The sequence below is a fragment of the Hyla sarda genome, chromosome 1 (genome assembly GCF_029499605.1).
Source record: "Hyla sarda isolate aHylSar1 chromosome 1, aHylSar1.hap1, whole genome shotgun sequence".
Lineage (NCBI taxonomy): Eukaryota > Metazoa > Chordata > Amphibia > Anura > Hylidae > Hyla > Hyla sarda.
In genome coordinates this window covers 364742674-365031031 of record NC_079189.1, presented here as the reverse complement: position 1 = coordinate 365031031, position 288358 = coordinate 364742674, and the positions used below count along the sequence as shown (strand labels likewise).

The window sequence follows — 288358 nt, the reverse complement described above, 5'->3', positions numbered from 1 at the left end:
TGTTCTTAAAGGGGAACTCCAGTGGAAAACAATATTTTTAAGATCAACTGGTACCAGAAACTTATACAGATTTGTAAACTACTTCTATTTAAAAATCTTCATCCTTCCAGTACTTATCAGCTGCTGTATGCACCACAGGAAGTTAGGAAAAACAGAGAGGTGTCCAGTTCCCAAACGAAAAAAGGTTAAAAGTCGAAACTTTAATAGTCCATTTTAAAAAATGCTCAAAGAAAAACACCCAGTGTGAGTAAAAACCCCTTACTCCGATGCATTTCGGACCATTAGGTCCTTAGACATGGCTAAGGACCTAATGGTCCGAAACGCGTCGGGATAAGGTTTTTTTTACTCACACTGTGTGTTTTTCTTTGAGCATTTTTTAAAATGGATTATTAAAGTTTGGACTTTTTTCGTTTATCCTCTCTGTTTATCTTGGCTTATCATATACCGAGGAGATGGCTCGGCTTCATCCTTGCTTCCAACTTTAACAACGAGTGCTAAGAGACTGAATTGCTACAATTGGTGAGCTGGCTAAATCTTCTCTTTCTTTGACTTTAACCACAGGAAGTTGTATTTCTTTCTTATAGTTCTTTTTTAGTCTGACCACAGTGCTCTCTGCTGACACCTCTGTCCGTATCAGGAGCTGTCCAGAGCAGGAGAGGTTTGCTATGGGGATTTACTTGTAATATGGACAGTTCCTGATACGGACAGAGGTGTCAGAAGAGAGCACTGTGGTCAGACAGAAAAGAACTCCAGAAAAAAATACAACTTCCTGTGGTGCATACAGCAGCTGATAAGTACTGGAAGGATTAAGATTTTTAAATAGAAGCAATTTACAAATCTGTTTAAAGGGGTATTCCATGATTTTTTTAATCTGACTATGCTACAGGGGGTTGTAAAGTTAGTGTAGTTAAAAATATAGTGTCTGTACCTGTGTGCGATGGTTTTCTCACAATTCTTATTTGATTTTCACCCCAATATTTATTTTTAACAGCATACAAAATGACTATTGTCTCAGATTTTTCCCAGGTTGCAGTGCGGCCGAGACCTGACTCACTAGTCAGCTGATGACAGGGAGCCTGTCTGCTTCAATGGGTGGAGCGATCACTTGGTGGGAGAAAGATCAATCTGCAACTAATGCAACAGCTCTAGGCACCCTGATTGAAAACCACTGGTCTTTTGAATGGATGCAGCTCATGTATGTTTCAATGAGTGAGGTGGCTGATATGTGGGAGGGAGGAAAATGGAATTTTGGGATTTGTAGGCAAAAGAAGAAAACTCAAACAGGAAATACCAGTTCACAAAAAGCTAGCCACAGTATTATGGTAATCTCACAAAATAGCCATTTATCCCCAAGACAAGTGCAGATCCTTCCTAAGCATGTCCATTACTGTCTGGCAGGTACGTACTAAAATCAACTTATGGTGGATAACCCCTTTAACTTTCTGGCATCAGTTGATTTGAAAAAAATAGTTTTCCACTGGAGTACCCCTTTAAAGGATCATGTCGATTGTTAATCTGAAAAGTAAAAGTTGGCTACATTCTTGAGGGGTTAAAATATACCTTTTCACATATCTCACAGACATTAAAAGTTTTGATCAGTTGGGGTCTCAATCCTGACACCCTTACCAATCACTTCATAAATATCCAGTCCATGGCTGTACACTTTACTCCCTGGCTCATCACAAGATCCAATTTATTGCAGGAGACGAGCTCCATAGATTTATAATACAGTTGGATCGAGTTGGATCAGTCGGTTAGCCAGGGAGTAAAGCACAAAGCCGTGAACGTTTTCTGCATATATCTAGAGATCAATGGGGGTCTCAGCACTGAGACCCCAACTGATCCACACTTTCAACACGTCTGTGTGATTCTAAATAACTAAATAAGGTAATTCTAAATAACAATGAACATTCCTGCTGACAAATTCTGCTTGTAGGTGGAAGCAGATATTATAATGGCAGAATAAGGTACCGGAGAGCATTGTGTAAGCAGTATTGTAGTGTTTGCTGAACAAGTTATGGCAGAATTAGTTGATCATTATGTGATACTATTCATGAACAGTGAATGGCACTATATGGGCATATAAATTGTACAATCCTTCCCATTTTGCAGATCTCTTGGTAAAAAAAAATATCACTAGAGAAGCTGCTCAAAAAAAGATTGCATTGCACTTTTTCTATGTAATTGCAATGCAAGAGAATTATTACGCAGCATTCCAGCACACTCGATTGCAAAGGCACAATAAACCTTTTTTAAAAATTTGAGAAAAAAAATTGAAGCTGCCATCTGCTTTAAAAGAGTGGGATTCTGATAAGTTTCCTGTATATGCCTTTAAGGGGTACTCTGGAAAACAATTTTTTTCAGTTCTACTGGCTCCAGAAAGTTGAACAGATTTGTAAATTACTTGTATTAAAAAAACGAAATCTTTCCAGTACCTATCAGCTGCTGTATGCTACAGAGGAAGTTGAGTTGTTCTTTTCTGTCTAACCACATTGCTCTCTGCTACCACTTCTGTCTGTGTCAGAAACTGTCCAGAGTAGGAGCAAATCCCCATAGAAAACATCTCCTGCTCCGGACAGTTCCTGACATGGACAGAGGTGTCAGCAGAGTTGTGGTCAGACTGAAAAGAACTACTCAACTTGAGTAGTACTTGACTACTCAAACTGGAAGGATTAAGATTTTTTTTATAGAAGTAATTTACAAATCTGTATAACTTTCTGGCACCAGTTGATTTGAAAAAAATAAAATAGTTTTCCACCAGAGTACCACTTTAATGGGTAGTATGGTAACTCAATGTGGGCAACTCAACCCATGTATGACATAGGATGACAAGATGACCGAAACTGGATTGTGGTAATGCAGCTGATATAACTCAAATCAACAGGTGGGTTGTCCTGGCTATAGTGAGAAGTCAGAGGCATCCTGTAGCCCTATATTAAATGATTACGTTTTTATTCAAATCTGCTCCCTGTGTGTTAATAAAGGCCTACAAATAGTAAAATGTTTGTACATTATTATGCATTTGCGCTGTTTATTTATAGAAGCTGTTCTGTCAGGTATAGAGTTCAGTGATTTGAATGGGAATATACTTATGCCATTTGAAGAGTAAAAACGACACTACCAATACTTAGCTGATATAGTGTAGTAGGGAACCTCTTCACTTGGACCAGGAATGGTGATCAAGAATGGTGCATTTTATCCTGGTTACTGTTTGGCAATGTTTATAGAGAAGTTGAAGAAGATATTTAGCCAACAAGTATTTTTTGTTTGGCATTCTAAATATTGTGGATAATGAAAAAATGACAGTGCTGTAAATATCTAAACACTTTAACAAATATCAAAAAAAGTTATGTTATATAAGCTAAGGAGAACCTGGAGCATGTTCCAAAAACTGCAGCTGTCTGGATCCATGTCTAGCCATCCTACCACTTTTTAGTTCTCTAACTTTAAACACCCATTACAATCAGTGCCATTGGTTTTGGTGTCTAATATGCTAATGAGCTTAAAACAGCCGAAGCACTAGACACTATATGTAAAAGTGCACACCCTAATATCAAGAAAAGGTTAGAAATAACAAAAATGAATTTTATTGAGCCACAAAATACAAAACAAACATGGTAAAAACAATTAAAAAGTTCCCCATAAGGGGGACACAACAAGAATCGAGGGGGCAAGACGCTCACCCTCAAGGACCACGTCCCTATAGATGATACCCATAACACCAGCACTAATGAACAAAAACTGGTGGAGCCAACATCTTCAGGATTGTTAAGAATAGCTACGTGCTCCAAGGACCCCACGCATTCCATTGCTTTAGGCAACTTCCTCAGGGGAGAGTTGTCCATATTCAATAACCCACCTTTTGTATTGTAGTGAATGAATGCCAGCTGGGGACCATTTTTATATATTGCATGATATATTTATCCAGCCAATCTATGTCTCACAGTTACTCTGCAGTGTTTGATTAATGTATTATATGGACGTGCTCCTTGAGGGTGAGCATCTTGCCCCCTTGATTCTTGTGGAGTCCCCCTTATGGGGAACTTTTTAATTGGTTTTAACATATTTGTTTTGTATTTAGTGGCTCAATAAAGTAAATTTTTGCTAGTTCTGGTAACTTTTTCTTGATATTTGGGTGTGCACTTTTACATATAGTGTGTAGTGCTTGGTCTGTTTTGACGTGTATATGTATATATTCACACTTTGATGCACCCGAAGTGAATATTAAGGATGAGCCTCCTAGTTCGTGTATACACATGATATGCTTATGAGAACATAGACTGTCAATTGGCAGTCACTACCACTCAGCTATCAACAGGGAGTGTGATCAGATGTACACCTCATTGACAACTGAGCAGTGGTGACTCTCTTCCGTTATTATAAAGTATGATTTAACTGTCCGACAGGCAGGTGCAAAGGAGGCAAGGAGAGGGGATACGACAGGTGGGGGAGAGAAGAGAAGTTATTGCTGAGAGAATAGTAGGAGGGGAGAGAGAAAACATCAGTGAGGGGCAGAGAGAGGGCATGGCAGAGCTGGAGTGCAGGAAGGACAATCAGCCCATTGCTGCTGGAACTTCAAGGGACTGAGAATGCTGGGTGGCACGCAGTATGCATGACACTTAGCTTTCCCAGTCTCCTAAAGAGCTTCCATATGGCTGCTTTGCCAGACAAATATTCTCTTCAGCAGACTGGGCATCTGGGTGGCAGAAAGTACACAGTGCAGGGCTAACAGTACTCCCACAGCTTTCCCAGTCTCCTGAAGACATTATCTGTCTGGTAAAGCAGCCATATATATAAATCATTGTTTCCCGGGCAATGCTGGGTTCTCAGCTAGTTATATTATAACTATTATAAAGTAATACTACCCCAAAACCAATGCTACTTTAACTTAACAGGGAATATATTTTTCTTTCTTGCTCCATATGAACAATAGTGACATACATTTCTGTAGGTACTGAATTATTGTTCCATACAACTTAGATGTTGCACAGAGCCAAAACAACTTTGTCTAATAAACAGTGGTCTAATAAGTAAAAAGTATCAGGGATGCTATTAGAATGAGTGGTTGAACAATAAAGCTCATCAATATCCAGACAGTTGTTATTTTTTTTTAACAAAAATGATTTTAATGGACATGTGGACAGCAGCATGAGGAATGAGATAATTCATGGTTAGAAATATTTAATTTCTGAATGTTTTATGTAGTAAAATATCTCTGTAAATCTGTCAACGTATGAGCCAAAACCATGTTCAGATATAGGAACAATATGAAATTTAAGAAGCTGTAAGAGAAAAGATGATATCAACAGAAAACAGATGGCAATTAAACTTCAAGGCTCTGTTACAAAAGTCAAATGACAATAAAATCTCTCCAACAGACCTTTGAGAAGATCATCCCTTTATCCAGACCAGATTTCATGTGACAGATTTTCAGTCCAACATACATTATGCATAGAGGCCATTTGCTATGAGAAGAACACCCCTCTAGAAGGCAACTATTCAGTGCTATTTAGAGGAATCAGACACAATTCTATCTAAACCTTTGACATGTCTGAATGGCATGTCAAAAGATCTTTCAAAAGACTGTAACACTTTATATGTGACAATGACTTAACTCAAACAGTGACCAATAATATCCAGCATATCAGATATTATGTTGGCCAAGCATCTGCCTTTGATCAACATGTGACACAATTTTTAACTGACTATCTAAAGCTGACCATACACTTCAGATTAAAGTCAGCCAAACCCACTGATTTCCGAGGGATCATCTGACCATCGAAGGTGAATCAAGGCCTTCTAACTCACCCCTGGAGGCAAATGTAGAGGGGAAGAAGAGGTGGCATGTTGGATTTTAACATGTCTAATCCTACTGTTATTTGGAACATAAGAGGTGTCTGGTAGCAACTTTCTCTATGTTATATGTATAGCCAGCTTAAAGGGGGTTTTCAGGCTAATATTATTGATGGTCTATCCAAAAGATAGACCATCAATCTCAGATTAGCGGTGTGCTGACATCCAGTACCCTGCTGTTCATCGCTTACACTGAGCAAGAACGGAAGCAGTAGGCTTTATTCAATGTATAGTAATGGCGACATATAATTGCTGCTGTTTTTGATGTTGCTGTTGCATTCAAACAGGGCGGTCACATAGGCAATGGCTCTCACATCATGCAGACGTGAGAGTGAAGCTGAAATGCATACAAAGTGGAATGAAGTGGGAGTGGCAGGATTAGTATTGATCAAGCTATGGCATTGGTCAGTGTTAGCAATCAAACGTTTGCTTGTAATAGTCCCCTATCTAAAATATAAGGTGTGCAAAAAGTGCACCTATACTACACATCAATCAAGATTCCAGCTCTAATTTTAGAAGAATAGCTTTGAAGGTACAACAATAGCTAATATACATTGAGTGATCACTGCATAAGAAACAGCTTGTGTCTGACATCTTGTGACCAATAACACAATACCACATGGTGACTGCATCACAATCAGCTCTCTGATAATATGTTGAACTCTCCTCTGCACAGCAGGGGTTAATACATGCCAATCATGAGTAAACATTGTTGGGGCCCTGAGGTGTAGTGTCAGTCTTCTGAGAGCTGTGATTGCCCAAAAGGGTGGACTAACCCATTATTGAGTAGGTCCTTATGCAGTGATCTTTCAGTGTATTTGTGTTCTTACCAGGAGATATAATGTGAAAGTATGCTCACCCTCTAATTACATTTCTGCAAGTGTTGTGATTACTAGGCAGCATGCCATACACACATACATGGCCACCCCTGGCACTAGAGAAATGAAGATGGCAGAGCTAAAGTAACTATATATATATATATATATATATATATATATATATATATATATTTTTTTTTTTTTTTTTTTTTTTTTTTTTTTCACATGAGCCCCCATGTTTGTAGTAGTTTTGATACAGAATGGCAACTGGAGTCTGGTTACTTGGTGTGAGCACCACTTTGACTTTCCATCAGCACTGGTTTTCATATTTGAGTTCCAATATATACTTATGAAGCAAAAAGTCTGCTTAGGTTTCTATTTCTAATGTTATAAACTGCCCTTTTATTGTAACATACACCAAATCTGACTCTGTTTCCACTTCTTAGGGAAATTTTCCAAGCATTCACACAAAACTTTGACTACTGGGCAATGAAATGTGGAAAAAGATTAAAAACTGTGTTATTAGACGAATGTAAAATTATGTTACTTTATGTGGAAATGACTTCTCCATAGAAGTAGTAGATGACTTAGAGCTGGGAAAACAGTGTATTAGAATTCTGTATTTAGTTAAAAGAAATCCGTCACCAGTGTCACCTGCACTAACCTGTCGGTACCGTACTTTGTCCCATACCATGGCAGGGATCTCTGGTAATCTCCTCCGTTAGCTCCAGCTCCGGGCACTGGCTTGGGGCATGGGCGGAGCTTATTGACGTCCCCGCTGTTGTTCCCAGGACCCGAGACCCAGCAAAGAGCAGCAGCGGTGATGTCACTAAGCTCCACCCGTGCCCCAAGTTGTTGCTGCTTTCTGCAGTGTCTCGGGTCCTGGGAACAGCAGCGGTGATGTCATTAAGCTCCACCAGTGCACCAAGCCGGTGCCCGGAGCTAATGGAGGAGATTACAGGAGATCCCCGCCACGGACCGGGACAAGGTAAGTATCGTTGTCATCAGTGTCACCTGACAGGTACCGACAGGTTAGTGCAGGTGACACTGGTGACAGATTTCCTTTAAATAGTTATAAAATATTAAATGTAATTGTACAGCCTATTCTAGACCTTAACAACCCAGCAATTTCTTTCATTTTTACCGTTGCATTCCAACAGCCATAATTTTTTTTTCCATAAACATACGCATTTAGAGCTTGATTTTTGAAGAACATCTCTGATACATATTACACCATTCACAGTGCAGTAAAGATAACATAATAAATTTATCTCTGGGTCAGTATGATTACAATAACAAATGTATATATATATATATATATATATATATATATATATATATATATATATACATTTTATTTTGTACATTTCTCTTACCTTTGTAAATAAAATATGGTAAATAAAATTTGAATTTTTCCACAGTAGCAATGATTAATGGGCCGGCACTGTTTTTAATATCACTGGGACTTGTAGTACAAGGGATAGTCATAAACATCTTAACGTCTGGGTGTATGAAGCATGCATACAAGCTGGGCGCGCTTAAAATTTGGGGGAGTAACACATGAGCTGGGACTCATGTGTAATGCTGGATATCAGAAAACAGGCGTGGCAATAAGTCAAAATGGCGGCTGGAGGGATTCAGCTTACCTCCGTGCCTCTGATTTTCATTCACTTAAGCAGAATGTACAAGCAGATACTGATCAATGCATTGCTATGGAATAGCATTGTTTAGTGTTAGCAATTGAATGTTTGCTTGTAATAGTCCCTAATGGGGACAAAAAACGGTCAATAAAATAATTTTTTAAATATATAAATATGAATAAATCTCACTCCGGATAAAATTTCAAGTTACCTTCTTTTCCAAGAGTCAATAAAATAATTAAAAAAAGTTTATAAATATAAATAAATCTCACCCCTAATAAAATTTTAAATCACCCCAATGTCCAGACTTAAAATATAATGTTAATGAAACTGCATAATGAATGGCGTAAAAAATAGCAAACACCTTAACGAAAAATGGTCATCGGTTATAATGTGGGTGAACAGGAGTCCAACGAGGGGTCACTTACTTAAATATGTCCAGTAGGTCCTGATATATATCACCCAGAAGACCCTTTGCTGAATTCAGTGAATGGTGCACAGGAGGCGGGGCTTTGTGACTAGGATGTGGAGTAACAGACAATGGATATGTAAATTGAGCTGATGAAGCCCCGCCCCCTGCACATGATTCACTGAATTCAGCAGAGGATCTTCTGGGGGACATATCTCAGGACATACTGGACATATTTAAGTAAGTTACCCCTCCTTGGACTACTGTTCACCCACATTATAACTTAGTGTATTGGGTTTAGTGTGGGTGAACAGGCTGACAATTTCCTTTAATGTCACAGGGCATATTTGTACGCCCTGGTTGAGGCAAGGTTGTATGAAGAGCACGCACGAGTTTCATTCCCGATGAGTAACGACTGCTATCAGCAGCCTAGACTCACCAATAATGGTGGACATTAGCGCAATCACGTGTCCAGAATTAACCCTTTAGATGCTGCAATCAAAGCTGCCAATCACTATATCTAAAATGGTCACATAACCCCCTACATTTTCTCTCAGGCTTACACGCCAGGGCTATAGGTTGTGTATCCCACACGTGCTGTAACTCTATCCAATACAATAAAGCTATACATACTATCAGGCATATGGAGTTACATTTCTAAATTTTTTCTTTTACTGTGTTCATTGTGCAGTATAATAACATTATTTTTTCTTTTCTTTTTTTTCTTTTTTATATTTCCTTGTCAGCGAGTGACTGCGACTGTCACTCACTGACCACTAGGTGCGGACCGGGCCTCATTGTCCGGGGGGCCCACACATTTCTATTATATTACCTCTTTCTAGGGCGCAGGCCCCTTAAGAGTAATGGCAGGGACGGACAGGCCAGGGGCTGATGGGAGTAGAGGTCACGTGCCCCGCGCAGTGTCACGTCCACTCCAATCACCTGACATGTCCCTGCCTACGTCCCTACGCGATCTCCAGCAGAGATGATCCTCAGTGACAGGAGCAGCAGCCTCCGCTGCCTCACGCTGCTACACCGATCCCCGGCGGCGGCAGGGTAGGTGAACGTGCGGGTGGGGGGGGGGGGGTTTGGGCTGTGATGAGAGGTGTGGGGGGGTTATGGGGGTGATAAGAGGTGCAGGGGGGTTATGGGAGTGATGAGAGGTGCAGGGGGGTGTTATGGGGGTGACAAGAGGTGCAGGGGGGTGTTATGGGGGTGACGAGAGGTGCAGGGGGGTGTTATGGGGGTGACGAGAGATGCAGGGGGGGGTTTATGGGGGTGATGAGAGGTGCAGGGGGGGTTATGGGGGTGATAAGAGGTGCAGTTTTTTTTATGGGGGTGATGAGAGCTGCAGGGGCGTTATGGGGGTGATGAGAGGTGCAGAGGGGTTTTATGGGGGTGATGAGAGGTTCAGGAGGGGTTATGGGGGTGATGAGGTGCAGGGAGTTTTATGGGGGTGATGAGAGCTGCAGGGGGGTTGTGGGGGTGATGAGAGGTGCAGGGGGGCTTATGGGGGTTATAAGAGGTGCGGGAGGGTTATGGGGGTGATGAGAGGTGCAGGGGGTTTATGGGGGTGATTAGAGCTGCAGGGGGGGTTATAGGGGTGATGAGAGGTGCAGGGGGGTTATGGGGGTGATAAGAGGTGCAGGGGGGGTTATGGGGGTGATGAGAGGTGCAGGGGGGTTATGGGGGTGATGAGAGGTGCAGGGGGGGTTATGGGGGTGATGAGAGGTGCAGGGGGGGTTATGGGGATGATGGGGGTGATGAGAGGTGCAGGGGGTTATGGGGGTGATGAGAGGTGCAGGGGGGGTTATGGGGGAGATGAGAGGTGCAGGGGGTTTTATGGGGGTTATGGGGGTGATGAGAGGTGAAGGGGGGTTTTATGGGGGTGATGAGAGGTGCAGGGGGGGTTATGGGGGTGATAAGAGATCCGGGGGGGGGGTGTTATGGGGGTGACAAGATGTGCAGTTTTTTTGGTGGAGTGATAAGAGATGCAGGAGGGGGTTATAGTAGTGATGAGGAGAGGTGCAGGGGGGTTATAGTAGTGATGAGGGGAGGTTCGGGAGGGGGTTATAGTAGTGATGAGGAGAGGTGCGGGGGTTTATAGTAGTGATGAGGAGAGGTGCGGGGGGTTATAGTAGTGATGAGGAGGGGTGTGGGGGGGGGCTATAGTAGGGTGGGTGGAGACAGGAGGGCACAGGCCTTGAGCTGTGTAAGGGGCCGCAAAATTTCTGATGGCAGCCCTGCAAGCATATCCAACTTTTGATCCGGAATGAAAATTATGGTCAGTGCCTGTTTATCCACAGATACGATTGCACCGGATTTCAGCATTAGAAATCTTATCTGTGCATAGAGGCACTAATAATAATGTGAATTTAGCCTTAATAAGGACTGGAACTCCTCCTTGCTCCCTCTCTCATCCCTGTCCCTGACTGAATGACAGCTGAAAACTGGGCCCTGTCTTCCAGCACTCTCTCACTCCAGAGCCCTGTCGTATTTCAAGGTAACAGTTGTCACGATTCGGCTTCCAGGTAGTGGATCCTCTGTGTCAGCGAGGGATTGGCGTGGACCGTGCTAGTGGACCGGTTCTAAGAGGCTACTGGTTTTCACCAGAGCCCGCCGCAAAGCGGGATGGTCTTGCTGCGGCAGTAGCAACCAGGTCGTATCCACTAGCAACGGCTCTACCTCGCTGACTGCTGAGAAGGCGTGGGACAGAAGGACTAGGCAGAGGCAAGGTCAGACGTAGCAGAAGGTCGGGGGCAGGCGGCAAGGTTCGTAGTCAGGAAGGGTAGCAGAAGTTCAGGTACACAGGCTTTGGACAACACTAAACGCTTTCACTGGCACAAGGCAACAAGATCCGGCAAGGGAGTGCATGGGAGGAGATCAGATATAGCCAGGGAGCAGGTGGGAACCAATTAAGCTAATTGGGCCAGGCACCAATCATTGGTGCACTGGCCCTTTAAGTCTCAGAGAGCTGGCGCGCGCGCGCCCTAGAGAGCGGAGCCGCGCGCGCCAGCACATGACAGCAGGGGACCGGGACGGGTAAGTGACCTGGGATGCGATTCGCGAGCGGGCGCGTCCCGCTGTGCGAATCGCATCCCCAACGGCCAAGACAGTGCAGCGCTCCCGGTCAGCGGGACTGACCGGGGCGCTGCAGGGAGAAAGACGCCGTGAGCGCTCCGGGGAGGAGCGGGGACCCGGAGCGCTAGGCGTAACAACAGTTTAATGCCACATATGGGGTATTTCCATACTGTACTGGTCACTGAAAAATTCAGATTTTGAAACTTCTGTGAAAAATTGGAAAAGTGTTGCTAAACTTTGAAGCCCTCTAATGTCTTCAAAGAGTAAAAACTTGATGCAAACATAAAGTAAACATATTGTATATGTGAATCAATACATAATTTATTTGGGATGTCCATTTTCCTTATAAGCAGAGAGTTTTAAAGTAAAAAAAAAAGCAAAATGTTCAAATTTTTCACAAAAAAATTATGTAAGTATCACCGAAAATTTACCATTGACATAAAATAGAATATGTCATAAGTCAGACTCTCTGAGTCAGACTGATAAGTAAAAGCATTTCAGAGTTATTAATTTATAAAGTGACAAAGGTCAGATTTGCCAAAAAATGCTCTGGTCCTCAACCCCTTAGCGCATATGGACGTTTATGAACTTCCATATGCGCATCCCCATATATAATGCGCATACCCGATGGGTCTCGCTGATCGGACTAATGTCCAGCATTAACTCTTTAGAGTTGATCACGCGTCTAAAAGTAAAAGCATCCCGGCTGCTCAGTCGGGCTGATCGGGACCATCACGATAATCGCAATGTCCCGATCAGCTAGGACGGAGCAGGAGGTCCCCTCACCTGTCTCCTGCGCGTCTGTTCGTCGATTGATTGCTCCAAGCCTGAAATCCAGGCTTGAGCAATCAACCACCGATTACACTGATCCCTGCCATTGAATGCAATGGCAGTATTCAATGTATTGAATCAATGTACTGCATGTTATAGTCCCCTATGGGACTAAGTAAAAAAAAAATGTTAATAAAGATCATTTAACCGGTTCCCTAAAAAACTGTGTAAATAAAAATAAACATATGTGGTATCGCCATGTGCGTAAATGTCCGAACTATAAAAATATATTGTTAATTAAACCGCATGGACAATGGTGTACACGCAAACAAATTCCAAAGTCCAAAATAGCGTATTTTTGGTCACTTTTTATATCATAAATAAATGAATAATAAGTAATCAAAAAGTCAGATCAAAACGGTACAACATGGTGCCGCTAAAAACTTCAGATCACGGCGCAAAAAATTAGCCCTCATACCGCCAAGTACGTGGAAAAGTAAAAAAGTTATAGGGGTCAAAAGATGACAATTTTAAACGTATACATTTTCCTGCATGTAGTTATGATTTTTTTCAGAAGTACGACAAAATCAAACCTATATAAGTAGGGTATCATTTTAACTGTATGGACCTACAGAATAAAGATTAGGTGTACTGTGTAGAAATGGAAGCCCCCAAAAGTTACAGTATGGCGTTTTTCCTTCCATTTTGTCACACAATGATTTTTTTTTCGGTTTCGCTGTTGATTTTTGGGTAAAATGACTGATGTTATTACAAAGTAGAATTGGTGGCGCAAAAAATAAGCCATCATATGGATTTTTAGGTGCAAAGTTGAAAGGGTTATGATTTTTGGGAAGGAAGGAAGGAAGAAACAACAAAAGTGCAAAAACAGAAAAACGCTCCGTCCTTAAGGGGTTAAAGGATTACTCCGGTGGAATTTTTTTTTTAATTAACTGGTATCAGAAAGTTAAACAGATTTGTAAATTACTTCTATTTAAAAATATGAATTCTTCCAGTACTTATCAGCTGCTGTGTGCTCCAGGGAAAGTTATTTTCCTTTAGAATTTATTTTCTGTCTGACCACTGTGTTCTCTGCTGACACCTCTGTCCATGTCAGGAACTGTCCGGAGCAGGAGAGGTTTGCTATGGGGATTTGCTCCTGCTCTCGACAGTTCCTGACATGGACAGAGGTGTCAGCAGAGAGCACTGTGGTCAAAGAGAAAATACATTTTATAAGAAAAGAACTTTATGTGGAGCATACAGCAGCTGATAAGTACTGGAAGGATTAAGATTTTTTAATAGAAGTAATTTACAAATCTGCTTAACTTTCTGGCACCAGTTGATAAAAAAAAAAATATAAATTCCACCGGAGTACCCTTTAAAGGTCAAAATGGCCTTGTCTTTAAGGGTTTAAAATAAAACCTGAATTAAAGGAATACTTCAGTGCAGGAACCAAAGGATAGAGACTAAGTGTCTGATTGCAGGGGTTCCAACATAAGGGACCCTCTGCAATCTCCTGCACAGCAATCCGGCAGTCCTTAGGAAGGGGGGCGTGTCTACCTCTGCATGAAGCAGCGGCCCCCTCCATGTAACTCTCTAGGAGAGCTGGAGATACCGCACTCGGGTATCTCCAGCTCTCCCATAGAGATACATGGAGGGGGCGTGTTGAACGACTCTTCTTGTGGGGGTCGACACGCTCCCTTTCTGAGGACTGCCAGGGTGCGGTGTAGGAGATCGCAGAGGTCCCAGCGTTTGTAAGTGCTCCTGCACTGGAATACTCATTTAATCACTTTCACTGTATTAGATTATGAACACTTCCCCTATAAATTATTATTATAATTGCAGAGTATGTTCCATGAATAGATCTTTCAGTGACTACCTATGGTGTTTTTAAAAGAATAATAAGAGATTCAAGAAATGTTATTTTTTATATTCAGGCGACCTTTTATGCAGTCATGAAGTGGTTAAGAAAAGACAAATAAGACTATAAAAATGATTCATGTGTGAATGTGCGGTTATAACTGGCAATGGAAACTTCATGAAGAGTTGGAGAATCAAGACCACAAAAAGGGGATTAATTACTCAGAATTGTAGATTCATTCTAGCAAACCTGAATACAATTATCTAATAACAATTCAGTAACTTCAAGCGTACTGTAGAGATGGAGGAAAATGTGTCTTTATTTGAAAATAATCAGAGAAAAAGGTAGCAAAATTCAGGCACAAAGGAAGACAAGAAGTTCTTTCATTGTTTTAAACCTTTTTTTACTGGACCGTTTTGAAATTGTCTATAAAATGTGGCTTGGCAGAGAGTCATTAAATGCAGTATTTATTATTGGTGAATGTTTTGATATCAGATATTAGTGTAGAGTAAGCCAGCCAAGAGGTAGCATACGCAAGATGTGTCAGATGTATCAAAGTGCACCACTGTGATAAATATAGCACAGTTTCTACATGTCTGGTGTAGATTATTCAGTATCACTTTAGGAATGTAATAACTATCTTTTGTATACTTACACAACTATAATAACATTCTTAAGTACATACAAATCCATTTTTTACTTTCTCATTAACCCAATAGGCCATAAACATTTCATACATATCCTTTTTACAGACATGTGGACAAAGGTAGCACCACAAATAGGCCACAAACTAGTTCTCATACAGACCCCAAATGTGATTTGGTGTACCACTTTATAGAAATTTTCAACATGGATTTTCCTGCTATTATGCAAAATGTCCAGCTGGAAAATTCCTAGGACATTTCGCTAGGACCGCTTGGAAATGCATGTCTCATGCACGGCAGGTCCCGGCTGCTATAAGCAGCTATCCGCCGGTAATGGCAGACATCAACGATCGCGCTGATGTCCGCCATTAATCCCTCAGATGCCGTGATCAATACAGATCACGGCATCTGCGCCAGTGCGGCACTTAAAATGGATAATCGGATATCCCGCAGCACTGCCACAGGGATCCGATCATTTAGCATGATGGCTGGAGGTCCCCTCACCTGCCTCCGGCCATCTCCTGGGGTCTTCTGCTCTGGTCTGAGATCGAGCAGACCAGATTAGAAGATAACCGATAACACTGATCAGTGTTTTGCCCAATGCATAGCACTAAACAGTATTAGCAATCAAATGATTGCTATAAATAGTCCCCTATGGGGACATAAAAAGTGTTAAGAAAAAGTGAAAAATGTGAAAAATCCCCTCGCCCCTTTTTCCAGTTTTCCCCCCAAAAGCATAAAAAAAAATATGTAGAAACATATTTGGTGTTGCTGGGTGCATATATGTCCGAATTATCAAAATAAAATGTTAATTACACTGTATGGTGAAAATTGCTGCTTTTTTTATTACATTTTATTTAAAAAAAATGAATAAAAAGTGATTAAAAAGTAAAATATAAGCAATAGTACCAATAAAAACTACGGATCTCGGCGCAAAAATATAGCCCTCATACTGCCCTGCATATGGAAAAATTAGAAAGGGGTTAAAGGTGTTTTCCAGGCTAAAGTTATTGATGACCTATCCTCATGATAAGTCATCAGTATCATATCAGTGGTGTTGGAGTACATCTAGGACCCTGGCAATCAGCTGATAACCAGTAGAGAAGAGCAAATAGAAGCTGCCGAACCCAAATTTGTTATGAATTTCATGAAATATTCGATTCGCAATGAATGTGAATATTACCGCGATTCTATCGTGCGAATCACTTCATTAAACTCCATTTCTTGTGGTCCAGGCTCCAGGGCATCTAAAATGGAGGATCCACATGTCAGTACATGAGGCAAGGAAGGCTGGGAAGGCGGGAAGGCAAGACGGGAAGGGAAGTAGACGGAATGACCCTGAATCACATGCAGGATGCAGCCCATCTGCAGCCAGTCACCCCTGTGATGTCACAGCCCTATATAATCGGCAGCCATTTTGCGGCTCGTCATATCATGTGTGTTACACCGAAAAGCTCATTCCAGCAGCGTTTCACATCCTAGTCACATCAGCGATCTGGTGGACAGAGAGCAGTGTTTTTTTCACTGAAAAGGATTTTCAGGGGCAGATAGCTGTGTGATGCCTCATACATTTCAACAAGCTGCCTCAACTTCATAAACCTTAGCAGAGGAGGCAGGAAGAATTTTTCATTTTTTTTATTTTTCAGCGCAATTCTGTGTCTTTGTTCCACAACAACTCATCTGCTGGTTATACTAGTCTGTAGACGGTATAATACCCGGCAGTCCATTCCTAATAGTACACAGCTTTTTTGTGCTGCAGTACTGTTGTGTTCTGCTGGTGTTGTGCAAAAATATGTTTTTTTTAAGCGTACTGTACCGCAATTTTCTGCCCTCATGAGTGCATACCACATACGTACATCTAAGTAGTGTACTATTTTGTGCTTGTTAATCTGTCACCATCGGCACCATCGTACATCCTCTCGCAGATCTGAATCGGGGGGGCTCCCTGCGCTCACCTTCCACTGCCAAGGTTGCTGGGGAGGGATGGGGTGGCAGGAGCAGTACCAGCTCCATCAGCAGCAGCCTGAGTCTACAGTCGCTGATGAATAGCTTTCTTCACCTGCATAGTGAAGCAACTCATCAGTAGCAGGTAGACCTGGAGCAGGACCTGAATCAGCAGGTGGTGGTATACCCTGACATGACCCTGCCAACACACTTTGAAGATCCACTGGACTTCTGGGCAGCCAAACTTGATTTGTGGCCGCAACTAGCAGAGTTTGCCTTGGAAAAGCTGTCCTGCCCGGCCAGTAGTGTGCCATCAGAGCGGATGTTTAGTGCGGCGGGGGGCCATAATCACCCAAGGAGAACTCGTCTGTCCACAAAAAATGTGGAGAGATTGACCTTTGTGAAGATGAATTAGGAATGGATCAGCCAGGATTTCCAACCACCAATGCCTGATGCATGAGAGTAGATTGACCATGGTGCCACACCAACACTTCACAAATATGGATAGTGCCAAACAGATTTAAGGCGCTGCTCCCCAATTACAAACATTCCTCCGCATCAGACTTTTTTCACCCACCTTCGTCACCGGGTACTCGTATTGCCACCCATCGCACCACTCTGTCACTGGGTCACTTTTAGGGCTCCTGCTGCTGCCACCTCCAGGCTGTCTCATTCAGCTATAGTCTCTTCTCATGCTTCAGCCAACTCCAGGCTGTGCCATTCATCCAATATATAGTTTACTGATGCTTCAGCCAGCTCCAGTCTGTGTCATTCAGAAACTACATGGTTTAGTGATGCTGCTGGGCCTAGGACATTAACTATATATGTTTATGGTAGCACTAGGTAACATACATCTTCAATGGAAATTTCTAAATTCATCTTTTATTCTTAGAGATTGTGAGGCCCTATTGTCTCCTCATCTGCTGCCAACTCCAGGCTGTGCCATTCAGACACTATATGGTCTCCCCATGCTGCCACAAACTCCAGGCAGTCATTCAGCCACTATATGGTCTCCTCATACTGATGCCACCTCCAGGCTGTCTCATTCAGCCAATATATGGTCTCCTCATGTGTCAGCCACCTCCAGGCTGTCTCATTCAGCCACTATATGGTCTCCTCATGCGTCAGCCACCTCCAGGCTGTGCCATTCAGCCACTTTATGGTCTCCTCATGTTTCAGCCGCCTCCAGGCTGTGCCATTCAGCCACTATATGGTCTCCTCATGCTTCAGCCAACTCCAGGCTGTGCCATTCAGCCACTATATGGTCTCCTCATGCTTCAGCCACCTCCAGGCTGTGCCATTCAGCCACTATATGGTCTCCTCATGCTTCAGCCAACTCCAGGCTGTGCCATGCAGCCACCATATGGTCTCCTCTTGCTTCAGCCAACTCCAGGCTGTGCCATTCAGCCACTATTTGGTATCCTCATGCTTCAGCCAAATCCAGGTTGTGCCATTCAGACACTATATGGTCTCCCCATGCTGCCACAAACTCCAGGCAGTCATTCAGCCACTATATGGTCTCCTCATACTGATGCCACCTCCAGGCTGTCTCATTCAGCCACTATATTGTCTCCTCATGCGTCAGCCACCTCCAGGCTGTGCCATTCAGCCACTATATGGTCTCTTTATGCTGCCACAAACTCAAGGCTGTGCCATTCAGCCACTATATGGTCTTCTCATGCTTCAGCCAAATCCAGGCTGTGCCATTCAGACACTACATGATCTCCCCATGCTGCCACAAACTCAAGGCAGTCATTCAGCCACTATATGGTCTCCTCATACTGATGCCACCTCCAGGCTGTCTCATTCAGCCACTATATGGTCTCTTCTCATGCTTCAGCCAACTCCAGGCTGTGCCATTCAGCCACTGATGCCACCTCCAGTCATTGTGCTGCCATGTGACTCCTTCTTAGATTTGGTCCTTTGTACCAACACGCTGGTGCCCGGCACACTAAAACATGGGAGTTAAAAGTTCAATTTCAAAATCCTTAATTTCAATTTCAAAGTCTTAAATTTAAATAAAAAAATCATAAATTTCAATGGTCTCCTCATGCTACAGCCAACTCCAGGCTGTGTCATTCAGGCAATGCATGGTTTACTGATGCTGCTGGGCCTGTGTTTGGGAATAAAAAATTTGTTATGGTAGCACTAGCTACCCAAAATCTTCAGTTTAAATTTCAGAATTCATCATTTAATCTTAGGGATTGTGAAGCCCTAGTGTCTACTCATGCTGCTGCCAACTCCTGGTTGTGCCATTCAGACACTATATGGTCTCCTCATGCTTTAGCCATCTCCAGCCTGTGCTATTCAGCCAATATATGGTTTACTGATGCTGCTGGGCCTGGGTCTGGCCCTAAAAGTTTTGTTATGGTAGCACTAGCTACCCTAAATCTTGAATTTAAATTTCAGAATTCATCTTTTAATCTTAGGGATTGTGAAGCCCTAGTGTCTACTCATGCTGCTGCAAACTCCTGGCTGTGCCATTCAGACACGATATAGTCTCCTCATGCTTCAGCCAACTCCAGCCTGTGCCATTCAGCCAATATATGGTTTACTGATGCTGCTGGGCCTGGGCCTGGACCTAAAAATGTATTATGGTAGCACTAGCTACCATAAATCTTCAATTTAAATTTCAAAATTCATATTTTAATCTTAGGGATTGTGAAGCTCTAGTGTCTACTCATACTGCTACCAGCTCCACGCTTTGTCATCCAGCCACTATATGGTCTCCTCATGCTACCAACACCTCCATGCTGTGTCATTCAGCCACTATATGGTCTCCTCATACTGATGATGCCACCTCCAGGCTGCCTGTAATCTGCATGTCATACTGAATAACAGTATTATTTCACTACCCCAGCAGACTCCATATGCGTATTAGAACACAGCAAAGTGTTCTACACCCCTATTCTACACCCCTATTGGCTCTTTGTAGGCCAGGCCGTTTTTAATATAGATTCGCCGCGAATCAAACATTTGCTCATCTCTATTAACCAGAGATGTGGCACGACATACATGTCAAGAGCAGAGAGCACACTGGAATTCCGGCAGCTCACCATTCATTATTAGTGATAAGCGGTATAGGCCAGATTAGAATTTGCGATATTTTGAGAATATTTGGACAAATATTCGTCCTTCATTCGCGTATTTTGCATATTCTCTCACTTTTTTCCAATGCGAAATTCGTAATAAAATTCCCACAATGCGCATGCGTGATTATATCTTTCAACTAACTATTTTCCTATTGGCTGCTAGGGATGTTGCTAACCTCTGACAACTTTATTTGCATCCTTCTCATTGGCCCAAAAGCTAAAAGAAGGGAGGGATCAGTGTCCTCTGGAAGTGCAGAGATTGGCAAAATTTTTGCATAAAATTTGCATTCGCATATTCGCCTTCTTTGGACCACAAGCTGGAAGCAGGGAGGGATAATCACTTTTTATTTACACAGTACACATCATTGTGATGGGTACTGTGAAAAAAAAACTAAAAGAAAACGAATATTCGTCATAACTAATATAATTTGCGATATTCTAAATAGTGTAATTGCGAAGTGCTGATATTCGCTGTCTCTTCCCCCTGTGTTCTCTGTTTGTGTCAGTACTGCATTTCTGGCAAACAGCTGAACTACAGGGTACCAAGTGTCAGCCTTCCCATCAATCTGCTATTAAAGATCTATCTTAAAGATAGGTCAGCAATAAATTTAGCTGAGAAAACCCCTTAATGGCTGGTATTCGATGTCCATAATATGCAGACCTACCTCACTTCAACTAAACCAGATTTATATCATGAAACAGTTCTATGGTGATTTAAGTTTTTTTTTTTGTAAAGTGCCACAGGAGGTCAGGATATCGCAGTTATGCAAAATGATGGAAGTTCAAATGCAACTGAATTACAGCTGACTTTAATTTTTATCTGACCTGAAATGTACTTTAGAGAATGTTATCTAGTAAAAATCAGTTACTCAAGGACATCTGATGTAAATATACGTCCTGATGCGCTTGAACTTAAAGGGGTACTCCGGTGGAAAACTTTTTTTTTTTTTAAATCAACTGGTGCCAGAAAGTTAAACAGATTTTACTTCTATTAAAAAATCTTAATCCTTCCAGTACTTATCATCTGCTGAAAACTATAGAGGAAATTATTTTCTTTTTGCAACACAGTGCTGTCTGCTGACATCAGGAGCACAGTGCTCTCGGCTGACACCTCTGTCCATTTTAGGAACTGTCCAGAGCAGCATATGTTTGCTATGGGGATTTTCTCCTACTCTGGACAGTTCTTAAAATGGACAGAGATGTCAGCAGAGAGCACTGTGCTAGTGATTCAGCAGAGAGCTCTGTGTTCCAAAAAGAAAATAATTTCCTCTGTAGTATTCAGCAGCTTATAAGTACTGGAAGGATTAAGATTTTTTAATGGAAGCAATTTACAAATCTGTTTAACTTTCTGGCACCAGTTGATTAAAAAAAAAAAGTTTTCCACCGGAGTACTCCTTTAATGCACCAGGACATACATTTACATCCTGTTAATGAAGTGAGCACAGGAGCCAGGGCCCCGCTGGTAATGGCAGACATCAGTGATCGCACCGTGATCAATACTGATCAATATGTCACCTGCCTCTGCTACTCTCCTGGGATCTTCTTCTCTGGCCTGCTTTCTAGCAGACCAGAGAAGTAAACTGACAATAATACTGATCAGTGCTATGCCTATGCATGGCACTGAACAATAGTAGCAATCAAACGATTCATATAAATAGTCCCCTATGGGGACATATAAAGTGTAAAATGGATGTAAAAAAAATTTAAAAAAATTAGAAAATTTCCTGAGTAATAATTTTATTCGCCCCTTTTTCCAATTTTACCCAAAAAGCGAAAAAATTATAATTAATATTATAATTAATAAACATATTTGCTAATGGCACATGTGTAAGTGTCCAAACTATCAAAGAATAATGTTAATGTTAGTGAACGGCCTAATCGTAAAAAAAAGTTTAAAAATTGCTGCTTTTTTATCACATTCCCCCAAAAAATGTTAAAAAAAAGCTATTAAAAAGTCACATGTAATCAAAAGTTTTAAACATACTTATTTTCTAAAAATAGTTAGATTTTTTTTAAAGCAGTACAATAATGGTCAGGTATCTAAACATGGGTATCATTTTAACCATATTGGCCCACAGTATAAAGAAACATTTTTTACCGTACAGTGAGAAAACGAAACCCTCCAAAATTAGCAAAATTGCTATTTTTTGGGTTTTGCCATACATGTCATTACAAAATATAATTGGTCACGCAAAAAACAAGCCCCATATGGGTCTGTGGATGGAAATATAAAAAAGTCATTGTGATGGCTCTTAGGCTACTTTCACACTGAATGAGGCTCCGTTACAAACGGACGTTAAAGGGGTACTCTGGTGGAAAACCTTTTTTTTTTTTTTTTATCAACTGGTGCCAGAAAGCTAAACAGATGTGTAAATTACTTCTATTAAAAAATCTGATTCCTTTCAATACTTATCAGCTGCAGTATACTACAGAAGAAGTTGTATTTCTTTTTGAATTTCTTTTCTGTCTGATCATAGTGCTCTCTGACGACACCTCTGTCCATTTCAGGAACTGTCCAAAGCAGGAGAAAATCCCCATAGCAAACCTGTCCTGCTCCACACAGTTCCTGACATGGACAGAGGTATCAGCAGAGAGCACTGTGATCAGACAGAAAGAAATTCAAAAAGAAAAGAACTTCCTGTGGAACATACAGCAGCTGATAAGTACTGGAAGGATTAAGATTTTTTAAATATAAGTAATTTACAAATATGTTTAACTTTCTGGCACCAGTTGAATTAAAAAAAAATAGTTTTCCACTGGAGTACCCCTTTAAGGGCTCTTTTTCACCCCCCCTTTGACTCCCATTAACGTCCGTTTTTGTAACGGAGCCTAACGAGAGTCATAACGGCACAGGGGATCCCATTCATTTGAATGGGATTCCTCTAACGTCCGTTATTGCTGACGTTATTCCGCCAGAAGATAGCGGGGAAAAAAAGAGGTCACAAGCACAAAGTTTTTCTCCCGTTATCTTCCATAGGCCGTCACACTGCTGGGCACAAACAGCAGTGTGAAAGGAGCCTTAGAAGATGAGGAGGGGTGCATTTACATTACAATTTTGCTATACGGTTCCCAAACAGGGTTTTGCATTAAAAAGCATATACAACCGTATAGTAAACCATTTACATTGACCTCTCATACAAAAACTTTCACAACACAACACATGTATCCGGTTGTGTAAGTTTTTGTACTTGTAGAGTTTTGTGCCTTTTGTTTGGCCATGCACAAAACTGCAGTCAACCAAGGTTTTGTGTCCGGTTCTGTACTATTTTTCTGTTTACAAAGGTTTTGTGTCTTTTATAAAAAACCTTATACAGTTTTTATAACATTATATGGAAACCGTATGGAGCATACGATTGCATACAGTTTTGTCAGTTTTAAGAATTAAGTTATTAAGGGATAAAATTAAGGGGCAAAATTGTTATGTGAATGTAGCCTTAAAGGGGTACTCCGGTGGAATTTTTTTTTTTTTATCAACTGGTGCCAGAAAGTTAAACAGATTTGTAAATTACTTCTATTAAACAATTTTAATCCTTCCAGTTCTTATTATCTGCTGAATACTACAGCGGAAATTCTTTTCTTTTTGGAACACAGAGCTCTCTGCTGAATCACGAGCACAGTGCTCTCTGCTGACATCTCTGTCCATTTTAAGAACTGTCCATAGTAGAACATCCCCATAGCAAACATATGCTGCTCTGGACAGTTCCTAAAATGGACAGAGATGTCAGCAGAGAGCACTGTGCTCGTGATGTCAGCAGAGAGCTCTGTCTTGCAAAAAGAAAATAATTTCCTCTGTAGTATTGAGCAGATAATAAGTACTGGAAGGATTAAGATTTTTTAATAGAAGTAATTTACAAATCTGTGATAAAAATTAAAAAGAGTGGGAGCTCTACATAAAACATAAGAGCCTAGCTGAGGATACTGTGTGGCACATAACCCGATGTGCCAAAAATATAGAGGAAAAGCAATTGGAGTAAAAACAGTTCTTCTAGGCTAGGGTATATCTTAGTGGAAATAGAGAGAGAGGGAAAAAAAATAAAAAAATAAAATAAAATACATTTTTTTTAAAGAGGAGATAATAGAAAGATAAGTACTAGTGAGATAGTCCAGTATTTCGAAAATCCGTTTTATTAAGTAATTAAATGTATGTCTTTAAGCAGGGCCCTTGCTCTAGACTATCACAATTTAAATGCATAAAGTACATAAAATACCAATTAATGATAAATAAAATACATGGATAAAAAACTACTGGATACTGAGAACTGTTGTATTAACTTCTGATGCACCTGATACAATATAAATATTCTAGGTTTGGTTACTGCAGCTCTCTCTCTATTTCCAATAACTTATACCCTAGCCTAGAAGGACTGTTTTTACTACAATTGCTTTTCCTCTAATTTACAAATCTGTTTAACTTTCTGGCACTAGTTGATTTAAAAAAAAAAAAAGTTTTCCACCGGAGTACCCCTTTAAGACATGCCTTATAAGAACAGCGTTTGTATTTATAAGACAACACCTTTAATTATGAGAAATGATGGGAGAGATAAAAGTAAAGAGACAGTATCTATATTACCTTCTGTATTTACAATCCATGGAAGATATGCATATGCAGATTTGTAGGCACATGTGCTATTTTCAAAAGTGCAGGATCCATCAGCGACAGTGGCCCCCTTAGCAGAACCTGCCAATGAAAAAAAAGAAATAGTTTTTGCAGCAGTTGAACAGACTGGAAATTACCCTGTGTAAAGAGGAGAATGGTTTAATGATGTGAAGTACAGTGTTGCCAAAGGCTGTGCCACTATGAAACAGCCAGATGCCAACTCATTTTTACCAGCTGGGTTCCTGCTGTAGAGCTTGTGCAGCAAGAGAAAAGCCAACAAGAACCAGAAGATTGTGGTGGTAAATTCTACACAAATACTTGAGAAAAGGATTTTCCTTTAAAATAAGCTTAAAGGGGTACTCCGCCCCTAGACATCTTATACCCTATCCAAAGGATAGGGGATAAGATGTCTGATCGCGGGGGGGGCTGCCGTTGGGACCACCAGTGATCTCCCGGCAGCACCCGGCGTTCGTTTAGAACGTTGGCTGCTGCACCGGAAGCTCGTGACGTCAAGGCCACGCCCCCTCATGACGTCACTTGCATTGAGGGGTCGTGATTGTGATGTCATGAGGGGGCGTGGCCATGAAGTCAGTGCCACATCGCTAGTCATCTTGCACGGAGCGAAGATCGCTCCTTTCACCTGATGACTGCGGTGCCGCAGCAGAGATCGCGGGGGTCCCAGTGGCGGGACCCCATAATCAGACATCTTATCCCCTATCCTTCGGATAGGGGATAATATATCTAGAGGCGGAGTACCCCTATAAATATGGTTGGGTAAAACCTAGAAGTCAGGTAAGTCAATCTGATTGCATGTTATTCATGTCTATATTGACAAGTCACTAAAACAATCAAGTTGGTTTATAGAGTGGATCTAAAGTTAAAAAGTACCTGTCACCAAATAAACTGTTCTCAATTACCTCAGGCTATGTATCCTAACTATTTCTAAAATCCCTCCTACCCTTAAAAACAATTTCAGAGCTTTAAAAAGCTGTGTATCATACCTTTCTTCTTGCTCGCATAGAGCAATTTCCCAGCAGGAGAAAGTGGGCGTTTCCCAGCAGGCATGACATCACTGCTGGGGGCCAACTTCTGCCCTCACACTGTTGCAGCATTGTGATGAATAGAATATCTCAGGCTCTGTGCATGTTTCAGTCTGTGCAGATGTCAGTGTGGCTCTCATTCAGCTGTCAGTCTGTGTGGCTTTCTGTGAGAATCTGTGGAGCTTTCACTTTCTGTGCAGCGGAAAATCAAGCTCTGTGCAGAAAAACACTTCCTGGGTTTGAACTCTTGCCAGGCCGGGAGGAGACCAAACCCACTTTATTAATTGTGGCAGGGAACATAACAGAGCCACCTAGTGGTCGTTTTTTTTCTATTACATTTTACATATTTATGTTGATAATTTTAAAAAGCAAGTGAATGGGAAGGTGTCTGCTAATTAGACAAGGAACACTACAGTAAAAGTTATATTTTGTGACAGGTACTCTTTAAAGTCTACTGTATTTTTTTTATTCCTGTTTTACAGTATCTCACATAAGAGAGTCCACCCCTCACATTTTTGTAAATATTTTATTATATCTTTTCATGTGGCATCAGTGAAGAAATTGCACTCTGCTCCGATGTGAAATAATGAGTGCATAGCCTGTATAAGGGTATTTTGGAATATCTGTTGGAACATTCTGCACAGACTGTCTCATTGATTTAAATTGGATTCTGCTGCAAAGTGCACATGGGGAAATTTCTGCGTCAGATGTTTCTGCCTCTGAAATCCCGATTCCAGCGTCCACAGAAAGAATAGACTTGTCTATTCTTTCTATGGATTTTGCTCAGAAATGCATTACACTCTATGAGACAGTGCATATCCTAATGGTCCAAGTGCCCGCCGGATTATTCAAATGTGTGGAATGTATGCCCATGTTTTCCGGGCGGACATTCCACGCATTTATGAACTGTAGCTCCCCATTGCCAGCAGTACTCATGCAGCCCCAGACCATGACAGTCCCACCCTCATGCTCGACTATAGGCAAGATACACTTATCTTTGTAGACTTCACCAGGTTGCCGCTACACATGCTTGACACCATCTGAACAAAATAAATAGATAAATAAATGTATCTTGGTCTCATCAGACCACAGTGCAGGTTCCAGTTATCCATATTCATAGTCTTCTTCTTTTCAGCAAACGGTTTGTGGGCTTTCTTGAATCATCTTTAGAAAAGGCTTCCAATTGATGCAGTGTGTGGCGTATAGTCTGAGCACTGAAAGACTGACCCCTCACCCCTTCAACCTCTGCTGGCAGCACTCACACATGTGCACTCAACTTCTTTGGTCGACCATGGTGAGGCCTGTGCTGAGTGGAACCTGTCCTTATAGCCTTGGCCACTACTTTACATTGCAGCAGTGTCATTTATTCAGTGTTGTCACATGAAATAATAAATATATTCACATGATATAATACAATATTTACAAAAATGTAGGGTGGACTCACTTATGTGACATACTGTATGTCAGGTTCTACTCGCTAGATATGTTTATTTCCTTTTTCTTGCCCAGGTGGTTTGTGCTGTATACCACTGTGGCTGAGGATTGACTGCAGAAGTGGCATGGGTATATTGGCACACCATCAAGTAAACAAGTCTGGGTGGATGGACTGGAGAGGTTTTGCTGGACACCAAGGGGAACATTTATCAATGTTTGCTTATGTATTCCTTTTTTTATTTATTTTTTTCTTACGATTTTTTTGCTTATGTGCAACTTATTTATCAACTGCTTTCAGCCTAAGCAATCTTTCTTTTTCTGCTTTGGTAGTGGCCTTTTCTGCTCCATGTCTGAGCTGGAGTAAATTTAGTAGGGTTTTTAAGGGTTCCAACTTTTTTTGCGACTTTCGCACCTGATAAATCTCTGACCACTGCAAGTCAAAAATCACTTTTTGCTTTGGTAAGCAAGATTTTTATTTTTTGCCTAGGACACTGAACAATCAAAAAGTCAAAGAAAAAAGAGCGTAGGCGCACGTGCGACTTTTTTTGCGACAATTTTAAGCAAAAAAAAAAAACTACTAAATGCTTTGATAAATGTCCCCCCAAGAAGGTTAAACAGATGACAGGTAGTATAGGTTCTTCTTGTATTTTTCCTAAATACTGGCCAAAGTTTATTATAAGTTGTATAACCCCTTAGTTAGTGGATAACAGTCACTTCCGATTTGTCAATCTTCTAGCAACTAGGCTTATGTTACAAGATTAAGTAGAATATGATCACAGTGGTGGATGGAGACAAACTTTAAACCTCTGCCAAAAAAAAGTTTAAAGGAAAAGACAAACTGAAATCTCAGGATCAAACTGTTCTAAAAAAAATCATATTCATCTGGTGGCTGATGCATCATTTCCATGAATTCCAGACCTGTTAAATAATGTGGGAAATGGTCTATGCTTTACATTCTATTTCATCCTACAAAATAAGAAAGCTGACCATGCAACGGGGCAGAGAAAAAGTTAACCATTTGTCCATAGCAACAATCAGATCGCTTCTTTAACTTTTCAGAGACCCTGTTGAAAATGAAAGAAGCAATCTGATTGGTTGCTATGGGCAACTGGCAAACTTGTCCTCTGTGCAGGTTTTGATAAATCTCCCCCAGGGTCCCCATTTTTTGGTCTGGGAATCCAAAGGCGCCCTGACTGTGCTAGGACTGCACAGACATTGCCGTCCCCATAGGTCCCCAGCAATGTGGTCCACGTGAATTCCGCCCAAAAAAAAAAAAGAGCAAGCCTATACCTAGTCTAACAGTGCAAACAGGGGCAGGGTTTATAGATGCTAGTAGACCATGATTAGGCTAGCAAAACAATAGTTGCCTATATCCTGACCTGAAGTTTTACTTGGTTTCTTGTTACGGCATGCATATGTAACATATTTGCTGTAACATATCAGGTTAGCCTCGGTCTTAAAGGGGTATTCTGGCCTTACACATCTTATCCCCTATGGAGGGGTGAGACGTCATGTATCCATCTCGGGAGCAGTGCCCGGTACAGAATGCCTGGAGCTGCACCGAGATTGCAGGGGGTTCCAGTGGTGGGACTCCCGCGATCAGACATCTTATCCCCTATACTCTGGATAGGGGATAAAATGTCTAAGGCTGGAATATCCTCAGTAAGGGTGGCTACTACTTTTGCTGGCTTTCACAGCCATGTATCATTGCCCAGTCATGTAAAACGTATTCATATGGACAGTGTAAAAAAAAATTCATGTGAAGTGGAGGAAGCACTGCGAGTTGTCTATATCTCCTCAATCGGACAGCGACTACACAAGTCTGTGTGAAAACAATCCCTGAATAATTTTTAGAGCAGCTGTCCTACCCACTATTCTTGTACACAGGCAAGAAAACATTTTTAATACTCTTCTGATGGCTTACAGCCGTTCATTTTTGGTTATCTGAGAACTACTAGATAGCATGATACAACCCACCCATATAATTCCATTCAATAAAAAGCTACTGTGTGTAATGTGAGCTTTCACCAACTTGCATCATTGTGTCGTGAATTAGTTAAGTCAATAGAAAGATTAAAGCAATAACCACACAGAATCTTAAACAGGCCAGCAGACACACTATAGACTTGCTATGACAACACCTGTTGTATATTGCTCCAACTGTGTTATCCTCTTACTGTAAATTCCATGCCAAATTATATGCCATTTATAGCACAACTGTTGTGGTTTCTTGAAGGGAACAGCCCAAAGCCACTACTTATATTATTAGAATAAGATGTTTCCAAAAATCCCCATGTGTGAAGGGCAACTGTCAAAAAGAGCAGAGACATATTGGGCACTAAATGGGTACATTATACCGTACCCACCCATCTGAGTTCAGGGGGCTGCATGCTGTTGCTGTCTGCAAGCTAGGGCTGTGTTTACATGTGGCGTTTAATTAGCGGTACCGTCACTAATTACCACAACAATTTTAGAGTTAGTTTTCAAAATCCAGTATAAATTACACGAACTACCAAAACTTGCCTAATCACTGTAAGGGTGCAAGCACATCACATTTTTGCTATACAGCTCTTGTATATGGTTTCAAGTTAAAAACTGTACAGAACTGTATAGAAAACTGAATGCATTGTAAACCATATGTCAAACACATCATCCGGTTCAGTCCGTTTTGCATCCTGTACGGTTGTGTCCGTTTTTTTTACCCAGACCCAAAACCATAGTCTACCATGTTTTTTGGTCCGGGTGAAAAACCGTATCAAACCGTATACGTTTTTTTTTTAAACATGGGAGTCAATGGGAATCATACAGAACCGTATTTGCATACGGTTCCATCCGGTTTCCACCATATGGTTTTTGACTGTGCACAGTTTTCTTTTTCTTGGAAAAAAACTTTATTCAAAATGCAGTAAAAAGTAAAAAATGTATACATTTTTTTCTTTAAAAACGGATGCATCCGTACATCATTTTTCAAATCGTATACGGTTTTTAACTGTATACAGGTTGAAATTTGTACACACGTTTTGATACAGTTTAGTCAGGTTTTGATAAATCCGTTTTTCATCAAAAACCTGATACGAGAACTATATTGAAAAAACGTGGTGTTTAATGCACCCTAACAGTGCTTTATTCATGGTAAAATTGCTGAAATAATGGTAACATTTCTGCTGTAATTATCAGTGGTATTGCTAATTAAATGCTAAGTGTGAACACGGCCTAGATGTGGGAGGCTTAGCTCACAGCATGTATGTAACAGTGCTTAAATTTTATGTCAACACCCATCACCTCCATTCACTCACTAGTGGAGAGGGAAACAAGCCACTGACAGATACTTGTAGCAGTGTTCACAAGAACTTTTCATCCTAGAGAACAGAGGCCCAAACCAACAGATTCTGACACATTTCAAAAGATTGTTAGATCTGGAAGGTCAATGTAAACCTAAAAACTACAGAAATTTATAAAATCCTGGAAATATTGCAAAATGCTAACTAGGTTGGCCAATAGATTCATACTGTAATAACAAAATGTCTTTACAGGCTATTCCAAGAGAAGGCAAAGTGTTCTTTTCTCAAAGGGTGAATAACATACTATTTGGCAACTGTTTTTAACTCTTTGACAATATCTGCTGTACATGTCCACAGATGTACGTGGAGACAACATGGTACAAGCTCAGCTCCAGATGCATTATGACTATGTTATAAAGCTGACACCTTCCTGCAGAAGTCAGGACTGAAGGTAATTCAGATCCTAGTCCTTTAAAGGAAATCTGCAGCAGTATATAACTTACCCCCTATCCGCAGGATCTCCTTTACGGCTCTGCCGCGGCTCTTCCTATGCAGGAGGCGTGTCGGGCGCAGCATGATGCCGAGGCCTACACGCCTCCTCCATGTATCTCTATGGGAGAGGTGGAGATGCAGCGTGGAGATGCAGGATAGGGGAGAAGTGTTTGATCATTGGGGGTCCGACCGCTGGACCCCCACAGTCTCCTATACAGGGACCCAGCACTGCTACGGCTCTGCACGGCTAGTACTTGTGTCATCGACTGAGGTTGACAGACACGCCCCCTCCATTCAGCTCTATGGGAGAGGCGGGGATGCAGGAACGCTCCATCTCCCCCTCTCCCATAGAGATACATGAAGGGGGTGTGTCGGCCTCGGCATCATGCAGTTGCCGACACACATCCTGCATGGGAAGAGCTACGTCAGAGCCGTAAAGGAGATCCTGCGGATAGGGAATAAGTAATATACTGCTGCAGATCTCCTTTAATCCCTCAGATGTGGCACTCAACAGAGACCACAGCATCTGAAGAATTAAACGGGGAAAGGAGTCTCCCTTCATCACAAAAGGGCTTCCTCCCTTTTCTCCCCTCAAAGTACTCTTATTACACTTTGCCGAAAAAAAGATTGATTTAATAGTGGTCAAAAAGTAAATGGTGATGTTAAATAAAAAAGAAAGATGTGTAAAGAAGTGGATAAAACATGGATGAAAAAAAAATGAAAAAAAAAAAGTAAAATAAAATTAGGGTAATAGTATGTCAAATACAGTTTTTTTTAAAGATTACTTTACATTTCTTACAGTCTACTAGGAGAAATGTTCTTGCATATTACAGTACAATATAGGGAACTGTATTGTAACATGTTGTGCACCTGTGTGATTAGGACAGGTTGTCAGTCACTTAAAGGGAATATGTCAGCTGTTGCTAAGAGCTGCATACACCATTGGATTGCTGTTAGGGTGTAATGGCAAACTATCTTTTCTTGGAGCTGATGGTAGTTTGCAAACTTATCAGAATCATCCAAGTGCCAAGAAACTAGGGACACTCTCCTCAAGTGCCACACCATGGCACACCTACTTGCTCACCCTCATCTCCCAGCCCTTCCTTTACTGACATACAGGCCTGTACAGTCCAGCTGTGACATACAGCCCAACTGTGTCTTTAGCTCTTAGCAGCAAATAGAGCTGACAGATTCCATTCAATCAGTACAAACAGAAAACAATGTGAGAGAGCAATGTAGGGCTAGGTTCACATATGACCAGCGCCCGGCTCAGTGAATCCAGCCTCAAACTTGCCACAACATATGCCACAACTGATGACAAAAGTGCATCAGTTGTTTAGTATCAAAGTTCATTAATTGTGTAGGCCCGAAGGTGGGACAAAGCAAGAAACGTTCCACCATTTAGCAAGTCCAACGATCCACCACCCAACTTGAGATGCTGGATAAATGTGAACTGTCCAATTCAAATGAATGAGATCAGTTCTATCATTCATTTTCCTCTGATGCTTTTTCTATAGCGCTGGAGGCAAACGCTGCTGGATTCCAGATATATGTAAAAAGTGGACCTGAAAGTGATGTGCATTCAATTTTTCCCCCCAAAATTTTTGTTTTCCCACTTTTAATATTTACTAATGCATTGAGTATAGTATATCAGACAAATCATTAACCCATTAGCTGGCAGCCTATAAGAGAAACATTGGTATTTGAGCTAAGGCTCTACTACCTGTTTAGACCTGCTGTAAGGTGCTCAAGTGGTGCTTATACACAGCCTATGGACTATTACTCTAAATAAATCTTGGAGAGCACATCCTTACCATACAGGTGGAAAACACTTTTATTAACTAGAGTGCCATTAAATCGCTCAATGCTTTTAATTTATACCCTGATATTTCTTCAATTGCATTTCTTCAATTGTCATATAACAAGTTGGCTGTAGATAAAGGCACCTACAGGATGACTATGAAGTTTCAACTTAGTTTGAGGGTAGCTCTGTTTCAGCAGTCATTTACATTTGAGAACAAGGTAATTCAAGAAAGAATTTAAGAAAGAAATCGAGAGAGAGAGAGAGAGAGAGAGAGAGAGAGAGAGAGAGAGAGAGAAACAGAACAAAACAGAAAGAAAGAGAGATAGAGAGAAAGCGAGAAAGAAAGAGAGATAGAGGTAAAGAAAGAGAGAGAGAGGGCGAGAGAAAGAAAGAAAGAAAGAGAGAGGTAAAGAGAGAAAAAGAGGGCAAGAGAGAGAGAGAGAGAGAGAGAGAGAGAGAAAGAAAAAAAAGAGAAAGAAAGAACGCTTAGCCAATAATTGGCACAGTGTTGACCTGTCTCTGAGAGGACATTTGCTGCAGGGATGACCCTTCAGAGGAAGATCAAAGCAGCAGACACCAGGAGCCCTAGGACAAGGATGGGACAGGTGAATAGGATTTTATTTATTATTTTTAGTGTACCGGGGGTACGACAATTCACTGACAAATACCGGCCATGTATTGGACAGTATTTGTCAGCGCAGAGCGGGGATTGGACACCGCAGTCTATCTATCTTATATATATGGGCCCCGGGGGATCGGAAGGGGGGAATAATGGCACAAGGGGATTAGGATGGAGGGGGGGGGGGGGGGATAATGGCAAAAGGGGATTAAGAATAGCATTAGTATCGCATTAGAAAAGTAAGCCATTATGAAATTAAGTACTTTTATTACTTATTTTGTCCGCGGATACCCCTCACGCGTAAGTTCCGCACGAGGGGTACCCGCGGACATACTTTCACCCTTTTGGGGAACAGTCGCGAAAAAAGGTTGAGAACCACTGCTTTAGGGTCTATTCACATGTACAGTATCCTGCACGGAAGTGACGTGCAGGATTTGATGCTGTATTATGTCACTTAGGGTGCGTTCACACAGATGGATGCGCAGTGGATCTGCCGACAATGGACCCTACAGTGCTGCCTCCTCAGTGCATGCTCATAGTGGCAATCCGCCGCTATGAGTAGACAAGGTGCAATGTGTGTGTCGCTGCGCACAAGTGCAGTATGCTCGCACACATCGTGGCTGCTCTCGGCCTAGCTCAGGGAGCAGGGGGAGCGGCCATGATGTGTGCGAGTACACCGCATGAGCGCGGTGACTCGCACATCGCAGTGTGTTTGCTTGTATTCCCAAAACAAAGGGAAGAAGTGTCTGATAGCAGGGGGTCTGACTGTTGCAACAGCCAGCGATCTCCTGCACTTCACCTGGTGCATGAAGCAGGGGTCAACATGCTCCCTCCATGCATCTCTACGAAAGAGCCGGAGATAAACACAAGTGCTGTAGGAACCTCATGATCAGACAGTTATCCCGTATTCTAAGAAGTAAAGTGATGGATTACCACTTAAACTAAGTAGAGCCAAGCTGCTCAAGTGTCGCAGCCTGCCACATCTCCTCACTCACCTGTACCACTTACAGTGGTGATCAAAAGTTTGTATTAATGTGTAAAAATTTGTATTAATGTGCACAAAATTTGTGTAATAAAGAAGCCAAGGAAAGATGGAAAAATCTCCAAAAGGCATCAAATTACAGATTAGACATTCTTATAATATGTCAACAAAAGTTAGATTTTATTTCCATCATTTACACTTTCAAAATAACAGAAAACAAAAAAATGGCGTCTGCAAAAGTTTGGGCACCCTGCAGAATTTATAGCATGCACGGCCCCCTTTGAAAAGCTGAGACCTGCCAGTGTCATGGATTGTTCTCAATCATTAACTGGGAAGACCAGGTGATGTCAATCTCAAAGGTTTTAAATGTCCAGACTCATCTGACCTTGCCCCAATAATCAGCACCATGGGTTCTTCTAAGCAGTTGTCTAGAAATCTGAAACTGAAAATAGATGACGCTCACAAAGCTGGAGAAGGCTATAAGAAGATAGCGAAACGTTTTCAGATGTCAATATTCTCTGTTCGGAATGTAATTAAGAAATGGCAGTCATCAGGAACAGTGGAAGTTAAAGCAAGATCTGGAAGACCAAGAAAAATATCAGACAGAATAGCTTGCAGGATTGTGAGAAAAAACTATTCAAAACCCACGTTTGACTGCACAATCCCTCCAGGAAGATCTGGCAGACACTGGAGTTGTGGTACACTATTCCACTATAAAGAGAACCTTGTACAAATATGGTCTTCATGGAAGAGTCATCAGAAGAAAACCTCTTCTACGTCCTAACCACAAAAATCTGCATTTGAACTTTGCAAATGAACATGTAGACAAGCCTGATGCATTTTAGAAACATGTTCTGTGGACCGATCAGGTTAAAATTGAACTTTTTGGCCGAAATGAGCAAAGGTAGGTTTGGCGAAGAAGGGGAACAGAATTTAATGAAAAGAACCTGTGTCCAACTGTTAAGCATGAGGGTGGATCAATCATGCTTTAGGGTTGTATTGCAGCCTGTGGCACAGGGAACATCTTACGAGTAAAAGGAAAAATTGATTCAATAAAATTTCAGCAAATTTTGGATGATAACTTGATGCCATCTGTGAAAAAGCTAAAGAGAGGATGGCTTCTACAAATGGATAATGATCCTAAACACACCTCGAAATCCACGGGGAATTACATCAAGAGGCGTAAATTGAAGGTTTTGCCATGGCCTTCACAATCTCCTGACCTCAACATAATTGAAAATCTATGGATAGACCTTAATCCCTTAAGGACCAGGTCGATTTTGGCCTTAAGGGCCAGACCAATTTTATTTTAGCATTTTCGATTTTTCCTTCTCGCCTTCTAAAAATCATAACTCTCTCATATGTCCATCCACAGACCCATATGAGGGCTTGTTTTTTGAGTCACCAATTGTACTTTGTACAGATGTAATTTTACATCACTTATTTTACCATAAAATGTACGGCGCAACCAAACAAATATTATTTTTTATGTGGGAAAATTGAAAAGAAAACCGCAATTTAGCAAATTTTGGAAGGTTTTGTTTTCACGCTGTACACTTTCTGATAAAAATGACATGTTTTCTTTATTCTGTGGGTCAATATGATTAAAATGATACCCCTGTTATATGCTTTTCTATAATTGTACCACTTAAAAAAATCTAAAACCATTTTAACAAAATTAGTATGTTTTAAATTTCCCTATTTTGACCACCTATAACTTTCTCATTTTTCCGAATATATGGGGCGATATGAGGGCTCATTTTTGCGCCATGATCTGTAGTTTCTATCGGTACCGATTTTGCTTAGGTTTTACTTTTTATTAATTTTTTTGGGAATAAAATGTGGCAAAAAAGCAGCAATTTTGGACTTTATTTTTTATTTTTTTACGTTTACGTCGTTCACTGTACGGGATAATTAACAATATATTTTAATAGTTCAGACTTTTACGCACGCGGCGATACCAAATATGTGTATTCATTTTTTTTTTACGCTTTTGTGGGGGTAAAATGGGAAAAACGGACGTTTTACTTTTTATTGGAGGAGGGGATTTTTTATTTAACATTTTTTCCTTTTTTAAATTTTTTTACACTTTTTATGTCCCCATAGGGGACTATTCATAGCAATTAGTTGATTGCTAATACTGTTCAGTGCTATGCTTAGGACATAGCACTGATCAGTATTATCGGTGATCTTCTGCTCTGGTCTGCTCGATCTCAGACCAGAGCAGAAGACCCCGGGAAACGGCCGGAGCCAGGTGAGGGGACCTCCGGCCGCCATGCTGGATGATCGGATCCCCGCGGCAGCGCTGCGGGCGATCCGATAATCCATTCAAAGTAGCGTACTGCTGTAGATGCCGTGATCTGTATTGCATCTCAGGGGTTAATGGGGGAAATCCGCGCGATGTCCGCCATTACCGGTGGGTCCCTGGCTGCTGATAGCAATCATGGTGGCGTGTAAATGTACGTCATGGTGCGTTAAGTACCACCTCACCATGACGTACATTTACGTCCATTGTCGATAAGGGCTTAAAAGAGCAGTGCGTGACAGACAGCCCAGAAATCTCACAGAACTGGAAGACTTTTGTAAGGAAGAATGGGCAAAGATTCCTCAAACAAGAATTGAAAGACTCTTGGCTGGCTACAAAAAGCGTTTACAAGCTGTGATACTTGCCAAAGGGGGCAGTACAAGATATTAACTCTGCAGGGTGCCCAAACTTTTGCAGATGCCATTTTGTTGTTTTCTGTTATTTTGAAACTGTAAATGATGGAAATAAAATCTAACTTTTGTTGACATATTATAAGAATGTCTAATCTGTAATTTGATGCCTTTTGGAGATTTTTCCATCTTTCCTTGGCTTTTTTATGCACATTAATACAAATTTTTACCTGGGGTGCCCAAACTTTTGATCCCCACTGTAGCATCTCCTTTATTGAAATACGGGACTCTGTACAAAAATCAAGGAGAGATCGGAGGCGAGCGTGAGCGAAATAAAAGTGCCAGTCTGTGGCACTAAGCGGTTTGGTCCCACCTTCTTGACACTTGGCTGAGAAATAAAAACGTAATTTTATATGATTGGCATTCATCATCAGCTCCAGGAAAAATAGATTGTTCTTATACCATAACAGCTATCCAATAGTGTCTGCCGCTCTTAGCAATAAATACAGCTGACAGATTCCTTTACATAACAGCATAGATCACAGATTGATGAATATGTGATAGAAATGAGGTAGATAGACCAACCAATCAATTGAAAGAGAAAGATAGATAGATAGTAGCAAAGAAGTGTTGAGGCAGCACAGCCAGAGTAAAATGCAGTTGATGGGTGCAGGCCGGTTGAAACAGTCCCAGTCGCAGACTGTATAAGGATATCCAAAACAAAGGTCCAGCAGCACACAAGAGGATTTGCAAACAGAGTGTTTTTATTATCCCATGTTCAGATACAACATTTCAGCAGTATCTCACTGCCTTTCTCAAGCATAGTACACTGGGTATCAGTGCTCAAATATATCAGGTGAACAATCAAATGCATAATTATACTCAATTTACACAAAATCACAAGATACACAGAAATATATCAAAAGTGCAGCTCAAAAAATGTAATATTCTTATAAAGTGCTTCCACAGTTTACACCAGTGGTGCCCAAACTGTGGCCCTCGAGATGTTCCAAAACTACAATTCCCTGTCTGTCCAGGCATGCTGGGAGTTGTAGTTTTGCAACATCTGGAGGGCCACAGTTTGGGGACCACTGGTTTACACAATCAAAAAATTGACTATATATATTTCCATATAAAATGACATAAAACCAATATGTATAGTTAATTATCGTGCAGGTGTACATAGTGAGTGTGATTAAAAACAAACAAAAGTGGGAAAAGCAGTTTGCCTTCCCACTTTTGTTTGTTTCTCATCACACTCACTATGTACACCTGCACAATAATTAACTATACATATTGGTTTTATGTCATTTTATATGGAAATATATATAATTCATTTTTTGATTGTGTAAACTGTGGAAGCACTGTATATGAATATTACTTTTTTTTAGCTGCACTTTTGATATATTTCTGTGTATCTTGTGATTTTGTGTAAATTGAGTATAATTATGCATTTGATTGTTCACCTGATATATTTGAGCACTGATACCCAGTGTACTATGCTTGAGAAAGGCAGTGAGATACTGCTGAAATGTTGTATCTGACCATGGGATAATAAAACACCCTGTTTGCAAATCCTCTGGTGTGCTGCTGGACCTTTGTGTTAGATAGATAGATAGATAGATAGATAGATAGATAGATAGATAGATAGAAGATAAATAAATAAATAGATAGATAGATAGATAAACAATATAGATAGATAGATAGATAGAAGATAAATAAATAGATAAATAAACAATATAGATAGATAGATAGATAGATAGATAGATAAACAATATAGATAGATAGATAGATAGAAGATAAATAAATAAATAGATAGATAGATAGATAAATAGATAAACAATATAGATAGATAGATAGATAGATAGATAGAAGATAAATAAATAAATAAATAAATAAATAAATAGATAGATAGATAGATAGATAGATAAATAAACAATATAGATAGATAGATAGATAGATAAACAATATAGATAGATAGATAGAAGATAAATAAATAAATAGATAGATAAATAAACAATATAGATAGATAGATAGAAGATAAATAAATAAATAAATAAATAGATAGATAAATAAACAATATAGATAGATAGATAGATAGATAGAAGAAGAGTACTGTATAGATAAAGAGTTATAAGCTAGAAAGATGATACATGGCCAGATAGATAATAAAGATTGATAGAAAAATATAGATAGAAAAAATGAGTAGCCCCCACAATATGCAGTACATAATATCTGTCAGGACATATCCCTCTATTCACTACATAGCATGCTGCAGCTTCTGGTGTGCCTCCTGCACTGGGCAGACACATGGACCTCTTGTCTCCCAGGAGCTGACACAAGATAGCAGTGACAAGTTCTAGGACCCCTGACACCTCTATGTGGCAGTTGCACATCTTTGGTTCTCCTCACTGCTGTTGGATGCCCACTCACCTAAAATGTCACTTACTTTATTTCCTACCTAACCTTTTCCTACAGCACATGGCACTTACCTGTCACACACAGCAGCAGTATAGGGAGGCAGAGTAGCAGCATATTCTCTCTGGCTGAGCTGCAGGTACCACTGAGGCCACCTACTCCAGAGGGCTGCAGTCAGAGCCTCTAGGATGGGCTGACTATGTGGAGGCGGGATGGGGGAAGGTGGGGAGTGAATGGACAAAGACAAAGATTACTGGGGAGGGAAGAAGAAGCCCATGCTGCAGCTGACAACTTCCAGACCTACAGACCGCAGGCACAACGTGTAAACTGCTGTACAGCATGTGAGGGAGCATTGCTGGTACACATACCATGCCGCCACACCACAAAAATGTCCTATCTATGTACATGTTATGATCGTCACCTCAGGAGTGCACATTGCATCTATACTTTATACAGTCACCTCAGGAGTGCACAGTGCTCATATACATTATACAGTCACCTCAGGAGTGCACAGTGCTCATATACTTTATACAGTCACCTCAGGAGTACACAGTGCTCATATACATTATACAGTCACCTCAGGAGTGCACAGTGCTCCTATACTTTATACAGTCACCTCAGGAGTGCACAGTGCTCATATACATTATACAGTCACCTCAGGAGTGCACAGTGCTCCTATACTTTATACAGTCACCTCAGGAGTGCACAGTGCTCCTATACATTATACAGTCACCTCAGGAGTGCACAGTGCTCATATACATTATACAGTCACCTCAGGAGTGCACAGTGCTCATATACATTATACAGTCACCTCAGGAGTCCACAGTGCTCCTATACATTATACAGTCACCTCAGGAGTGCACAGTGCTCATATACATTATACAGTCACCTCAGGAGTGCACATTGCATCTATACTTTATACAGTCACCTCAGGAGTGCACAGTGCTCATATACATTATACAGTCACCTCAGGAGTGCACAGTGCTCATATACATTATACAGTCACCTCAGGAGTGCACAGTGCTCATATACATTATACAGTCACCTCAGGAGTGCACATTGCATCTATACTTTATACAGTCACCTCAGGAGTGCACAGTGCTCATATACATTATACAGTCACCTCAGGAGTGCACAGTGCTCCTATACATTATACAGTCACCTCAGGAGTGCACAGTGCTCATATACATTATACAGTCACCTCAGGAGTGCACATTGCATCTATACTTTATACAGTCACCTCAGGAGTGCACAGTGCTCATATACATTATACAGTCACCTCAGGAGTGCACAGTGCTCATATACATTATACAGTCACCTCAGGAGTGCACAGTGCTCATATACATTATACAGTCACCTCAGGAGTGCACAGTGCTCATATACATTATACAGTCACCTCAGGAGTGCACAGTGCTCATGTACATTATACAGTCACCTCAGGAGTGCACATTGCATCTATACTTTATACAGTCACCTCAGGAGTGCACAGTGCTCATATACATTATACAGTCACCTCAGGAGTGCACATTGCATCTATACTTTATACAGTCACTTCAGGAGTGCACAGTGCTCATATACATTATACAGTCACCTCAGGAGTGCACATTGCATCTATACTTTATACAGTCACCTCAGGAGTGCACAGTGCTCATATACATTATACAGTCACCTCAGGAGTGCACAGTGCTCATATACATTATACAGTCACCTCAGGAGTGCACAGTGCTCATATACATTATACAGTCACCTCAGGAGTGCACATTGCATCTATACTTTATACAGTCACCTCAGGAGTGCACAGTGCTCATATACATTATACAGTCACCTCAGGAGTGCACAGTGCTCCTATACATTATACAGTCACCTCAGGAGTGCACAGTGCTCATATACATTATACAGTCACCTCAGGAGTGCACATTGCATCTATACTTTATACAGTCACCTCAGGAGTGCACAGTGCTCATATACATTATACAGTCACCTCAGGAGTCCACAGTGCTCCTATACATTATACAGTCACCTCAGGAGTGCACAGTGCTCATATACATTATACAGTCACCTCAGGAGTGCACATTGCATCTATACTTTATACAGTCACCTCAGGAGTGCACAGTGCTCATATACATTATACAGTCACCTCAGGAGTGCACAGTGCTCCTATACATTGTACAGTCACCTCAGGAGTGCACAGTGCTCATATACATTATACAGTCACCTCAGGAGTGCACATTGCATCTATACTTTATACAGTCACCTCAGGAGTGCACAGTGCTCATATACATTATACAGTCACCTCAGGAGTGCACAGTGCTCATATACATTATACAGTCACCTCAGGAGTGCACAGTGCTCATATACATTATACAGTCACCTCAGGAGTGCACATTGCATCTATACTTTATACAGTCACCTCAGGAGTGCACAGTGCTCATATACATTATACAGTCACCTCAGGAGTGCACAGTGCTCCTATACATTATACAGTCACCTCAGGAGTGCACAGTGCTCATATACATTATACAGTCACCTCAGGAGTGCACATTGCATCTATACTTTATACAGTCACCTCAGGAGTGCACAGTGCTCATATACATTATACAGTCACCTCAGGAGTGCACAGTGCTCATATACATTATACAGTCACCTCAGGAGTGCACAGTGCTCATATACATTATACAGTCACCTCAGGAGTGCACAGTGCTCATATACATTATACAGTCACCTCAGGAGTGCACAGTGCTCATGTACATTATACAGTCACCTCAGGAGTGCACATTGCATCTATACTTTATACAGTCACCTCAGGAGTGCACAGTGCTCATATACATTATACAGTCACCTCAGGAGTGCACATTGCATCTATACTTTATACAGTCACTTCAGGAGTGCACAGTGCTCATATACATTATACAGTCACCTCAGGAGTGCACATTGCATCTATACTTTATACAGTCACCTCAGGAGTGCACAGTGCTCATATACATTATACAGTCACCTCAGGAGTGCACAGTGCTCATATACATTATACAGTCACCTCAGGAGTGCACAGTGCTCATATACATTATACAGTCACCTCAGGAGTGCACATTGCATCTATACTTTATACAGTCACCTCAGGAGTGCACAGTGCTCATATACATTATACAGTCACCTCAGGAGTGCACAGTGCTCCTATACATTATACAGTCACCTCAGGAGTGCACAGTGCTCATATACATTATACAGTCACCTCAGGAGTGCACATTGCATCTATACTTTATACAGTCACCTCAGGAGTGCACAGTGCTCATATACATTATACAGTCACCTCAGGAGTGCACAGTGCTCATATACATTATACAGTCACCTCAGGAGTGCACAGTGCTCATATACATTATACAGTCACCTCAGGAGTGCACAGTGCTCATATACATTATACAGTCACCTCAGGAGTGCACAGTGCTCATGTACATTATACAGTCACCTCAGGAGTGCACATTGCATCTATACTTTATACAGTCACCTCAGGAGTGCACAGTGCTCATATACATTATACAGTCACCTCAGGAGTGCACATTGCATCTATACTTTATACAGTCACCTCAGGAGTGCACAGTGCTCCTATACATTATACAGTCACCTCAGGAGTGCACATTGCATCTATACTTTATACAGTCACCTCAGGAGTGCACAGTGCTCCTATACATTATACAGTCACCTCAGGAGTGCACAGTGCTCATATACATTATACAGTCCTCAGGAGTGCACAGTGCTCATATACATTATACAGTCACCTCAGGAGTGCACATTGCATCTATACTTTATACAGTCACCTCAGGAGTGCACAGTGCTCCTATACATTATACAGTCACCTCAGGAGTGCACAGTGCTCCTATACATTATACAGTCACCTCAGGAGTGCACATTGCATCTATACTTTATACAGTCACCTCAGGAGTGCACAGTGCTCCTATACATTATACAGTCACCTCAGGAGTGCACAGTGCTCCTATACATTATACAGTCACCTCAGGAGTGCACATTGCATCTATACTTTATACAGTCACCTCAGGAATGCACAGTGCTCCTATACATTATACAGTCACCTCAGGAGTGCACAGTGCTCATATACATTATACAGTCACCTCAGGAGTGCACAGTGCTCATATACATTATACAGTCACCTCAGGAGTACACAGTGCTCATATACATTATACAGTCACCTCAGGAGTACACATTGCTCATATACATTATACAGTCACCTCAGGAGTACACAGTGCTCATATACATTATACAGTCACCTCAGGAGTACACAGTGCTCATATACATTATACAGTCACCTCAGGAGTGCACAGTGCTCACATACATTACACAGTCACCTCAGGAGTGCACAGTGCTCATATACTTTATACAGTCACCTCAGGAGTGCACAGTGCTCCTATACATTATACAGTCACCTCAGGAGTGCACATTGCATCTATACTTTATACAGTCACCTCAGGAATGCACAGTGCTCCTATACATTATACAGTCACCTCAGGAGTGCACAGTGCTCATATACATTATACAGTCACCTCAGGAGTGCACAGTGCTCATATACATTATACAGTCACCTCAGGAGTACACAGTGCTCATATACATTATACAGTCACCTCAGGAGTACACATTGCTCATATACATTATACAGTCACCTCAGGAGTACACAGTGCTCATATACATTATACAGTCACCTCAGGAGTACACAGTGCTCATATACATTATACAGTCACCTCAGGAGTGCACAGTGCTCACATACATTACACAGTCACCTCAGGAGTGCACAGTGCTCATATACTTTATACAGTCACCTCAGGAGTGCACAGTGCTCCTATACATTATACAGTCACCTCAGGAGTGCACAGTGCTCATATACATTATACAGTCACCTCAGGAGTGCATAGTGCTCCTATACATTATACAGTCACCTCAGGAGTGCACAGTGCTCATATACATTATACAGTCACCTCAGGAGTGCACAGTGCTCCTATACATTATACAGTCACCTCAGAAGTGCACAGTGCTCCTATACATTATACAGTCACCTCAGGAGTGCACATTGCATCTATACTTTATACAGTCACCTCAGGAGTGCACAGTGCTCCTATACATTATACAGTCACCTCAGGAGTGCACAGTGCTCCTATACATTATACAGTCACCTCAGGAGTGCACAGTGCTCATATACATTATACAGTCACCTCAGGGGTGCACAGTGCTCCTATACATTATACAGTCACCTCAGGAGTGCACATTGCATCTATACTTTATACAGTCACCTCAGGAGTGCACAGTGCTCATATACATTATACAGTCACCTCAGGAGTGCACAGTGCTCATATACATTATACAGTCACCTCAGGAGTACACATTGCATCTATACTTTATACAGTCACCTCAGGAGTGCACAGTGCTCATATACATTATACAGTCATCTCAGGAGTGCCCAGTGCTCATATACATTATACAGTCACTTCAGGAGTACACAGTGCTCATATACATTATACAGTCACCTCAGGAGTGCACAGTGCTCATATACATTATACAGTCCTCAGGAGTGCACAGTGCTCATATACATTATACAGTCACCTCAGGAGTGCACAGTGCTCATATACATTATACAGTCACCTCAGGAGTGCACAGTGCTCATATACATTATACAGTCACCTCAGGAGTGCACAGTGCTCCTATACATTATACAGTCACCTCAGGAGTGCACAGTGCTCATATACATTATACAGTCACCTCAGGAGTGCACAGTGCTCCTATACATTATACAGTCACCTCAGGAGTGCACAGTGCTCATATACATTATACAGTCCTCAGGAGTGCACAGTGCTCATATACATTATACAGTCACCTCAGGAGTGCACAGTGCTCCTATACATTATACAGTCACCTCAGGAGTGCACAGTGCTCATATACATTATACAGTCACCTCAGGAGTGCACAGTGCTCATATACATTATACAGTCACCTCAGGAGTGCACAGTGCTCATATACATTATACAGTCACCTCAGGAGTGCACAGTGCTCATATACATTATACAGTCACCTCAGGAGTGCACAGTGCTGCTATACATTATACAGTCACCTCAGGAGTGCACAGTGCTCATATACATTATACAGTCACCTCAGGAGTACACAGTGCTCATATACATTATACAGTCACCTCAGGAGTGCACAGTGCTCATATACATTATACAGTCACCTCAGGAGTACACAGTGCTCTTATACATTATACAGTCACCTCAGGAGTGCACAGTGCTCCTATACATTATACAGTCACCTCAGGAGTACACAGTGCTCATATACATTATACAGTCACTTCAGGAGTGCACAGTGCTCATATACATTATACAGTCACCTCAGGAGTGCACAGTGCTCATATACATTATACAGTCACCTCAGGAGTGCACAGTGCTCCTATACATTGTACAGTCACCCCAGGAGTGCACAGTGCTCCTATACATTATACAGTCACATCAGGAGTGCACAGTGCTCCTATACTTTATATAGTCACATCAGGAGTGAACAGTGCTCCTATACATTATACAGTCACCTCAGGAGTACACTTTTGTCAGCTAACCTCCACTTGTGGTCGGGTTACATATACCGTGAGTAGAGTACCACTTGCATGAATAATTAGGCCTGGGGTGTGCCTGGGTGGCCGTGAAGGGTATCCTAAAGAAGGGGACAAAAATACCTTAGTTAGGTAATGCATGAATTAATGGTTAAGCATAACCTACATCATATGAGCCCAAGATAACAGACAAAATGCTCCAGTTAACAGCCGCAGGTTGGAACGTGTCAATGGAACAGAGCGATAACAATGCCCTAGCTTACTTAACTGAGTGATAACTGACAAAGAGAAGCCCCTACCCAGAAGCTGGCTCAGCTGTTATGGAGCCGAAGCCAAGATAGAATTTCTGGATATACCACTTGGCTCTACTGGACCCATAGCGCCTACCAGAATGGTACTACCATGGTGCGCATGGATAAAGGTAACCCAAGTGTCAAATATAAAAAATGTTGAAGTGCTAGATAGACAGAAGGTACAATGAGTCGGTTAGAAAAGTGGCAAAACACAGAAGTCAGTAGATATTTAGATAGGTAGTGCCAGAAGAGGAAGATTTGAAAAGTGTCCCGAGCTACACATATAATAATCCTATTGAACCATGCCATACATAAAGTGACAACAACAGACCCGCATAGACAAAACATAAAAGGATATAACATACTTAACCTGAAGTTTTGTGTACCAGTAAGGCAGTCTCCTCATACTTGCAGGCGTAAAGAAGATTATTACTGCTGCGCCCTGAGGCTTATCGCAAAAGAAAATATACCTGACCAGCAGGTTACAAAGACCGATAAGGGCAAATTTCCCAACAGGTACACATATGACAAGACATGAACAAGCTGAACCCACATTAAAGAACTTAACACTAAGACATGTTCAACTAAGACGCATAGTAACAAACATAAGAGGAAGATAGAGGTGGCAACAACATGAGGCTCGAGGACTGACAGTGCAATCTGCCTCAGACAGAATCGTATAAAACGCAGAAACGGAAACATGAGGCTCGTGGCCTGACAGTGCAATCTGCCTCGGACAGAATCGTATGAAACGCATAAACGGAAACAACATGAGGCTCATTGATTGTCAAGCAATCTGCCTCTAACAGGGCCATATGTAACATACAAAAATAAATATCAAGAGGCATGTGGATTGATGATACAATCTGCCCCAAACAAGAACATCTGTAATGTACAAAGGAATGACAACAATATGAGGCTCGAGGATTGTCGGGCAGCCTCTCATAGCCTCTCACACACGTACATGTAAAGAGACGGCTTAAAGCTTACCTGGATTGGCGAGGCCAAACTGACTGTAACAAGGTGTATGTAATGACCAGAAAGGAAACTATAAAGATGAAGATTTACGGATTGACCACAGCAATCAGCTTCCAGCCACACCGGACGTATAGTGAACATAATGCAAGCTGAAACAAAAGAGCTGAAACAACAGAAGGGGACAATAAACTATGAAACCTACACTGTATGGAACTGTATGCGTATTACCCTGTAGGGAACCAAATGTATGTCCCACTGTAGGGAACTGTTAACGTTGAAGCATGGTATATCACTTGAAGTAACGTAAGCACCGTATAACATAAGCTATCTGCCTCTAACAGGGGCGTATGTAACGTACAAAACAAAAGACAACAAGAGGCTCGTGGATTGATGATACAATCTGCCCCAAATGAGAACATTTGTAATGTACAAAGAAATGACAACGATATGAGGCTCGAGGACTGTCGGGCAGCCTATCTCCCACAGGAGCGTGTGACGTACAAAAGGCATGTAAAGTGACGACTTAAAGCTTACCTGGAATGGTGAGGTCAAACTGGCTGTAACAAGGCGTGTGTAATGACCAGAAAGGAAACTATAAAGATGAGGCTTTACGGATTGACGACAGCAATCAGCCTCCAACCACGCCGAACGTATAGCGCTAAGAGGTAAAACAACCTAGCGTACATAACATAAGCATAACATGAAACAAAACAACGAGACAATAACTATGAAACGTACACTGTAAGGAACTGTATGCGTATTAACCTGTAGGGAAATGTATGCATGTCACACTGTAGGGAATTGTATGTATGTCAAACTGTATGGAACTGTATGTATGTGACACTGTAGGGAACCGTATGTATGTCACACTGTAGGGACCCGTATGTATGTCACACTGTAGGGAACAGTATGTATTTCACACTTTAGGGAACCGTATGTATGTCACACTGTAAGGAACCGTATGTATGTCACACTGTAAGGAACCGTATGTATGTCACACTGTAGGGAACCGTAAGTATGTCACACTGTAGGGAACCATTAACGATGAAGCATGGTATATCACTTTAAGTAACTTAAGCACCGTATAACATCTCCGAAAACATCAAGGCCCTGAATATGTGCTTATAGTAGTGTAAACCATGAATAACATTAATGTTCAGCATAACAGCTAAATTAACCACTAATACATAGTATATATATAAGCAACAAGAAACCCAAATTACCAGCAATAGTAACATAGGCCCATATGTCAGCTAAAATAATGTTAAATGCCCAGTATATCTGCTAAAGTAACATAAGCCCCAAGAAACATTAACCCCTTAAGGACCGGGGGGTTTTCCGTTTTTGCATTTTCGTTTTTTGCTCCTTGCCTTTAAAAAATCATAACTCTTTCAATTTTGCACCTAAAAATCCATATTATGGCTTATTTTTTGCGCCACCAATTCTACTTTGTAATGACATCAGTCATTGGGCCCAAAAATCTACGGTGAAACAGAAAAAAAAATCATTGTGAGACAAAATTGAAAAAAAACGCCATTTTGTAACTTTTGGGGGCTTCCGTTTCTACGTAGTACATTTTTCGGTAAAAATGACACCTGATATTTATTCTGTAGGTCCATGCAGTTAAAATGATACCCTACTTGTATAGGTTTGATTTTGTCATACTTCTGGAAAAAATCATAACTTCATGCAGGAAAATGTATACGTTTAAAAAAAATGTTTTTATGGGAAAAGGGGGGTGATTCAAACTTTTAATAGGGGAGGGGTTAAATGATGTTTATTCACTTTTTCACTTTTTTTTTTTTTTTCACTTTTTTTTTGCAGTGTTATAGCTCCCATAGGGACCTATAACACTGCACACACTGATCGATGATTCTGCCGCATGATCTCAGGCACTGAGCAGTCATTCGGCGATCGGACAGCGAGGAGGCAGGAAGGGGCCCTCCCGCTGTCCTGTAAGCTGTTCGGGATGCCACGATTTCGCCGCGGCTATCCCGAACAGCCCACTGAGCTAATCGGCATACTTTCGGTTTCACTTTAGATGGGGCGTTCAACTTTGAACGCCGCGTCTAAAGGGTTAATAGCGCACGGCACAGCGATCAATGCCGCGCGCTATTAGCCACAGGTCTCGGCCGTGGCCCAGCGTTATAGATCGGGAGTGGACACATGACGTTCCAGTACGTCATGTGTCCTTAAGGGGTTAATGTACCATATATGAGTTAATTAACACTAACTAGTGTTGAGCAGCATAGGCCATATTCAAATTCGCAAAATTCCGCAAATATATGGACGAATATTCGTCATATATTCGCGAAATTCGCATATTCATAATATTCACGGTATATTTTCGCATATGCAAAAAATTGCATATGCGTAAATTCGCATATGGGAAAATTAGCATATACAAAAATTAGCAGATGCGAAGTAGTAGTAGTACTAGAGCCTTCTTTACACCACACAAGCTGGAAGCAGAGAGGGATGATCACTGTGATGTGTACTGTGAAAAAATAAATTAAAAAAACGAATATTCGTAATTGCGAATATATAGTGCTATATTCGCGAATATTCGCAAATTCGCAAATATGCGATGCGAATATTCGCGAGCAACACTAACACTAACGCATAGCATATAGATTCTAGTTATGTAATGCAAATTATCAGCTATAGTAACATAAGCATCGGCTATATTAACACAAAGCACAGTAAATCAACTATACCAAAAAGGAGCACAGTACATCAGCTATGGTATCAACTCCTGGTACTGTAAACCGATATAATAACGTTAAGCACAGTATCAGCTCAGGTAACGCTTGCCATCGGAACTATTGTAGTATAAATGTCATAGTCACATATGTACAATGTACTCTGCCGGTGGGTCGTTCCCCCCTGTGGGCATTGGCTTCGCGGCGGTGGTGGTCGCCGCCCGGTGCTGCGCCATTTTATGCTAGGGACGTTAGGGACCCACTCTGGATAGGTGGCCTTGACGTGGCAAATGGGCTTGTACTTTTTGATCAAAAATGTATACTAACAACCTGTTAGTTTTTGATATTATGCTGAGAAGCAATCAGATCATTATACAAGATTGTAGATGTGCACCATGTCTGTTTTTCTACCCGAATTCACACTGTGATTTCTATCCCCTCCTTTTTCTTTGTTTTAACATGTGCTGCACTCTTCCCCACCCCCTCAGCCCAACCCTATATAAGCAGTAGTTAGCTGCACATGGGCCATTTCTTTCCTAGCTGCCTCCCAGTCTGACTGGGAGAGCATGGTAAGTGAGCTATTACATCCCTGTTCACACTGGTGTGGCGCTGTGCGGTGTCCGTTGCTGCCGTGGCGCCGTGTCTGCGGGGGGTGCGGCCCATAGACTGGTTTGAGTGGCATTGGGGCCGCTCTGCCGGTGGGTCGTTCCCCCCTGTGGGCATTGGCTTCGCGGCGGTGGTGGTCGCCGCCCGGTGCTGCGCCATTTTATGCTAGGGACGTTAGGGACCCACTCTGGATAGGTGGCCTTGACGTGGCGAGTGGGCTTGTACTTTTTGATCAAAAATGTATACTAACAACCTGTTAGTTTTTGATATTATGCTGAGAAGCAATCAGATCATTATACAAGATTGTAGATGTGCACCATGTCTGTTTTTCTACCCGAATTCACACTGTGATTTCTATCCCCTCCTTTTTCTTTGTTTTAACATGTGCTGCACTCTTCCCCACCCCCTCAGCCCAACCCTATATAAGCAGTAGTTAGCTGCACATGGGCCATTTCTTTCCTAGCTGCCTCCCAGTCTGACTGGCAGAGCATGGTAAATGAGCTATTACATCCCTGTTCACACTGGTGTGGTGCTGTGCGGTGTCCGTTGCTGCCGTGGCGCCGTGTCTGCGGGGGGTGGGGCCCATAGACTGGTTTGAGTGGCATTGGGGCCGCTCTGCCGGTGGGTCGTTCCCCCCTGTGGGCATTGGCTTCGCGGCGGTGGTGGTCGCCGCCCGGTGCTGCGCCATTTTATGCTAGGGACGTTAGGGACCCACTCTGGATAGGTGGCCTTGACGTGGCGAGTGGGCTTGTACTTTTTGATCAAAAATGTATACTAACAACCTGTTAGTTTTTGATATTATGCTGAGAAGCAATCAGATCATTATACAAGATTGTAGATGTGCACCATGTCTGTTTTTGTACCCGAATTCACACTGTGATTTCTATCCCCTCCTTTTTCTTTGTTTTAACATGTGCTGCACTCTTCCCCACCCCCTCAGCCCAACCCTATATAAGCAGTAGTTAGCTGCACATGGGCCATTTCTTTCCTAGCTGCCTCCCAGTCTGACTGGGAGAGCATGGTAAGTGAGCTATTACATCCCTGTTCACACTGGTGTGGCGCTGTGCGGTGTCCGTTGCTGCCGTGGCGCCGTGTCTGCGGGGGGTGCGGCCCATAGACTGGTTTGAGTGGCATTGGGGCCGCTCTGCCGGTGGGTCGTTCCCCCCTGTGGGCATTGGCTTCGCGGCGGTGGTGGTCGCCGCCCGGTGCTGCGCCATTTTATGCTAGGGACGTTAGGGACCCACTCTGGATAGGTGGCCTTGACGTGGCGAGTGGGCTTGTACTTTTTGATCAAAAATGTATACTAACAACCTGTTAGTTTTTGATATTATGCTGAGAAGCAATCAGATCATTATACAAGATTGTAGATGTGCACCATGTCTGTTTTTCTACCCGAATTCACATATGTACAATGTGACAGCTCCAGAAAGGTATACATCATTTTATGTGTAATGTGCCTGATATAGGAACATTTGCTTAGTGTGAACGTTATGGGGTAAAATGACTCATGTTCAAAGAGAAACATAAGAGTAACATGACAGCGCTAAGCATGAAAAAAACGTGACCACAAGCCATGAAAACAATATTGTAAGAAACATATGCGGGTCACATTGAAGGAAGATGTACATGTTACACCGCTAGGGAAACATATGCACGTACACTGAGTATGAACCAGAGTAATACAATGTGTTGACCGCAAGCGTGGTATACTGTGAGGGACATAAGCATTGTACACTATGTGGATGTTAAGCGTGGTGTAATGTGTGGAACATAATCATGGAACACTATGTGGAAGGTAAGCGTGGTATACTGTGTGGGACATAAGCATAGAACACTATGTGGAAGGTAGGTGGGGTATACTGTGTGGGAATGTATGGCAGTACGTGGTTTTGCTTGTTACCTGCTATTGCAACTGAGTGAAAATGCAATCATGGTGGTGTAGCTTTGTAGAAAGTAGCAGTAACACAGGAAGCTAAGTGATGTCAGTACCCTGGTTGAAATGAATGTGTTATCCTGTGTGAACCGTATGTGTGATAAATGCAGGAAAACATGGCGTGTATGGTAACATAACCAGGGAAACATGGCGTGTATGGTAACGTAACACAGAACGCTGTAAGGAGACATAAGTGTGACATATTGTGAAACAAAAATGTGGAGTACCATGTGGTAATGTCAGCAAGGACATCCTATCACACCTGACCTCCAACATGAGTTAATGTAAAAGCAATGCCATGATAACAGCCTAATGTACGCGCCCTGAGAACCATGAGAGTAATGCTGTAACAGCTTGAAATACCTGACCTGTATACATTAATGAAAGCCTAACGTGACAGAGCTAAAACAAGACAAATGTGACAATAAGGCTATGAAACTTCCACTGACGTAGCAGGTGGGCGCACAGTATATTCTATGGTGACATAACACGTACGTGACTACGTGTATTTAATAAAGTATACAAGTTATATGAATGGTAACATAAAACAGTATAGTAGAGACATATGGTGTATCTACGATATGTGACATAACCACGGTGACATATAACAGTATACTGACGGCAACTTACATGGTATATACTAAGGAATGTATACGTGGTGTACATATAACTGGCAAACACAGTAAATAAATTCACTGGTGATGGTTAACAGTACAATGTATAATGACAACTTATACATGGCCTATAATGGATGATATGTTGTCTGAGATAGAGCTCGGTCCTGGGCTGCAGCATGAAAGAGCGTACAGATTCGGGGACACAGCGGGAGAGTCTCCAGCGAGGGGACAATATGGAGAGCGGTTGTGAGCATGAAACTGGATTACACCAGGTCACATATGAAGGAAAAGTAATCTCGTAAATGTAAGAACACAGTCAAAACACATAATACTTAGCAGAAATATGGAGCTCAACGTTGAGAGGGTTAAACCTGGAGATTCAGCAGCCTGTGCTGCTCTCTCAGCCTAAACACATCCTCCTTCTGCAGTCAATTATATGTATAAGCCACAGCTGTGACCTCCTATGAGTGATCTTTGCAGACTAAGAGATTGAGGCAGGAAAGAGTTAACCTCAGGCTGAAATATGCAAATTACTTCACGGCCAGCAGGCCAGGGCTGGAGCCTGTACAGCTACATTTGCTTACTGCATGTTTACTGCATATTGTAGCTACTTCACAGCCTGCAGCATGAAAGGTACCGTGACAAATTACTGTATTCCTTGCATCACAGTGCTAGCTAACAGTGCCTCTCTGCGACATATGCAATCAAACCTCCCACCAAAACCACAGCATCCAGTGCAAAGACATCTTGCATGCTGCCAACAGCACCTGTGTGGATCAGGTGGGTATATAAAGACCAGACTCCTCCCACAAATTAGGTTAACTGTTTCAGCTAACCTCCACTAGCAATCTAATGATTGCTATATTTAGTCCCCTTTTAGCCATAAAAAAAGTTTTAAAAAAAGTATTTTTAAATCTGAGTAATCCCCTTCCCCAATAAAAATTAAAATCCCCACTTTTCCCATTTTACAAAATAAAAGTGTAAAAACATAAAATAAATAAACATACTTGGTAACCCCACGTGCGTCAATGTCTGAACTATTAAAATAAGTGAATAATTCCGTATGGTTAGCACCGTAAACATTAAAATTGTTGCATATATATTACAGACCAAAAGTTTGGACACACCTTCTCATTCTAAGTTTTCTTTATTTTCATGACTATGAAAATTATAGATTCACACTGAAGGCATCAAAACTATGAATTAACACATGTGGAATTATATACATAACAAAAAAGTAAAGAGGAATGTTATTTACATCATTAAATGCCCGTGCGGTCTCCTATACGTTGGGGGAGAATACCCAGTGTGTAGGGGACCGCATATATAGGCATAAATCAAGCATTTGATGTAAAAATTTACTGTACCCGATCCCCCACCATTTTGAAAAAACTGGACATAATATTGCCCAACTGAAGTTTCAGGTGATCGACAAGGTGGAACTACCAAGGAGAGGAGGTCATTTGAAAAAAATGCTTCTGAAACGGGAAGCCTACTGGATCCGAAAATTGGATACAGTAGAACCCTGGGGTATGAATCATGACTATGAACTAACACAACTGCTACAATAAAGTCAATACTGCCCTTCCCCCCCCCCCCCCCCCCCCCGATATTTTATATTATATATATACAGTACAGTTTGGATACACCTTCTCATTCAAAGATTTTTCTTTATTTTCATGACTATGAAAATTGTAGATTCACACTGAAGGCATTAAAACTATGAATTAACACATGTGGAATTATATACTAACAAAAAAGTGTGAAACAACTGAAAATATGTCATATTCTAGGTTCTTCAAAGTAGCCACCTTTTGCTTTGATTACTGCTTTGCACACTCATTCTCTTGATGAGCTTCAAGAGGTAGTCACCTGAAATGGTCTTCCAACAGTCTTGAAGGAGTTCCCAGAGATGCTTAGCACTTGTTGGCCCTTTTGCCTTCACTCTGTGGTCCAGCTCACCCCAAACCATCTCGATTGGGTTCAGGTCCGGTGACAGTGGAGGCCAGGTCATCTGGCGCAGCACCCCATCACTTTCCTTCTTGGGCCCTTACACAGCCTGGAGGTGTGTTTGGGGTCATTGTCCTGTTGAAAAATAAATGATGGTCCAACTAAACGCAAACCGGATGGAATAGCATGCCGCTGCAAGATGCTGTGGTAGCCATGCTGGTTCAGTATGCCTTCAATTTTTAATAAATCCCCAACAGTGTCACCAGCAAAGCACCCGCACACCATCACACCTCCTCCTCCACACCAGCACACCTGTGAAGTGAAAACCATTTCAGGTGACTACCTCTTGAAGCTCAACAAGAGAATGCCAAGAGTGTGCAAAGTATAATATATATATTATACACATATATATACTATATATATATATATATATATATATATATATATTTATATACAGTAAATATTTTATCCTTGATTGTTTCTTTTTTACATATATTGATTATTTTTAAATTGCATTGCATTTGTCTCTTTATTAAAGGAGAATTCCAGAATATAAAAATTGTCCTCCATACTTCCGGCAGTAAAAAAAATAAAGATGTACATACATTCCTTCGCTCCACCGGGGCCTCCGATAATCCTGGTTGCTGGTGGTCGGCGAGTCATACTGCGCTCAGCCAATCACCGTCCGCAGCGAAGCCCTGACTTGGCCAGGGATAAGCTGAGCGGCAGTGTGACGTTTTCGGCCTCCAGCAGCAGGTGCCGGTGTAGTGAAGAATTTTGTGTCTTGAAGCGTTCTCACAATGCCGCTCAGCCTCATCGCTGGCCGAATCGGGACTTCACTGGGGCCGGTGATTGGCTGAGCGCAGTATGACTCGCCGACCACCGGCAACCAGGATTACCAGAGGCCCCGGGGGAGCAAAGGAAGGTATGTACATCTTTTATTTTTTTACTGCCGGCAGTATGGAGGACAATTTTTATATTCTGGAGTTCTCCTTTAATAAGAGACAAATGCAATGCAATTTAAAAATAATCAATATATGTAAAAAACAAACAATCAAGGATAAAATATTTACTGTATATAAATATATTTAGGGGACTTTTTGGAGGAATCATTAGATTCCTCAAACAGATCAATGTAATCCCATAGAAATACATTGATCTGTGTGCTCTGCACTTGATTGATAAAGCCTGGTCCTGCCATGCTTTATCAATCTCAGAGCCAGGACCAGCGCCGGAGGAGAGGTAAGCCCTCCGGCTACCTCAGCAGTGGATCGTGCTGCGCGGGTGGGGGGTAACGATCCACCCCACTGGACCACCAGGGAGTGTTCACAGCGGTGATCTAAAGGGTTAATAGCCGGCCGCAGCGATCACTGCAAGTCGGCTATTAACGCCGGCCCTCAGCTACAAGTATCAGGTCAGGGAGCCATGTGCATCTTTTAGGTGTTGTAGTGAAATAGATCCTGGTTGTACCCAGTGAAAATCTGCCCCCTTCCTGAATAGTTCTGAATCAGAAGCGGTGCGCATGCTAGAAAGGGTCAGTTGTATGGCTCAGTTGTCAGTTGTAAGATGCTTTCTTTATTAACCAGGAAATAAAGCTGTACAAGGTTTATATAGATGATAGTGACGTCTGCAAAAGAGGTTGTGTAAATTGGGTGTTGAAACTAATTGGTAGTGTTGAGCGGCATAGGCCATATTCGAATTCGCGAATATTCGCGAATATATGGACGAATATTCGTCATATATTCGCGAATATTCGCATATTCGTTATATTCTCGTTTTATTTTCGCATATGCGAAATTTCGCGTATGCGAAAATTAACATATGTGAAAATTAGCATATAGGAAATTCGTATACTCGAAAATTCGCATATGCGAAAATTAGCATACACTAATTTTCGCATATGCGAATTTGCGCACGCCAGTCTCACACAGTAGTATTAGAGCCTTCTTTACACCACACAAGCTGGAAGCAGAGAGGGGTGATCACTGTGATGTGTACTGTGAAGAAAAAAAAAAAAAAAAAAAGAAAAAAAAAATGAAAATTCGTAATTACGAATATATAGCGCTATATTCGCGAAATTCGCGAATTCGCGAATATGCGATATTCGCGAATAATATTCGAATTGCGAATATTCGCGAGCAACACTACTAATTGGTCAAAACTTCTTTTATGTATTTCTTGTCTCTGTCACATTCCAATCTGGGACGCCATCTTCTACGCTCGATGGAGGGAGGGAATGAGCATTTCAGGTGGAGGAGGAGGAAGCAGTTTTGTTCAGTGAAGACTTTGGTATGCAGTATAGGAAAAATAGGCATTTTAATATTAGCATTTATATGTTAGTAGTATATATTAATCCACTACAATAATAGTATCTATGTTATTACATACTAACCCACTACAGTCCCCCTTAAAATGACTATTTTACCTATCCCTTAACATGTGCCTAACTCATCTGACCTTATGTGCCCTGGAACTCTTTTGTGCTGCATGTTAGACGAGCCATGGCTATTTCTTCACCCCCTTGTTGCAGTCTTTGCACATGAGGAAGACAGATGCTTTCCCTAAGAGCCTATAAGTTTGTTGCTGACTGGTAAACTTTGTAATGGAGAGTAAGGCTTATAGTCATCAGGAGTAAGGCAGGTGAACTGATCTATACTGTCTTTTCACAGAGTTTCTTTAACCCATTAAGGACTCAGCCCTTTTTTTGCAATTCTGACCACTGTCACTTTAAGCATTAATAACTCTGAGATGCTTTTACCGATTATTCTGATTCCAAGAATGTTTTTTCGCTACATATTCTCCTTTATGTTAGTGGTAAATTTTTGTCGATACTACAAAGTTTGAGGAGAAAAATTGAAAATGTTGCATTTTTCTAACTTTGAAACTCTTTGCTTGTAAGGAAAATGGATATTCCAAATACATTTTATATTGATTAACAAATACAATATGTCTACTGTGTGTTGACATCATAAAGTTGACATGTTTTTACTTTTTGAAGACATTAGAGGGCTTCAAAGTATAGCAGCAATTTTCAAAATTTTCACTAAAATGTCTACATTTTTAGGGATCAGTTAAGTTAAGTGGATTTGTGGGGCCTTTCTGTGAGAAATACCCCATAAATGACTCCATTATAGAAACTACACCCCTCAAAGGATTCAAAAACACATTCAGAAAGTTTGTTAACCCTTTAGGTGTTTCGCACAAATAGCAGCAAAGTGGAGGAGAAAAATCAAAATTCGAGATTTTCCTAGTATGATGACGGAAAATATAGATTTTATGAAGACAGGAGGCGAGTATCAAAATGCATAATCCTTCTTTATTAAGCCCAATAGCAGAAAGAACATGCCCATAACTTCAACAGTGAAAGAAAAAATAATAATAGGATGCAGGTTACCTAGCAACTAAACCGCACCCTCTATCCATTCCCACCAATCCCATCCAACTAACTCCATATAAAACCAGCTGTAACTCCATCCTCCTCCTCTTTCTTAATGCGAACAGTCCAGAGTAACCGACTAGAAAGCCAACCAATTTCTTGACCACGCAGTCATCTCAACCGAACTTGAAGCGACCATCTCCAACCGACTCCGAACAACTGTCTGGCTCCAACGGGAGAAACGAACTCTCGTACGATGAACCGATCAAACACCCCAATGTCTCCGAATGCAGACCTCAATAACCTGGAAAACAGAAAAACATACACCATAACAGGGTTGGGTAATAAAGGGAGGGATGATACTCGCCTCCTGTCTTCATAAAATATATATTTTCCGTCATCATACTAGGAAAATCTCGAATTTTATATCAGACAGGAGGCTCGTATCAAAATGCAAGTTTAAAGCAACAACAACATATTATAACACAGAGTGAAAAACATGATGTTCTGCTCAGAAGTAAAAAGTCTGAAAGGTCTCCTCCGATGACCAATCCGCTGCCTTCAAAATGTCGGAGAGAGAGCCTCCAGCCTGAACTACCTTGGTAGCCATGGCTCCTCTGGTAGAATGTGCATTAAAAATGGACACATCCACCCCCGCCAATGCCATCGAGTGTCTAACCCCACGCGATAATGTTGGGGAAGAAACTGGTAGGTGGGGTGTACAAAAAGATATAAGCAACTGCGGAAACAACCTGGATCTGAGATCCGACGTCTTAAGTTCATACGCCTTCAGACATCGAACCACACATAACTTCGGGTGAGAAGGAAAAATCGGGTAAAAAAACGTACGCAGATTAGTCTTTGTCCGTCTATATATAGTGAATTGAACCCCATGAGGTGTAAATTGTCTCCGCGAGATATCCAGTGCTTTGACATCTGATACCCGCTTAATGGACACCAGGCACAACAGCATAGTGAGTTTGTATGACAACATCTTGAGAGATAACATTTCATTATCCTCCCAGGATGCAAACATCTGCAAAATCAATGACACATCCCAAGTGGACTGGTAACTTGGGCCCGGTGGTTTCCTAAACCTAATGCCCTTTAAAAGCCGACAAATCAGCGGATGTTGACCAATCGCCCTGCCCTTGACAGGGAAATGGTGAGCTGAAATGGCAGACCTGTACACATTGATAGTTCGATACGCCTTGCCTTCCTCGAAAACTGCCGATAAAAAATGTATCACTCCATGCACAGGGGCAGAAATGGGATCCATTTGCCGTTGTGTGCACCAACGAACCCATGATCCCCAGGCTGATCGATAAGATGATCTGGTACCTGGAGCCCATGCCTCCCCAATGAGTTACCTAGCTGACTGTGATAAATATCTATCAGGTCCTGATGACCCGAGATCAGCCATGCTATCAATGTCAGCTGACCCGACAACACCAACGGATGTAACTCTCCCTTGGGACCCTGTAGGATTGAAGGGAACAACGGACATATCCTCGGAGAGTCTATGGTCATCCCCAATATCTGAGGAAACCAGGCCTGGGTCGGCCACCACGGCGTGATCAAAACTATAGTTACCTTTTGCGTAACCACCTGCCACAATACCCTGGGTATCATGACAAAGGTAGGAAACGCGTACGACCTCTCCTGAGGCCAAACCTGCAGGAAAGCATCCGTAGTCACTGCTTCCAGATCCGGACGCCAACTGAAAAACTGGGGTAACTGGCGATTCAGCCGTGATGCGAACAAATCCAGACCAAGGGGACCCCATAAGGCTTGGACATGCTGAAAAACTACCGGATGCAAGGTCCAGTCGCTGCCGTCCACTAGATGTCTGAAATTTCAATCAGCAACGGAATTGGAAATTCCCGGTAGATACTCCGCCTGAATAACAATATTCCTTTCCAGGCAGCAAAACCAAAGATCCTTTGCCAGATCCGTCAGTAGACGAGACCTCGTGCCCCCTAAACGATTGACATACTGTACGGCCGTGATATTGTCCATCCGCAGCAGAATACAGAAATCCGTCCTGTGGGGTGCAAAACTCTTCAAGGCAAACATGCCTGCCAGCAACTCCAGACAATTGATGTGAAGCTGTGCCCCCATCACCGACCACTTTCCTCCTGTGGTGGATGATCTGCACCTGGCTCCCCAATCGTTCAGACTGGCGTCTGACTCTATGATCAAGTCTGGTTTGGAATTGAAGATCGTCCTCCCATTCCAATCCCGGACGTGTTGGAGCCACCACACCAATTTGTCGCGAGCCTCCCGTGATAACGGGATTTGGGCCGCATACGTCAACCCTTCCGACAGATGGCTGTTTTTCAATCTCTGGAGTGCCCTGTACTGTAGCAGTGCTGGAAATATAGCCTGCACTGAGGCTGATAACAAGCCCACCATCCGAGCAATCGCTCTCAGAGACACTCTTTGTCTGCGCAGCAGTTGCCTGATTTCCTTGCGGATCAAGGCAAGCTTCTTGCTCGGCAAACTCAATGTTGCCAACCGGGTATCGACTACGAAACCCAAAAACTCCATGCACTGAGAGGGCACCAACACAGACTTTTTCTCGTTGAGGAGAAACCCTAGTCCCGTGAGAATCGTTATGGTCCATTCCACATGCATCAGGGCCTGCTGCTGTGAACGAGCCATGATTAATATATCGTCCAGATAAATGATCAATCTCACTCCCCGACTCCGCAGACACGCCATGACTGGCTTCAGGAGTTTGGTGAAACACCACGGGGCGGACGGGAGTCCGAACAGAAGGCATGAAAACTCCCATTTTTGGCCCCCCCAGAGGAATTGGAGGAAATTACATGAGGAGTGATGGATCGGTACCGTGAGGTATGCGTCCTTGAGACCGATTTTTGCCAGCCAATCGCCATGGAGAAGCAGGTCTCTGAGGAGATGTATGCCCTCCATCTTGAAGTGGCGATAAAGTACGTAGTCGTTAAACTCTCGCAAGTTTATGACTGGTTGATGACCGCCGTCTTTCTTCTTTACTACGAAGATATTGCTGACAAACCCCGGTTTGGTCATGTCCACGGGTCGTATGGCCTGTTTTATATACAGGTCCTCGACTTCCGTTTGCACAAGATCCCTGTCGCGCCTCGAAAAACGGATAGTCCTCGGATAGGTCACCTGGATAGGAGGACTTACAAACTCTATCACATACCCTGAAACTACGTGCAATACCCACGGATCCGCCGTAATCCGGGACCAGGCGGGGGTAAAAAATTTCAGCCTGCCCCCGACAGGAATATGAGACATCACTATATGGTAAGGACCCACCTGACGCACTTCCTCTTGGGAAACCTCTGGAACCCCGAGCCCTCCAGGGCCGTCCTCTAGGGGGAAAGAAAGGTGTAGGCGCCAAGGGTGTAGCGACCATAGGATGTTGCATCCTGTCTTGAACGTACTGTACTGGCCGTCTATTGAAGGGTCTGGAATAGGCTCCTCGGCTGGAAGGGCGACCCTTGCCCCTTCCAGCCCTATCGAAAACCTTACTAGCGGCACTTTTCCTCAATGAGGTCTGAGCCTTATCTAGACTCGAGAAAAGACCCACAAACCGATTAATATTCTTTATTAGCGAGTCACCGAACAGAAGCCCATCAGCCGAAGGGCCTGGCTTCTCCGTGGTCAAGTGGGTCAATTGAGGGTCCAACTTTATGAGGATGGCCCTACGCCGCTCGGTAGAGATAGCGGAGTTGGCGTTTCCCAATAAGCATGTAGCCCTCAGGGCCCAGCCTCTTAAGACCTCCGCATTCACGGGTTCACCTGAAGCCACAGCTTGCTCAGCCATATTGAGAATTTTTGTGATAGGTCCCAATAAATCTAAGAACTTATCCTGTACTGATTTAAAGGAACGATCAATTCCTTTCTTCGGGTTCTTACCCGACTTGATCATATATTTCAGGAGAATAGGGTCTAAATCTGGTGTAACCGCCACCCTATTAGCCAACGAGGGCCGTGGGCATTCTGCCCGAAGTTTATTTCGATTGCCCCTGTCTAGAGGTTTACGGATCCATGCTGCAATATATTTAGCTACTTCCGGAACAGGCTCCCACTCACCCGAACGTGGGTGTTTTATAGCCTCCGGGTCAAAATATGGTACTCCCAATGAGTCCAATAAAGCATCAGGGAAAGGGTTGCCCTCCGTGGAAGGGCCAGGATCGGACACATCCTCGTCCTCTTCACCTACCTCTTCCCCACTACTGAAAGTGACAGAGGTCGATCCATCATCAGACTCAGAGTCCAACTCGGAGTCGTCTACAAATGAATTAGGTTTGTTCCGTTTAGCGGAACGAGTAGTCCGATGTTGAGAAACTTCCTCTCCGACAGAGGGTCTTTTGCCCGTAGACGGGGCGTTACCCACTTTAAGTGGTTTAGTTGTGATGTTTTAGCTATCTCCTGCAAGATCATGTGAGACAGGAGAGGTCAAAGTGTCTGAATTATTAGTCTTCTTCCGGACAGACTTGCGGGTACGCCTGAGCCTGAAGCTCTTTCCTGCACAGCCGAACTGCCCCCAGCAACTGACGGAGGAGAAACCTCCTCAGGGCGAGCATTGTGCATAGCTAAAGATACAGATTTAGATATGGTCTCGTTTACCGACACCATTGCAGAGGATAGGGCAGATTGCACCGACCTGCACACCAACTGCTGTATCTGGTCGGCCGACAGAAACTCGGTATCAGGAATATGAGAGGGGCCATCCCCCAAGGTCATGATTGACTTGTCTTCAGCCATAGTACAGAACTGTCGATGAACAAAAATTTCCACACAACACTGTGAAGAGAATAATAAGTAGAAATAAATACCCCTGATTACAACAGAAACCTCAGAAATAGACGTAAAATATATAGAGATATCACAAAGAGTTGGAAACAAACTCTACTGGCCTCTACAGTGCACTGCAGATTATCTGCAGGAGTAACACTAATCGTTGAAACCAATTAGATAGTAGAACCTTCCCGGCCCCCAATAACTGCAATCTCCGTTGTGACTGCTGCAGTAGCCGTCCACAGCCCGAGCGCAGCGCGATAGACTAGCGAGGACAATGCGAGAGCCGACGGGGGCGTGTTCACGTCCCGGCCGAAGTCTCGCGAGAACCGCGAACGTGCCCTGTGCAAGGAACGCAGGTACGGCGCCCCAAGGTGGGCGCCCCAAGAAGATATGGGGAAAGCGCCGCCACCGAACAACGCCGCACGGACAGGTGATGTAGGCCGGGGAAGGGGGTAATCTAGTACTAAATATAAAGGCAGTGCTAACCCGGCGCAACGACCAGGAGAGCCCTACCTGAACAAGGGGAAAAAAAACTAAGCCGGAGTATGAAGTATCTACTCCCGCTGACTTAACTATGACAATCAAAATATATATACCACATAAACTAACGAGTCCTGTGTACAGAGAACAGGACTAGGAAAAAATAATTTGCACAAAAGAAATAACTGAAGTACTTATCTGTAATGCTCCCAGCTATTGAGCCGAAAGAAAGAGGAGGAGGATGGAGTTACAGCTGGTTTTATATGGAGTTAGTTGGATGGGATTGGTGGGAATGGATAGGGTGCGGTTTAGTTGCTAGGTAACCTGCATCCTATTATTATTTTTTCTTTCACTGTTGAAGTTATGGGCATGTTCTTTCTGCTATTGGGCGTAATAAAGAAGGATTGTGCATTTTGATACGAGCCTCCTGTCTGATATAAAATCTGCATTTTTTACACTAACATGTTCTTGTAGCGCCATTTTTTTCATTTTTAAAAGTGGTATTAGGTGAAAAAGCCCCCCAAAGTTTGTAGCCCATTTTCTCTCGAGTATGGAAATACCTTATATGTTGACATAAAGTGCTCTGTGGGCTCATAACATGACTCAAGAGGGAAAGAGCAACTGTGGGCCTGAACAGAAAAACAAATACACATGGCATACTATTTTGGAAACAACAGCCCTGAAGGAACGTAACAAGGGGTAAAGTGAGGACGTGAAAATGGAAAATTAGATTTTTAACACTAAAATGATGGTTTTACCCCAAATTTTTCATTTTCACAAGGGGTAATAGGAGAAAATGGACCACAAAATTTGAAGCCCAATTTCTCCCATTTAAGAAAACGCCCCATATGTGGACGTTAAGTACTCTGCTGGCGCACTTCAGGTCTCAGAACAGAAGGAGCGCAATTAGTCTTTTTGAGAGAGAATTTTGTTGAAATGGTTTTTGGGGGTATGTTGCATTTAGAAAGTCCCCAGGGTGTCAGAACAGCAAAAAAAAAAATAAAAAAATAAACACATGGCATACTATTTTGGAAACTACACCCCTTAGGGACATAACAAGGGGTATAGTGAGCCTTAACACCTCACAGGTGTTTGATGACTTTGCGTTGACGTTGGACGTAAAAATGGAAAATTTCATTTTTAACACTAAAATGATGGTGTTACCCCAAACTTTTCTTTTTCACAAGGGGTAATTGGAGAAAATGGACCCCAAAATTTGAAGCCCAATTTCTCCCGATTAAGAAAATGCCTCATATGTGGATGTTAAGTGTTCTGCTGGTGCACTACAGGTCTCAGAACAGAAGGAGAGCCATTAGTCTTTTTGAGAGAGAATTTTGCTGAAATGGTTTTTGGGGGGTATGTTGCATTTAAAAAGTCCCCAGGGTGCCAGGACCGCAAAAAAAAAATTCAGTGAGCGCTGGCCACACTCGGAATCTGCGAGCGGAAATTCTCTGCCTGGAGATTCCGTAGTCTGAACCTAGCCTTATGGTGAGCCTTAACACCTCACAGGTGTTTGATGACTTTGCATTGAAGTTGGAGGTGAAAATGGAAAATTAGATTTTTAACACTAAAATGATCGTGTTACCCCAAATTTTTCATTTTCACAAGGGGTAATTGGAGAAAATGGACCCCAAAATTTGAAGCCCAATTTCTCCCGATTAAGAAAATGCCTCATATGTGGATGTTAAGTGCTCTTTTGGCGAACTACAGGTCTCAGAACAGAAGGAGCGTCATTAGTCTTTTTGAGAGAGAATTTAGCTGAAATTAAAGTTGGGGGCTATGTGCATTTTTAAACCTCCCATGGAGCCAGAACAGCAGAAACCCCCCACATGTGACACCATTTTGGAAACTAGACCCCTCCAGGAACGTAACATGGTTTACAGTGAGTACTTACACCTCACAGTTTTTTTCAACAGTGGGCTGTAAAAGTGAAAATTTTTATTTTTAACACTAAATTGACGGTGTTACTCTAAATTTTTCATTTTCACATGGTGTAATAGGAGAAAATGGGCCCCAAAATTTGAAGCCCAATTTCTCCCGATTAAGAAAATGCCCCATATGTTGATGTTAAGTGCTCTGCTGGCGCACTACAGGTCTTAGAACAGAAGGAGCGCCATTGGTCTTTTGAAGAGAGAATTTTGTTGAAATTGAAGTCGGGGTCATGTGCATTTTCAAACCTCCCATGGAGCCAGAACAGCAGAAACCCCTCACATGTGACACCTTTTTGAAAACTAGGAACATAACAGGTGTTACAGTAAATACTTACACCTCACAGGTTTTTTGAACAGTGGGCCGTAAAAGTGAAAAATTAGATTTTTAACACTAAATTGCTGGTATTAACAAAAAATGTTTCAATTTCACAAGTAGTAAGAGAAAAAAAGCTCCACAAAATTTGTAGCCCAATTTCTCAAGAATAAGGATATACCTCATATATGGCGGTAAAGCACTGTGAGATGCACCGATGAGATTTGAGGCCTAACGTGGTGCTTTGCACTGCAATGGTTGAGGTTCTGACGTAAAATCTAAAAAAAAAAACAAGTGACCACAATTTTGAAACTACACCCCTCAAGGAAGGTAACAAGGGGTATAGTGAGTACTTATACCTCACAGGTTTTTTTGAACAGTGGGCCGTAAAATGAAAAATTGGATTTTTAACCCTAAAATGCTGGGGTTACCCAATTTTTTACATTTTCACAAGGTGTAATTGGAGTAATTGGGTTACAAATTTGGGAGGGCTTTTTCTCCTGACTATGGAAACACATCCATATGGGGTAACGTGTTGGGCGGGCGCACAACAAGGCTCAGAAGTCATAGAGGTCTGTTTGCATTTGAGGCCTATGGCATATCAGTAGCTGACGGTTACAAACATTCAGAGGAAAATACAAGTATGAAACACCCACATGTGACACCATTACAGAAAGTACCCACCCTGAGGAATGGGTATAGGGGTAAAGAGGACATTTTGAACACACGGGTGTTACCTAAATTTATTTTCCAGGAATGGATGTAGCTTTTGAAAATTGCAATTTTCAACCTATGCTCTGCTTCATCTTTCTGGAATAACTAACACGTGACTCCGAATTGTCGCCTGGAAATATGACAGAGCTCATGAGAGAGAACTCTTCGCATTTGAGGCCGATGTTTCTTATGGACCAAAGTTACATACATTCAGAGGAAAATACATGAAAGGAACACCCACATGTGAGCCTATTACAAACAGTACATCTAGGGAAGGTGTATAGGGGTAAAGTGGAGATTTGGAACAGACGAGTGTTCCCTAAATTAATTTTCCAGGAATGGATGAAGTGTACTATGGGGCAGAATGAAAATTGCAATTCTAATACTGATATGCTAATTCCCAGAACGATGACCCAGAGTATAGCCGAAAGTAAAAATGATGCCCGCCCCAAACACTATGCTCTGAATCATCATTCTGGGAATGTGATGTGTGTGGCTGTCCCTATTTTGTTATCTCAAATTGCGCACCCCGCTCAAGTGAGGAGAGAGTGTTGCGCTCTTGTGGCAACTGCAAACACCCAATGCTGTTGACTCTGTGTACAAAAGAGTTGTACATGGCAACCTGTACCATGTAGACTGCAACTCTTTTACCCGTCTTTTCCCGGATGGCATCATATGGCTTGAGGATTTGATCAGAAAGATCAACTCCCCCCCATATACCAATTGTAGTCCAGAATACAATCGGGCTTGAGGACCAGTCCCGCGGTACCTTGCACAGGGATAGGGGTGCTGCCGTTCCCATGAATTGTGGTGAGCATAAGGACATCCCTCTTGTCCTTATACCTGACCAGCAACAGGTTTTCATGGGAAAAGGCAGGGGACTCACCCCGGGGGATGGGAGCGTGTAGGGGATGGGGCGGAAGGCCTCTTTGATTCTTCTGGACTGCCTCCCAAGCGACCGTGGATCTGGTGGCGAGGGATGTGAAGAGAGGGATACTAGTAAAAAAGATATCCACTTAAAGGTGGTAACCTTTATCTAGCAATGGGTGCAAAAGGCCCCAAACGATTTTCCCGGTAACACCCAGAGTGGGGGAACATTCTGGGGGTTCAAAACGGGAATCTCGTCCCTCATACACTATTAACTTGCAAGTGTACCCTGAGGAACTCTCGCAAAGTTTATACATCTTCACGCCATGCTGCGCTCACTTGGTAGGGATGTATTGCCGGGAGCAGAGACTCCCCTTAAAGCTTATGAGAGACTCATCAATAGTGACCTCCTGCCCGGGACATAGGCCTCCAAAAATTTTGGGGGGGACATGGAGCATTATCAGCATAATGGAAACATTTCCGAATGGCATCGAACCGGGGACGTGTCATGGCCATACTGTAAAGCGGGGTCTGGTAAAGAACGTCCCCACTCCAGTATTGGCGGACACTGTTTTTTTTTTAACTAGACCCAGATGCAGCACGAGGCCCTAAAAGGTCCTCATTTCGTCCGTATTCACGGCGTACCATCCATTGGGTCTAGCTAAAAATGAGCCTGGGTTTGCGGCGACAAACTGTTGGGCGTACAGGTTCGTCTGGTCAACCATCTGATTGACAAATTCGTCACTGAAAAAAAAACTGAAATATTCCATTTCAGTGAACACGACAATGTCAATCTTGATTCCTGAGTCGCCAACAAACTCAGGAATCACAGGCTCGTGGTCCGCTGGCTGAGTCCAGATGAGTTTGCAGGTACGGGGCACCAGTGAACTTGACTGGGGGGCTTGACTAGTATGAGCGCCAGGGGGACTCATACTAGCATGGGGCACAGGGTTAGGAGCAGAGGAGGTTTGTGGCCTCGCTTGGCGGCGTCTCCGCCGCCTTGGTGGCTCATCATCGAAGATGATGAGGAGGACGAGGAAATAAGGAAGATGGGGTCTTCCTGGTCCTCTGAGACGCTTTCAGAGTCGGAGGCAAGTATGGCATATGCCTCTTCCGCTGAAAGCACCCTGCGGGCCATTTCCCTATTCTAATGGGGGGTGAAATGTATAAATGTGGGGGGGGAAACTTTATTGGTGTGTGTGCTGCGTGTGGTGTGATGCGATACTACCTCCCTAACACGACCTAACCTAACTAACTAACTAACCCGTCCTAAGAATAGAAATATAAAAATATAAAATAAAAACGATACTAAAAAAAAAGAAACTTAGAAAAAAAAGACTTCTAGCGCAAAAATCCCTGCGCCAAAAAAAAATGTTTACCTAATCTGTGGTGTGCGCACTGATTAGCGCTTGGTGGCAGCAGGGGGCGCAGAAGTCAGTGGGGGGATCCTGCCACTCAGCCCAGAACAGTGGCTGGTGGCAAGTACACAGACACCCACACAAAATATCCGAAAAAATTAAATAATAAAACGCTTAACCCCCAAAAAATGCACCCGCCTGAACCCCCCCAAAAAAACGCTGATCAGTGATAAATCACTGACAGCGGTGGGGCAGGCCGCACACACAGGTATTGTCCATCCACACAGTACAGGCCTGCTACTGGTGGCATGGACCGCCTATAGGTGCAAAAAATAAAAATTAAAAAAGCCGCTTTAACCCGAAAAAGCGCCCGCACCACAAAAAAAAAAACGCTGATCAGTACTACAGCGACCCTGTAGGGCCGGGGTCACGCAGCTAAAGGTGCTATGGACCCACAGACACCTACAGTCGGTACGCCCAAAAAAATTATTATTATTTTTTTAACCCCTAACTGTCCCTACCTAATCTACTGCTTTCCCTGACTGCTTTCTGTGCCAAGGGGCCACAGAAAGGGGGGCGCTTTTGAACACTTTTTTGTGTATGAGGGGGGAGATGGCAGCATGAGGCTCCGTCCTGCACACCAGATTTCTGTAAAATGGTGGGCAGAACGGAGCAGCGTGCTCCTGCACCCACCGCCCCCCTCCCCATACTGCAGTAACTGGTGAGGTCACTGTGGCCACCCAATCACTGCTGTACTGGGGGGGGGGCAATAATATACACCACCATTGGTGACCCAGATGACCCAGAACCAGAGCAGACCACCGGTTAGTATTTACCGGCAATCTGCAGCGATCGCCGATAAGCCAGCATCCGGCTCCGATCCCTGCCCGGCGGGCAGTGGGGAACGGAATCGCAGCAAATCGCTGAATTGACCGGCGATTTGTGGCGATCGCCGATATGGGGGAACCTCAGAACCACCCTGGGTGATATGCCAGGATGCCTGCTGAACGATGTCAGCAGGCATCCCAGTCCGGTCCCTACCCGGCGAGCATACTCAGAAACGGGGGAGTATGGATATGCCCTGCATCCTTAAGGGGTTAAGCAAAGTAGGGTGGCCAGGATTATCAATATTATGACTATATTGATCCCTATCTTGGTTAGGATGCTCTTTCACCCGCTAACCCACCCAAAGTACTGATCCCAAGGATCATTTATGCCAGAGTTCTTTTTCAGTTCTACCGATAAGTCTTCTAATTTCTGTATAGCCTTTGTAACTTTCCCATTTGGACCAATATTATCAGGGATATAGGTACAGCAGGTCTCCCCTATCATTTTACAAACTCCACCCTTCTCTGCCAGGATCATATCAAGGGCCTTTCTATTTTGGAAGGTCATGGTGTAGGTGGGTCCTAATTGGTCCACTAGGCCTTGGAGTGCATCCCTAGTATAGTTTACAAATGCCTGTTGGTTGTAATATATATAATTGATCCAGTACACCTTTTGTTAATAGTGACCAGAGGCATTATGAATTATTCAAATTGATACGCCGAGCGCTCCGGGTCCCCGCTCCTCCCCGGAGCGCTCGCAGCGTTTTCCTGTTCGCAGCGCCCCGGTCAGACCCGCTGACCGGGAGCGCTGCGATAATGTCCCTAGCCGGGATGCGATCCGCGATGCGGGACGCGCCCGCTCGCTATTCGCATCCCGGCCCGCTTACCAGACTCGTTCCCCGTCTGTTCGGTCCCGGCGCGCGTGGCCCCGCTCCCTAGGGCACGCACGCGCCGGTTCTCTGCGATTTAAAGGGCCGGTGCGCCACTGATTGGCGCCTGGTTCTAATTAGTGTGTTCACCTGTGCACTTCCCTATATAACCTCACTTCCCCTTCCCTTCCTTGCCGGATCTTGTTGCCATTGTGCCAGTGAAAGCGTTCTTTGTATGTCCCAAGCCAGTGTTCCAGACCTCTTGCCGTTGCCCCTGACTACGATCCTTGCTGCCTGCCCTGACCTTCTGCTACGTCCGACCTTGCTCTTGCCTAATCCCTTGTACCACGCCTATCTCAGCAGTCAGAGAGGTTGAGCCGTTGCCGGTGGATACGACCTGGTTGCTACCGCTGCTGCAAGACCATCCCGCTTTGCGGTGGGCTCTGGTGAATACCAGTAGCAACTTAGAACCGGTCCGCCGCCACGGTCCACGCCAATCCCTCTCTGACACAGAGGATTCACCTCCAGCCTGCCGAATCCTGACAGTAGATCCGGCCATGGATCCCGCTGAGGTCCCACTGCCAGTTGTCGCTGACCTTACCACGGTGGTCGCCCAGCAGTCGCAACAGATAACGCAACAAGGCCATCAGCTGTCTCAACTGACTGTTATGCTACAGCAGTTTCTACCACAGCTTCAGCAACCATCTCCTCCGCCAGCTCCTGCACCTCCTCCGCAGCGAGTGGCCGCATCCAGCCTCCGTTTATCTTTGCCGGACAAATTCGATGGGGACTCTAGACTTTGCCGTGGTTTTCTCTCGCAATGTTCCCTGCATTTGTAGATGATGTCGGACCAATTTCCAACTGAACGGTCAAAGGTGGCTTTCGTGGTTAGTCTCCTGTCTGGGAAGGCCCTGTCATGGGCCACACCGCTCTGGGACCGCAATGATCCTGTCACTGCCTCCGTACATTCCTTCTCCGCTGAGATTCGAAGTGTCTTCAAGGAACCAGCCCGAGCTTCTTCTGTCGAGACTGCCCTGCTGAACCTGGTCCAGGGTAATTCTTCAGTAGGCGAGTACGCCATCCAATTTCGTACTCTCGCCTCCAAATTATCTTGGAATAACGAGGCCCTCTGCGCGACCTTCAAAAAAGGCCTATCCAGTAACATCAAAGATGTGCTTGCCGCACGAGCAATCCCTGCCAACCTGCATGAACTTAGGCTATGCAAGTATACCGGTCTCGCCTGACACCACAAGAGAGGACACGCCGCCGCAATGAGAACCTATGCCTGTACTGTGCCAGTACCGAACACTTCCTGAAGGATTGTCCTATCCGTCCTCCACGTCAGGAAAGACGCACTCCGATCCCGCACAAAGGTGAGACAGCGCTAGGTGTGAACTCTGCTTCTCCACGTCTTACTGTGCCTGTGCGGATCTCTTCTTCTAACTCCTCCTTCTCAGCTGTGGCCTTCTTGGATTCTGGATCTGCAGGAAATTTTATTTTGGCCTCTTTCGTTAACAGGTTCAACATCCCAGTGACCAGTCTCGCCAGACCTCTCTACATCGCTTCAGTTAATGGTGAAAGATTGGACTGTACTGTGCGTTACCGCACAAAACCCCTGTTAATGTGCATTGGACCTCATCACGAAAAAATTTAATTTCTGGTCCTATCTAACTGCACTTCTGAAATTCTTCTCGGACTGCCTTGGCTCCAACGCCATTCCCCTACCCTTGACTGGACCACCGGGGAAATCAAGAACTGGGGTGCTTCTTGCCACAAAAAATGCCTCACGTCTTCTCCCAGTCCTGCCAGTCAAACCCCTATGGCTCCTCCTATACCAGGTCTCCCCAAGGCCTATTTGGACTATGCTGATGTTTTTTGCAAAAAACAAGCAGAGACTTTGCCTCCTCACAGGCCTTATGACTGCCCTATTGATCTCCTTCCTGGTACTACTCCACCCCGGGGCAGGATCTATCCTCTGTCAGCTCCTGAAACACAAGCCATGTCGGATTACATCCAAGAAAATTTAAAAAGGGGATTCATCCGCAAGTCTTCTTCCCCTGCCGGAGCGGGGTTCTTCTTTGTCTCCAAAAAAGACGGTTCCTTACGGCTATGCATCGATTACCGCGGTCTTAATAAGATCACTATAAAAAAACACTATCCCCTGCCTCTTATCTCGGAACTGTTTGATCGCCTACGTGGCGCTAACATCTTCACCAAATTGGATTTAAGAGGTGCATATAATCTCATCCGCATCAGGGAAGGGGACGAGTGGAAGACCGCATTTAATACCAGAGACGGACACTTTGAATATCTGGTCATACCCTTTGGGCCCTGCAATGCCCCTGCTGTCTTCCAGGACTTTGTAAATAAAATTTTTCGTGATCTGTTATATACCTGTGTGGTGGTTTACTTGGACGACATTTTGATTTTCTCTTCTAACCTCGAAGAACACCGCCGTCATGTCCGCCTGGTGCTCCAGAGACTCCGTGACAATCAATTATATGCCAAGATGGAGAAATGTCTCTTTGAATGCCAATCTCTTCCTTTCCTAGGATATTTAGTCTCCGGCCAGGGACTTCAAATGGACCCAGACAAACTGTCAGCCGTGTTAGATTGGCCATGCCCCTCCGGACTCCGAGCTATCCAAAGCTTTTTGGGGTTTGCCAATTACTATCGACAATTTATTCCACATTTTTCCACCATTGTGGTCCCAATTGTGGCCCTAACCAAGAAAAACGCTAATCCTAAGTCCTGGTCTCCCCAAGCGGACGAGGCATTCAACCGTCTCAAAACTGCCTTTTTCTTCTGCTCCCGTACTCTCCAGACCTGATCCATCTAAACCCTTCTCACTGGAGGTAGACGCCTCCTCGGTGGGAGCCGGAGCTGTACTCCTACAAAAAAAAACTCTTCTGGACATAACGTTACTTGTGGTTTCTTTTCTAGGACCTTCTCTCAGGCGGAGAAAAATTACTCCATTGGTGATCGAGAACTGCTGGCCATAAAACTAGCCCTCAAGGAATGGAGGCACCTGCTGGAGGGCTCCAAATACCCAATTATCATATACACAGATCACAAGAATCTCTCTTATCTTCAGTCTGCCCACCGGCTGAACCCACGCCAGGCTAGGTGGTCGTTGTTTTTTGCCTGTTTTAACTTTGAGATTTATTTTCACCCTGCTGACAAGAACATCAGGGCTGACGCCCTCTCCCGTTCCTCTGATGCCTCCGAAATGGAAGCCCCCCTGCAACACATTGTTCCTCCTGACTGTCTGATCTCCTCTTCCCCAGCTTCCATCAGACAAACACCTCCTGGAAAGACTTTCGTCCCTCCACGCCAGCGCCTCAAGATCCTCACGTGGGGACACTCCTCGCACCTCGCCGGCCATGCTGGCGTCAAAAAGTCCATCCAACTCATCTCTCGATTTTATTGGTGGCCTACCCTGGAAGCAGATGTTGCTGATTTTGTTCGGGCTTGTACAGTCTGTGCCCGGGATAAGACTCCTCGCCAGAAGCCTGCTGGTCTCCTTCATCCTTTGCCTGTTCCTGAGCTACCATGGTCTCAGATGCCATGGACTTTATTATGGACCTGCCTTTGTCCCATGGCAACACAGTCATTTGGGTGGTCGTTGATCGTTTTTCCAAGATGGCACATTTTATTTCACTTCCAGGTCTTCCTTCTGCACCACAGTTGGCGAAACTATTTTTTTGTGCACATTTTTCGCCTTCACGGGCTTCCCACGCATATCGTCTCGGATAGAGGCGTTCAATTTGTGTCGAAATTCTGGAGGGCTCTCTGTAATCAACTTAAAATCAAATTAAATTTCTCGTCTTCCTATCATCCCCAATCTAATGGGCAAGTAGAGAGAGAGTTAACCAGGTTCTTGGTGACTATTTGCGACATTTTGTTTCCTCCCGCCAGGATGATTGGGCCAATCTTCTACCCTGGGCTGAATTCTTGTTCAATTTCAAAATCTCTGAATCCTCTGCTAAATCCCCGTTTTTTGTGGTGTACGGCCGTCACCCTCTTCCCCCCCTCCCCACTCCCACGCCTTCTGGTTTGCCCGCTGTTGATGAGGTTACCCGGGACTTCTCCACCATCTGGAAAGAGACTCAAAAATCCCTCTTACAGGCCTCATCCCGGATGAAGAAGCATGCCAACAAAAAAAGAAGAACTCCTCCTGTCTTTGTTCCTGGAGACACAGTGTGGCTCTCCGCCAAGTATATCCGCTTTCGTGTCCCCAGTTATAAACTGGGACCACGTTATCTTGGACCCTTTAAAAACAAGTGCCAAATCAATCCTGTCTCCTACAAACTCCTTCTTCCCCCTTCTCTCCGTATTCCTAACGCTTTTCATGTTTCTCTCCTTAAACCGCTTATCCTTAACCGCTTCTCTCCCAAGGTTGTCACTCCTACTCCTGTCTCCGGGTCTTCAGATGTCTTCTCGGTTAAAGAAATTCTTGCATCTCAAACGGTCAGAGGTAAAAAAAAAATTTCTTGTAGATTGGGAGAATTGCGGCCCTGAGGAGAGGTCATGGGAACCCGAGGATAACATTCTCGACAAGGACCTCATTCACAAATTTTTAGGTTCCAAAAAGAGGGGGAGACGCAAGGGGGGGGGGGTACTGTTACGCCGAGCGCTCCGGGTCCCCGCTCCTCCCCGGAGCGCTCGCAGCATTTTCCTGTTCGCACAGTAGGTGTAGGCAGCAGAGTTTCCCCACAGTAAGTGTAGGCAGAAGAGTTCCCCCACAGTAGGTATAGTCAGCGGGGTCCCTCCACAGTAGGTGTAGGCAGCAGGGTTCCCCCCTACAGTAGGTGTAGGCAGCGGGGTCCCCCTCACAGAAGGTGTAAGCAGCCGGGTCCCCTCACAGTAGGTGTAGGCAGCAGGGTCCTCCCACAGTAGGTGTCGGCAGCGGGGTCCCCCCACAGTAGGTGTCGACAGTGGGGTCCCCCCACAGTAGGTGTCGGCAGCAGAGTTCCCCCCTCCCCAATCCCAGCTAATAAATAAAAAAAATTATGCTCACTTGATGTCCCACGCAGCGATCTCCGCAGCAGGGCCCGCTGGTCCCTACCTCCACAGTGCCGGCACGGACGAGTGACGTCATCGTCGCCTGCACTGAGCAGCGGGGTGGAGGTCACATCTTCTCTGTGTAGGTGCAGATGCGGCTCACACAGAGGGGACGCCTTCTCCAGTATGTGCGTGTAGCGCACATACAGGGGAAGGTAGCGCTGTCTGCTGGGGATCTGGGACAAGTGTCCTGGATCCTCAGGAGCGGCGGCAGTGTTGGGCCCTGTACCCGGCTGGGCCCTCGGACAACGTCCGATCGGACTGACCAGTCAGTCCGCCCCTGCACTTGCATGAGACTGAGAGACTGACTGAAAATCAAAGACACCCTATAAAGGGCCATATAAAGTCACGGCTGAGACTGTTGTGGTCAGGACAAAGTAGTAAACACCACTTGAAAAATTGTTAAGTAAAACAAGGTCAGAGGAGTGCAATGTATTCTGCTCACAAAACAAACAGCACATTTCAGACATGTTTCCAGATCTTATAAGCAAATAAACTAAGCCCTGTTACCCTTTTACAAACTGGCTATATTACCTCCAATTTCACAAAATTGGTGTTAGTTTGAGTGTTAACTTCTGTCACAAATATAGTTCCAACATTGTAGGTCTTAAAGCTTTCTCCATTCTAAATCAGAAATAAAAGTTTTTAGGATTTAGCAATATGATAGTAAACAAATATGTCTTTAACCACTTAAGGACACAGGAAATTTTCATTTTTGTGTTTTCGTTTTTTTCTCCTCTATTTCTTAGAACCATAACTATTTTATTTTTTCATCTACAGAGCCATATGAGGGCTTGTTTTTTGTGCGACCAATTGTTCTTTGTAATAACACCTTTTATTTTACCATAAATTCTACAGCACAACCCAAAAATTATTATTTATGGTGGGAAATTGATAAGAAACCCACAATTTCGCAACTTTTGGAGGTTTTTGTTTTTACACAGTGTACTTTATGACATGTTCTCTTTATTTTGGGTGGCGATACAACTAAAATGGTACCCATATTTACACGCTTTTCTATTATTGTACTTCTTTTAAAAAACAAACTTTTTCTTTTTTAACAAAATTATTATGTTTAAAATTGTCCTATTCTGCCCCCTATAATTTTTCTATTTTCCGTATACAGATCTGTATGCGGACTAATTTTTGTGCTGTGAACTGTAGTTTTATTGGTACCAGTTTTGCATATATGTGACTTTATGATTACTTTTTATTATTTTTTTTCTGGGATGTGACCAAAAATCAGCAATTTTAGACTTATTTTTTTACGGTTATGCCGTTCACTGTATAGTATCATTAGCATAATATTTTAATAAAGCGGACATTCCACACGCTGCAATACTAGATATGTTAATTCATCTTTATATTTAACACTTTATTTGAAAAGAGGGGGGAATTTATTTTTTATTTATTTTAGGATTTAGCAATATGATAGTAAACAAATATGTCTTTAACCACTTAAGGACACAAAAAAAAGAGGGGGAATTAATTTTTTTTATTGGGAAAGGGGCTTATTCATTTTTATTAAAACTTTTTTTTTACACTTCTTTTTAATTCCCACTGTGGACTATTCATTGCAACCTTTAGATTGCAAATATTGCTCAGTGCTAGGCATAGCACTGATCAGTGTTATTTGAAATCTACTCCTCTGGTCTGCTTAAAGGCAGACCAGAGAAGAAGACCCCATGAGGATGTCAGGAGACAGATGAGTAGACCTCCATCTGTCATCTTGGCTGATATGATGCCTGCTGTCATGCAGCCGGCGATCAGATCAGCCATCGGAACCGCCACATTTCTACAGATGCTGTGGTCAATATTGATCACGGCATCTGAGGGGTCAATGGCAGACATCAGTGCGATCGCTGATGTCCACCATTAACCAGTGGGTCCCTGGCTGCTGAGAGCCGACGAGACCTGCAGTCTCTGATGCAAGCACAGCTCCTGCACTCACTTCATAGCCGCAACGGGACTAAGGACATACATGTGCGTAGGGGTTAATCTTTAGTTTGGACGAGTGACAATGAAAAATAGAAGCCTAGAGGCCTTGTGATCCCTCCTGATTACAAGCTGCCAGACTTTGCATAAGCTGAATATAGTTTGAAATCTGCAGATCTCGCATCTTTCATTATCTCTCTTTGACTTTATTAGAGAGATCAATATGAAGAGTTCAGTGACCAGGAATTAGCAAAAGGACCTGCACCTTTCAGGATCAGGTGGCTTTTCTATAAACGTATATTAGTGTACGATATTGAGTAAGGCAGACTATACTAGCAGAGTGCCAATATCACTGAATAATGCTATGCAATTGCATAGCTTTGTTCAGTATTAGTAGAATACATAAGTATTTTTTTTAACAGCAGCCTCAGCTAAATATAATGAGTAGTGGAAGTACTTTTGATAGTCCTCTCAAAGAAACACTATCATAGGAATAAGGATCTAATGTAGTTAAAATTGTAGTGTAATACACCTTTAAGCAGTTGAGATTGCCTTTATAAGCAAGTTTGTAACAATGATACGCTCCATAGGTTATGTGAACAAATCTGTAATAAAACACAAAAACATGTGCTTTGTGCAATTAGTGTACATGAAGAAGTGTTTTGGGGTGTTCTGTTGCTTTCATAATTTGTAATAGCAAAAGATTCATAGATTAAAATTTTCCACAACAAACAAGCTGCAAACTGAACACTTTGGATACAAAAAATCATTAAATTAGTTCATAATGGAAAAGGCTAAAACTAATCTTAAGAAACTAGGGATGTGTTAGCTCAAGCTTTCATCATGCTATACAGTGGGGACATTCAGATGAAAAACAATAAATTTGTATTATAATGTAATGTAAACACTCTGCTCTTCAGATGGGGAAAACCGGAAGCCTAGTCTCCTTGGTCAATTAAAGGTATCATATTATTCATCAGGGCAGAAAGGGTTTACTTCAGTAGGATTTTTTCAGCTGAGGTACACAATGCTGGTTCAATCATGCTTTCCAATTTAAGTATTTCATTGTGTAGAAAAAATACAGATGGTTAGCAGGCAGGAAAAAACATGTCTGTTCCTCCAGCTGAAAGGTAAATCCTCCAGAGAATACATAAGAATAGTGAAGACATGTCATAAAAAAAGTTCTGTAAATGATCTCATGAGTGGCTGCGATCCAGGATGGAAAAAAAATTTGCTAAATCGTTTGATTCCGGTGTTCATGAAAGCAATGAAATGTAGAAATGGCTTCAATTATCTAAACATGGGTCTCCCATTAACTATGTTATTAAAGTAATTATTTTAGTACTGTGTTGGGAAGAATACAGAATATTATATGACACTCTTGGAGAAATTTAAGAGGTATTTCTATCCTTAACCATTTCTTTATGTGTGCAGCATGGCAGCATAAACAAATTTGCAATATGAATATAAATAGAGAAAAAAAAAACTGACATGCTCGCACATCTACAATTGGCACAATGATCCTAGGCTTCTCGGCAAAATTTATTAAACTAACAGGTCATTAGTGTACTTGATGATCATGAAGTGCTAGCCACGTCATGGCCACCTGTATATAGCGGGTCCCTAACATCCCTAGCATAAAATGGAGCTGCACTGAGCGGCGACCACCACAGCCGCAACACCAGTGCTCACAAGGGAACGACCCACTGTCAGAGCAGCCCCAATGCCGCCCGACCAGTCCCTGGGCCTCGCCACCCCACAGACATGGTGCCACGGCAGCAATGGCCGCTGCAAAGCACAGCACCAGGGTCAACAGGTGACAAAACACACTTACCATGTGCTTCCAGTCCGAGACTGAGAGACTGCCAGAAAACAAGTTTGCAATTGGCTTTCCTGGTACTGTAGATATCTTTTCTTGTCTCCCCTTTGTTGACAGTCGGTACTTAAGAAGCAGTGGTGATATCATTGTGTAGAGTGGATGGAGTTCCTGAGCACACATCAGGTTCCCTGCTCTGGCTTATCTCAGCCCATGCATCATGTCTGACAGTTTCAGGCATGGTTCTTTAGCTTGGGAGCTGTCAGACACAGAAGCAAATCACTGGCTTTGGACCCTAGTATGTCACCAGCAATCCTGATAGTGTGAGCGCAGACAGTCGTAGTAGAGGGAGGTGATCAGTCAGATGAGAATACCCCTTTAAGTTAGAACTTAAGATACAAATATGGACCAAATAAACAAAAGTTAATCATTCCTTCTAATCAAGTATATGACTAGAAATTTGGGTCAATCAAAGGAAAAGAATCAGAGGACCCATCCTCAGAGGTGGGACTACCATTAGGCTCACTCTCCCCCCTAAGTAAAATGAGTGGCGATGTGTACAATGTACCCATGGTATTTTACAGTAGCAGGAGTCCGGCTGTAAAATGGAGTTGTTGCTCCTTTACTGTAGCACAGCGGCACAGGCTTCAGCTACGGGCCATGCAATGAGGTCATTTATAATTGCACGGCCTGCAGGAGAAGGTCCTGCACCAGTGCCCCATTCCGAGTGAAGAGGATGCAGAGGTCTCAGCAGAGGTAGGGTGAGGGTGATTGTTTTTTTTTTTTTTTTTTTTGAGGGGACCTACTGGGGGAATGATTACATGCTGGTAGATTCTGTATCTACTTCCTTTCTACTTAATAGGAGAGGGAGGGGTTACATACTAGGGGATGTTACCTTCTCATTCAGAAACTTTGGTGGGCTAGACACTGTCTTATTTTGTTGACACTTTTTTAAAACCAAAATAAGAACATAAAAAAGTTTTTAGATCAGATTGTCAACCGATGTTATGTAGTTTTATTTATTTACTTTAAAAAGTTATAATATTTTATTTAAAGTAGAATTATAATATGATACAAAAACTATGCAAATATTGGTATCTTTCTAATTGTATTGACACACAGAATACAAATAAGATGTCATTTTTACCATTAAAAGCACTGTTAAATGAAAGGTGTCATTGCAAAGTACAATTGGTTGTGCAAAAAACAAGCCCTAATATTCTATTTACTATGTAGGCCAGGTTAAAAGCTCAAATCTTCCATAAACTGCAGGCATGCATCTGAATAATAGCAAAAATATATTAATACGTACAGCTTACCATGCCCATAGCTAAATGTAGACTACTTTTAACTACATCTAGTCTGCTTTACTTTAGAATATATTTTATTTGTAGGACAGAATAGGGTAAACTCCAGACGCAGTCACATGAATTCTGCTTACCAGACATGACCCACTACTCTGGGATGTCAAATAAGGAACTGCTGCTCATTTTGTTTATATTGTGGACATCAGGTTCTGTGCTTTGTGATAAAGTAGAGACAGGACATTATTTATTGGTTAAGAAAACAATTGCTTATTGCAAATGGTTGTATTTTTTATGTCAAATGAACACTCTGGGAAAAACTGATATATTGTGGTATACAGTATATTCGGAATGTTTTCAGACCCTTTAACTTTTTTCACATTTTGCAATGTTTTGCCCTTATGCTAAAATAAAATAAAGGTTTTCCCCATTATTCAGAACTGAATACCCAAAAATAAAAACAGATTGTTACAAATCTTTGCTAATTTTATGAAAAGAACAAAACTATAATATTGCATTGACATATTCAGACCCTTTACTCAGTACTTAGTTGAAGCCCCTTTGGCAGTGATTACAGCCTCCAATCTTCTTGTGTATGATGCCACAGGGTTTACACACCTGGAGTTGGGGATTTTTTTGTTATTGTTCTATGCAGATCCTCTAAAGCATGGATTTCATGGGGACCATTAGTGGCCAGACATTTTCAGATCGCTTTAGAGATGTCTGACTCAGTCCAAGACAGGGCACTGGCTGGGACACTAAAATACATTCACAGAGTCGTCCCTAAGCCACTCCTGTTTTTTTTTTTACAAACTTTAGTCAGACTTTAATGTGTCTTTTACTGGGGAGAGATTTCTTTCTGGCCACTCTGCTATAAAGTCCAGATTGGTGGAGTGTTACAGTGATGGTTGATCTTCTGGAGGTTTCTCCCATCTGCACACAGAGTCTTTGGAGCTCAGCCAGAGTGACCATTGGTTCCTGCTCATCTCTCTTAGGCTGGGTCCACACTGCGTTTTCTCCCATACGGGAGCGCATACGGCAGGGGGGAGCTAAAATCTCGCGCTCCCGTATGTGACCGTATGCGCTCCCGTATGTCATTCATTTCAATGAGCCGACCGGAGTGAAACGTTCGGTCCGGTCGGCTCATTTTTGCGCCGTATGCGCTTTTACAACCGGACCTAAAACTGTGGTCAACCACGGTTTTAGGTCCGGTTGTAAAAGCGCATACGGCGCAAAAATGAGCCGACCGGACCGAACGTTTCACTCCGGTCGGCTCATTGAAATGAATGACATACGGGAGCGCATACGGTCACATACGGGAGCGCGAGATTTTAGCTCCCCCCTGCCGTATGCGCTCCCGTATGGGAGAAAACGCAGTGTGGACCCAGCCTTACCAAGGCCTTTTTCCCACGATAACACAGTTTGGTGGGTGGCTAGCTCAAGGAAGAGTCCTAGTTGTTCCAGACTTCTTCCGTATAAGAACACTGGAGGCCACTGTGCTTTTGAGAACCTTTAGTACAGTGATTTTTTTTTTTTTTTACCTTTGCATCCACACAATCCTATATTTAACCACTACAGGCAGTTATTTCTACCTCTTGGCTTGGTTTTTGGTCCTACATGCATTGCTCAGCTGTGAGACCTTATACAGACAGGGGTGTTTTTTTTTTCAAATCCTGCCCAAATCATATGGATTTACCACAGGAGACTCAGATCAAGATGTAGAAACATCTTAAAGATGGTCAAGTGAAATAGGAGGATCTGATTTTTTTAAAAAAAATATATAAATTAGCAAAAATGTCTAAAACTCTGTTTTCACTTTATAATTATGGGTTATTGAGTACAGAGTCAATGGAAGAAGTCACAGAACTTGTCTCCTGGCACCAATAAACCATACACAGGAATCTGGCTATAGATGTAGAAACTTGACCCTATCATGCATTGCCTCTTCAGGCCCTCCAGTAGCATTGGTATTCACAATCAATATAATATAATACATATTTATTTAGATGAAAGGTTTTAGCTATACAAGCGTCCAAAGTGATTTCCACTGATGACATCGCAGATGTCTAGGCTGTAGTCTAGTTCTGTCCAGATGCATGCCAGCATATCATTGGATATGAACTTCACTGTTTCAGTGATGTATTGGCTCAGGTGGTTCAGTCCTTGATTTAGCCCCACAGAAAGAAGTTGCAGAGTGTCTGGTGATCGTGGAGGCCAGAGCAACACTGGTGAATCATTGTTTCCTTGTTGACTTTGTAGGGCTACTCTCGTACATGGATTGAATTCTGTTTACTGTCTCTTCCGAAGTCTTTGGGTGGCCCAGACTTTTCCTACAACATAAATACCCTGGGGTAAAATGAAGTTTCTATACCTTGTACATTTACAAAATGTTTCTGAAAGTTTTGCTATAATGTCACAACAGACCCTGTTCTTGTAAATTCCAACACACAAAAACCTTTTCCTTCTTCGATGTTTCTATCTAATGTCACACTATGTAAGCACATTTCAAATTTGGTTCTTAAAAAAATTCAAGCTGTGCTGTGATTGGTTACTATGGGCAACTTAGCAAGTTTTTTCCCTTATTTTTAAGATACTGTCTATATTACCACTGATGTTTCTTTAACTTTACTTTCTTTTGCCCCATTTTTTTTTTTATTTAAACCACCCTATATTTTAGAAATATGAAGATATATTTGAGTAGAAATTCTTCATGCATAAGAAATATGCTGTCTTCAGTACATTATTGTATACAGTTACAAAAGAATTTGATGTACCAAATGATTGACTTTGGTATGTACACTAAGTGTGTATATATTACATAATTCCCTGTGGTTCATGTAACTTCCATTACAGTTAATTACTGTGTAAGTGAATACTTTGCATCTCTGAAAGCAACATGTAACAGATTTCCATCAAGGAAAAGTGCTGGCTGATATCACTGACACAGGGCCAAGTTGGCATCAACAAAACAGGAACACAACTGTCTCTAGGCTTGGACTTTCCCTGAGTAGTTAATTCCAAAGTGGCACAGTTGACTGCAAGCCTTGCCAACCAAGAAGACAGTTCAACTGTCTTGAATTCTTCATGTTTTCAGTTGCATTCATAACTGAAGCAAACATTCATTCACCTAACTTTTCTTTAGGGAAAAGAAACAAAACAGGTTTTCATAGTTCCAATACTTTGTTAAATCATCTCAATGATGCATTTCTATACATAATTAATTTCACCTTGATCAATGACTATTTGTCATCTGTATGGCGCCCATTAGGGTGAAAACGCACAATCACATTCTGTTGCAGTTGCATCAGTTTCCAATAATGCAATAACATTCTTCTATTACTTACTACTGGAATCTGAGGTCATGCAGTTACAAACCGTAATGCAACTGCTACGCAACCTGACCGTGTGTATTCCCCCTCATCATTTTGCCCACAAGTTTCACAATGTACAACCTAGGAGTTTTCACAACTTTTCTACATGAATAACTTGGTAGAACCTGGCAAACTGTTTTATCATAAAGTATGCCTGGTTGTTTGCTCCAGCTCACTGCACTGCACAATTCTGTCTTCGTAAATATTTTTGCCAGTTCAAAAGTTTTAGTCTCACTCTAGCTAAGTTTTTTAACCACAAGACTTATGCAGCCACAACCATGCTCTGCTGTTTACATTAAGCCATCCATATACTACAACCCACCAGCTGCCACTACAAACAGCCTAATCTTACTTTCTTACAGTGGTGTAAAGATATGAGAAATGTTGTGCTAAATATGGGTTGTGTGTACATAAAGCTTGATCACTATGAAAATAAAAAGTTCTACAAGGTTTTAATATATTATAGTTTCAACTATTTATCATTTTCACAAGCTCTGCTTGCTGTCATTGATTGACATTCCTGTTAAAAGTCTGAATGGTTCAGGCAATCCTTTGCAAGTTAAATACATCAACAAGATCAGTCTCTTTGACAGTTTTCAACAATGTATCAATCAACACACACAATGTTTACTGAATGTGACAGTCTAGAGTCCAAGTTGTTCATTTAGGCTTGGTTCACATGGCCGTTAGCCCCCGTCCCGATTTTCTCCCGTCAATGCTGTAGAAACAGAGCATACTACTTACGGATGCAAACTGATGCAAAGGGATGCCATTTAGTGGCATCCTTTTACATCAGTTTTTCATCCGTAAGAATGAAAAGTCAGCCACCTGAAAACTTCTGTAGCCGGGACTACTACTACTACCATCATGGAATAGACTTGTTTCCATGATGGCAGTATTAGCTCCCTGGCTGCGGGAGTCTGCAGGTCGGCTGGGGAGACTACAGTAGGGCTTGTACTACTACCCCCATCATGGACCATAGCCTGTTCCATGTTGGGTGTAGTAGTACAAGTGCTGAGGGATTAATCGCATTGGGTCTCACTTCTGAGACCCGATGCAATCAGAAGTTATTAACCAGGGGAGTGGGTGGCATGCTCCTCTCCTCTGTGGTGTATACAGTGTCTTTTTTACTTTAATTTTCTAATACCCCTCCAAGAGCCCTGAATGACTGGCACCGAATGGCCATCCAGGGCTCCCAGCAGGGTTTTTAAAGTAAATCAGTCCAGAAAGTCATATATAATGTGCTGTGTGGGGCAATATAGATAGTTGCGCTCTGGGGGGGAGGGGGTTGGGGCAGACATATAGCGCTATGCGTCTGGCCTCCGCAGTGCATCTATATATCTTCCCCCCCCCCGCCGCAGCGAAGCTATACATTTGCCTCCCACAGCTGTATATTTGTCCCCCACCCTGCAGTGCAGCTATATATTTGTCCCCGCAGCGCAACTATATACTTGTCCCCCACAGCGCGGCTATATACTTGTCTCCCGCAGCGCAGCTATCTTGCCCCCGCAGTACAGCTATCACTGTTGAACAGCAGCAGGGAGTGATAAGGAGCAGGAGTACTGCTGGCTGGCCAGCCGGGGAACACAGTGCAATGCCGCCCGCTTCCCCAGCTGTCCTTTCACATCAATACACACAACTTAACGCCTTAAGCACAAAGGGCATACTTGTACACCCTCGTCCTGCTCCCCTTCTATGACGTGGGGTCACGGGCTGACCCTGCATCATAGCGGGATGGTCCAGACGCATATCAGCAGCCGGGACCCGTGGATTATACCGGACATCGGATGTATGAGCCCTCATACATCCCTGTATGCAAAAAAATAAAATGTATAGGGGTCAGAAGATGACAATTTTAAATATACTAATTTTGGTGCATGTAGTTATAATTTTTTTAAGTAGTACAATTAAATAAAACCTATATAAATTAGGTATCCATGTAACCGTATGGACCTACAGAATAAATATAGGGAGTCATTTTTACCAAAAAGTGTACTGCGTAGTATGTCATCCTTTGAAGTATAATGACATTTTTTTTTATATATTGTTTTTCTTTTCCCTTTGCATGCAGGTTATAGCTTTCCATCGCGGATACGTTAGCCTTCAACCACCGTTGAACAATATTTATTTCCAAAACAGAGAGGATTCATGCTAATGTTATAATGAATTTATCTTTATTCTGAGCTTAATATTATGAAACTGAATTGTTTACATTTCTGTTACCTATGGACTAATTATTTTCATCTGTAGTCAAAATCTATTGTTTAAGCAGCCTGATGTTTAGTGAAAAATGTTATCTTTGTCCTCAGAGAGCCAACAAATGCTGACTCTGCTGACTGTACATTGTGTGCTATCTGGCAACAGTTAAGTTATAACAGCTTGAGGGGTCAGATTTTTTACAAATATAATCACTATGGATGAGCGAATAGAATCTGATGAATCCGATTTCGTTACGAATTTCAGGAAAAATTTGATTTGCAACAAATGTGAATATTGCCGCAATTCCATCGCGCAAATCGCTTCATGAAACTCAATTTAGTGCGGTCCAGGCTCCAGGGCATCTAAAATGGCAGATCCACATGTGAGAACTTAGGGCAAGGAATCCTGGGAAGGCGGGAACAAGGGTTGGTAGAATGACCCTGAATCACATGCAGCATGCAGCCAATCAGCAGCCAGTCACCCCTGTGATGTCACAGCCCTATATAATCTGCAGCCATCTTGCGGCCAGTCACTTCAGCCTTTTATTGCAGAGAGAGAGAGAGAGGGACAGACAGCAGTGTGTGTTGCACAGGAAAGCATTTTTACAGCAGCGATTCACCTCCTAGTCACATCAGCGTTCTATTGCAGAGAGGGACAGAGAGCAGTGTGTTGCACAGAAAAGCTTTTTTACAGCAGCGATTCACCTCAAGTCCAAATCCAGCCTAGAAGCACTGACAGGGAAAGGAGTGAGATTGAGAGAGAAAGTGCAATTGTGGGTGTAGTACATAGCGACTGTGTGCTGCAGCACTGGTGTGTACAACAACTGAGAAGCTAATAGTAGCCAGCCAGTTGTTACAGCGAGCGCTCCGGTCCCCGCCTCCGGATCGGAGCGCCCGCTGCCTGCTTCTCTTGCCCCCGGTCCCTGGCGTCTCCCGGTCAGAGACACTGACCGGGAGCGCGGGTCCTATTGTCCCAGGGATGCGGCTCGCATGGCGGCTGGCCACCGCTCACGCGCAGCGCCCCCTCCTTCTTACCTGCGCTCCGGCGCGCTGCTGCTCCGTCCTCGGCATCCCAGCTTGCGCGGCCCCACTCCCCAGGGCGCGCGCGCGCGCGCCGTCTATGGTAAATTTAAAGGTCCAGCGCACCAATAATTGCCCCTTTCTGCCCTTGCCGGATCTTTGTGCCTAGTGCCATTTTGAAAGCGTTCCTTACTGTTGTGTATTGCCTTGCCCGTTGCCGAACCCATTGCTATTGTCCTCTCGCCTGTGAACCCTTGCCGCCTGCCCTGACCTCTGCTACGTCCGACCACGCTCCTGCCTTCTCCTTTGTACTTCGCCTGTCTCAGCAGTCAGTGAGGTTGAACCGCTACCGGAGGACACGACCTGGTTGCTACCGCCGCAGCAAGACTATCCCGCTTTGCGGCGGGCTCTGGTGAAAAGCAGTAGCAACTTAGAACCGATCCTCCGGTACGGTCCACGCCAATCCCTCACTGACACAGAGGATCCACCACCAGCCTGCCGAATCCTGACACCAGTTAGGGTGAGCAGAGCACTAAAAGCAAATTGTCCTCTTTTAAGTGTAACCTGTGCGTACATCTAAGTAGTGTACCATTTTGTTCCTGTTAAAGTCTTAAGGGCCAAGATACTGTGGAAGGCCAGCCAAAAGTACACACCTGCTGGTGTTGTAGACAAATACTGTTTTAAGCATACTAGAGCGCATTGCCCTCCCCTCATAAGTGCATACCACATACATACATCTAAGTGATGTACTATTTTGTTCCTGTTAAAGTCTTAAGAGCCTAGATACTGTGAAAGGCCAGGCAAAAGTACACACTTGCTGGTGTTGTAGACAAATACTGTTTAAAGCGTACTGGAGCGCATTGTACTCCCCTTATAAGTGCATACCACATAAGTACATCTAAGTGGTGTACTATTTTGTTCCTGTTAAAGTCTTAAGGGCCTAAATACTGTGAAAGGCCAGCCAAAAGTACACACCTGCTGATGTTGTAGACAAATACTGTTTTAAGCGTAGTGGAGTGTATTGTACTCCCCTCATATGCGAACTAAGTATGTCAGGCAGAGAAGTGCAAGGATGTGCACAGAGGAGTGGTAGAGGCCTAATTTCACCAGGCAGAGGTTGCAGCAGACTAGGGGCGAGTGGCAGCAGAAGTCCAGGCGAGAGGCCTGAGCTCCCGGAATCAGCTAGCGGTCGTGTCTCGACCAGCAACCCATCTGCCATCATCAATTGGTTAACACTGTCATCCACTTCATCACAAGGGACACCTGACACCCACCAGTCAACAGTCGATGGGTTCCTCAGACACAACCCTCAGTTGGCATGGCCCGGGAGCAGTCCCTGTCCTCCCATTGCCTCTGTCCTATGCTGTTCCCTCCCCCACAGAAGTATCTTATGATGTGGGTTCAGCTCCACTATTTAGTGAGGTCGATATACTAGAGGACAGTCAGTAGCTACTGCCCAGCCAAGAAGTGGAGGAGACACCCGCCACTTCCTCCGCTAGGCGGGCAAGTAGTGATGAGGAAAGTGGCATGGGAGGTGGTGTTGCGAGCATTAAGGGTCCTGAAGCAGACACTGTCAAGGAACCTGAGGAGGACATCAGTGACGTGCAGACACAACTCAATGATGATGAAGCCGATTGCACTTGAGAGCCGGGTGCAGAATGGTCTTCATCATCATCAGGAGAAGAGGGTTGCAGGTTGCCCGTGAGGCAGCAGCAGAGCCAACAAGGTGTTAGAATGGTTGGCAGTCAGCATGGTGGCAGAAGTGGAACGTCTGGAGCCAAACGTGCCCGGGGTACACCTACTTCATGGCAGTTTACCTTCCCAGGAGGTAGTGGAACAGGGGTCCCTGGAGTTGGCGGCAGTAGCAATTAATCAGTGCGGACTGTTGGTGGGAAAATCAGCTACTCGGCAGTGTGGCAGGTTTTCATCAAGCATCCGGAGGATGTTAACCTGGCCACATGCAAGATGTGTCGGCAGAAGTTGAAGCGTGGCCAAGGTCCCAATGTTGGCACCATGGCCCTGCGTCAACATATGCAGCGTCACCATAAAGCGGCCTGGGAGAACTGTGGCTCCAATGTGGTAGTCAAGCCTGCTGCATCACTCAGTGGCATGCCACTCCCTGTTTCAGCCAGCCAAACCTCCCCCACCTCACCCAAAGGGAGCTGTGCATCATACCCATCTTCTGTCACTCCAGATGCTCCTACTCCCCCTACTTCGAGTCAGTCATTGGGCCAGCAATCCATTGGCGAGGCCATGTCCAAGAGACAACAGTATGCGCCCACTCAACGGCGCAGAAGCTGAATGTGCTCCTATTTAAGTTGCTGGTGCTGCAGTCCCTCCCTTTTCAAGTGGTGGACTCTGCCCCTTTCAGAGAACTGATTGCTTGTGCTGAGCCGAGGTGGAGAGTCCCAAGCCGTCATTTCTTTGCGAAGAAGGCAGTACCAGTCCTGCACAATTTTGTGGAACAGAAGGTGGGCCAGTCCTTGAGCCTGTCAGTGTGTACCAAAGTGCACAGCAGGGCCGACGTGTGGAGCTGTAACTACAGTCAGGGACAATACATGTCCTTTATAGGCCACTGGGTGAATGTGGTTCCGGCACAGCCACAACAGCAACTTGGACATGTCACGCCGCTTCCGCCTCCATGCTCTCAGGCCGTTGGTCCTGTGACAGTGTGCGACTCCGCCTCATCCTCCACCGTGTTCTCAGCCTCCACGGCACGAAGAAGTCTCAGTGCCCTTCCAGCATACCATGGGTGCCAGGCACAGCGGTGTCACGCTGTTCTTCACATAATTTGCCTTGGTGAACGGAGTCACACAGGGGAGGAACTGTTAAAAGTTATTCATCAAGAAATTGAATCACGGTTTACTCCACAAAAACTGGCAATGGGAACCATGGTGACCTACAACGGGAAGGACATCTTGTCTGTGCTGCGACAAGGAAGCCTGAGACATGCACTCTGCATGACACACATGTTCAATCTGATTGTCCAGCGGTTCCTGAAGTTTCCCCCCATCTGCAAGACATCCTAACAATGGGAAGAAAACTTTGCATGCACTTCGGCCACTCGTACACTGCAAAGCACAACCCTTGAGCTGCAGCGTCAGAATGGTATCCCCGTACATAGTCTGATTTGTGACGTTTCCCCACATTGGAATTCCACCCTCCCTATGTTGGACCGACTATACGAACAGAGAAAAGCCATCAACGATTTCTTGATGATCCTTGATGATTATGGGGAAGGCGAGACAGAGGACCCAGACACACCATGGCAGTATTCAGTGGAGATTGAGGCAGGGAGTCCCTCAGAGTCACTTGCACAAAAAGGCACGATGCATGCTCACTTGCTTGCATAGTGACCGCTGAATTGTCACCATTCGGTAGCGGGATGACTTGTGGCTCTCCACTTTATTGGACCCACGCTACCAGCACAAAATGGGGGCCTTTTTTACACCCACTGAGAGGGAGGACAAACTGACCTACTACAGAGACATCCTGCGTAGTCAGTTGGCTGATGCCTATCTGTGCCATCGTCCATCCTCTCACAGGTCTGACTCAGGGGGCCCTCTGCGCTCACCTTCCACTGCCATGGCTACTGGGGAGGGGTGGGGAGGCAGGAGCAATACCAGCTCCATCAGCAACAGCCTGAGTCTACAGTCGCTCCTGAGTAGCTTTCTTCACCCGCATAGTGAAACAACTCATCAGCAGCAGGTAGACCTGGGGCAGGACCTGAACCAGCAGGTGGTGGCATACCATTACATTACCATGCCAACAATCCTTGAAGATCCATTGGACTTCTGGGCAGCCAAACCTGATTTGTGACCGCAACTAGTAGAGTTTGCCCTGGAAAATCTGTTCTGCCCGGCCAGTAGAGTGCCATCAGAGCGGATGTTTAGTGTGACGGGGGCCATAGTAACCCCAAGGAGAACTCGTCTGTCCACGAAAAAATGTGGAGAGACTGACCTTTGTGAAGCTCAATCAGGCATGGATCAGCCAGGATTTCCACCCACCAATGCCTGATGCATCAGAGTAGATTGACCATGGTGCCACACCAAAACTTAACAAATATGGATAGTGCTAAACATATTTAAGGTGCTGCTCCCCAGTTACAGACATTCCTCCGCTTCAGACCAAAAGTAAGTATTGAGGATATGCATTATGTAAAACTTAACTTTTAATAATATTCTTAGGATAAAAATAAAATATATGTACCCAAAATTATTTTGAAATCAAACCAAAGGAAAGGTTTTCAAAAAACACCATGTGCCACCTACACCACCAAGTATTGATGTGATGCAAAGATGTCTAAAACGTGGAAGGGAACAACTTATGGTCCATTGTAACTGGTAGGGGTAAAAACTTCCCCTGTAGGGCCCTACTCTCACATTATTAATTCCCTTCTTGGGAAGTGTTACTCGCCCTAAAAAGGGCGGCCCCACACAGAAACCTCTCCCTATTTCACCCTACAAACACTGCCATTTCCCAGGGTTTTTAGGTGGAAATAGAGAGAGTGTCCTGTGTGGGACCGCTCTTTAGGATGAGTAACACTTGCCAAGAAGGGAATTAATAGGGTGAGAGTAGGGCCTTTGAGGGGAAGTTTTTACCCCACCTGCTACAATGGATAATACATTGTTCCCTTCCACCTTTTCGGGGAAAGTGTTACTCGTCTTAAAAAGGGCGGCACCACACAGGAACCAATCCCTATTTCAACCACTTTCAGGACTCCTGATGCTGCTGCTGCCACTTCCAGGCTGTCTCATTCTGCCACCATATGTTCTCCTTGTGCTGATGCCAGCTCCAGGCTGTCTCATTCTGCCACATGTTCTCCTCATGCTGATGCCAGCTCCAAGTTGTCTCATACTGCCACCATATGTTCTCCTCATGCTGTTGCCACCTCCAGGCTGTGTCATTCAGCCACTATATGGTCTCCTCATGCTTCCGCCACCTCCAGGCTGTGTCATTCAGCCACTATATGTTCTTCTCATGCTGCCGCCAACTCCAGGCTGTGTCATTAAGCCACTATATGGTCTCCTCATGCTCCGCCAAATCCAGGCTGTGTCATTCAGCCACTATATGTTCTCATGCTGCCGCCACCTCCACGCTGTGTCATTAAGTCGCTATATGGTTTCCTCATGCTGCCGCCACCTCCAGGCTGTGTCATTCAGCCACTATATGTTCTCCTCATGCTGCCGCAAACTCCAAGCTGTGTCATTCAGTCACTATATGGTCTCCTCATGCTGCCACCAACTCCAGACTGTGTCATTCAGCCACTATATGGTCTCCTCATGCTGCTGCCACCTCCACGCTGTGTCATTCAGCCACTGTATGGTCTCCTCTTTCTGCCGCCAACTCCAGGCTGTGTCATTCAGTCACCATATGGTCTCCTCATGCTGCCGTCAACTCCAGGCTATGTCATTCAGCTACTATATGGTCTCCTCATGCTGCCGCCAACTCCAGGGTATGTCATTCAGCTACTATATGGTCTCCTCATGCTGTCGCCACCTCCACGCTGTGTCATTCAGCCACTATATGGTCTCCTCATTCTGCCGCCACCTGCACGCTGTGTCATTCAGCCACATGTGGTCTCCTCATGCTGCCGCCACCCCCACGCTGTGTCATTCAGCCACTATATGGTCTCCTCATGCTGCCGCCAACTCCAGGTTGTGTCATTCAGCCACTATATGGTCTCCTCATGCTGCCCCCACCTCCATGCTGTGTCATTCAGCCACTATATGGTCTCCTCATGCTGCTGCTACCTCCACTCTGTGTCAATAAGCCATTATATGGTCTCCTCATGCTGCCGCCACCTCTAGGCTGTCATTCAGCCACTATATGGTCTCCTCATGCTGCCGCCAACTCCAGGTTGTGTCATTCAGCCACTTTATGGTCTCCTCATGCTGCCGCTACCTCCACGCTGTGTCATTCAGACACTATATGGTCTCATCATACTGATGCCACCTCCAGGCTCTGTCATTGTGCCGCTCTGCGACAGTGATTCTAATAGCAACACCTCTGATCTGCATGTCATACTGAATAACCGTATTATTTCACTAACTCAGCACATACCCTATGCGTGTTACAGCAAGGCACCCCTATTGAGGCTCTCTGAAGGCTAGATATAGCCATTTTTAGTGATTCACCACAAATAAATTGGTACCGAACCAAATTTTTTGGGAAAATTTGGCGAATCGGCTGAATCAAATTTTTCTAAAATTCACTCATGTCTAATAATCACTTATACAACTTACTCATAGCAGTACATAGAAAAGGTTAAGTGATTCAGCAACATACAGAAGATAATGGGAAAATTACTTGATATTAATCTGCACTGTGAGGCATATTAAGGTGTTAAGCTCAGGTTATAAAGCAGTTTAAAGTTACATGCAAATCATATGAAAAGTTTGCAATTTTACTTACTCCTTTGGAAAGAAAAAAAAAATGTCACACATTGAATGATAACAACCAGGACATACATGATAATATGCGGAAACATTAAAGAGTATCTGTCACCAAATAACATTTTAATATAGTGTTCTTTGTGTAATTAGCAGACACTTTCCCATTCACCTGCTTTTAAAATTATCAACATAAATATGTTTAAAATGTAATAGAAAAAATGGTTACTAGGTGGCTCTGTTCTGTGCCCTGCCACAATTAATACAGTGAGTTTGGTTTCCTTCTGGCCTGGCAGGAGTCCAAACTCAGGAAGTGCTTCTCTGCATTGAGCTTGATTGACAGCTGCAAAGAGCCTCATTGAAAGCTGCAAAGAGCCTAATTGAAACATGCATAGAGCTTCACTGAAACATGTATAGAGCCTCACTGAAAGATGCACAGAGCTTGAGGTCTTCTATTCATCACAGCACTGCAACCATGTGAGGGTGAAAGTGGTTCCCCGGCAGGCCTAAGTGATGTCATGACTACTGGGAAACGCCCACTTTCTCCCAGAATAAAGGTAAGATACTGAGCTTTTTAAAGCTCTGAAATTTTTTTTTAAGGGTGGGAGGAGTGTTAGGAGTAGATAGGGAACATAGCCTGAGTTAGTTTAGAAAAGTTTATTTGGTGACAGGTACTTTTTAAGCTCAGAACAGCACCAAACACACATTTGTGCATAGTGCTAACCCGTAGTAAGTAAGTCCCATCAACTGCAGCTAGTCAGCAGTATATGAATCTGCTTCAAATGTTCTTAAATTGCTGACAATATAGACAATCTTTAGCCAATCTTCAAAGATAATGGCCCTGATTTACTAACGTGAACCCGAGAGTTTTTGTCGGGTTTTGCGCCTAATATTCTGTCGCACGATGTATGCGCCAGTGTGTGCGACCAAAAAAAACCAGCATTTTGAAAACTCTCCGAGTGTTTAGTAAAACACACCAAATGGGTGTGTTTTCAACTAAATGGGTCGTGTTCCTGAGTAAATTAGAAAAAAACTCTATATAATGTGAAACACACGGAAAAAGTGTGAGATTGTGAAAATGAAAACCCGACTGCCAGCAGTAGTCGGAAAGTTCATAAAAACGGAGGGCTTTTAATGATGTTCACAACAACAGCCATTAGAGATGTTATTTGCATCTGTCAAGCTGGATTGACAAGCTGGTGGTTGTAAACTTTAAAATAAATTTTGACAAGTGATGGATATTTTGATTGTTATTACTTTGAACATAGTCATTTCCTACAAACGTCCTCTTTTCTCAATAGGGTCTCCAAGTCTGCATTTTTATTTTGTTTATTTTCTTAACCCAGGTTTTACTCGCCTAGTTTGTGCGACCAAACAATATTCCGTGCAACAGAAAATACCCGACACTTGCAACACAAGTAAATAAGGTGAGAAAAATTATGGAGGAAAAGAAAAACACTCCAAAAAAAAAACACTCCGGTCTTAGTAAATGAGGTCCAATGTATTGTTTTGCGCTTTTTAAAGTTGACAGACTTTGGAGACCACAACAGATACTATGTTAAAAACTATGAATGCAATATCTAATATTTCCATTCAACAGTGTTCACATAGGTCTGTACCATGATTTTAATAGATTTTCATTGCGGCCCTGATGCAATTGGAGAGAATTTTTTGTATCCAGAATACCCCTCTAAGTTGTTATGTCAAATCACAACAAAATAACTCTACTCTTCTGTATGGAGGACACCCATCAGTGCCAAAGTTATTCTTCAAAAGTTGATTGACACCTTGTTCGCCCTCATTAGAAGAATGCATATGATTGGCAAAACTAACAAGGTCTTAGTTTTTTGCCCTGTTTACTATACCTAAAATATGGGCAAATTACACAAGATACTATTATATGGAACAACAGGTGCCAGTCTACGAATTTGAAACGTGTTATCTACTTTCAGTGCTGGGATTTTCCAGAACCCAATGAAAATTGCACCTGTTTAACACTCCTACTCATGCTTTGAAGGACAGAATTTTACATGTTAGATGTAGTCTTTGTTTACCATTTAAGCTTGATTATGGCTATATTTCTAAAGCATTAACTACTGAAACCAACTCTTTAGACAAAACACTATGGACCACCACCTGTAAGCAGTGCATTAAAGGAGTAGTCGAGAGGTGAACAACTTATCCCCTATCCTAAGGATAGGGGATAAGTTGCAGATCGCGGGGGGTCCGACCGCTGGGGCCCCCCCGAGATCTCCTGTACGGAACCCTGACAGCCCACGGGAAGGGGGCGTGTCGACCTCCACACGAAGCGGCGGCCGACACACCACCTCAATACAACTCTATGGCAGAGCCGATGGGCTGCCTTCGGCAATCTCCGGCTCTGCCGTAGCGATGTATTAAGGGGGCGTGTCGGCCACTTCGTGCGGTGGTCGACACCCGCTATCTGGCCGGAGAGCCGGGGCCCCATACAGAGGGATCGCAGGGGGCCCCAGATAGGGGATAAGTTTTTCACCACTGGACTACCACTTTAAGCAGTAAAAATACATATTATTCTCTCAGAATTAAATAAAAATGTACATTGCTAATGTAATGTCACAGTATGAAATTATTTTGCTAAAAGCATCAGATGGCCACTGTCATTTCAACTTTCCTCCATTTCATAGCCCATATTTTTTATAACATATTTGAAAATCACTTAATTTACAATAATATTCCCTGACCCCCCCCCCCCCCCCCCACACACACACACACACACATGCACACAAAAAAAAAGCTATAAAGTTTCACTTCTCTGTAAACTACTCCACTGCCTCTATTTCCATTTGTAGCAACAGAGAGACTAGGAGAGAGCAGAGGGAGTGAGATGCAAGGCTTAGCTAGTGCTATATAGCCGAACCTTTCAGAGCCAGAGGATCCACACTGTGCTGCAGAGGGCTACAATGAGCCTAAAAGGTAAACTAAGGCTTCTCTTTTACCTCTCACGAGCCATAAAGTTTTGGGCAGCTGTCCCTCATGTTAATATGTGTTTTTACTATATATACATAGAGCTGCCCCCTGGATGCAAATTCCCCCTATTATGCATCATCATTTTTAACAATTCACTGCTTTGACCAGGGCTGCTTTTGTAATGTAACGTCTTATTGTTTTGATGTTCTCTGCTACTGTTTTTTACCTTCAGGTCATACAGCACCTTTCAAACACAGTACATCAATAACCTCTATTGTTACCTTCTATAGTTACTGTACTGTAAATCATTTCCCAGCACAGTGCCAAACTGTTCAGTGTAGGTCGTGCACTTTCTTTAACACAATGTTATCACAAGGCAAAAAGCCAGAGGGCTTGGGAGTAGGTGCTATGCTGTGATTGACCAGAGAAGTAAGGGAGGGAAAAGTGAAAGTACTGCTAGTAAATAACCTAGTTTTTGTCCCACCTCTGAAATGGGAAAATTGAGAAATAGTTCTGCATCTTAGAGTTTCAGTAACAGTAATGGGACCCCTATTGCCATCTTCTTGATGAGTTAATCTAACAAATCCATGCACGTTTTTAAAGTTTTTAAAGTTTTTAAAACCAACAAAAAATCTGTCTCAAAAATCTAATTTGCTTCAGTATCACTATGTGTCCCTGTACAGATTTTCACCATTCACATCAGTCCTTGTGCATAATGGGTCTTACAATCTAATTTCCCAATTACAGACCCAATCCAGTTTTTATAGCCACTAAATCTATTAGCATATCTATGTAGTGTGGAAGTAAACTGCAGTAAATTTAGGAAACCCTTAAAAATACAAAGCGAACATGAAAACTCTATGCAGATGTCATTATAAAAATCTTTTGATAAGTCATAGAACACTGAGACCACAACCAAATAGTCCTTGGAACATGTCAAAATTATTTTTTTTTTTTTATGATATGTGCACTGTACACCCACCCCCATGTGCATCAAGGCAAGAATGCCAACCACTGAGCCACTGTGCAGCTGGTATTTTGTGTATATGGTGTCAACAATTCTACTTACAAAGTCGCCAAATGATAGGTTACAGAATGTGACTTCAGCAGCCATATTTTACATTAGGGGTCCTTCATGTTTGATTAAAGATACAAAGAGTGAGCCTCACCAATGCCGCAGTCATATGTTGTTCATAGTGGTCATGTGGCGTAGCAGTGGTTTTATTCATCAGTGGCACAGGAACAGCCTTAAGTTTGAAAGGTTAGTATACTAGAATACATTTTTCATGGTTTTTTACAATTACCTCCTGTGGCTATAAAGGAAGACAGGCAATATTTAAAGCAACACTCCAGCCACAATATCATAAGGAGCATAAGCAGGTTCAGGCTAAACAGAGGCCCTGCTCCCCCTCTTACCATGTGATTCTGTTACCCTGCTAATCACCCATCTCTGGTCCCAGCACACTGCATTGTAACCAGCAGTTTCACAAATGGGTTTGTGTGTGAAGCAAAAGGCACTGTTGTGGTTTGCGCTCTGGCCGCCAGTGCTGACCGTGAGCGTATTTCCCTGCTCTCCCCTGCTGCCAGCGGGCCTGGGATTCATATCGCGGAATGCGCCCGCATGCAAATCCCAGCCAGTCACTCACAATCGGTCCCCTGCTGCCTCTCAGCTCTGGCACGCGTGTCCCCGTCTCCTTGGGCGTGCCCACGCCTGAGCTTTAAGATTTAAAGGGCCAGTACGCCCATAATTATGTGAAACACCTGTGTCTCCTCTATAAGTTCCTGCTCCTCCTCCACATCCCTGCCGGATCTTTGTTGCCTTGTGCCTTTGAGAAAGCGGTACTGTGTTTTACCTTGCCTGCCTACTGACCTCCTGCTTCGTTCCTCACTACGCACCTGTGCTGCCAGCCCTGACCTACTGCTATCCAGACTACGAGTTGCTGTTTCCCATCTGTACCTCAAATCTCCTCAGCCGCCTGTGTGGTTGAGTCGTGCCAGGGGTAGCGACCTGGGTGCCGCTTGCTGCAGCAAGTCCATCCCGCTTTGCGGTGGGCTCTGGTGAAAACCAGCGGCACCTTAGACTCCGCTCCCTGGTGCAGCCCGTTTCATCTGCCACACAGGTCCAGCGGATCTACTACCTCCAGTGTTCCTGTCTACTGAACCGTGTTACAGGCATTTTCTCTATCTAACTCTATGAGATGTTTATAGAGTTTTATAGACCCATGTGTGAAATTTGCTTGTCACAATGCAGCCTGGCGCGACCAGAACTGGGTCATTAGTACAGAAAGAGGGAGAGCAGGGGGGTTGTTTAGCTTCACCCCACTAATGCCCATACTTAAATAAAATTTGTGGCTGGAATGTCGCTTTAAAGTTGTTTTTTACATCAGGGTGTCCCAATGCTGGGACCACCAATGATCAGCTGTAATCATGTGACATTTGCGTGAAATTACCTTTTTCCCTTGTGGTGTCACTAAAGGAGAATCACACAATTCTAATTAGAATCAAAAGGGTATCTTTGTAATGGCAAGAGATCCTTTTTGTAGCCATTGTGCTAATGATGGGGATTCAGAATGGAGCATTTTCCTAATTTGAAAATGGATATACATGAGGGAGTTAAGCTACTAGGTGGGGAAAATGATGGCTATACATTTATCAATACATACTATTTATTTAATAATTCCCTTCATTCCCTTCCATTTTCTTTATCATTCACAATTTTATATATATGTGCAGAGATGTAACTTGTGGCTCTGGGCTCCAGTGCAAAATCTGTAAAAGGGCCACCATGTGCCATTCATAAAACTTGTGTCTTTTTATATAACAGAAATGCCTTGGGGTCTTTTTTCAGATACCAGGACCTAGGTGAAACTTCTACCTCTGCACCCCTATAGTCAGGGCCATATTTACAGCTCGTGATGCATGAGGCACTCTGACTGAATACACCCCATTAGTCAGACATTTTTCATATTTTGGCGGCAGAAAAGTATTTATTTTTTTGCCCATTTAAGTGCTTCCCCCCTCAACACTGCTGTCCTAGGCACAGGCCCATGGGTGCTTTATGGGAAATACAAGGCTGGATAGTTACGATTCTTGAATGTGTCGGCGAATTATTAAACACTATCCTATTTAAGATCAGCATCTGCACCTAGGACAAAATGTCAGGATAAGGTGACTTAACCTATCTTCACATCAAAAACTGTTTATAGCAATTGCTCAGTCCTTTTATTTTAGAGACTTGTACAGTATTTTAAATAGCGCTATTCTAAACATACAGACTTGAGATATTTATCACTGTTTAAACCAAACTCACATAACAGTAACAAATTAGGAGGTGACGTACAGGAGATTGTGTTTTATTATAGGAGCAAAATGGGACCCCTACTGGTGACGGCAGGTAAGAGCACAGTCCAGTACTTTTTATTTTTATTCTTCTTTGTAGAATAGAAGAAACTTGTGGCACTTTTCCCTTATTTGCTAATGTGGACAGCCCTATGAGAAAAGCCTTGAGCAGATTCATGTGTGGTGACCACGGGTGTTATCCACGACCGCCACTACGCTGGGGTTAATTACTTGGTTCTTGGGGGTATAAACCCAGGGTCGGATGGTATTAACCCTTAATGTCTCGTGACGCCACCGTAGTCCTGGTAGCTCCCGGGTTACTACAGGTCCGGGAAACTCCGTCTCCCCACAGGCTAGCAAGGAAAGAATGGACTCCACACTAGGTTGCAGTTTAACGGAGGCTTTACTAGCTTGAAGACAGGTGGTACAATCTTCACAGCGCTCAACCAAAGTCTCCCAAAAGATTAACAGACAGTCACTAGAGGATCACACAGCTTGCAGGGCCTGGACTTTATATTGCATATGAGTTTGGCTTCTGCGGCCGGACTAGGAATTTTAGGCCTGCGCTATATTAGGCTTGCGATTAAAGTCTTTTGTAGTCTTGAGATTAAAGTCACTTACTGAAGTGTCGGTAGACTGTGGCTTTTCGCCGGAATTCAATGGATTCTCCTTTAGAAGTCCTCTGATTAAGGCTGAAGTAAAGAATTGGTATTATTTGGGGTTACTTCATTTTCTTTCTTATCTCTCCTCAGTGGATACCCTCTGCGGGCTATCCTACTCTGCGGATTCTCTCCATCTCTGCATCTGCACCAACTCTGTATCTACGTCAGAACACTACCACACTCTCTCTCTGCGTCAGAACACTCACTACAGGAAATGCCACCCCTTATAAGGGAAGGCTAAACTACAGCCCATTGGCCAGGCAACTGTGGATCATAGAGTTGTCTGTACCCCCTTTAGGAGTTACAATAAAGTTACATATAAACAACAGCATAACATAACATTCTGCACAAAAGTCTAGTCTAGTTCTCAGTCCTCCACTCTCATATACCCTGACTAGACATGAGGTTGCTAGAAAACATACTTAAAGCTACAGATACCCAATAACGGATTACTAAGTTATAACAGTGCAAAATATACATTGGAAAATATACATTAGAAATACCTTGACATAATATACCTGTACTGGGACACCACAAATGCTAGAAATGGAGAAGGATAGGGCAACCCCAGAGCATGGGATATGTACACTCTTCAAGAATTTGGTTCACATCCATTCAGAAACTATCCACTTTCAGGTAGCTATACATAAATTGGAGTCAACAGTAAAACAAAAAGAGTAAAGATTCAGGTACAGCAGTCACTATTTAAAACATTCAGCAATGCATTGGTATTCAAATCCTACAATCCATACAACTTTAATAAGTTTCAAGTTTCTGTAGTCCATCCCATTTAAAAGTTTCCTTGCCCACCTTTGAAGAAGCTAAAGTTCTACTTGCCTTTCTCGTGCACTTGGACTCAAAACTGTGCAACATTGTGCTACAGAGCTATGTTTTCAGTATTTGAATCTATGCCCCGTTTGATGCCCTATGATCTTATTGCCTTGGCAGCAGCTGTTTGAACCTTGTTTGTACATATAAGTTTAATAGCTACAAGATCCTTTCTGAAGTTCAGAGTTTCCTAGGTGACCCTCAACTTGCCCATAAGTTATTCTTTCAGGTCTGTTGGTTAATATTAAAGGGGTAGTCCGACAATAAGATTAATTTTAAAAACTGGTCAGGGATGAGGTAATTTAAAAACAGAGCACGCTCTTACCTTCCTCACACTTGGGCTGCCACCTCTGATCGGAGCTCCGGTTCCTGCTATGTGCAGCTTCTGAGATTGGTGATGTGACATCACATGCCTTTATATCCAATCAGCAGCCACAGTGATGTCCGTCCTTAGCCACTGATTGATTAAGCGAGTGTGTGATGCCCCCATACTGGAAGCAATGGACAGCAGGGAACAGAGCTCTGTTATACCGGCACGGGAGTTCAGAGGGTATTAGAGCATTCTTTTTACTTAACCCTTTAATTTAGTTTTTTAAAAGACATTTATCGCCGGACTACCTTTGAGTCAAATAGGCCCTCTCTAGTTGGGTCCTGCACCATTTGGGGAAAAAAAATTATCTAAGTTATAGAAAAAAACAGTTTTCTTTAGGAAATACAGATGTCTTAGTTTATCAGTTGATATCAGGAGAGTTATGTCCCCCATAACAATGACCTCATTTGTGGTTTGCTGCCTTATCTACTTCCAGTAGTAGTAGTAGTAGATTTTCTGTAAGTGATGGTATATTTAGTGATTCATAGCAAACCCCCTATCATTATTTTATTATTATCATTCCCTCCCGGCATATCTACCCATAAAGATACCACATGTTTAGTTCCATATATTTTTCCCATAGTAAGGGCTTCATAAGGGATTTCATGTAAGGTCTATCCTCTCCAGCTTTCTGGTCCTTTCTGAACAAACGGAAACCCTGTAAATTAACAGCCCAGTCACAACTATTATCCAGCCATGACTCAGTAATTCCTACTATGTAACATAATACAGTAAAATATCAGTTTTTGCAGATTATACTAAACTATGCAAAACAGTTAACAGAAAAAGAGGAGTATTATGTTTTAAATGGGGTTGAACAGGGTTAAGATGCTTTACCGGGATAGACCATCAGCTGAAAATCCTTAACATCCCCTTTAATCATCTTGTGAAAATTGATATTGCATGACATAAATCTTATTATACAATTATACATTTTCTGTTAAAGCACATTTCTTTCTGCATACTGGATCTTGCACTGGATACATTTGGAAGCCATACAGACTGCTGATCAAGATTTTCCATCATTGCTCACTGTTGGCCACGCTTCATGTTTTATTTTCAGTGCTAGTGTGTCTGTAATAATGCACTAGAAATAATACATATAATCAGTCTCTATGACAACAGTAAAGATTCACACCCAAAGCATAACTAGTAGTAGTGGATGGAGCACACTAAACACAGAGTTATGGAAAGTAAACCCAAAATGTATGAACCTTCATCTACTTTAGGGCTTGTGGTCCACTGATCAGTGTGTAGAATGGAGAAGATAGAGTTAAAGGAAAACGGTCACCTGTTCACCCACACTAAACCCAATACACTGGGTTATAATGTGGGTGGACAGGAGAATGATGAGGGGTTCATGGGTTAAATACGTACCTGCATCCTTGAAATCTGTCCTTGCGAAGATCTTCTTCCATCTTCAGTGGAAGACGGGCCCACCGGCTTAGTTTGAATATTCATTGTCGAGGGTCATGTGAGCACTCAGTCGGTGCAGTGCTGACACATGACACAAGAAGATCTTCGTAGAGACAAATCTCTGGGTTGCAGATACGTATTTAACCCATTAACCCCTCTTCGGTCTCCTGTTCACCCACACTATAACCCAGTGAATTGGGTTTAGTGTGGGTGAACAGATGACCGTTATCCTTTAAACCTCTTCATGATGACTATCCAAAATTGCACAAAAATGGTCTATTATGATGGCGTATGAAGGAGTTTTAGTTTAATAACTAAAAGCTGGAGTGCCCACCGTTTAAATAAAGTGTATATGACTACAGCCTGTACTGTGCAATCTCCTGTGTTTCACTTGGCTTCACTCTCCTCATCATTCCCCAGTATAGCCCCTTTATATTTGTCAGTCTCCAGGATGACCTTACCAGCTATTCAGTCACCATCATGACTCTTAGGCACCTAGAAAAGCATCATGTCTCCTTCTAGCTTGCATGGTTAACTTGTTTACCTCCCAATGATGGCCCCTTCCTCAAAACCTCAGAAGGCTATGCAGGTTAAGCTGTGTTAAAAAACTTTTTTTTTTCATGCTTATTTTAAGTTGAAAATGTGATTACAGCATGGTCCTAGGTATAAAACATGTATCATGTAACCTATATGCCTTTTTCATCTATGTTCTCTCCCAACCTTTGTTTGAAGCTGATAGATATGACTTTTTTTCAGCCATACTAACATGTAACTAATTCTGAGACTGTTTTAATAATGTGTTTTTGGAGCCATCTGCCATATGCGCCAAAAAAGGTTTTGAAGTGTACGTCAAATGAATCCACAGGCCCATATTCAGTGGATGGAGTTTAGTAGAGTATTCATTTGGCTTTTTGTAGGTTTGATATTATGAATTGTGTTGTTTATTTTTTTTTCTAATATAGAATAGCACAGCAGACTGTGGTATCCCATACAGAGGCATCCAGTAATACTGCACAGTATTATGGAAATTTGTCAAAACCTGTGCAGAGGCAAAGTTGACTAGTTGCCCACAGCAACCAATCAGATCACTTGTTTTATTTTTCAGAGGCCTTTTTAAAAATTGGTTGCTATAGGCAACTGGTCAACTTTCCTCAGCACAAGTTTTGTTAACATGGAAGACTATGTGGCTTCTGTCAGAGATATTCATCAGATGCATCAGTCACAGTGCGAACTCAAGCTGCGATATGTATGCATGAAAGCAAAATAAAAATAAAATGTGTGTTACAGTTATTGTCTTTTTCAAATTACTGGTTTCGACATAGAAAACCCAGTGTAAATTGTAAATATTGAAAAATTAAACCTCACTACCGACAACTTTGATATAATGTGGCATCAATTCTGTAATATGTCCCAAAGGAAATTTTCCAAAGAAACAGGTCTAGTTTATATTTAGTTTTATTTTTCTTAGAAAGTACCAATGAATATAGAACATCCAAGCAGGTCATGCTCTTGTCATTTGCTACAAAGTTATACAACTTCCTGGCGCCTAGCAGTTGTACCATAAAATCACCACCACATCTGCCAAGAAAATAAAATGTACTACCTGCCGATCAACAGTGGGAAGACTGTTGCTGGTTGCGTGGAAAATATATATAAAAATAGTGTTTGAAAATACTGTCCTCTGTCCGAAAAGGCATCCTATTTGAATTTGTACTGGAAGGGCTCATTCACACATATTTTAGCCAGAATAAACCATGCCACTATTGCATCAAAATGATAGAAAACAGCTTTTTTCATATTTGTTTGGGTTTTTTTTCTGAAAATTTTGGAACATCTTACAAGCAGTTCTAGGAAATCTTCCTAGAACTCTCTCTATGATACAACACATAGCATATGAATGCTTCTGGTGTATATTCTATTTAATTCCAATGTGCCTGGTCAAGATTTTTTAATTCCACTTTGCAAACCAATACAGTTATTTAAGAGATATAGAGGGGCATTTATCAAATGTGCACTTTCTTCTGTACTGGCTTCCTTGCTAAAAAGTTGCGGAATTAGTGGCAGTCATTGGACAAATTTATCTAAGGGCGTACGGACTTTGCTGAATGATCACAGAACTGTTCTACCTCAACCTTAAGGACCAAGCGTTTTTCCATTTTTGCACATTTGTTTTTCCTCCTTGCCTTTTAACCTCTTAAGGACTCAGGGCGTACCTGTTCTATAACGCTGGGCCACAGCGTTATAACAACAGCCGGGACCCGTGGCTAATGGCGGTTCCGCGATCAGTGCCGCGCGCTATTAGCCACAGGTCCCGGCTATTAACCGTTTAGACACGGCGTTCAAAGTTGATCGCCACATTTAAAGTGAAAGTAAAGTACTGCCGGTTAGCTCAGTGGGCTGTTCGGGACCGCCGTGGAGGAATTGTGGCATCCCCAACAGCTGGAGGACACCAGGAGGATCCCTACCTGCCTCCTGCGTGTCTGATCGCTGAATGACTGCTCCGAATGAGATCCAGGCACAATCACTGATCAATGTTATCCTATGGGATAACAACGATCAATGTAAAAGTTCAGTGTGTGCACTGTTATAGCCCCCTATGGGGCTATAACATTGCAAAAAAAAAAAAAAGGGAAACAAAGTTAATAAAGATCATTTAACCCCTTCCCTAACAAAAGTTTGAATCACCCCCTTTTTCCCATTAAAAACAAAAACAAAAAACTGTGTAATTACAATAAACATATGTGGTATTGCTGAGTGCAGAAATGTCCAAATTATAAAAATATATTGTTAATTAAACGGCACGGTGCATGACATACATGGCAAAAAATTGAAAAGTCCAAAATAGAGTATTTTTGGTCACTTTTTATATAAGGAAAAAATGAATAAAAAGCTACCAAAAAGTACGATCAATACAAGAATGGTAACGCTAAAAACTTCAGATCACGGAGCAAAAAATTAGCCCTCATACCATCCCATACGCTGAAAAATAAAAAAGTTAGAAGGGTCAGAAAATGACAATTATGATTTTTTTCCAGAAGTACGACAAAATCAAACCTATATAAGTAGAGTATCATTTTAATTGTATCCTATGGACCTAAAGAATAAAGAGAAGGTGTCATTTTTATCGAAAAGTGTACTGCGTAGAAACAGAAACCCCCAAAAGTTACAAAATGGCTTTTTTTCTTCAATTCTGTCACACAATGATTTCTTTTTCGTTTCACCGCAGATTTTTGGGTAAAATTACTCATTTCATTACAAAGTAGAATTGGTGGCACAAAAAATAAGTCATCATATGGATTTTTAGATGCAAAATTGAAAGAATTATGATTTTTTTAAAGGTAAGGAGGAAAAAACGAAAGTGCAAAAACACTTAGTTCTCTAAGCTAAAACTTTTAACCTCCGCTGTGCCCGGGCTGTAAAACTATACATAGTAAACTTTCACTTACCTGCCTACGATCCCCCGTTGTTCCGATATCGCCGTCCAGTTCTCCGGTCCCGGTCTCTTCCACTTCCTGCGGTTCGGTGACTTCACTCTGCGCTCAGCCTATCAGCGGCCGCAGCAATGTCCCGTCACGGCCGCTGATAGGCTGAGCGCAGAGTGAAGTCGCCGACCCGCAGGAAGAGGAAGCTGACAGGGACCGGAGCACGGGCGGTGATATCGGAACAACGGGGGATCGTAGGCAGGTAAGTGAAAGTTTATTATGTATAGTTTTACAGCCCGGGCACAGCGGGGGATAAAAGATTTCAGTTAGAGAACTGAAAGGGGATAAAAATCATAACCTTTTCAATTTTTGCACCTAAAAATCCATATGATTGCTTTTTTTTTGGCACCACCAATCCCTAATTTAGGCCTCAAAATGCGCATGGTACTCTCTCACTTCGGAGCACTGTCATATTTCAAGGGAACAGTTTAGGGTCACATATGGGGTATTTCCGTACTCGGGAAAAATTGCGATACAAATATTGGGCATCTTTTTCTCCTTTCATCCCTTATAAAAAAGTAAAGTTGGGGTCTACTCAAGCATGTTATTGTAAAAAATTTATTTTTTTACACTAACATTGCTGGTGTTGCCCCATACTTTTCAATTTCACAAGTAGTAAAAAGAAAAAAGACCCCCCACAAAATTTGTAACGCAATTTCTCCAGAGTACGGAAATACTTCATATGTGGAAGTAAAATGCTCTGCGGTTGCACAACAAGGCTCAGGAGTGAGAGCGCCATGTACATTTGAGGTGCTTTGCACAGGGGTGGCTGATCGTTCCAGCGGTTCTGACATGAACGTGAAAAGAAAAAACACCCACATGTGACCACATTTTGGAAACTACACCCCTCACGGAACGTAACAAGGGGTATAGTGAGCCTTAACAACCCACAGGTGTTTGAAGAACTTTAGTTAAATTTGGACGTGAAAATTAAATATTTTTTTTTCACTAAAATGCTGGTGTTATCCCAATTTTTTTATTTTCACAAGGGGTAATAGGAAAAAAGCCCCCCAAAATTTGTAACACCATTTCTTTTGAGTATATAAATACCCCATGTGTGGACGTAAAGTGCTCTGCTGGTGCACTACAGGGCTCAGAAGAGAAGAAGCGCCATTGGGCTTTTGGAGAGAGAATGTGTCTGGAATTAAAGGCCATGTGCGTTTACAAAGCCCCCATGGTGCCAGAATAGTGGACTCGCCCCCCCCCCCACATGTCACCCCATTTTGGAAACTAGACCCCTCACGTAAAGTAATAAGGGATACAGTGAGTATTTACACCCACAGGTGTCTGACAGATTTTTTTGAACAGTGGTTCATGAAAATGAAAAATTTTATTTTTCATTTGCACAGCCTACTGTCCCAAAAATCTGTCAAACGCCAGTGGGGTGTAAATGCTCACTGCACCCCTTGTTACATTACATGAGGGGTGTAGTTTCTGAAATAGGGGGGGGTCCTACTGTTCTGGCACCATGGGGGCTTTGTAAACGCACATGGCCCCTGACTTCCATTCCAAACAAATTCTCTCTCCAAAAGCCCAATGGCGCTCCTTCTCTTCTGAGCATTGTAGTTTGCCCGCAGAGCACTTTACATCCACATATGGGGTATTTCAATACTCATTTCCAAATGAAAAATTTGGGGTAACACAAGCATTTTAGTAAAAAAACTTATTTCATTTTCACATCCAACTTTAGTGGAAATTTGTCAAACACCTGTCGGGTCTAAAGGCTCATTGTACCTCTTGTTACATTCCTTGAGTGGTGTTGTTTCCCAAATAGTGTGCCATGTGGGGCTTTTTTTGCTGTTCTGACACCATAGGGGCTTCATTAATGCGACATGCCCCCCAAAATTAAATTTCAGCAAAATTTGCTTTCAAAAAGCCAAATGTGGCTCCTTCGCTTCTGAGCATTGTAGTGCGCCAGCAGAGCACTTGATGTCCACACATGGGGTATTTCAATACTCAGAATAAATAGGGTTCCAAATTTTGGTGGGCATTTTCTATAAAAAAAAACCTGCATTTTAGTGTAAAAAATTTTGTTTTTCATTTACACATCCAACTGTAACGAAAAGTCGTCAAACACCTGTAGGGTGTTATGGCTCAATGTTCCCCTTGCTACGTGCCTTGGGGGGTCTAGTTTCCAAAACAGTATGCCATGTGTTTGTTTTTTTGCTGTTATGGCACCAAAGGGGCTTCCTAAATGCGACGTGCCCCCAAAAACCATTTCAGCAAAATTCGCTCTCCAAAAGCCCAATGTCGCTCCTTCCCTTCTGAGCCCTCTAGTGCACCCACAGAGCACTTAACGTTCACATATGAGGTATTTCTTTCCTCTAGAGAAATTGGGTTATACATTTTGGGGGGCATTTTCTCCTTTTACCCCTTGTAAAAATTCAAAAACTGGGTCTACAAGAACATGTTAGTGTAAAAAACTGAGATTTTGAATTTTCTCCTTCACTTTACTGCTATTCCTGTGAAACACCTAAAGGGTTAACAAACTTTCTGAATGTCATTTTGTATACTTTGAGGGGTGCAGTTTTTATAATGGGGTCATTTATGGGGTATTTCTAATATGAAGGTCCTTTAAATCCACTTCAAAACTGAACTGGTCCCTGAAAAATTCCAATTTTGAAAATTTTGTAAAAAATTGGAGAATTGCTGCTGAACTTTGAAGCCCTCTGATGCCTTCTAAAAGTAAAAACATGTCAACTTTATGATGCAAACATAAAGTAGACATATTGTATATGTGAATCAATATATAATTTATTTGGTATGTCTATTTTTCTTACAAGCAGAGAGCTTCAAAGTTAGAAAATTGCAACATTTTCAAATTTTTCATAAAATTTTGGATTTTTTCACCAAGAAATAATGCAAGTATTGACGGAAATTTACCACTATGTTAAAGTAGAATATGTCACGAAAAAACAATCTCGGAATCAAATTCATAAGTAAAAGCATCCCAGAGTTATTAATGCTTAAAGTGACAGTGGTCAGACAGTGGTCAGGTCCTTAACCCCTTAAGGACGCAGGGTTTTTCAGTTTTTGCATTTTCATTTTTTCCTCATCACCTTCTAAAAATCATAACGCTTCCAATTTTGCACATAAAATTCCATATGATGGTTTTTTTTTTGCGACACTACTTCTACTTTGCAGTGACATTCGTCATTTTACCCAAAAATCCATGGCGAAACGGAAAAGAAATTCATTGTGCGACAAAATTGAAGAAAAAATCTCATTTTGTAAATTTTGGGGGCTTCCATTTCTACGCAGTACATTTTTCGATAAAAATAACACCTTATCTTTATTCTATAGGTTCATACAGTTACAATGATACCCTACTTATATAGGTTGGATATTGTCATACTTTGGAAAAAAAAAATGATAACTACATGCAGGAAAATTTATATGTTAAAAATTCTCATCTTCTAACCCCTATAACTTTTTTATTTTTCCACGTACGGGCCGGTATGAGGACACATTTTTTGTGCCGTGTTCTGGAGTTTTTATCAGTATCATTTTTGTATTGATCGGACTTTTTGTTTGCTTTTTATTCATATTTTCATGATATAAAAAGTGACCAAAAATAGAAATGGAATTTATTTGCACGTACGCCATTGACTGTGTGATTTAATTAATGATATATTTTTATAGTTCGGACATTTCCGCACGTGGTGATACTACATACGTTTATTTTTATTTACACAGTTTTTTTTTATGGGAAAAGGGGGGTGATTCAAACTTTTATTAGGGAAGGAGTTAAATGACCTTTGTTAACTTATTTTTTCCCTTTTTTTTTTGCAGTGCTATAGCTCCCATAGCTTTGCACAGATCAGTGAGATAGGGGCTCGATTGCTCAGGCTTGGAGCAATCAAACCCCGACCAGACACCGTGGAGACACGTAAGGGGACCTCCGCTTGCGTCCTAGCTGATCGGGACATCGCGATTTTATCGCGATGTCCAGATCAGCCCGACTGAGCTGCCGGGAAGCATTTAATTTCACTTTCAGACGTGGCGGTCAACTTTGATCGCCGCGTCTGAAGGGTTAACAGCGCGCGGCAGCACAATCGATGCTGCGCGCTGTTAGCCCAGGGTCCCGGCTATGACTAGCAGCCGGGACCGACCCGGTGTTTTAAACACCGGGATCGGGCATAGGGCGTACATGTAAGACCTACATCCTTAAGAGGTTAAAGGGGTACTCCGGTGGAAAACTTTTTTTTTTTAAATCAACTGGTGCCAGAAAGTTAAACAGATTTGTATATTACTTCTATTAAAAAATATTAATCCTTCCAGTACTTATTAGCTTCTGAATACTACAGAGGAAATTCTTTTATTTTTGGAACACAGAGCTCTCTGCTGACATCATGACCACAGTGCTCTCTGCTGATACCTCTGTCCATTTTAAGAACTGTCCAGAGTAGGAGAATATCCCCATAGCAAACATATGCTGCTCTGGACAGTTCCTAAAATGGACAGAGATGTCAGTAGAGAGCACTGTGGTCATGATGTCAGCAGAGAGCACTGTGTTCTAAAAAGGAAAAAAAATTCCTATGTAGTATACAGCAGCTAATAAGTACTGGAAGGATTAAGATTTTTTAATAGAATATACAAATCTGTTTAACTTTATGGCATCAGTTGATAAAAAAAAAAAAAAGTTTTCCACGGGAGTACCCCTTTAATACAGCCCTGAAGTCCTTTCCATGGAACGCAGAGCTGGAATCACAAACTGGCAAACCTAAGATGCCTTGGCACACTAGGCTTAGGGGTCCATGACTGTCTGGATAACAGGAGCATATATAGCGTTTTTTTAAGAGCTTCACCTATCACCCTCATAGAAAACCACAATAATTGATCTTTATGACAGCAAATTCTATCCTCAGAGTTTTGTATATACAAAGTCCTTAACCCCTTAAGGACCAAGGGCGTACAGGTACGCCTTTGCTCCCTGGTACTTAAGGACCAAGGGCGTACCTGTACGCCCGTGGGAATTTCGGTCCCCGCCGCGCGCCGGGCGGGGAACGGGCCGGGGTGACTGCTGATATCTATCAGCAGGCACCCCGCGCAAATGCCCAGGGGGGTCATTAGACCCCCCCCATGTTGGCGATCGGCGCAAATCGCAAGTGAATTCACACTTGCGATTTGCGCCGATTCCGGGTCATACGGGTCTATAGTAACCCGGTGACCCGGAATAGAAGGGGGATCGCGGGTGTCCTAGACACCCACGATCCCCCTGTAGCGATAGGAGTGAGGTGGCAGGGTTGCCAACCCTCCTATCTCTGCTATTGGTGGTCTAGACGCGACCACCAATAGCAGATCGGGGGCGGAGGGGTTTACTTTCGGTTTCCCTGTTCTGCCCACCCACAATAGGAGAAGATCCACTTACCCATCGACGACGGCAGCGGGCGATGATCAGCGGCGGCAGCGGGCGACGATCGGCGGAAGAAGAGGACGGCGACGCAGCTCCCTGGATCCAACGGAAGCCGGTGAGCTACTTAGCAACATCTGGAGGGCTACAGTCTGAGACCACTATAGTGGTCTCTAAACTGTAACCCTCCAGATGTTGCAAAACTACAACTCCCAGCATGCTCAGAGAGCCGTTTAGGCTTGCTGGGAGTTGCAGTTTTGCAACAGCTGGAGGTCTACAGTTTGAGACCACTGCAAAGTGATCTCTATACTGTGCACCTCCAGATCTTGCAAAACTACAACTCCCAGCATGCCCAGACAGCAGTTTGCTGTCTGGGCATGCTGGGAGTTGTAGTTTTGCAACATCTGGAGGTCCACAGTTTGGAGACCACTGTGCAGTGGTCTCTAAACTATAGCTCTCCAAATGTTGCAAAACTGCAACTCCCAGCAAGCCTAAACAGCAAACAGCTGTCTCTGCATGCTGGGAGTTGTAGTTGCGATCCCTCCAGCTGTTGCATAACTACATCTCCCAGCATGCCTTTCGGCGATCAGTACATGCTGGGAGTTGAAGTTTTGCAACAGCTGGAGGCACACTGGTTGGAAAATACTGAGTTAGGTAACAGAACCTAACTGAAGGTTTTCCAACCAGTGTGCCTCCAGCTGTTGCAAAAGTACAACTCCCAGCATGCACAGTCTGTCAGTACATGTTGGGAGTTGTAGTTTTGAAACAGCTGGAGGTTTGCCCCCCCATGTGAACGTACAGGGTACATTCACACTGGCGGGTTTACAGTAAGTTTTCTGCTTCAAGTATGAGCTGTGGCAAATTTTTCACCGCAGCGCAAAGTCCTAGTGGTAAATTCACTGTAAACCCGCCAGTGTGAACGTACCCTAAAAACACTACACTTACACATAATAAAGAGTAAAACACTACATATACACCCCCTTACACTGTCCCCCTAATAAAAAATAAAAAACGTATTGTACGGCAGTGTTTCCAAAACAGAGCCTCCAGCTGTTGCAAAACAACAACTCCCAGCATTTCCGGACAGCCACTAACTGTCCAGGCATGCTGGGAGTTTAGCAACAGCTGGAGGCACCCTGTTTGGGAATCACTGGCGTAGAATACCCCTATGTCCACCCCTGTGCAATCCCTAATTTAGTCCTCAAATGCGCATGGCGCTCTCTCACTTCAGAGCCCTGTCGTATTTCAAGGAAACAGTTTAGTGCCACATATGGGGTATCTCCGTACTCGGGAGAAATTGCACTACTAATTTTGGGGGCTTTTTTTCCTTTTACCCCTTATGAAAAAGAAAAGTTGGGGTCTACACCAGCCTGTTAGTGTAAAAAAAAAATGTTTTTTACACTAACATGCTGGTGTTGTCCTTTACTTTTTATTTTCACGGGAGGTAAAAGGAAAAAAAGACCCACAAAATTTGTAACGCAATTTCTCCTGAGTACGGAGATACCCCATATGTGGGTGTAAAATGCTCTGCGGACGCACAACAAGGCTCAGGAGTCAGAGCGCACCATGTACATTTGAGGCCTAAATTGGTGATTTGCACAGGGGTGGCTGATTTTACAGAGGTTCTGACATAAACATCAAAAAATAAATACCCACTGTGACCCCATTTTGGAAACGACACCCCTCACGGAACGTAACAAGGGGTATAGTGAGCCTGAACACCCCACAGGTGTTTGACAAATTTTCATTAAAGTTGGATGGGAAAATGAAAAAAAAAATGTTTTTTCACAAAAAAAATGGTGTCACCCTAAATTTTTCATTTTCACAAGGGAAAATAAAAAAAAGCCCCTCAAAATTTGTAACACAATTTCTTCTGAGTAAGAGCATACCCCATATGTGGATGTAAAGTGCTCTATGGGTGCACTACAATGCTCAGAAGAGAAGGAGCGCCATTGGGATTTTGAAGAGAAAATTTGTCCGGAATTGAAGGCCACTTGTGTTTACAAAGCCCCCATGGTACCAGAACAATGGACCCCCCCCATATGTGACCCCATTTTGGAAACTACACCCCTCATGTAATGTAATAAGGGGTACAGTGAGAATTTACGCCCCACAGGTGTCTGACAGATTTTTGGAACAGTGATCCGTGAAAATGAAAAATTTAATTTTCCATTTGCACAGCCCACTGTTCCAAAGATCTGTCAAACGCCAGTGGGGTGTAAATGCTCACTGCACCACTTATTAAATTCTGTGAGGGGTGTAGTTTCCAAAATGGGGTCACATGTGGGGGGGGGGGTCCATTGTTCTGGCACCACGGGGGGCTTTGTAAATGCACATGGCCCCTGACTACCATTCCAAACGAATTCTCTTTCCAAAAGCTCAATGGTGCTCCTCCTCTTCTGAGCATTGTAGTTCGCCCGTAGTGCACTTCAGGTCCACTTATGGGGTACCTCCATACTCAGAAGAGATGGGGTTACAAATTTTGGGGGGTATTTTCTGCTATTAACCCTTGAAAAAATTTGAAATTTGGGGGGAAACACACATTTTAGTGAAAATATATATATATTTTTTTACATATGCAAAAGTCGTGAAACCCGTGTGGGGAATTAAGGCTCACTTTATTCCTTGTTACGTTCCTGAAGGGGTCTAGTTTCCAAAATGGTATGCCATGTGGGTATTTTTTGCTGTTGTGGCACCATAGGGGCTTCCTAACTGCGACATGCCCCCCGAGCAAAATTTGCTCTCAAAAAGTCAAATATCACTCCTTCTCTTCGGAGCATTGTAGTTCGCCCGTAATGCACTTCAGGCCAACTTATGGGCTGCCTCCATACTCAGAAGAGATGGGGTTACAAATTTTGGGGGGTATTTTCTGCTATTAACCCTTGCAAAAATGTGAAATTTGGGGGGGAAACACACATTTTAGTGAAATTTTTATTTTATATTTTTTACATATGCAAAAGTCGTGAAACACCTGTGGGGTATTAAGGCTCACTTTATTCCTTGTTACGTTCCCAAAGGGGTCTAGTTTCCAATATGGTATGCCATGTGGGTTATTTTTGCTGTTCTGGCACCATAGGTGCTTCCTAAATGCAACATGCCCCCCAAAAACCATTTCTGAAAAACGTACTCTCCAAAATCCCCTTGTCGCTCCTTCGCTTCTGAGCCCTCTACTGCGCCCACCGAACACTTTACATAGACATATGAGGTATGTGCTTACTCGAGAGAAATTGGGCTACAAATATAAGTATACATTTTCTCCTTTTACCCCTTGTAAAAATGCAAAAATTGGGTTTACAAGAACATGCGAGTGTAAAAAATAAAGATTGTGAATTTTCTCCTTCACTTTGCTGCTATTCCTGTGAAACACCTAAAGGGTTAAAACACTTACTGATTGTCATTTTGAATAATTTGGGGGGTGTAGTTTTTATAATGGGGTCATTTGTGGGGTATTTCTAATGGGAAGACCCTTCAAATCCACTTCAAACCTGAACTGGTCTCTGAAAAAAAGCGAGGTTCAAAATTTTGTGAAAAATTGGAAAATTGCTGCTGAACTTTGAAGCCCTCTGGTGTCTTCCAAAAGTAAAAACTCGTCAATTTTATGATGAAAACATGAAGTAGACATATTGGAAATGTGAATAAAAAAAAATATTTTGAATATCCATTTTCCTTACAAGCAGAAAGCTTCAAAGTTAGAAAAATGCTAAATTTTCAAATTTTTCATAAAATTTTGGGATTTTTCACCAAGAAAGGATGCAAGTTACCACAAAAGTTTACCACTATGTTAAAGTAGAATATGTCACGAAAAAACAATCTCGGAATCAGATTGATAACTAAAAGCATTCCAGAGTTATTAATGTTTAAAGTGACAGTGGTCAGATGTGCAAAAAACGCTCTGGTCCTAAGGTGTAAAATGGCCTGGTCCTTAAGGGGTTAATACACTTCAACATCTACATCATTTCAATTATTGACAAGTTCCCAACTAATGAGACAAAAATGCTTCATATTGCTAAAGTTCTTCTTGTAGAGATTTGTGATTTAAGGACCTGAACTTCTCATACATCGGTTCCTGAGAGATAAACACTAAAACCAGCCCTATCTGCAGCCCAACAATACCCCACCACCATACTTTGTAATACCAGGCTTTTTTGTGTCAATAATTAAAGTGGTTATCCAGGAAAAAACTTTTTATATATCAACTGAGATTTGTAAATTACTTCTATTAAAAAATCTTAATCCTTTCAGTACTTATGAGTTGCTGAAGTTGAGTTATTTTCTGTCTAAGTGCACTCTGATGACACCTGTCTCAGGAACTGTCCAGAGTAGAAGCAAATCCCCATAGCAAACCTCTTCTACTCTGGCAGTTCCTGAGACAAGCAGAGATGTCAGCAGAGAGCACTGTTGCCAGACAGAAAAGAACAACTCAACTTCAGCAGCTGATAATTATTGGAAGGATTAAGATCTTTTAATAGAAGTAATTTACAAATCTGTTTTTTTTTTTTTTTTTTATTTAACAGGCTCCAGAAAGTTACTTTTTTTTTCTGGAATACCCTTTAAATTAGTATTGCTCATCATAACTCTATAATGCTGACTGGGCATATTATGGTTTTGGGGATCTGATTTACATAAACTGACACATGTTAGTCATTACTTGCTGTTTCAGGAAATGTAAATGGCTTAATTTGATTTATTCTGTGATAGACTGTCTGTGTAGAAAGAAACATCACTTACATGGTCTCATTCCAGCAATATCTCTAGTGTCAAACCATGTAACTTGGATTCCTAAATCACAACCACAGGTGGCTAGGCTGCTGGCTGGTTTCTGAGCAATGCATGGCACCCCCTAGCCAATTAAACGTTGAGTGTCCGACAGGCAATAAAAGTGTGCCAGTGAGAGCGACTTAATAATAAATCATATTAAAGGGGTACTCTAGTGAAAAACATTTTTTTTTAATCAACAGGTGCCAGAAAGTTAAACAGATTTCTAAATCTTAATCCTTCCAGTACTTATCAGATGCTGTATAATACAGAGGATGTTCACTGCTGACACCTCTGTCCATGTCAGGAACTATCTAGAGCAGGAACAATTCCCCATAGCAAACCTCTCCTACTCTGGACAGTTCCTGACATGAACAGAGGACTGGATTAAGATTTTTTTAATAGAAGTAATTTAAAAATCTCTTTAACTTTCTGGCACCAGTTGATTAAAAAAAAGGTTTTCCACTGGAGTACTCCTTTAAGGCTATGTTCACATCAGCAGATAGGGAGCTCTGTTACAACTGCAGATAACGGGGCTGGGACAGAGGTTTTTTTCACTGAACACCAATGGATCCCGACAGGTCCGATTTACTTTGAATGGGGTCGTTGTGGTTCTTTTAGATGCCCCTTATTTTATTTCTCTACTCAAGTCCAATCATTTTAATGGAATCAGCGAACAGAGGTCCCTAACAGAGCTCCGGACGCTGATGTGAACATAGCCTTCGCCTGGTTAGTGTTCTGGTACCTTTCTGACTTAAATAGTTCCATTCCATATTTTTCATATTCCATATTTTTCACAAATTTCTGTTGTTGCTTTTTAGTGTATTGTACTTATCGTTAAATGGTATTTAAAGGGGTTGTCTGAGATAAGAAAAACCTATCTTATCTTTTTATTCCAGAAACAGCATCATTCTTGTTCATATATTGTGTGGTAATGCAGCTCATCATCATACAAATGAATGGACACAGTTTATGGAACAGAGCGGGGCTATTTCTGGAATAAAAGAAAACCCATATTTATCTCAGATGACAACTGTAAGTACCATCTAAATACAGTACAAGTACTATATCTAGAAAAGCAGCAACAGAAAGCAAAGAAGGGTATAGAACATTTCAGGTCAGCAAGGTACTAGACTAAACTAGACAACCCTTGTAAACATTATACACATGGCGGCTGGTGGTGTACAAATAAAAAGAAGAGATACTCACCTGCCCTGATTCCCCAGCTGCTGTTTCAATGGCTCTACCCACCTAGTACTGTTGGACTAGCTTAACGTCAGTTATATTAATGCTATCGGATGTATAAGGGGCACAGGTCTACACTAGTCACTGCCGCTGGAACTAGAGATTAAATTGTGAAAGATACTGTGTTCTGTTTCTGTATTTATCTTTAAAGTGAAACAGCCTCATCGTAAGAGGTACAGAACTGCACACCTCAACAGTTAAGGCATTATAAGATGGGAAAGACAATACTTTTACATATTTTGGCTGCTGTTTTCTAATCCTGTCAAATAGTCAAGCCCTGTATGTCTTGGCATGAAGCCCTGAATGTCCATAGTGCAGGACAGGGTGGGAAAGCATGTGACTCAACCGGCCTTTCTGACTGTTTGACTGGATTCGAAAACAGCCACAATATAAGTTTTGTTCTTGTCCTATTATTGTAACTATCTAACAAATATGAAATCTTAAGGATATAATAATCACATTTATGTCGTAAGTGTTCTGTATAGAAAATACAAACCATGTATTCAAAATGACTATGTTAATGGAAAAACAGGGTTACAGGTTGGGAGCAGGACTGAAGTTGAAGTCATTGAAGTTGAATAGTGATACAACACATAACCTGTACAAAAGGTGTGATGCTGTTTTTAATAGTAAAAAAAAAAGTACAATCAAAAGCCTGATATCCAAAAAAGCATAAAGAAGTATATACTAAAGTGTTCTCATAGACTACTATGGGATGATGTATGGTAAGAGAGTGCAATGTTGAAATACATTTGCATACTTTGCATCAGGGGTAGGTAAAAAGTCTATTGAAAGTTGCTTTCCAACAACAATAAGTTGGGCCATTCCCTTTTCAAAATAACACATAACACATGACAGATAAAGAGTTGTGTATGAGGCATCTGTGGCTGTCACTGCTTGGCAGATAACCGTGGCTGATACAAGCTGTAACAGGGACATCTGTGGCTCACACAGGTTGTAACAAGGACATTTGTGGCTGACATAAGCTATAGGATTCGCCACTGGTATAGACTATAAAGGGTAAAATCTGAGACACCTGATGAACAGCCGACAACAGTCACATATAGAGCTGGGTCAGCTCCTGAGCCCGCTCTATATTCATTAACCACCAAGCGCCATAAAAGGCGTACTGGTGGTCATTAAGAGGTTAAAGGTGTTTCTGGACATTTAACATTGATGGCCTCTCCTCAGGATAGGCCATTAATGTCTAATTGGTAAAGTGCCAACACCCGGAACTTTGATGGCAGCTGTGCTGTCAGAGCCAACTGCTTCTATGTGCTGTATATGTGCTGCAGCCGAAGCTCTGCCAATCAGTGGGGTTCTGGTGCTGGCACCCAGCCAAACAGACATTGATGGCCAATCATCTGGATAGGCCATCAGTGTTATATACCTGAAAAACCCCTTTAGGCTATTGTTTATGTACAGTAGCCCCTATTGTATGTGAGTCTGTTCTGAATTAAACTAGAGTTGTGACATCTGTAGTACTTTACTTGCAAAGTAAATGTTTAGAATTCTAAGACAGTGGATTGGCAGAAAGACATTGGGCTCATGCCAATGAGAACAGCAGCAAGACAAAACAATAGATAAACAAGTGAAGTAACCAACCAAGGAATCTGGCAAATAAATATCAACAGATCTAGATGCTACTGCTGGAAAATAGGAGTTCACAAACGGACATCCGGGGGCAGCAGCAGCAGCTGGTCGAAACAGTTGTTCAATTCTGAGCAGCAGTTTATTCTGAATACATTATGGAAACCAAAGCATAAGCCAAGTTAAGTTCATGCTATGCTGCCCTGTAGAAAGCATTCCACAATGAAGACAAAAAGTACTGCTACTGCGCATCCTGTGAGCTGTTTTGGATTATTCAGAATAGCAGACGTGATTTGGAGCTCCACTGTATATTTGTAAAATGAGAGAAAAAGACAGAAAATTCTGCATGTCAATGCACTGTCCTGGTTATTAGGATACTCCTAAATACATCATCACAATGACTGACTGCATCATTTGAACTACATTAAAGAAGTTATCTATGATAAGGTGATTTTTAGTACGTACCTGCCAGACACCAATGGACATGCTTAGAAAGGATCGGTGCTTGTCTTGGGGCTAAATGGCTATGTTGTGAGATTACCATAACACTATGGCTACCTTTTTTTGTGAACTGGTATTTTCTGTTTGAGTTTCCTTCTTTGCCTACAATTCCCATAATTCCATTTTCCTCCCTCACACAAATCAGCAACCCCACCCATTGAAACATAAATGAGCTGCATCCATTCAAAAGACCTGTGGTTTTCAATCAGGGTGCCTACAGCTGTTGCATTAGTTGCAGATTGATCTCGCTCCCACCAAGCGATCGCTCCACCCATTGAAACAGACAGGCTCCCTGTCATCAGCTGACTAGTGATGTCTTGGCCGCATTGCAACATGGGAAAAATCTGAGACAACAGTCATTTTGTATGCTGTTAAAAATAAATATTGGGGTGAAAATCACATAAGAATTGTGAGAAAACTGTCACACACAGGTACAGACTATATTATGAACTACACTAACTTTACAGCCCCTGTAGCATAGTCAAATAAAACAAATCCTGGAATACCCCTTTAAGTGTTACACATGCAGCATAAAGTTAATAATGTCTTAATATTTATTTTATAAGCAATTAAAGTGGATATCCAGTTGTAGACCTAAGATAAATAGTGGTTACATCGGTCAATTTCGGAGAGTTATCCCAACAACCTAAATATACGGGCAGCATCACAGATGTTGGGAGAAACAAATATTAGGGATATATTTCAACTTGCGCTATCCTTTGTTCTCACAGGAGATTAGACACTGAAATAGATGTCTGGCAATAGTTTATTCCCCTCTCCAGAAATATTTTCTGTCTCACCACTTTTTTCCATGCAACACATTTAATAGGAAAACACTGTTTGGAGATCTTATTTTCATTATGCTCCTATGTGATTGACAACTGTGTTATACTTAAAATGTTGCCCCTTTTTGTATATAGTGAGTGACCTATCAACCAAGGCTAGGTGGGAGAACCCAGGGAAACTTCCCCCAAACCCTTTACCTGGTGCCATGTCTCAGAGGCAATAGTTTCAGAGTAAAACATAGTTGTTAATAACATGGGAGCCTGTTAGGATTTCATGCTCTCCCATAATTTGTGCAGCATTAATCACCTAACACACTCCCTTTAACCCCCTAATGCTCCATGACATACATACATGTATGTCATGGCAGCGTTAGGGGAGTATAGAGTTGGCTCGTGAGCTAAGCCCACTCTATATGTGGTGGGTGACAGCTGCGTATTATATCTAAGCTGTCACTTATGGGCAAGGAACAGTGAAGCCCTAACTCACCCACAGCCACTGTCCCTACCTATTGCCTGTCTGCCCTAAGTGACGGATCGACAACTACAATGACAAACCCTCCCTGATAAGTGCTGGGGCAGCGTTGTCAAAATAATGAAATACAAAACAGTCGGAGTCAGGAACAGCTGAAGGCACACAAAACTAACAGAAATAAATCTAGACAAACACACAGTAAAGCAAGTTCAGACTAACCAGGGTCGATAACAGGAGTAAGCAGAGTACCAGAACACCAAGCAGGAGAGTAGTCAAAAAGCCGAGCCGAAGATCAAATCCTGAAGTCAGAAACACTATAAGATTGCTGGTTACTAAACAGGGTCTTTCACTGGCAAGGACTAGAAGAACACTGCCAGTTTAAATAGCCAGCTACATAGGTGCAATCTCAGCATGGTCAGCTGACCAGCCAAGATAGCTAGGGCGTAGCCAGCAAGCAAACCAAACCAAACCAAAGCTCAAGAAAGTTTAACCCTTCGGGTCAGACATGGACAAGTCATTACATAAGCCTTGCAGGTAGTGGCCAGAATAGGATATAATTATAGTCCCAGTCATTTAACTCCTAGATGCCATCGTCATTAGTAACTGCAGCATCTAGGCAGTATGAAAGAAGGGGGAGCGCTTGTCACTTCACTGACCCAACTGTGACACAATCACAAGGTGCTGCTGGATACTTATGGCAGCCAGATTTGTCAGTAGCACGGCTGTGTGTGCCTGCAGAGTACCCATGTAACCCAAACTTCCAGTCTAATTTTCTTAATTAAAACACCTCTAACCAATCAGCTCTTGAAGAAGTCATTAACACAGAGGTTCACTTACTTTCTCTCCCTGAACTGTTTATTCAATGCGATCAGTAAAAGACAAACGATACAACTGTTTGTTGTTATTAGTTTTGTTAGATTGTGTTTGTCTAAGGCTGTGTTCACACATTCAAGTTTTAATTGCAATTATTGAATACAAAGACAGGAACAGAAAATAAATGGAGGACATGTATAAAGGAAAGACTGAGATTTCTACTCCTTTTAAATCCTTTCTTGGCTTTTTATTATTATTATTATTATTATTATTATTGTTATTATTATTACAATTAAAAACCTGAATATGTGAACACACCTTGAAACTGTATTTTACTTATTTATTAATAACCAGCTGAGTACCCGGCATTGCTTCGTCTTCCTACCTTAACCTTGTGGTAGAGTAAAAGCAACGATGGTGCTCTTGTCCTCATATCTCAACCTCATATCTGGTTTTCATATCCGTCCTCATATCCTGTCCCTCGCACTAACTATTCTCTGCACCTGCCTGCCGGACAGTCAGCAGGGTGTAGACTATCTACAGTCTGAGAGCAACCTGATCAGCAGATGACGGAAAGTCCCATAGACTTGCATAGGAATTCACACAAAAACCCTCACCTTCGCATAAGGTAGTGGGTTAGGGTTGATTTAACCGGAAGTAATGCTGGAACATACTTACGTTGAATATATAGATCAATGCAGAAATCCAGGCAACTCCAAAGGTTTCACTTACTTTTTCTTTCAACTGTGAATGCTATGAGCCATTTTATCACCCCTTGTAAGGATAATTTTATAGTGTATATAGAGTAGTGTAAGGCAAGGGAGAAAAACAGGACATGCTTTGCTTACATTATCAACAGAAGGTCAGACAGCAATTTCAAAGTGTTTCCCATCTTTATAACATTTCTCCGTCTATACAGTAATTTCTTTTCCACAGGGCCGCCTTCTCCTCAGCTGCCCTTTCACAGAAGCTATTTATCTTGACTTCTACGCCTGGTTTTCCTGTTTTGTCGACAATCATTTTTCTTCTGTCATGCCAGTAGGAACATCTGCACTGTCGGAATGGCTTGTGGCAAGCTCTGCACAGCTGTGGAATTCCAGTGGGTAATATATAGAAGGGTCGTTTCATGGGACTTCTTTTATATGGTCCTCCTTGGTTCTAGGTGCCCTTAGTTCTACAACCTACATATTCTAATGTTGTGGGGTCATTTTCTCTACCTGCCCTCTGAGTTCATGATGATATTACATTATCTGTATTTTCCCTTTTTAATTATAACTGACAATCATGCATAGCATATTCCACTAAATCCCCAATCACACGTAACTGCTACATTCGAGCAATGGCATGCAGTACGGGTTCATTCACTTCTGTTGCCACCTTCATCTATACCTGCAAATAATTCAGATAAGACTAAAGTTTTTGGTGTAATAAAAAAAAAAGTTTTATTCTTATCTATCAATGTCCAAGGGGACAGCACAATAAATTACAAGTCAACCTCACAGTTGTCAGTGCAAGAACTCTGGAAAATCTGCTCTTTGTTGAGGAGTATAAATGCAGATAACTTTATTAAAGAAACATCCTTTTATAACATTGAGACCAGAGATATTATGGGTAACGTCACAAGCTTATTTGAATAGGAACTCCCTCATGTTATTAGGTTGTTTCTGACGCAGTAGTGGGGTACGGGTCATGTTGGACCTATGTCCCTTTTTAATGGATGTTGTTGACTTACACATGGCAACCTAGTTCAGGGGTTATGGGTCTCATTTTTAATCTAAAGTACACTGATACTACCCAATAAATAAATGTTGGCATGATCGCATGCTGGTGTGCATCTGTCATCTGCAAGGGGCTTTCTGGTCCTTTTGACAAAATTACCAAGTCACGGGCAGTAGCAGGAAAAAATAAAGGGGAATGCCAGAGAAAAAAATACTTTTAAATCAACTGGTGGCGAAAGTTTTACAAATTTGTAAACCACTTATTTAATTATTATTATTATTTTTATTCAGGCCTTCCTCTACTTATCAGCTGCTGTATGCTTCAGGGGAGTTTATCAGCTGCTGTATGCTTCGGGGGAGTTTGCATACTTGTTTTAAAGGGACATTCCAGCTAAATACATGTTATCCCCGATCCAATCTGGGAAACTTCTGTGTTGCTCCCAGCACTGGACAGAGGTGGCAGCAGGGGGCATTCATTGTGTCAGATTGAAAAGAAATACACAACTTTCTCCAGGGCATACAGCAGCTGACAAATACTGGAAAGCTTGAAAGCTCTATAGCTTTCAGCCAATAGTTGATTTGAAAGGATTTTCAGAGTAGAACCCTTAAAAAATAAATAAATAAGTACATACTCGCCCCTCAGCTCACTCCCTGTCCACTGCTGAGGCCAGTCATTGGCTGCAGTGTCACGCTCTAAGTGGGGGAACTGCTAGAATGCAGGGAAGGGTAGGCACTGACCGGGCAAAACAGTCACTCACTGCTGTGTCAGTTCAGTTAAACAGGCAGCGCAGCAGGCGCTGGGCTCAGCACACTCATCAACATGTTTTAAGTGTGTCAAGTTGGGCATCTGCTTTCTTAAACACATACGTGCTCTGTCATTTAAGGAAGCAGCTGATGCAGCAGCCACCTAATCCAGCACACTAACATCTTGCTAATAAGTGTCCCTGCATCGGCTGCGTACTTTAATGACAGAGCACTTCTGTGATTCAGAAAGAAGATGCCAGCCAGACCTGGCCAACTCAGGAGTGTGACAAATCTGATGGAATCTGCATTGACTGTTTACATAAACTGACACAGCAGCCGTATAGAAGCATCTACAGAACTGTGACAAAATGCCATACTCCAAAGAGCCCACAGGCTGTCTTCTGCCCCATTTTTCACCTCCATCTCCGGTGTCAAGGCAGCCCTTCTCCCCTACCTCATCCTCAACCAATCTAAACCAGGGAATGCATGTCTTTGGTGGATTAAGAACTATGAGGCCCCAGCCACTATGTCATTTCTAGCACCAGGACCCCCAAGTTGAATGAAACGACTGCTGAGGAGAATGCTGCCCAAGTTTTTTTTTAAAATAGTGAGGGCAACTTAAATAAAATGCCCAGGAGACAAAGTGAGGTTGACAACAAGAGCCCTATAGTTGGGAAAGCAGGAAATCTTCACCATAAAGGAAGAAACAGAGCAAAGACACGGTAGGAAGGACAATGACAGCATGTATGTCAAAGCGGGTAGTGAATTGAAAGTAGCAGCAAAGGAACATATACATTGGTGGAACTTATGTTAGATGTCATCATAATTTGTTTTCCTTTTGCATCTGGATAAACGTGTACACACAGAGCCACATTTATAATCCCCTAACATTGTTATGGGGTCATACAGTACCAAAAGAGGTTGCAAAACATAGTGTAGTCTGTGCAACCAGGGATGGCCACAGGTTGACTAGAAAGGGGCGCCTGAGCCCCTGCCCTTTTGATGCCCCTCTTAAAAGTACCCTTTTTTTCACTTGCAGGAAGTAAAATGAGTGGCCATGCATACAATGTAGACATCGCCGCTCAGCAGGGACAAGATGTGGGGCTGTGCTCAAGACACATCCGGGAGAAAGAGAAAGTATTGTACGTATCTCCCCATTTGACTTATACTGTAGAATGCCATCTGAATTAAAGTGAGCGGGATGTTGGGAAGGGGATGTACAGAGAAAGTGCAGTGACATAAGAATTAGCAGCCTTACATAGTGACGAAATCCCAGCTCTGCACAACCCCTACTGTCAGTACTGACTACAGCTGTGAATATCAGGAAAAGCAGAAACTACAAGTGAGGAGCATGGAGAGGGGAGGAGGAGTAAACCCATTGCTGTCATGCAGGGGTCACTAAAATAAAAAAGTGATTATTATTCATAGCTTCCACCTGTCATGTCAGTGTGTTTTCCAGGCCTCACCAGCAGCATGGTAAGTAGCCATTCATTTCTGTAGGAATGTGACTGTGTATGCATGTTAAAGAGCATCTGTCACCTAAATCGCATGGTACCAACTCTCCCAATAAAGACCTCCTCCTTAACCCCTTAAGGACTCAGCCCATTTGGACCTTAAGGACTCAGACAATTTTATTTTTACGCTTTCGTTTTTTCCTCCTCCCCTTCAAAAAATCATAACTCTTTTATATTTTCATCCACAGACTAGTATGAGGGCTTGTTTTTTGCGCGACCAGTTGTCCATTGTAATGCCATCACTCACTTTACCATAAAATGTATGGCGCAACCAAAAAAATACTATTTGTGTGGGGAAATTAAAAAGAAAACCGCAATTTTGCAAATTTTGGAAGGTTTTGTTTTCACGCCGTACAATTTATGGTAAAAATGTGTTCTTTATTCTCTGGGTCAATACGATTAAAATGATACCCATGATAACACACTTTTTTATTAGTGTTGCGCTTAAAAAAAAATCGCATACTTTTTAACCAAATTAGTACGTTTAAAATCCCCCTATTTTGAAGACCTATAACTTTTTCATTTTTCCATATAAGCGGTGGTATGAGGGCTCATTTTTTGCACCGTGATCTGTACTTTTTATTAATACCATATTTGCTTATACAAAACTTTTATTACATTTTTTATAAAATTTTTGGGGAATAAAATGTTATAAAAAAGCAGCTATTTTGGACTTTTTTTTTTTTTTTTTTTTTACGTTCACGCCGTTCACCGTACGGGATCATTTACATTTTATTTTAATAGTACGGATATTTACACACGCGGCGATACCAAATATGTATATAAAATAATTTTTTTACACTTTTTGGGGGTAAAATAGTGAAAATGGGACAATTTACGTTTTTATTAGGGGAGGGTTTTTTTCCAATTTTGTTCAGTGCTATGTATAGGACACAGCACTGATCAGGGTTATCGGTCATCTTCTGCTCTGGTCTGCAGGAAGGCAGATCAAAGCAGAAGACTCCCGGAAGACAGCGGAGGCAGGTGAGGGGACCTCCGTCTGCCGTGCAGGATGATCGGAACGCCGCGGCAGCTTATAAAAAAAGAACACTAGAGGTTCCCAAACCATCCAGAACATTATTCTCTCTGGCTGCAGCATTAACTTTGTCTTAGCTGAAGCACAAGCTGCGACAAAGTCCAGTAAGTGAGGGTGGGACTAGCACTCCACTGTGCTCACTCCTGTCCTATCAGACTGGAGCATGAAAACAGAAAGGAGGGGGTTACAGAGCAGCCTGCAGTGATTAGGTGAAGTGTCAAAGCACAACAGACTCAGGGAGAAAGAGGAGTCATGCAGAATGAGGGTAAAAGATGGCCACACTCCCCTTCAGAGCATAGGATGGAAAACCAAGTGAGCACTAAAAAGAAGGTATTCGTGAGAGAAATATAGGGGCTAAACAAAAAAAAATATATGTTCATGATTAGGATTAGGTACTTAATAATATGCAACTTTTTTGTGTGGTACATGACCGATTTTTTTATATATATATACACACTCCCTTGTTTTAGTGATAAAATAGATATTTATTTTTCATTATTGTGTATATCTATGAATTGTTAGCTTGTGATCCATCACCCTCTTGTAGCTTTTAATCTTCTTTCTGTGTATATGTGACAAACCCTCTGCATGTCGCATAATACAGTAGTCTTCATCGTGTCAGTTCATGCTGCCAAAACCGCAGGCAACATAAAACTGGTGCAGACACCATGATCACTGGACACCATAAATTGCTCTAATATGCTCAGGCATCTCAAAATATTCATAGATTAAAAATTAAGCTGGGGCCTGGGTAATTAGTTCTCAGGTTAAGTCCCAGCAGCTGCTCCCTGCCTGGTCGTCTTGAGTGACATGTCTCCTTATACACAGATAGGGATAGATAGAGATGCGTCACTCATGCCAACTAGGCATGAGCAGCTGCTGAGACCCACTCTGGAGACTCCTTACCTGGGTTCTGGCAGTATTTTTAAATTAAGATTACTCTGAGTGTCTCAGAGTAATTCATAGTGTCCCAAGATCATCATGCCGGCACCTGTTTTATGCTGCTCACCGTTTGGGCAGCATAAAACTGATGATAGGTTGTCCCAGCTCATCTCATTACCTCTCTATCTCTACTGCTGTCCAGCTGACAGTTCCAGGGATTGCTGGTGGATGGGGCTGGGGTCAGAGGAAGGTCATCTCCTTTTGTGCCCCAAACATGGAGAGCAAAGAGCCTTATGTGCGCTCAGCTCCAGAGCTCTGGCCAGGGAGTGACGTCAACACTGCTTCTAAAGCAGAGCTGGTGGATGGAAACCATGACTACCAGCTGTCCAGAGAGGAGATAAGAAGATATATCTACAGAACTCTCAGAAATCTGCCCTAAGGGTAGGGTCGCACAGAATGGATCCACTGATGATGGACCCTACAATGTGTCTCTAGCTGTGCCAGCTCGTAGCGGCATTCTGGCTTAGGAAGCAGACGCGATTTGTACTGCGCATGCTCATAGCGGCAATCCATTCCATGTGACCATAGCGGATGCATTCCATGTGACCCTACCCTAAAGGTTACAATTACAATTTACTCACAGTGTTTCTGGATTACAAATTTGTGCCTCCAAAGTTGTCAGTGTATGAAAGTGACCATTCTTCATCTGCAGTTGGTTAAAACAAGATACCCCAGTTTGAATACATTTTCTGTTCTGATAAGATCTGCACAATTTTACATGGAGTATGTAGTTTTGTACCTATTACCTTTTACACAAACTGGCTTCTGGGTTTAACTATCTCTTAAGATAAATGCTGTTTATTGAGAAAAGAGTTTTTGCCTTACTATAAAAGCAGCACATGACTGGCTTAAAGTTTCTATTATTATATTCTTCTGTTTATTAAACTCAGCAATAATAAGTTCAGATGTGGCCTTGTTTAAACCACATCATATTATTAATATAGTTCTCCTTATGTGACTTATGCACTGATGAGCTGGTGATAAATCCTAAAAAGGTAGCATTGTTCTAAAGCTCCAGTACGAAAACAGAGTCCTACAGCAAGTAAAATCACTGATCAGCCATTAATACCACTGCCAAATGATTAACATTGATTATCCAATTACAATGGCATCTGTCAAGGGGTTGGATATAGTAGGCAGTATGTGAACAGCTAGTTGGTGAATCATATGTGTTGAAAGCAAGAAAAATTTGCAAGTGTAAGGATCTGAGTGACCCTAACAAGGGCCAGATAGTAATGGTTAAACTGGTGTTACTCAAAGCTTTACTGTCATTAATATAATTGTTCGACACAACGTCTAGACATGTCAGAAGTTCAGGTTGCATCTGGTCTCAGTACTGAAAACTGCTGTGATTGGGAGTTATATAACTGAAGCTTTCCTGCCGGTCGATCACTTCAGCTGGCTATAACTCATGATCACAGGTTCCTAGTGTTGAATGAAGTTAGATTGTCCCCACACATTATAGCTTCAGGGCAGGGTCACACGGGGCACAGCTGCAGTGCATTCTGTGCTGTGGATGCTTCGGTGGCAGTTACAGGGGGACTGCAGAGAGAGCTCTCGGCTGTGGCTGGGTAGCTCTGTGTATCCGCTGGTAGTCGCAGATTTTCCCCTGTAGAGTAGAAGGAGACACAGAGCTACCAGGCTGCAGCCTAAAGCTCGCTATGCAGTCCCTCTGTGACATTGTCAGTGCATCCGCAGTGTGAAATAAGTTGCTGATGCTCCCCATGTGACCCTGCTTTTGGTGTATACAGTATTTATGTGTGGTGTGTGTACATGGTTACTTCCTATAGGGGCATTTATTAGTGTATGTCTATAGGGATGTGTATACTGTACATCTGTAATTACTGTAGGTGTATGTAGGTGTCTGTAGGGATATGTATACATATGTAGCAGGGATTGACCGATATCGATTTTTTAGGGCCGATACTGATAATCTGTGGAGGTTAGGGCCGATAGCCAATAACTTGTACCTATAGGATATTCCGGTATAAAGTTACCGTCTATTTATTCCCCCCACCGCCGCAGATCATTGTTTTAAAGCGGCCGCTTTAAATCAATGAACTGCAGCGGCTTTTGTGGTGCCAGAGACCGCAGCCACCACCCGCTTCTCTCCCCCTGCCTGTCCTGGGGTCCTCCTGAGTCCTACCACCGACAGCGTCCACCCCCCGTGTCGCACCCCCCACAGCACCGCCCCGGCCAGAGACCGCCGCCGCCGCCACTGCCCCCCCCCCCATTCCCGGTTTTATAATTACCTGTTCCCAGGCCCGGGGTCCGCGCTACATCTGGCTCCGGCGGCGTCCTGAGCTGTCACTGTGTGCACTGACGGTGACGTCGCGTTGAGGACGTCACTCGTCATTGCGCAGCGCACAGCGTAACACAGGCCGGAGCCAGATGTAGCGCGGACCCAGGGCCCCGGGAACAAGTAATTATAAAACCGGGGATTGGGGAGGCAATGGGGCAGCGGCGGCGGCAGTCTCTGGCCAGGGCGGTGCGGTGGGGGGTGCGCTGTTGTGCGGTGGGGGGGTGCAGTGCGGTGGCAGGGGGTGCGCTGCGGTGGGGGGGTGGGGGCGGTGCGGTCTAGCGTTTCCTGCTGCTCTATTAAAATGTCTATTATATGTCTTGCTTAAAATGCTATCCTTTAGTAGGGTTTCCATTAATTTCCCCACTATTGATGTCAGACTTACTGGCCTATAGTTGCGTGATTCCTCCCTACTACCTTTCTTGTGAATGGGCACAAAATTTGCTAATTTCCAATCTTCCGGACGACTCGTGTTACCAGTGATTGGTTAAATAAATCTGTTAACGGTTTTGCTAGCTCACCACTAAGCTTTTAATAATTTTGGGTGTATCCCATCAGGCCCCTGTGACTTATTTGTCTTCACTTTAGACAGCAAATGTAGAACCTCTTCCTCTGTAAAGACATATGCATCAAATGATTCATTAGTCCCCCCTCCCCCTAATTGAGGTCCTTTTCCTTCTTTTTCTTCTGTAAAAACTGAACAGAAGTATTCATTAAAGCAGTCGCTAGCCTTTTATTCTCTTCTACATACCTTCCTTCCTTTGTTTTTAATTTAGTTATTCCTTGTTTTAATTTCCTTTTTTCATTTATATATCTGAAGAATGTATTATGCCCTTTTTTCACAGACAGAGCTAGTTTTTCTTCTGCCTGCGCTTTAGAAGTTCTTATAACTTGCTTGGCCTCTTTGTGCCTATTCTTGTAGATTTCCCTATTTTCATTGTTCTGGGTTGTTTCATAATTACTAAATGCTATTTTAGTTTTTTTTATGATTTTGGCCACTTCTGCTGAGTACCACATTGGTCTCTTCCTTTTTCTGCTTTTACTGACAATTCCAATGCAATTTTCTGTTGCCTTCAATAATGCGTCTTTTAAGCAGTCCCATTTCTCCTGGACTCCATGTAATCCGGTGGAATTTATTTATTTATTTATTTATTTATTTATTTTTTATCTTTAAATCAACTTGTGCCAAAAAGTTAAACAGATTTGTAAATTACTTCTATTTAAAAAAATCTTAATCCTTCCAGTACTTATTAGCTGCTGAATACTACAGAGGAAATTATTTTCTTTTTGGAACACAGAGCTCTCTGCTGACATCACGAGCACAGTGCTCTCTGCTAACATCTCTGTCCATTTTATTATATGTTTGCTATGTGGATTTTCTCCTACTCTGGACAGTTCTTAAAATGGACAGAGATGTCAGCAGAGAGCACTGTGCTCGTGATGTTAGCAGAGAGCTCTGTGTTCCAAAAAGAAAAAGAATTTCGTTTGTAGTATTCGGCAGCTAATAAGTACTGGAAGGATTAAGAATTTTTTATAGAAGTAATTTACAAATCTGGAAGAATATTAAAGAGGTTCTTATCACCTAGACAACTTATGACTCGGGCTCCCAAATAACACCTATACCCAAGGCACCAAAAAATGCAAAATATATACAAAAATTAGGGCTCAGAGTCGTGAATATTGGATACAAATAATTTATTGATAGTAAGATAATTATAATTATAATATTTGTGTCCTTTGACCCACAGGGCCCTTGTAGGTCAGCAGAAATACACTGATAAATATTAAATAAATAGTCAATACATAAAATATTGCAATTAATAATTAAAAACTTATAAAATACATGAAAATAAATTAAAACGTATGACTTATTAGCCAAGTGTCCACGCCGTCTGTTGAAAAAATGCAGGTAATTATTGTAAAATAAATATCTTGGTTGCGACAATAAATCCTTATAGTTTAACTTCAGCTGCAATGTCTATAGTTCTTGTCTTTGTGGATACAGCGATAGATACAATAATGGCTGGGCAAAAATTGAAACAATTTTAATGTTGGGTTATAATCCTAGTTCCCGTTCCTAGTTCCCTAGGTCCCGGCTTTCCAAGCAGTGGCGGCGCTGCTAGAGACAAGGCTGTCTCACAGGTATGCAGCGGAAATAATGTGCAGTGGAAGCGCTTCTCACATAAAAATAATTGATTAGTTGGTACCTCAAATATGTTGTCCTGATCATCAGCCAGTCACAATCCCTGGGCGGAGGGTGCGCTGTTAGAGACTCTGCCGTCTCAGCTCGTACAGCGGCAGTAGTAAGCTTGATTTGTGGGTACTGAAGCGGTTCTCCTGCAGGCAAGAACATGGAAAGCCAGTGGTGTCCTCGTGGTGAGGATGGCACGTAGTGTCCTGTGGTGATTGGCAGGTACCGTGGATCTTTGTATATCGCTGTATCCTTGTAGAACTTGGAATGAATAGTAGTTTAAGGCTTTCATCAGCAGCTAAACGTGTAATTTACAAATCTGTTTAACTTTCTGGCACCAGTTGATTTAGAAAGAAAAAAAAGTTTCCACCGGAGTACCCCTTTAACCACTTAGGGACCAAAGGCCTTCGCTCCCTTGTACTTAAGGACCAAGTATGCCCTGGAAATTTCGGTCCACGCCGTGCGCTGGGCAGGGACCGGACCGGGATGACTGCTGTGCACCCAGTGCATATGCCTAGGGGGTCCTGAGAACCCCCCCCCCCCCCATGTAGGCAAACGCTCTGCCCACCCATTATAGTCCGGACAGAGCGGGGGAACCGACGGTAACCGGTGCCGAAGGTCCACTTACCATCGGCGGTGGCAGCGGGCGGCGATCGGTGGCAGCAGAGGACGGCGATCCAGCTCCCTGGATCCTACGTGAGCTGGTGATTTGCCTTGCAACATCTGGAGGGTTACAGTTTGGAGACCACTATATAATGGTCTCTAAACTGTAGCCCTTCAGATGTTGCAAAACTACAACTCCTAGCATGCCCACACAGCAGTTTTCTGTCTGGGCATGCTGGGATTTGTAGTTTTGCAACATCTGGAGGGCCACAGTTTGGAGATCACTGTGCAGTGTTCTCTAAACTGTAGCCCTCCAGATGTTGCAAAACTGCAAATCCCAGCATGCCCAAACAGCAAACAGCTGTCTCGGCATGCTGGGAGTTGTAGTTGCGTACCTCCAGGTGTTGCATAACTACATCTTCCAGCATGCCCTTCGGCAATCAGTACATGCTGGGAGTTGTAGTTCTGCAACAGCTGGAGGCACACTGGTTGGAAAATACTGAGATAGGTAACAGAACCTAACTGAAGGTTTTCCAACCAGTGTGCCTCCAGCTGTTGCAAAAGTACAACTTCCAGCATGCACGGTAGGTCAGTACATGCTGGAAGTTGTAGTTTTGAAACTGCTGGAGGTTTGCCCCCCATTTGATTGTACAGGGTACATTCACATGGGTGGGATTACACTGAGTTTCCTGCTTCAAGTTTAAACTATGGCAAGTTGTATGGGAAAATTTTTCACAAAAATGCTGGTGTTACCCTAAATTTTTCATTTTCACAAGGGAAAATAGGAAAAAAGCCCCCCAAAATTTGTAACCCCACTTCTTCTGAGTAAGAACATACCCTATATGTGGATGTAAAGTGCTCTGCGGGCGCACTACAACGCTCAGAAGAGAAGGAGCATCATTGGGCTTTTGAAGAGAAAATTTGTCCGGAATTGAAGGCCACGTGTGTTTACAAAGCCTCCATAGTGCCAGAACAATGGACTACCCCCCCCCCCCCCCAACATGTGATCCCATTTTGGAAACCACACTCCTCATGTAATGTAGTAAGGGGTACAGTGAGCATTTACGCCCCACAGGTGTCTGAGATTTTTGGAACAGTGGTCCGTGAAAATGAAAAATGTAATTTTTCATTTGCACAGCCCACTGTTCCAAAGATGTTCTTACTTAGAAGAAATGGGGTTATAAATTTTGGGGGCCTTTTTTCCTATTTTCCTTTGTGAAAATGAAAAATTTTCTGACACCACGGGGGGCTTTGTAAATTTACATGGCCCCTGACTTCCATTCCAAACAAATTCTCTCTCCAAAAGCTCAATGCCGCTCCTCCTCTTCTGAGAATTGTAGTGCGCCAGCAGAGCACTTGACGTCCTACCATGGGGTATTTCCATACTCAGAAGAGATGGGGTTACAAATTTTGGGGGGCATTTTCTCCCATTACCCTTTGTGAAAATTGTAAATTTGGGAAAGAAAACTACACTTTAGTGAAAATAAATGTTTTCTTCATTTACAATTGCGACTTTTTTTTAACGAAAAGTCGTCAAACACCTGTGGGGTGTTAAGGCTCACTGGACCCCATGTTACGTGCCTTTAGGGGTGTAGTTTTCAAAATTGTATGCCATGTGGGGGGTTTCTGCTGTTCTGGCACCATAGGGGCTTCCTAAATGCGACATGCCCCCCAAAAACCATTTCAGCAAAATTAACCCTCCAAAATCCCATTGTTGCTCCTTCCCTTCTGAGCCCTCTACTGTACCTGTCGAACACTTGACATACACATATGAGGTATTTCCTTACTCGAGAGAAATTGGGTTACAAATTTTGGGGGGCTTTTTCTCCTATTGCCCCTTGTAAAAATTCAAAAACTGGATCTACAAGAACATGCGAGTGTAAAAAATGAAGATTTTGAATTTTCTCCTTCACTTTGCTGCTATTCCTGTGAAACACTTAAAGGGTTAACACACTTAAAGTATTCAAAATGACATTCAATAAGGGGTGCAGTTTTTATAATGGTCATTTATAATGGTCATTTGTGGGGTATTTCTAATATGAAGGCCCTTCAAATCCACTTCAAAACTGAACTGGTCCCTGAAAAATTCAGATTTTGAAAATTGTGAAAAATTGGAAAATTGCTGCTGAACTTTGAAGCCCTGATGTCTTCCAAAAGTAAAAACATCTCAACTTTATGATGCAAACATAAAGTAGACATATTGTATTCGTGAATCAATATAAAATTTATTTGGAATGTCTATTTTCCTTATAAGCAGTGAGCCGAGTGTCCCTTGAGAAAGTCCGGGTGACGAAATGTACGTTGGGACGGTGTGGACAGGTGCTTATTATGGGTAAGTGAGGTGGCTTATTACATTATGCCTTATACCAATGATTTAGTAGAATATCAATTAATGAGCAGTTCGCAATACACTAGGTAGTAGGTTGGTCTTTTGACTCCCTCCTATTTTCTATTATATCTTATGTGGAGCCCCTAACTACTGTTCCCACCTCATAGTTCATGTGTCACATTGTTTGCTATATGGCTCGATATTTACACCTGTCCCACCAACGTATATGGGTTCTATATTCTGTACACACTCATTGCTTTGTATTTTATATTTGTTCTTTTCTGAATTATGTTATATTATAGTCACATTTGGTGACTTTTTTTATGATATTATAAATAAAGGTGACAATATTTTTTTCAGTAGCAATGGCTCTAGTTTCCTCTCTTTGTGATTTATGCTATTGATGGAGCTATACTGCCTCATGCATGAATAGACCACCAGCACTTAGTACCCATATGATGTGGTTTCAATTTTGTAATATAAAATTTCAGTGCTGTATCCCCTTGTGTCTTATTTCTTCAACTAGTCGATAATCTAATTCTTTCACTTGGCCAGGTGGTCTGTATATCACACCTACACGAGTTACTGCATGATTACCAAACTGCAACATAACCCAAACTGACTCTATGTTGGCCTCACTAACTTGTATTAGGTTAGATTTTATGCTATCTTTCAAATATAGGGCCACTTCTCCTTTCTTGCCTTCTCTGTCTCTTCTGTATAAAGAGTACCCTGGTATGGTTATGTCCCAGTCATTTCTTTCATTAAACCATGTCTCAGTAACAGCCACTAAATCTACATTTTCAGATGCCATTATTGACACTAGTTCATTGATCTTATTACCTAAACTGCGGGCATTTGTAGTATGGTGGTTTTTACAAACAAAAAGATATACACTTTCTGTAGTTTGGAACCTAGCAGCAGCCAATAAAATTACAGATAACACAGACCAGGGGCACCATATAATAAACAGATTGGTAAATGACTTCTATTTAAAATCCTCTATCTTAATCCTTCCATGGCTTATCAGCTGCTGTATGCTACAGAGGAAGTTGTAGTTCTTTCTGGAATTCTTTTCAGTCTGACCACAGTGCTCTCTGCTTACACCTCTGTCCGTATCAGGAACTGTCCAGAGTACGAGCAAATCCCTGTAGCAAACCTATCCTGCTCTGTAAAGTTCCTGATACAGACAGAGGTGTCAGCAGAGAGCACTGTGGTCAGACTAAAAAAGAACTATAAGAAAGAAATACAACTTCCTGTAGAGCATACAGCAGCTGATAAGTACTGGAAGGATTATGTTTTTTAATAGAGGTAATGTACAAATCTGTTTAACTTTGTAGCAGTTGATTTAAAAAATTTTTTTTTCCATGGGAGTACCCCTTTAAGTATACTCATCCAATGTATTTACTTGTACTTTCACGCTCAGCATAGGATATAAAGTTCACACTCTCTCAATTTACCTCATTTCTACTGTCCTTGATAGGTGCAGTAGATAAGTATGATAAAGTGGTGTTTACTAACAGAGTGGCATATCCCTAAAAGAAACTCTGGGTAGGTTATCGGTGCCATTTTAGTTATATGCTACAAAGCTTTAATTTCATGTTTATCTAGTTAGAATCATGTAAATGTTGTGGCTGAGCACATTCAATCTACATAAAAAAGACAATTTCAATGTCATGCTTTCAAGTGTTTTATATTATGAATATGTAATAATCTGAGAATTCTAATTCAAAGTATAATAAAATCTGTAGGTTAATATAGGATTGTATTTTATCGTCAAAGATGTGGTGTGATGGGGCAGGATGGTTTAAATAACCTTTGTCTCATTCCGCTATTGGCATATATGCCACTTTCATCTTGCCAGGTGTTTCTCCCAGGCCTCCTGTAGTCTGCTGTGTCCGTAAATTGGGAATGGCATTTCTTGAAGGCAGAACAATAGTCTGAAACCTCTGGATCTTTCTGAATTTCAAAACAGACAAACATCATTTAGAATATTAGACATAACAAGCCCTATGACAACTCTGTTTATACAACTGTTGCCTGGTTCCTGAACAATTACCGGATAATCTTTGCCAAAAACATATGTGAAATGTTTTATGTTTTTTTATGAACCTACAATAGAGGAGGGCAAAAAAGAAGAGAAAAGGAAAAAAACAGGAAGAGAAGTAAAAGAAAATCAAGAAGGTAGCGCATTATACAAAGAAAAGAAAGTGAAGGTGGGCCTCCCAATATCATTTATTTATTTATCTTTTTTATTTATTGCCTTATTCCAATGTCCAAAAACATATTTTTGGAAGTAAATAATTATTTAAAACAAGTGAGGAGAAATAGACCCTTAAGGGAATTTAGCGTAACATGACAGATTTATTGCAGCAACTGTTTCATGCATATGAATAAGGTTTGCGAAAACACACGCACATGGTACATAAACAACCTCAGTCACATTTATGTGACAGACTTTAATTTATTTTTATTTCTGCAATAAATCTCCCACGTGTGAACATACCATTGTATAAGAATTGGTTTCCTAGCACAAACAAGTTTAGCTTCATTTATCATGCTCTTGCAGAAGTGGCTTTGTTATCTACACTCACCAATCGAAGTTCAGCTTTTATCTTATCTTATATTGTCTTACAAAAGCATCAACATTATTGGTTGCTATGGGGCCAGTTTTCTTAACAGGCATGAATAAGGCCGGAATTTGAGAAACTTTCTTTACAAATGACTGTTTTCAGATCTGAAAGCAGTTTCACAAAGTAATCTCATTTACTTTTATTTTAAAAATATTTTTTATTAAGTTTTTCCTACAAAATACCAAACAAGGCATGAAACAGTATAGCAAGTCCATATATCCGCAAGGTACATTATATTGTGCGAGAACATACTTAGTGCTTTGTACATAAAATAATTGTCAGGGACATCAGGAAAAGAATTCTAATCGATTGCTCAGTTCAAGGGGAATGAATGTGGAAGAACAAAAATAAATAAATAAACCAACTGGGTTGGGGGAAAAGAAGGGGCGGGGTTAGATTTCCACTCAGGTAGGTGCTTTGACCAAATCTCATTTACTCTAAGATTCCAGGAAGACTATGTATATTGGCTTAGTAACAGATCAGGAGGTAATGTTTTCTATAAGGAAGAACTCATTTCTTTAGTAATTGTGAAGTTATGTCAGAACCTGTCCATCGCTTATACATTCATATTGGTAGTTAGCGATGATTCTCACTGGTAAACACATGTAGCTGGATATCGAGCTCCTTGTTTTTTTGGTTTATGTTTTATAGTATATACAGTGAGTGATCCGACTGGTACTATTGAGGCCAGTTTAAAATTTACATTATTTGGACCCATTTCCGCATCTGTATTTGAGCTACAAGTCTCGGCCTGACCACAGGTCTCATGACGGCAACATAGGGGTTTATAATCCTGTGAGTTTAGGTTATTAGACCTGCGTTGAGACTAGGACTTGCAGCCATAATAAGAATGCAGAAATTTGGCCACATAACACTTGTCTGAAATTGGCCTTGTCTGAAAGAGTCACGTTGAATTCATTTGATAGTAAAACATAGTCTCCCTCTATCACTGATTAAGGGAGAGTTGGCATGAATACCCACAGCAAGCAAGATTTAAAAAAAAAAAAAAATATATATATATATATATATATATATATATATATATATATTATATACTTTCCTCTGACATTGATTTATACAAATATATATTTTAAAAAGTGATGCCACGTTTTGTCCCAAATTTCTGAGAATTGAATGAATGTGGCAAATATATTTGCTAAAATTGGTCAGCTCTATTCTATTTTCTAATTTATCTTCCTAAAACAATGGGCAAAGGCAAACATAAACATCAACTTTCCTTGTTAGGATGTCACATAGCTATTCATAGCTGCACGTATAATTCCTAGCCTAGTATTAAGAAATATAGTGGAATGTTGCATCAATACAGAATAACATCCCAACCATTATTTCAGCCCAACCTAAAGTAAAAAGCTAAAGCTTAAAAAAACAAACCAAAAAAACTACATTTACCCAGAGAGCTTGGACTATTCTGAAGAATATTTTATTAGGAGTTATTTATAGTGGCTTGTCTAATGAATTAAAGTATGAAATGTGAGGCCAGCAGTCTGTGTGGTCCAGACAGCAAGTACAATCAGCCCTTGTGTGCGAACATCATGTATACACAAATTGTGATCTGTTCTGAGAAGGATTGCCTGGAAGCAGCTAGGATATAAGATGAATAGTTAGCTTCCTGTAGTATTCTGACTGAGCACACAGCCATTCTCAATAGTAACTTGTTGCAAATAACTGGTACTCTGTTTCTTAGCAGTCTCTAGTGTTGGAAAGATAGAACACTTTGGTCAATTGCAAACAATGTAAACTGTTTTTTTAGTAATTTCCACGTGACATTATTAAGGTCTGTATTATGCAACAGTATTGGTAAGCCCTAACCAAAAAGTATCCAAAATAATAACACTTACAACAAGAGATGATGTGTACTGTAAAGGAGCCATGTAGTCAACACCATAGGTTGTATCCAAGTGCCTAAAAGTAAAATAATACTGACAATAAGTGAGATAATCCACTATAATAAAGTCATGTTCTTTCAGAATAGTGATAGTGCTGGTGACATTGTTTCTAGTGCTGCTTACCTGCGCTGTTCTGGAGATATTCATCTGTGTGCTAATATATTAATTCCTTATTCTGTACAATGAAAACGGTCCACTGCAGCATGAGCAGCGCTTTCTTCTGCCCGCTCTGGCTAATGTCACCACCCCCATCATGCAATGATATTGAAGCACAGATGAATATTCATGATAGCATACTGCAGTGGCCCACCTCCATTTAGCAGATCATGGAATTAACATATTAGCAACCAGATGACATATCAAAAGTTTTGATCTGTCTGGCTCTCAGTGCTGAAACCCATGAAACCCATTCCGATCAGGAGAACAAGCTGGGAGAAGTGTGCAGCATCTCTGTTTTGTCCCCTGCTTGTAGCTATCTTTGTCTTACTGCTCCATAGACTTACAATAAAGTGAGCACTGAGACCCAGACAGACCAACACTTTGACAGTGACATTTTAAAAGCCATGATCATTAGTGATTGTGGAATTTTAATAGTTAAATGACAGGCGTCCAATAGGCAACACAAAAACTTATGTCTTATGAATGGATGGTACGTGCCGACCCTGCTCGTGCGTGAGAAGAGCCGGAGCACCAGGCATTAGATCACAGGGGATCACAGCAGTTGGACACCTTGCGATCACACACTTATCCCCTATGCTCTAGATAGGGAATAATTTACTACATTACCCCTTTAAGTAAATTTACTTTTTTTCAGGAACAATAGATATACTTCATCTTACCAGACTAAGGGGAGAATTAATAAAGTAATGATTTATTAGGAAACAAAAATATTCACTGCACTAATAAAAATATTAACGAAATTTAGATTTTAAATCCTTAGACCTTAGTAGTTGTTTTTTGGGGAACACTAAGGGCTTAGACTTCTTTTCCTGTTTACATATTACAGGAGACTTGCTTACTGATAGGAGGCTTTTAAAACACCATCTTATATGTTCTTTTACATGAATTTTTGACTTCTTTTTTATAATCTGTTTCTATGCATGGGATCATTTTGATTAATAAAGATCATCAATCTTCATAAATTAGGACACTATACATTTATAAGGTGATAAGGTTATTAAATTATTGATATTAGAGTAAAACAAAATAACAATTGCCCTTTTTTTTTTTTACTTTTTAGTCATAAATGCCCTACACGTATATAAATATTTTTATTTGCAGATATTAAAAAGGTCTGTAGAACTTGCAACTGAGTAGTTTGTAGTTTAATATTGTTTTCAATTAATCAGTTTTGCCCATAAATATTTATAGGAGACTAGACACTATTTCATTTTATTACATGAAATTATTATTATTATTTTTTTATTTTTTTTACAATAAGTACTATAGCAATAATTAGATAGATAAGACATTCTATCAATAAGATCAGTAAAGTACTTATTTCACAGGGTTTACATTCTACTGCTTTATGACAAAAATATTAAAGTAATATAATATTCTGACAGTTTAAATTTATACAATAAAAAATGTATAAGGTTAAACACTTTAAAAAGCATAAACAACAGTAGCTGTTCTGGGCTGCAAATCTCACACTTTCAAGAGAGCACTCAGCTGCCACAGTATAAAACCTATATTTTCACTTAGTCAACAGGGTTAAAGAGAACCTATCACGTCCCTGCTGCCTCACACACCGGCTCCAGGACCTGAAGTTGAGGACACTGTTCTTCTAGATTATCAGCAATTCTGCAAACAAACAAAAACAACTGAACCGCATGTGGCTCCTGTCTAGTCACGGAAAAGAGGCGCGACAGCTTCCAGTCACAACTGTCATGCCCCCTTCCCGCCAGACAGGCTTCATTTTGGTCTTAAAGCAGGGGTCCTCAAACTTTTTAAACAGGGGGACAGTTCACGGTCCCTCAGACAGTTGGAGGGCCGGACTATAGATTTAAAAAAAATAAAAAATTATGAACAAATTCCTATGCACACTTATATATCTTATTAGTGGACTATCCCTTTAAGTACGCAGCACAGTTCCACCCACATTAGGTAGGCAGTATAGTTCCCCCATATTAGGTTGGCAGTATAGTTCCCCCACATTAGGTTGGCAGTATAGATCCCCTCACATTAGGTTGTAGCTCCCCCACATTAGAGTTGGCAGTATAGTTCCCCCACATTAGGATGTGGTTCCCCCACATTAGGTGCAGTATAGTTCCCCCACATTAGGTTGTAGTTCCCCCCACATTAGGTGCAGTATAGTTCCCCACATTAGGTGCAATATAGTTCCCCCACATTAGGTTGGCAGTATAGTTCCCCCAACATTAGGTTGTAGTTCCCCCCACATTAAGTTGGCAGTATAGTTCCCCCACATTAGGTGCAGTATAGTCCCCCACATTAGGTGCAGTATAGTTCCCCACATTAAGTGCAATATAGTTCCCCCACATTAGGTTGGCAGTATAGTTCCCCCCACATTAGGTTGTAGTTCCCCCCCACATTAAGTTGGCAGTATATTTCCCCCACATTAGGTGCAGTATAGTCCCCCACATTAGGTGCAGTATAGTTCCCCCACAGGCATACAGCCTCCAGCCATACAGTGTAGGCTGGAGACTGTATGCCTGTGTACTGCCCCACTTCAGTGCTCCGACCACCACTCCTCCGGGCCGGCCATAGCAGTAGGTCCCGGGACCGGAGGAGCAGTGGTCAGAGCACTGAAGCTGATGTGATAACACTTACCTAGCTAGCCAGCGCACGTCCTGCTCGCTGCTCCGCTCCTCCGCGGTCCGTTGCTATGGACACACGCAAGGGACATCAGTGACGTCCCTGCGTGCGCTACCTCCCAGCAGTCCTTGTGTTTTTAAAGTAACTGCGAGGCCGCAGAGAGCGCATCCCTGTGTCCGAATTTTTTTTTCCGAGACACAGGGATGTCCTTAGGCAGCGGCGGGCCGGATAAATGTCCTCGACGGGCCGCATGTGGCCCACGGGCCGTAGTTTGAGGACCCCTGCCTTAAAGCATACCTGTCAGATCTCACATGTACCTGACCATGTACATCTAATTTTTACACCTCTATCACTTATGTTTATTATAAAAATCCCTCTTTGCATTATCTCACAGTGTTAGAAATCCTCACAGGGGAAGGGGGGGATTCCTTTCCTTGTGGTGGTGGGAGGTGATTGGTTGGTCCGTCTGCTCATTCAGCCTTGTCTATGAGTCATGCTGCTGCAGTACTAGTTAGTGCCCCAGTACAGACTAGTTAGTGCCTCAGTACGTGTGGGGACCCCTAGTGGTGGTATTTTCAGGAGCCGTTTTCTTTATTAAATATTCAAACAATTTTAACCATATTACAAAAAGGTATTTAATTTTCATCAGTAACAACATATAAAATGTTTTTGTATCTGACACTGCCCATTTAAGGACACAGACAGAATTTTTTTTCCATCCACATCAAAGGAAAAAAACCTAATTTGCTAATTTTGAGGGGCTTCATTTTATGCAGTGCCCTTTACGATAAAATGAACATGTTCTCTGTATTCTGTGGGTCAATATGATTAAAATGACTACCATATTTAAAAAAAAAAAAAAAAAAAAAATTTTGTAAGAAAAGGAGTATGCTCAAAATGGTCCTATTCTGACCTCTATAACTTTCTATTTTTTCATTTACATGGCTGTATACAAGCTCACTTCTTGTGCCATGATGTGTATTTTTTACCTCTTTTGCATACATGTGACTTTTTGATCACTTTTTATTCCATTTTTTTCTGGAATGTGATATGAACAAAAATATTTTTTATGTACGGGATCATTAACGTTATATTTGAATAGTTTGGACATTTCCACACGCAGCTATACCAAATATAGCTGAGCAGATTGAGATATAGTTTTGTGGGAAAAGTTCCAGGATAACTCTCTATATGTACATTTATACACAGAGAGTTGTCAATCACTGATTAGGACCACCCCTTATTCTACTTAGCCATAAAGGAAAAGTTATCCAGGCACATTTTCCACCAAACTTTATTTGAATCTGCTCAGCTCCTCCTGCTCTTTAACATTATGCAGGCAGATAAAAATGCAATTTCCACACGGTTCTATAGGTCCCTATTAACCTAATGGAACACTAAAGGGATTATCTTATCTGCAACTGACCCATCTTGCAGAATAAGGATGAAAGCTGGATTAAAGGGGTACTTCGGAGGAAAACTATTTTAAATCAACTGGTGCCAGAAAGTTGAAGAGATTTGTAAATTACTTCTATTAAAAAAAATCTTAATACTTCCAGTACTTATCAGCTGCTGTTTACTAGAGAAAGTTATTTTCTTTTTCAATTTATTTTCTGTCTGTCCACAGTGCTCTCTGCTGACACCTCTGTTCATGCCAGGAACTGTCCAGAGCAGGAGAGGTTTGCTGTGGGGATTTGCTCCTGCTCTGGACAGAGAGTGTCAGAAGAGAGCACTGTGGTCAGACAGAAAGGAAATTCAAAAAGAAAAGAACTTCCTCTGTAGCATACAGCAGCTGACAAGTACTGGAAGGATTAAGAATTTTTAAGAGAAGTAATTTACAAATCTATATAACTTTCTGGCACCAGTTGATTTAAAATAAATTGTTTTCCACCGGAGTACCCCTTTAAAGAAAACTATTCAAAGGATTAAAACTTCTGTTAGCAAAATTATATAAAATTGTAAAAAAAAAAAACAACAACTTTATAATTATAATAATGATTATTTGTAATAATAAATTGTTAACACTCACATTTTGTTATAATCTTTACTATGATGTGGCAAAACAGCTCCAAATCCACTATCTGGAAGTCCAGTCTCCCTACAAGGATGTAGACGATAAACATTACACATTTTACTTACTGAGTACTAGATTATGAATGAAGTTATCTATAGATTCAATATTGTATCTTGGAGTCTTGTGCACAGTACTGGAGACAGTGGGGGATATTTATCGTTGTTGTCTTTAGTAATTAAGTTCTGAAGAGATTTTTTTATTTATTTAGTTTTGCTTATGTGTTACATATTTATCATACTAACACAGGGGGTTGAAAAATTTGAAGCACATAAGCAAACACAAAAGTTACAGTTGAGACTTTGAGACTTTTTTTTGTGACTTTTAAAAGTGCTTACCAAGGCAGTTTTGCAAGCCAGATCTGATCTGGAGTTGACTTGGGACTTTTTCAAGGGTTTTGCCACTTTTTTTTGCCAACATGGGACATTCGCACATCATAAATTTGCGACCACTTCAAAGTGAAATCTGATAGTTGCTTAGTACCCACAAAAGTTGCAAAAAGGTCCACATGCGACTTTGTGTGCACCCAGAGTAAGCAAAAAAGTTAAATAAAAAAATAAAAATAAAAAAAGGACTCTAAACAACATGTTAAATGAAGAGCTACTCAAATAGTACATGGGTTGCAGAATAAAACTTACCAGGAAAGGTTAAAGGACCTTAACATGTATAGCTTGGAAGAAAGAAGAGACAGAGGGGATATGATAGAAACTTTTAAATACATAAAGGGAATCAACATAGTTAAGGATGAGAGGATATTTATTGAAGGAAAATCTACCACAAGAGGACATAGTTTATATTAGAAAGGCAAAGGTTTATGCAGTAATATCAGGAAGTGTTACTTTACTGAGAAAGTAGTGGATGCATGGAATAGCCTTCAGTGGAAGTGGCAGCTACAAATACAGTGAAAGGGTTTAAAGATGATCTGACACCCTGTTCACTGGCACTAAACCCAATAATACTGGGTTATATTACAGGTGAACAGCTTTACAAAGAGGGGTCACTTACCTTAATCCATTCAGTATATGCAGAGTTCTGGCACTGTAAACTACTTCCTGCATTGCTATCCAGGGCGCAATGGAGGCAGGGAGGCGGCTCACCCAGCTCCCTTGTCTCCTCCATATTCTCCGTCCGCCCTGCCCCTTTATTATTTTGCTAATGAATGATGCAAGTGAGTGCACAGAGAGCAGAGCGATTATCAGCGGGATTCATTGGCATATTAATGATGGGTGGAGTGGACTGAAAATATAGAGGAGGCAGGGGAGATGGGTGAGTTGGCTCCCTGTCTCTATTGCGTCCTGGATAGCAATGCAGCAGGAAGTTTACAGTGCCAGAACTCTGCATATACTCAACTGATTTAGATAAGTAACCCCTCTTTTTAAAGCTGTTCATCTGCACTATAACCCAGTATATTGGTTTAGTGTGGGTGAACAGGGTGTCAGATTCTCTTTAAAGGGAAAAGAACAGCCAGTTCATCCACGCTTAACCCAATATAATGGGTAATAGTGCCAGTGAACCTGAGTAATATGATGTATTAAATCAGTCCAGCTGTTTCTGAGTTACTGTTGCTAGTATGCTAATATGTCCCTTTGCGCAATGGAGGCAGAAAACAGCTTTCTGAGCCTCCCTGCCTCCTTCCTCTCATATGTCCGTCCATCTTCTGTATATGCATAAATGTTCACTCTCACATCCTATCGTCGTGAGAGCCTTTGCCCACGTGAGCGCGCAGGTTTCTCCACATCACTCCTTACATCCTAGTGACATGGAGCCTAGGCCCATGTGAGCACTCTTCTATTCTAAAAGAGCACTCATGTGGGCACAGGCACTTATATCATTAGGACGTGAGAGTGAAGATTTATGCATAGGCAGAAGATAGCGGACATATGAAAGCAAGGAGGCAGGGAGGCTCGGAAAGCTGGTTTCCGTCTCCATTGCGCAAAGTGACATATTTGCATACTATCAACGGACCCTTTAACTCTGGACCCTGTAACGGCTGGACAGATTTTTGTAAGTACTATATCATTTTACTCAGGATCATCTGCACTATAACCCAGTGTACTGGGTTTAGTGCAGGTAAAGTGACGTCAGTTTCCCTTTAAGAAGAGATCATCCAGACCGATAAAAGAATTACTGTCATATAGTAAAACTTGACATGTTGTTCATACATATCAAAAGTTTAGCTCGCACTAGGTCTCACTCCTGATACACGCTGTGTTTGTTAGTTATAGGTGGATGAAGCAGTTGGCCGTCCAATCCAACTGATAAGCTCCAATATGGTCTATAAAGCATATCAGTCACATTGGTCGGCCAGCCAGGGAGGGAGGCATGCTTTACCCAGCTATAACTCATGGTCACAGCGGGTCTCAGGAGTAAGTCTAGATGCCTTCTAAACTTTTTAAATCATTATTATTTATTTATTTATTGATATAGCAACATGTGTGGATAAAATGTCAGATTTTTTACTAAATGACAGTAATGCTTTAACCCCGATTAGACATGACAAAAGTTGTTAATCACACTGGGTCTCACTCTTATGACCCACTGAGATTGTGAGTTATTAGCCATGGACGCGGGCTTCATTGCATTTCACTCCCCAGAGAGCTGTACATCTCTCTGTATAGACTTCATGACAGAGAAAAGGACAGAACTCTAAGGCTATGTTTACAAAATGGAATTCCACACGGAGATTCAGCAGCAGCAGCAGAGTACCATTGATTTTAATGGCATTCTTCTGCGCTGCAGAATTTCCAAGCCAGAAACATCAAATAGAAAAAAAAATTTCAAATTCTGGTGTCCACAGAAAAAATAGACATGTCTATTCATTCTGCGGATTCTGCATGGTAATGGACTAAAGTCTATGAGACGGCGCATTTCAGAGCGGTGCTAATGCTGGCATGTTCTGCTCGCGCTCTGTTGTCAGGGGAATTTCCGCACAGAGATTTTCTGTGTGGACATTCCCCTGTGTGAACATAGCCTTAGCCAGCCGGAGAGTAGAGTGCAATGCTGCTCACTTCCTCAGTTAATAACTCACAATTTTATAACAAGAAAGGAGGCTTTGTATTAATTGCATTTCCTTCTTTACTGCAAAACATAGCAGCCAACAAACAGTTAAATTCATACAAGAAAAAACTTGAACATACAGGTGAGACCGCCTAGTTTGCTAGATACAGGTAACCAATAAGCATGAAGGGATCCATATAAAAGGTCCAGGTGTGTAATGTACTTCCTCTTTCTTTTCTGCTGCAGCCAGAGATAAGTACTACTGTGTTATTCATATAAGCTGTGTTATTCATATTGATATTCAGGATATTATATTATATTATTATTTAAATGGTTGCCCCCCTTTTCGCACCTTCTTATCCTTCTATTCTCCTATTCTAAGAATAACTTCTTATTCTTAGCCCTTATGTCATGCCTCCGTAACAGTTTTACCTTCTAATTCAACTGCCGCTCTCCCCTCTTTGACCGCTAACACGTTTGGAGCTTCTGCGCCTTTCCCCGGCCGCCATTGCATCTGCGCGCGCACGTCTCTCCGTCTCCACAACGAGACTTCGCATAGTCTCGCGAGAGCTCGAGTAGTCGTTATCACTACGCTCGAGCTCGTTCCTGTCAGACGCGCTAAGCTCGCCTGACAGGAACGTCCCCAGAACGCTCCTATACCATTCCTATACCGCTCATACACCGCTCCTTCACCGCTCTTTATAGTGTATATATATATACTTATATTACAGATAGTCTGTCTTTATTAAGACAATATTTGGTTTCAGACATATATCTAATTTAACCCTTGGAAGTTATATCAACTCATTACTTCACATTGATATATTAATTGTCATATACTAATTACACTTAATTTGTCAAAAAATGACTACTGAACAGAAAGTCACCAATGCTGATATTGTCATAAATGACCAAATTCAATTACTAGTGGACCATTCGGTCTCAAGGTCGGTACATACTGCCGTAAATAGTGCCATGGCAGCAGTGCAGGAGACTATAGCTGACTCAGTAGCGAGAGCTATATCACAGTCTTCTGCTCAACTAGCCCATCAAAATCTCTCTAAAAAGAGACTTTCTTCATATGATGACCTTAATCCCAAAAAACAAAGGAAAGTTTTATATAAAGAAAAAGGTCAGAATACTGATGATACTTTGCTTAAAGGCAACCATACTGATGCTAATATACAGCATCCAGGACCCTCTACCCGGGAGGAGATTATTGAAACACGGGTTAATCAGTCCTCTGTCACACCTATAACAGAGGATTATGAAGAATGTTATGAATATTATGATGAGGAACATGATGAAGGAGAATATGTATATGACTCAGAGTTAACAGATGGAACTGACCCCTCTTACTGTCCTATGGAGTCTGAGGGCGGAACATATTTTGAGGAAACTATTACACCTAACACTAATATTCTTGACAGTCAAGGTGTACCATTTTTTGACCCATCCCAGATAGTACATCCTAGATCTGGAGAATGGACCCCTAGCCCTGAAGTAGACAAATTAATTTGTTTATGGTTAAGAAAGAATCTTGATAACAAGGCTAGGAATAAACTAAGAGCAGAGTGTCCACCTCCCACATTATCGTTGGCTTCCTCTTCAACCCCAGATATTGACCCTATCCTGACTAGATATATTCAAAAGTCGGGGAAAAACCCTATTAAAGGTATCGATCGCAGTTTTAAACTGTGCCAAGATAAATTCTTGGATTTACTGGGACCCTTAACTAAAATTATGGATATGTCAGAGGAAGCATTCAAAACAGGTACTCAAATTGATGTCAATTCCCTTAGAGGCTGGATTCAAAGGGCTATGTGCCTTTTTGGTAGCATCAACGAAGCCTTCTGTATTGAAATAAGACGTTCAATTTTATTAAAACTAGATCCACAATTAACATACTTGGCACCTACACCGACATCTAGTGATGTTGAGAATCATCTCTTCGGAGATAATTTCATAAAAGAAATTTCAAAATATGTTGGCTTATTTTCTACATTAGACAAAGCCCAATCGTCACTTAAAAAAGTGTTCCCCACTAGAGTTTTTGGCAGGGCCGGGAGAAGCAGGGGTTGTTTTCCCGGCCGACAGGTTCAGTTCAGAGCACAATACAGAGGCCCCACTTACACAGATAGAGCCTCTTATGCCATTCCTCCTCCCCAACCCCAACCCCAGCCTCAACCTTTCTTCCCATATCGAGGCCGCTCCTGGAGAACCAGAGGACAAAGGTTCAACTATCGTTCCAGACCAGCAGGTAAGTCTATCTCTAACAAATTCTTCCCTTCCCCCAGTGGGCGGAAGACTCCTACTTTTTCCCATCTTTGGGAAAGGATATCTTCCGACCAATGGATTATCAATACAACCAAAGGTTATATGATAGAGTTAATTTCTGTTCCTCCTCCTCCTATACATTTTTCTATCCAGGATCAAATCCTTATAGAGACAGAGATCAAGGAACTGCTGTCCAAACAAGCTATTGTCCAGGTCCCTCTGGAATCACCGGGTTATATCAGCAACCTTTTTCTAGTGAAAAAGAAAGATGCGGGTTTTCGACCTGTTATAAACTTAAAGGGGGACATGTATCAAAGATTTTACCCCTGTTTTGTGTGTAATTTTTTTGCGCAAAATTTTGCGCAAGCCCTTTTTTTTGCGCATTTTTTTGCTCACGTTTTGGTAGAGCATATTCTCCAGATGTGGCTGAATCAGGGTACCCTGGAGCTGCATATATAGTACACATGGATTTATTATTACCTGCATTCTTTTCCTTTGCACCAAAAATTTTGACGCAAGTGCGTCTTTTTCCCCATAAATATAAGCCAACTTTAACTGCACGTAGCGATCCTTTCTATTTCTGAAGGAAAGTTCTACTAAAGAACCACCAGAATGTTTTTACTTTCCTATCTCAATTCCTCCTTTGGTTTGCTTTCTATTGCTTTTTACTCCTTGGTTATTCCAAAGCACTTTTAAAATAATTTGCATATAGAATATTTGTTTACAGTTCAGTTATTCATTAGATCACTTGTATATTGGTATTGTTATTTTATGATCCAACAATTTAATACATTTACATAGGAAATGTTTGATAGCTTACCTATCATTGAACAAGCTCCGTCACATTAAAATAGCTTTGTAATCCACTTAACACTGTAGATCATTCTCCTTTTATTTTTACAATTTACTGCTTTCCGTTATACTTTTCCCCAGCGCCCGGTAAGATGGTGGCTATCACTGATAGCCAGCCATCTTACCATGTGACCACGGGGGTTTCACCCCCCCCCCCCCCCCCCCAGCGATCGTTGCTATCAGCTAGTCAAATAGAATACTTAGCAGCGCGGTGTGTGAGTCCCAATCACGGGGATCGGGGGACACACCGCTCTGCTAAGTGTCCCTTACCCGTCCCCCAGCGTCACTTACCCGGCCATGCGGTGTCCTGAGCAGTCCCGGTGCGAGCCGCGTCCTCCAGGCGGTCCCGATGGTGGTGCGTCCCGGCGGTGAGTTTGCAGCAGCAGGGCTGCATCTTCATTGGCAGCAGTGAGATCGCCATAAAGCGATCTCACTGCTGCCTCTGGGAGTTTCAAAACTGCAACTCCCAGCATGCCCAGACAGCCTTTGGCTTTCTGGGCATGCTGGGAGTTGTAGTTTTGCAACATCTGGAGGGCCACAGTTTGGAGACCACTGTATAATGGTCTCCAATCTGTGCTCTTCCAGATGTTCCAAAATTACAAATCTCAGCATGCCCACTCTGTCGAGGCATGCTGGGAGTTGTAGTTCTGTAACATCTGGAAGACCACAGATTGGAGACCATTATACAGTGGTCTATAAACTGTGGACCTCCAGCTGTTGCAAAACTACAACTCCCAGCATGCCCAGACTGCCCAAGCATGCTGGGAGGCACACTAGTTGGGAAACATTGTTCGTTTCCTAACTCTTTTTCCCAACCCGTGTGCCTCCAGCTGTGCCTCCAAACTATAACGCCCAGCATGCACTGACAGACCATGCATGCTGGGAATTGAAGTTGTGCAACAGCTGGAGGCACACTGGTTTGGAAACACTAAGTTAAGTAAAAAACTTTCAAGTGTTTTGCAACCAGTGTGCCTTCAGCTGTTGCATAACTACAACCCTCAGCATGCACGGACTGCCAAAGGGCATGCTGGGAGTTGTAGCAGTATGCCTCCAGTACGTTTTTGCAACAGCTGAAGGCACACTGGTTGCGAAACACTGAGTCTGGATGTTTCCCCCCCCCTCCCCCCAATGTGAATGGACAGGGTACACTCACATGGGCGGAGGTTTACAGGGAGTGCTGCAAGATTGAGATGCAGCAAACTCGCTGTCAACCCCCGCCCGTGTGACTGTACCCTAAAACACTACACTACACTTAAATAAAATAAGTAAAAAACACTATATATACACACACATACCGCTACACAGCCCCCCTCCCCTCCCCAATAAATATGAACAACGTCTGGTACGGCACTGTTTCCAAAATGGAGCCTCCAGCTGTTGCAAAACAACAACTCCCAGTATTGCCGGACAGCCATTGACTGTCCAGGCATGTTGGGAGTTTTGCAACAGCTGGAGGCACCCTGTTTGGGAAACACTGGCATAGAATACCCCTATGTCCACCCCTATGCAAAACCCTAATTTAGGCCTCAAATGCGTATGGTGCTCTCACCTTGGAGCCCTGTCGTATTTCAAGGCAACATTTTAGGGTCACATATGGGGTATCGCCGATCATCGGGAGAAATTGCCTAACAAATTTTGGGGGGCTTTTTCTCCTTTTACCCATTATGAAAAGGAACAGTTGGAGTCTACACCAGTATGTTAGTGTATAAAAATAAAATTATTTACACTGACATGCAGGTGTTGCCGCATACTTTACATTTTCACAAGAGGTAAATGGGGAAAAAAAGATCCCCATTTTTTGGGACACAATTTAGCCGGAGTACGGAGATACCACATATGTGGGCGCAAAGTGCTCTGCGGGCACACAACAAGGCCCATAAGGTAGAGTGCACCATATACATTTGAGGTGATTTGCACAGGGGTGTCACAGATGTTAAATGAAGAATAAGGACATTGGTATAATTGATGTGTTATAATTGGGTGCAAAAAATTGTATTATTGTGAGATTAAAACTCTACATAATGAAGAAAAAAAATTCTAAAACTAATAACGAGGACACACTTACTGTTTAGGTGCAGATACGCTGCAGACAAAGCTCCTACTAAATAGAGCTGCGGTGTAAATTTATGCTCTGAGGAGAATTCTAAATTTAAACGCAATTCAAGAAAGTAGCTGCACAAGAATGATAAATTTAACGCAGCTGCGCCAAATTTAGACAACAGGCAGAGGGGTAAAAAACTTCTATTATATACTGGAAATGATACATGTCCCCCAAAGACTCTAAACAATTTAGTCTGCTACCGTCACTTCAAGATGGAAGGTATCCATCTTTTGAGAGATCTTCTTATGGTCAACGATTGGATGATCAAGATCGATTTGAAAGATGCTTACCTGACGGTCCCGGTACATCCTCTATCCCAATCTTTTCTCCAATTTGTTTGGAAAGGCAAAAAATGGCAATTCACTTGCCTTCCTTTCGGACTGTCTTCAGCCCCTTGGTGCTTCACCAAGTTGATGAAACCAGTAATATCCTTACTCCGAGCCAGGGGTGTTCGCCTCATAATTTATCTGGACGACATCCTCATCTTGGCCAGATCCTTCAATCTAGCAGTTCTACATATGGAATGGACACTAGAATTGCTAACCTACCTAGGATTTCTAATAAATCAGGACAAATCCATCCTCTTTCCCACTCAGGAACTAGAATTCCTGGGATTTCTCATCAATACTCAGACTTCTCTTCTGAGTCTTCCATTGAAGAAATTACATATGATTCGCAAAGAAATTCGCTCTCTTCTGAACAAGGATTTAATTTCTCTTCGAGCCATTGCTCGGATTGTAGGACTCCTTTCCGCATCAATCCAGGTGATTTTTCCGGCTCCATTACATTATCAAGCACTGCAACGCCTGAAGATACAAGATCTGAGAGAAGGCCTGGGATACTCCGACGAGGTCCAATTATCGCCAGAGGCGAAAGAAGAATTAATTTGGTGGCGCCTCCATATTCAGGATTGGAACGGGAAAACCATCTTCAACCCTACGCCAGAACTTAATTCTGGAATCAGATGAGAGTCTCATAGGCTGGGGAGCTCATGTGGTCAGCAATCCACAGGGGGCAAATGGTCAGTTCAAGAATCACAGTTACACATCAACTGTTTGGAACTGACGTCAGGATTCTTTGCCCTCAAGAGTTTCGCGAGGGACAGAACCAATTGCTGCGTACTTTTACGCATGGACAATATTTCACCTGTCCAATATATCAACAGACTAGGAGGAACAACTTCCCCCATGCTGGCGAATATTGTTAAGGACCTATGGCACTTTTGTCTAGCCAGAAACATCATTCTCAAGGCGGAATACATTCCGGGACTTTCCAATACAATAGCGGATTGGAATTCCTGTTACCTCACGGACCACAGCGATTGGAGATTAGATCCTTATATATTTCATCAGATTCATCTGTTATGGGGTCCCCTTCATTTGGACCTATTCGCTTCCAGGTTAAACCGCCAAATCCAAAGATTCTACAGTTGGCGCCCAGATCCAGAATCTTCAGGGACGGATGCCCTTCTCCAGATTTGGCCGAAGAAAACATTATACGCGTTTCCCCCATTTATTCTCATTCCCAGACTTCTTCTTCAGATATCGATCCAGAAAGCCACCCTAGTTTTAATAACTCCTTGGTGGCCTTCCCAACCTTGGTTCCCCCAAATCTTGGAATGTTAATAGATTATCCAAGGATTCTTCCCAATTCTCAGAACCTACTGGTGGATTCCTCAGGGAATCCTCATCCTCTGATTGTCTACCAACAACTTCAATTATGGAGTGGGAATTTTCTCAATCAACTAGAGATATCTTGTCCGAAGCATGGGCCCCAGGTACCAGGATCGCTTATAGATCAGCCTGGAAACTATGGTCTAATTGGTGCCTACAACGGGATCTGGATCCCAAATATGCACCTATTCCCCACATCTTGAATTACCTTTCGGCCTCTTATGATCTAGGTAAAGCTTACCGTGCAATAAATCTGTATCGGTCAGCCATATCTTTTTATCATTCTCCGATTGATTCCCTTCCTGTTGGGAAACACCCAATTATTTGTAAACTTTTGAAAGGCATACGTTTTAAACGTCCACCCAAATATCAATCTTCTTGGTATGTTAATTTGATTCTAGAATTATTCAACTCTTGGCAAGATAACGACTATCTATCCCTGAAACATCTTTCCTTTAAGTTGACAACCTTACTGTGTCTAATATCTATCAAAAGAATTTCGGACGTCAGGGCCCTTGATTTATCGCATAGGCAGTTTTCTCCCCTAGGAGTCTCTATTCATAAAAGAACCAAGACTGATATTCACCAAATATTCTATCCATCTTTTCCATTCAATGACAAGTTATGTGTGGTTAAGTGCTTACAAGTGTATGAATCTAAAACAAAAGATTTCGGAGTTTCCTCTTCTTCTTCTCCTCTTCTGATTTCTTACTGTAAACCTCACCTACCTGTTTCTTCTGCCACTCTGGCTAGGTGGGTCAGAAATGTGTTATGTCCATGGCCAATATAGATGTTTCAAAATTTGGAGCTCACTCTGTTAGAGGAGAAGTATCTACTAAAATAATACAATCTGGTGGTTCTTATTTATTAAAGGATTTATTAAAGGCAGCTAATTGGTCATCTGACTCGACTTTTAAAACCTTTTACTTCAGACCAGAACATCATGTATCTATGTCTTTGTTATAATGTTTAGTAAAAGTTTATATATTTTTAGTGATTATTTAGCTTTAAACATGCAATTAATGCAAATCCTCCTGTCTTGTTATAAAATTGGGGATTTTCCAATGCTTGATGACGGAAAATATAGATTTTATAAAAGACAGGAGGCTTTGCATTAATTGCATTTCCTTCTTTACTGCAAAACATAGCAGCCAACAAACAGTTAAATTCATACAAGAAAAAACTTGAACATACAGGTAAGACCGCCTAGTTTGCTAGATACAGGTAACCAATAAGCATGAAGGGACCCATATAAAAGGTCCAGGTGTGTAATGTACTTCCTCTTTCTTTGTGCGAAATATTATAATAAAAGTAGTATTAAAGACCAAACATTAAAGTCCAAACAACAGATCAATTTCTTGAAGAACTATTCAGGAAGGGTGAAGATCATCAACGGTGTAGTTGCAAGAAGACTTGAGATAGGAATGAAGTCATCCAATATAACTTGAAGTATAAGCATAGGAAAATCCCCAATTGCAGTGTGTTCTAGGAGTGAGATCAAATGCGATCAACAACTTTAGCATGTTTGATCGAAATAAGTTGTTTTTAAAAATAGTTTTTATTGACAGTACTGTTTTAAAGCTTCAGGCTGTGGACAATGATAAATCAAAACAACACAATGACAAGCATCTTGGGGAAGAGTGGTGCAGTTGCCCATAGCAACCAATAAGATTGCTTTACAGGTCTCTTAAGCATTCCTGATGTTTCTAGGTATTTATTATAGTGGGCAAAACCAAATAATTCCAGGTAAGCTGATACAATGTATCAAGCAAGTAGATCTAACTTTACCTGGAACCTCTAGAGGAAGTTACCTTTTAAGATTCAGCGTATCAAGATTGTCTTCATTGACCATTTTCTTGTGAACATCTCTAACTTCATAATCCCCCTTAAGATGAACCTGTGATAGCTGCTGTTCAGTTGTGGTGTTCCAGTCCTAATAAAAGACATTACAGAGATCAGTCACAATTTTTCGGTTTGGTGTCTTGTATTCAGTTAATTCTCTTTAAGTGTAACATTAACATTAAAGGGGTACTCCGGTGAAAAACATTTTTTTTAAATCAACTGGTGCCAGAACTTTAAACAGATTTGTAAGATTTAAAAATCTTAATCCTTCCAGTACTGATCAGCTGCTGTATACTACAGAGGAAGTTCTTTTCTTTTTAAATTTATTTTCTGTCTGACCACAGTGCTCTCTGCTGACACCTCTGTCTGTCTCAGGAACTGTCAAGAGCAGGAGCAAATCCCCATAGCAAACCTCCTGCTCTTGTCAATGGGTAGCAAAATATGCAGCTGATTTTGCTACCCATTGATTTCAATCTCACTAGCCATAAGATAGGGCCATTTTTTATTTTAAACCACCCCCAAGACAGACCACTTTTCAGTGCAATTTTGGGCTGTCCTCTTGAAGAGTTTCTTCTGTATAAAAATGTAATGTCCTGGAAAAAACCCTTAAAAACTGTTTAGCCCCTTAAAGACCAAGCATGTTTGTACATTTTGAGTTTAAAAATCTCTGAGCTATCTACTTTAGTACATTTTTGCATTGTCCAAGAGATAACAATTCTGGAGCATCTTTTCTTAGGACTCTGCATTGTGCTGCCCCTCTGTTATTCATAAATTTGTAGGGGAATGCACAGCACATTATGCTAAAGAAGGATTCATGTTATTTCATAGGGAATACAAATATTTACTGATACAAACAGGTCAGAGTTACAGTAAAATATAACCGGTCTGACCATGGAGAGAGTGAGCTCTTTGTTTGTATAAAAAAACCACACATTTATTGTAATCTTCTTGACATCATGGCAGACAGTACATAAAACAAGAAATCTTCATATAAAAAGGTAGTCCTTAGCATAAGTAAATAATGTAGGAGGATTATGTAGGCATGTCCACAAATCTTGTCTCACCAGCTGGGATTTCTTTCTAGGTATTTAATCCAGCATGGTGGATCCATCTTGAAATGTCCTTTTAAGATGGCTGCCTCTGTTAGCTTCCTCTAGATGTCATCCCTCTTGTGCTGGAGGGATATAAAGGACTTCCTTGGAGAACCTCGTCCATTCCTCCGTTCCTCCCTCTCTCCTGGCTTTCTCTGGAGCAACTTATGCTCAAATGATGGGTGTGTCCATCATGATTGAAGGCGTGTCCTTTATAAATATGGGCGTGTTCATCCTAATTGTTCCTGTGTCTACAATCCATAAATATACAAATATGGTTTATTAAAAGTATATATCTCCTCCTAGTGGGTTGGCTGAATATATATATATATATATATATATATATATATATATATATACACATATATATATATTTAAAACACAATGATAGAGAGAAAGAGTAGCTATCAGGCACTGCAGAGCAATATGAACCAACCTGAAGTGCTGGATAATTGGCTACCAGTATAGCACCTGCTGCTGTTGTAGGGATCTAAGGCGGTGCGGCTTCAACAGTGATGTAAAGAGTGTATACTCCAAAATACTTCAAAAGAAAGAAACTAAATGAATCGCACTCACCACGTATATAGTCCCAAAATTGCAGACGTTTATTCCGTATGAGGATGAAATAGCATACAAGGAATTGCAATTCCATGGAGCGGGGAGTGAGAGCAGCCGCTCTCGAGACGCAGGTGCACACTAGGAGGTGGCAACTAGTTTCGCGTCAGCCGACGCTTCTTCCGGCCAAGTGTGCGTGTCTCCTCCCAATAGTAGTAACACTTTTATATGCACGACAGACAACACGTGAATTGTGTTCTAATTCAAAAATTTGAAAAATAGTGAAAAATGTGATAAAGGATATAGGGAAATGGATATAAAATGGTTATATACCAAAGGGTATCCTAATGATAAAGGATATCGCCAATGATAAAGGGAATGTATAAATATATTATACTATTCCTCCTTCCTTCCTTCCTTCCTTTTCCAAGTGTTAACAACTTACTATTGTTTCCCTTTGTAGATGTATGGTTTAAGTAATTCCCAACACAGGGTTAATAATACAAAGGTTTATTCACTAACACACTATATAACTTTAGCTAACATATATACATATCCGTATAATATCAATGTATCTCAGTGTATACAACAATGGCAACTTCAATACATTAACATTATACTAGTCACATTACAATTTAACCCAATACAATATCTTACCCACCCACCTAATTACACACCAATACACTCACACAGGCGCTCAATCCACAACAGCTTTCTGTCCCTAAGGCTATAGGAGATAGTGATAGTAATGAGAGGGTCAGTGCTTGAACAGGGAGAGAAGGGGTTTGTGAGTCTTGGGATAGGAAGGATAGGGTTAGACTGTGGAGGGGAGGTTACTAAGAGAGGGAAGTTGGGGCAAAGTTATAGGTTGCAGGGAGGAAAGAGGATGAGGTTACTAAGAGAGGGAAGTTGGGGCAAAGGTAGAGGAGGAAAGAGGGTGCCCAGGATTATACTTAGCAGATTATCGGAGTGTTGGGAGATGAGGCAGGACAGCAGTCTATATTTCTTGGGCCTGGATCCTCACTGCCTCATGGAGTTGTTCCCGTGTTGGTGGCTGCCTCTCAGGATCACTCTCCCTCCCATTCAGCTTGGTATATATATCTAGCGTTATACAATATCCTAAGACCCTCCTATCTGGCCAAATATCCCCAGGCACCAACACAGGTTTGGTGGGCACATACCAGAGAATGTTTGTAGACAATGCCACCTGTGCTTTGGCCTCTCTATGACCTGGCCAGATATCCCAAGGCTACCATGATACGTGTATGGAACAGGTTAGGTGGGCCCATATTTTGGAATGTTATACAACATCCCAAAATATGCCCCTGGTCTAATGGCCATTATATTGTGTTTTATGACATGCCCCAAGTCATGTCCTGTTTGTACAACATTTCTATCCTACAAAGGTCTAATATAGGGCATAGTTGATGTGAGATAGATTGATATAAATATGATGATATGACACTTCCCTTCACAATCCCCCTGTTGTCGGGAACTCGACAATGCAATTTGGGAAGTGTCATATTGGGATGTATTTACCTCGTCAACCCTGTATGTTGTTGGTAATGGTCCAGGATGGAATGAAGTATAATTTTACATTCAGGTACTTAGACACCACCCATTTCCACAGGTGCACTTTTACTGCCAGTCACCATAACCCACCATCTCTATCCACAGAACACACAGTCTTTGCATTGATTTTCCTTCTTCTTTCTTGGTTCTAGATTGAAGTCCTTTTAATATGAGTCCTAACTTTGCCCGGACATTTTCTGTGTCTGTCAACCGCCTATCCTGATGTTGTCTCCATCCAAGTTTATCTGGTCAGACTCAGGAATGGCCTCATTTATTCAACAGCAGAGTCTTTGAGTCAATCTGGGCAGCTTTAACCTTGGCTTGTTACCCAGTCAACATGACAGTCCATAGTGCTGACACATGCGGCACCACCTTGGTCCTCAGGTGTCATTAGCGCAGAGTGGCATCTTTACGACTTGTTGCCGGCATGACTCTTTTTTAAAGCTTCTCCTTGTCACTTTGATTGAAGTAGGGATTATCACCGGTTTGGTAGTCTCCATGGACAGATAAGCAGGTCTTTACCAAGGCAGATCAGAGCTCCTAAGTAGTGGGGAATGTCTCAGTACCTAAGGCCTAATTTTGGGGAGGAATACCACCTTCCATTCCCCTGTTGCTGACACTAAATCCATCCCTTATGAACCATACCATTCTCAGGGTTGAAGTGGCAATTACCTTGAATAGTATGGGTACCTTACCTGTCCCTATGGGTCCAAACACACCTACAGTACACTCGGACATAATGGGGACTACCCACACACACACCCATATATCTTTAAAGAAAATTTAAAAACAATACACCCAACCCAAGTCAAACAATGGTTATTTACTCCGGTACACATAGAGACTCATGCCAAATAGCATTTCTGGTCTACACATCCAAAAACACGTGGGTCACAAACCCTTGTGTAATTGGGCTGTAAATGTATGCACACCCATGTAGGTGGTCACCCATTTACACCTAGAGTGTCTATATGTACTCTTTAAAGTAAGAATGCAACATAGATAAAAATAACATAATTAACATTTACAATAGATTAATTGATATCTTCAAGTATGTAATATTTTGGGGCCGCAGGACTGTATCAGTATAATGTCCTTGACCCCTGTCTACGCAAAAGTTCATGATGCTGTGTCTGACCGTGCTGTAATTGGTCAGCCAGTCTCTTTGTTCTTCTGTAAATTAAGAAGAGTCCTATATACATGAGGGCAACCAGGATTAGGAGAATGATGATTGGATGAATAAACAAGTTAAAGAAAGATGTGGCTTTTGGGCTGTATCCAAAAAGGCTCTCCCACCAGGACACAGAAGAGTCTCTTTCTAAAGCATGCACAACCCCTGTAATCTTGGTTGTGTCATGTTCTAACTGGATAGTGGCTTGACTCTCCGTCTCTCTCAGCTTCTGCACAATCTTCTCTTCGCTGCTAAAATCTAAAAGAAGCCGCTTTAATTCTGTGCCGAAGTCGAGAGGAATCTTCTGAAGCCTCACTGGGGTGTCAGGGCGGATGTCGAGTCTCTTCTCTGGAGTGATTGGAGTTCTCCCTTTTTTGATCAGCTACATCAATTCCTAGAACGGGATTAAGGGTACAATATGCTCCTGGGAGGAGTTCTCCTCTTTCGGTGCAGTTAGTGGCATAAACAGCATAAGATGCATTCCCTGTTTGGTACCAACACCAATATCCCTGACCCAGATATTTAAGGTTGGAAGAAGGGATTAAGTTTGCCTTCATCTCACAAGACCCCTCAGAATTCCAACATTGGTGTCTAAGCACCCGGTCATACCTATCTTGACAGAGGATAGCATCCTCTCTCTTCCAACATCCTTCTGTATCAAACAGATAAGGATGGCCGCCCTCATAAGTTAGAATATCTGAGGAGAGTTGTGGATGAAGTACAGTTTGGTTGCTCACTACCACCCCCAGATTGATAGTATTAAACCCCATCCTGATACTACCAGAGGTGGGCACCAGGGATGATGCGGTACAAGTAAAATTATAACAACCGTGCCACTGAGTTACCCACCATTTAGTATGGTTTACAGCAAAAGAGGGGATGAGTGTGCTCACTTTTCGAAGGAGGTTAAATGGATAGTGGCCGTGGTACAAAGAAGATACAATATGTTTCAGGTTGCCTGAGAGTTCACTTTGGACCTGCGTACATGCCAGGCCGAGCTGAGCTTTGTCTTGCTCCTCTAGAAGACCCACAACTAACCTTCTAAACTTCTCTCGTAGAGCAGAAGACAGAGAGGTTGTAGCATATATGTGCGAATGTTGTAAACCCTCCAAAATGTGGTTTACATCAAGCTGGGTCTTAAATCCTTCACTGGCATGTCCCGCCAGATCCCCAAGTTTGCTCCGCAGGACTTCCAAGTCTATTGTGTTTAAGGCCCCTATTCCCATAGCTCCTCCTCCTAGACCCATAGCAATCAAATCTCTTTTCCCCCGGTATGTCCTGTATCTGCGTACTTGCCCTGCCTCTACCCAACCTTTTAACATGTCAATTTGATTGCTAACAAACTCCTCACAACGGTGATCCCACTGATCCACCCTAAAATCATTTACAGAAATCCTCCAGGTATACAATGTAAACTTGGCTTCTGTAAGTATCGTCCATGGTGACGATAACTGAGGAGTTATAGGATCTGCCAATCTATGGGTAGGGGCATTGCAAGGGTATGTATGTAATTCTACCGGTTGGAGATCCTCTGTGTCTGAAGGGACTCTGACTACCGTTACACATATCTGCCCCTTTCCTTTAAACCGATACCACTGATCATTGTCACCTGCCTGTAGAGCCACATCACGAACAGGTGTGGTTCCAGAGAGGTAGACCCACTGAGTGAAAGTCCAGCACCCTTCATCTGCCGCCTCACAATATGGCCATTCAAACATCCCATCTATGTTGATATTGAGGTTAATATCTTTACCGTGTGGATCCCTCCAATCTGAGGATACATATATGTTCCGGTATTCCTCAGTCATAGGGGTGCCATCCATCCATACATCGATTATAGGAGAATCTACACCATTACATACGATGTCCCACCTCCAAGGGTTGGCATCTGAAATTACCATTTGTGTATCAGGCCCCCAATGGGCATAGGTGATGAAATAATATCCTGTCACCTCTGGTACACAATTATCTCTCATAATGGTTATCATAAAAGATCGTATGGATGGTGATCCCTTCACCTGAGTATACCTGGGGCTTTTTGCATCGGTCCTGACTTTTAGGACCTTTGCACGATACAGGCCTTTGAGCTGTAAGGAGCCACCTTTATCGTTCCAAAGCACCTGTCCGGTCTTACTACAATTTAACTTCAACATCAACACGCTGGTTTGCAGAAAGTCAGTGGGGACATGGCCTTGTGGATAACTTGATTCCCTACTTATCAACATCTGAGAGTCTCTCAACATACAATATGCTTTCAGAGTACCCATGACCGGCACTGGTCTATCAAAATATGTCCTTTCCCTTAGATCCTCCCGTCTTTCCGAATGTGAAAAGACAACCTTTAGGATATACCAACCATTGTACTCTGCCCCCGTGGCATCCTCTGGACTCAGGATACCTTCCCTGGTGCATAGTACCTCAGTTGTATTCCTGACCGCATCCCCATAGGGGTGCAAATATGGGCTCTTAGAGACCCACCTAGTGGATCTAATGGGAGTTGGATCGGAGTCTATGTAGTACTTGTACTCTCTTAAGCACAGGTCATGCAAATCATATTGTAATGCTGAGGTGTTCTCTGCAGGGGAGTAATGCTGGACTACACCATCAGCAAACCCATCTCTCTGGAAACCATATACATACCAATGTCCTGGTGTAAATACAAAATTAGTGTATGGCTCTAATATTTTACCCTCTAGACATTGCACCATTAGTAAGGGGCTAGATATTGATGTATCAGTGTTCTTACCTCTGTCATCGTGTCTCTCACTGTGGGTGGTTTGGTCTGCTAGGGTCCTGATCACTAATACCATAATTAGGAAAACCTTTAATGTCTGTTTCCATCTGGATCCTGTCATCTGGTAAGGGATAAGTTATTTAACATGCCTATCCTTACCACCTGAGTCTATATGTGTGTATGTAGAATTGAAAAGCTGGAACCACCTTGACTCATATATCTACTCCCCCCCTTCCCCAACTTATATTGTGTGGTATTAAGTTGGGGAGGCTTGGGTGGCTTTTGCCTGGTCGATGTGGATCCAAAAGGTTGCCTGCCTTCTATGTGATTTCTTTTTCGCAGTCATCGGTCTTTGCACTTTTAGCATTGTGTCGCCCATTGCCTCCAGGACCTGATATGGTCCCTCCCAGTTTGCATCCCAGGGTCCAGCCTTACGGAACACCTTGACCATAACCATATCACCTACAGAGGGCATGGGAGTCTCCCCCTGTAGATACGGTTTGTGCATTCTTATTGCTGCATGTGGCAGTAACTCCTTCAGGTTCTGTTGAACCTGTTGGAGAAACACATCTCTGGCAATGGCGTTTTTCATCGGTTCCGATATTTGTGGCTCATTAGGAAAGCAGAGCGGCATCTTGCGCCCTGTCATGAGCTCGAAGGGTGTTACACCGGTGGTGGATGATTCCGAGGCTCTGATTCCCATAAGCACAGCTGGGAGAGAGGCTACCCAAGAGGAACCCCTTTCCATCAATGCCTTGGATAGTCGCATTTTGATGGTACGGTTCATCCGTTCCACTATGCCTGCAGACTGGGGATGGTAAGGTACATGAAACCTCTGCTTTATGTCCAAAAGTCCACAAAGAGATTTCATTACCTTGCCTGTGAAATGGGTCCCCCGGTCAGATTCAATCACTCTGGGCATCCCCCATCGTGACAGAACCTGCTCCCAAAGGACTCGGGCAGTAGTGGTGGCTGTGTCATTCGTGGTTGGGATCACTTCTACCCATTTGGAGAAGACATCCACAACCACTAGTGCATAGCGGCACTTACGACTGCCAGCTGGCAGTGGTCCTATGAAATCAATTTGTATTGACGACCACGGTCCATCAGCTGGAGGAACACGTTGCAACACTGGCTTAAGGGCTGGAGCTCTTGGATTTATCTGGGCACACATCAGGCATTGTTGGGTGACTTCCTCCACCATTTTGGACATTCCTGACCAGTATAATTTGTCCTTTAGAAGGGACAGAAGCTTATCCCGGCCAAGGTGTCCCAACAATTGGTGGTTAAGTCTTGTCAGCTCTGCTTGCAGATGCTGTGGGACCACAGGCAGAGGGAGTTGATGGGTGCCAGTGTCATAACACAAGATTCCCTGACAGATCCTCCAGGGATCCTGTGGGTTGGTAAAATGTGCTGCCAGAAGAGGATCCTTTGACTGTTCCTCTTCAAATGACACTGGGCCCTCCTTGAGACCTTTCTTTCTCACAGCAACCTGGTATGAAGGATTGTCCTGGGCATCTGGTTCCCTCAGGACTCCTTGCACTGCAGCCAGTTTGGCCAATTCATCAGCCTGATTGTTACCCAGGACCAAGGGTCCATCCCCTCTCTGGTGTGCTGGGATTTTAATGAGTGCAGCCTCTCCAGGATGTGCCATTCCCCATTCCCACAATTCTTTCAGGACAGTCACATGAGCCAAGGGTTTGTTCTGGCTGTCGACAAACCCTCGTCTTTTCCATGTGTCCAGGTGCAGGGTGAGGGATCGAACTGCATATGAGCTGTCACTATATATAGTACGATTCCCTTGGGGCTGAAGGAGGAGGGCTTCTTTGATAGCCTCCAGCTCAGCCCGCTGCGCTGACAAGTGGCCTGGCAACCTGACAAGGCTCTGGTTACCTGTGGTCTCATCCAGCACAGCAAACCCTGTCACATAGGTGCCATCCAAACAAAAGCGAGAGCCATCAACAAAGATGATTCTGTCATCCGGATGTGATGTTGTCCTGAACAGTTGGGGAGCAGTGACGTGCATTGGTTGTCCACAGTCATGTTCAGTCCCTGTCATATTCAACAACTGGGACAAAACATACCTTGCCTTTTGTGTCACGGTCAGATTCCTTCCACTCAAGTCCATGATCCACTTCCCGAATCTCTGTTGTGAGACTCCAGGGAGGGTATCACGAAGCAAGAGGGCTAAAGGTGAATGTGGAGTCTGAACAGTGAGGGGCTTGAAGCCTACAATATGCTCAGTTGCTTTAACTGCATAATGCACGGCTGCAAGTTGCTTTGCACACTCATCAAACCCTCTTTCAACTGGTGAAAGAAGCCTGGAGAAGTATCCCAGTGGTCTATACTCTGATCCTATTTGTTGAAGCAGGACCGCCGAGATAGACTCTGCACCAGCATGGGCCTGAATTGCCATTTCTCCTTCAGGGTGAGGGGTTGCTAAGACTGGGGCCGAGGAGAGGTCTCTTTTCAGAGTTGAAAATGCCTCTTCCTGTGGTTCTGACCAGTCTTTCAAGGAAGGTTCTTCCCCTCTGAGAAGTTCATAAAGGGGCTTCGCTTTTGCAGCAAAATCCTCTATGAACTCTCTCATAAAGTTGGCTACTCCCAGGAACTTGCGCAGGTCCTGAAGAGTGCCTGGTCTGGGTAGTTTCACCATGGCTTCCACGCGGGCAGCCATGATGCCTTTGGCTCCATGGGAAATTTGGACGCCAAGGAAGGTTACTTCTGACCTAGCCAAGTTTGCCTTGTGAGGGTTCAGTTTGAGCCCTGCTTGGACCAGGAGTCCCAGCAGTTCCCTCAACAGAGCCAAGTGCTCTTCCATGGTCTCTGTGTGAAGGAGCAAATCATCTACATATTGCAGCAGACATTCTGGCCGTGAAAACACACTTAGTACGGCCGCCAATGCCTGGTGAAAATATGTAGGGCTGCTGTGAAACCCCTGAGGGAGTACACAAAACATGTACTGTTTGTCCCCCACAGTGAAAGCAAACTTGTACCTACAGCTCTCTGTCAGTTCAATGGAAAAGAACCCGTTGGCAACATCAATGGTCGAGAATACGCGACTTTTGCCGCTTATTCTTGCCATTATGTCGGGAGTCTGTGCAACTACTGGGGCAGACATGGGGGTGTATTTGTTAAGGACTCTTAGGTCTACAGTCAACCTGAAAGAATTAGTGTCCTTCTTTTTCACCGGCCAGAGGGCATTGTTGCATTTAGAATTGCCCTCTATGACCATGCCCCTTTCTTTCAAATCCTGGACTGTGTCCAGCATTGACTCCATTGCCTCTGGTGGAAAACGGTATTGTCGTTGAGGCGGTGGGTCTGGCCCTTGGATGTCCACCTGAACACCTACCATTTTCCCACAGTCATTTTTACTTTGGGCCCACAAACCTGGATGCTCATACACAATGGGTTCAAGGTCTATGTTATGTGAGACCTCTGGCCATTTGTGTTCCAGCATGTTGGCAGAATTTTCAATTGCAGGCAGGGGTGGTCCCAGACACTGGCGTTGTATGACACACACCTTTGCTTGTCTGGGGCCCCTCCACACAATACAGTTTGCCAAATCAATGATCCATCCGTTCTGTGTCATTATATCGGTACCAATGATGTTATCAGAACCTGGGTAATACCACATTGGGATCTTCAGTGTCATATGTCTGGCAATCTGGATGACAACTTCCTCTATTCTGTGGGCTCTCACCCCCCCTTGTTGGTGATCAAATCCGATCACCACACACTGAGGGCTGTTGGGGTGTAGATCATGTTTCACATTAGTAATGGAAATTTCCGCACCAGTGTCAAGCATGATCTTAGTGTCCTGATTTTTTATTCTGGCTTCAATGTGGGGTCTCCCTGAAGAATCCAATATGATGTCACATATTGGAGCCAGATGTTTAGGGATCCCTGACCGTCAGTCAAGGTGCACCAAACTCCCAGTAGGTACTTTTGTGGTACATACTGCCACTTGAGAATGTTCAGCTGGAACATTCTCCATAGCTTCTAACCTTAACGAGTTTTCAGCTGGTTTGCTTGGAACATTTACAAGTGCAACATGTCTAGTTTGCCATTGTAAATTCTCCAAATTTTTTTCTGTCTGTACCCCATGTTGTTTGACATAATTGGGTTTCACTTTGAAACCGTTATTATTGCCAGTTTTATCGTGGGCAATTGTTTTGAAGGAACTTTGTGGACAGTTCCTTTTCATGTGCCCATATTGCAGACACAGGAAACAACGAATGTGTCCTGACTGCTTGTTTTCCAATGGTGGAGCTGTGGGGTAGACAGGTCTGTATGGCTTAGCATGGTGTCTACGTGCTTCCTGAGATCTAAAAGGGACATTCCCACGCTCCCTAATTTTTACAGACTTTCTATTTTGCAGCAGATCTCGTCTGTACTGGTCAATAATCATAGCTGCATCCGTGAGTGAAGATTCTTTCGCTGCACTTAACCGGATCGCAGTTTCCAGGTAAGGGAATCTTTCCACAAACATACGCACCATGCCTTGTGGAACTCCTCTACCTTGATCTTTTGTTACCTTCCTGTACATTGCTTCAAACCTTCCACACAGAGACAAGGGCTCATCATGTATGGTGGGTTTGAATTTAGTCAGGATATCCGGGGTAACATCCCAATGGCCAGTTGCTAATTTCATAAGTATTGAAAGGCGTTCTTCCTCATTATGAAATTTGCCATTTTTGGGGTCCATTTTCCCTGTTGCCTCATACCTCTGGATAAGGTGTGTAGGCAACCACAATTTAAACAACTCCATGCGATTTTGTGGGGCCACTGAAAACTTGTTGCAATGCCCCTCAAAAATATCGCATGAGGTAAATGGATCTACATTGGGATCATAACTAGGGATCTCTTTGCAGATCTTTAACAGGAAATTTATCCTTTCCATACCGTTGTGGTTAGGATAAAATTCCGGCACCCTTCTTGTTTGCCTTGGTAGGCTGGAAGCTGAGTTTACAGTTTCCCATCCGCTACCAAATAGCACACTTGTTCCCTCCCTATTACAGGGACTGTTATCCATATTCTCCATAGGTGTTGGAGGATATGATAACCCACGCTCCACCTGTCGCCTATCATCCAGACTTGGAGATTGAGGTAGTCGACCCCCATCAGGCACTGGAGCCATTTCTCCTGTCTCCCCCTCTGCCAACTCCGTAACACAGACGTGTTTCCTTGGCAAGGGCAACTTGCTATGTGCACTAGGCCGAGACAGATTAGTGATGATCTGCTGCAGGTTAGCAATCATCTGCGACTTTGCAGCCAGATCTTCCTTAAGTGTTGCTATCATTGTATCAGTAGATGTCATTCTATTTTTATACTGATTGATCTCAGTGTACAATTGAAGAAGCTCTTTGTCCATGTCAGAGCAATACCTCTCCTGGTCAGAGAGTTTTGATTCCAACATACAAATTTCCTTGCCTCTTTCAATTGTACACTGGGCTTCTTCTTCTAACTGGTATTCCAGTGTACACACTTGTTTAACCTTATCTAAGCAGCTATGGCAGTGATAATTATGTATATCAGCTACCGTGTCTGCCTTCCTGTTAGCAGCAATTGTTTCACTGTGTTCAGGCTTCCAAATGGTGTCCTCAAAGCAATACACTAGCTTTGCCAACATCTTAAGCCGTTTAGAAGTTTTGTTCAGAACACATCTTTTGCTAATATGCATTTTATCATATTTATATGCTTGATGTAATAAAGCGGACCATAACATTTCTGCTGATTTGTATGCGGTGAGGGGTATAGGGTTAAAATTACTATGTTGTGCTAAATCTTTTAGTGTGGAAAAGTCCATACTCACGTTTTCCTTTGCCATCTTGGTTAGTGTTGTCCTTCTCGTCCCTTTCGTGCTGCTTGAAAAAGGTCCTTTTCTTCCGGAACGCCTTTTCCCGACCAGCTGGACGTCACCTTAGGAACACTACTGTCTATGGTTGAAAGTATGTGTATGGAATTCTTTTACTTAGTGAATCGTTCGCCGTTTTACCCGCAAAGGAAAAAAAAATTGTTAACACCTTAGAAAAAAAATAAAACAAATAGGTTCGCTGTTCCTAAATATATTCCTGTGTCCTGTTTTAAATAAAACTATGCTATCTGTCCAAACTTCAAGGTCTAGACGCACAGTATAACATAACACTTCACCGTGTACGTATGTTACCTGTCCACGCCTCTCCGCCTATCTTCGTTCACAATATAACACAATCCTACTAAAACAACAACACAAAGAAATAAATAAAAAACAGTCGGGCCGGGCTTGCCAATGATAAAGGATATAGGGAAATGGATATAAAATGGTTATATACCAAAGGGTATCCTAATGATAAAGGATATCGCCAATGATAAAGGGAATGTATAAATATATTATACTATTCCTCCTTCCTTCCTTCCTTCCTTTTCCAAGTGTTAACAACTTACTATTGTTTCCCTTTGTAGATGTATGGTTTAAGTAATTCCCAACACAGGGTTAATAATACAAAGGTTTATTCACTAACACACTATATAACTTTAGCTAACATATATACATATCCGTATAATATCAATGTATCTCAGTGTATACAACAATGGCAACTTCAATACATTAACATTATACTAGTCACATTACAATTTAACCCAATACAATATCTTACCCACCCACCTAATTACACACCAATACACTCACACAGGCGCTCAATCCACAACAGCTTTCTGTCCCTAAGGCTATAGGAGATAGTGATAGTAATGAGAGGGTCAGTGCTTGAACAGGGAGAGAAGGGGTTTGTGAGTCTTGGGATAGGAAGGATAGGGTTAGACTGTGGAGGGGAGGTTACTAAGAGAGGGAAGTTGGGGCAAAGTTATAGGTTGCAGGGAGGAAAGAGGATGAGGTTACTAAGAGAGGGAAGTTGGGGCAAAGGTAGAGGAGGAAAGAGGGTGCCCAGGATTATACTTAGCAGATTATCGGAGTGTTGGGAGATGAGGCAGGACAGCAGTCTATATTTCTTGGGCCTGGATCCTCACTGCCTCATGGAGTTGTTCCCGTGTTGGTGGCTGCCTCTCAGGATCACTCTCCCTCCCATTCAGCTTGGTATATATATCTAGCGTTATACAATATCCTAAGACCCTCCTATCTGGCCAAATATCCCCAGGCACCAACACAGGTTTGGTGGGCACATACCAGAGAATGTTTGTAGACAATGCCACCTGTGCTTTGGCCTCTCTATGACCTGGCCAGATATCCCAAGGCTACCATGATACGTGTATGGAACAGGTTAGGTGGGCCCATATTTTGGAATGTTATACAACATCCCAAAATATGCCCCTGGTCTAATGGCCATTATATTGTGTTTTATGACATGCCCCAAGTCATGTCCTGTTTGTACAACATTTCTATCCTACAAAGGTCTAATATAGGGCATAGTTGATGTGAGATAGATTGATATAAATATGATGATATGACACTTCCCTTCACAAAATGCATAAAAACACATGTTAAAACCAAGATTAGGAAAAGAAACACAAATAATTGGACTCACAGGAATGCAGAGAAATAATTTCGTTCATTTAACCCCAGTGGGCCAGTAGCGTCAAGTTTAATTATCCATAATGCCTTTCAAAGTAGTAAATGGGTGTGACGATCTACCCCTCTGGGATTGTGTCTCTACGCTCTAGCCCTGCAAATTTCAAACCTTCAGTCTTGCCTCCATGATATTCAATCATATGGGAGACAAAACGTGGGGATCCTTTTTTAGTTTTCTAAGAGTACAAATGTTCTCGTATACGGATAGACAATTTTCTTTTTGTCTTACCGATATAATAAAATTTGCAGGGGCAGATAATACAGTTGACTATGTAGGTGGATTGACATGTGATAAATTGGTTGAGAAAAATTTCAATACCGCCTTGTACAAAGTTTCTCTTTGCTAAATTGAACTGACAAAAATTGGAGTTTTCACAAGGAAAATTTCCTTTTGGTAGACAGTTTTTAACCAAGTTTTGTTTTTATCATGGATCCTCTGTTTACCCTTTATAATAAAATCTCCAATAGTACGGGATTTTCTGAAGGTGATGATAGGCTTCTCTTTTGCTTATACTTCCAGATCGATATCTTGTTCAATTATGAACCAATTTTCATAAATAACTTTCTTTATTATGTCGTTCATACGAGAATTTGCAAAAGAGAACGTAAAACGTCTATTGGCTGTAGTATTCTTATTTTAAATGTTTGGCTTGAGCAATTCGTTGCATGTTTTTTTCTCTGCTTTTTTCAGGGACTATATATGTGGTGAGTGCGATTAATTTTGTTTCTTACTTATTATATATATATTTAACTTGTGGGTGTAATGGCTATATTGTTATCTGATTGGATACTACCAACCATCCACACATGGTACTTCTCTAAAGTCTTAATGTGACTATTCTCCTGCTACATATATACTGAAATAGTATATAGTGTGTCATGTTGTCCTTTGACAACTGTTGAGCATGTGGCATATACTTAACCTTGGATATTATGTGATATTGAAAAATGATTTTTTTTTAATTACATTCACAATATGAAATCTGTAGAAGTAACATAGGGGGAGATTTATCAAGGGATTTTGAGCTGTTTTTTGGTTACAAAAGTCGTACAAAAAAGACGAACTGGAAGGGAGGCGGGAGATGAGCTGGAGGGGAGGGGGAGATGAGCTGGAGGGGGAGAGATGAGCTGAAGGGGGAGAGATGAGCTGAAGGGGGAGAGATGAGCTGAAGGGGGAGAGATGAGCTGAAGGGGGAGAGATGAGCTGAAGGGGGAGAGATGAGCTGAAGGGGGAGAGAGGAGCTGGAAGGGGAGAGAGGAGCTGGAAGGGGGATGAGCTCGGGGGGGGGGGGTAAATGGGACAGGGGGGAGCAGAGATGAGGTGGGGGGGGGAGATGAGCTGGGGGGAGGTGAGCTGGCGGACAGGGGTGCCTCCAGCTGTTGCTAAACTACAACTCCCATCACAGGAGTAGTAGTTTAGCTGAAGGGTGTCTCCAGCTGTTGCTAAACTACAACTCCCATCATGGGAGTTGTAGTTTAGAAACAGCAATACTCCAGCTGTTGCAAAACTGGAGGCTCGCTGTTGCTAAATTACAAATGATGGGGGTTGTAGTTTGGCAACAGCTAGAGGCCCCTTGTTTGGAAACGCTGGTTTATGGATGTTTTCCCAAAGGAAAGGGGCCATAAACGTACAAACCAATTGCCGTGTTTTTTTCTTCTCATTTCAGATCCGTGTATGCAGAGGACTTCTATGGATTTGGTGGATTACGTCGATGACCAGTGTTTTTAGTTGTTTTTGTTAAATATTAATAAAATGGCTAACAAGGGCTTGTGGGGGAGTGTTTTTTTGGAATAAAAGTTTTTAAAAAGTGTTGTTTTTTTTTTATTTCCTTTACAGGCTTAGTAGTGGAAGTCATCTTATAGGCGGAGTCCATTACTAATCCGGGGCTTAGCGTAGAAAACAGCTAGCGCTAACCCCCAATTATTACCCTAGTACCCAACGCCACAAGGGTGCCGGTACCAACAGGCCCGGAGTGTCAAAAATGGAGCTCCTGTGCCTAGGTAGTAACAGGCTGACATTATTTAGGCTGGGGAGGGCCAGTAACAATGGTCCTCGCCCACCCTGGTAATGTCAGGCTGTAGCTGCTTAGCTGGTATCTGGCAGATACTGAAAATACAGGGAACCCTATGAGTTTTTTTTTTCTTTTTTCAAAAATAAAATAAAAAAAATTAAAAAAACGCATAGGGTTCCCTGTATTTTCAGTATCAGCCAGATACCAAAAAAGCAGCAACAGCCTAACATTACCAGGGTGGGTGAGGACCATTGTTACTGGCCCTCCCCAGCCTGAATAACGCCAGCCAGTTACCGCCTAAGCACAGGAGCGTCATTTTTTAACGCTCTGGGCCTGCTGGTACCGGCTCTTCCTGGCACCAATGTGGTGGTGGGTATTGGGGTAATATTTGGGGGTTAGCTCTGTTTTCGGGCCCAACGCTAAGCCCCGGTTTAGTAGTGGACTCCGTCTATAAGATGGCTTCCACTGCTAAGCCTGTAAAGTAAATAAAAATAAAAAAACACATGTTAAAAAACTTTTGTTCCAAAAAAAAATAAAAAATCCTCCACAAGCCCTCGTTAAACATTTCATTAATATTAAACCAAAAAAACATGGCTCATCGTAGTCCACCGAATCTGAAGAAGTCCACAGGATACACAGACCTGGGTAAGTACATTCAGGGGGGAAAAGCTGTAAAAAAAAAAAAAATTGAACCACACACACACACATATACATATATATATATATATATATATATATATATATATATATATATATATATATATATTGCACATTTTTTTCACAGTTGCAATTGAGGTGTGGTGACAAAGTGCTGTTCTGAAGTCATTTATTGGTTTTTGCTTATGTGTGCAAAAAAAAAATGCCCCCTTGTTATAGATATAGTCCTGGGCATGAATAGATCACGGGAGAGATCTCTGTAAGTTCCCCTGATATATTTATACATAGTTATTAGGTCTCCCGCCTACTTTCTTCCAAACTAAATAACCATAATTCTGATAATCTTTCTGGTTACTGTAGTCCTCCCATTCCCCGTATTACTCTGGTTGCCCATCTCCAGCTCCACTATATCTTTCTTGTACACTGGTGCCCAGTACTGTACACAGTATTCTATGTGTGGTCTGACTAGTGATTTGTACAGTGGTAGAATTATTTCCTTGTCATGGGCATCTATGCCCCTACTGATGCACCCCATGATTTTATTTGCCTTGGCAGCAGCTGCCCGACACTGGTCACTACAGCTAAATTTACTGTTAACTTAGACTCCCAAGTCCTTTTTCATGTCAGTCATCCCAAAGTGTTCTCCCATTTAATACATAATCCTAGCCCATGTTTTTCCTCCCCATGTGCATTACCTTACATTTATCAGTGTTGAACCTCATCAGCCACTCCCCAGCCCAAACCTCCAGCCTATCCAGATCCATGTGTAACAGTGCGAAGTCCTCTGTTGTGTTAACAACTTTACAGAGTTTAGTATCATGTGCAAAGATTGCTACTTTACTATGCAACCCCTCTACAAGATCATTAATGAATATATTAAACAGAATAGGACCAAAGAGTGACTACTGTGGTACCCCACTAATAACAGTCACCCAATCAGAATAAGTACCATTAATAACCACCCTCTGTTTCCTATCTTTGAGCCAGTTACTTACCCACATGAACACATCCCCCCCCTCCAGTCCAAGCATTCCCATTATATGCACCAACCTTTTATGTGGCACCGTATCAAATGCTTTGGAAAAGTCCAGATATACGACATCCTGCGATTCCCCCTGGTCCAGTCTGGAGCTCACCTCCTCATAAAAGCTGATCAGGTTAGTTTGACAGGACCGATCCCTCATAAAGCCATGCTGGTATGGGGTCATACATTTATTTTTATCAAGAAAACCCTCAAACAATTCACATACAACGGAGGTTAAACTAACAGGCCTATAATTCCAGGGGTCATCCTCTGACCCCTTTTTAAATATTGCCACCCCATTTGCTATGCGCCAGTCCTGGGGAACCGTCCCTGTCACTATAGAGTCCTTGAATATTAAAAATTGGGGTCTGCCTATTACATTACTTAATTCCTTTAGAACACGGGGGTGAATCCCATCTGGACCTGGCGATTTGTCTATTTTGATTTTTTGTAGGCGGCACTGTACTTCTTCCTGGGTTAGACAGGTGACCTTTACTGGGGAGCTTACCTTATCTCGATGTATTTCACCTGGCATTTCATTTTCCTCAGTGAATACAGTGAAGAAGAATTTGTTTAATACATTAGTTTTTTCCTGATCCCAGTCTATAATTTCTTCCTCATCATTTTTTAAAGGGCCAACACTTTCATTTTTAACCTTTTTGCTATTTATATAGTTAAAGAACGTTTTGGGGTTAGTTTTACTCTCTTTAACAATGAGTTTCTGTCTCAACTTTTGCGGCTTTTATCTGTTTTTTACATATTCTAAATTTTTCTCTATAGCTTTATAATGCTTCTTCACTGCCGACCTGTTTTAGTAGTTTACATGCTTTATTTTTGTCATTTATTGCCCCCTTAACATTTTTATTCATCCATATTGGTTTTCTTTTATTTCTGACCCTTTTATTTCCATAAGGTACATACCTCTTACAGTGAGAATTTAAGATATTTTTAAATTAGTAGATATTTAATAGATATTTTTCCCATTTAGTATCAGTATTCTTGTTTTTCAGGACATTATCCCAATTTATATTGTTAAGGGCTTCTCTGAGTTGACCAAACTTTGCCTTCCTAAAGTTCATTGTTTTTGTGGCCCCTTGAGAGATTCCCTTATTGAAGAACAAGTTATAATGTATTATATTATGATCACTATTTCCTAGGTGTCCTTCTACTTGCACATTAGTTACTCTGTCAGGTCTGTTGGTTAATATTAAGTTCAGTAGGTCAGGCCCTGCACCATTTGGGACAGATAATTGTCTTAAGCTATAGTCAGAAACCTGTTTCCTTTATGAGATTCACAGGTCTCAGTCTCCCAGTTTATATCAGGATAGTTAAAATCCCCCATTATTATCACATCATTTTGATTTGCTGCCTTGTTTACTCGACTCAGTAATTGATCTTCTGGCTCTTCCATTATATTTGGTGGCTTATAGCAAACCCCCATCAATTTTTTAAAATTTTTATTTCCATATAACTCTACCCATAGTGACTCCACATTATCTCTTCCAGCAGTGCGGCCTTCAGACTGGACTTTACATAAAGACAAACTCCTCCCCCATTCCGTTTTGTCCAATCCTTCCTGAATAGACTATAACCCTGTATGTTGACCGACCAATCATAGCTATCGTCCAACCAAGTCTCTGTTATACCCACTATGTCATAATTCTACTCAGACATTATCAACTCCAGTTCGCCAGTTTTATTGGTCAGACTTCTGGCATTAGTCAACATGCAATTCAAACGTGTTTTTTTTTCCCCTATGAAGCCTATCCCTATTAACTATTCTAACCCCTCCCTCCTCTCCACCCCCAAGGTACATTAATAAGTCCCACCTCTCTATCTACACTATCTTCCACCTCTATGTTGTAGGTTCCCTCACCCCCCTCCCCAGTCCCTAGTTTAAACACTCCTCCACCCTTCTGGCTATCTTCTCCCAAAGCACAGCTGCACCCTCCCCATTAAGGTGCAGCCTGTCCCTACAGCAGAACCGGTATCTGACAGAGAAGTCGGCCCAGTTCTCCATGAACCCAAACCCCTCCTTCCTATACCAGCTTCTGAGCCACTTGTTTACCTCCCTAATCTCCCGCTGCTTCTCTAGTGTGGCTTGTGGTACAGGTAATATTTCTGAAAATAATACCTTGGAGGTCCTTGCCTTAAGCTTGCGGCCCAAGTCCCTGAAATAATTTTTAAAGGACAATCCACCTGCCAGTGGGGGGCTGTTGGAATGTATATTGTTGACCATTGCAAGATGATAAGCAACATGGGTTTACTTCAGGGAGATCATGTCAAACTAATCTTACGGATGGAGGAGGTGCAGTAGACATCACATATCTAGATTTTAGTAAGGCTTTTGACACTGTCCCACATAGAAGACTAATCAATAAACTACAGTCATTGAGCTTGGACTCCCATATTGTTGAGTGGATTAGACAATGGGTGAGGAACAGAGTATATTCAGAGCAAAGTCTTGTTACCACTGGGGTACCTCAGGGCTACGTATTGGGACCCATTTTGTTTAATATCTTTATCAGTGAAATTGCAGAAGGTCTCAATGGTAAGGTATGTCTTTTTGCTAATTACACAAAGATTTGTAACAGGGTTAATGTTCCTGGTGGGATACGCCAAATGGAAAAGGATTTGGGTAAACTAGAGGAATGATCAGAACTCTAGCAACTGAAATTTAATGTGGATAAGTGCAAGGATTTAGGGTCATTATTTCAGAAGACTTAAAAGGTAGGCAGACAATTTCATAGAGCAGTGGAAAATGCTAGCAAAATGTTTGGGTGTATATGGAGAGGTATTAGCAATAGAAAGAGGGAAGTGCTCATGCTGCTGTACAGTGCACTGGTGAGACCTCACTTGGAGTATTGTGCACAGTACTGGAGTCTGTATCTTCAGAAGGATATATATATTTTGGAGAGAGTTCAGAGAAGAGATACTAAACTAGTACATGCAGGGGTGTGGAAATGTAATAAAAAAACTACTTGTCCACCGGACTAAAACGGAGCAAAATCTACTTGTCCCTCATGTCGATCCACTTGTCCGGGCCAATTTTCGCTTTTACACTCTCTTTTTTACCTCCTCGCCCTGTAATAGCCATAACTACCTACTATAATGATACCTTTAATTCTTTTCAATAACATATTCCCCGAAACAAAAACAAAAAAATAAATATATATATATATATATATATATATATATATATATATATATAAAAATCGGTGAAGTGAAATTGAAATAGTAAAAGATAATTTTGCAAATTTGGTGGGGTTTTTTCTACGCCATTTACCTTGTGGTTGAGCTAACATGTTGTTTTGATACTTTATTGCAGCAATACCAGATTCGTACAGTTTCCGTCATGTTTTACAAATGTAAAAAAAATTCTGAACTTTTTCGAATTTTTTTACTTGCCATTTTTTTTTTTACCCCTGTAGATTTTTTGAGGCTATGCTCATTTTCTGCACCATAATCAGTTTTTTGTACCATTTTGGTATTGATCTGACTTTTTAACTTTTTTTTCTGGGATATTACAAAAATTGCAATTCTGTGGTTTGGTATTTTATTTTTTTATTTTTACGTCATTTACCATATGGGATACATAATTTTATATTTTAATAGGTCGTACAATTACGCACACAGCAATACTAAATATGTTTATTTTTATTATGTTTACATGTTTTATATAGGAAAAGGGGGTGATTTGAACTTTTAACATGGAAGGGGTATATGTGTGTCTTTTAAACTTTTATTAAAACTTTTTTTTATTTTTATTTTTTATACTTTATTAGACTTTTTAGGAGGAATCATTAGATTCCTCATACAGATCAATATAGTTCTACTGAACTCCATTCATTCGTGTGCTCTGCGATCCATCGATATAGAGCCCAGTCCAGCCAGACTCTATCAATGACAGAGCCACGGGACAGCAAGGAATAGAGATAAGCCCTCCGGCTTCCTCTATAGTGAATAACCCCGCCCTCCCCCCCACCCCCCCGCACACGCGATCGCGCTGCAGGGGTGGGGTGGGGGTTAGGTTGGGGGTGTGCACAGAGGAGTGCCATCAGACAGGAGAGAGCACAGAGGAGTCCTATCAGACAGGAGAGAGCACAGAGGAGTCCTATCAGACAGAAGAGAGCACAGAGGAGTGCTATCAGACAGGGGAGAGCACAGAGGAGTGCTATCAGACAGGAGAGAGCACAGAGGAGTGCTATCAGACAGGAGAGAGCACAGGAGTGCTATCAGACAGGAGAGAGCACAGAGGAGTGCTATCAGACAGGAGAGAGCACAGAGGAGTGCTATCAGACAGGAGAGAGCACAGAGGAGTGCTATCAGACAGAAGAGAGCACAGAGGAGTGCTATCAGACAGGGGAGAGCACAGAGGAGTGCTATCAGACAGGAGAGAGCACAGAGGAGTGCTATCAGACAGGAGAGAGCACAGAGGAGTGCTATCAGACAGGAGAGAGCACAGAGGAGTGCTATCAGACAGGAGAGAGCACAGAGGAGTACTATCAGACAGGAGAGAGCACAGAGGAGTACTATCAGGCAGGAAAGAGTACAGAGGAGTCCTATCAGACAGGAGAGAGCACAGAGGGGTGCCATCAGACAGGAGAGAGCACAGAGGATTGCCATCAGACAGGAGAGAGCACAGAGGAGTACTATCAGACAGGAGAGAGAGCACATAGGAGTCCTATCAGACAGGAGAGAGCACAGAGGAGCACTATCAGACAGGAGAGAGCACAGTGCTAGCCCACCTTCACTTACTGCCTGTGCTTCAACTTGGACCATGCTATGATTGTATAAGCCATGATTGCTATAAAAATGTAATAAAAATTTCTTATGAAGTATATTAGAAAGGTTAATGTTTTGCCAAGATGTACAACATAAGTGTGCAGGGACCCGGAGCGCTCGCGGCGTTCCCCTCTCTGCAGCGCCCCGGTCAGACCCGCTGACCGGGAGCGCTGCACTGACACTGCCGGCGGGGATGCGATTCGCATAGCGGGACACGCCCGCTCGCGAATCGCATCCCAAGCTACTCACCTGTCCCGGTCCCCGGCTGTCACGTCCTGGCGCGCGCGGCTCCGCTCCTTAGGACGCGCGCGCCAGCTCTCTTAGATTTAAAGCTTCCACCTGCTTCCCGTCCATATAACCTCACTTCCCCTTCCCTGCTTTGCCGGATCTTGTTGCCCTTGTGCCTAGAGAAAGCGTTTACTGTGTTTGCCATACCAGTGTTCCAGACCTCTTGCTATCACCATTAACTACGAACCTTGCCGCCTACCCTGACCTTCTGCTACGTCTGACCTCGCCTCTGTCTAGTCCTTCTGTCCCACGCCTTCTCAGCAGTCAGCGAGGTTGAGCCGTTGCCGGTGGATACGACCTGGTTGCTACCACCGCAGCAAGACCATCCCGCTTTGCGGCGGGCTCTGGTGAATACCAGTAGCAGCCTAGAACCGGTCCAATGGTATGGTCCACACCAATCCCTCGCTGACACAGAGGATCCACATACAGCCTGCCGAATCCTAACAGTAGATCCGGCCATGGATCCCGCTGAGGTCCCGCTGCCAGTTGTCGCTGACCTTACCACGGTGGTCGCCCAGCAGTCTCAACAGATAGAGCAACTAGGACAACAGTTCGCCCAACAAGGACAGCAGCTGTCGCAGTTGACCGCCATGCTACAGCAACTTCTGCCACAGCTACAGCAGCAACCATCTCCTCCGCCAGCTCCTGCACCTCCTCCGCAGCGAGTGGCCGCTCCTAACCTCCGTTTGTCCCTGCCGGACAAATATGATGGGGACTCTGCCGTGGTTTCCTGTCTCAATGTTCCCTACACTTGGAGATGTTGTCGGACCAATTTCCCACAGAACGGTCAAAGGTGGCTTTCGTGGTTAGTCTCCTGTCTGGGAAGGCCTTGTCATGGGCCACACCGCTCTGGGACCGCAACGATCCTGTCACTGCCACTGTACAGTTCTTCTGTAGGCGAATACGCCATCCAATTTCATACCCTCGCCTCTGAATTATCCTGGAACAACAAGGCCCTCTGCGCGACCTTTAAAAAAGGCCTATCCAGTAACATCAAGGATGTGCTGGCTGCACGAGAAATTCCTGCCAACCTGTATGAACTTATTCATTTGGCCACCCGCATTGACATGCGTTTTTCTGAAAGACACCAGGAGCTCCGCCAGGAAAAAGACCTTGATCTCTGGGCACCTCTCTTCCAGTATCCTTTGCAATCTACCCCTGTGCCTCCCGCCGAGGAGGCTATGCAAGTGGATCGGTCTCGCCTGACCCATGAAGAGAGAACTTGCCGCAGAGATAAAAATTTATGTCTGTACTGTGCTAGTACCGAACATTTCCTAGTGGATTGCCCTATTCGTCCTCAACGTCTGGGAAACGCACGCACGCACGCACCCAGCTCACGTGGGAGTGGCGTCTCTTGGTATGAAGTCTGCTTCTCCACGTCTCACTGTGCCCGTGCAGATTTCTCCTTCTGCCAACTCCTCCTTCTCAGCTGTGGCCTTCTTGGACTCTGGTTCTGCAGGAAATTTTATTTTGGCCTCTTTTGTTAATAGGTTCAACATCCCTGTGACCCGTCTCGTCAAGCCGCTCTACATTTCCTCGGTCAACGGAGTAAAATTGGACTGCACTGTGCGTTACCGCACAGAACCCCTGCTTATGAGCATTGGACTGCATCACGAAAAAATTGCATTTTTTGTTCTGCCCAACTGCACCTCTGAAGTCCTCCTCGGTCTGCCATGGCTCCAACGCCATTCTCCTACCCTTGACTGGACCACCGGGGAGATCAAGAGCTGGGGTTCTTCTTGCCACTAAAAATGCCTCATGTCTGCTCCCAGTCCCGTCAGTCAAACCTCAGTGTCTCCTCCTATACCAGGTCTCCCCAAGGCCTATCAGGACTATGCCGATGTTTTTTGCAAAAAACGAGCAGAGATTTTGCCTCCTCATAGCCTCCTTCCTGGTAACACTCTGCCCCGTGGCAAACTTCACCCTCTGCCCCCCCCCTCCCCATTCCCACTTCTTCTGGACTGCCTGCCATTGATGAATTTACCCAGGACTTCTCTGTCTTCCAGGAAGAGACTCAAGAATCGCTCCCAATGGCCTCATCTCATGTGAAGCTACAAGCGGACAAAAAGAGGGGGAGACCTAAGGGGGGGGTACTGTTACGCCCTCTCTGCAGCGCCCCGGTCAGACCCGCTGACCGGGAGCGCTGCACTGACACTGCCAGCGGGGATGCGATTCGCATAGCGGGACACGCCCGCTCGCGAATCGCATCCCAAGCTACTCACCTGTCCCGGTCCCCGGCTGTCACGTCCTGGCGCGCGCGCCTCCGCTCCTTAGGGCGTGCGCGCGCCAGCTCTCTAAGATTTAATGGGCCAGTACACCAATGATTGGCCCAATCAGTCTAATTAGCTTCCACCTGCTTCCCGTCCATATAACATCACTTCCCCTTCCCTGCTTTGCTGGATTTTGTTGCCCTTGTGCCTAGAGAAAGCGTTTACTGTGTTTGCCATACCAGTGTTCCAGACCTCTTGCTATCACCATTGACTACGAACCTTGCCGCCTGCCCTGACCTTCTGCTACGTCTGACCTCGCCTCTGTCTATTCCTTCTGTCCCACGCCTTCTCAGCAGTCAGCGAGGTTGAGCCGTTGCCGGTGGATACGACCTGGTTGCTACCGCCGCAGCAAGACCATCTGCTTTAAAGCGGGCTCTGGTGAATACCAGTAGCAGCCTAGAACCGGTCCACCGGTACGGTCCACGCCAATCCCTCGCTGACACAGAGGATCCACATCCAGGCTGTCGAATCCTAACAATAAGATAAGGACAAAGACTATTTATAGTATTCTGAAATATTGTGCAGACTAGATAGACCGAATGGTTCTTATCTGCCGACACATTCTATGTTTCTATGATTTACCGTTACATAGTCTCTCTTCAGGCCTTAATCCTACAGCTCAGTATTGATGAATATGATGCTCATATTGACAAGCAGCAAACCATTTCTAAGCATGTTGAAGTGAGCTCCAAGATAAAATAACTTGCTGTGGAAAAAATATCCTGCATGACCATAAGTGATCGCTCAAACTGACACTTTAATTCTGATTAGTATAGTAATTCATTTCTTCACAGCAAATACCTTTTCATTCTTATTTTGGAAGGTTTGTTGTCAGCCTAAGGGTTTAATTCTTATCCATGCAAGAGACAATGCAAGTACAATAAAGGGAAATTAAACCTGAAAGAGAAATTCAACTGTGGAGTCTTGTTTTCCTGGATGCTGAAACCACTGCATTTAATAAGAAAAGAAAAATCACTGGAGGCCATAGACATTTTCCTGTATACCGTCCACATCTGCAAGATCCTAAATCAGGGAATGATTATTAAAAAATATATATTTAGCATGATTTAAAGAGGACCTGTCAGCTCTAAATGGCACAAAGAGCTGTAGACATGGTTATATTCAATCACAGGGCGATATAGTAAGTGACGATTGAGTTTTACCTTTTGATTGATTCCAAAACTTGTGAAAATACAATGTTATCGCTGTCTAAAATTGACAAACAGCACCTAGCCCTATATTACAACTGATAACAACATGGCTAACATTGCTGAGCCCTGTACTAAAATCCCATTTCTGAACATGGAGGGAAAGGATAGGAGAGGAAAAGAAAGGTTGTATGCCTAGCTGTGGCACTTTAGCAGCCAGGCCCCATCTTCTTGACACTTAAAACAGCAATAAAAGAGTGATTTTATAAGTCTTGGAATCATTAACAGATAAAACCCCAACATCATTAAGTTTATAACCTTTGCAATAGTATGATCATGTCGGCAGTTAAGTCAATTAGAGCTGACAGATATCCCTTAAAGGTTTGTTCACATGGTGGAATATCCGCCCAGAAAATCACCGGGTGAACATGCAGGACCGCGACCGCTGACACGCCCCCTTCCCATAGACTTTGGTAGAGGGGGTGGGCGTGACGTCACGAGGGGGCGGGCGAGACGTCACGAAGGGGCGGGCGAGACGTCACGAAGGGGCGGGCGAGACGTCACGAGGGGGCGGGCGAGAAGTCACGAGGGGGCGGGCGAGACGTCACGCCCGGCGGCCGCGAACACGGAAGCCCGCACACAGCGTTCGGAGTAATGAACTTCCGGACATTGTGAGCGGAGCTCCAAAAGTCAGGGCAGCGCACAACCCCTTTAAGAGTAAATAGTTTGGGACTAGCGATACAAAGGTTTGCCTCAAGTCCAAGCCAAAGTGGAGCCAAACTTCTTAAAGGAGTTATCAAACTTATTATTTTTGTACAATTCTAAACAGTAAATAATCTATACTTACCCTTTCAGCCCTCACTGCATCCAGAGCTGCCTTTCCTAGTCCTTCCATTTCCCCTGTATACAACACAAGCACACTGAAGCCAGTGGTTGACTGCAGCGGAAAGATGAGTATATGGGCAATTCATTGCTGCAGCACTGTAAACGAAGCTGAGAGGGAGGTCTGGAGCAGTGATGCTGAACATGGTGAGGATTAAAGGGGTTATCCAGCATAAGGTGATTTTAGTACGTACCTAGCAGACAGTAATGGACATGCTTAGGAAGGATCTGCGCTTGTCTTGGGCTAAATGGCTATGCTGTGAGATTACCAGAACACTGTGGCTAGCTTTCTGTGAACTTGTATTTCCTGTTTTCTTGTTTGCCTACAAATCCCATGATACCATTTTCCTCCTTCCCACACATCAGTCACCCCACCCATTGAAACTAAATGAGCTGCAGACCTGTGGTCTTCAATCAGGATGCCTACAGATGTTGCATTAGTTGCAGATTGATCCCTCCACCCATTGAAGCACACAGGCTCCCTGTCATCAGCTGACTAGTGAGTCAGGTCTCGACCGCATTGCAAGCTGGGAAAAATCTGAGACAACAGTCATTTTGTATGCTGATAAAAATAAATATTGGGATGAAAATCACATAAGAATTGTGAGAAAACCGTCACACACAGGTAAAGACACTATATTATGAACAACACTAACTTTACAGCCCCTGTAGCATAGTCAAATTAAAAAAATTCCCGGAATACCCCTTTAAAGGCTTAAGTATGGGTCTATTTTTATTTATTTTTTTTTATACAAGCCTTTAAACATGGTTAACTAGTTCTCTTCATTATCCAGTTGCTCTCTAGTCCCTTAGACCATGAACTTTCATGATGTTTCACTGCAAATGCATCACTTTAAGTCATGAGATTTGGCCACTAGATTTGAAATTACAAGATCTTTCTAGATAAAACATACACATGGACTTTAAACTCAACAATGGTTTTCAGTACCAGATACATTAGAGGTTTACATTGGCAACCAGTCAAAAAGGTATACTTCATTCAGTCCATTTTACCGAGTGGTTCTGCCACAGTATTCGTCAGCATACCTTTTTGGGGTTGCTGATATATACCTCCAAAATACCCTTGAAACATAATGTGAAACCAGTTTTATACTGTTGCTTTGGAATCAGGCCCTAGACTCAACTTAAATATGACAAGTATGAGGTCATCAGAGGGTGTAACAATTATTGGCAAATGTATTAATACTATCATAAAGTTAGGAAAAAACTAGAATCAACAGGCAAAAACTATGCCAAATTTATGTAGAATGATCTTATCAACCTCTGCCTTTTATTATCCACTTAATGCAGATCTTCACCTTAAAACTCTATAAACATAGAGGAGAATTTATGAAGCCAGTAGGCCCGTTACAGGCATCAAGAAGTTGCGAATTTCCATCTCTTTCCATTTCTACTGTGTGCTGTCCTAGTGGATCCAAAAGGGGCATGGCCTCCTACAATGCCGGATTTACAACAAGTTACGCTAGAGAACTAAAGTAAACTGTAGCTAAAATCTACGCTAGCTCGAAGAGCTAAGGTCCCTGATGTATTAGGATGCCGGCCAGAAGCTGGCGGGATTTTACTGAAGACTGTTAGTAAATCACTGTCATTGTTCTAACAGAGCAAAATATCTGTGTAAGCGGGACACTCACATTACTGTACTTATAACTATAGGGACATCAAAACCTGCAAATGGGATACAAGACATGAAAATAACTCCTCAATAGACTAAAGTTAACCCAGGAGGGTTCAAAACTATCGTACAGGAGAAGAAATGTTTCTTATGCATCCATTTTTATTCGATTTATAAAGGAATTGCTATAAGTGGATTCTACGGTTAGAATGTCTTTACTCAGCTTTCATATTGATAAGATTATATAAAACTAGATTTTTCATTATAACTATATTGAATATGTCCTTATATAATGAATATTTATTTTACCAAATAGAAAACAGCTGCTACGCAAAGAATTTCATTTCCTTCTACACCAGACATTGTACTGGTTTAGGGCTGTGCTAGTAGAAGGCAGCAAGGAATAAAAGACAAAGCTGATGACAAACCTCTTGGCCCGCAGTGTTAGTGCGCCCTCTAGTGTCCATGAGGACATGGAAAGCTCTTTTCTCATTGCTGTAATTCACAACACAATATTACAACACTGAGCATTACTAACATTAGACCCTATGGCTTCAAGCATACACAGCCAGGGAATGGTTATTTTAATAATGGCTTGAGTATTCATTCATATTACATGTTTACTTTCATCCTTTTTAGTACACTGGCTTAAAACTTATACGGTATATTCACTTAGAAAACAGAACACCAATAAGAGTATTTGTTGTTTGCAGGACTAAATGTACTTTTTAATGACATTACTCGTAACATTTCATACAGGATAAGGCCCTGTTCACTTGTGTTTTGGCTTTTGTACCACATACCACCAGTGCTTAAAGGACATGTCTGGTGCTCACTTTTCTTATTGTATCCGTTCCGGGCAAAAAAAAAATAAAATAAGCTTTTTCTTGCCTGCCTACGCTCCCCCAGTGCTCCGGTACAGGCGTTCGGTCCCCGGGCTGTATTCTTCTTACTTCCTGTTAGCCCGACACGTTACACGGAGCTTCAGCCTATCACTGGCCGAGGCAGGGCATCACTGCGGCCGGTGATAGGTTGAAGCTCCGTGTGACGTGCCGGGCTAACGGGAAGTAAGAAGAATACAGCCCGGGGACCGAACACCTGTACCGGAGCACCGGGGGAGCCTAGGCAGGTAAGAGAAAATTTGTTTTCTTTTATTTTTCAGCCCGGAATGGATAAAATAAGAAAAGTGAGCACCGGACATCTCCTTTAACAGATGCCTAAGGATAATAGGATTATGATGTCCATTGTTTGATGGTATGTACAGCACTGCATGAAGCACTACTGCTCTCATCAAACCTGAAAGAAATAGTGATTAAAGGGGTACTCCGGCGCTTAGACATCTTATCCCCTGTCCAAAGGATAGGGGATAAGATGCTTGATCGCAGTGTTCCCGCAGCTGGGGCCCCCCATGATCTTCCACGCCGCACCCCGTTAGAATCAGTCCCCGGAGCGTGTTCGCTCCTGGTCTGATTACTGGCGATCACGGGGACGCTCCGCCCCTCCAATAGACTTGCATTGAGGGGGCGGAGCTTGATGTCACACAGGGCGGAGCCGTGACGTCACTCTGCTCCGTCCCCGTGGTCGAGATGGACTCAGCCTGAGGACCTCCAGCGGTTCCGGAAGCCGCTAAAGGTGGGTGCTGCATGGTAGATCCCAGGGGTCCCCAGCGGCGGGACCCCCACGATATGATATCTTATCCCCTATCCTTTGGATAGGGGATAAGACGTCTAGGGGCGGAGTACCCCTTTAAGTCTCTAGACTAAATAGTGATTAAGTCTATACTACCAAAGGATAGAGGATAAGATGTCTGATTGCAGGGATCCCGCCTCTGGGACCCCCCGCGCCACACCCGGCATTCTAAACAGTATGCTTAGAACGCTGGGTTACCGCTAGTATGTAAATGGCACTTACTTCATTGCTGATATTTCCAAGTCGTCTATAGGTAGAGTAACACAAGTTCTTCTTGCCTAGAGGGGCTTCACTGACATCATAATCTTTAGGTTCAGCCTCACGACTCTGATGCCTAAGTGACAAATAAAATAAAGGTGGCACTAATATGGCTATTATTATTTCTAAAAATACTTAAAAATTCTAAGAAAATCCACACTTGCTACCATGAAACGTCATAGACAATACTAGGGATCGACCGATATAGATTTTTTAGAGCAGATACTGATAACGATAACCTGTGACCGTTCAGGCCGATAGCCGATAACATATACCGATATTCCGTGCATTTTAATTCCCCCCTTTGTGTGTGTGTGCGGGTATACCCTGATAAACTGTTTCTGGCACTGCAGAAGCTGCTGCAGATCAATGTTTTACAGCGGGCGCTTTAAATCAATGAACTGCAGTGGCTTTTGCGGGGCCAGAGACCGCTGCCGCCCCCGCTTCTCTCCTCCCTGCCTGTCCTGGGGACCTGAGTCCAACCACCGACGCTGCCCAATTGCCTTCCCCTGCCTATCCTCCGGCCAGAGACCGCCGACACCGCTGGCCCATTGCCTCCCCCATCCTCAGTTTTATAATCACATGTTTCCGAGGTCCGCGCTACTTCTGGCTCCGGCGACGTCCTGACCTGTCACTGTGCGCCATGCCACTGACGGTGACGTCGCATTAAGGACGTCACTCGTCATTGCGCAGCGAACAGCAGCAGCGCAGGACGCCGACGGAGCGAGAAGTAGCGCAGACCCCGGGAACAGGTAATTATAAAACCGGGCATGGGGGAGGCAATGGGGCAGCAGCGATGGTTCGACTCAGGACCCCAGGATAGGCAGGGGGAGAGAAGCGGGCAGCGGTCTCTGGCCCCGCAAAAGGCACTGCAGTTCATTGATTTAAAGCGCCCGCATTATCGGCAAGGTAATTGCCGATACCGATAACTTAGAAAATAACAAATCACGATAAACGGTCGATCCCTAGACAATACTATGGTAATGTTGTACAACAAATGTGAATTTCCTGCACAAGTTCAAACCTTAGAGGAGCCACAGAAACCAGGGAGAGGGAATGCATGGACAATACAGCTCTATGAAGTGTCTGTGACCTTTGGCAGGACTACAACCCCTGGCAAAAATATGTAAAGATCACACTTCAAGCTCTCGCAGCTATTTTACTTTAAAGGAGATATATCATGCAGAAAAACATATCTGCTATACAAAGGATAAGGGATAAATTTTAAATTGTGGAGGGTTCAACCGTTAGGACCACCCGCAATCTTCTGCACGGGACCCCGGCTCTCCCTGGGAACGGAGCACGTTGACTCCTGCACAAAGCGGTGGCCGACACGTGTTGGGATCGAACCGCCCACGATCTAAGATTATTCTCTATCCTTTGGATAAGGGATACGTTTTTCTGCATGATATATTCCCTTTAGGGTCTATTCACACGTACAGGACCCTGTGCAGATTTGATGCGCAGGATTTGTAACTGCAGTTCAGAAGCTGTGCTCAGTCATATAGATTACATTGAAATCTGCAGCAGAAAATCCTGCGCATCAAATCTGCGCAGGATCCTGTAAGTGTGAATAGACCATTAAAGGGGTACTCCGCCCCTAAACATTTTATCCCCTATCCAAAGGATAGGGGATAAGATGTCACCCCGCTGTCATTACTGCACAGAGCGAGTTCGCTCTGCATGTAATGACGGGCAGTACAGGGGCGGAGCATCGTTACGTCACGGCTCCGCCCCTCGTGATGTCACGGCCCGCCCCCCTCAATACGAGTCTATGGGAGGGGGCATGGCGGTCGTCATGCCCCTGCCATAGACTTGTATTACGGGGGCGGGTCGTGATGTCACGAGGGGCGGAGCCATGACATCACGCTGCTCCGTCCCCTGTATGGCCCGTCATTACGCACAGAACGAACTCGCTCTGTGCAGTAATGACAGTGGGGTGCCGCAGCGGGGATCCCGTTGGTCCCCAGCAGCGGGACCGTGGCGATCTGACATCTTATCCCTTTGGATAGGGGATAAGATGTCTAGGGGCGGAGTACCCCTTTAAGGGTCTATTCACACAGATTGTATTCTGCACAGATTTGATGCGCAGATTTGATGTGCAGGATTTGAAGCTGTGTTCAATCATTCAGTTTACATTGAAATCTGCAGAGAAAAAACTGCGCATAAAATCTGCGCAGAATACTGTGCATGAGGAATAGACCATAAAGCAAAAAAAAAAAGCAAAAATATAAATCACAGATATGACACAAAACAAAATGAAATGAAATCAATGTACCTAATCATTTTCCAGTAGAGGAAACAATATGGGATTATCTTGTCATCTTAATTTCTAAAACAAATACCAGCACAAGTCTAAGTATTTAAATTCATCTGCAAACCGAGAAGAAAGCACTTATAGATATGAGCTGTGGACTTGGCTTATGGGAAACATGGCCTAAACACTAGAATAGTCAACTGAAACAAAAAAACAACAAGTATAGGGGTAAGAATACGCTGTGGATTTTACGCCACTAACTGCACCATGTGAAATCAGCTACAGAATTCCTACCCACTGACATTAATGGGTAGCAGAAATGCTATTAACTGGCACCAAACATGTGGATTCTACACTCCATGGATTGGGTGAAGAGCATTGTTTATGCATTGTATGCTTCCTGCCCAGTCAGCCAGGAGTAAGTGGTGATACTGTGAATTGCCACTTAACTCTTTTTTTGAGCCAGATATTAAAAAAGCTATCTATATAGATCAAAGTTATCTATATAGATTGCCCTGCCCCCCCCCCCCCCCCCCCCCCGTTGTTTTCTTCTATGGGGATTGGATTAATACTTACCCCTTCCTGCTGATGGCTGTGTCCTGACATCTTTACTTGATGGTCACTAGAGAATACAGTGCAGAGGATACCAGCTTAGGCTGGGTTCACACTACGTTTTCTCCCATACGGGAGCGCATACGGCAGGGGGGAGCTAAAAGCTCGCGCTCCCGTATGTCACCGTATGCGCTCCCGTATGTCATTCATTTCAATGAGCCGACCGGAGTGAAACGTTCGGTCCGGTCGGCTCATTTTTGCACCATATGCGCTTTTCCAACCGGACCTAAAACCGTGGTTGACCACAGTTTTAGGTCCAGTTGTAAAAGCGCATACGGCGCAAAAATGTTTCACTCCGGTCGGCTCATTGAAATGAATGACATACGGGAGCGCATACGGTGACATACGGGAGCGCGAGCTTTTAGCTCCCCCCTGCCGTATGCGCTCCCGTATGGGAGAAACGTAGTGTGAACCCAGCCTAAGACAGTAAGGAGCAGGAAGGGTGAATGTTAAGGCTGCGTTCCCACATTGCAGTGATGTAATTTTTAAACATGTATTTATCAAAAATGCATTTTAAAAACTACATCAACCACATATCAATGTGGGAGCACAGCCTTTTAGCACTAGTGGTTAGTATATGCTGCTGCAAACTGCAGAAAGATGTGGACTATTCATTGTTTAAATTGCCAAGTCCAGATACCACCTGCATCTCACAACAGCATGTGCTAGCAGTGGCTGCTAGTGCAACTGGGAAGTGTGCCCTTATTTACTGACATGCTATGTCTGATTCAACGGACAACGTCGATGGCCCGCAATTTTTTTTAATACTCAACATTGGGTATGGGAATGTTTTTATTTCAAATTAAAAAAAATATTGCGTTTTTATTTAATCCACTTTATAGGCTTAGTAGTGACGTTGTCTGACAGTTCTATTTTTTGACACTTCGGGCCTGATGGTACCCGACCTCCACCGGGTGGCTCTTTTCTCTGCCACAATTAATACAGTGAGTTTGGTTTCCTCCCGGCCTGGCAGGAGTCCAAATTCAAGAAGTGTTTCTCTGCTCTGAGTTTGATTGACAGCTGCACAGAAAGTGAAAGCTCCATAGATTCTCACAGAAAGCTGCACAGACTGAAAGCTGCCGGAGAGCCTCACTAATAGCAACAGACTGAAACATGCACAGAGCCTGGGGTCTTCTATTCATCACAATGCTGCAACGATGTGAGAGCGGAAGTGGTCCCCCAGCAGGCTTCAGTGATGTCATGCCTGCTTGGAAACGCCCACTTTCTCCTGCTGGGAGATTGAGCTATGTGAGCAAGAAGAATGGTATGATACACAGCTTTTTAAAGCACTGAAATTATTTTAAGGGTTGGAGGGGTGTTGGGAGTAGTTAGGGAACATAGCCTGAATTAGTTTAGAACAGTTTATTTGGCGACAGGTACTTTTTAAGAGATAAGAGATGCTGTGCATTGCCACATAACTACTTCATCACTGGGTTGTGCAACGAGCCCTCAGATTAGCGGGGGGGGGGGGGGAGGGGGTGTACGCAGCAATCAAATTAGCTATGTTCACACTTCAGAATTTCTGTGCTGAATTCCGCATTGGAATTCTGCACGGAAATTCTGGAGCAGCAGAGTCCTGTTGAATTCAACGAGAATCTGCTGCACTATACACATGGTGGAATTTCTGTGGCAGATGTTTCTGCTTCAGAAAATCAGATTTCCGTGTTCACAGAAAGAACGAACCTGTACATTCTTTCTGCGGACTCCGCACAGAATGCATAGCCTTCTATAAGACTGCACATTCCTGTGCGGTCCTAGAGCCCACAGTCTCCAGACATTCTGGATGTGTTAACATATCCTTAGCGTCTGGCCCTAAAAGATGAAGCTGTGCTGTGCCAACTAATGAAGCTGTGCTATGCCAAAGCATGCCATCTGCTCAGCCCAAGCTAGGCTCGCAGCTGTAAGAAAGGTTTGTGGGCAGAAAATGTGCAGCATTTAACAATTGCAGCAATGTATACTGTATGGGGGAGATTTATCAAAACCTGTCCAGAGGAAAAGTTGCCCAGTTGTCCATAGCAACCAATCAGATTGCCTCTTTCATTTTTAACAAGGCCTCTGAAAAATGAAACAAGGGATCTGATTGGATGCTATGGGCAACTTTTCCTCTGCACTGGTTTTGATAAATCTCCCCCTATATCACTATATAATACTTTATAGTTACTAAATAATTAATTCCCAGTCTGACTGCCGTGCATTTTGCATCTGTGCCCAGCCATCATTTGCCAGTCATGGGGTCAATGGTGTGGCTGAAGATGCTAGACAGTATGAATTACAGTCACTCCATGAAACATGATGCCCCTTAGGGACTCTGCAGTTTGCCGCCGGAGAAAAGGGCCTCTTGTGAAATATCGCTCTCTCTAAAGCACAAAACGCATCCAAACAATGGATGTAGAAAGAAATGTGAGGAAAGCACTAACCACTCTTCAGGTATAATTTCTTATGCTCTTTTATTCAAGTGGAAAAGGTACATAACTAAGTGCACAATGTGGATGATCCAGCAGCGGGCGGTGACATCAGGGAAACTCCTAGGAACTGATGTGACAGCTGTTTCGTAGTACAAGACTACTTCATCAGACCACTCCAGTCTGGTGGAGAGATAAAGTAGTCTTGTACTACGAAACAGCTGTCACACCGGTTCCTAGGAGTTTCATGATGGGGGTTGTAGTACAGGGGCTGAGGGATTGATCGCACCAGGTCTCACTTCTGAGACCCGATGCGATCTGAAGTTATTAAGCAGGGGAGCGGGCGGCATGCTCCACAACCCTGTGATGTTTCAGTGTGTTTTAACTTCCATTTTTGAATCCCCCGTGGGGAGCCCTGAATGGCCAGTACTGAGGAGCCATTCAGGGCTCTCGGCGGGAGATCTTATGCGCTGCTGGGGCCGCCCGATGCTGCTGATAGAAATACTTTTCATACATAGGACTGCAGCGGCATATGTATATAGAAGCACTGTGGGGGGACAGATAACGCTATATGTCTGCCCCCCCAGTGCTTCTATATACATATACCCCCTGCATAGTGTCAGCAGATGGCACTATGCGCTGCTAATAGAAATCCTCTTCATTCATATGGCAGCAGGGGTATATGTATATAGAAGCACTGGGGGGGCAGACATATAGCGTTATCTCCCCCCCCCCCCCCCACAGCGCTTCTATATACATATGCCGCTTCAGCCCTATGTATGAAAAGTATTTCTATCAGCAGCATCGGGCGGCCGATGCTGCTGCTAGAATGCTTTTCACATATAGCGCTGCAGTGGCATAGGTATATAGAAGTGCTGCGCGGGTACATATACATGCGCTGCGGGGGGTATATATTTAATGCGCCGGCGGGGGGGGTATATATTTAATGCGCCGGTGGGGAGGGGGTTAATATTTAATGCGCCGGTGGGGAGAGGGGTAATATTTAATGCGCCAGTGGGGGGTATATATTTATTAATGCGCCGACGGGGGTCATATCTAATGCGCTGCTTGGGGGGCTAGATATATAGGCTATATGTCTGCCCCCCCTCCCTGCAGCACTATATATCTTGCCCCCACAGCACTTTTAATATAGATATGGCCCCTGCTACTCACAATGTTCATTTTTAAATCTCCCGCTGAGAGCCCTGAATGGCTCCTCAGTACCGACCATTCAGGGCTCCCTGCGGGGGATTCAAAAATGAAAGTTAAAACACACTGATACATTGTAGGGTTGCGGAGCATGCCGCCCGCTCCCCTACTTAATAACTTCGGATCGCATCAGGTCTCAGAAGTGAAACCTGGTGCGAACAATCCCTCAGCCACTGTACTACAACCCCCATCTTGGAACAGACTCTGTTCCATGATGGGGGTAGTAGTACAAACACTAATGTAGCCTCCCCAACTGTCTGCAGACTCCCGCAGCTATGGAATTACTACTCCCATCATGGAAACAAGTCTGTTCCATGATGGGAGTAGTAGTAGTCCCTCAGCACTGCAGGAGTCTGCTGATGTCACCTCTTCTGAGCATGCTCAGAAGTAATAACGGATATTATAAACTGGGTGCAAACTGATGACATAAAGGCTCATCCGTCAGCCATAGACTTCAATGTTAAAAATAACGGCCGTTAATTTACCCGTTTCTTGTGACGGAAGAAAAATTTGTGAATGTGCCATTATTTCTTCCATCACAACTAACGGCCGTTATTCATGACGGATCATAACAGGTAATCAAAAAATCCTATAGACTTTAATGGGATTGTTTAACGGCCATAACATAGCCATAACAGGTGCTTCGACCCGTTATGGGTCCATTTGGCCCAGAAAAAAAGAGCAGAATGGACTAGATGGGAGCACAACAGCAGTGTGAACTAAGGGTGCATTCACACCACGTTTTTGCAATACAGTTCCCGTAAACGTTTTGTATGTGAAAACCGTATGGAACCGTATTGGAAAACGTATGCATTGACTCGCCATTGAAAACCGTATACCAAAAGATGCATCAGGTTGTGTCCGTTTTGCATCCTGTACGGTTTTGTCAGTTTTTTTTTTTTTACATGGGAGTCAATGGGAACCGTACAGAACTGTATGTGTGTACTGTTCCATCCGGTTTTCACCATACGGTTTTTGACTTTGCACAGTTTTTTTCTTGAAATTTCAAATAAACAAGTAAAACTTTATTCAAAATGGAGTGAAAAGTTAAAAACGTATAAATTTTTTTCTTAAGAAACGGATGCAACCGGGTATAATTTTTCAAACCGTATACGGTTTTGAACTGTATACGGGTTAAAATTTGTACACACGTTTTGATACAATTTAGTCAGGTTTTGAGGAATCAGTTTTTCCTCAAAAACCTGATACAGGAACTGTATTGCAAAAACGTGGCGTGAATGCACCCTTAGCCTTAGACCAGTGTTTTCTAAGCAGTGCGCCTCCAGCTATTGCAAAACTACAACTCCCAGCATGCAACAGCTAGAGGCGCCCTGTTTGGGAGACACTGACTTATGAACATAGGGTTTTATAAATGCCAAGCACATATATCTTGTTATTGCTGTGGCCCTGTAGTACTGAGGCTACACTCCAGAGGAGCTGACCTAGTGGTAATAATGGAGCAATATATTCTTCCATTTCATCTAGATATCTAATACCATATGGCGGATGCATTGGCATCTTTTTTTGGCCACAGATTAATACACAGAGTTATGACCTCCAACCTGCCACTGTCTGTTGCAAAACTACAACTCCCATCATGGACATATAGCAGAAGGTTGGGGACCACTGTACATCTCCAGTCCATTAATGACATATGAAGGCACAAGTGGTAAAGCTGGGGCACCAGTACCACCATACTGAAGGAGGCTCTTACCATCCAGACACCTTGGTGGGCTTATCATAGTGCATGTGACCGGAGCGGAGGTAGAGGGAGCCCTTTGTCTCCAGCATGTCTCTTCTGTCTCCTACCACGTACATCGCCGGTAACAGGCCGCAGTACGCCTCTTCTCAGCGAGCACGAGCTCCTTCTAGAGCTCATATCCGTCCGCGTAAACTAGTGCGGGAGCTCTTTTCCTCTTTTATTTCTAATGAAGGCATCATCGACCTTTACATTTATAACAATAGCTATAATTAAGGGAAATAGCGTTAAGTATAGCGCCATTACGACTGGAACGGGGAACTATTCAGATTATTAGAAACTCGTCGTACCCGCAACCATGGCAACACCGACGCTAAGACCGTAGTGCTAACAAGATCAATCCGCGATAGCCTGGAGAATAGATCTGACGTCTACTGGGACACTGAAGTGTCTAGGGCGTACGCAAGGGGGCGCTTTCATGGTTTTAACCGCCCTCTTAGGCTCCTACATCTGATGCTGGATCCATATTGTATTATTCACGATGTCTTTTTTTACTATATGAATTTATATACTTTTATATTTATGTAGATAGATAATATATATATATATATATATATATATATATATATATATATGATTTGCATCTATATATATATATATATACAGTATATGTATATATATATATATATATATATATATATATATATATATAATTATAATATATGAAAATACTGGTATTGAAATGACAGTGCCATACAAGATGTATAGTAAGCAGTGCCTAAGGTGAACATAGGCAAATAATAAAGATTTTCTACATTGCTTGCACCTTACCAGCACTGGATCCCTTCTGTTTCTTGGATGATGTTATATTGTGCTGCCATAATCCAGGCTGCAAACAGGTTCGCACAGTGAACTGGAATTGAACTGTCCTTTTGTCTTATTTTATTTTAATACTTTTAGAAAAGTAACTACATGCACCAAAATTAGTATGTTTTGCCTCTTAAGGACAAAGGGCGTACCTGTACGCCCTGCACTGGCGATATAACGCGGGGTCACGGGCTGATTCTGAGTCACATCGGGTCGGTCCCGGCACCTAGTAACAGCCGGGACCTGTGGCTAATAGCGGACATCACCGATCGTGGTGATGTCCAGTATTAACCCCTCTAAAATATAAAAAAAATACATCCCGGCATCTCAGTCGAGCTGACCAGGGGGCTATAACAGTGCAAAAAAAAAAAAGTGTAGAAAAAAAGAAGTTGCTAAATGTGATTTAACCCTTTCCCTAATTAAGTTTGAATCACCCTCATTTTTCCATAAAAAAAAAAATGTGAATAAAAATAAATATAAACATATGTGGTATCCCCACGTGCATAAATTTCCGAACTATAAAAATATATTGCTAGTTAAACCGCGTGGTCAATGGCATACACGTTAAAGAAATTCCAAAGTCCAAAATAGCATATTTTTGGACACTTTTAATACCATAAAAAATGAATATGCGGAAAAATAAAAAAGTTATAGGGGTCAGAGGAGGACATTTTTAAATATCTTAATTTTCGTGCATGTAATTATGATTTTTTCCAGAAGTAAAACAAAATCAAACCTATATAAGTAGGGTATCATTTTAATCGTATGGACCTACAGAATAAAGATAAGGTGTAATTTTTACCAAATAATGCACTGCCTAGAAACGGAAGCCCCCAACATTATAAAATGGTGTTTTTTTTTATTTTAAATTTTGTCCCACAAATATTTATATTTTTTGGGTTTCGTTTGGTAAAATGACTGATGTCATTACAAACTAGAATTGGTGGTGCAAAAAACAAGCCATCATATGGGTCTGTAGGTGCAAAATGAAAAGGGTTAAGATTTTTAAAATGTAAGGAGAAAAAAACAAAAGTGCAAAAACGGAAAAACGATCTATCCTTACGGGGTTAAAATTGTCATCTTCTGACCCCTATAACTTTTATTTTTCTGTATACAGTGCTATATGAGTGCTGATTTTTTGCGCCGTTATCTGTTGTTTTGGTACCATTTTTATTTTGATGGGACTTTTTGATAGCTTTTTATAAAAAAATTTATGGCATATGAAGTGATTAAAAATGCTCAGTTTTGGACTTTGTTTTATTTATTTTTTTGTACACCATTAACTAACCGTATATTTAAATAGTTTGGACATTTACGCAGGCAGTGATACCACATTAGATTATGTTTATTTTTGTTATTATTGTTTTTTATTACATAATTTTATTTAAAGAATGGGAAAAAGGGGGGATTCAAACTTTTATTGGCAAGGGGTTAAATCGCAGAATAGCTGGAGAAAAATTACAGCATGTGCCATCTTTTTCTCCCGTTATTCATAACGGGTCCAGGCGGCCCATATAATAGTAAATGGGAGTCACCGGGACGCGTTGTTTGCTGTTGCTCCCTGTTAAGAGAACGGCCATTAAAGCCAGAAAAAAAAAGTGACTTTGACAACCGTTCTCGATGGGGAGCAACTGCAGTGTGAAAGTAGCCTAGTACATGCAATCTTCAGATTGCATACACTGTTCATCTGTGTTATCGGCACTCTGCTGCTCTAGCCTGCCATAGCTGGCCAGACATTCAGAGCACCGATCAGACGGCGAGGAGGCAGGAAGGGCCCGCCCGCCGTCCACTTAGCTCATTGGGACGCTCAATTTCGCCGCAAATGTCCCCATTAGCTGACCTGAGCTAAGTAGAACCGTTTACCCTGCATTTTAGATGCCACAATTAACTTTGATTGCAATGTCTAAAGGGTTATTGCCGGGCATCGGCCCGATCAGCAATGCCTGACATTAAGAGTGGGTCCTGGCTGCTCATAGCAACCGGGACTCACCGGGTATGAAGCATTCTCAGCTTGGGAGCACGCTTCAAACCCCGGTAACGGGACCAGGGTGTACAGGTACACCCTCGGTCTTTAACCCCTTAAGGACCAAGGACGTACCAGTACGTCCTTGGTCCTGCTCTTCTGATATAACTCGGGGTTACACAGTAACCCCGCATCATATCACGGCGGGCCCAGCGTCATAGTGAAGCCGGGACCCGCCTCTAATAGCGTGCAGCGCCGATCGCGGCGCCGCGCGCTATTAACCCTTTAGCCGCGCGCTCAGAGCTGAGCCGCGCGGCTAAAGTGAAAGTTCCCGGCTAGCTCAGTCGGGCTGTTCGGGATAGCCGCGGTTAATCGCGGCATCCCGAACAGCTGACAGGACAGCGGGAGGGCCCCTTGCTGCCTCCTCGCTGTCCGATCGCCGAATGACTGCTCAGTGCCTGAGATCCAGGCATGAGCAGTCATGCGGCAGAATCGTTGATTACTGGTTTCTTATGAGAAACCAGTGATCAATGATAAAGATCAGTGTGTGCAGTGTTATAGGTCCCTATGGGACCTATAACACTGCAAAAAAAAAGTGAAAAAAAAAAGTGAATAAAGATCATTTAACTCCTCCCCTATTAAAAGTTTGAATCACCCCCCTTTTCCAATAAAAAAAAAACAGTGTAAATAAAAATAAAAATAAACATATATGGTATCACCGCGTGCGGAAATGTCCGAATTATAAAAATATATAATTAATTAAACCGCTCGGTCAATGGCGTGCGCGCAAAAAAATTCCAAAGTCCAAAATAGTGCATTTTTGGTCACTTTTTATATCATTTAAAAATGAATAAAAAGCGATCAATAAGTCCTATCAATGCAACAATGGCACCGTTAAAAACTTCAGATCACGGCGCAAAAAATGAGCCCTCATACCGCCCCATACACGGAAAAATAAAATAGTTATAGGGGTCAGAAGATGACAATTTTAAACTTATTAATTTTCCTGCATGTAGTTAAGATTTTTTCCAGAAGTCCGACAAAATCAAACCTATATAAGTAGGGTATCATTTTAATCGTATGGACCTACAGAATAAATATCAGGTGTCATTTTTACCGAAAAATGTACTACGTAGAAACGAAAGCCCCCAAAATTACAAAACAGCGTTTTTTTTTTCAATTTTGTCGCACAATTATTTTTTTTCCCGTTTCACCGTAGATATTTGGGCAAAATGACTGACGTCATTACAAAGTAGAATTAGTGGCACAAAAAATAAGCCATCATATGGATTTTTAGGTGCAAAATTGAAAGAGTTATGATTTTTTAAAGGCAAGGAGCAAAAAACGAAAATGCAAAAACGGAAAAAACCCCGGTCCTTAAGGGGTTAAGTACCACGACACAAGGGTGTACCTGTACGCCCTTTTTCGTAAAGGAGTTAAACTGACAATGTATATTTATTCTGTGGGTCAATATAATTAAAACGATACCTATATTTACATAGCTTGTTTAGAGTGAGCTCCCTGCTGCTGCTGCCATAGCTCTGTGTGTCCACTTGTGACCGTTGATCTCCCGCCAACAGTCACCAACTGACAAACAGAGCTACGGCAGCAGCAGGGAGTCTGCTCTGCCGTAACTCTGTGACTGCCGGAAGCGCATCCGCAACATCAAATACGCTGCGGATGCGCTCCTGGGTGACCCTACCCTAATTGTCCCTTTTCTCAGGGCTGGACTGGGGATAAAAACCAGCCCTGGAAATTATTGCATACCAGCCCCACAGCATTGTGTCATTGTACCAGCCAATGGCTGTCAAGCACAAGCGTATCACTATACGTGGCTATATATATAAAGTCATGACCGTAAATGTTGGCATCCCTTACATTTTTCTAGAAAATGAAGTATTTCTCAAAGAAAAGGATTGCAGTAACACATGTTTTGCTATACACATGTTTATTCCCTTTGTCACACATGTTTATTCCCTTTGTCACACCAAACTCCCAAAATGGTCTGGACAAAATTATTGACACCCTTTCAAAATTGTGGAAAAATAATATTGTTTCAAGCATGTGATGCACCTTTAACCCCTTGGGGACGGAGGGTTTTCCAGTTTTTGCACTTTTGTTTTTTCCTCCTTACCTTTTAAAAATCATAACCCTTTCAATTTTGCAGCTAAAAATCCATATGATGGCTTATTTTTTGCACCACCAAGTCTACTTTGTAATGACATCAGTCATTTTACCCAAAAATCTACAGCGAAATGGGAAAAAAAATCATTGTGTGACAAAATTGGAGAAAAAAATGCCATTTTGTAAATTTTGGGGGCTCCTGTTTCTACACAGTACATTTTTCGGTAAAAATGACACCTTATCTTTATTCTGGAGGTCCATACGATTAAAATTATACTCTCTTTATATAGGTTTGATTTTGTCGTACTTCTGGAAAAAATCATAACTACATGCAGGAAAATTTATATGTTTAAAATTGTCATATTCTGACCCCTATAACTTTTTTATTTTTCTGCGTATGGGGCGGTATGAGGGCTTATTTTTTGCTCCGTGATCTGAAGCTTTTAGTGGTATCATTTATGTATTGATTGGACTTTTTGATCACTTTTTATTCATTTTTTCATGATATAAAAAGTGACCAAAAATACAGTATTTTGGACTTTGGATTTTTTTCCACGTACGCCATTGACCGTGCGGTTTAATTAACAATATATTTTTATAATTTGGACATTTCCACACACGGCGATACCACATATGTTTATTTTTATTGTTATTTACAGAGTTTTTTTTAATTGGGAAAAGGGGGGTGATTCAAACTTTTATTAGGGAAGGGGTTAAATGATCTTTATTCACTTTTTTGTTTGCAATGTTATAGCTCCCATAGGGGGCTATAACACTGCACACACTGATCTTTTACATTGATCAATGGTTTCTCATAGGAAACCATTGATCAATGATTCTGCCGCTTGACTGCTCATGCCTGGATCTCAGGCACTGAGCAGTCATTCGGCGATTGGACAGCATGGAGGAAGGTAGGGACCCTCCTGCTGTCTTTACAGCTGTTCGGGACGAACAGCCCCCTGAGCTAACGGGCAGTGCTTTATTTTCACTTTAGACGCAGCGTTCAACTTTGAACGCCGCGCTAAAGGGTTAATAGCGCCCACCGCGATCAGTGCTGCGCGCTATTTGCCACGGGTCCCGGACGTTGTTAGAGGCTGGGCCCGACCCGCTATGACGCGGGGCCACAGGGAGTGGGCTGAGGGCGTATAGGTACGTCCTCCATCCCAAAGGAGTTAAACTCACCTGGGGCAAGTATTAGGAGGATTTGAGAACCAAAATTGTGGAAAAATATTAACATTCTGAAGATTACAAGTCCATCTCCAGAGGTCTAGATTTGCCTTTGTCCACATTGTGCAACATTATCGAGAAGTTTGCAACCCATGACAATTTAGCTAGTCTCCCTGGGCGTGGACAGAAGAGAAAAATTCATGAAAGGTGTCAATGCAGGATAGTCCGGATAGTGGATAAGCAGCCCCAAACAAGTTCCAAAGATAATCAAGCTGTCCTGCAGGTTCAGAGAGCATCAGTGTCAGCGCGAACTATCTGTCGACATTAAAATGAAATGAAACATTATGGCAGGAGACCCAGGAGGACCCCACTGATGACACAAAGACATAAAAAAGCAAGACTACATTTTGCCAAAATGAACTTGAGTAAGCCAAAATTCTTCTGGGAAAACATTTTGTGGAAAGATGAGACCAAGGTGGAGCTTTTTGGTAAAGCACATCATTCTACTGTTTACTGAAAATTGAATGAGGCCTACATAGAAAAGAACACAGTACCTACAGTGAAATATGGTGGAGGTTCAATGATGTTTTGGGGTTGTTTTGCTGCCTCTGGCACTGGGTGCCTTGAATGTGTGCAAGGCATTATGAAACATGGGGATTGCCAACGGATTTTGGGTTGCACTGTACAGTCCAGTGTCATAAAGCTGGATTTGTGTGCGAGATCTTGGGTCTTCCAGCAGAACAATGACCCCAAACATACATCAACAAGCACCCAGAAATGGATGGCAACAAAGCGCTGGAGAGTTCTGAAGTGGCCAGCAATGAGTCCAGATCTAAATCCCACTGAACACCTGTGGAGAGATCTTTAAATTGCTGCTGGGAAAAGGCGCCCTTCCAATAAGAGAGACCTGGAGCATCTCACCTATATACCAAACTAACAATTAGTTTGGTAGCTTGTCCCCATATTAGCTAGGCAGGAACATAGCAGATAGTCCCTCACATTCTCCCACGGTAGGTGAAGGCAGCAGACTTCCTCCACATTAAAGGAGTTCTCTAAGCTAAAACTTTTAACCACCGCTGTGCCCGGGCTGTAAAACTATACATAATAAACTTTCACTTACCTGCCTACGATCCCCCGTTGTTCCGATATCGCCGTCCCGTTCTCCGGTCCCGGTCTCTTCCACTTCTTGCGGGTCGGTGACTTCACTCTGCGCTCAGCCTATCAGCGGCCGCAGCAGTGTCATCCATTATTACTGCAGAAGTGACGAGAGACCTAATGGGACAGTCAGGAGAATACATAAACATAATATGACTCACAGGAGACATCTTCTCTGTTGTCTTTCCTTTTCTTCTTCATCTGGTCCAGACGCCATGTCTTCTTCCAGCTCCATCTTCCTCTGTAAAGTTTGATGCCTGGACATCATTGGTTCCTCACTCTGCCAGCCGATCCTCATCCTCTGTATAAAGACAACAATCATTAAAACCCTTCAAGAGACTGTGCTTCCTAAATATAATACTGATAAACCCTGTGTACCCTGTATATTATACTGCCAAACATCATGCCCTCTAAAAATAATACTACCACACACTGTGTCTTCCGTAGTGTGCACAGAGCAGCAGCATCCCATTGAAACAAGCAAAATTCTGCTGGCGGAAGTTCGTAGTGTGGACGAGCCCTAATTCCCCCAGACCCCTCTGACCCCCAGACCCCTAAGTCCTCCTCCAGACTCCTGCTCCCAGAGACCCCTAAGGCTAGGTTTCCCCCTTTTTTTTACCTGCCAAAACACAGAAGAACTGCTACTGCTTTTTCTTGTGTTATGGTAATTTTTTGGCATTTTTTCTTGTGCTTTTGCCTTATCTGGAAACTTAGCCTTAGTCCTCCCCTTGTCCTTAAAGGGGTACTCCACCCCTAGACATCTTATCCCCTATCCAAAGCATAGGGGATAAGATATCTGGTTGCGGGGGTCCCGCCGCTGGGGACCCCCGCAATATAGCGTGCAGCACCCACCTGTATCTGCTTCCGGCAGCGCTGGAGGTTCTGGCTCCCGACCACGGGAACGAAAGATCATGATGTCATGACTCTGCCCCGTGTGACGTCACGTCCCGCCCCCTTAATGCAAGTCTAGGGAAGGGGGCGTGACAGTTCCCCCACAGTAGGTTGCAGTTCCCCGCTTTAGGTTGTAGTCCCCCCACATTACGTTGGCAGTGTCCCCCACAGACATACAGCCTCCAGCCATATACAGTGTATGGCTGGAGACTGTATATCTGTGTACTGCCCCACTTCAGTGCTCCGACCACTGCTCCTCTGGTCCGGGGTCATGATCTACTGCTATGGCCTAGGGGCCATAGCAGTAGGTCCCGGGACCGGAGGAGCGGTGATCAGAGCACTGAAGATGACGTGTAGGTAACTTACCATGTGTGCATCCTTGTTGCTCCGCTCCAAAGGGCGCGCGCACGGGATGTCAGTGATGTCCCTGCGTGCGCCACCTCCTGGCGGCCCCTGCGTTTTTAAAGTTAACTCGGGGCCACAGAAAGGTAACCGGGACATCCTTGTGTCCCGAAAAGATCTTTCAGGACACAGGGATGTCCTGCTGAATGTAAGGAGGGGGGGAAGAAATGACAGTATTTATCTGCGTATAACGAGCACTGGCATATAACACGTACCCTAATTTTCACAGGAAAATTTGAGGGGAAAAAAATAAATGTAAAATAAATGACTTAGAAGCTCTGAACTATATGCCTTATCATCCCCCCAACTTTGATCCCCTTGATCATCAGCTTGCCCGCCCCCCTCCTTCCTCCCCCTTTTATCAGCCCCTGTGCCATATTTCACCCCCCCCCCCGCTCATCATTACCCCCCCTGCTCATCATTACACCATTACACCCCCTGCTCATCATTACCCCGGGATCCGGGATGAGTGTCCTGGATCCTAAGAAGCAGCAGCGGCGATGGGCCCTTTACTCGGCCGAGCCCTCGGACCACGTCCAAATGGACTGGCCAGTAAGTCTGCCCCTGGCCCGCTGCATACACGGTCCTGATACCAGTGTCAGGACCTTGCATGTTGGAGTGAGGCAAGCAGCGGCCGTCCTGTGCTACTTTACGGATTGGGCAGCGAAGCACGGGCTGGCTGCGGCCGGCCCACAGGCCGGGCATCCTAACAGGAATTTTCCCAGTAACTCGGTAGGCAAGTCCGGCCCTGCCTATTCTGACCCCTATAACTTTTGCACAGCAGGTAATACACTGCATAGTCTTCTAAGAGCATACACACAGGGCTACCCGATGGCAGCCGTGTGCGCAGTGAGGTTTGAAGGCAAGGTTGCGCATCACAGTCACGCCGGCGTGCTGACTTTGCCTCCAAACCTCACTGCGCACACAAGGCTGCCGCCGGATAGCCCTATGTTTCTGCTCTTAGAAGAATACGCAGCGTATTTCCCGCTGTGCTGCGTATACGCTACGTGTGACCTTACACTTAGAGTAGAAATAGAAGGATGAGTCCAGCGCCGACTAACCTGAGTATGAGTAAGGCTAGTCTATCTGGCTGAAACGCTTCACTTTTATCCTGTTGTCGTTGGTACCTGAATAAAGAAGTCATTATTTGCACGAAGTCTGCGCTGGACTCGTCATTCTATTTCTGGTCTGTCTCGGTGCTGGGTCGCATCTGTCCAGGCACGGACACTGAGCGTAATCAGGGGTGAGCTGAAAAACTTTGTTTCTCTGCTTACCCTTAGGGTCTATTCACATGTACAGTATCTTGCACATATTTCATTCACATGATTTGAAGCCGCAAATTTGATGCTGTGTTCAGTCAATCACTTTACATTGAAATCTGGCACAAGATCAACTTTAAGATGCCGCAATTGCAATAGATTGATTGCGACATCTTAAAGTTGAAACAACATGTGCCGGTGGGCTCGGAGGGCTGATCGTTGGTCCCAATCAGTTAAAATGGTGGCCAGAGGGCTTTTCCTTATCTCCATGCAACCAATCACCACTAGTACACATAAAGCACCGATTGTACTTATTATTGTTTTCTATGGCATAACTGAATGGTACAAGCAATCGAATGATTGCTCATGATAGTCCTCTATGGGTACTCAAAAAGTGTGAAATAATTAATGAAAACGTGTTTATTAAAATATATAACTTATCCCACTTTTATTGGTGTTTTTGCTATCGCGCCTGTGTAAACCAACTACTCCACATAACCTTTAATGTGACTCGCACATGACTCAGAGCCTAGCAACCAGGGACGCTGGCTGCCCGCACATTCAGCGATCGCCGGTGCATAACTAAAGCCACTCATATCGCAGCTGCGCGTCCAGCCAACTATAATAAAATTAAAAGAAAACATACACAAAGGCGGAATTACATGGGTGGGAAGTCTGCCTCGTCACATATGAAGATGGAAGAATACCCGACCACAGAATATAGAGAGGCCGAGCTGGAAATGGCAAGAGCTGGAAAAAAACGCAAATGCTTCACATTCATGTGAAAAGGGCCATAGATATAAAGTGGGGATATATCACACAATCTTTAAAAAAAAAAATCTTATAAACAAATCTGAATAGAACCACTATTACATGACTCTAAAAAAGTCAAAAATAGGGACCAATACCCTGCCATCCATTGCATACACTCATTAAAGGGGTACTCCCTTGGAAAACTTTTTTTTTTTTTTTTTTTTTAAATCAACTGGTGCCAGAAAGTTAAACAGATTTGTTAATTACTTCTATTAAAAAATCTTAATCCTTCCAATACATTTTATGGACTGTATACTACAGAGGAAATGCTTTTCTTTTTGGATTTCTCTGATGTCACGACCACAGTGCTCTCTGCTGACCTCTGCTGTCCATTTTAGGAACTGTCCAGAGCAGCATATGTTTGCTATGGGGATTTTCTCCTTCTCTGGACAGTTCCTAAAATGGACAGCAGAGGTCATCAGAGAGCACTGTGGTTGTGATATCAGAGAAATCCAAAAAGAAAAGCATTTCTTCTGTAGTATATAATCCCTAAAAAGTACTGGAAGGATTAAGATTTTTTTTATAGAAGTAATTTACAAATCTGTTTAACTTTCTGGCACCAGTTAATAAAAAAAAAAAGTTTTACATGGGAGTACCCCTTTAAGGGGTGCCGTAGTCTCTTAGATGAAAAATGGTGCATTCCCCAACCCCAGTTATGGGGAGGGGCACACACCACTTAGAGACGACGGAGTGCGTTCGGATGTCATCCATACGTATCCCTGCATCACATTCCACCAGCAGCCTATAGAGAAAAATTCTGCCACTAAACCCTTTATTCAAATCACCATACATCAATGGGGAAAATGGTCCCAGGACAAATTAGTAAATTAATAAATTGCAACAATATGTTGCTAAAAGGAGTTGTTATACTGATATTCCCAAGGATGTCATAAAATATCGTCCACCCCCTGAATCTCAGGTCGTGTGTCAACCATCTAAATGGTCAGACCCCGAAACCCCCTCCCCAATGCAATCAACCATGCGTATGAAAAATTTATTAAATATAGAAATAAAAAAAATAAAAAATGTATTAAATTACATAAAGCATATTCAAGAGATCACTGGGCGGGTGTGTCATCTTGTATCTTCCATATTCATATTTTCACAAAAAAATCCAAATTCAAAGTAAACAATATATAAAAAAAAAAAACAACAATTAGGAGCATAAAGAGATTATAAGTGTATCACACCTTATGTCTAAGGTAGAGGAGAGTAAATCACAAGCAGGACCAAAAGAGAATGCTGTCATAACTGTTAAAACTATATTAAATTCAACATTTAGTCCTTTGGGGTGTAATGTACCCAATTTATGTATCCACCACAGTTCTCTCTTCCTTAAAGGGGTTATCCACCATAAGGTGATTTTAGTATGTACCTGGCAGACAGTAATAGACATGCTTAAGAAGGATCTGCGCTTGTCTTGGGGCTAAATAGCTATGTTGTGAGATTATCATAATACTGTGGCTAGCTTTTTGTGAACTGGTATTTCCTGTTTGACTTTCTCTTTTTTTGACTACAAATCCCACAATTCCATTTTCCTCCCTCCAACACATCAGCTTCCCCACCCATTGAAACATAAATGAGCTGCATCCATTCAAAAGACCTGTGGTTTTCAATCAGGGTGCCTACCGCTGTTGCATTAGTTGCAGATCGATCTCTCTCCCACCAAGCAATCCCTCCACCCATTGAAGCAGACAGGCTCCCTTTCATCAGCTGACTAGTGAGTCAGGTCTTGGCCGCATTGCATCCTGGGAAAATCTGAGACATCAGTAATTTTGTATGCTGTTAAAAATAAATATTGGGGTAAAAATCACAGAAGAATTGTGAGAAAACCGCCACACACAGGTAAAGATACTATATTATGAACTACACTAACTTTACAGCCCCTGTAGCATAGTCAAATAAAAAAAATCCACGAATACCCCTTTAATAGAGCCAATCTATCCCCCCCCCCCCCCCCCCCGGAGATGGCACATGATCAACAGCCATGTATTTAAGTTCCCTCTCAGTATAACCTGTCTCTGTAAAATGTTTTGAGACAGGTGGGTTCAACTTCTTTTTTCTGATGGCGTATCTATGGTTATTGATACGAGTCCTTAGACTCCAAGTTGTTTGTCCAATATACAGTAACCTACATGGGCACGATAGGACATAAATTACCCACACCAAGTCACATGTAAGGTAGTGTCTAAGTATATATTTTTGTGCAGTGCTAGGATGAATAAAGGAAAAGCCTTTTATCGTGAGAGAGTAATTGATAAAGAAAAGAAATAGGATGCAGTTTTAGGGTACGTTCCCACCTGGCGTATATGCAGTGTATTTCACGCTGCGTAAAATCTGCAGCAGTAGCGGGAAATACGCTGCGTATCTCTGGCTTACCATACACACAAGGCTTTCCCGCGGCAGCCCTATGTGTTCAGCACATTTTGGAGGCGGGGCCGTTTGCAGGCGTCACTGTGATGTGCGGCTTTGCCTCCAAAACTCACTACAAACATAGGGCTGGTGGGAACATGCCCTTAGGGGCTGATAGAAAGGACTGGGAGGGACATACAATCCCTTTAGATACTTCTGCATGGACTAGTTGGTCTTTGAGATTTTTTTGCATCTATAGGACATGAGTGGATGTAGTTTGAACTCTTCCAAATGACTGTAGTTTTTCCGTAGGATATACCGGTGTTGACTGAGAATTCCAGCAATCTGGCCACTTAGACCACTATATAAAGAAACAAATGGTGTGTATATATATATATATATATATATATATTTTTTTTTTTCTTTTTTTTCTGTTATGTAAACTATTATACCCAATTATTATTAACATTTCCCCCCCCCCCCACCCCACCATTGTGGCTCCACCTTCACATAGCAACACCCATGACCAAAATGGGCTGCTTAGTCTAATGCCCAGGCCTATTTTTGTTCCCAGTCTGGTCCTGTTTATAATTATAAATTATTTTGTGCTGCACGCTTGATGCTGTGTCCTTTGAGTCAAAGGGCACAGCATCAAGCCAACATGACAGAATGGAAGCCAGGCACATCAATTGGAAGGCTTCCCTGTCTCTTCCTTGCAGCCGGCAGCTATTTTAATGATGCAATGCTGTGGGACTGGTATACAAATATATCTAGGGTTGGTTTTTATCCCCATTCCGGCCCTGGTAAAAGAGCTAACCACATGGGCAAGCACTGGGACAAGAAAGGCTTTGAATTGTGGAAATAAAGCTACTCAGTAACAGAAGGATTAGCATTCTGGTTAACTATATCATGTAATAGTAAGCAGTAAAGTTAGGATAATTGACAAAAGAGATTTGTATGAATTTGTTTGATGAGAAGGTTAATAAAAAGAACACAAAGTTTCCACTGAGATTTGAACTCAGATCGCTGGATACAAAGTCCAGAGTGCTAATCATTACACCATGGAACCTCAAGTAGCTCAAGTAGCCAAAGCTAACATGACAACATTTACTAATCTCATATGAGATATTGGCATACCTGGCTCAGTATTAGGTGTAGTGGATAGACATAAATGTGAAATAATTGTAACACTCATGGTAGTGGTAGTAGCGCTACTGGATGTGGATCCTCCAACCTGTGTGGCAGATGACACGGGCCGTATCGGGGAACGGAGTCTAAGATTACGCTGGTCTTCACCAGAGCCTGCCGCAAGGCAGGATGGGCTTGCTGTGGCAGGTGATGCCCAGGTCACTACCCCCGATACAACTCGACCATACAGGTAACTGGGCAAGACGAGGTACAGAAGGATGAGGCAGAGGCGTAGTCAGACTTAGCAGAAGGTCAGGGCAGGCGGCAAAAGTGCGTAGTCAAATAACGTAGCGCAAGGGTCAAATACATGTGCAAAGCAACAGACAATAGGAACGCTTAATCTCAGGCTAGGGGCACTGAAGATCCGGCAGGGAAGTGTGGGAGGTGCAGGGACTTATAGAGTAGTGTCAGGTGTTACACATAATTATGGGCATACTGGCCCTTTAAATTTCATAGCTCCGGCGCGCGCACCCTAGGAGACAGGGACACGCGTGCCGGAGCTGAGACACAGTGGAGGAGGCGGCAGAGGACCGTGGTAAATGACGGGTTGGGACTCACATGCGGGCGGGTCCCGCAATGCGAATCCCAGCCCCACCGGCAGCAGGGGAGAGGAGAGCAATGCGCTCACAGCCAGCGCAAGTGGCCAGAGCGCATTGTGTAACAGTTCCCCCCCCTTTGATCTCCCCCTCCTTTTGTGGTTCAAAAATTTACTGAGAAGGTCACAATCTAGGATATTTTCCTCTGGCTCCCAAGATCTCTCCTCCGAACTGAATCCTTCCCAATCCACAAGAAAAAAGCGTTTTCCTCTGATAAACTTGGAGTCCAAAATTCCTTTAAAAACATAAACATCAGAGGTACCGGAGATGGGAGTAGGTGAGATGTTTTTTTTAGAAAAGCGATTGTGGATGACAGGCTTCAAGAGGGAAACATGGAAGGAATTTGGGATCCGGATAGAGGATGGCAGATGGAGAGAATAGGCCAAGGGATTTAACCGTTTATTGATTTTAACCATCAAACAATGAAGCTTTATTGATTGCTCAAAGAAACAGGCAAAATCAGCACATAAAAGTATAAACAGAAGGTTCGAAAACCTCAGAATAACAGTAACAAGTAGGTCATATAAAAAAGGAAAAAAGGTAAGTATTAACAAAAGAGATCCATGCAGATAAAATACATGAAGCGGTAATAGCCATACAACGTAAGACAGGAATACCAAATTATCCATACCCAGTAGAAACCCCCCCCCCAGCTCCCCACCCCCAACCCACTAACCAACCCCCCCTCCCCCCCTCCCATCATCCCGAATATCAGTACAAGGAGAAACTATGCGTCATATTAGGGCAATGTGGGGAAGTAAGCCAAGGTTCCCATACTAAGTTAAATCTATCCACCAAGTCTTCACGGATTGCTGTCAACTTTTCATTCAACATAATGGCATTGATTCTATCTATCACCACCGAGAGAGATAGGACAGGTTGTTTCCACTGTGCTGCAACATGTATCCTTGTCGCCATTAGAATATAATGGGACAACTTAAAGACCCTAAATGGCATCCTCGATGGTTTGAGGCTCAGGAGGCAAAAGGCAGGGGTACGAGGCACCCCGACCTCCAGTATCGAGGTCAGTATGTCCAAAATCTGAGTCCATAACACAGTTTATTGATTTTTTAGGGACCTAGATAGCGAGGGCCCAGTTTATAACTGGGTACTTTGCAGCGGGAATATTTTGCTGACAACCAGACTTTGTCACCAGGAGAGTACTTGGGAGGAGAACGTCTTTTCTTGTCCACTTGAGACTTCATATGACTCATAGCATGCAGAAGAGAGAAACGTGTCTTCTGCCAGATGGTGGAAAAATTCCACACTTGCTCGTCAACCGCAGGAACTCAGGAAGAAGAGGACAAGGGAAGAGGAGGATGAGGATGAAGACCATAAACTACGAAGAAAGGCAAAGTTCGAGTTGATTCAGAATCCTTATGGTTGTATGTGAACTCTGCCCAAGGAAGCAGATCGACCCAGTCGTCTTGACGAGCAAGAAATGAAATGATGGAGACAGTCTCCCAAGAGTTGATTCACCCTCTCAACTTGTCCATTGGATTGAGGGTGGTAGGCTGAGGAAAAATCCAGTTTGACTTGGAGACGTGAGCAGAGAGCCAGCCAGAACTAAGAGACGAACTGGACTCCATAGTCGGATACAATATGTGAAGGCAAACCATGCAAACGGAAGATGTGGCAATGGAAATGTTTAGCAAGCTGTGGTGCAGATGGAAGTCCAGGCAGCAGCACAAAATGAGCCATTTTAGAGATTCTGTCCACTTTCACCCAGATGACTGTATTGCCACTGGAAGGTGGAAGGTAGTGCTGGGCGGTATACCGGTTCATACCGAATACCGATATGTTTTTCCTGCATGATATGAATTTTTCCTATACTGCAATACCGGTCGGGCCCCTCCCCCTCGAATGAATGAATTATCAGGTGCAGCGGCTGTCCCCACATTGGGGAAATAATCATATGTTCTCCCCGTTCTCCTGTGGACCATTGGCGCTTTAAATTAATGAGATGCAGTCCGCTGCACTTTAAATGGTTAAGTTGCCGGCAGCCGGTGTTTTAAATGGTTAAGTTGCCAGCCGCCGGCGCTTTAAATGGTTACGTTGCCGTCTACCTGCACTCTAAATAGTTAAGCTGCCAGCTGCCGGTGCTTTAAATGGTTAAGCCGCGGCAAGCTGTCACCTCCCCCTGCAATCACTAAAAGCCTGGCTTTTAGGGCTTACAGGAGGAGGTGACAGCTTCCGGTTCGCAACTTAATCGTTTCCAGCGCCGCAGCCGGTGTGAGGTGGAATTTTGCAACCTCACACTGGCATCTCATTCATTAAAAGCGCAGGAGGCTGGCAACTTAACCATTTAAAGCGCAGCGGCCGGTAACTTAACCATTTAAATAGCAACGGCCGGCAACGTAACCATTTAAAGCGCAGCGGCCGGCATCTCATTCATTTAAAGCACAGCAGCCTGGGGGGGTTATACCATTAAATACCGTGGAACCGCCATAACTTACAAAAATACAGTGATATGCATTTTTGGTCATACCACCCAGCACTAGTGGAAGGTCAGTAATAAAGTCCATAGCAATATCAGTCCAGAGAAACTCTGGAACAGGCAAAGGCTGTAGAAGACCTGCAGGTTTAGAATGAGCACAGACCGAACAAGAACAGACAAAATTGACAACATCCTGTTTTAAACAGGGCCACAAATACAGTCTGGAAATGAGCTGTAGGGACTTACGTGTTCCAGAATGACCGGCCAGAAGAGAGGAATGGCTCCATTTCAAGACTCAGAGTCTTAAACGGGGAGATACGTAAGTCTTCCCAAGAGGCAGGTGTTGAAGACTTGCTGGTGCTGCAGAGATGAGACGTATAGGAGGAATAATATGTTGAGGATGGGATTCCTGGTCTTGAACATCAGAGGATCTGGATAGAGTGTCAGCTCGTAAATTCTTCTATGCTGGAAGGAAGTGGATGAAGAAGTCAAATCTGGAAAAGAACAGAGACCAACGAGCCTGCCTAGGGTTGAGACGATGTGCAGTCTGTAGATAGAGCAAGTTTTTGTGATGAGAATAAATAGTAACCGGATGTACCGAGCCCTCCAAGAGATGATGCCATTCTTCCAAAGCCACATTTATTGCCAAGAGCTCACGATCTCCAATGGGATAATTTTTCTCCGCAGGAGAGAAGGTCTTAAAGAAGTTGTTTATAGAAAAAATATAAATACATAAAATTGCATAAGATGCATGCCATACAGTATGTATAGAAGGAGAGGCATAATTATATTAAAAGATATGTAAGAAGACATACAGAAAAATAAGTATAAATAATACTATATAAATATCAAATAATAATTTAAAATTACATCTTGTCTACGGTTAAGTCCCTTGGGGAATCGAGAATCAAGTTCCAAAATCCAATATACTTCACGGTCAAGGATTTTTTGTTTAAAATCTCCACCCCTTTTGGGGGGAGTAATCCTTTCAATTCAGCACAGAACCATAGAGGAATAATCTCTCTGATGGACCTGTGCACAATGTTGTGTGACCATAGATGTGTGGTGAGAATTGAAGTGAGAAATATCAGAAATGTGTTTTCTAATTCTGACTTTTAATGAGTGTGAGGTACATCCTACATATTGTACTTTACAGGTGGTGCAAGAGAACAAATATATAACATGTGTTGTGTTACAATTTATGTATTGCTGCATTTTATAATTTTTTCCCAGTGAAATATGAAATAAATTCAGTAACATTGTGTATAAACTTGCAACAGATACATATTTTGTGGCCACATTTATATGAACTCTTTGTTGTAAGTTTTGCAATTTTTATACTGTTTATTGTGCTGTATAATTAATGTGTTACTTTTAACCTATTGGTTGGTATAAATATGAAATATATATTGATTTAAAAATAAAAAAAAGCATTCCATTTTTTTTGACCATATAATGCTTTCTCACTTTTAGTACAGTGGCATCCATTTTGGCTATGTTCACATCAGCCATGCGAAGTTCCGTTAGGTAGATCAGTTAGAGCTGATAACAAGGCTGGGATGGAGGTTGTCCCAACTAACATTAATGGAACCCGACAGGTCCCTTTTGCTTTGAATGGTGCGCGTCAGGGTTTCCATTAGATGTCCGTAATTTTGAAAGAATTACTGGAGAAAAAAAACTGACATGTAGGTTTTTTTTCTCAGATAAAGCCCTGTCATTTTAGCAGAATCAGCAAATGGAGCTCCATACGCTGATGTAAACCAAGCCTTATCTGCATCTACACATTTTATTACTGCAGCTGGTCATGTGACAACCAGTCGGACAACCAGAAAATAATAAGCGCTAATGTATAGAAAGGATGTCAGTCTCCAATGTTTTCCTGACTTTCTGTGAACTATAGGATCATCACCTAACAGATCCCTCCTGGCAGCTCAGGCTCCTCTGTTTCTCTTTCAGGTCCACACTCCTTGTCCATCTCTATGTCCCTTGCATGCTGCTTAATATCTTATATCTGCTCTAAGAGAAAAGGGATGCAGTGATATTGGTAAGCATATACAGTGACCCCCCCGACCTACGATGGCCCCGACAAACAATAATTTCAACATGCGATGGCCTCTCAGAGGCCATCGCATGTTGAAGGCAGCATTAACATACGATGCTTTTGTATGTCGGGGCTATTGCATAAACGGCTATCCGGCAGCACAGACTGCTTCAGCTGCCACCGGATAGCCGTTTACGGTGCCCCGTGTGCTCCGGTGATGTTCTCTTACCTGTCCTTGGGGCTCCGGAGCGTCCTCTTCGGGATCCCCTGCATCGCCGGCAATTTCCTTCGTCATCACGTTGCCGCGCATGCCGTCCTGTCATTCAATAGGAGCGGCGTGCGTAGTGACGTGACGGCGGCGGCGGAGAGCGCGGATCCCGGGGAAGCAGAGACGTTCGGAACGTCGTGGAAGCCCCGGGGACGTGGTGACAGCGATGGAGGGCGACATCCAGGGCAGCGGTGATGGTCCGGAGCGGCGGGGACAGGTGAGTATAACTTCCTATTCTTTCCATTGCACGGATCCCTCAACATACGATGGTTTCAACAGGAACGGATTACCATCGTATGTTGAGGAACCACTGTACAGTGACTTACTGCAGGTATACACTTCCCCTGATCACACTGTCAGATTTGTGATGGATATACAAATATACATATCTATAAATATACACTTGCTTTTACTTGGACTATGCTGTGCTATGGTTATCTGCATCTCTTCAAAACTAGAGGCATAATGGGAAATGTAGGCTGCATTAAGAAGCCATTTCAGATAAACTAAAACAGGTAAACTAAAAAAGATATAAGAACGTCTACATTATTATCTAACAATAGCTTTTGCTGAACTTTATAACCAAAAAAATATTATTTTAAATACATTTTTAAGTACTTTTTAATTGGTTTTAGTATTTTTGCACAATACAAGCATGTTTTACAGAAAATAAGTCTTTTTTGTGTTGCTATGTTCCAGAAACTGTAAAACTTTTTATGTTTCTGTGACATTAGCTGCATGAGGGCTTTTTTTTATTTATTTTTTTGAATAAGCTTTTATTGGTACCATTTTGGGGTACACATAATTTCTTAAATAACTTATATAATTTATAATATCCCTTATAAAACACAAAGGTTCCACCGAGATTCGAACTCAGATTGCTGGATTCAAAGTCCAGAGTGCTAACCATTACACCATGGAACCTCTTATTACTCAACATTATATGACAACATTTACATCTCTCATAATGTATTTTTAAACCTGGCTTAGTATAAGGTGGAGTAGAAAAACATAAGTTGGAAATAATAGGCCAGAAATTATTATATACCTGAACACTTTACTGCTGGTAATATGAGTTATTGCTTGAAAATAAGAACACATTAAGTAGGGTGTTTACGATCTGTCGATCAGGGCCACCAGACCGCCCAGATGACTCAGATCCCTGTTCTCAGCTGAAGTTTTTACTATAATTCCTCTCAAATGGCAGATCTGTTCAAAGTGAATCATGGTTTGTTGTGATAAAGGAGCATCTCAGTGTTTCATCCCTGGCTTAGGCAGCATGACAGGTTCCCTCTAAGGTCGCCATTTTCTCATCCCACAAGTTTTCTGCCTTGGGAAAACCATATGCCTTTCAAACAATCCATCCAAGCCTTACCACCTGCTGCAGTCACTACCTCAAGAACATTTCTTGGATCTATTCATTTCTAAATCTCAAGTCAGAAAACATAGAAGTGCATGCCCCAAACATCTCCTGCATAGACAGAGGCGTAACTTGTAGCTTCTGAGCCCTGATGCAAAATCTGCAACAGGGCCCTGTGTGCCATTTATATGCTGGTCTCTTATGGGGTAGATGTGCCTTGGGGCCCCCTTAGACACCAGGGCCCTGATGTGACCGATACCTCTGCACCCCTTATAGTTATGCCCCTGAGCATAGACTACAACAATACCCTTGTCTGTTACCTTTATGATCCTTATGCTACAACAGTGGTTATGGCATCTCAAAGTAATCTATCATAACATACAATAATGGAAAAATAAAATAAAATAAGTATTAATAACAAAATTGTTCCATATGATACGTTAGCCAAAACTGTTAAACAAAGACACGATAAACAAAAGGTTCCTCCAACATTTGAACTCATTATTGGTATGAAAGTCTATAGTGCTAACGATTACACCACAGAAACTCCCCTAAGAAAATCTTATATTCCTGCTTCTTTTCCTTCTACTTTCTAAATTGCAACATGAAAAATACAGTTTTCATAGGTCCAGACAGACTGCTTCTCAGACAGAAAGTATACAGCTGATAGCACCATACATGTACTTCAAAACAAAGAGGCTGTAAAGCAATAATAAGCAGACATCTTAGTAAAACCTATGGAAACAAAGTTTGCACCATAAAATATACAAATCAATAATAAAAAAAGAATTCAGAGGAATCCATAGCCTCTAAAAGAGCGCGGATATATCCACTTGCTTGGAACATTCACCTGGATTTTGGTTTTATTTCCTCTTATTTTCAACCCCTGGTTTGTCCTTTTCTATATTTTCCGAGACCTGATTGGTGTTCCAGTGATGCCCCCATCCAATCCAGCTCCCTTGGTGATGTAGTGGGGGTTGCCACCTGTGACATTTCCTTAACCAGCATAAAATGAGCAACAAACAAATATCTACTTCCATTGTATAAAACCATGACAGTATTCACAGGATATGGGTAGAAAAGGTGCTGTAATGTCAAATCTTCTGCCTGTGGATGTCTATGAACTGGCCAAACAAATAGCTAAACAATATTCTGGTCAGTATGAGATTTTGTATGTATTTGGGGAAATTTCTGAATAATCCACTCTGGGCAGAGAACTTCCTCTCACAAATTCTCGTGCAGCAGCCATACACACTGCAGAAATGCCACAGCGGAGATTACAATTTCAGACTTCACCTAAAGAATGAACATGTTAATTATTTTAGTAGAATTACAACCGGACAGCTTTGCCATCAATGGTGACTGCACATTTCTGTGCCGTTCTAGCGCTGAAAGATTTTGGTGACAACTGCAGCAGACGAAATCTCTTCCTAGAATATCTTAGGGCTAATATTCCGTAGTGTGAAGGGCCCTTAGCGTGCACTGCTTTCTGCATGGACAAGTAAAGGATTTTACATTTTTCTCATCATTTCCTAAGTGTGAACAGAGCGCCAAATCCAGAGGAAATTCTTTCCTCAGTGTGCATGGGCCATGATGCCCCATTCACATAGCAGGATTAGCAATTGAAATCTGATGGAAAAATTCCACTTGGAGATTCTGTGGCAGCCACTAATATTTGCACCGCTGCCCAAGACCGAGACTTGAACAAGGCTATCCTGTTTAGTCTTCGAATTTTGTGAAAGTCCCATGCAAGTCTACGAGACTTCTGTTAAATCTGTAGATTGAATGCCATAGTCTTGTGCAAGACTTGGGCTCAATGGTAGTGTAAAAATGTAAACATATATCCTGCCACCCAGGCCATCACTGAAGTTGTGCTTTAACCCCTTAAGGACCAATGCAAATAAACCTGTACGCCCCTGAAAGACCAGGCCTGTTTTTTCAAATCGGGGATGTCTGTCTCTATTAAAGAATAACTCTGGTAAAGTTTTGCCAATCACGATAATTCTGACATTGTTTTTTTGTCACAAGTTGTCCTTCATGTACATAGTAAAAGTAAGCCGATATCATTTGTAGTTTTTTTTTTTACAATGCAAAAAAATCATGAAATTTTTACAAAAAAAATAAGATTTTTTGCTATTTTAACACTAATAGGTTGCATATATTTATACTTACTGACCAAATAGTTTATGAAACTTATACTTTCAGATGTCTACTTTATTTTGACGTCATTTTTTAGTTTTTAATTAACATTTTAAATTAGTTAGAAGCCTAACAATTTAACTTGAAATTTTGAAAATTTGAAAAGTACATCTTTTTTTATGTGCTATGCAAGGTTTGCAGAAATTAAAAGGTAGTAGAACATAGGAACACCCCCCCCAAATGACCCCATTTTAAAAACTAGACCCCTCAAGGTATTCGCTAGGGGGTACAATGAGTATTTTAATACCATCGTTTTTTGACAGGAATTATTACAAAGTCAGTGTTAAAAAATTCGAAATTTGCAATTTTTCACAAATGCATCATTTGGGGGGCATATTTTTTGTACATCACTTCTGATATTGAAAGAAATGCACCCTATATTTTATTTAGCTGCTTGTCCCATGTTCGGAAATACCCCCGCTTTGGCCATATATGGTTCCTTGGCCGCGTGGTAGGACTCAGAAGGAGAGGAGCGCCATTTGGCTTTCAGGGCAGAACAGTACCCCCACCCCCACAAGTGACCCCATTTATATACCGCACCCCTACAAGTTATTGGCTGGACCAGGGACCTCTCTGATTGGTCCTTGGTCAGCTGGCAGTATAACGCGTCTGTCAGTGACAGTTAAGGCTCCTGATGGATAAATCCGCAATGTTGTGGGAATAAGCACCCGCTCATGGCGAATATATTCATCAATGCTGCGGCTGGGTAGCTCAGTGTGTCCGCTCATGACTGCTGGCGGGAAATCCGCCGCTATGAGTGGACACACAAAGCTACCCAGCCGCAGCAGCGAGCTCATTACCGTGACTGCTGCATAATGTGTAGGATCACATGGTGGACATCCGCAGCATATTACATGCTGCGGATGTCCGCCAATGCGATCCTACACATTATGCATTTTTTTTTATTAGATTCATTTAATAAATGTATTTTTAATATTTTTTTATTTTATTTTTATACACTTTTATTAAATTTTTATTTATTTTTACACTTTTATTTTATTTATTTATTTTTACACTTTTTAATGCTTTGGAATACTTAGTATTCCAAAGCATTGCAGTTATATGCTGCCTGCCAGTTTTCACTAGCAGGCAGCATATTAGGACGTCCTACAGGCAATACCCAGGGCAGACCTGGGGGTCTTTGTAGGACCCCCGGCTGTCCAGGCATGCAGCAGCACCCCGCGATGCTCCGGGGTGCTGCAGGAGAGACAGAGGGAGCCCCCTCCCTCTGTCAGAACTCCTTACAGCGCGCGGTCACTTCTGAACTTCACTCCCAGCAATGCGGCAGGCCCCGGCCAGCCGCGGCCACACACAGCACCCTGCGATCGCGATGCGGGGTGCTGCAGAGGAGACAGAGGGAGCCCCCTCCCTCTGTCATAACACTTACAGCCCGCGGTCATTTCTGACCGCGGTTGTAAGGGTTAAAACTGCCGGGACCGAAGTTTACTTTGGTCTTGGCAGTGCAGCAGGGTCCCGGCTGTGTGATACAGCCGAGTCCCTGCCGCGATCTCGTGGGTGCACTGGGCAGCACCCACGAGAATAATGGACCAGTATAGACGTCCAGGTGCGGGAACGGCCGCCAATCTGGACGTCTATACTCGTCCATGGTCGTTATCGGGTTAAAGCACATCTGTCAGCTAAACACGTAGCCCCAATGCATCGGCAGCATATTAAAGCTAAAGGTCTGTACTTGTGGCAAAATAGCACAAACATAACAGGAGTGCTGAAAGAGTACAGTGGACTCAAAATTATGTGCCTGCTGTATTCATGAAATAAGCCCTCCCCCTTCTTCTCTTTGTATTGACTTAGAGGGTGTTTTTAATAGGTGCATACATGGCAACCTGTGAATAACTGCCCTAAAGAATGTGGAGAGCATAAAATATAACTATAAGTCTACTGTATCATTTTAGCGATGTCCATCTTTAATGGCGAGTCCATGCTGATCATTGTAGCCAGTACTCACCTGGCATGAAGCATGCTCAGTCTGTGAGCTCCTTTTATACCCCCCGAGCATGCAGTGAACATACATATATGTCCTTTGTTATGAAGAGGTTAAAAACAAAGGTTCCACCGAGATTTGAACTCGGATCGCTGGATTCAAAGTCCAGAGTGCTAACCATTACACCATGGAACCTCTCATGGTTACAGAACTAAAATAACACATATAGAATTTAATCTTTGTCTACTTACATAATTGTATGTCTGGCCAAGCATTGGGTGGAGCAGCAAAACATAAGTAGTAAATGATTATAGATCCCAACATACTATTCAATGTAACCTGCAATTTTCAAACTTATTCATACACTCTTTTTCTCATCAAAGCTATCCCAAATAGTCATAAAATATTTAGCTGATCGCTAATGTATATTCTACTTAACCCCTTAAAGGGGTACTCCGGTGCTTAGACATCTTATCCCCTATCCAAAGGATAGGGGATAAGATGCCTGATCGCGGGAGTCCCGCCGCTGGGGACCCCCGTGATCTTGCACACGGCACCCCGTTTGTAATCAGTCCCCGGAGCCACGCCCCTCGTACCGTTATGCCATGCCCCCTCCATTCATTTCTATGTAGCGTGTTTGCTCCGGGTCTGATTACCGGCGACCAGAGGGTGGGCAGCGTGTGATGTCACGCCTCCGCCCTGTGTTACGTCACGCTCCGCCCTTCAATGCAAGCCTATGGAAGGGGGTGTGACAGCTTTCATGCCCCCTCCCATAGGCTTGCATTGAGGGGTGGAGCGCGACGTCACATGAGGGCGGAGGAGGTCGCCTGTGATCGCTGGTAATCAGACCCGGAGCGAAGACGCTAGATTGAAATGAATGGAGGGGGCATGGCATAACGGTACGAGGGGCGTGGCGTCACGACCACTGCCGCTGAATGCTGCGGGAGATTGGAGGGTCCCCAGCAGCAGGACCCCCGTGATCAGACATCTTATCCCCTATGCTTTGGATAGGGGATAAGATGTCTAGCAGTGGAGTACCCCTTTAACCCCTAGAGGATAAAGGGTGTGAATGTACGCCCTCTACCAGTCTACGAAGTATGCTCAAGAGCCGAGAGCGCTTCATACCCGGTGGGTCCCAGCTGCTGATAGGGCCAACTGGCATTAACCAAAAAATCAGTTTTCAGTAGCTCAGCAGAGCTAATCAGGACCACTGCAGCCAAATCATGGGGTCCTGATTAGATGAGAAGCATTGATCATTGTTATCGGCGCTCCATTGCTCTAGCCTGCCATGGCCGAAAGAAGCACCAATCGGGCTTTGAGGAGGCAGGTAAGGGTCCTCATGCCATTGAGCAGCCGTTTTTTTTTTTTTTCATTTTAGAGGGTGCAATCAACTTTGCTGCTTAGTCTAAAAGGGTGAATGCCTGGCATCACCATGATTGTTGATGTCTGACAATAGCGAAGGGTCCCGACGGCTGATAGCTGCTGGGACCATACTGCTAAGACGTGGGATCAGCTACTGAGCGCCCCTCATAGAAAGCGAATATGTATGCCCTGCTTCCTCTAGGGGTTAATGAAACCGCACAGTCAATGGCGTAAACTAGGCCTGCACGATATATCACAACAGCAATCGTATCGTGATTTTTGCCAATTGCGATATGTCGATTTGGCCGTTGCTAAAAAAGTGCAATTATTTACCTGCTCCCCGGCCAATGCGGCTCCGGTGACGGCAGGAGCTCTGGTGACGGCAGCAGGGGCTTCTGTGGTGGCGGCGAGGATTGGCACAGCAGAAGCACCTCACTGCGCTCCCCTACATTCATTGGTGGCGAGGATTGGCCCAGCAGTCTACGTGACTGCGCTCTCCTCCTGTGATTGGTGGCGAACATCAGGTGAGGAGCTTAACCCCAACACGGCAGGCCACCATAAATAAACGGCGCAGCTGTGCAGCAGGTAAATGAAGCGAGCTCAGGAGCGGAGCTCGCTTCATACTGGCTAATGCCAGACATCACCGATCCGGGTGATGTCCGGCATTAACCCTTTAGACGCTGTGATCTAAGTTGATCGCGGCGTCCAAAATGCCGAAATGTCCAAAGTGCCAGTAGCTCAGTGGAGCTGATAGGGACATCCGCAGTAAAACTGCGGGGTCCCAATCAGCTGAGAGGATGGGCGGAGGTTCCCTATCTGACTCAGGCTTGTCCGATCGGCGCTCTAATAATGCTGTCAGTGTCATCAGCCAGTAGTAATGGAGCGCCGATAACACTTATCAATGCTGTGCTATGGGTCCTATGGCACAACACTGTACAGTGTCTGCAATCACAAGATTTCATCTAATAGTCCCCATGGTAGTGTTTTCCAAACAGTTTGCCTCCAGCTGTTGCAAACCTACAACTCCCAGCATGCCTGGACAGCCTTTGGCTGTCCTGGCATGCTAGGAGTTGTAGTTATGCAACAACTGGAGACACACTGTTTGGAAAACACTACCCTATGGGGACTAATAAAATTGGGAGAATTTTTATTTTTTTTTTTAAACAAAAAGGTATTAAATGTTAATAGGCCCCTCTCCTAATAAAAGTTTGAATTGCCCCCCTTTTTCCCCAATTTGAAATAAATGTATACAAAAATAAACATAACCATATGTGGTATTGCTACGTGCGTAAATGTCAGAACCATTATATATAACTAAATGAAACCGCAGGGTCAGTGGCGTAAACATAAAAAAAAATTAAATAAAAGGATTGGAAATTTTTGGTCACTTCATATACCAGAAAAAAAAAAGTGACCGAAAAGAGAAAACAATAATGGTACCGATAAAAACTACAGATCACAGCGGAAAAAATTTGCCTCATACTACCCGGTATATGGAAAAATAAATACCAAAGTCCAGAATTGTTGATTTTTGGCCACTTCATATACCAGAAAATAAAATTTATAAAAAATTATCAAAAACTACCATCAAAACAAAAATGGTACAGATAAAATGAGCCCTCACACAGCCCTGTGCACAATAAAATAAAAAAGTTATAGGGATGAGAACAGAAAAATTTTAAGCATAATAATTTTTTTATGAAAAATAACATTTATAAAAAGAAGTAAAATAAAACAAAACCTACATATATTGGGTATCACTGTAATCGTATTGAGCTACATAATAGAGAGAAAATTTCATTCTTAATGAAAAGTTGACTGCTTGGAAATGAAAGCCCCCTAAAGTTGCAAAATGGAGGTTTTTTCTTTTAGTTTCACCCCACAAATATTTTTATTTTTTTGTGGCAAAATGAGTAATGTCATTACAAAGTACAATTAGGAGAATTAAAAGCATTATGGCCATTAGAAAATGAGGAGGAAGAAACAGAGAAGCAAAAATGAGAAATCTGTGTCCTTAAATGGGCACTCTCATTAAAACTAATTGTTGCGGATTCCTCCCTGGGGATAGCTCTGGGATCATCCTTGACACCACCATAGGACACGTTTCCACTTCAATCAGCAGGCAAACAACAGTACTTTATGCAAGTCCAGCTCCTCGACAGCTTTATTAGATAGGCTGCAGGATAAATAAAAACATAAGACAGGAACAAACAAAACCCTAGACAGTCTAGTCACTAACTAAACAATCCAGCATGCCCTGACTACCAACTGATGGGCTTTTCCTGGCCAGTTAAACTTATGCCTCCTGCAACCTTCTACTCACCGTTCACACACAGCGTTTGCAACCTCTTGCTGTGTCTCATCCACACTTGTGGCCACTTACAGCTCAGGCTGTGTGTTCCTCACCAGGACCCCTGCCTCTCCCTACAGGCACCTTGCTGTCTTCTGGGAAGAGCCCCAACTATTCTGTCTGACTTCTTTTTAAACACACGTCCCCTTTCTGTTACCTCATTAATTAGGCCGCAGGTGGAGGTTTCTCCAGGGTTAGCTCGGGAAATATACCCTTTACTTGCCACACTATCACAACTCCTTATGGTAAATAAAAAAATCTTTCTAATATACTTTGTTTAAAAAAAATTAAGTTTTCTATGTTTTATTTGCATATAAAAAAGCAATCTCTGTACTTGTCCAAAGCACATTTCCCCCCATCTTTTGCACAGACTTTGGACTCCTGCTCTCCTGGAAGAAGTCCAAACACAGGAAATGCAGTCTGGAGTGCTGAGGGGAGTGTGTGCAGTGAGTGAGGGAGGAAGTTGACCCCTGTATGGCTTCAGATAACGTCACGCCTGCTGGAGAATGCCGACTTCCCAGTCTGTGAACCTGAGGCTGAGCAGCATTACAAAGCAATACCAAGGTAGAAAACTGAAAAATAATAAAAATAAAGGCAAGGGGTGGTTTATCATGATGGGGGCAGTGACCTGGGAGGATTATAAAATGTATCAAGTTAACGAGAAGTACTCTTTAAAGGGGAACTCTGGTGAAAAAGTTTATTTCTCCTCTATGCCTGGGCTTCCAGAATAAGGCTAGGTTTACACAACAGAATTTTAAAGCGTTATTCCACTTGGAAATTCTGGTGCAGCATATTCTGGTGCATAAAATGTTGTAGTGTACACTATGCACTGGAATCCCATTGCCAGCAATGGGATTCCAATGCATAGCGTACACTACAAAATTTTAGCAGCATTTATTTTGCCGCTGAAATTCTGCCACCAAAAGAATAATCACGCTCATTCTTTAGACCAGGGGTCGGCAATCCCTGGGACGCGTGCCACTCATGGCACTGGCTCCGGGTGGAGAGGCACTCATTCTGCTAATGGGGATCCAGGACTCTTGTCCCGGATCCCCAGGTGAGCAAGCGAGCACCACTTTAAGCTGTGCACGTACACGCACACATCTCTTAAGCCTCCTCTCAGTGTGAGCCGCAGATAGACCTGTGAACTCTGCCCCTGACATCATTCATCGGCGCCTGCACTGTAGCGGGAGAAGGCAGCCAGCCTGTGCTGCCCAGGAGAACCCTGCGTTGGAAATAGGTGAGTAAAAGTTTGTTTTTTTCCTCCTGGCATTAGCAGTGCAGGGGAGGAAAGATGACAGGAGGGGGGAATGGGGCAGGGCTCAAGTTCTGCAGGAACGCTTGGGAACGGAGTTCTTGCACTTTTTCTACAGCAGGAACACTGTTCCCATTAGCAGGAGTCCTGCAGAACCAACCCTTGAGGGAAAATCTTGGGTGAGTTCCCACACTTTTTTTTACCAGGACTTGACCCCTGGGATGGGGGGTTTGCAGAGTGATGATGATGACGATGAGGGGGGGGGGGGGGGGAGTGCAAAGTGATGATGATGAGGGGTGCAAAGTGATGATGATGAGGGGAGGGAGGGGTGCAAAGTGATGATGATGAGGGTGGGGGGTGCAAAGTGATGATGATGAGGGGTGGGGGTGCAAAGTGATGATGATGAGGGTGGGGGGGTGCAAAGTGATGATGATGAGGGGGGGCGTAAGTGATGATGGCGGTGCAAGTGATGGGGGAAGGGGGGGTGCAGGTGACGGGGAGGGGGATGCAGGTGACAGGGAGGGGATTGATGATTTAGATGAAGCACTGGCTACTTCTCTACCTGGCTACCTACACAATTACCTGCCTGGCTACCTACCTTATTAATTTCCTGGTTACATACCCACCTACTTAGACACCTGGCTACCTACCTACATAGTTACCTACCTACATAGCTACTTACCTACATAGTTACTTACCTACATAGAAACCTAAGTACCTACCTACATACATAGCTACCCATTTACCTACCTTGCTACCTACCTATGAACTTACCTCCATATCTCCTTACCTACCTGCCAAGCTACCTACCTAACTAATTATATCCAAGGAAAATTGTAGCTCACCAAAGTTTAAAGTGCAGAATTCAGTGCAGTTTATTCCATTTCAAACAGTATTACAGAGCAGGCTACGTTTCGTCGCCTCTCATACTTGACAAAGGCGAAGATAGGTCGCTGAAACGAAGCCTTCTCTGTAAGGCTGGGTTCACACCACGTTTTCTTAAATACGGTTCCCGTATACGGTTTGGAGGAGGGGGCGGGGCTTAATCGCGGCGCCCGCACTCAGCCGTATTCGGGAATCGTATTTAATGCAAGTCTATGAGCCGACCGGAGTGAACCGCAGCCTCCGGTCGGCTTCATTTTCGGCCGTATGCAGTTTCCCGACCGCAGGCAAAAATGTGGTCGAGCACGTTTTTGCCTGCGGTCGGGAAACCGCATACGGCCGAAAACGAAGCCGACCGGAGGCTGCGGTTCACTCCGGTCGGCTCATAGACATACATTAAATACGGTTCCCGAATACGGCTGAGTGCGGGCGCCGCGATTAAGCCCCGCCCCCCTCCTCCAAACCGTATACGGGAACCGTATTTAAGAAAACGTGGTGTGAACCCAGCCTAACACTGTTTGAAATGGAATAAACTCCACTGAATTCTGCACTTCTGGGGACTGCACTGAAAAAAATGCAGAAACTAAGATGTTTGTCCTGCAGATGCTGCAGTGATGGGTTTTGGCCAAGAAGTCGTCATGGTGGTCTGAGTCAGATGGAGAACAGAAGGAAAGAGGATGCCGCCGACCGTAAGAGACATGAATTGTGAGTCAGTTAATGTAACTGTATGTATATTATTGCGCAACCTGACTGGGTTCTGATCCTGTGGTCTGTATTATGTAGAGGGGGGGGGGGGTGAAGAGGGTCTGTATTATGGTTCTGAGGTCTGCAATATGGTGGGTGGCGATTCTGGGGTCTGTATTATGGTGGGGTCTGATTCTGAGGTCTGCATTATGGTGGGTGGGGATTCTGGGGTCTGTATTATGGTGGGGATTCTGGGGTCTGTATTATGGCGGGTGGTGATTCTGGGGTCTGTATTATGGCGGGTGGTGATTCTGAGGTCTGCATTATGGTGGGTGGTGATTCTGAGGTCAGTATTATGGTGGGTGGTGATTCTGGTGTCTGTATTATGGTGGGGTCTGATTCTGGGGTCTGTGTTATGGTGGGTGGTGATTCTGAGGTCTGTATTATGGTGGGTGGTGATTCTGAGGTCAGTATTATGGTGGGGTCTATTTCTGTGGTCTGTATTATGGTGGGTGGTGATTCTGGGGTCTGTATTATGGTGGGGACTGATTCTGGGGTCTGTATTATGGTGGGTGGTGATTCTGGGGTCTGTATTATGGTGGAGTCTGATTCTGGGGTCTGTATTATGGTGGGAACTGATTCTGGGGTCTGTATTATGGTGGGAACTGATTCTGGGATCTGTATTATGGTGGAGTCTGATTCTGGGGTCTGTATTATGGTGGGAGGTGATTCTGGGGTCTGTATTATGGAGGGGTCTGCTTCTGGGGTCTGTATTATGGTGGGGGCTGATTCTGGGGTCTGTATTATGGTGGGTGGTGATTCTGGGGTCTGTATTATGTTGGGGTCTGATTCTGTGGTCTGTATTATGGTGGGGTCTGATTCTGTGGTCTATATTATGGTGGGGGCTGATTCTGGGGTCTGTATTATGGTGGGTGGTGATTCTGGGGTCTGTATTATGGTGGGTGGTGATTCTGGGGTCTGTATTATGTTGCGGTCTGATTCTGGGGTCTGTATTATGGTGGGTGGTGATTCTGTGGTCTGTATTATGGTGGGGTCTGATTTATGGTGGGTGGTGACTGGGATCTGTATTATGGTGGGGGCTGATTCTGGGGTCTGTATTATGGTGGGTGGTGATTCTGGGGTCTGTATTATGGTGGGGGCTGATTCTGGGGTCTGTATTATGGTGGTAGGTGATTCTGTGGTCTGTATTATGGTGGGGTCTGATTTATGGTGGGTGGTGACTGGGATCTGTATTATGGTGGGGGCTGATTCTGGGGTCTGTATTATGGTGGGTGGTGATTCTGGGGTCTGTATTATGGTGGGCGCTGATTCTGGGGTCTGTATTATGGTGGGTGGTGATTCTGGGGTCTGTATTATGGTGGGGACTGATTCTGGGGTCTGCATTATGGTGGGTGGTGATTCTGGGGTCTGTATTATGGTGGGGTCTGATTCTGTGGTCTGTATTATGGTGGGGGCTGATTCTGGGGTCTGTATTATGGTGGGTGGTGATTCTGGGGTCTGTATTATGGTGGGTGGTGATTCTGGGGTCTGTATTATGTTGCGGTCTGATTCTGGGGTCTGTATTATGGTGGGTGGTGATTCTGGGGTCTGTATTATGGTGGGGTCTGATTTATGGTGGGTGGTGACTGGGATCTGTATTATGGTGGGGGCTGATTCTGGGGTCTGTATTATGGTGGGTGGTGATTCTGGGGTCTGTATTATGGTGGGGGCTGATTCTGGGGTCTGTATTATGGTGGGTGGTGATTCTGGGGTCTGTATTATGGTGGGGGCTGATTCTGGGGTCTGTATTATGGTGGGTGGTGATTCTGGGGTCTGTATTATGGTGGGAGCTGATTCTGGGGTCTGTATTATGGTGGGTGGTGACTGGGATCTGTATTATGGTGGGGGCTGATTCTGGGGTCTGTATTATGGTGGGTGGTGATTCTGGGCTCTGTATTATGGTGGGGGCTGATTCTGGGGTCTGTATTATGGTGGGTGGTGATTCTGGGGTCTGTATTATGGTGGGATCTGATTCTGGGGTCTGTATTATGGTGGTAGGTGATTCTGTGGTCTGTATTATGGTGGGGTCTGATTTATGGTGGGTGGTGACTGGGATCTGTATTATGGTGGGGTCTATTTCTGTGGTCTGTATTATGGTGGGTGGTGATTCTGGGGTCTGTATTATGGTGGGGACTGATTCTGGGGTCTGTATTATGGTGGGTGGTGATTCTGGGGTCTGTATTATGGTGGAGTCTGATTCTGGGGTCTGTATTATGGTGGGAACTGATTCTGGGGTCTGTATTATGGTGGGAACTGATTCTGGGATCTGTATTATGGTGGAGTCTGATTCTGGGGTCTGTATTATGGTGGGAGGTGATTCTGGGGTCTGTATTATGGAGGGGTCTGCTTCTGGGGTCTGTATTATGGTGGGGGCTGATTCTGGGGTCTGTATTATGGTGGGTGGTGATTCTGGGGTCTGTATTATGTTGGGGTCTGATTCTGTGGTCTGTATTATGGTGGGGTCTGATTCTGTGGTCTATATTATGGTGGGGGCTGATTCTGGGGTCTGTATTATGGTGGGTGGTGATTCTGGGGTCTGTATTATGGTGGGTGGTGATTCTGGGGTCTGTATTATGTTGCGGTCTGATTCTGGGGTCTGTATTATGGTGGGTGGTGATTCTGTGGTCTGTATTATGGTGGGGTCTGATTTATGGTGGGTGGTGACTGGGATCTGTATTATGGTGGGGGCTGATTCTGGGGTCTGTATTATGGTGGGTGGTGATTCTGGGGTCTGTATTATGGTGGGGGCTGATTCTGGGGGTCTGTATTATGGTGGTAGGTGATTCTGTGGTCTGTATTATGGTGGGGTCTGATTTATGGTGGGTGGTGACTGGGATCTGTATTATGGTGGGGGCTGATTCTGGGGTCTGTATTATGGTGGGTGGTGATTCTGGGGTCTGTATTATGGTGGGCGCTGATTCTGGGGTCTGTATTATGGTGGGTGGTGATTCTGGGGTCTGTATTATGGTGGGGACTGATTCTGGGGTCTGCATTATGGTGGGTGGTGATTCTGGGGTCTGTATTATGGTGGGGTCTGATTCTGTGGTCTGTATTATGGTGGGGTCTGATTCTGGGGTCTGTATTATGGTGGGGTCTGATTTTGGGATCTGTATTATGGTGGGGACTGATTCTGGGGTCTGTATTATGGTGGGTGGTGACTGGGATCTGTATTATGGTGGGGGCTGATTCTGGGGTCTGTATTATGGTGGGTGGTGATTCTGGGGTCTGTATTATGGTGGGGGCTGATTCTGGGGTCTGTATTATGGTGGGTGGTGATTCTGGGGTCTGTATTATGGTGGGGTCTGATTCTGTGGTCTGTATTATGGTGGGGGCTGATTCTGGGGTCTGTATTATGGTGGGTGGTGATTCTGGGGTCTGTATTATGGTGGGTGGTGATTCTGGGGTCTGTATTATGTTGCGGTCTGATTCTGGGGTCTGTATTATGGTGGGTGGTGATTCTGTGGTCTGTATTATGGTGGGGTCTGATTTATGGTGGGTGGTGACTGGGATCTGTATTATGGTGGGGGCTGATTCTGGGGTCTGTATTATGGTGGGTGGTGATTCTGGGGTCTGTATTATGGTGGGGGCTGATTCTGGGGTCTGTATTATGGTGGGTGGTGATTCTGGGGTCTGTATTATGGTGGGGGCTGATTCTGGGGTCTGTATTATGGTGGGTGGTGATTCTGGGGTCTGTATTATGGTGGGAGCTGATTCTGGGGTCTGTATTATGGTGGGTGGTGACTGGGATCTGTATTATGGTGGGGGCTGATTCTGGGGTCTGTATTATGGTGGGTGGTGATTCTGGGGTCTGTATTATGGTGGGGGCTGATTCTGGGGTCTGTATTATGGTGGGTGGTGATTCTGGGGTCTGTATTATGGTGGGGGCTGATTCTGGGGTCTGTATTATGGTGGGTGGTGATTCTGGGGTCTGTATTATGGTGGGTGGTGATTCTGGGGTCTTTATTATGTTGCGGTCTGATTCTGGGGTCTGTATTATGGTGGGTGGTGATTCTGTGGTCTGTATTATGGTGGGGTCTGATTTATGGTGGGTGGTGACTGGGATCTGTATTATGGTGGGGGCTGATTCTGGGGTCTGTATTATGGTGGGTGGTGATTCTGGGGTCTGTATTATGGTGGGGGCTGATTCTGGGGTCTGTATTATGGTGGGTGGTGATTCTGGGGTCTGTATTATGGTGGGGACTGATTCTGGGGTCTGTATTATGGTGGGGGCTGATTCTGGGGTCTGTATTATGGTGGGTGGTGATTCTGGGGTCTGTATTATGGTGGGTGGTGATTCTGGGGTCTGTATTATGGTGGGAGCTGATTCTGGGGTCTGTATTATGGTGGGTGGTGACTGGGATCTGTATTATGGTGGGGGCTGATTCTGGGGTCTGTATTATGGTGGGTGGTGATTCTGGGGTCTGTATTATGGTGGGGGCTGATTCTGGGGTCTGTATTATGGTGGGTGGTGATTCTGGGGTCTGTATTATGGTGGGGTCTGATTCTGTGGTCTGTATTATGGTGGGGGCTGATTCTGGGGTCTGTATTATGGTGGGTGGTGATTCTGGGGTCTGTATTATGGTGGGTGGTGATTCTGGGGTCTGTATTATGTTGCGGTCTGATTCTGGGGTCTGTATTATGGTGGGTGGTGATTCTGTGGTCTGTATTATGGTGGGTGGTGATTCTGGGGTCTGTATTATGGTGGGGGCTGATTCTGGGGTCTGTATTATGGTGGGGGCTGATTCTGGGGTCTGTATTATGGTGGGGTCTGATTCTGTGGTCTGTATTATGGTGGGGGCTGATTCTGGGGTCTGTATTATGGTGGGTGGTGATTCTGGGGTCTGTATTATGGCGGGTGGTGATTCTGGGGTCTGTATTATGTTGCGGTCTGATTCTGGGGTCTGTATTATGGTGGGTGGTGATTCTGGGGTCTGTATTATGGTGGGGTCTGATTTATGGTGGGTGGTGACTGGGATCTGTATTATGGTGGGGGCTGATTCTGGGGTCTGTATTATGGTGGGTGGTGATTCTGGGGTCTGTATTATGGTGGGGGCTGATTCTGGGGTCTGTATTATGGTGGGTGGTGATTCTGGGGTCTGTATTATGGTGGGGGCTGATTCTGGGGTCTGTATTATGGTGGGTGGTGATTCTGGGGTCTGTATTATGGTGGGTGGTGATTCTGGGGTCTGTATTATGGTGGGAGCTGATTCTGGGGTCTGTATTATGGTGGGTGGTGACTGGGATCTGTATTATGGTGGGGGCTGATTCTGGGGTCTGTATTATGGTGGGTGGTGATTCTGGGGTCTGTATTATGGTGGGGGCTGATTCTGGGGTCTGTATTATGGTGGGTGGTGATTCTGGGGTCTGTATTATGGTGGGGGCTGATTCTGGGGTCTGTATTATGGTGGGTGGTGATTCTGGGGTCTGTATTATGGTGGGGTCTGATTTATGGTGGGTGGTGACTGGGATCTGTATTATGGTGGGGGCTGATTCTGGGGTCTGTATTATGGTGGGTGGTGATTCTGGGGTCTGTATTATGGTGGGGGCTGATTCTGGGGTCTGTATTATGGTGGGGTCTGATTCTGGGGTCTGTATTATGGTGGGGACTGATTCTGGGGTCTGTATTATGGTGGGGACTGATTCTGGGGTCTGCATTATGGTGGGTGGTGATTCTGGGGTCTGTATTATGGTGAGGTCTGATTCTGGGGTCTGTATTATGGTGGGTGGTGATTCTGGGGTCTGTATTATGGTGGGTGGTGATTCTGGGGTCTGTATTAAGGTGGGGTCTGATTCTGGGGTCTGCATTATGGTGGGTGGTGATTCTGGGGTCTGTATTATGGTGGGCGGTGATTCTGGGGTCTGTATTATGGTGGGGACTGATTCTGGGGTCTGTATTATGGTGGGGTCTGATTCTGGGGTCTGTATTATGGTGGGGACTAATTTTGGGGTCTGTATTATGGTGGGGTCTGATTCTGGGGTCTGTATTATGGTGGGGTCTGATTCTGTGGTCTGTATTATGGTGGGGGCTGATTCTGGGGTCTGTATTATGGTGGGTGGTGATTCTGGGGTCTGTATTATGGTGGGGTCTGATTCTGTGGTCTGTATTATGGTGGGGGCTTATTCTGGGGTCTGTATTATGGCGGGTGGTGATTCTGGGGTCTGTATTATGGTGGGGTCTGATTCTTTGGTCTGTATTATGGTGGGGTCTGATTCTGGGGTCTGTATTATACAGGTCTGAGTAAAAATGGTTGTTCTTTACTGTAAGGTCCTTGAAGCGAGAACAATATATAGGGACAATTCTGGAAGAAAAAAAAAACACCTTTTGACAAGCCACACCCTCACAAACCCCACCCACAATAAGCCACATCTACATTGCCAGCACACCAAGTGACCTCAAAGAAAATTTGGTTGCCACCCGTTTTAGACAGAATCTGCCGACACTATGAGGACCGCAATGTTTGTGCAGACCTAGCGCTGACTGATTCAGTCGGTGCTAGCCGTACTCGAAGCTTCCAGTGTGAACCCAGACTATAAATAATAGACTCTGACTTGCCTTTCACCACTCCTCCGATGCCACTGGAATTAGTCTCCCATCCTCCGACCTGGTCTATTTCCAGTTTTTGTTGCCACAACGGCTGATGATAGACTGAGCTGCAGTGTAATGTAACAGGCCCTGGTACCCTGAAGAAGGACTGGCTTGTTACATGACACTGGCCAAGGCAAGACATTGATGTAGCCAGTGTTTAGTTGAGTCCAGTGTGACGTGTTGGACCCTCAAGAGTCATAAAATAATAGATCAACATGCTTGTATTGCCGCGTGCGGAAATGTCTGGGAAAAAAAAATACCGTCAAGTTTGAAAAATACAGGGATACACATTTTTGGTCATACCACCCAGCATTAATATATATATATATATATATATATATATATATATATATATATACACAGCAATCCCTCAACTTACAATGGCCTCAACATACAATAGTCTTTTCTGGACCATCATAAGTTGAAACCAGACTCAACATACAATGTACGGACAGTCCAGATCTGTGAAACGTGTCAATGGCCGGAAGAACCGACCAATCAAAATGGGCAATTTACTGGTAAAACACCTGTATTACTGAAGCGTATGCACTGACTGATGTCTGGTAGCGCCCCCTACAGTACAGGGAGGTAATACATGTTCTGTACACTTTACCTGTCCCAGGGTTAGCTGCTCCTTTGGACACCAGGTGAAGGGACTCCATTACTTTTTTTCTAAGGACATTTCGTGTACTGTACAGGTCCCTGTACATAGACCAGTGTTTCCCAAGCAGGGTGCCCCCAGCTGTTTCAAAACTACAACTCCCAGCATGCCCGGACAGCCTTTGGCTGGGAGTTGTAGTTTTACAACAGCTGGAGGCTCCCCGGTTGGGAAACACTGACATAGACAGTAATTTACAGCTCCCATCAGATCTTTCTTACTTTTATATGTAAGGATTTGCTTTATCTATATTAGTTATCTACTTAGTTTTCTTTAATTCTCACTTTTTCCTATTTTTGGATTACATTTTGGTGCCTTTAGAACCAATTACCAGGTTTCCATAGAGTTCTGGTCTCAACATACAATGGTTTCAACATACAATGGTCGTCCTGGAATCAATTAATATTGTAACTTGAGGGACCACTGTGTGTGTGTGTGTGTATATATATATATATATTTGTATTATTGCCTGACGGACCCCTCTGCGTTATTGTGACCAAAAATCAGCAATGAGGTTTTGTTACCCCTACAAAGAACTATTGGAATCTGCATCAGACCCTTCAATGTAGGTGTGAACAGAGCCTTTTGTGACTCTTTAGGTATCTTCTAATGCAGGAGATAGACGCATATATTCCTGACTGCTCCAGAGCTGATAAGACAGCACAGGGCCCCTATAGCTGGTAATGTATCTCCATGTGCTGAAGCACACATAAACAGTCGCGCAGCACGGTTTCAAACGCCATATTAAGGAAGGCAGGTAGCATACCCGGTTACCGGGTGACGTCGCTGTGTACCCGGCGAAGGGTTAAGTCCTCGGCACAGGAGGAGTGTCAGGTTGACCCGGAAGCGCATGATTCTCCACCCGTAGCCTCGGAGATGGCGGAGTGGAAGGAGGAGGTGGAGGTGCTGGTACAGCGGGTTGTGAAGGACATCACTGGCGCTTTCCGCAGGAACCCCAACATGTGAGTGATAGGGGCGATGACGTCACAGCGCGGTTGTGACGTCGCCTGCTTGTCACGTATTTGGCGGCAGCGCTCTACTTGGGAAAGTTTGAGTGGTGTGGAGTAGTAGCCGGTGTGAACGATCACCTTCACACAGAGCCCACGGGGGTCACATATAACCTATAGGGGTACCGGGTTACTAGACCTGACAGGAAACAGCGGTGATGTCATCCTATATGTGGGGCAGAGGAACACTGAGAAGGCTTTACTACAGGAGGGGTCCCACTAAATCAGTGTTTCCCAAACAGGGAGCCTCTGACTGGTGCAAAACTACTACTCCCAGCATGGCCAGACAGCCGATGCCTGTCCGGGTATGCTGGGAGTAGTAGTTTTGCAACAGCTGAGGCCACACTTGTTGGAAAATCCTGCAAAATAAATGCACAGATCTTCCAATATGGTGTTGACCCATAAACACCAGGGAGCTGATAACACCTCACTGCTTCTCCACAGCCAGTACCTGCTGCATAGACATGTGACCTACCCTGCCATTAACCCCTAGGGACTCAGCGTTTTTCCATTTTCATTTTTTCCTCATCACCTTCTAAAAATCATAACGCTTTCAATTTTGCACCTAAAATTCCATATGATGGCTTATTTTTTGCGCCACCAATTCTACTTTGCAATGACATCATTCATTTTACCAAAAAATCCACAGCGAAACGGAAAAAAAATTCATTGTGCGACAAAATTGCAGAAAAAATTTCATTTTGTAACTTTTGGGGGCTTCCGTTTCTACGCAGTAAATTTTTCGGTAAAAATGACACCTTATCTTTATTCTGTAGGTCCATGCGGTTACAATGATACCCTACTTATATAGGTTTGATTTTGTCGCACTTCTGGAAAAAATCATAACTACATGCAGGAAAATTTATACGTTCAAAATTGTCATCTTCTGACCCCAATAGCTTTTTTATTTTTCTGCGTACGGGCCAGTATGACGGCTCATTTTTTGTGCCGTGTTCTGAAGTTTTTATCGGTACCATTTTTGCATTAGTCTGACTTTTTGATCGTTTTTATGATGTAAAATTTCTTTGCGCGCACGCCATTGACCGTGCGGTTTAATTAACGATATATTTTTATAGTTCGGACATTTACGCACCCGGCGATACCACAAATGTTTATTTTTATGTACACATAAAGGGAGGTGATTCAAACTTTTATTAGGGAAGGCGTTAAATTACCTTTATTCACTACTTTTTTTTTCAGTGTTATAGCTCCCATAGGGGCCTATAACACTGCACACACTGATCTTTTACCCTGATCCCTGCAAAGCCATAGCTTTGCATGGGTCGGCGTAATAGGGGGTTGATTGTTCAAGCCTGTAGCTCAGGCTTGGAGCATTCAAACGCCGATCGGACGCGACAGAGCAAGGTAAGGAGACCTCCGCTCGCGTCCTAGCTGATCGGGACATCGCAATTTTATCGCGATAGTCCCGATCTGTCCTACTGAGCTGCCGGGAAACTTTTACTTTCATTTTCAACTTTGATCGCGGCGTCTGAAGGGTTAATAGCGCGCGGCAAATCGATCTGTGCCGCGCACTATTAGCCCGGACTATGAATAGCATCCAGGACCGACCTGGTGTGATGCGGGGTCCGTTTTAAACACCGGGAACGGGTGCAGGGCGTACAGGTACGCCCTGCATCCTTAAAGGGGTAGTCCAGTGGTAAAAAACTTATCCCCTATCCTAAGGATAGGGGATAAGTTTGAGATCGTGGGGAGTCCGACCGCTGGGGCCCCCTGCGATCTCTCTGTACGGGGGCCAGGCTCTCCGGCCAGATAGCGGGTGTCGACCTCCGCACGAAGCGGCGGCCGACACGCCCCCTCATTACATCTCTATGGCAGAGCCGGAGATTGCCAAAGGCAGCGCTTCGGCTCTGCCATAGAGTTGTATTGAGGGGGTATGTCGGCCGCCGCTTCGTGCGGAGGTCGACACGCCCGGTTCCCGCGGGCTGTCGGGGCTCCGTACAGGAGATCGCAGGGGGCCCCAGCGGTCGGACCTCCCGCGATCTCAAACTTATCCCCTATCCTTAGGATAGGGGATAAGTTGTTCACCACTGGACTACTCCTTTAAGAGGTTAAATGAGATCTCTATTAAAAATTAACTTATCCCCTATCCACTGGTTGGGGATAAGTAGCTGATCGCTGGAGATCTAACCGCTGGGACCCCTGTGATCTCTGGGGTGGGACCTGGCACTTTTAGTGAGGATCATGTGTCCCATTCATTTATGGGAGCACCCATAGAAATGAATGAAGTATGTCCATCTACTGGTCGACGACACGTGCTTCTCACTAAAAGTGCCGGGGTCCCGTCCTGGAGATCGTGAGGGGTCCCAATGGTCGGACACCCACAATCAGCTACTTATACCCTATCCTTTGGATAGGGGATACATTTAAAGGGTTAATTCCAAAATGATAACTTGCAGATAGGTGGTAAGTATCCTAAGAACTAGTCACCCAAGTGAGTGGAGCCTTAGTCCAGCAGAAACACTCATGCTCCATTCACCTGCTGTGGAAGTTATGAATATAGCTCTGTGCTGTACTCTATCTTCCCCAGTCACATAGGAGATTTATCATTCTTTTCAAACGTATGGCTTTTATATGACAATTTTATTAAAATTACTTTTGCTTACATGCGACCTATTTATCAAATAGTCACACGACCTTGATAAATAAATCGCACGTAAGCAAAACCTGGGAAAGCCGCTTACAAAAGCATTTTTTAAAGCAGAAAAGTTTTCCCTTATGCTAATACCTGAAGTTCTTTATCTACCCTTTATTACCAGTAGCGTTGCTAGAAAGTGCATGCCCACACAGCTAAATGGCTGATAGTGGGTTGCGGGTGTCCGTGCAGAGGAACCGACCCAAAAACAGACTAGTGTGCGGTGCTTCTCCGGGATTAAACAGGCGATTTCAGCAGAGATGCTGTGTGAACTTTTTATTTCTCAATGTACAGTGGTAACAAGAGCAATTTAAGTTACACAGGTTTAGGACAATGCGTTTCTAGAGGGGAATCCTCTCTTCATCAGGTCCATTTATTAATGTAAGTTGCAAGTAATTTATACAGTATGGGGGCTTCAAACTTTTCAAATTTTAGCGGGTAGCTGACGTCACTTGGGGCTGGGTTGTGACGTCAGTCCCCTTGACCTCAGCTATGAATGCTGAGGGTTTCAGCAGGGTATAGCTATAACATTTACACATTTTCCCCATTGAAACCAATACACCTATTTAGGTCTATGGCAGAGCTGGCTGGCTTCATGTTCAAGTTGAGCAGCTTTAGGTCTGGCTAAGTCTTGGATGGGAGACCAGAGGAACAGGTGTGAGTGTCAGCAAAGGTCAATACGTTAACTAGATACTGGTTGAGATGGAAGTAATGTACTTTGTGGTTACATTAGAATGCTTGTGGTTGCATTAGAAAGTTCAGTTAATTGTTATTGACAGATGTGGGAAGTTATTCACACACTTGTGGTAACATTAGATTAAAGTAATATGGGCAGGTTTAAAAGTGATGGAGTGTAGTGATTGCATTTGACCAGTAGGGGCCGCTGTTGTATAAATGAAATGGTGTGTTTAACACCTTAAGGACCAAGCCCATTTTAACCTTAAAGGGATTGTGCGCTTCCCTGACTTTTGGAGCTCCGCTCACAGCGTCCGGAAGTTCATTACTCCAAACAATGTGTTAAGGCTTCCGTGTTCACGGCCGCCGGGCGTGATGTCTCGCCCGCCCCCTCGTGACGTCTCACCCGCCCCCTCAACGAAAGTCTATGGGAAGGGGGCGCGACCTCATAGACTTTGGTAGATGGGGCAGGCAAGATGCCACGAGGGGCCGCGAACACGGAAGCCCGCACACAGCGTTCGGAGTAATGAACTTCTGGACGCTGTGAGCGGAGCTCCGAAAGTCAGGGCAGCGCACAACCCCAATTTAATTTTAGCATTTTTGTTTTTTCCTCCTCGCCTTCTAAAATCCATAACTCTTTTATATTTATATTTTTATATTTCCATCTATAAACCCGAATAAGGGCTTGTTCTTTGCGTGGCCAATTGTACTTTATAATGAAACCTCTCATTTTACCATAAAATGTACGGTGAACCCAAAAAAAAAAAAAAAAAATGAAAACCACAATTTTGCACATTTTGGAGGGGTTTGTTTTCACACTATACACTTTACGGTAGAAATGACGTGTTCTTTATTCTGTGGGTCAATACCGTTAAAATGATACCCATGGATGGATACCGTATTTATCGGCGTATAACACGCACTTTTTAGGCAAAAATTTTTAGCCTAAAGTCTGTGTGCGTGTTATACCCCGATACACCCCCAGGAAAGGCAGGGGGGAGAGAGGCCGTCGCTGCCCGCTTCTCTCCCCCTGCCTTTCCTGGGGTCTAGAGCGCTGCTGCCGGCCCTTTTCACCCCCTGGTTATCGGCGCCGCTGCCCGTTCTGTCCCCCTGACTATCGGTGCCGGCGCCGATAGCCAGGGAGAGAGAAGCGGCGCCGACAGCCAGGGGGAGAGAAGGGGCAGCGGCACCCATTGCCGGCGCCGCTGCCCCGTTGTCTCCCCCCATCCCCGGTGGCATAATTACCTGAGTCCGGTCCGCGCTGCTCCAGGCCTCCGTCGTGCGTCCCCGGCGTCATTGCTATGCGCTGAACGGCGCGGCGCTCTGACGTCAACCAGGGGGTGAAAAGGGCCGGCAGCAGCGCTCTAGACCCCAGGAAAGGCAGGGGGAGAGAAGCAGGCAGCGACGGCCTCTCTCCCCCTGCCTTTCCTGGGGGTATATCGGGGTATACACGCGCACACACGCACCCTCATTTTATCATGGATATTTGGGTAAAAAACTTTTTTATCGAGACCACATTTGCATATATTGAACTTTTAGATAATTTTTTTATAAATGTTTTTTTTGAATAAAATGTGACAAAAAAGCAGCATTTTTGGCCTTTTTTTAAACTTTTACGTTTACTCCGTTCCCCATACGGGATCATTAACATTATATTTTGATAGTTCGGACATTTATGCACGTAGCGATACCAAATATGTTTTGTTTTTAAAAAAATTAAGCTTTTTTGGGGTAAAATGGGAAAAACGAACAATTTTCAATTTTATTGGGGGGATGGGATTTTTAACTTTTTTTTTTTTATTTATTTTTTTTACTTTTTATCTTTAAATTTATTTATTTATATATTTTTTTTTTTTACACTAGGGGACCCATAGGGGACTATCTATAGCAATCATTTGATTACTAATACTGTTCAGTGCTATGCATAGAGAATAGCACTAATCAGAGCAGAAGACCCGAGGAGACGGACGGAGGCAGATGATCGAATCCGATCATCTGTTTTAACATGCGCATTGTCACAGATCTGTATTGATTACGGCATCTGAGGGGTTAATGGCGGACATCCGCGCGATCGCGGATGTCGGCCATTACCGGCGGGTCCCTGGCTGCTATCAGCTGAACCTGCTGTGTATGACGCGAGCAGACACACGACATAAATGTACGTCCTGGTGCGCGGACCGCCAAGTCAGGACATACATTTACGTCCGTGGTCGTTAAGGGGTTAAATGGGTTTGTGTTGTATTGTGATGGGTATGGGAGGTGGAATGTGTATTTGATTTCTGTTTTTGTTCTTGGGACGGGAATTTTAGGACTATTTCTCCCATCATGGACAGACTATGCCCATGATGGGAGTTATAGTTGATGGGTTTAGGCGCAGCAGGTCATTATCCAGAGACCCACTGCCATCTGCATTTATTAAGTTAACAAGCCGGTGGTACGTGCGGCTCCGCTGTGCTTCCGGCGGGGAATACTGTATACGGTATCATAATTCATAATCCCTGCCGCCGGGAGAGGGGAGCTCTGATTGGTGAAATTGGTGATAATACTGATCAGTGCTATGTCCTAAGCATAGCAATGAAGAGTATTAGCGATCGTCCAAAGTCCAAAATAGCTGCTTTTTTTTTTATAACATTTTATTAAAAAAAAATTTTTTTTTAAGTATTAAAAGTTTTATATGAGCAAATATGGTATTAATAAAAAGTACAGATCACGGCGCAAAAAAATGAACCCTCATACCGCCGCTTATATGGAAAATGAAAAAGTTATAGGTCTTCAAAATAGGGGGATTTTAAAGGTACTAATTTCGTTAAACAGTTTGCAATTTTTTTTTAAGCGCAACAGTAATAGAAAAGTATGTTATCATGGGTATCATTTTAATCGTATTGACCCAAAGAATAAAGAACACACGTCATTTTTACTGTAACTTGTACGGCGTGAAAACGAAACCTTCCAAAATTTGCAAAATTTCCCCACACAAATAGTATTTTTTTGGTTGCGCCATACATCTTAATCCTTCCAATACTTTTTAGGGGATGTATACTAAAGAGAAATCCCAAAAAGAAATGCATTTCCTCTGATGTCATAACCACAGTGCTCTCTGCTGACCTCTGCTGTCCATTTTAGGAACTGTCCAGAGCAGCATATGTTTGCTATGGGGATTTTCTCCTGCTCTGGACAGTTCCTAAAATGGTCAGCAGAGAGCACTGTGGTCAGGACATCACAGGAAATGCATTTCTTTTTTGGATCTCTCCTTAGTATACAGCCCCTAAAAGGTACTGGAAGGATTAAATTTTTTTTAAAGGGGTTGTGCGCTGCCCTGCAGTTCGGAGCTCCGCTCACAGCGTCCGGAAGTTCATTACTCCGAACGCTTTGTGCGGGCTTCCGTGTTCGCGGCCGGCGGGCGTGACGTCACGCCCGGCCCCTTCGTGACATCTAGCCCGCCCCCTCTACCAAAGTCTATGGGAAAGGGGCGTGACGCGCCCCCTTTCCATAGACTTTCATTGAGTGGGCGGGCGAGACGTCACGAAGGGGCCGGGCGTGACGTCACGCCCGCCAGCCGCAAACACGAAAGCCCGCACACAGCGTTCGGAATAATGAACTTCCGGACGCTGAGAGCGGAGCTCCGAACTGCTGGGCAGCGCACAACCCCTTTAATAGAAGTAATTTACAAATCTGTTTAACTTTCTGGCACCAGTTCATTAAAAAAAAAAAAAAAAAAAGTTTTCCATGGGAGTACCCCTTCAAATGGACACTGTCAGATATAAAAACTTTTTATATGTTGTACATCTTGGCAAAACAATAGTTTTTCTAATATACTTCTTTAAAAAATGTTCACATTTTATTAAAGATAATTGCCTTTGAAAATCCCACCACTAGGTGTCCCCATACCTCCTGGGACACTGAGTCCCACAACAGCATGAAGCGTGTCCAAGGGTCATGGACCCCCTCATGCTGCTGTGGGACTCATCAGTGTTGGGGATATCTGTACTGGATAGTCAGAAGGCTTGTGTAGAACTAATGTATATTATATTTGTCTATTTTACAGAGATGAAATTGGCTTAATCCCGTGTCCAGAGGCAAAATTCAATCGCAGCCCCATTGTACTGGTGGAGAATAAGTTGGGGGTGGAGAGCTGGTGCATCAAGTTTCTGCTTCCTTATGTACACAACAAGCTCTTGCTTTACCGACAGAAGAAGCTTTGGCTCAATAGAGATGGTGAGCCTTTTTTTAATCTTATACAACCATTGTACTTTTGTTGTTTTTTTAAAATGTTTTTATTCTAAAGAGGGATGAAGCTAAACCAAAAAATCTTTCACTGAAGTAAAGTTTCCTGTATCTGTACGTTCCATTTGCTTCCGTTTTGAAATCTTGCCACTGATCTATGCATACTAACTAAATGGTATTGTTTGTCTTAAAGTCTACCTGGCGTTTGCAAAAATGTTTGACTTGATGTAGATAATAACATAAGTATATTTGTAATATACATTGGTTACACTTCCTTTTTATTTTTATTTTTTTTTATAAATGCTGTCCCTGCAGCTATTTCTTGTGTGTATCTGTGCAGAGACATTACAGGAAGTGTGGGTGGGACAAGCAGGGCTCTGTGCTGGCTTCTGGCTTGTCAATCATCCTGCTGTGTGAGATGGGGGCGTATCACAGAGCCTCACTGCACAGAGCCCTGCTTGTCCTCCAGTGCGCAGAGCCCTGCTTGTCCTCCAGTGCGCAGAGCCCTGCTTGTCCTCCAGTGCGCAGAGCCCTGCTTGTCCTCCAGTGCGCAGAGCCCTGCTTGTTGCCCAGGGCCCTGCTTGTCCTCCAGTGCGCAGAGCCCTGCTTGTTGCCCAGGGCCCTGCTTGTCCTCCAGTGCGCAGAGCCCTGCCTGTTGCCCAGGGCCCTGCTTGTCCTCCAGTGCGCAGAGCCCTGCTTGTTGCCCAGGGCCCTGCTTGTCCTCCAGTGCACAGAGCCCTGCTTGTTGCCCAGGGCCCTGCTTGTCCTCAGGTTAATATCATTATCAGTCAATGTCACTAGTCCTAAGTTTATAATGCAAATGGCATTGTGAGTGATAGGATATGGGACAATATATGAGTAAGGATTTTTGAGAGCAAGTATATAAAGATTTTAGGGGGAATTTATCACTGGTTTCAGCCAAATCTGTCAACTATCTTATGTATGCCTGATGCTTTCTTCCTGCAGGGCCTAGTTTTAGGCCAAATAAGCGATCAGCCAACAGCTATTTATGCTGGGTTAATATATAGTATTTTGTTTAGTGTTTAATCCTTCTTTTGAAATTTAATTTGGTCAGTATTCTTAGCTATAGATGAGCGAAGTTACAGTGATTCGATTAGTCACAAACTTCTCGCTCGGCAGTTGATGACTTTTCCTGCATAAATGAGTTCAGCTTTCAGGTGCTCTGGTGGGCTGGAAAAGGTGGATACAGTCTTAAGAGAGAGTCTACAGCCCACCGGAGCACCTGAAAGCTGAACTAATTTATGCAGGCTAAAGTCATCAACTGCCGAGCCGAGAAGTTTGTGACAAATCCAATTATCTTTGACACTTCTACTTCTGATTTTGGCTAAGAATAGAGATGAACGAAGTTACAGTAAAGATATATAATGCAAAGGTTTTAATAATTTTCAGTGTTTTGGACCATTTTTGGTTTCTGCTTAAAGGGGTACTCCGATGGAAAACATTTATTTATTTTTTATTTTTTTATCAGCTGGTGCCAAAAAGTTAAACAGATTTGTAAATTTTCTTCTATATAAAAATCGTAATCCTTCAAGTACTTATCAGCTGCTGTATGCCCTCCAGGAAGTTGTATTTCTGGATTTCTTTTCTGTCTGACCACAGTGCTCTCTACTGACACCAGTCAGTGTCAGGAACTGCCCATAGTACAAGCAAATCCTCAGAGCAAACGTCTCCTGCTCTGGACAGTTCCTGATATGGACAAAGGTATCAGCAGAGAGCACTGTGGTCAGACTGAAAAGAAATCCAGAAAGAAAAACAACTTCATGTGGAGCATACATCAGCTGTTATGTACTGGAAGGATTAAGATTTTTTTAAATAGAAGTAATTTACAAATCTGTTTACCCGTTGATTTGAGAGAATTTGTTTTCCACCAGTACCAGAGTACCCCTTTAAAATACTGACCAAAGTGCTACATGTGAACCCAGGTCTAAGGGTGTATGAGCATCGTAAGTCAACTTGGCAGCAGGCATGCCAGAGCACTTCTCCACTGGACTTTTTACTTTTTTTCATTCATCACTTATGCACAGGATAGGTGATAAATATATGATCGTCAGGCGTCTGACAGCCAGACCCCACTGATCTAGTGTATAGCAGTCCCCAGTTGCCCCTTGTTAATGGACCGGTTCTGAGCTTAGATGACCACTGCTCCATTCACTCCTTATGGGCTATCATGGTCAGTCCCATAACCGTAAATCCTGCATTAGCTACACAAGCGCATTACTACTACATTCAAAAGGGATTTTTTTATATCCATTTTCAATGTGAGACTCCCAGCTAACCCCTTTTATAGGAGTTCCCTGGGCTTTTAAAATAGAGGGCCCAATATAAGCTTTGAGGGTCCTCTCTAATGTTTACCAGTGCTCATCCTTGAGGATAGGTCATCAATTTGTAAAGCCTGGATAATCCCTTCAAGCTCTGACCATAGCTTTAAAAGATTTCTACATGGCAGACACATCTGGGCGCACTTTTGGCACACTCTGGGCACCTGACACACAGGGTCATAGTGCAGGTGAACCATATTAAAATGATGTATTACTCACCCGAACCGGTGCTGCCATTCAGGAGATATCCAGTGTGTTAGCCTCCATTGCTAAAGGTGTTAAAGGGGTATTCCAGGATTTTTTTTGACTATGCTACAGGGGGTGTAAAGTTAGTGTAGTTCATAATATAGTGTCTGTACCTGTGTGTGACAGTTCTCACAATTCTTATGCGATTTTCACCCCAATATTTATTTTTATCAGCATAAAAAATTACTGTTGTCTCGGATTTTTCCCAGCTTGCAATGTGGCTGAGACCTGACTCACTAGTCAGCTGATGACAGGGAGCCTGTCTGCTTCAATGGGTGGAGCGATTGCTTGGAGGGAGAGAGATCAATCTGCAACTAATGCAACAGCTGTAGGCACCCTGATTGGAAACCACAGGTCTTTTGAATGGATGCAGCTCATTTATGTTTCAATGGGTGGGGTGGCTGATGTGTGGAAGGGAGGAAAATGGAATTATGGGATTTGTAGGCAAAGAAGAAAACTCAAACAGGAAATACCAGTTCACAAAAAGCTAGCCACAGTATTATGGTAATCTCACAACATAGCCATTTAGCCCCAAGACAAGCCCAGATCCTTCCTAAGTATGTCCATTACTGCCTGCCAGGTACATACTAAAATCACCTTATGCTGGATAACTTCTTTAATCTCTGGTTTTGCCCAGCATCCCTGCCTCCTTCCCCTCTGTTCCGATACGCCCACAGTCTGTGATATTAATAGCTGCTCTTATAACTAAGGGTGCGTTCACATGTCCTTCTGTCCCAGTTTTTTTTTCCCCACTGTTTAGGAACATTGTTGCTGCTTGTAAACGAATTACAAACGGTTGCAAAATAATCCCATTGATGTCAATGGGATTTTTTAACAATCCTTTCACATCCCTTTGCACCCGTCTGCGCTCATTTCCGTTTTTTTTGTTTTTGTTTTTTGTTTTTTTTACGGGAGAAAAGATGGTGCATGCTGTATTTTTTTTCTCCCGTCAAAAGAACGGAAGAAAAAATGGATACAGTAAATTTAACATTGAAGTCTATGAAAAATGGATGAGCCTTGAATGTCATTCATTTGCATCCGTTTTTTTTATTTGTTTTTACTTCTGAGCATGCTCCAGAACAAAAATATATATTTTTTGGTTTATTAACTGAACAATAACGGATCCAAACGGATACAAACGTTTGCGTCCATTATTGTCGTTTTTTTTTTTTTTTTTTTTTTTTAAGTCCGTTTAAAATTTTGACAGGAGAAAAATGGGATGGGTCTAGACGGCCGTGTGAATGCAGCCTAAATTGGGGATCAGCTCCGGTAAATTTCCATAAATATTTGTAATCTTTCATATTATCACAATTTGGAAAACTGATTTCTACAATAGATGTCTATAATATTGACTTTTCCAGTCTCTATTATAGAATGGTAGTAAACATTTACAATTAATGTAAAGTTAAAGACTTGGTAGGGAACAATAGATTCTTCTGTTCATTTCCTGGGCACACTTCAACAGAACAGCTCTAGATAGACTTGGTCAGCTCTATGAATTTTACTTATTCAAAGGCCCTTTGTTTATAGCAAGATCAATGTTCCTGCCTTCTACAATCTAGGAAAACTGACATTTGCAAGAGTTTTAAAGTTAATCTTCCCCCTCCCATGTATATACTTTTTAAAACTGAGGTAATTTGTAAATGTATCTAGATGTTTTTTGGCTGTGGTTTGGCGCAGAAAAGTCACACGTACGGTACGGTACTGTGCGTGCAACTTTTTTTTTTTTTTTTTTTTTTGCCCACAGCAGCTTTATAAGAAAACATTATGGACAATCAAATTTCTGTTTTTGGTTGCAATGGTCAGGAATTTATCAATGCGACTTTTTAAAAAAAGGCACAAAAAAAGAGTTGGCAACCATACTTCCCCCAACCCACCTTTAGCCTACCAACGCAATCCCCCACCCCCACGCTGTTTGGTTCAAGCCATGCAGGGACCATGTTTAGGATAATGAATAGCTATAGAATTGTTTGACTATGTTTTACTTAGGGTATGTTCACACCCGCAAATCTGCAGCAGAACATATGCATGTATCCTAATAGAAATTAAAGATTGCTTGTCACCAAACTAAACTTTAAATATATTGTTCCTTGTGTAATTATAAAACTCTTTGCTAATTACTTGCTGTTAAAATTTTCAACCTTGATATGTTTTTAATGTCATTGAAAAAACGGCCACTAGGTGGCTCTGTTCTGTTCTGTACAGTTAGTTTGGTCTCCTCCCGGCCTGACAGGAGACCAAACTCAGAAAGTGCGTGTGGTGCTTGGTGTGGCACAGCTCTCACAGGCTTCAGTGATGTCGCCCCTGCTGGGGAATGCCCATTTCTCCTGCCGGGAGCTCACACAATGTGAGCAAGGGGTAAGGTATGATACACAGCTGTTTAAAGCTCGGAAACATTTTTTAAGGGCAGGAAAGTTGTTAAGAGTAGTTAAGGAATATAATCTAAGTTAGTTTAGAAAATATGGTTTGATGACAGGTACTCTTTAAATGGGCACTGTCAGTGAGGACAAGCTGGGAGTTGTAGTTTTGCTAATACTAGGGGAGATGTGAGCAGACAGCATACTGAGGGAGGGGGCGGAGACCTGCACAGTGAGGCCACACCCCCTCCCTTTGGGAGGAATTCAGACTAGTGAGCTAAATTAAAAGTGTAATAAAATAAAGGTGCTAGACACATAATGTACATGGTCAGTTATATATTAAAAACATTTTTTGTTGGATCTGATGGGTACGCTTTAAATATATATAAATATATAATTGTTTTGTTTTTTTTTTGTTTTTTTATAGCTGGCCTCAGGCTCTTTATCTAGTACATAAAACATACTTATACTTATATGATGCTGGTTATGCTTTATGGTTTCTTTTCCAGTTTTGTTGTTATCAGATGGGAATTCTAATTGATCTATGCGTTTCTTTAAAAAAATTAAGATTTTTTTTCCATACATGTCAAAAAGTGTGTTGCTTCCATCTAGTTATTTGGCGTTAAGTGTATGCCTTATTTATAAGCTCCATTAATTAACTTTACTCTTGGGTGGAAAAATATATAGTCAGCGGGTGCAATTGGATGGAAGAAGTTTAGGTGAACATCAGAGCGTGAAGTGTTTTACTTTAGCTTTCTTTTAAAATGAAGAAGCAAATATTCTTGTGTCTTGAGTCTTAACATAGTTTTAACAAGCTAGAAAAGCTTCATTAATCTTAAATGAATTTAATGATTCCCTGAATGTAAAATAGCGTAGGGATCATTAAAGCGTCTGCTAGAAACCTGGGACAAATGAAGGCCACTTTGCGCTAACACACTGGGTTCTTCTTTGCAATGTCTGTATTTGTCAGTTTTATAATCTATATTTATATACGGTGGGGGAGAGCTCTGACATTCTGATCCAGAGCTCTTAATTTTCTGCCCAGATGTAGATTCTAATGATAAATTACTGGCTGCCTGCAACAATCACTAAGAGGAGCTTACAGCATACTATTTATGCATTAAATTCACCCATAAATCAATTGGCAGTAATCTCCAGACTCCCTTCTAGTAGGGGCTGCTGCAGCCTTGGTTGTACAGTGATCCCTCAACTTACAATGGCCTCAACATACAATAGTTTCAAAATACAACGGGCTTTTCTGGACCATTGTAAGTTGAAACCAGACTCAACATACAATGACAATCTGGACAAAGATAGTCCAGATCTGTGAAACTTGTCAATGGCCGAGAGAACTGACCAATCAGAATGGGCAATTTACTGGTAAAACCCCTGTATTACTGAAGTGTATGCACTGACTGAAGTCTGGTAGCGCCCCCTACAGTGCAGGGAGGTATTACATGTTCTGTACACTTTACCTGTACCAGGGTTACCTGCTCCTTTTGGACACCAGGTGAGGGCGGCTCCATGTTACTTTTTTAGGACATTGCATGTACTGTACAGGACCCCGAAAAAGCTCCTGTCCTCTACATAGACCAGTGTTTCCCAAGCAGGGTGCCCCCAGCTGCTGCAAAACTACAATTCCCAGCATGCCCGGACAGCCTTCGGCTGTCCGGGCATGCTGGGAGTTGTAGTTTTGCAACAGCTGGAGGCTCCCTGCTTGGGAAACACTGACATAGACAGTAATTTACAGCTTCCAGCAGATCTTTATTACATATATATATATATATATATATATATATATATATATATATATATAAGGATTTGCTTTATCTATATTAGTTATCTACTTATTTTTCTTTAATCCTCACTTTTTCCTATTTTTGGATGACATTTTGGAGCTTTAGAACCAATTACCAGGTTTCCATAGAGTTCTGATCTCAACATACAATGGTCGTCCTGGAACCAATTAATATTGTAACTTGAGGGAACACTGTATTGCTAACACTGATTGGCTGAGCAGGCATTTCCTGTCGGTGACTGTGGTTTATTGTCAAATATTTCAAGGGGTACTCTGGTGGAAAAAAAAAATGTTTTCAGATCAACTGGTGCCAGCAAGTTAAATAGATTTGTAAATTACTTCTATTTAAAAAAATATTTTCAGTACTTATCAGCTGCTATACTCCAGAGGAAGTTGTGTAGTTTTTTTCCTGTCTGACCACATTGCTCTCTTCTGACACTTCTGTCTGCATCAGGTAGTGTCCAGAGTAGGAGCAAGTCCCCATAGCAAACCTCTCCTGCTCTGGACAGTTCCTGACCTGAACAGAGGTGTCAGCAGAGAGCCCTGTGGTCAGACTGAAAAGAACTACACAACTTTCCCTGTAGTATACTGCAGCTGATAAGTACTGGAAGGGTTAAGTTTTAAATTGAAGTAGTTAACAAATCTGTTTTTAACTTTCTGGCACCAGTTGACTTAAAAAACGTAATTTTTTTTTACCAGAGTACCCCTTTAAAACCTCTCAATGTATTAATTATTGAGTATGAGTGCAATGCACAGAAATACACACCTATCAATGAGGTTATTAGGTTGCCAAAGATATGTGCTGCCGTTCTGAATTCACTTGGGCATGCAGATCACTGTAGCTGGACACCTGCTTTTGTACCTGCATGTCCAAGCACCTTCTGCTAGTTTGTGTAGACACTTCATGATGTCCTAGTCTTGCTATTTAACATGTAATTTCGCTTGCAGTACAGGATGGATGACTACACACCATTCTTCTAAACCGACGTTCCATTTATTAAGCGGTTGCGCTGTGCACCTCTTCATTTTAGTTAGTCATTGGGCTCCCAATTACTGGGACACGCTACCTCGAACAGTGCAGATATCTCGGCCTACGCGCGTAGCAGCTTGATAAACCAAGGTTTCTCAGTTCAAGGATTCTGTCCCACTCAGTTTGTGAAAATTGGCGATAATTGGCATGTACTGACTTGATCTGATTTCTGCGGTTTAACGTGGCTGAAAATATTTGCTTTCAATCTTGCTTTTCTAGCGATGAAGCCCCCCACATTTTGCAGATTAGAGCTAGGTGCCTAAAAAAAAGTTTATCTGGTTCTTCCTATATGTGCTCAACCTTACAGCTTCATGTTGCAGCTTAAAGAGTACCTGTCACCAAACTAAACTTTTTAATATATTGGGGGAGATTTATCAAAATCTGTCCAGAGGAAAAGTTGCTCAGTTGCCCATAGCAACCAATCAGATCGCTACTTTCATTTTGCAGAGGCCTTGTTAAAAATGAAAGAAGCAATCTGATTGGTTGCTATGGGCAACTGGGCAACTTTTCCTCTGGACAGGTTTTGATAAATCTCCCCCATTGTTCCTTGTGTAATTATAAGACATTTTGCTATTTTATTTGCTATTAAAATTCTCAACCTTTTATATGTTTTATTGTGATTAAAGAACGACCATTAGGTGTCTCTGTTCTGTTCCCTGCTGCAAGTCAAACAGTTAGTTTGGTCTCCTCCCAGCCTGGCAGGAGACCAAACTCAGGAATGTGCGTGTGGGGCATGGCGAGGCACAGCTCTCGCAGGCTTCAGTTACATCATGCCTGCTGGGGATACACAGCTTTTTAAAGCTCAGTAAAAGTTTTTAAGGGCAGGAAAAGTTGTTAGGAGTAGTTAGGGAATATAATCTGAGTTAGTTTAGATAATCTGGTTTGATGACAGGTACTCTTTAAATGTTAGAGTGTATATAGTAAATTTTATGCTGCCCCTTTTAAAGGACTATTCCCATCTTGAGGTTATATGCCTGTAATGTAGCAGTGTGTAGGATGCCTAACTTGTAAACTTGTAGTATCTTTTAACCCCTTAAGGACGCAGGACGTAAATGTACGTCCTGGTGAGGTGGTACTTAACGCACCAGGACGTACATTTACGTCCTAAGCATAACCGCGGGCATCGCAGCCAGGGACCCGCCGGCAATGGCCGACGCCCGCGATCTCGCGGGCGTCCGCCATTAACCCCTCAGGTGCCGGGATCAATACAGATCCCGGCATCTGCGGCAGTTCGTGATTTAAATGAACGATCGGATCGCCCGCAGCGCTGCTGCGGAGATCCGATCATTACTTAACGCCGCACGGAGGTCCCCTCTCCTTCCTCCGTGCGGCTCCCGGCGTCTCCTGCTCTGGTCTGTGATCGAGCAGACCAGAGCAGGAGATGACCGATAATACTGATCTGTTCTATGTCCTATACATAGAACAGATCAGTATTAGCAATCATGGTATTGCTATGAATTGTAAAAGTAAAAGTAAAAAAAAAAAGTGAAAAATCCCCTCCCCCAATAAAAAGTAAAACGTCCGTTTTTTCCTATTTTACCCCCAAAAAGCGTAAAAACCATTTTTTATAGACATATTTGGTATCGCCGCGTGTGTAAATGTCCGAACTATTAAAATAAAATGTTAATGATCCCGTACGGTGAACGGCGTGAACGAAAAAAAATTTAAAAAGTCCAAAATTCCTACTTTTTTAATGCATTTTATTAAAAAAAAATTATAAAAAATTTATTAAAAGTTTTTTATATGCAAATGTGGTATCAAAAAAAAGTACAGATCATGGCGCAAAAAATTAGCCCCCATACCGCCGCTTATACGGAAAAATAAAAAAGTTATAGGTCATCAAAATAAAGTGATTATAAACGTACTAATTTGGTTAAAAAGTTTGTGATTTTTTTTAAGCGCAACAATAATATAAAAGTATATAATAATGGGTATCATTTTAATCGTATTGACCCTAAGAATAAAGAACACACGTCATTTTTACCATAAATTGTACGGCGTGAAAACAAAACCTTCCAAAATTAGCAAAATTGCGTTTTTCGTTTTAATTTCCCCACAAAAAGTGTTTTTTGGTTGCACCATACATTTTATGATATAATGAGTGATGTCATTACAAAGGACAACTGGTCGCGCAAAAAACAGCCCATTTTGGCCTTAAGGACTCGAGGGCTTGAGTCCTTAAGGGGTTAAAGTAAATTGTGCAGTTTCATGCCAGTTTAAGAATGTATTCACACATACAGTATTCTGCGCATGTTTGATGCTTCAGTTCTTAATCTGCAGCCTTAAATGAATACACCCTTATGGTCAGTTCACACGTCCTTATTTTTTGCTGAAGATTTGCTGCAGCAGATTTTGCTACTCATTGAAATCAATGGGCAACAAAATCTGCTGCAGCAAAAAAAAAAAGGATGTGTGAGCTGAACCTTGGGGGGCATTCACACACTTAGTATATTTGATACTGCAGATTTTAATGTACTGTATATTTAATGATTGAACACAGCATTAAATATGGGATACTGTACGTGTGAAAACACTCTTAGGGTATGGTCCCACGTAGCGCTGTGCAAAATGTGCTGCACTGCGTATTCTAATATAAGCATACACCCAGGGCTACCCGGCAGCAACTCTGTGTGTTCAGTGAGGTTTGGGGGCAGGGCCATGCGTAAGCGATGCGTGGGACTTTCTTGGTCCTTTTCACACAGCTTTGTTTCTTGCTGAAGATTTTCTGCAGCCCATTTTGCTACTCTTTGAAGTCAATGGGCAGCAAAATCTGCAGCAACAATAAGGACATGTTAACTGACCCTTAGAGCCAGTTCACACGTATTTTTGCTGCATATTAGCTTTAGTAGATTTTGCTGCCTTTTTAACTTCAGTGGGTAGCAAAATCTGCAGCAGCAAATCTGCAGCAGAAGGACTGCTACAGGGTGCCTTTTTAGATGTGCCTACTCTGACACACTTCACTTCACTACTTCACTGTGCCGCTACGAGCAGACACACTTCTGCGATGTGCAGGTCGCTGAGCATGTGCGGTGTACTCGCACACATCTCGGCCATTCCCTAAACTAGGCTGGGAGCAGCCGTGATGTGTGAGTATACTGCGCATGCACGCGGCGACTCGCACATCGCAGTGTGTCTGCTCATAGCGGCATGTTGCCGCTCCGAGCAGGCACATCTAAAGGCACCCTGTAGCAGTCCATCGGTGGCGGATCCACATCTTAAAATACGCTGTGGATCTGCTTGTCTGAACGTGCCCTAGTCAATGGGCAGCAAAACCTGCAGCAAAAATACGCACGTGTGAACGTACCCTAAAACAGTATTTTAAATGTATGACAAAAACATGATGTGACTGGTGCTTTATCGATAAATTACTGTGTACAGTATATGAACCATCCTTTACAAACAGCTTTTTCCACCACTGATTTTTTGCTGTGCATTGAAACTGCTTATGCCCTACCCCTGATGTTGCCACCCCTCACTCCTTATCAGTTGACTCCATAACATCTGCCTCTGAATTACTTTTCTGTATTGAAAGATTGCAATAACTTTAATATTCATCTTGTAAAATTCTAATGATGTGTTCTTTTAAAGCTGTGTGCCTGCCTCCTTAAAAATAACATTAAAGGTAAAATATTAAGACAAAAAATCCTTTGGAAGATCAAAGATAAACCTAGCTAAACTGCAGCGGTGCGTGGCTCTTCTGATGTTCTATATTTAAGAATCCCTGTGGAGCTCCAATTCTACTGTGCCTCCAACCTCCTTAGTAATAGCAATTTAGAGTAAAATCTGGTTTGCAGAATCATCCAGTTTTGCTTTATGGAAATGAAAGGACTTCTCTCACGTAAAAGCCTTTTAGCTGCCCGACAAACATATTCATGCAATAAAGATGAACTCATCTCCACTCTGCGACGATGCTCAACTTGTCTCTGAAAAGTAAATGTTCTATAAAACCTGTTTTTTTTTATATTGTGACAGATAGCAGAAAGAAATGCTTGCTTAGTCTATGCATGTGGATGTGTTGCCTGTAAGTAGATACGAATGTCTCCTTTTTTGATATTTCACCACTAGATTACAGAATCTGTGTCACTCCTGTCATTGGGCTATGTTTAGTATTGTCCCTCATCACCATTAAAGTGAATGAGGTTGGTCTGCAGTACCAGACACAACTCATAGAGAAGCAGGACAATGATTCTGGAAACAAAGCAGATCATCTTTTTCCTAAGCATGGACGCCCATTTAAAGCTTGCTTTATAATGATGATACAGACAGTGTATCAATGGTGACCATGTAAGTGGACCACAATAGGTTCAGTCTGCATTTATTTTATAGGCAAAAAGGTACTACTACAAGCTTAAGTTTCTAATAACAGTTTGGCCGAATGTAATTGAACCTACTTTCTTTTGGATTTGTGGGTGCCGCTGTACAGAACACTGGTGAGACCTCACTTGGAGTATTGTGCGCAGTACTAGAGACCACATCTCCAGAAAAATATAGATACTTTGGGGAGAGTTCAGAGGTGATCTACTAAACTAGTCCATGGGTTGCAGAATAAAACTTACCTGGAAAGGTAAAATGACCTTAAAGGACTAGGGATGCACTGAAATTATTGGCCGCCAAAAATTATCGGCCGAAAATGCCCCTTTTGGCCTTTTCAGCTAAAGGAATTTCCTGCTGATAATTTTGGTGGGCGTGGCCTAAAATAAGGCGTGGCTTTCAACTTATACCCTCCCCGGTGTGAGGTGCAGAACACCCCCCTGTCTCGAGCAGTCAAGTCCCCCCCCTCGTTCCCAGGTCACTTGCGGCGGCGCGGTCGTTACGCCCCCTGCCATAGACTTGCATTAAGGGGGCGGGCCGTGATGTCACGAGGGGCAGAGCCATGATGTCACGCTGCTCCGTCCCCTGTATCGCCCGTCATGACATCTTATCCCCTATTCTTTGGATAGGGGATAAGATGTATAGGGGCGGAGTACCCCTTTAATGTAGCAGAAAAAAAAAGTAATCCAAAAAGTCTGTGGCCCTGTTGAGGAGACAAGTTTTATCCCTAAAAGTTATCTATTGCGGCAGATGTCCTTTAAAGGGGTACTCCGGTGAAAAACTATTTTATTCATTTTTTTTTTTTTTTTGATCACCTGGTGCCAGAAAGTTAAACAGATTTGTAAATTACTGCTATTTGCTAATCTTAATCCTTCTAGTACTTATCAGCTGCTGTATACTACAGAAGAAGTTGAGTTGTTCTTTTCTGTCTGACCACACTGCTCTCTGCTGACACCTCTGTCCATGTCAGGAACTGTCCAGAGCAGGAGCAAATCCCCATAGCAAACCTATACTGCTCTGGACAGTTCCTGACATGGACTCAGCAGAGAGCACTGTGGTGTGATGTCATTACAAAGTACAACTGGTGGTGCAAAAAACAAGCCCTCATGTAGGTCTGTAGGTGGGAAATTGAAAGAGTTCTGATTTTTAGAAGATGAGGTGGGAAAAAAACGAAAGTGCAAAAAATGAAGAAAAAAAACTAAACTAAAACTGTGTCCTTAAGGGGTTAAGCATGCATGGGGTAGGCATAAGGCTATCCTTCAAATAAGACCGGGCCAGGGACTATTTATAGTACTCAGAATATTGAGCAGACTAGATGGACAGAATGGTTTTTATCTGCCGACACATTTGGCAGATGTAGCGTATATTCACTATAGACCCAGATTTTTGTTGTGGATTGGATGCAGGTTTAGCCTTTATAAACAGCAATGGATACATTTCATGCAGAATCTACAACAGCTAGTGCCAGGTCACTTTTTTCATTTTTTGGAAGATTCCACATCATTTGAGCTGCCATGTGAGTTAACTATTGAAATCAATGTGAGGTGCTTTGTTAACCCCTTAACGACCACGGATGTAAATGTACATCCTGGTTTGGCGGTACTTCGCACACCAGGACGTACATTTACGTCCTGTGTATGACCGAGAGCATCAGAGCGGTGCTCATGTCACACACAGCAGGTTTTGGCTGCTATCAGCAGTCGGGGACCCACCGGTAATGGCCGACATCCGCAATTGCGTGGATGTCTGCCATTAACCCCTCAGATGCCGGGATCAGTACAGATCACGGCATCTGTGCCAATGCGCATGTTCAAATAGATGATTGGATCGCCCGCAACGCTGCCGCTGGGATCCGATCATCTGTAATGGCGGCCGGAGGTCCCCCTCACCTGCCTCAATCCATCTCCCGGCGTCTCCTGCTCTGGTCTGAGATCGAGCAGACCAGAGCAGAAGATGACCAATAATACTGATCAGTGCTATGTCCTATGCATAGCACTGAACAGTATTAGCAATCTAATGATTGCTATAGATAGTCCCCTGTGGGGACATAAAAAGTGTAAGAAAAAAAGTTAAAAAATGTAAAAATAAAAAGTGAAAAATCCCCTCCCCCAATAAAAATGAAAATTGTCAGTTTTTCCCATTTTACCCCCAAAAAGCGTAATATATTTTTTTTATAAACATAGTTGGTATCGCCGCATGCGTAAATGTCCGAACTATCAAAATATAATGTTAATGATCCCGTACGGTGAACGCCGTAAACGTAAAAAATAAAGTCCAAAAATGCAGCTTTTTTTTTTGTCACATTTTATTCCCAAAAATTTTTTATAAAAAATGATATAAAAGTTTTATATATGCAAATGTCGTATCGATAAAAAGTACAGATGACGGCACAAAAAATGAATTGAAACAGAAATAAATTTTGCAGGAAATTTATCACAACCTGTGCAAAGGAATAATTCATATTAAAGGCCTTTTTTAAAAATCAAAGAAGCAATCTGAATGGTTGCTATTGGCAACTGGTCAACTTTTCCTCTGTACAAGTTTTGATAAATCTCCCTCTTTGTTCTTAAAGGGTGTATAAGGATCTACTAGTTTTAGTTCTTCAAGATTACATGGGTTGTCTTGGTTTTTAAAAGTATTTTTCTTTACAGGTATTTCTCCCCCCCCCCCCCCCCCCCGAAGAATAATTTTAAAATATATTTTGTGATACAATGCTTTCATCTTTATTTTCTTTAGAATTGATTGATGTAACCTGCACCCTGTTGTTACTGAACCCAGATTTCACCACTGCTTGGAATTTAAGGTATGCCACTTTTCCCTTTCTTTAGTTATTGTTATAGTTTTCCTCTATTACAGGAGATATCTCATGGATCGTGGGGGGGGGTCTGAGTGCTGGGGCCCCCCACAATCTCCTGTATGGAGCCCCAGCTCTCCCCAGGAGCAGTGCATCATGACCCCTCCATATATCTCTATGGGAGAGCCGAACATAGGGGATACGTTTTTATCCATGAGACTACTCCTCTAAGGAGTCCCATGTGTCTGTCTTTGAAGTGCTGCTTCTAAGGCTTGGGTCACACGAACCTAATACAGTGGTCCCTCAACATACGATGGTAATTCGTTCCAAACGACCCATCGTTTGTCGAATCCATCGTATGTTGAGGGATTCGTGCAATGTAAAGTATAGGAAGTTATACTCGCCTGTCCCCGCCGCTCCGGACCGCGTCCACACCGCTCCCGATGCTGTCCCAGGGGCTCCCGCTGTTGTTCCGCTGCTCCGGCGTCTTCTTCGGGATCCTCCGGCTTCTTCTGCGTCTTCTCCGGTGTTCGGGTCTCGCTTTCTGGCGACGTTATTATGTTGCGGCGCCGGGACGGCGTGTGCAGCGACGTAATAACGATGCCGGAAAGCGAGGCCCGGACCCCGGAGAAGATGCAGAAAACGCCGGAGGATCCCGAAGTGGACCCGGAGCAGCGGGGATAGGTAAGTGAACCTGTCCGAGATGCTTAAACTTCTTTCCGACAGCAGCTTAAGCATTTTGCGCTGTCGGATAGCAGTTAATGCGATGGTCCCGACATATAAAAGCATCATATGTCGATGCTGACATCGACATGCGATGGCCTCTGAGAGGCCATCGTATGTCGATTTGATCATATGTCGGGGCTTGATCATATGTCGGGGCCATCGCATGTCGGGGGGTTACTGTATTGAGGCATTATGATGTCCATCCATGATGGGAGTTATAGTCTAGGAGCTGGGGGGCAGATCGCAGCAGGTCATTCTCCAGAGACCCGTTGCGATCCGCATTTATTAACCCCTTAAGGACCCGGGTTTTTTCCGTTTTTGCATTTTCCTTTTTTTCCTCCTTACCTTTAAAAAAATCATAACTCTTTCAATTTTGCACCTAAAAATCCATATAATAGCTTATTTTTTGCGCCACCAATTCTACTTTGTAATGATGTCAGTCATTTTACCCAAAAATTTACGATGAAATGGAAAAAAAAAATCATTGTGAGACAAAATAGAAAAAAACACACCATTTTGTAATTTTTGGGGGCTTCCGTTTCTACGTAGTACATTTTTCTGTAAAAATAACATCTTCTCTTTATTCTGTAGGTCCCTACGATTAAAATGATACCCTACTTATGTAGGTTTGATTTTGTCGTACTTCTGGAAAAAATCATAACTACATGCAGGAAAATTTATACGTTCAAAATTGTCATCTTCTGACCCCTATAACTTTTTTATTTTTCCTCGTATGGGGCGGTATGAGGGCTCATTTTTTGCGCCGTCATCTTAAGTTTTTAGCGGTACCATTTTTGCATTGATAGGACTTATTGATCTTTATATAAAAAGTGACCAAAAATACACTATTTTGGACTTTTTGGGGATTTTTTTGCGCGTACGCCATTGACCGTGCAGTTTAATTAACAATATATTTTTAGAATTCGGACATTTCCGCACGCGGTGATACCACATATGTTTATTTTCATTCACACTGTTTTCTTTTGTTTTTTTTTCACTTTTTTTTTTTTTTGCAGTGTTATAGCTCCCATAGGGGGCTATAAAACTGCACACGCTGATCTTTTACATTGTTCAATTGTTTCTCATAGGAAACCATTGATCAATGATTCTGCCGCTTGACTGCTCATGCCTGGATCTCAGGCACTTAGCAGTCATTCGGCGATTGGACAACAAGGAGGCAGGTAGGGACCCTCCAGCTGTCCTGTAAGCTGTTAGGGATGCCGGCATTAGCTTACTTTCACTTTAGACACAGCGTTTAACTTTGAATGCTGTGTTTTGTTTTGTCCACAGTGCTCTCTGCTGACACCTGATGCCCATATCAGGAACTGACCAGAACAGGAGAAAATCCCCATAGCAAACCTATGCTACTCTGGACAGTTCCTGACACGGACAGAGGTGTCAGCAGAGAGCACTGTGGACAGTTGCTAAAAGTACAGCTACAGCTGCTAAAAAGTACTAAAAGGATTAAGATTTTTAATAGAAGTAATTTACAAATCTGTTAAACTTTCTGGCACCAGTTAATTTAAAAAAAAAAAAGTTTTCCACAGGAGTACCCCTTTAAGTTAACAAGCCGGCAGCACATGCGGCTCCACTGCACTCCCCGCTGTCTCCAGGCGGGGAATACTGTATACACTTTCATAATCGCCACCGACGGGAGCTCTGATTGGTGAATAGCTATTCACCATTCAAAGCTCCGGTCTCCCGGTGGTGATTATGAAAATGTATACAGTATTCCCCGCCTGGAGCCAGTTGGGAGCGCAGTGGAGCCTCATGTGCCGCCGGCTTGTTAACTTAATAAATGCGGATGACCTGCTGCGATCTGCACCTTAGCCCCTGGACTAGAACTCCCATCATGGACGGAGTCTGTCCATGATGGGAGTAGTAGTCCTAAAAGGCCCGCAGCTGGGGGATGTGCAAGTGCCATCCCTCAGCGCTACAGTACTGCAACTACTCCCATCATGGGACAGAGTTTGTCCCATGAATGGAGTAGTAGTCCAAGGGCAGAGGGACAGATCGAACTACACAGTCTAGGCCTGACTCTGTTCTCATTATGCGTTTTACATAATGGGAACAAAGCCTTTCTGGCAGTGTGTTCACAAACGGGAGTTGTAGTTTAGCAACAACTGGAGGCTCCCTGTTCATGAACTCTCCGCATTATGTGCGCGCTACCCAGGGAAGAGTGCAAAAAAATGTACTAACCCATATTTATTTTTTTCTCTTCTAATTTCAGATACCTGAATGCAGAGGACTATGTCAGATTCGGTGGACTGCGACGATGACCAGCGTTTTTTTTTTTTTATTTCAATAAAATGGTTAACGAGGGCTGTAGGGGAGTGTTTTTGTAAATAAAAAATGTTTTCAATGTGTTGTCTTTTTTATAATTGAATTTTCAGGCTTAGTAGTGGAAGCCATCTTATAGACGGAATCCATTACTAAGCCGGGGCTTAGAGTTAGCCCCAAAATTAGCTAATTCTAACCTCCTATTATTATCCCGGTACCCACCACAACAGGGGTGCCTGGAAGAGCCGGTACCAACAGGCCCAGAGCATCAAAAATGGCGCTCCTGGGCCCAGGCGGTAATAGGCTGGCATTATTTAGGCTAGAGAGGGCCAGTAACAACGGTCCTCGTCCACCCTGGTACCGTCAGGCTGTTGCTGCTTGGTTGGTATCTGGCTGATACTGAAAATAGGGGGAACCCTATGCGTTTAAAATTTTTTTTTTTTGTTTTTTATAAAAAACAAAACAGGTGTGCTTCCCCCATTTTTTCATTATCAGCCAGATACCAACCAAGCAGCAACAGCTTGACGTTACCAGAGTGGGCGAGGACCATTGTTACTGGCCCTCTCCAGCCTAAATAATGCCAGCCTGTTACCACCTAGGCCAAGGAGCGCCATTTTTGACACTCTGGGCCTGTTGGTACCAGCTCTTCCCGGCACCCCTGTGGCAGTGGGTACCAGGATAATAATTGGAGGTTAGAGTTAGCTAATTTTGGGGCTAACGCTAAGCCCTGGCTACAAGACAGCTTCCACTACTAAGCCTGAAAATTCAGTTATGAAAAACACAACACATAAAAAAAATGTTTTATTAAAAAAAAACACTCACCCACAGCCCTCTTTAACCCTTTTATTGGCATTAAAAAAAAAAAACGCTGGTCATCATCGCAATCCACTGAATCTGATGTAGTTCTCCGCATTCACGTATCTAAATGAGAAGAAAAAAAAACCAATAAAACTACAACCATTTCTGTGATTTCTACATCAAAAAGCACGCCCACTTTTACAAAACTGACGTAAACAGTGTAAATCGTGGCACAAAGCTTTTTTGGCACGAAAGTTGTTTTTTTTTGGGTGCAAAATTCTTTGAGAATCTCCCCCCTCTGTGTACTTTATAAAGATTTATGATTTTACTATTGTGCAGAGTTTTGTTCGGCACACACTGCTGCTCCAGCACTTCTAGCTATGTGAGTTGTGTACCGCAGGAAAATGCCACAGCTCTGTGAAGTGTGAGGTAGAGAAGGAGTGCACGGTAGAGCCAGGGGGGGTAGTTTCTATATTTGCACAAAATTTATCAAAGGACATGCGCAACTTTTGTAAATATTATGCAAGAGTGTAAATAAGACAAGCAGTGTAAAGGGGTAGATCTATGTCTACAATAGACACCTAATGTGTATAGTGGTAGAACCCCATTTAAGTGTAATCTTAATGAATATTGTTGTTGTTCCCTATTGTGGACCAGTATAGTGATATATGGATTGTTATGAAAGAGTTAAGAATTTCTGTGAAAGATTTACTAGATTAAAATCATTGAGCCAAATGAAAATCTAAGTCTCTATGTTGAGAACTATACAGTTCTTGTCTATGGTTGCCCACATCCTCTCATCTTCCTCCACCCATACCACTTCCCTTTATCCATCCCTCCTTGGTTGAACTTGATGGACATTGTATATAGTGTATTTTTTAACCATAGTAACTATATAAGTTGTCATGTATATAATATTGTAGGCTTATAAGAAATTTCAGAGACATGACAGAATATAAGCTCTGTCTTCTCATTGGAAATGTTTTTTTTTTTTTTTTTTTTATCTCCTGTCTCTGACTTATTATTGGTGATCAAATGCATAACCTAAAACACCTAAATCTGAGGTGTCTATTTTGGGAATTTATCATTACATTCAGTGCAAAATTTATGCAATTTACAAATTATGGCAAAACACCGGAAAGGGTGCAAATTTTGGTGCAAATAAGCAATTGCTCAACAATTTACTACAATTATTCACCCAAATCTACACAAAAACCATTAATAAATAATCCCCCTAAGTGTCTACAGGGCATTCCTTAGTATAGCAAAAGCTATGTGCTTATTTACACCACTGCTGCTTTCCAATATTAACATGTCTTATATTTTTCAAATAGGAAAGAGTTAATCCAGTCTGGAGCCATCAACCCAGAGAAGGATTTACAGCTTGGAAAACTGGCTTTGACCAAGTTCCCTAAAAGTCCTGAGACATGGATTCACAGGTCTTGTGCTATATAACTAGCATCCTCCATTTAATTCTCTATTTACACTTTACTGCATTCTGCTTTTACATTGTATAGACTGTTTTTCATAAAATTACATGTATAGCATCTCCCCGATAAATTCCTCTCTGCAAATCGGTCCCTTCCTCTTGCCTGGTGTGAACTCCTGCTACTACTAAAAGACTGTAACATGTCACATAACCGCATCGTTCATAGCCCAGCACATTGTTCGGGTGCTCTGAGCAAAGCCTTTGTGTGGATAATGAGTGTGCTGTCATATCCTAGCCATGAGGTGTCTTGGCCATGCCCATATAGGTCCTCTGGTATAATCTACATATTTTATCGTCTGCGTACCCATATTAATTTGCATTTCTGAAAGCTGCATTATTTCTATGCTCCACAGAATAACCTGAAGACAATTCTAGTAAATGTATTATCAGATGATTATTTTCCTCTAATGGTCTGATCCTATTGACAGGCTTTTATTCTTGCTTTTCTTTAATGGAAACTCCTAGCGATTTTATTTTCCAGCTGCATTTCACTGATTTCCCATAGGAGTTGTGATTAGTTTCCCATCAGACTCTTATCTGAGGGCTCATCTCATTGCAGTCAGAGTTGGAGCAGCTAGTATTCAGCATTCCCTAAGAGAACATTATATACTGAGTGTCATGGAGCCATTATGGTCAAGGCATATAGCATTCCCCACACTGTATAGAAATGTAGAGATTTCTCTCTTCAATTGCATGTTAAGCTTGCATGAGGGTGACGTGATCTGGTATTACTTCAGATTCAAGTCATAGAACTAAACACTTTTGTTTTCCGTTGAGATAAAAAGTAAATTTCCAGGGAAATGTAAAAAGTCTTCCTGCATTAAAACAATAAAAGCTGCCATACTTACTTCCCCTGGCCCGGCAGAACTTCATGTCCTAATTAGAAGTAACTATAGACCAAGTATCACAAGTGGCATATATGGATTCAGTGCATGCCTGCTATATGGTCTCCAATCAATGTAGCGGAATGTTTTAAGTAAATTGGACTGTATGCTGGTTCGCAGATTGATCTAGTGGCGAAATGTAATTTTTACCATTGAGGACCTTTGTCTTAACCAGGAATCTCTTTGTGTAAGGGTCAGTACACACGTGTATTTTCTATTTTTCAGATTTTGCTATCCATTGAAGTCAATGGGCAGCAAAATCTGCTGGATCAAATCTGCAGCAGAAAATATGCATTTGCGAACTGACCCTAAAAGTAGATCCACTCATAGTGTATTTTTCCACAGATCTGGGGTGAATATGCAGAAAAATCCATGTGTTTGATTTGGGGATCTTTCTGCAGTTCCACTGCCGATTTCACCCCTGCTTTACAGAAAGGGGGTAAATCTGCACTGAAAATCTGCAACAGAAATGGACATGCTGGGGTTGTTAAAATGCACTCCGCAGTTCACTTTCTGCCAACTTCTGCTACTGTATTCTGTTCTCTGTTTTTTTTTTTTTCTTTAATCAATGGTAATAACTCTCCTTTCTTTTATCTTTTCCATGATAGGAGATGGGTATTGCAGCATCTTCTGCAGGAGCACAGTCCTCCCTTAGTTATGAATAAGGAAGCAAGTAGTCTGGTTCTCACAGAGCAGATCCAGAGTATTGTGCATGAAGAAATGAATGTCTGTTGTGAAGCAGCTGGAAGATACCCAAGCAACTACAATTCCTGGTCCCATCGTATTTGGGTTTTACAACACTTGGGGAAACTTAATGTCAAGGTATTTGGAAAGGGGAAAGTACATTCCCACATGTCTTTAACGCATGCATCCGAAACCACGTCCCCATGCATTTATCAATGGCCACGTGATGTTGCTGAGGTTATCAGCATAATCGTGCACCCGTTGGTGAACGCATGGGGGGCCTGGCATTGGCCAAATGCATTCACCAGCATGTGGGAAAACGGCCTAAAGCTTTGAATGTGTTTTTTTTTTTTTTTAGTAAATATGCAATGTATTGTAAGGAAAAAACTAAAGAAAGGTACACTGCTCATAATAATAAAGGGAACACATCCTAGATATTAATTAATTACTCGTATGAAATACTTTCGTCTTTACATAGTTGAATGTGCTGACAACAAACTCACACAAAAATTATCAATGGAAATCAAATTTATCAACCCATGGAGGTCTGGATATGGAGTCACACTCAAAATCAAAGTGGAAAACCACACTACAGACTCATCCAACTTTAATGTAATGTCCTTAAAACAAGTCAAAAGGAGGCTCAGTAGTGTGTGTGGCCTCCACGTGCATGTATGACCTCCCTACAATGCCTGGGCATGCTCCTAATGAAGTGCCAACTCCTTGACAGTCTGTGGTGCAACGTGGCATTGGTGGATGGAGTGAGACTCCCAGATGTGCTCAATGGGATTCAGGTCTGGGAAATGGGCAGGCCAGTCCATAGCATCAATGCCTTCCTCTTGCAGGAACTGCAGGAATGAAAGTGAAAGTAAAGTGATCTTTACTGTGGCAACCACTAGGAAGGCCAAACTGCAACTCCCAGCATGCCCAACATCTGGAGGGTCACAGTTTGAAGACCACTGTTGAGTGCCCAAACTGTAGCCCTCCAGATGTTGCAAAACTACAACTCTCAACATGCCTAGACTGCCCAGGCATTCTGAAAGTTGTAGTTCTGTAACATCTGTCCCTTCAGAGTTTGCAATTTTCTTGAAATTTTTGAAAATTGCTGCTGTACTTTGAAGCCCTCTAATTTTTTCAAAAAACAAAAATATGTCAATTTTTATGATGCCAATATAAAGTGGACATATTGTATTTATGAATAAAAATAAAATTTATTTGAAATATCCATTTTCCTTACAAGTAGAGAGCTTCAAAGTTAGAAAAATGCTAAATTTTCATGACATTTTGGGATTTTTCACCAAAAAAGGATGCAAATAACACCAAAAATTTACCACCAAAATAAAGTAGAATATGTCACGAAAACACATTCTCAGAATATTCGGTAAAAGCGTTTTTGAGTTAATTCTGTCACGATCACACCCTATCGGTCCAGCCAAGACATTAGAGAGAGTGTGATGGTGCAAGGGTTAAGGCCACCAGACCTCTGGGTATCCACTACTAGTCCCAGCAAGTCACCAAATTAACTCTTAGATAAACATGTTTTATCAGAGCCTCCTTCAGAAAGGTGAGCTCATATATTTAGAGATCAAAGACCAGAGCTGATTAATTAAACATTTAATCTGATAAAAGGTATCACAGTGCTGACTATATAAAAATACAGAAACAAATGATATACTGGTACAAAAATATATAAAAGAGTTTGGCAAGACAAGTTCAGAAAGCAAAAATGAAGTCCTTACAGCATGATGATATAGCAGTCCTTGTCAGTGAGAGTCCAGCTCTTGTTAGCTTTGGGCACAGCCTTGAACAACAGTTGAGTCCAGCATTTTAAGTCTTATCTGCTTCTTTGGAGGGAAACTCCATTCCCCCCCCCCCTCCCCTCTGATCCCACCAGGTGGGACATCTCTCTTCCTGACCCCTTATCTGTTTGATTATATGATGGGACCAGAGTGCATGACTTCAAAGGAGATACCAAACAGCCAGACCCCAATAAAATGCAATGCACAAAAACAAAGGATACACCGTCTGAATGACCCCTCACCCATGGCTTGGATTCAATAATCAGGCCTTGGGCCTGACAAATTCGTAAAGCAACGGTGGTCAGAATTGCGAAAAAGGGCTCAGTCCTTAAGGTGAAAAAGGGCTGCGTCCTTAAGAGGTTAAAGAAGTTGCATGTGTCTGGCATTCCAGCTCAGAATGTCAATTTTCTCATTGTGTCTAATGTCATCCAAGGAAAAGAGTATCCATGTCGCAGGGGTTAATAAAGATTAAAGGGGTGTTCCAGGAAAAAACTTTTTATATATATATCAACTGGCTCCAGAAAGTTTAACAGATTTGTAAATTACTTCTATTAAATTTTTTTTAATCCTTCCAGTACTTATGAGCTTCTGAAGTTAAGGTTGTTCTTTTCTGTCTAAGTGCTCTCTGATGACACGTGTCTAGGGAACCGCCCAGTTTAGAAGAGGTTTGCTATGGGGATTTGCTTCTAAACTGGGCAGTTCCCGAGACACGTGTCATCAGAGAGCACTTAGACAGAAAAGAACAACCTTAACTTCAGAAGCTCATAAGTACTGAAAGGATTAAGATTTTTTTTATAGAAGTAATTTACAAATCTGTTTAACTTTCTGGAGCCAGTTGATATATAAAAAAAAGTTTTTTCCTGGATAACCCGTTTAAACATGGATATATCTGACACAGAAGAACCACCTTCTGAACTGTTAATTTTAACCTTTTTAATACTGGCAGAACAAAATCATTCAGAACGATTCAATTATTATTTGAGACTATTATATTCTATTATATATATATAACTATTACATATATATGAATTATTCAAAGCTATATCAGTATGAGTCATAAAACTTCATTAATGTTCCTCAATGTTAATCCGTACGTTGGCGTGCGACTATTCAGTAGACCTCGGAGACTACCTTTGATGCCCATGAGGATTATTGGCAAGGGTGTAAAATGAATTCACACATTACTTTTATATGTATGTGCCCTGCATTTGGCTTTTTCAATAGAATTCTTTTTCTCTCCCTCTTTTTTTTTTTTTTTTTTAAGTGAGAAACCATCATATGTGTCCTATCTTTTTGCAGTTCTAGACAAAGGCTACTACTTTTTCTTTTGCTGTATAGAAATTCTCTTCTTTTGATGAGTGTGCAAATTCTCTTGAGACGTTAAAAGGTTTGCTATACAAAGTGTCTAAGAAAATTAAAAATATATTACTGAAAGAGAGAAAATATTTGACACTTAAAGATAAAAGTAATGGAAACTGTTTTAGTTCCCTCCTCTGGGATAGGATTTCTCGAATCAGAAGCATTGTGTGCTTTATCCACTATTAAATCCCCATTGTATATTGTGAGATATTACTACAAATTGGTACAATGACTGCTTTCTTACCTTAGTGTTTGTCAAATCAATATTTTGTTTTCAGCTAAATAACACGGGTCCATAAGCATCAAATAGCCATAATATTAACACCATCTGTCTTATATTGTGTAGTTCCCATTTTCCACCAAAATAGGACCTTAAAGGAGTACTCCGGTGGAAAACATTTTTTATCAGATCAACTGGCTCAAGAAAGTTAAAACAGATTTGTAAATTGCTTTTCTTAAAAAATCTTAACCCTTCCAGTTCTTATCAGCTGCTGTATGCTTCAGAGAAAGTTCTTTTCTTTTTGAATTTTTTTTGTCTGACCACAGTGCTCTCTGCTGACTCCTCTGTCCATGTCAGGAACTGTCCAGAGTAGGAGCAAATCCCCATAGCAAACCTATTCTGCTCTGGACAGTTCCTGACATGGACAGAGGTGTCAGCAGAGAGAGCACTGTGGTCAGGCATAAAAGAAATTCGAAAAGAACTTCCTCTGTAGTATACAGCAGCTGATAAGTACTAGAAGGGTAAAGATTTTTTAATAGAAGTAATTTCAAATCTGTTTAATTTTCTGGCACCAGTTGATTTGAAAAAAAAAAATTGTTTTCCACCGGAGTACCCCTTTAACCCCTTAAGGACTCAGCCCATTTTGGCCTTAAGGACTCAGACAATTTAATTTTTACGTTTTCATTTTTTCCTCCTCGCCTTCTAAAAATCATAACTCTTTTATATTTTCATCCACAGACTAGTATGAGGGCTTGTTTTTTGCGCGACCAGTTGTCCTTTGTAATGACATCACTCATTATATCATAAAATGTATGGCGCAACCAAAAAACACTATTTTTGTGGGGAAATTTAAACGAAAAACGCAATTTTGCTAATTTTGGAAGGTTTCGTTTTCACGCCGTACAATTTACGGTAAAAAATGACGTGTTCTTTATTCTGAGGGTCAATACGATTAAAATGATACCAATTACATACTTTTATATTATTGTTGCGCTTAAAAAAAAATCACAAACTTTTTTAACCAAATTAGTACGTTTATAATCCCTTTATTTTGATGACCTCTAACTTTTTTATTTTTCCGTATAAGCGGCGGTATGGGGGCTCATTTTTTGCGCCATGATCTGTACTTTTTTTGATACCACATTTGCATATAAAAAACTTTTAATTAATTTTTTTATAATTTTTTTTTAATAAAATGTATTAAAAAAGTAGGAATTTTGTCCTTTTTTTTTTTTTCGTTCACCGTACGGGATCCATTAACATTTTATTTTAATAGTTCGGACATTTACGCACGCGGCGATACCAAATATGTCTATAAAATTTTTTTTTCGCTTTTTGGGGGTAAAATAGGAAAAAACGGACGTTTTACTTTTTTATTGGGGGAGGGGATTTTTCACTTTTTTTTTACTTTTACATTTTTTTTTACACTTGAATAGTCCCCATAGGGGACTATTCATAGCAATACCATGATTGCTAATACTGATCTGTTCTATGTATAGGACATAGAACAGATCAGTGTTTTCGGTGATCTTCTGCTCGATCACAGACCAGAGCAGGAGACGCCGGGAGCCGGAAGGTGAGGGGATCTCCGTGCGGCGTTATGAATGATCGGATCCCCGCAGCAGCGCTGCGGGCGATCCGATCATTCATTCAAATCGTGCACTGCCGCAGATGCCGGGATCTGTATTGATCCCGGCACCTGAGGGGTTAATGGAGATCGCGGGCGTCGGCCATTGCCGGCGGGTCCCTGGCTGCGATCAGCAGCTGGGATCAGCCGCGCATGACACGGGCATCGCTCCGATGCCCGCGGTTATGCACAGGACGTAAATGTACGTCCTGGTGCGTTAAGTACCACCTCACCAGGACGTACATTTACGTCCTGCGTCCTTAAGGGGTTAAAGGCAAAACCTCTGAAGGCGTCCTGTTGTATCTTAGGTAGTTCACATATGGGGCTGATGCATTTGGCTGATCGCCATAAGCTTAATAGCAGTAAAGAGAAATGAAAGTTCTGAACGGGCATAACTCACTTGCTGTACATTTCTTAAAGGGGTATTCTGGAGGAAAAAACATTTTTAAATTAACTAGTGCCAGATAGTTACACAGAAACTGTCCAGAGGTGGAGTAAATGCAAATAGCATACCTCTCCTGCTTCAGAAAGTTCCTTACACGGACTGAGCCCTACATGTAAAGTACCGGAGTTAAAAATGAAAAGCACGATAGAGCTCTAATATATGGGGCGTGTATATAGAATAGTGCTATAAAATAAAAAAAAATGGTGAAATGGTATCTTATTATCCTGCTCAAGGAGGCCACTAATATTAGAGAATATTGTTGCCAGGAAGGATGGTACTTAGTGTACAACAATGTTTGTGTAGGTGTTACTTCTGCATGAATGCCAGTTAGCGAGCACCTCAGGTAGACCATTGCCCAGAGCATTACACCGACTCAGCCGGCTTGTCTTCTCCCCATATTGCGTCTTGGTGATATTGTATTCCTGATGTTAAAGAAAATGTTATTTTGACCAGGACACTTTTTTTCCTTTGCAACATGGTCCAATTTTTCAACTACTCAGACCCTTACACTTGCCAATTCTTCTTGCTTCCAATAAATTAACTTCAATAACTGACAATAACTTGAATAACTTCAATAGCTGCCTAATTTATCCCATTTCTTCACAGGCGCCATTGTGCCACTAGATAATCAATGTTATTCACTTCACCTGTCCGTTGTTTTTAATGTTATGGCTGATCTGTGTATCTTATACAATGAGTAATGGGATTGTCCTTATTCTAGTAAAATTACTTAATAACTTAATAATGATGCTGCTGCATGCATTCCCTTATCTGCAGACGGGATCTGGATTAGCTGCTTTAAAGAACATCTGCACTATCCTGTCGGTATTGATAGAGCAGGTGACCCTGATGACAACGGTACTCGCCTTGTCCCGTTCCGTGGCGGGGATCTTTGGTAATCTCCACCATTAATCTCCGCTCCAGGCCCGGCTTGGGGCACGGGCGGAGCTTATTGACGTCACTGCTGCTGTTCTCTCACAGCGGGACCCAGCAGGGAGCATCAGCGGTGACGTCACTAAGCTCCGCCCATGCCCCAAGCCGCTGCTGCTGCTCTCTGCAGGGTCTAGCAGCAGCGGTGACTTCAGTAAGCTCTGCCCGTGTCCCAAGCCGGCTGCTGGGACTGGAGCTAACGGAGGAAATTACCGAAGTTTCCCCGCCACAGAACGGGATAAGGTAAGTACCGTTGTCATCAGTGTCACCTGTTAGTGCAGGGGAAACTGGTGACAGATTTCCTTTAAGCAGTGGCTAGTGGCCAAGTGTTCATCATAAATGCGATCAGGTTTGGTCTTGTAGTGATAACACAGACACAAAACATGGCTGTATTATGCCTGCCTGAAATAGGCCTTACGGTTTTTTTTTCACTGATCTGTATCCTTCACCCTTAGTGTGCGTTCACCCGAGCGTATTTTCGGCTGCAGATCTGCTTCAACAGATTTTGCTGCCCATTGACTTCAATGGGTAGCAAAATCTGCAGCAGAAAATGCACGTGTGAACGCACCCTTATGGTGCGTTCACACGTACAGGATTTGCTGCATATTTTGTGCAGCTGATTTTTCTATCCATTAACTTCAATGTGTGGCTATATTAGCTGCACAAAATATGCAGCAGATCCTATACATGTGAATGTACCCTTAAAGGGATACACCGCCCCTAGACATCTTATCCCCATCCAAAGGACCCCGATCTCTGTTACGGCACCCCAGACATCCAGTGCATGGAGTGAACTTCGCTCCGTGCGGGATGACTGAAAAGGCGGGGTGGAGGGCCACACCCCACTTGTGACATCACGGCCACGCCGCCTCAATGCAAGTCTAAGGGAGGGGGGTGACAGCCGTCACGCCCCCTGGCAGACTTACATTGAGGGGGCGTGGCCGTGACGTCACGAACGGGGAATGCTCGTGACTTCACCAGCCTCCGGCGCTGCACCCTACGCTCTAAACAAACGCAGCGTGCAGCAGGAAGATCGCCTTTGGATAGGGGATAAGATCTCTAGGGGCAGAGTACCCCTTTAAGATTAGAACACTGACAATATTGATTGATTCTAGTAGATTCATCCATATAAAATGTTTATCTTTTAAAATATGGGTAGTTTATGGCTGGCACTAACACTTATTATAGCTATTTACATAGGTATTTCTGTGTAGACTGACTTGTATTAAATTGGACACATTTGGTCAGTCTATACAAGACTGCACACTAAAGTATATTTGTAGAGAGCCTTTTTCTAGGGAGCTCCAGGCACTATGCATCATCTGTTTATACCGATCTAGTATAATAAATAAAACCGCCCTTAAAGGGGTACTTCGGTGAAAACCTTTTTTCCTTTAAATCAACTGGTGGCAGAAAGTTAAACATATTTGTAAATTACTTCTATTAAAAAAATCTTAATCCTTCCAGTACTTATTAGTGCTGAATGCTACAGAGGAAATTCCTTTCTTTTTGGAACACTGATGACATCACGAGCACAGTGCTCTCTGCTGACATCTCTGTCCATTTTAGCAACCATGCATAGCAGATGTATGCTAAGGGCAGCATGGTGGCTCAGTGGTTAGCACTGCTGCCTTGCAGTGCTGGGGACTTGGGTTCAAATCCCACTAAGGACAACAATAAATAAAGCGTTATTATTATTATTATTATAATAACGTCAGCAGAGAGAACTGTGCTCATGATGTCATCAGAGAGCATCCAAAAAGAAAATAATTTCCTCTGTAGTATTCAGCAGCTAATAAGTACAGGAAGGATTAAGATTTTTTAATAGAAGTAATTAAAAAATATGTTTAACTTTCTGCCACCAGTTGATTTAAAAGAAAAAAGGTTTTCACCGGAGTACCCCTTTAACCAACATGACGAAAGAGCAATTGAAGTGAATGATTCCATTAGTAATGAGCCTTAAAGGTCCTTTTGTATGTGTGGATGGCTGCCATTGTAACCTGTTGTTGGCCATTTCCTGATATAAAAAAGATGTCTGTGTGTGAGTTCTGCATCCTATTTGTTCTCAGCATGCACTGAGGGAGACAACCACTCTGCATCCCATTCAGCCATTGGGATCCTATATTTAAATCCCTCAATTAAGAATCTGCAAGAAATAAACAATCATTTCTTTTTCTTGTTTTCAGCTCCTAATAGATGAGTTGTCTTTCACAAAGCACTGGGTCTCCATGCATGTGTCAGACCACAGTGGTTTCCATTATCGTCAGTTCTTGCTGAAGTCTTTACTGTCCCAAGCACGAGCAGACTGTGAAAGCTCAAGCAGTGTTCCCAGAGAAGAGGAGGCTCCGAGGCTGGATCTCCCCCTTTTCATAGAAGAAGAACTGGAACTTAGTAGCGATCTTATAGAGTCTTACCCTGGACATGAAGCACTGTGGTGTCACAGGTGGGTTAACTCTGTCTTTGTCTTTTACATTTTGTGGCATTCAAGATGTCCCATAAATACTGTTTTACCTCGATTATGGTGAAAAAGGGGCATACGACTTTGAGATCTTTGATCCACATTTTAAGTTGGTTTTACATACAGTACATACAGCTTTTTATGGCATTCACAATACCAAAGGCTTTCCAGGCATGCTCGGAGTTCTAGTTTTGCAACAGCTGGAGACACGCTTTTTGAAAAACACTGGTGTAAAGCCTGGTATCTATCTGCCCATTTTACAGTGACTGCATTATAGTGCTAAAGATTTTACCTCCCTCTCTGGTCCCAGCATAGGGTCTAGACCAGTGGTCTCCAACCTGCGGACCTCCAGATGTTGCAAAACTACAACTCCCAGCATGCCCGGACAACGGCTGTTGGGGCATGCTGGGAGTTGTAGTTTTGCAACATCTGGAGGTCTGCATATTGGAGACCACTGGTCTAGATGAATATCTCTCAAAACTATTTGTCTAAACCTCGGGGCATCCTATAGCCTAATGCATCGTACAGTGCAATATAATACAGTAATTGGTACAGTGGAATCTTTAATGAATCAAGCTATACGATTATCACATTTATCTCACACAGCTTGCTGTAATTTTGCTGTGTTTTGTCCATCCACAATGCAATAAATGGCATAGAAAATTATCAAAAACTCATAGTTTACACCCTTAAAATACTACCAAAGCCGTATGCCAAAAACAAGCCCCCATATAGATTTGTCAGCTGAGAAATAAAAATGATTTTTTTGTTTTGTGGGAGACCGCAAAACAAGCCTGTCGCCATCACCCACCCGGCAGTTTCTGTTCATCCCTACCTGCCTGCAGCCAGATGATTTTTAAAGTGTTGAAATAAAGTTATTGTTTTATTAGGTGAGTGCCAAAGACTTTTTCTATTGTCTTTTCCATATTTAAAAAATAAACCTTCTCCCGTCTGAGTTCTCCTTTAATGCCCTAAAAGGCTGGTCAGTAAGGAGGGATAAAATCTAGTTTTGGTTTTTTATTGTGGGGGTAGGGGGATTCAATAGGACTATAAGGTTTTCTATATGTAGCTTAAAGGGTATTCCAGGAAAAAACATATATATATATATATATATATGTATATATATATATATATATATATATATATATATATATATATATATATATATATATATGTATATGTATATATATAATCAACTGGCTCCAGAAAGTTAAACAGATTTGTAAATTACTTCTATTAAAAAATCTTAATCCTTCCAAAAATTATCAGCTGCTGAAGTTAAGTTGTTCTTTTCTGTCTGACAACAGTGCTCTCTGCTGACATCTCTGCTCATCTCGGGAACTGCACAGAGTAGAATAGGTTTACTATGGGGATTTGCTTCTACTCTGGGCAGTTCTCAGACAGGTGTCATTAGAGAGCACTTAGACAGAAAAGAACAACTCAACTTCAGCAGCTCATAAGTACTGGAAAGATTAAGATTTTTTTATAGAAGTAATTTACAAATCTGTTTAACTTTCTGGGGCCAGTTGATATATAAAAAACATTATTTTTTTCCTGGATAACCCCTTTAAGGGCTGTGTATCCTATAGTGTTTTAGAACTGCCTACGGAATATAAAGCAGTGCTTTGCTGTATAGCGACAAATGGTGCACTCACTGTTACAGGTCTGCTTGCTTTTCCAACAAACAAACCTGTAAATCTTTCTTTCTCCATGAAACACCGTGGAGTAGTCCAGGAGCGAAAGAGTTTATAACCTAGCAATTTATTGTCCTGTCAATGTCCTCAGTGTTAGGCTGGCATTAACATAGAAAAGTTATCGTTATCTGTGTAAGCAGATGGCTCCCCAGCAGCTCCGCAGCAATCATTCCCAGCTCACTGCCCTGACAATGTGACCAGCACAACCAGTTGTTTCTGCTAGAACACAACAGCAGAGGTTTATTCCTGGAATACGCCTCTGGCTGAAGAGCCACACTCATATGCAGGACAGTAAAATCAAACAATATGTGGCTTCAAGTATGAGAGATGTAATATGTATTACATTTATTTTATTTCTTTTTTTTGTTATTCATAGGTTTAGTATTGAGCATTTCTGGTTTCCATGAATAAAGTTTGCATTGCCTTTGGCTGGATTCTATCCAGATTATACCAAACCAGAACAATGTAGAAAATACTTATTTTGTAGGACTGGCAGGAATAGAAAATATACCTACTTGGTGCTATAATCCAAATGTTGTTAACTTGTACATATTGGCCCTCATTTACTATTGCAAACACAACATGTTTTGTCGGGTTGTGCGCCAGAAATTCTGTCTGCGCCAGAATCTGCGCCACAAATTCTGTCTGCGCCAGAATCTGCGCCAGGATTGAAAAAACCCGACTAACTCTCCATTTTCCTAAGAAAACCCGAAAAGGGGGCATGGCCGCTGTGAAAAGGGGGCGTGGTCTCTGAAAAGGGGCTTGTCCCCGACATTTTCACAAAAACCCAACATGTGGTGGATTTCAGCTGAGGAAAACCCTACAGATCATAACATGTGTAAAAAAAGCAAAGTGTAGGGAAAGTGGAAAATGTAGGGAAGCCTTAGTAAATACCATGAAAAATAAATTGTAGGGAATTAAAACCCACAAAGAAACCTACACTCCATTCTTAGTAAATGAGGGCCATTATCTTCATATTATGCTGGATTTATATATTAATTCAGATAGGATTTGAGCAAATACTACAACCAACTGCATGGAAAAATCTAACAAGAAAAAAAAAGAGTGGTAGAGAGGCTCCTATTGACCTGGCAACCTGAGACTCGTTCTGCCCAAATAACACCTATACCCACGGTGCCAAAAAATGTGAAATATAATCCAGAAATTGGGGCTCAGAGTCGTGAATATTAGGATAACGTATGTTTATTTCAGTATATAATGTATAAAGTTTGTATACTTGTGAACTGTCAATCACAGGGCCCTTGTGAATCAACAGAAACACAAAATGGTTGTTCAATGGTTAATACAATAAAATTAAAATCATGGCAAATAAAAAGGGTTCTTACAATAAAATATGGCTTTTAAAACACATAAAATAATCCTTTAAATAAGTGTCCACACATCTATAGGAATGAAAGCAATGGTTTAGCGATTTGTAAAAATGCAGTGATGTCTCTGATAGTCTTGGTTCGCTATTTCCTCAATTATCTTGTATCCAGTTAGAATGAATAGTAAATGTCTTGAATAAAGAATGCAGCGATTTGTGCAAGGTTAGTTAGAGGCAACAAATCTGGATCCTCTATGCATAGGGCTCGCTGTTGGAGACACAGCCGTCTCCCAATTGTGCAGCGGCAGTGTTAAGTTCAATAAGAACAGCGCTTTAGAAGTGTAGTCAGAATGGGTACCTTCTGTAGATTGCACTGATAGCTGGACGAGTCCCGGTCCCTGGGCAGAGGGTGCGCTGCTAGAGACTCTGCCGTCTCAGATGTGCAGAAGCAGCAGTGGGCTCAGTCCATGGATACTGCAGCGGTTCTCTGTTGTATTCTTGTGGAAAAGGTTGATGTGGCACTTGGATTGTTTGTGGTTGAAGCTGGACGCGTTTCAGGTCCTCCTTAGGACCTTTCCTCAGCAGCTAAACATATGATGCATTCTTTATTCAAGACCTTTACTATTCAGAGAAATCACTGCATTTTTACAAATCGCTAAACCATTGCTTTCATTCCTATAGATGTGTGGACACTTATTTAAAGGATTATTTTATGTGTTTTAAAAGCCATATTTCATTGTAAGAACCCTTTTTATTTGCCATGATTTTAATTTTATTGTATTAACCATTGAACAACCATTTTGTGTTTCTGTTGATTCACAAGGGCCCTGTGATTCACAGTTCACAAGTATACCAACTTTATACATGATATACTGAAATAAACATACTTTATCCTAATATTCACGACTCTGAGCCCCCAATTTCTGTATTCTATTTTGCATGGAAAAATCAATTGCTTATGCTTGTCAGAGATCCAAGTGTATCTAATTCTGAATGACTCATCCAATGTTGTTAATCTGCATCCTGGCAATTAATTTAAACAGTATTTAGTGATCTCCCCCTAGTGGTAGCTTCCAGCAACCACAATGTTGTATATTGAGTGTGTGCAGACCAAGCGGAACTCAGTCCACTTTAAAGATAAATTAGGACTTTGATTGGTACAGAATTTATAGATAATAACTTAAGTCTTTTTTTTTTTTTTTTATACTTTCTTTCTAGGCGTCATGTACTTACCTTGCTTCACCAACTGCACAACAAAGAGCCTCACATGGAACCCCCACAAGTCCCCAGTGTGGACACAGCTGCTGGTAGTGCAGGAAATGAATGCCAGCACCTCTGCACTGATTTTCTGGGTTTTCATACAAACACTATGGATGTTGATAGAGTATGTGATACAAGCAAGCAGAGCTATACCCAAGAAACTAAACGTCTAAAACGTGCTCCTGCCCAGGACTCCCTTATCTACAAATCCGAGCTCAGGTTCATTAGTTGTATCCTATCCAGCTGCCGAAATGCTGAGCAGTCCAGGTTTGCTGCTTCATACAGAAAATGGCTGCAGTCCTTGCTAGGTCACTAACATTTCTCACTCCATTATGTATGGATTACTTATGGTGCAATATTTTCTTTTCTTTAGCATTGACATAGTTCCAGAGTGCATGAACCATGCTCCTCTGACACAATAAGACTGCAGCAAGATTAATTTATATTTATTTTGTTTCCATTTTTATTTAACTTAACACCCAATGGTAGAGCAGTAAGATTTCCTTTTAAGCACTTGCACATTTTTATGAACTGTTTTTGAACTGTTCATTATGGCAAAGTCATTTCAACCTGTTACAAGTCAATATCTATTTTAGTTTGGATGTTAGGGATCGAAAATGGATACTTGAAAATTTTAGGTAAGAGTTACAATTTTCCCCATTGGATTATTAACAGAAGAGGTTTTTATGACTATTTTAATCCTCCAACATGTCTCTGTGCTGTAACCTTTAATTTTGCTGAAATAAAAACATAATAGATAAACATAATAGAGCCATTGGATAAACAAAGCATCTGGAAGCTTGGAGCCAAGGGAGTGTATTGCGAGGACTTCAGCACACCACCTAGAATGACAAGGCGGCCATAGGAAGCTACATTTCTAATGGTGTTGGTGAAAGCCACCATGTTGTGATCTCCTTTCAGCTTATATGAATGAATGACTGACACACATGAGCTTTATTTTTTACATTTCAAGCAATGTATATAAAAACATTGACAACACATTCATATCTTACAGGAAGTTTTAAATCAGGGCTGTCTTGTTGCTTTTTAAGGCTTCTTTGTGTCCACTATCATTCCCTCCCCAAAATCCCGAGCTCATAGAACTGTTCTAGATTACCTTTAACACCAAGCTGTGCGCCCCTGACATTTAGTATTAGTTCTAAACACCTTCATACACAAACCTTTGCAGATGTTTTATAGTCCCATCTTGTATGCATTTACACATAGCCAGAAATGGGAATGGACAACCTGTGGCTTTCCAGCTGCCACAAGAATTCAACTCCCAGTATGCCATGCAAACCATTTTGAGAATTTCAATATCCCAACAGCTGGAAAGCCATAGGATGCCAGCATCTTACTGCTTGGAAATATTAACAACCAGTAATATAGTGAAATGTTAGTACACACTTAATTATTGAACAGGGATTGGTGTGGATCATTTTCAAGTTTTTATCTGTTATTTAAGAGGCATAAAGGGACACTCACTAAATTAGGGAAAATAAATGGTTTCATATTTAGCACAATGCTAACTATTGCTCTCATATATCTGTAAGCTGGTTTAATAAAACTGTTTCTTGATATATTAAACCTATAGATCTTTCATGTGTGACTTGCTTCCTGCAGTTATGAGTCTCCATTCATGACCTTTAAGAGGACTTTTATAGCCGCGCTTCCCAAGAAACTATGGCTGCTTATGGGTAATGTTTTCCCACGAACAGTGAACACTGTCTATCCTTGAACTCTTTGTCAGCTTTAGGGTACGTTCACACGAGCGGATCCCCAGCGCATATTATGCTGCAGATCCGCCGCTGAAGTACCGCTGTATGCTGCCTTTACAGGTGCCTGCCAGCAGACACCCTGCGATGTGCGAGTTGCCGTGTGCATGCGCAGTATACTCGTGCATTGCGGCAACTCTAGGCGTAGCTTATGGAGCAGGAGGAGGGGCCGCAATGTGTGTGAGTACACCGCGCATGCGCTCAGACTCGCACATCGCTTCAGTGTGTCTGCTTGTAGTGGCGTATTGCCGCTCCGAGCAGGCACCTGTAAAGGCAGCATAAAGCGGTCCTTCAGCAGCGAATCCGCAGCGTGTTCAGTCATTCAGTTTACATTGAAATCTGCAGCAGAAAATCCTGCGCATCAAATCTGCGCAGAATACTGTACATGTGAATAGACCGTTAAAGTAGCATTTGTACACTGTTTTTTTTCCTTAGTCTGCTCAGCCCTATGGCTGGGATTGAATAACCTTTTCTATTTTAAGACATAACCTATCTCAAGTATATGCCATTATATGCTAATTGGTATGGGGTCCAGTGTCTAGTGGTAGGACCCCACCAATCACTAGAATAAAGATCTGAGGCAAAGTGGTGTCCTAGACCTGCAACTCTGCTTTATTCAGTCTGTAGTCAAAAAGCTGCTGTTTATAGAAATGCCAAGGCAGCTTTAACCATTTTTTTTCCTTTATTCATTCATTTCTTTTTTTGAAAGGACCAGTTATTTGAGTTATACGAGTCAGAGTGTTGGCCCCTTAAGGACTCAGCGTTTTTTCCATTTTTGCATTTTCATTTTTTCCTCATCACCTTCTAAAAATCCTAACGCTTTCAATTTAGCACCTAAAAGTCCATATGGCGGCTTATTTTTTGCTCCACCAATTCTACTTTGCAGTTACATTAGTAATTTTACCAAAAAATCCACGGTGAAACGGAAAGAAAATAAATTCATTGTGTGACAAAATTGAAGAAAAAAAACGGGGCTTCCGTTTCTACACAGTACATTTTTCAGTAAAAATGACAACTTATCTTTATTCTGTAGGTCCATACAATTAAAATGATACCCTACTTATATAGGTTTGATCTTGTCGTACGTAAGTACATGCAGGAAAATTTATATGTTAAAAATTCTCATATAACTTTTTTAATTTTCCGCATACGGGCCAATATGAGGGCTCATTTTTTGCGGCGTGTTCTGAAGTTTTTATCGGTACCATTTTTGTATTTATCGGGCTTCTTGATTGCTTTTCATTCATTTTTTCATGATATAAAAAGTGACCAAAGATATGCTATTTTGGACTTTTGGCTTCTGGAATTTTTTTGCGCGTACGCCATTGACTGTGCGGTTTAATTAACGATATATTTATATAGTTTGGACATTTCCGCATGCGGCGATACCACATTTTTATTTTTTTTATTTACACAGTTTTTTGTTTTTTTTTATTTGAAAAGGGGGGTGATTCAAACTTTTATTAGAGAAGGGGTTAAATGACCTTTTTATTAACTTTTTTTTCCCCACTTTTTTTTTTTTGCAGTGCCCATAGAGGGCTATAACACTGCACACACTGATCTTTTACCCTGATCCCTGCAAAGCCATAGCTTTTCATGGATCAGCATTCTAGGGGCTCGATTGCGCAAGCCTGAAGCTCAGGCATGGAGCAATCAAACGCCGATCGGACATGACGGAGCAAGGTAAGGGGGCCCTCCACTCGCATCCTAGCTGATCGGGACATTGCGATTTTATCGCGATAGTCCTGATCAGCCCGACTGAGCTGCCGGGAAGCTTTTACTTTCGTTTTGGACACGGCGATCAACTTTGATCGCTGCGTCTGAAGGGTTAATAGCGCTTGGCACAACAATATGTGCTGCGCAATATTAACCCAGGGTCCCGGCTATCATTAGCAGCCGGGACCGACCTGGTATGATGCGGGGTCACGGCGTGACCCCGTTTTAAATACCGGGACCGTGCGCAGGGTGTACATGTACTCCCTGCATCCTTAAGAGGTTAAATGTGTGAAAAGCCACTTTACTAGATATTCTTCCTGTTCCTTCATATTATGTAAGAAAAAGGCAAATATCAAAAAATTTGTTTGATCTCTTTGGTTATGACATACAAATTCTATTGTGCTAAAAGGGTGTCACTTGGAAATAAGGTGATCTTTTTATATCTAGGACGGTAACCATGAAAGGGGGCATCCTCTACTGTTAGTAGAAAGGTCTCCCCATCATCACAGACAGAGATTCTTTACTGTAAGAGCAGTGAGACTATAGAACGTTCTGCCACATGATGTAGTGATGTCTGACTCAATAAACAAGTTCAAAGAGGGCCTGGATGTTTTTCTGGAAAAATATATTACAGGTTATGGATACTAGATTTACGAGGGATAGAGTGTTGATCCAGAGATTTATTCTGATCGCCATATTGGAGTTGGAAAGGAATTTTTCCTCTGTCAAAGGGCAATTGACATCAGCCGTAGTCATTTATATGTCTCCGGCAAAGATTCATTAGATGTTATTGTTATATTTCCAGTATTTTTCTGGCAATATAGAAGCTAGGTTTTGGTATTGTACAAGTCAACAGCAATTGGTATCTGTCTTGATGCCATGCGGGTAACAAATTTAGCAGTTGATCATAAGATGTCTCACGTTGTGTAGTGAAGTGACGTAAGGGTGATTGGGGAATAAAGAATGAGCATATATGTGGCCCTTGCGTTGAGGAAACAGCATAGACTTATAAAATACTAACCGTTATGAGGGTCTGTGACCCCTTGATAAAATTGCCAATCACTGGTTACCTGAAAATAAATATTACATATAAACCATGCAAAGATGTTGTGTCTCAATTCTGTAGAGAAAATTCACTGAACAAATGTTCTGTGCAAAGTTCATACCAGCATAGGAGTACTCCATCCTGTGGACGAAAAGGTTTTATTCTTTTATCTAAGAGCCGAGGAACATGAAAAGTTTTTATGCACTGCTTAATCTTCGTTGTCCTGCAGTCTTGATGGTAGCCCTGCTTTAGCCAAACCCACAGCCACTGTCTTGCAACAGGCCAACAGAGTCGGGGATCTGTACACAAAGGAAGTCTTTTAGTGGTAGAGTATATCTTTCTGCCAAAGCAGTTGGTGGGTGGCAGTGATGAAAGGTGCAGATTAGTCACGTGGCTTCTATTGTATAACTGAGCAGCCGAGCGTGTATGATGTGTGCTCAGCTCCTGAGCATGCTTCATACAACAGGAGCGTATGTACATCCAGTGTCACTAAGGGGTTAATCTGGAGTACTAACAATGGAGTTTGGATAGAGCAAATGGGACAGAACAGGATAGAGATAGTAATGAATTGTTGAGAGTATACCAAAAGAAACATTATGATGGTGCATGTTTGTTTCCACTTCTAGCAAAGAAAATAATACATTGAGTTATATTGTTAAATAGGCACTGTTCTTTGAACAAACTTTGCATAGATCAATAGTAAAAGTGAATATAAGAAATTTTATAGTATATCTTATTAGGCAGAAATGCTTCTTTATCCTCTTATCAAACTTCCACCCCTCCCTCTTGCTGCTCAAAGCTTCTCTGAAATCTTTGTCCTAAGTGCAACACAAGTCTATGAAGGAGGAGGAGGGGGTTCCGCCCACCAGTTCTAGGACAACTGTAAATTAGAGATGAAGCCTGCAGAGCAGTAATCTGTTGAAAAATGCCATAATATATATATATATATATATATATATATATATATATATATATATATATATATATATATATTGGCCAGAAAGAATGTTTTTCCTCATATACACACAAGGCAGCTTGTCCTGAAAAGAACGCTTTAAATACATACCCTTGTAATCCCAGGACAAAATTTTGAAGAACATTTTGGCAGATCGTTATTTCCAAAAAGACTGTCCACTGTGCAATCTTTGCTATCACCTATCATCTGTGCTATCCAGTTATTCCCCTGTTGCCTATACAGACATAGAAGCAGTCATTGTACTTGGGCTACATTTTACATAGGCAGCCAGGGGATTGTTGTAGCCTAAAGTAACAGGTACTACTGCTGGAACGGACTTAAAATTAATAAAACTCAATATTTTGAATACAAAATGGGTTGTGTATTATGTATTCTTTTCAGAGTAAATGCAAAAGGCCGCCATCTAAAAGACATGTTGCAAGAACATGTTTATGGTGCCTCACAGTAAAATGTCAAATATCCCGCCAATGCAGTGTTTCTCAAGCACAGCCTTCAAAGTAGCCCCAACAGGTCATGATTTGAGGATATGGGGGTTGATCGTGGCATCTAAAATGAAAGTGAAAGAATCCTGGCAGCTCAGCGGAGCTGATTGGGAAATCGCGATGTCCCGATCAGCTGGGAGGACGGCGAGGCGGCACTTACCTGACTCCTCGCCATCTGATCGGTGTTCTATTGCTCCAAGCCTGCCATGCAGGCTGGAACAGCAGAGCACCAATAACACTGATCTATGCTATGGCATAGCATTGATCAGTATATGTAATCAGAAGATTGCATAGTATAGCCCCCTAAGTGTAAAAAATAAGCCTCTCCCCTGATAAGTTTTAATTCCCCCCATTTTCTAAATAAAATGATGTAATAAAAAATAAAAGTAGACTTCCGGTTCCGGCGCCATGCAGTAGAGACGCACTAGTGTGAGCTCCTCTCCTGACCCTCGTGTTACCGCAACATTCACCCGCATATTGAACAGTACCGGACTCCTCATCTGCCACGGGAGCCGAGGTACACTTGCATGGATCGTTATTTAGTCCGAACGAACCGAAGTTCGCAGTCACAGACCTCGAGCCGGACTCCGGGGAGACGCTACAACAAATCCAACATGGCCGTTGAGCAGGGCGGCCTCCCCGGCACTCTCTGATAGAGGTTCCCTGACCGGGCCCGAAATGCCTGACTTTCCTACTATTGACTACTCGAAACTGGCGGCAGAGGTGGCGAAGATAGTGGTCCCGAAAGTGCAGGAGGCTGTGGCGGCAACTATGCACGACTCTCTACAGCAACTGCACCAAACTACTGAGGCGCATGGGACGCGACTCTCAGAGGTGGAAAATCGAGTAGGCCTGGTAGAGGATAGCAATGACGTGGTGGATGCAAAGCTCACTTACCTGGAAACTGAGTGCCGACGGCTCGGTGAGAAGGTCTGGGACCTTGAAAATAGGTCCCGGAGGAGCAACCTCCGCATAGTGGGACTGCCGGAGTCAGTGTCGGGCAAAAATCTCCACATATGTGAGGTTCAGCTACCGCGGGCACTGGGACTCCCTCGACCCTGCAAGGTGGAGAGAGCTCACCGGGTGGGCCCTGACCTTCGGGAGGCTCCTGACAACTCAGTGGCACCGGGCCTAGACCATCACAATAGGCCGCGACAAGTCATCGTGAAATATCTCGACTTCACTGACAAAGTCGCCCTACTCCGCGCATTCAGGCGCTAAAGGGATGGATTACAATTTGAGGGACATAAGCTGCTGATCTTTGGCGATTTTTCAGCGGAGGTGACGAAAAAACGTAAGCTATTCGCCCCTCTGTATGCTACGCTCCATAGGAAAGGCATTAGATTCGCCCTTATGTATCCGGCTGTGTTGCGCATTTTCTATCCGGATGGCTCGCTTGGGACTTACACTGCTCCATACAAGGCCTCGAAAGGCTGCTCATTCTTACCTGCAAGTCCGGCCCTGCAGCCCTGTTCACTCAACAGGGCAGCAGCAAGCCCCCTCTTTGTCACGGGACCTGGAGTCTGATCCGTCGGGACGGCAGTCCCCCTCTTCCTGGACTTCACCAATGGACCCGGAGGATTCGCCCCCCCCCCCCCCCCCCCCCCCCAAGGAGCGCAGGATCAGGTGAAAGGCAGACTCTGTTCCTGAACTGTTCTGACGGCAGTTTTGCATACATCGTTCTCTGCTAGACTGTTCCTGATGGCTTACCGGCACTTGATCTTTTGACCCGCTGACGTCTTATGATGTTCCTCTGGCTGAGGAACTGGCGGATATCTTACAGGTTTATTGTTTTTGTTTGGGGATTTGTTAATGGGGTGAGTTCTGCGGTGGGAGGGGGGGGGTTATTTTTCCGACTCGACCATGTGGTATTTCTGGGGCCTTTGTATAGGGGTATTAGTGAGGGGGTAGAGATGCTGTCTTTCAGCGGGGGTGGAGGGGAGGTGTATGTATAGCGGGAGGGGGGTGGGTGAGGAAGGGGGATGTATAGGGGAGGGGTTGGGTGGTTATACATTGTACTCTGCACAAAATGGGAAGGGGGGGGGGAGAGGAAAAAAAATAATTCTAACGTGTTAATTTAACTTTTTCCTTGTACCGCATTCTGTTAGCTGCCGGTGCCGGCTGTCGATCAGGGTTTTTTCTGTGCTCCATGGGGGGGGGGGGGGAGTTATACTGGGAGCACCCAAAGTCATGGGAGGGTGTGGTGGGTTCAGGCAGCGGATGGGAGGTTAGGTGACTTGCTCTCCCTTTCACGATGCCTTGCTGTTGTGGTTGGGGGCCTCTTACCAATGAATCTTACGCTGCATACGGTTCAGCTCTTCTGGTCTTTGGGAACGCTTGGTGGGGATGGAGAGGGGGCTCTCATAGGTTTTGTCTGTCTCTTCCGCATGGGAAGAAGGATAGTCCCAAACATGTGGGGTTCACAGGTGATGGGGAACCTGATATGGTTTTATGCCTTGTGTGGGATGTTGTTGGGGGGAGGGGGGATGGTTGGGATTTAGGGTCGTTATCTCATGTGCTTTGCCCCAAAGGTGGTCAAGTTTTTGCAGATCTTCATGTGATTACACTGTTACATTTCTTTAGGCTGTTACTTTATGAAAATAATTACCTGGAATGTTAAGGGACTTCGGTCCCCTGTGAAGCGCAGTCTGGTTCTACGGCATTTGAATACTTTCTCTCCTGATGTCGCCCTCCTGCAGGAGACTCACTTGCAGGAGGCCGACTTCTTCCGCTTGCGCAAATGGTGGGTAGGTAGGGTAGAGGGATCACCAGCGGTGCAGCACAAGGTGGGGGTCATAATCCTATTCCACAAGTCCTTCACTTATGAGCTCTTACACGTGCATAAAGACTCGGAGGGTCACCTTTGCAAAATACACATAAAAACACCGTCTGGGGACTTTTGGATTCTCAATGCTTATGGCCCCAATGGGGACGATGGCTCCTATTTTACCGCCCTTGCACAACGTACGATGACATGCCTAGGGGGACATATACTAGTTGGGGGTGGCTTCAATGCCACAATGTGCCCGGCAGAAGACAGGCGCTCTAATCATGACAGACGGATCCCTACGCGCCCATATGACCTATTACTTGATGCATGGGCATCCCAGACAGGGATGGTGGATGTCTGGCGCATGGTCCATCCTGAGGAGAGGGATTTTAGCCATTATTCTTATGCCCATGACTCCTGGTCGAGACTGGATTATTTTTTCACCTCGACCTCCCTTCTCCCCAGGGTGCACCATGTGTCTCTGGAGGACTTGGTCATCTCAGACCATGCTCCAGTGCTTCTGCAGGTGAACGACGTAGTCCAGAAAGGGTCAGACTCTATCTGGCGCTTCCCTATGGGTTTGGTGCGAGACGAGCAGTTCCAGGCATTACTGAAAGGGTGGTGGCTGGACTTTGAGACGACGAATGGCGGACATATTGATATTCCACAGCAGGGCTGTGGAGTCGGACCCGAGGAGTCTGAGTCGGACGAAATTTTGGGTACCTGGAGTCGGAGTCGGCAAACAATGCACCGACTCCGACTCCTACTAAATTTAGATTGGAATTAAAAAAAAAAAAATTTAAAAAAAAGCAAGTTTAAATGTCCCAATTCACAAAAAGTTATAATTAATGACTTCTCTACTTTAAGAATAAAGACCAATGCATGTAGTGCCTCACTTAACCGCAAAACGAACACGTTATGTGACTGTGAAGAAGTATGCTTTTCATGTGCTTTACTATATGGCACACAACGCACAATTAGGAGCGGCAATACTTATACTTTCCATAG

The 288358-nt window shown here is 42.8% G+C and overlaps 3 protein-coding genes and 1 non-coding gene across 17 annotated transcripts in view; 1 reads left to right on the top strand and 3 right to left on the bottom strand.

The window, feature by feature from the left end:
* Positions 1 to 39604, bottom strand: part of MAMDC2 (MAM domain containing 2) — a 158641-nt gene extending 119037 nt beyond the window's left edge. For all 3 annotated transcript variants that reach the window (XM_056523072.1, XM_056523074.1, XM_056523073.1), the window contains exons 1-2: positions 39507 to 39604; positions 24681 to 24788 (exon numbers count right to left, since the gene is read on the bottom strand). In XM_056523072.1, the coding sequence (XP_056379047.1) occupies positions 24681 to 24788; positions 39507 to 39549 (151 nt within the window). In that variant the 5' untranslated portion in view covers positions 39550 to 39604. The remainder of the gene's footprint in view (positions 1 to 24680; positions 24789 to 39506) is intronic.
* Positions 39605 to 136930: 97326 nt separating this feature from the next.
* Positions 136931 to 236076, bottom strand: CFAP95 (cilia and flagella associated protein 95). Of its 12 annotated transcripts, none has more exons than XM_056523059.1 (7): positions 235939 to 236059; positions 203752 to 203891; positions 188100 to 188211; positions 156772 to 156893; positions 145019 to 145087; positions 140170 to 140230; positions 136933 to 137633 (listed from the first exon to the last, which is right to left on the bottom strand). In XM_056523059.1, the coding sequence occupies exons 2-7, from the start codon at positions 203886 to 203888 to the stop codon at positions 137451 to 137453; spliced, it is 684 nt and encodes a 227-aa protein (XP_056379034.1). In that variant the 5' UTR covers positions 203889 to 203891; positions 235939 to 236059; the 3' UTR covers positions 136933 to 137450. The 12 variants fall into 12 exon arrangements, with proteins under 12 accessions (XP_056379044.1, XP_056379034.1, XP_056379033.1 ...); XM_056523058.1 differs by having other exon boundaries at positions 136947 to 137633; positions 140167 to 140230; positions 235939 to 236052; XM_056523067.1 differs by lacking the exons at positions 203752 to 203891; positions 235939 to 236059 and adding exons at positions 197146 to 197203; positions 200633 to 200700 and having other exon boundaries at positions 136955 to 137633; positions 140167 to 140230.
* On the bottom strand, positions 221459 to 221530 carry TRNAQ-UUG (transfer RNA glutamine (anticodon UUG)). The gene has a single exon. It is a non-coding gene; the product is annotated as a tRNA-Gln (tRNA).
* On the top strand, positions 236002 to 280352 carry PTAR1 (protein prenyltransferase alpha subunit repeat containing 1). The gene is made up of 7 exons (XM_056523057.1): positions 236002 to 236134; positions 243553 to 243722; positions 258549 to 258615; positions 263745 to 263849; positions 265392 to 265605; positions 274034 to 274290; positions 278545 to 280352. Exons 1-7 carry the CDS (start codon positions 236049 to 236051, stop codon positions 278900 to 278902), a joined length of 1257 nt encoding a protein of 418 aa, XP_056379032.1. The 5' UTR covers positions 236002 to 236048; the 3' UTR covers positions 278903 to 280352.
* The last annotated feature ends 8006 nt before the right edge of the window (positions 280353 to 288358 follow it).

Bases quoted from the DNA above. Each gene is read 5' to 3' on its own strand.
- PTAR1 (XM_056523057.1), top strand. From the start codon at position 236,049: ATGGCGGAGTGGAAGGAGGAGGTGGAGGTGCTGGTACAGCGGGTTGTG. The intron at 258,616-263,744 runs GTATGCCACTTT...TTTTTCAAATAG, and splicing joins ACCACTGCTTGGAATTTAAG to GAAAGAGTTAATCCAGTCTG. The intron at 265,606-274,033 runs GTATTTGGAAAG...TCTTGTTTTCAG, and splicing joins TGGGGAAACTTAATGTCAAG to CTCCTAATAGATGAGTTGTC.
- CFAP95 (XM_056523058.1), bottom strand. From the start codon at position 203,888: ATGAGGATCGGCTGGCAGAGTGAGGAACCAATGATGTCCAGGCATCAA. The intron at 156,894-188,099 runs GTAAGTGCCATT...GTCTTTTATTAG, and splicing joins TTGGAAATATCAGCAATGAA to GACTGGAACACCACAACTGA. The intron at 140,231-145,018 runs GTGAGTGTTAAC...TTTTACTTTTAG, and splicing joins AGTAAAGATTATAACAAAAT to GCACTTGGATACAACCTATG.